General features: G+C 49.9%; 1 protein-coding gene across 4 annotated transcripts; it reads right to left on the bottom strand.

Annotated features, from left to right (window-relative positions):
* Window positions 1–94043: 94043 nt before the first annotated feature.
* RBM19 (RNA binding motif protein 19) lies at window positions 94044–223624 on the bottom strand. 4 transcript variants are annotated; one of them, XM_036929302.2, is made up of 25 exons: window positions 223468–223624; window positions 221550–221732; window positions 219857–219982; window positions 219623–219661; window positions 219104–219296; window positions 217885–218120; window positions 216164–216244; window positions 214419–214497; window positions 212374–212445; window positions 211181–211384; window positions 209383–209513; window positions 208483–208604; window positions 207938–208034; window positions 206362–206472; window positions 204852–205052; window positions 203457–203586; window positions 195306–195475; window positions 194522–194582; window positions 191051–191130; window positions 188449–188504; window positions 185428–185544; window positions 139756–139861; window positions 127314–127434; window positions 109065–109177; window positions 94044–94437 (listed from the first exon to the last, which is right to left on the bottom strand). In XM_036929302.2, the coding sequence occupies exons 1-24, from the start codon at window positions 223501–223503 to the stop codon at window positions 109080–109082; spliced, it is 2850 nt and encodes a 949-aa protein (XP_036785197.2). In that variant the 5' UTR covers window positions 223504–223624; the 3' UTR covers window positions 94044–94437; window positions 109065–109079. The 4 variants fall into 4 exon arrangements, with proteins under 4 accessions (XP_036785197.2, XP_036785194.2, XP_036785198.2 ...); XM_036929301.2 differs by lacking the exon at window positions 94044–94437 and adding an exon at window positions 108254–108831; XM_036929299.2 differs by lacking the exon at window positions 109065–109177.
* Between the last annotated feature and the right edge of the window lie 64734 nt (window positions 223625–288358).

Below are 288358 nucleotides of genomic sequence, written 5' to 3'. Positions count from 1 at the left end.
GGAGTCAAAGAATTTGGGTATCAAACGCCCATATGAGGTAACTGATAGGTACACACTGTTTAACCAGTTTCATTTCACAGGATTTAAGCACATGAAGAGAAATTCTTTTTCTATTTGTCCAGCCTCAATGGCATGCAATGGATGAGGAGTTATGGGAATGCTGTGTTAGGGTCCTTCCAGCTCCCCTCAAGCCAGCCTCCAGGGCTTGTGGGAAACTCCCACATTCTAACAAAAGTCAGCAGCAGTTTTGCTTTAAACAAATATATCCGAGGATACTCCTTCTTGGAGGAAATGCCAAGTGTCGATCATATAATATATGATGTTGTGAGCAGATGTCATGATATTATATGATAAAATATTATGAGCAGATGATATGCTATTTATTATGAACAGGTGATATATGACGCCATATTATGATTATGGATGATGATGGACTGTGTATCCTGGCACATGCGGGAGATTATGTATTCACACACTCTGGCGTGAAGAGTCTGATTTAAGAACTCCCTTTGACTCACCTTCCTCTGGCTCTGCCAATCAAAGTCTCTTCTGCTGAGTGGAACAAAACCTCAAAACTCTTCAATCCTTGGGACTAAGCTGTGTATGGTTTTGGGATTTCTGGGGGACTTTAGGCCCATGGGCCACAAATTCTGAACATTTTGCAACCTGCCCAGGGCCTTGGGTTTGCAAAAGCTGGCTCTGGGATCTCTTTGCAGTATGAATAATGTTGAGAATGAAATTGCTGGTGGGCCAGTGGCTCATCCAAGGTATATAAAAAAAAGACTAGCTATACTCATGATCTTGAAACTAAATTATAAGGAACAAAAATGGAGCCAAGAGGGAATATGGGAGAGTAAGAGCCGGAACCCTTCAGAATTCATTTCATCAAACAACCATTAGGTGACCACCAGTGAAAATACTCAGTAGATAAACAATCACTCCTTGCCAATTTGGAGAGATGGAGGGGGCAAAAAAGAGTTTGAATGAGCAGCAGTTCTGAAACTAAATACCCCCCAATCAAGAAAAATCCATTTCCTTGAATAACCTTGTAAATTAAGGTCTTGCATTTCTAAATGCAGAATAAAATTCACTGGTAATATAACAATTCAGAGGTAATGGGGTTCAGTGCCTTAGGGTGTGGGCTTGGAGGCAGTTGGCCTAAGTTCAAGTCCAGGTTCTACTGCTTCCTGTCTGGGTGACCTGAAGTAGGTTACAGAACCCCTCTGTGCCTTCATTTACATATCTTTAAAATGGGCATAATGGCAGTTCCCATCTCACAATGTGGTTATGAGGATTTAAGAGATGCAAAGTGCTCAGGGCAGTGCCCGGCATGTAGGACGCACTCAACAAATGTCCAATTCTTCTATTATTACCAGTGAACCTATTTGTTCAGCTATTAAAACGTTGCACTCCTTAAAGATAATCATTCCTCTAAAATACCAGAAACATGCTCCCAGAAATCTTGCCTTAACACCAGAACTGTGCCCAGTGTGCTTCTCTCGTCACTGGCGAGGAGGTGGGTCTCCACCCAGTGTGACTGGCATTATCACAAATGGTAGAGTGAGTGGAGACTTTGGCAACTTCAGTGTAAATGAAACTTAAAATATGTAGACAATAATTACACTCCCCATTTATGAAGACTTCATTTTTTCTTATAATAACCTAAGAGCTAGACTCCTAAGTTCAGAAGAAAGGACTTTCTTACTGATTCTTACTAAAGTAGACATAACTGTCTCTGGGGACCCAGAGTAAGGATGAGGAGACTGATTCTTTTTTTTATGCCCACACTCTTTCTGCCACTCCTCAACCTTTCCTGGTGCACAAACCCACAGGCATATACTTTATCTAAAAGAGGGTTACTCAACCTTGGGCCAGATAACCCTTTGCTATGGGGGGTGTCCTGACCTCTGCCCACTAGCTGCCAATAGTGCCGTCTGCCTTAGCTGTGACAACCAAAAATGTCTCCAGACATTGGCAAATGCCCCCTGGGGAGGCAAAATCACCTTCAATTGAGAATTACTGATCTAAAGACTCCCAAAGTCCTCAGGGTCCGCAGCCGCCATCTTTATGAGGCCCAGGCCTGATGTGTGCTCTTTCTCTGTGGCTGAGGCAGCTTTCCCGAGGGTTATTCAAAGGAGGAGCAGATCTGTAGGCTAGGTCATCACCCAAGCCGTTGGCTGGCGTGGGAGGCGCTCCACCCAGCGCTCTGTCTTTGATGGATCAATTAGATAGCAAAGAAAACAGAGGGAGTCTGAACAGGGCAATTAATAAAAGAAAACGAAGAGGGGCAGAAAGTGTGGTGGAGAGAGGGGGGTTTTAGAGACAGAGTGGGCTTGAATCCTGTTGTATCAACTTTGTTATTTAACTTCCAAGGTAGTTTCCTTATCCATCAACTGGGAAAACCGATGCCAAAACGTCTCTGGCAATGAAGTTAGTTGCTGAAGCTAAACCTTATCCTGCAGGGTTGCGCTTCTTAGGTATTGAGGACTAAGAAGCTATTGTTATAGCTTTACCTGTACGTGTGGAAACCTCTGTAGGCTGCAGGCATTTGCAACTTTATTATCACTTACATCATTTTATTTTGTTTTATTTCTGTCTCTCCACTAGAACCACTGGACAGCCCAGTCACTGTGGCATCCCTTCTCTTTGCACAGAGCCTGGCCCATAGTGGCTGTTCTGTGTTGGCTGAATGATTGCTAAGAATTGGATAAACTTTCAGATGCATCCTATACTCCAAGGAAGCTCAGATCCTGCAAGTCGTGGGTTTCCACTCCTGTGTCAGGGCAATGTGGAGGTGTCTACGGTGGGAATACTCTCAGCCACCCTTGTGAGCACTCACTAGGTACCAGGCTTAGTACTTGTATCAGTTATCTATTGCTGTGTAACAAACTAACTTTGTGGCTTCAATCAACACACATGTATTATCTCACAGTTCTGGGGATCTCGGGTCCTAACATGGCTTCCCTTGGTCAGGGTGCCCCACAGAACTGCAGTCAAGGTGCTGAGGTTTCATCTGGAGACTGGACTGGGGAAAGATCTGCTTCCAAGCTCATGCACATGGCTGTGGCAGACCCCATTCCTTGTGGGCTGTTGGACTGAGGGCCTCAGTGGTACTACCCACAATTCCTTGCAACGGGGGTCTCTCTGTTGGGAAGCTTACAATGTGGCAGCTGGCTTCACCAAAACCTGCAAGGGAGACAGTCTGCTGGCAGGACAGAAGTTACAGTCTTATATTATGTTATCACAGAAGTGCCTTCCACCTCCTCTGCCATATTCTATTGGTTAGAAGCAAGTCATGGGTCCCTCCCACACTCAAGGGGAGGAGATTACACAGGGTGTGAATCTTGCCACTCAGCAATAGGGCTCTTGGCAAGAGCAATATGTCCCTCTTATTTGGAAAGAGAGGAATGAACTCTCTGTGGAGTCTTGTTTGCTGATGTGAGTTTATTTTAAAGTTATTCAGCACAGATATGTTTCTGGACTTGAGCCAGATCACAGAGTCTGCCTGCCACAGCGTCTTAAGAGCATCACCTCGTTAAACCTCCACCACAACCCACTGGGCAGGTCTTATTCTTGTCCCCATTGTACAGATAAGGAAAGGAGATAGGTTGCAGGCATCACAATGACACTGTAGCTCAGCCACCAGTGACCCAAGGGGACAGTGCTGTGCTCAGGTAATGTGCTTGAATGAATGTTTTACTATTCATTCTAAATTTTAAACAGGTCTTTACCAAACTGTTAACAATGACAAGAGCTGGGTGGAGGGACTGTGAATGATTTCTTTTGACTGAACTTGTTATAGGTTTGTTTTAAAAGGAAAGCACACAAGGCTATTATTTATAACATAACACAGAGATCAGAGGAGCACAGGGCACGGCTGACCCTGAGTAGGTCCAGAACTGATAATCCCTTCAGCAAGGTGTCAAGGGCAGGGGTCAAGGCTTTCTGGAGCCTTCCCAGTGCTCTGTCAGTCACTCGAGGGCCAGAGTCCCACTCCAGCCTCCCAAATTCTCTGCTCTAGGGAACCAGAAACCTGCACCCAATTTCTTCAGAGATGCAGGAGCACCCTGAGAAATCTCACAACCAGGGCATTTTCCTATTAGTTTTGTTGTTATTTTTGCTCCATTTTTTCAAACAAGGGAATGACAAATGCCATCCAAATTACATAACTAGTACAGAATGTAGTCTTAGCCCCCAAACAACACTTGAAGCCAGTAACAACAGAAAAGAACCTCAACCGTCTACTGAAGAACAATCTCATTTAGCAGGTAATTTAGAATCCTGTAATTATTTTCTTAGTTTTCTGAAAACCAAAAAATCCTAACAGTATTTCAAAGATCTTACTGCTGTTACTGACTAGGAGAGTGTTGGCATAATTAGCAACGTGGCTCTTTGCAAGAGCAATATGTCCCTCTTATTTGGAAAGAGGGGTATGAATTCTCTGTGGTGTCTTGTTTGTTGATGCGGGCTTTTTAAAGTGTCACCACTAATACGTTTCTGGACTTGAGCCAGATCACGTGATGTTTGGCAGGTGTTTGGCCCAGACAGGGAAGAGGAAGTTTGGTGAAAGGCTGGAATGCTTTCTGTAACTCTTGGTACTGGCTGGTGAGGTCTGAGTCTTAGTTTCCCAGTGGGGCCCATGTCTGGACAAGGTGTTGGATCATCGGCTGGGTACTAGGTGAAGTTCAGGGGGCCCAGGGAGGTTAATGGTCTTGGTGGGTCCAGAGCTGGTCATTCCTTCAGCTGGTATGAGGTGCCGCATTAATTTAGGAGCCAGCCTAAATTCTGTTTCTAATATGCCCCTTTGAGAAAGGGCTACCTGGCTTGTGTTAGTCAGGATGGGTTAGGTCATGGTGTTGTAACAAACAACCCAGTGATCTTATAGTACTAAGGTTCATTTCTCACCCTTCCTACTTGTCTAGCACAGGTCAGCAGGGGCACCTTTACTCACTGAAGTCACTTAGGGGCCCAGCCACCGTTTTATGGCACTGTCATCTCAGCATACATTTCCACAATCCATGCAGTGGGGAAAGAGGACAGTAGAGAGTAGGCACCAGGAATTAAATGCTTTGGCCAGGAAGAAATGCAATTACTTTTGCTCATATTTAATTGGCAAAACCAGCTACACGACCAACACCTAACTTCAAGGGAAAGAGAACTTGTAGCCCCCTGCCCCTGGAAGTAGAGACCTGGATATTGCTGAACATTGCTGTCTACCACATGGATCTTGGAATGGAGCATCCGAGAGTTTGGGGGTCTGGGAAATTGAGTGTGACTTCTCCCAGAATAGTAAATTTGTCAGTTATTATCAGCAGTAACATTCCCACCACCATCCTTATTGTTTTTGTACCTCTTCATAGTCTATAAAGGGTATCCACAATATCTTGTTTAATCTTTTCAATAATAATAAGAACCGATAATATATTTTACCATTAACCATGTACCAGGTACTTTACAGAAGCTGTTTCTCCCCATCCTGTGAGCACTGTATTTTATGAATCCTCGTTTTACAGACAGAACAACTGAGGCTCAGAGAGGTTAAGTGACTTGCCCAAGGTTGCACAGCTACCAAGTGGCTGAGTTAGGATTTGAGCCAAGGTTATAAGCAGCCATGCTTCCAACTCTGACCATGCCTTTTCTCTTAAGGAGGGAAAAAAAGAAGTTTGAAGAGAGACTGATATGGCTGATTATGTAAAACTGGACAATTTAAGTTAGCTGGGAAACCTCTGATTTGACAAGCAAGTAGATTCAGTGACCACTTTGGGGAAAATGTTAATTTCTAAGCCATTCTCCTTTCCCCCTTCCCTACAATGTATCTTGATCTGCGTCCATCTTGATCTCCTCCACACGAATAGACAGAGGAGAGTTCGGGTTGGCTTGCTGAGTGCTGTGTGGTTGGGAGGGGAAAGAGGCATGGAAAAGATGAGAGGCATCCCTGACCTCAGGGGAACAGCAGCAAGCGGGGCTTTTCTCCAAGGATCCAGAGGTGGGAGGGGGCTTCTTGGTGAGCTCAACAAGGCCAGAGGCAATCCCCCATCTGCCTCACTGAAGCCTCAGCCCCATCTGTTTCCTGGCAGTCTCTGGAGGCTGCCGACCTGACCCCTCTCACCAGCACTTAGAGATGGGAGTTTTGAAACATGTTTGTGTCACTGAGCCCCCCAAACCCCTGAATCAGAAAAAATGCTTAGAGCTGCGTTGTTCCACAGAACTTCCTGCAATGCTGGAAATGTTCTGCGGTGCCAATATGGTTAGCCACTAGCCACGTGGAATATGGCCAGTGATACTTAAGAACTGAATTTTTCATGTTAATAATGTAAATTAATTTAGACAAGCACATGTGGCTATGGCTATCCTATTGGACAATGCAGTTTCCGGACAGACACAACTTTGAATTAAGTGACCTTAAATCACATGGTGAGAAATTATTCCTTTTTTCTCTTATCTTCCTCCAACTTTGACATTCCAGAAAGGAGAAAGTCTCCATTGATGCCAATAGCTTTTCAACACCTTTATGATGGCTGCTCGCCTCCCTTTTTAATGAAGAGAGAGCAGAAACAGGCCTGGAACCTTCAGTGGGTAAAAGCATTTGGCTTAAATTAATAGCGTCCTTTGTTGTTGTTATTGTTTGTATTTATTTGTATGGTTACCACCAATCTGAGCAAGAGAAACTGATTTTCCATTTATGATCATGATACAGAGTTTCACTTCAAAATAAAACATTTAAAGTAAAAAAGATGAGTTCATCAGCATGGTGACTATAGTTAATAATACTGTAGTGCATACTTGAAAGTTGCTGTGAGTATAGACCTTAAATGCTCTCATCATAGCAACAGCAAAATGGTACTTAGGAGAAGTGAAGGATGTGCTAACTAACCTTATTGTGGGGAATATTTTGCAATATTTCGTGTGTATCAAATCATCAGATTGCATACCTTACACTGACACAATGCAATGTAATACGTCAACTGTATCTCAGTAAATCAGGGAGAAAGGAAGAGAAACATACTATAAAGTGGAAAAACAAACTGTGTTCATACATTTAAATCCCACACAGTATTAAAAATTAATTTACTCTAGCACCCACCTGAAGGAATCTCAAAAATTTTATTCTGAACAAAAGAAATGGCAAGGCACATAAAATATGATCAGAATGGTTTACTTTATGCAAGGGTCAAAAATAGGCAACATTGTATCTGTTCTAATGCATTGTGAGTTTTATATGCATTGAGGTACAAAAAAGAGAAGAAAATTTTAAACATGGTAGTATTTCTTTGGAAAAAAGTAGGAATTTTGGCTATAAGAGGGTAAAAGTTCTTCAGAATTGTTAATGTTTAATACCTTAACTTGGCTGGAAGATACATTATACTTAGAATTTTAAAAACTTGACATACATATGATATATTCTCATTTATTGCATTTATATTTGTTACACATAAACAAAGGTTTCAAGTAAAAAAAAGGAGTTCACTTAAATTAATATGTGAATCGACTGGAAAAGCAAACATATAATGCCAATGTTTATTTTTCATAAGCTTTATATACTGTAATAACTTAAGATTTACAGAAAAGTTGCAAAGATAGTAGAGAGCGTTCCCACAGACCCTTCACTCAGCTCCCCCTCATGTTACTATCTTACGTAGCTATGGCATATCCGTTCAAACTAAAAAAATGGATGTTGGTAAAATACTGTTAACTAAACTCCAGAGTTTATACGGATTTCACCAGCTTTTCCACAAGTGTTCTTTTTCTATTCCAGGGTCCAGTCCAGGATACACCATTGCATTTAGCTAAGCCAGGCCCTTGGATTCTGGGCCTGTTTGGGGAGAGATGCTGGACCCAGTCCAGAAACTTCCCAGGTGATTCTTACAGCCCAACCCGGATGTCATCATGGAGGGTTTCAGGCTATGACACAGGCTGACGACCCTCAAGCCTGAAAACGAAAGCCTTTGCCCTTGTTTATCCCCCTCGCGCCGCCGCCTGGTGCTTTGTCTGTCCCATTCTGACCAGGAGCCATTGGTTTGATTTGGTTTCTTTCTAATTTGGGAGCCCCAGGTTTCCTGGGTTCCAAGAACAAGACTTGGTATGCACCCTCCTTACATTTCACTTTGGCAGATTCAGTTTGAAGACTCTAAGGACAAGTGCCTCGAGCATTGGTAGGTTGATGAGAAGAGAGACAAGCTGAGTGGGTTTTCCCTGGGGGTGAGGGAGGGTCCTGTGCTGGAAATCTCCATCCTCTGGAGTGTTTCATCCCCATCAGAAGGTCATCACCAAATTTCTGCTTGCATGCCACCAGTAACGGGGAGATCACTGCCTTCCAAGGCAAGCTCTCATCCTGGGACTTGGATTCCCAGGGTCCTCCCTGTCTCTCTGTGTCTTTTGCTTGTTGGCTTGCTTCCAAGTGACAGCCTTTTACTTTTTCAAGGTCATATTATGGCTCCAAGAGGCTTTTCATTTCTAAGTAAGGCACAGTTTCAGGATCTCTGTCTCTTGGACGCTGTTCGTGGAACAAGTTCTACCCATTGCTGATTCCTCCTGAGGTTTGCCATCCAGAACAAAGCAATATTTTGGATGTGGGGCTGAGCAGTTCAGAATAGATTAGTGGCTCAAAACCCGGGGCACTTTTGCCCCCAGGGGACATGTGGCAATATCCGGAGACATTTCTGATTGTCACAAGGGTGTGAGTGTGTGTGTGTATGCATGCGTGTACATGCCACTGGTGTTAGTGGGCAGGTCTCGGGGATGATGCCAAATAGCCCACAATGACCAGAACAGCCCCCACCACGAAGAATCTTCCAGCCCCAAATGCCAGTGCTGCTGTGGCTGAGAAATCCTGGAGGTGAGGATTCTGTTTACCTCCTCTGTGCTTAGTAATGCAGCCTAAGAGGGCATTAGTTTTGTAGCTGGGCACATGGTTCCATTGATTTGGGGTAAGTATATTGTCAATGAAAAATCTTTTGGTCTTTTCCTCTCATAGACCAGGTCCATGAAACATCTTCTCTACCCCAAAGCTGAGCAGCCCAAGGGAGAAGAGAATTGTGCTCAAGGTCCAACCGGCTCTCCCAAGGGTCCGTGTGCTGTTGGTCTGCACTGACACCTACCCTAACAGAAGCACACGATCTCTGGCCTGAATTACTGGAATAATGTAATCATGAATAAGCAGATAGCACTGAACCTGTGCTGTCCTAATTGTTTCTGTATAGGGAATATTTTAAGCCTCAGTGTCCACAAGATGAGTATTATTGTCATCATGTCTGTTTTATAGATGAGGAAACCGAGGCTCCGAGTTGTCGGGTAACTTGCCGTAGGTCACACAACAGGGAAGTAGAGAAATCGGTTCTTCAAACCCAGATCATCTGGCTCCAGAGTCTGTGCAGGGACACAAGGTAAGGGCTGCAGGCCCTGGGTGAGGTGGTCCTGAGCAAGGGCCAACCCCACAGGTTTTTCTGGCCTCTGCTGTGGTTTCTTTGACCTGTTCTCTACCCAGCACCAAAGTGGTCTTGTAAAAATTGATGTGGGTTCTGCTTAGGTCACTTCCCTGCATTAAATCCTCTGATGGAGCTTATGCACTCCTGATTTCATCAAGCTTCTGTCGCAGTCCCCAGCCTGCTCTCCAACCCGACCTCCCTCCCTGTCCTTTGCACCTCTGCCCCTTCACACTGTCTCCTTCCTGCTCTTCAAGCACACCAGCTCCTGTCCTCCTTGGGGTCTTTGCTGGGCCCTCTTCCCAGAGAGCCTTCCCGTGCTCTGCTCTGGCTCCGTCTCAGTCTCTGAGTTACACTTGGGGACACTTCCTCCAGGATGCCTGCTCTGATTGCTCCATCACTGCAGACCTCTCTCCCCAGTCCTCATCCCATGTTAGTTTGTCACTGAGCCTTACTGATGTCCTTTATCCGAATCTCACAACCAGCCACCACTTTGTTTATTGGCGGCCTTCCCATCTCCCCCACTAGTCTAATCTCTAAGAGGGGAGAAAGCTTGCTCACTGCTATGGCCCATCCCTAGACCCCAGCACAGAGTGTGGCCCAGAGCAGGTAAATTAAAAAAAGGAGCCATTGCTACTTCTGATTCCCATTTTACAGATTAGAAAATGGAGTTCAGAGGGGTGGAGGACATCCCCTAATCACACATAGTGTGCGTGGGGGGGGCAGGTGCGATGGGGTGTGTGCCCAGGAGGGGTCTGGACCCAGGTGGGCATCCAAACTTCAGCCCTTGCTCAGGACCGCCTCACGCAGGGCCTGTGGCCCTTACCTTGTGTCCCTAACATCCGAAAAGCTGTGGCTAGAAAGAGGTTGGGGGTGAAGCTGAAAGATAGAAAGGAGCAAGAGAGAATTAACAAGGACACAAGAGAGAGAGAGAGGCCCAGTTCGGAAAGTAGAGAGGAGATTGTGGGAGGGGACATGTAGGGGGAGAGATTGTTCTCATCAATTAACACAGGCTTCATAGAAACGGAAAGTATTCCTGGCAGGTTTGCCCTCTTAATACATCATATCTCTAATCCCCGGTGCCCTCTGACCTTACCCATAATCCCTCCTCTTTGTACTGCTGCCTAAAACCTTCCTACCCCAGACTCAGTGTTCCATCCCTGGTGAGGTCTGAGCAGAAGAAAGACGGTGGCAGGGAGCGGGGTGGGGGCGGGGAGGCGGAAGAATACATTCTCCCAAGTGTTTGACCAACAAAATCTAGCTAAATTCCCAGCCCGAGCCGGTAAACTGTTCTTCTGAAAGGCCAGGGAGCCTCACCCCGGCTCTTTGGAGCCTCCCCAGCTCCCTCCCCTTTCCTCCTTGCTCCCCTGCCGTCGCTGAGACACAAAGCTGGGCCCCGGATTATCTTAATTTCCATATGGAGAGCTGTGTAAGCCAGTTCAATGCATGGCCAGTCATTTTGTTCACAACTTTGCAGCAAGCAGGAGCAAAAGCCGCTGGGAAATTAGCCATTCATCCTATCTCACCTTGTGTGTGCATGCATAGATCAGTAAATACAGAGGCACGGGGAAACCGAGGCTCCTTTGTTAATCACTGCACCAGGCCCTGGCTCACAGGGCCTGCTTCCCCTGACACTGGCTGAGACTCTTGATTTTAAAGGAAAAAAAAAAATGTATATATTGCATTTGCTTTTAAGCAGCATTGGGGCAATAAGGCTTATGGTGTCTGTGATTTTTGGAATTGGGCAGCCAGGAGGCTTACAGTCACACACACACACACACACACACACACACACACACACACACACACACACACACACACACACACACACTCTCTCTCTCTCTTTCTCTCTCTCTCTCTCTCTCTCTCTCTCTCTCCCCGCTTCCCCTCCATCCCTCCCCAGGCAATGAAAACTGGTTTGGGTGATGCCTCCAAGCCTCCCTCTCAGGTATGCGGCTGGGTTCCCCACCTTCCCTGTGGCCCCCTGGCACCCCCCTACCCTGGCATTCTCCCATTGGGCCGGTGCTAGCCCTGGAGGGCTTCTCCCTCTGGCCAGCCAGCCCCCGCTGCCTTCAGACCGGCCTCACAGCCCCCCCTGCTGTCCCCGAAGCTCCCTGCACCTCTGTGGGCCCCTCCGGCCTCCGAGGAGCTGGAGGCCCCCCAGGCTCCCTGTCTGCCCAAGACAATTCTTGTTCCTCTCCCTGCCACCCCCAGAGTCTCTGCGCGGGGCCACGCTGTCCCAACGCCACCACCAGACTCAGGACCTGGAAGATTCATGTGCCCAGGAAGAGGAGAGAAGAGGGTGACAGGGGTCTTTGAGGAGAACAGAACAGAAAAGGGAAGCTGGCTAAAGAAATAGTCCAAAGTTGCACTGGGAAAAGCTTCCAGGAGGTTTTCAGACAGAGAGGGAGGAGCGAACAAAGAAAGGAGGGGACCCTGGCAGCCTTCTGGGATTTTGGAGGGTGACCCTGCACAGTGGGTGAAATGCAATGTCATTCACTGTGGCTTCCCCGGGAGACCTTGGGCTTGATCCAGGGGCTGGAGTGTGCTGGCAGCTGGCTCATGGGCCTCTGCAGTCATCTGAGCACCACCTACCTCATCTGAGAAATGGGCCAGCCTGGGTGGGGGTTGCTGTGAGGATGGAGTGAGAAATGACCCAGGACAAGGGACTAGTGCAGTGGGCACACTCAGCAAATGGGGGAAGTAGAGGCAGTGGAATCTGGAATAAAGTAAGTGCTCAACAAACGAAACCGATTGAAGTCATGATTACTACAATGCTTGGCATCCAGCAGGTGCTTAAAAATTGAGGGTGATTACTATTGTGGCTGTCCGTGTTATAAACTACTCTAATATTTCTACTCTATTACTACTTCTGCTCTATTATGATACCTGGAATATACTAGGAATATACTAGGTGAATAATAAATAGTAGCTATGATCAGGCTATTAATCAAGAAACCCAGGAAAATGGCCCCAGTACAGAGTACCCTACATTGGGCTAAATGACTAAAAGTTTTGTCCAGGAAAACTTTCCACGAATGGGCACATCTCAGTTGGGCCCTGAAGGGTAAGTAGGAGCTTGCTGGCAAAGGGAGGCAGGGAGCCTCACTGATGTGACTTGAAGGACAGGGCAGGGTGAGGTCGCTGGGAGGGTAAGAGGAACTTCCACTGTGGCTGGAGGGGGAAGACCCTGCCCCAGCCCCCTAGGGAAGTCCCCTAGACAAGGAGGGCCTCTGCTTTTTGTAGCTGCTGAGGGTTTGGGCTCCGAAGTCAGGGGCCTGGCACATGACTTTATCTCTCTGAGTCTCAGTTTCCTCATCTGTGAAACAGGATGATAACAGGACCTCTCTTGTGGGGTTGATGGAAAGAGATGGATAGAAATGGTGCATGTAAAGCACAAAACCCAATGTCTGAGACCAGAAAGCTCAAAGAATTGTGGGTATCATTCTTTGATGTTGACCAACTACTTCCCCCACCCACCAAGAAAATCCCTTTGGAGTATTTCTGTGCTGACTTCATCATAGAGAGCTGGAACCTCCCTCTCTTGGGCACAGGTCTGTTAGATGGATTTACAGTCCCCAACCGCTGCAGAGCCCCCATCTCCTTCTACTCCCTGCCAACACCCTCAGCTCCATGCCCTTCCTGCTCCCAGCCTCTGCACATGCTGGTGCCTCTGCCTGGAACACCATTCCCCCTCTTCTCTCTCTGATTTGGCCCATCCCGTCATCTGGGTCCCAGTGTAGATGCCAGCTCTCCCTGCAAGCTTTCTGGGCTCTGCAAGCTGAGAGGGTCTGAGGCCCTACTGGGGCCTGCAATTCCCAGTGCTTTCCATTGAGCAGTTGTCACTCCGTGTCATAATTGTTCCCTTATTGTGAGCAATATATGGCTGGAGCACATAGCAGAGGTCTGGCACACAATAGGTGCTGAATAAAAAAATTCCATATGCACAGTGATCCCGAGGGAGCTCTTCAAGATTTCTGGGCCACCTCCTGCACAGCCCCCATGATGAGCCCAGGTTAATGGCCAGAATGTCTTGTTTCTCTCTTCCCTGAGTTGGATGCAGCTAAATAAGGTACTCCAGAGTCCCCTGCCTGGCTGGGACATCATCTCCAGGGGTCCCCACTCAGGCCCTCCGCCTCCTCCAGGAAGCTTTTCCTGAGCACTTCCCCTTCCTTCAGTGGCATGTGCTTGAGTTCTCCTCTGATGCCAGAGCCTGTTGGGGGGGCTTTCCCATTTGGGTGGCACTAATTCTTCACACCCTAATCAGGGGCCTCTACTGCTGACCTCCTCCTGCTGCAAATTCAGGTCAGGCCAGTGTGTTCCCAGGCAAAGTGATTTGTGTCTCTGCACTTATGGAGTCAGACTGCCAGGGCAGTCCTAGATGCTCTATCTATGGACTCTGGGGCTTTCTCCCAGAGAAAGGCACCTCTTGGTGCCTCAGTGTCTTCATCTGTAAAATGGAGATAATGGCACCTACGCTGAGGGTCACTGCGGGATTAACCAACCTCGTGCTTTAATTGCTCACTGGAGAAAAGGGCTCCTAACAAAGCCAGCTGCTGCATAAGCCATCCTTTTGTAGCTTTTATAGCGCTTAGGACAAAGCCTAGCACACAGCAGGTACTCAATGCCTGATGAATGCATTACTTTGTTAGCTGGATGATCTTGGGCAAGGTGCTGGGCCTTAGTGTTTGCATCTGTAAAATGGGAATGGTAATTGTATCTACCTTGCTTGGACTTGTTGGGGTATATGGCATAATGTAAATAAAAGATTGGGTCCGAAGTAGGACCAGAATGAATAGGAATATCTATTCTTACATGATACTTCCTAAGTGCCAGGCCCTTCTATCGCACATTGAATCCTCCCAGTAATACCACGGCAGAGGGACAAGGAAACAGGTGCAAAGAAGGGAAGTTACTTAACCAAAGTCTCACTGCCTGATCGGCAGAGCTGGGAGGCCAACCAGATGTCCTCAACACTCTGCCTTCCGGATACATATTCCTTTCTGCTCCCACCCCATTTTCCCATTAGACCACCAACTCCAGGGTGGTGTACAGGGGAATGGCTGGTGTACGTGTCTTATAATAACTCTGCATGCTTAGTGTCTATACCATAGTCCTGCAGATCAGACCACCATCCTGTGTCCTGAATGTGCATAACCCTACACTTTCCTGCCAAAGCAGAGGCTGGGCAACAGCACCACCTGGTATTTAAGACCAGAAGAGTTGGGGAGACAAACCTGGATTCAAGTCCCTGCTGTGCCTCTACTGTGCTGTGTGACCTTGGGCAAATGACTTCCCCTCTCTGAGCCTGTTTCACATTTGTAAAACTGGGTAGAATAAGCCACCCTCCCTGATAGAGCTGGAGCGTAAATCACATGAGCTAGAGCCATGAGGTTCGTAGCACCTCTGAAGAGCAGCAGCCCCTGCATGCCCTTCTGACTGGGGCGAGCGGCCAGGGTCACCTCGTCCTGGCCTGGTCCTGCGGTGGAGGGGCGGTGGGGAGAGTCCGAGAGTGGCCCGGCGGGCTTTCCGGCCGCCGCCCGCGTGGTGTCAGGCGGCGGGTGATGGATCGGCTCGGACACACTCCACAATAGCTGGCAGACACTCTATTACCGGGTGATTGTCTGCCCGGCGGCCCTACTCGGGCCGCGCTGCCACAGATAATGGCCCAGAACAAAGATGGCAGCTGCTTTGTAGGGGAACAGATTTGTGGCAAGTTGAGATAAAATAAAGAGGAAGGAGAAACGGGAGAGGAGACGGCGGCGGGGGGTGGGAACATAAAAGCAAGCAAGAGGGAGTGAGTGGGAGAGAGCAGAGGGATGGAGGCCAACATGCGGCAGGGAGAGGAGGGAGGGGGGGCCTGGGCTGGCGAAAGGAAGCTGGAGGGCTGGCTTTGTCCAATAATAATGACGATAATGATGGTGATAATAATAATGAGCATAATATGCCGCAAGCTCTTGGTGCTGTCCGTGGGAAGTGCCCAACAGCTGAGGCCGAGCTGATCATTTCCATCCCTGTCCTCACAGAGAGCGGTGGCCCCAGCCATTCGCGTGGGGCCTCTGAAATGGGTGGGGATCCTGGCCCTGAGGTTCCACCTCACATAGGAGGTCCAGTTGCCAGCCTGCCATCTTTACCCTAGGCTCAAAGACTGGAGAAGATAAAGGGACACTCACCCAGCTGGGGTAGCTCCTTTTAAAGCATCCCCAAGGCCCCCACTCAGTGACTTTGGCTGACATCTATTTGTTCAGCCTGGCTGCAAGGAAAGCCAGGAAATGTGTTCTTTTAGCTGCACTGATGCTGCCCGGGGTAGAACCCAGGTTCTTTAGCCAGGAAGGTGGTTATAATGGATACTGGCAGGCAGCTAGCTGTCTCCATGGCGAGTGGTTTGTACTGAGCATTTATCAAGCATGTGTTGAGTGCCTTGACCCATAGTAGTCTACCTTGTGCTACCTAGAAAAGAGGCAGCATGGCCATCCACCTTGCACCTGGGGAAACTGAGGCTCAGAGAGTTGGAGTGGCTGCCCAGGGCCACATAGCAGAGGCAGCACTTGAACCCAGGACTGCCCCATGCCAAAGTCCTCTCCCCCAAACACAGCACGGTCCAGATTTCTGCTGGATTTCTCTTCCTCCACCCAAAGAGTTTCCAAATGAGGCCATCATGTTAATATTCAGGGCTGGCTTGGGGCAGGACAAAAAGATAGATTTTATGATTCAAGGAAAAAGAAGGATAAGAGTAAGTTTGGAGGTGGCGTGGACTGAGGGCAGAGATGGAGGGACAATGGTGATGACAGTGACAATAATATCTGCCGATCACTTTCCCTTTACAAACCGCTGCCTGGCTAGTACCTCAGTTGAAGTTTGCAGCTCTCTGTGGGCGAGTGGGGCAGCTACGAGCAGCTCCATTGAACAGGTGGGGAACCAGATGCGGACACCCTAAGGCTGAACGGATGAGTCAAGTCCGGACCTGCATCTGCCCATGCTGTTTCTTCCGCCTATAACGTCCTGCCGGGCAGCGTTCTCCTTCTCCTTCTTTAAGGAGTGAGGTGTCCTTTCCTCCCGGAAGCCCTCCCAGCTCCCTCTACTTCTTCCTGGGTGTGTCCATGCTGGGAAAGGGCTGGCCCTGGAGAGGGGCTGTGAGTGCTTGGGCGACAGGGAATCTGTCTCATGCCCCATGTGTCCCCCATGCCCCACCCAGCCTGCACAGCCCTGTATTAGTGGTGAGGAGCGGGGAGGGTGTCAGGGGGTAGAAAGAACACCTGCACTACTGTGACTTAGGGTAGGAATCCTGTTAGCAGGGTGACCTCGGGCAAATCCTTTCACCTCTCCAAGCCTTAGTTTGCTCATCTGTCAACTGGGGATGCTTCCCTGGATTGTGAGGTGGTTGTGAGGCTGAGGTCAGGGCGCAGGGGTGCAGCATGGAGTTGGCAGTAGGAAGTGCTCAGCAAACGCTATCTCTGCAGCAACCTGGGGACAAAGCCGACCCTCCCACTCAGGGCAGCTGGCTGGCAAAACCAACGAGGCCATCTGAATAATGTTCTCAGAGCACATTACCTGGCAGGTTTGCCCTCTTAATACATCGTACCTCTAATCCCTGGCACCCTCTGACCTTACCCATAATCCTCCTCTTTGGACTGCTGCCTAAAATCTTCCTACCCTGGGACCTGGTGTTTCATCCGGGGTGAGGTCTGAGCAGGAGAAGGACAGTGGCAGGGAGCCGGGTGGGGGAGAGGAGACAGAAGAATACATTCTCCCAAGTGTCTGACTAACAAAATCTAGCCAAATTCCCAGCCTGAGCAGTAAGCGGGTTCTCCTGAAAGACCCAGGAGCCTCACCCTGCTCTTTGGAGCTCTGCAACCTGGCCTGCTCAAGGATATGGGTCTGCATCGAAGAGCCATCATAGATCCAGGCCAAACCGCCTTGGCCTGTGGCTGATCTTCACGTCAGGCTGGCACTTAAACACTGGTACAAAGTCCACTCATTTGCTCTACTCTTAACCAAACAAGTGTGCACAGCGGTACGTAAGCATGTACTGTGCACAGGACCGGAGTGTAAGTAGCACCTTCCAGTAGAAATAGAACAGGAGTCAGAGGTACCCTCCCAAATGCTCTTGTATCCACATTTTAAAAAGCAAAAGGTAAGAGCTGAAATTAATGTTAATAATATGCTCAATTTTATTCGATATAGCCCAAATATTTTCACTTCAATCTGCAATCAGTGTAGAAATGTTCCTTCTGTAATGTTTTACATTCCTTTTATTTTTCCTATGAAGTCTTCAAAATCCAGTGTGTATTTTGCATTTACTGCACATCTCAGTTCAGGCCTGCCACATGTTGAGTGCTCGGTGGCCGCATATGGCAAATGGCTACCTTACTGGGCAATGCGGCTCTGACAGAGATGCTGTTTGTACTGGACCAGAATCCAAGTCGTTTTTGGCTTTTTAAATTTTATTTTTTTAAGAAAGCAAGTGCTACACTCCATACTGTAGCCAATCCCAATCTCATTCTCTCTCTATATATATGTAGATAGATATACGTAGGTAAAGAAATAAACGTAAGTATATATCTATGTATATATATGTGTGTGTGGAGAGAGAGAGAAATTCACTACAGAATGGAGTGCAATGCCTGCTTTCTTAAAAAAATAAAATATATCTATATAGATATCTAAGTCTATCTCTTTCCTTTTGTTTTTAAAGTCTATCTCTTTCTATACAGAGATTCTATCTATCATCTATCTCTACATCTATCTATCATTTCTTAAGCTGTTGAACCAGAACATCCTTTGCACTGACCCTGAATTGTTGGGTGACTTCCTTGTCCGGAAGAGCGGGCTGCTGGGCCGCATTAGAGCAACTGGGGTTTCCCCGTCACCCTAGAGCTGGAGTGCGGTGCTTGCCTCCTCTCTGGAGCAAAAGATATATAATGCTGAATGCTGTGAAATTTGCCGCTGTGAGAACAGCTAATTTTTCACACCCAGATGAACTGGCTGGGTTTGTTAAAGCCCAAGATAATCAAATAATCATTATAACTCATCTTCGCCCCTCCTGTCTTTCGCTCTTTGTACCATTAATGTCCCAGTGGGGAGCAGCTCTGGTGAGTTCAGACCTAGCCTATTTAGATAACCTTCCGGTTGGTCTTCTGAGAGCAAAATATCCCTCCTGGAGTATCTTACAACAAATGAACCAATCCTGTCTAATCTTCTTATCGTTGTAGCCCCCGCTCCAGGCCTGGTTATCTCACCGGCTTGCAAAAGAGAGAGAGATTTATACATATATATTTATGTTTCATAGAAATTTATATAAATACATGTATATGCATGCATAATACAAAGGAGATGCCCGCAAGAAGCTGAGCTCTTTGCTCCCTCTCCCCTGCCAGGCAGCCACCCCCCTGGCTGGCCAGCCCTCCCTCTGGCCAGGGAGCCACAGGGGCCCCACTGCCCGGCACGCGCCTTCGCCCACTGGCGGCCGGCAGGGCTGGGGAGAGCCCTGGGCCTGGTCAGTGTCGGGGGACGGCACCCAAGTGGCTGTCTCCCCTGGGCACCTGGCTCCACCTGGCACTGGGGCTCCCCTGACGTTGAGATCTTTCCACTATTTTCCCTTACTTGCCTTTTTCTTTTCTCTATTTGTTTAGAGCTCTCTGTGGCTCCCTCCCTCCAGCCTCTCTCTTGTTCTCTCCCTCTCTGTTTTATTCCTCCCTCCCTTATCTCTGCATCCGTGTGTCTCTCCTCTTTGTCTCTGTCTCTCCTTGTTCGTTCCCTGTGTCTCTCCCAGCCCCTCTTTCTCACATTTTCTCTTTCCCTCTCCGCCCTCTCTGCCAGCTCCTCCCTGCCTTCTCTCTCAGTCCAGACCCTCCCCTGGAGGCTCTACACCCCCTTGTCCCTGCTCTTAGCCCACCCCCTCTCTCCCCAGCACCTCAGCCCCTCCACCTCACCGCTGCACCACCACCTGCCCCAGAGCCCCCTCCAGCACCCATCTCTCACCATCCCCCACCAGCCCTCACCTCCATCCCTCTCTCAGCCTTAATTTCTGATTAATATGTCCTTAGCCAAGGAAGGAGAGCGTGCGCGAGAGAGAGTGGGAGAGAGAGATCTTCTAAATAAATCATTTCGTCATGTGAAGGGCTAATCTGCAAATGACGGTCGCTGTTTATCGAGTTTTTAGCAGTGCATGTTAAATAGTGATATGGAGGCCACATTTACAAAACCCCACTGGAGCGCTGGGAAGGGATTTTTAACTTCATTGCTCAGAAAGAAAAATGGTGAAGAGGAAGATAAGACTGCTGTGAAGCTCTGGCCCTGAACTGTTAGCAGGAGCAATTAAGCAAGCAGGGGCAAGGGGCGCGGGGTGGCCGCTGCCCCACCGGCCCCCGCCCTCCATGTCCCAGCCAAATGCAGTCCCCACCCCCCATCGCTGACTCTCCCCTTTCCCACTGCCACTAAGTACATCTCATGGGGCAGGAAACTTTGCTTCCCCAGGCCTCAGTTTCCCTCACCCAATCCTCAAGCAGGAGTGCTTGACAGCTAAAGGAAAAAAAAAGGATTAGCTCTGATGTATGAACAGGAACTTTCAGAATCAAAATTGATAGTAATGTCCGGAGCAAAATTACAAATCCCTTCTAGATTCTTTTTCACAGAAAATTGTCTTTAATGTGGGATGTGGGTACATTTTAATATACTGGATATGCCATGTGGTAGGCTTCCAATTGCCAGTGAACTTAGGGCTCCTGGAGTTCTTAAAATAGCTGATGCTACTGTTGCTAATAATAAAAATATAATGGTAATAGTATCTGTTTCCTTTTTTTTTTTTGAGTGTGCGCCATGTGCTGGCAACTCTGTGCTGTGCTTTCCATATGCTATTTTATGTGATTTCAGCTTATTTATTTCCTTGTCTCTTCACCCATTCCTCTAGAGACTGGGTTGAGTTGTTCTGTGCCTCCCAGGACAGAGGAGAACTGAGGTGCAGACTTACAATGGGAGAGGCTGTGGCTGAAAATGATCCTATCCACGAAGGCCGGCCGGTGCTGGGCTCTGAGAGCTCTAAGCTGAGCAGTGAGCATTATTTCCTGGTCTCTCTCCTGCTTGCTGGACTCCAAAGGGCTAACGAAGGAGATGGTAGTTGAGGCTCACTCACAGGAAGGCAGCTGACTTGCATCTCTAGCCCCCAAACTGGCTCCCACTTGCCCTGTGATCATGCATCCATAGCATCTCAATTTCCTCACCTGTAAAATGGGATGATTAGGGTAGACTAGAGACTACTCATGTGATGGGCAGGACATTGGCAGGAGTGATATTAACAGCTGGCACTAGTGGTGCATGACCTAAGGATTTGCAGGTGGGGGTTAAGGGTGTGGCCCCAGGTTCAAGTCCCAGCACTGCCATTTACTAGCAGTGTGACCTTGGCTAAGTCACTGCACCTCTCTGTGCCTCTGTACCTCATCTGTAAAATTGGCTCGCCTTATTGGGCTGTTCTGGGTGTTTGACTCAGGGCTCCGTAGCTGGAGTTTCTTCTCCAAGAGGGAAGGGCTGAGGTCTTGGGCTTCTCTGCATCCCTCAGGGCTCAAGGCTGAACACATGGTCAGGGTTAGTGAATAGAGTGTTTGTTGACTGATTCATAAATATGTGAATAGTAAGTAAGCAAGAAGCTATAGCAGATACTGTCAGGTGCCACACATGTCACTTGGCCTACACTGGGCAGTTCAGAGGACAGTTCTCAAACATGATGAAGTGTTTTGCCTCCAACACCTGCCTCTCTGCCTGAGGGGCTTGCAGTGGCCACAGGTGTGACCTCAATTCTCACACAGTGCAGGTCAGAAGTGGCAGGAAGTTAGCCACCCCAGGAGCAACTTACAATCAATGACTGATGGGAGTGGGTAGACAAATTTCCTGGCTCCCTTGCCCCTTAGAGGCATGACCTGCACCCCAGAGGTCCCCAGTGGGACTGAACCCCATTGCCCACAACAGCCTCCTGCTTATCAATGTACCCTCCATCGGTTTCTTTCCTCCGTGACTTGCTGTCTCCCTCCCTCCATATGCTTCTTGGGATCACCTTGCAAAGAAACTACTTGCTCCTGGTCCTTGTCTCAGGCTCTGCTTGGTGGGGAACCCAGCCTAGGACAGTAGCTTACATTTGCTTTCCAATGAGGCTACTAAATTCAACTGCTGACAAAATATAATTTCTCACCTTTTTTACATTGACAATTCTGTTCAGCACTGTGAAGAGATAACAGAGTGCTGAGAACTTATAAAAGGGAGATATTCCTAGTCTTGGGGTGGGGCGTGGATCCCCAAGGAGGGGATGTTGAATAATGATCTGAAGGAAGAATGGGAGTTTACAAGGGGGTGGGATAAAGGGCATCCCTTTCTTCCAGGAGGCACAGCCTGTGCAAAGGCCCTGTAGGGGGAGGCACATGGGACATTTTGTCAGAGAGTGAGGGGAACTGGTGCCCCAACTTGCTGTGTGACCTCCAGGGAGTCACATCACATCCCTGGGACTCAATTTCCCCATCTGTCAAATGGTCCAAAGCCACCTGCACCCCCAATCTCAGGACAGGATGTAGGGACTTAGAGGTTTGAAATGGAAGAGGTAACCTAGGAATGTGACCCAATGATAACAATTTATGTATTCTTTCAATAGCCACTGACTGAGTTCCTAACTTTGAGGCACCGTGCAGGCCCTGCTTTGCTCCCTGCTTGTTCTCCAAAGACTTTTCCCTTGTGGAGTGAATTCTAGTGGGAGAAGGTGTCAAAGAAACAAATACACAAATAGCTGCAAAATTTTCTGTACACAGTGATGAAATTTATGAAGGAAAACAAACCAGGATGTGCTGAGTGTGGGAGAGGGACGTATTTTAGATAAGGCCTCTGGGAGCAGAGACTTGAAGTGGGTGGAGGATCCCACCATACTGGGGAAAGAGCAAGCTTAGCAGAGCAAACAGCAGGTACAAAGGTCCTGAGGCAGAGCAACTTGTTGGAGGTATAGAAAGGAGACCTGTGCAGCTGGAACACAGTAAGCAAGGAGGGGTGGGAGATAATAGGAGAGGAGATCAGAGAGTTTGTGCGGATTTTGATCCCACAGAGCACTGTGGGTTTAAAGCAAGGAATTGGCTTTTAATTTGACTGAACCAGGATCCTGCAGTCCAAGCTAGGGTAGATGACACCATCTGATTTCTATTTACAGATCATCCTGGCTGTTCTATGCAAATGTCTGATCATATGGTAAAGATGGAGGCCGGGAGGTAGGGGATGAGCCCCCTCCCTAACCCACGCACCATCCTTACAATGGACCCTGCTTCCCTACACATGTCCCTCTGATGCCCAATCCCCAGGCCGCACTGGCCAGGGAGTGATGGGCTGCAAATGAGTGGGCAGGCAAGCACCTCTAATTTCCGCAAGTGCCGTGGGTAAGGGCTGTGGCGATGTGCAATTAAGCTCTGAGCTTTAAAAACATGGTAATAAGGGGATACGGGCCGAGGAGGCAGCCTGGTAATTTAAATGATATCCAGCTCAAATATGGAGTGTCTAAATGTTCTCTTCCAGAGATTTATATCAGCATAGACCTGCCTCATTCATTTATTTAGTTAACTAGCTACTTATTGGCACGTCCTCCCAGCCGCTCTTAGATGGGAGAGACAGAGGCCTGGGTGGCCACTGGGGTGTCTCCATGCAGGGCAGGTGGAGGGGACTAATGACCAAAGTGACCACTGCCTGTGCTGAAGGCCTACTATGTGCCTTGCTTTTGCAGGATCTATTGTGAGAATTAGAAGTGATGCTGTATGAGTCTCTATGGTGGACCTCCTTGTGCACATGAGGAAACTGAGGCACAGGAAGAAGAAATGACCGGGTCAAGGTCATGTGGTGAGTGGATGGGACAGAACCCATGTCTTTGTGTACCAAAGTTGGGGCTTTGCCCCTGACGTAACGCTGCATGTAGGTCCCTTGCTTTTGGCCCTGGCATGCACAGCTGTGCAGACATCAGAACTTATCAGAGGGTCCTGTACCCAAACTCATCACCTCGTTCAGACCCTCCAGCCTGGGTGGGACTTTATAAATCATACAGGCCAGGGCTTGCAAACTCAGATGACTCTAGGGGCTAGTAAGGTGATGAAAGAAATCTAAGCAGGCTTCATGCAAAGAGAATCAAAGGCCTCTTGGCCTGGCGTTCTTTTACTTTTCACTTTGTTAGAGACATGGATATGAGAAATATGTCATTTTCATCTTTATGTAAGAACAGTAGTGATGTGCAGTGATAAGTGGGACTTCAGTAATGGAGAAGCAATAGGGAGTGGTGAGGTCTGTGGCATATGGGAGCAGATGCAACTCAGCTCTGGCCAGTTGTTGCCCCTGAAATGTGGACCCACTGCTGCCAGAACTTCAAGTTCTTGAAAGACGCTGGTATCATAAAAATTCCTCTTCTTATGGTGAGTTCCACTTGTTAGAAGACACTGTAAACAAAAATACATCTGCAGTCTGGCTTCTGTCGGGGAACCCTGTTTGCAGCATCTGGTCCAGCCCAATGTCTGCATTTTACAGATGGGATGACTGAGGGCCAGAAAGAGGGTGTGATATTCCCAAGCTCATGCAGGACAGGAGAGGTGGAGCCTGAAACTAGACCCCAGTGACCCTGTGACCCTTGCCTCACATCAAGACTGCCCATTGGCCCTGTACCACTCCTTCCAAGGAGGCTTTCCATCACTGCCCCTTCTTATCTCCAGGTGTCACTCATCCTTCCAGATCCAGCTTATGTCCCTCCCCTACCAGGAGGCCTGCATGACCACCACCACAGCGTGTCATTGAGCTTCTACATCCGTGCTCCCAGACTTCGTTCGCTTGGGTATCTTCTTCTGCTCTGTCCCAAAACTACCCATACTATTATTACTAACAACTTTCTTTAATTCCTGTTTTTAAAAAACCCAAACACATTATTTTTGAAAAAAAGTGTAGGAACAGCTGTGTCCATGGCATATTACTTTGACATAAAGGAAAGGTAACAGACAAATGAAATACCATGAAAACACACCAATGTTATTGTATTCTAACAAGATACAGTTTGCAGGGTCTCCAAATCTAAGAGCTGCTCTCTCTTGGTTGAAAAAGATGCTAAGCAAACATATACGCACTCAATGGCCAGTCATTCCACACTTGGATATACCCAATAAGGTCACCTCAAAGACACGGAAAGAATATTTATGGAAGTTTTATTTGTAACAGTGTCAAATTGGCAACTATCCAAATGTCGAGCAACAGGACAATGAGTGATAAACACCGTTGTGGTCATTCAATGGAATATTACACAGCCCTGAAAAGAATGAATGGTGAACACACTACAGCATGGATGGATTTCACAGACATAACACCGAGTGGAGAAGCAGACCCAAGGGGGGTACACTCTTGTTCATCCACCAATGAATGGGTAAGCAAAATGCAGTCTGCCTATACAATCGGCATTGTGGCGTATTTTTCAACCACAAAAAGGAGCGAAGCACTGACACAGGCTACAACAGGGACGATCCTTGAGGTCATGATATTAAGGGACAGAAGCCAGGCACAAAAGACCACATATTTATATGAAATGTCCAGAATAGGCAAATCCGCAGAGACAGAAAGCTGATTAGTGGCTGCCAGGGACTGGGGGGAGTTGAGGGTGATGGCTGAAGTATGGGGTTTCTTTTTGGGGGTGATAAAATGTTCTAAAATTGATTTTTAGATCATCTAAGCGGTGATGGTCTTACAACATTGTGAATATAGTAAAAAAACATTGAATTGTACACTTTAAATAGGTAAATTGTGTGGTGTGTGAATTACATCTCAAAAACGCTCTTCTTTTTTTTTTAAAGGCATTTATGACTCCGTATGACTGAAGGTCAAGAGAGGCAAAACTAACCTTTGGGGACTAGAAGTCAGAATAATGGGTGTGCTTGGTGAGGATATTGACTGGATGGCATGTGGGGGCCCTCTGGGGGATGGCAGTGTTCTGTAACTCCATCCGGGTGGTAGATATGTGAAAGGTATTTAGCTGTATATTTATGATGTGTGCACTTTACCTCAATTAAAAAAAAAGGAAATAAAAGGTGTTAAAGGTGTGGCAGGACCAAACTGAGCCTTTCTCTCTGGTGGCATCAGAAGGTCAAGAGAACTGAAAAGGATCATCTTTCTCCCTCCTTTGCTCAGTGGTAATTACTGCCTCTTTGGACCACTTAAAATTACCATGTATACCTGGTTCCTGCTCCACACTTTAGAAACAACCCTACAGGAATAACCCTGGGCCCTGGGCTAAGAGGCAATTACTATTTTATCCCCATTTTACTGATGAGGGAACTGATGCTCAGAGAGGTTGAAGGCCTTGTCCCAGGTCTCCTGGTTACTGAGTGGCAAAGTTGGGATCTGAAGGGTCTGGAACCCCAAATGCCTTTGTAACTCCTCCTCTGCAGAAGCTTGAACACTCCAGAAGAGCCCCGGCAGGGTGTCATCCAGGCTGTTTGCATACCTCCAGGGCAAGGAGGCTCACTACCACTCTAGGTGATTTGTTGCATAGTTGACACTGAGTGAGCCCTGATCCCAGGGCCCTCTGCGGCCATCTGGATGATGCGTCCAACCTGGTGGCCTCTAGAGGTCACCAATACTTCCAGCTGGGTGGAAATCACTCCCTCCCCAGGGCGACCCCAATGGCCACACCCCAGCCTCTGCCTCCAGGATCCCCTCCTACCCCTGGGATGCTTCTGTCCTGGAGGTCTGGGGACCTCACCTGAGCAGGATTTTATGTTGTGTTGGAACTGGTATCTCTGTGGCCTCTGCTCAGATTCTTTGATCTTGGGGACGCCAGAGGAAGCACACAGCCTTGCCTCCGAGGAAACCCCTTATGTGTTCAGAAAAGTCCTTTGGTCTGAAGACACCACTTCTCCTTTCCAAGCTCAGTTTCCTTACCTGGAAAACGAGGATTATGGCAGCAGCTTTGTCAATTGATTGTGTGGATCCAGTGGGATCAAGGTGTGTTGAGGCATCATAAACTGCAATTTCCTGCCCAACTGTGAGTTCTGATGGTGACACCACCTTAGTTGTATGGGCAGAGAGTGAGTGTGATGTTAAGACCCTGAGCATCAGAGTTAAGACAGACCTGGCTGTGCACCCAGTTCTGTGTCTGGTGTGTAGTTGGTGCTCAGAGAGGATTTGCTGCAAAAAGGCATGAGTCAGGGCTCCGCCCCTCATTGGGCCAGTTAATTCACTGAGCCTTAGTCCTGAGATAATAATGGTTCCTCCCCCATCACCTTGTGTGAGAGGCTTAAATGGGATAACGCCTTAAAGTCATATTTCTCAAACTTCAACTTGTACACGAATCACATGGGATTTTATTTTTAAATGCAGCTTCTGATTCCATAGGTCTAGGGTGGACCCAAGATTGTGCATTGCCAACCAGTTCCCAGGTGGGGCTGCGGCTGCAGGTCTGTGGACCACCCTTTGAGTAGCAAAGCATTAAAGTGCTGAACACATTGCAATTGCTCAGTAAATGTAGGTGATTTTCAGCAAAGACTGGGCATCTCTACAGCCCTAAATATTTGCCTTTCCAGAGTCACCTCCTCTCCCCCAGTCCTCTCCTCCTCCCACTGCTCCCTGAAGGGCAGCGGACACCCTCCTTGCCCAGAGTTCCTCGGCCTTGTCTTGCCCCCACATGCTTGCATGGCCTGATTCACTCCTCCAGCCACCAGGGCAGGTTCCTTCTGCCCAGAGATGCCTCGGGTAGGTTTTCAGGAACAGCTGCCAGCAGCTGAGATATAATGACTGCCTGGAGAGTCGTTAGGAGATAATTAATATTTGCAGCACCGAGCTGTGACTGCTAAGCTGCTCCCGCCCACAGAGCTGGGGCCTCCAGCTTTTCCTGGGGCGAGGACCCCAGACCCCAAGGGCAGCAGCATCCTGGGGCAGGAGGAGGACCCAGAAGCTGGGGCTGGGGCAAGGCCAGTTGGGTCTATTTGCAGGGTGCTCTCCTGCCACCCAGCTGTTAGGGTTAGTGGCTTCCTGAGGCTGCCGGCCTATACACGTCATCAAGAGTGGTCAGAGGGCACCAGGGCTGGGCTCAAGGTGGCCCTGTCCCCTCCTTGCACCTGAGGCCAGCTGGCCTTTGGTGGTTGCCATGGTAATGGCCGTCCCCAGCAGTTGGGCAAGGACGTTACAGCAGCAGCAGCTGGGTGTGCGTGTGCGAGAGACCGTCTGTATTGGCTCCCCTATTGCTTTCCATCTGCGTGGGGCAGCATCTCAGCCACCCAAAGTCACCGCCCTTGGAGACAGCCCCTGCTGGAGGCCTGGGCTCTTTTCTGCCACAGGGCATTTGGTTTGCACCATGATTCCACTGGAGCCTGACTGCTCTCCCAGCTCAAATGCTTAGCAGCTTCGAGCCCTGTGAAGACCATTGAACTTTCTGGAGCCTCTGCTTTCAGGTCTAGAAAATGGAGATAATCATGCTTACAGGGTTAGGATTAAATGAAATAACCCTGGGAACAGGATCTTGTTTCTCCCGGGCTGAGGGTCCCAGAGGTTTTTTTTTTTTTTTTTTATTCCAGAGGTTTAAAAGGGATGGGACTTCTCCTTCTACAGACTTGCATCATTTATTAAGTGCCTGCTGTATGCCCACACTGTGCTCCACTGGTACATTCCCTCACTGATTCCTTCCTGAACCTCAGGTGTCTCAACTGACTGATTCTCACACTCTTCACGCCAAGTTGGCCTTCTAACCCCCCTGCACAGATGAGGAAACTGAGGCTCAGAAGTTTAAGCAACTTACATCCCCAGGGTCACACAGTGAGGGCATTGCAGAACTGGAGTTCAAGCTCCCAAACCCACACTTTGCCATCTACACCACAGTTCTAATTGGCCTCCTGTTTTTCAGGAGGACCTGCAAATACTGGCTCTACTGCATCCTTGCTGTGTGACTGCAGCCAAATTACCCTTCTGGGGCTGGTTGTTTCTCTGCAGAATGGGGATAATAGCAGAAACTGCATTATAGGGTTGCTGTATGGGTTAAAGTAGATGTGTATTAAGTATGTGCTGTGTGGTGTGTAGTAAATGTCCACTAATGACACCTGTTATTTTCATTGCTGCTATCACGATTATTTCTCCACCTGTTGGGGACTGGACCCCACAACGTCTGAGTTCCTAGCTGAGGCCCCATTACCACGTGGGGAGGGAATGCCCCTGCTCGTTAACATTTTGTGGTTTGGGCTGCCTCATGTGTCCAGGAGATGGGATCTTTTGGGGAAGGCAATGACAGGAGGGGCTGCTTCCCCCGCCTCAGCCTGCTTTCTAATCATCTGCCTTTTCCTGCCACACAGCATTAGGCAGGGTGTGTGAGCGTGGAGGGGAGCCAGGGAGGGAGGGGGGCCGCTTTTCCCTGGGAGGCTGCCTGCTGTCGCTAGACAAACAAACACACAGCACCCACGTTCCCTTGGAAATGGAGTGAGGCGTTAAATACAAGCAAACAGCAGAGGCTGAGGCACAAGGCCTGCTTCCTCCGGCTTCCTCGGACCTAGCTGGCTGCAGCAGCCAGCAGCAGCTGCTCAAGAAGCCGCTCACGTATCCTGGTACCTGCTGCCTGCAGCCTGGGCTGACCCAGCTCGGCTCCAGACAGCAAGCGGAAGTTTGTGCAGGCTGCGGCGTGTGCCTGACATCTGCTGTTGCCTGACCGGAGGGCAGTGAGGGGCCCCCAGAGGTTGCTGTGCTGACCCCCCCAACTTCCAAGCAGCATTTCCAGGCGGAAGAGTACTGCTGTGTGCCTCAGGCTGCACGGGCCCTCTAGCATGGTTAAGGGGAGTACTATCTTTCCCATTACTACTCAGAGTGCATCATGGGGACAGCTGTGGGAGACACCCCAGCTGGGGAGACAGACAAGCCTAGATGCTGTGTCACCCTGGACAGGTCACCTCCCCTCTCTGAGACTCCCAAACTTCCCAATTTGTAAAATGGAAATGTAATAGTATCTATACACTTGGGTAGTTATGGGATTAAAACCCAAGTATATGGAGTTCCTGACATATCGGGAGGCTTGCTCACTAATGTAAGCATGATCATTATTATTTACTATGTGATCTTGTGCAAATCCCAAACCTCACTTTCCAAAGACACCCTATAAGGTTACTTACATCCTGCCCCCAGATACATACACAGGCACATGTTGCTGAATACATTTTCATTGTATTCCCTCCCTCTCTTTGGACAAGTAACAGGATAATGGTAATAATAATAACTAAGATTTTGGAGCACTTCTATTGATTTAAACCTGTGCCAGCCAATAGGTAGCTATTGAGGTTATTTAAATTAAAATGAAATAAAACGAGAAATTCAGTTTCCTGTCACACAGCCGCATTTCAAGTACTCAATGGCCGTGTGAGGCTTGTGGCTACCATGTTGGACAGGGCAGATAATAAAATATTTTCATTACTGCAGAAAGTTCTCTTGGACTAGTATGTCTCAAATTTAAGCCCCAGAAATCACCAGGGATAAACAGGGCTAAATGCAGACTCAGGTTTGGGAGGTCTTTGGTGGAGCCTGTATTTTCGTCTCCCAAGGTCTATGGACCACACTTTGATTAGTGAGGGTCTAGAGCTGGGCTGCCGAGCATGGTAGCCACTAACCATGTGTGGCTATGGAGCCACCTGACATGTGGCGTGTCCAAATTGAGATGTGCGGTAAGTGGAAAGTACACACGGGGTTTCAAAGACTTAGAGCAAAGGAAAAACCAGTAAAATGTCTTGTTCACCTTTTTAATTGATTATATGTTGAAATAGTATCCTGGATATCCTAGGTCAAATAAAATAATTTCACCTGTTTCTTTTTAATAAGGCCAGTAGAAAATTTAGAATTGCATGTGTGGCTCACATCTTTCTACTGGAAAGCATTGATGTTGGCCCTGTCTGAGTGCTACTTACAAGCCATTTCATTTTAGGTTATAGTTTTAACTGACACGTCTTTACTTTTGCAATCACAAGACCTGAGCCAGGCCAGTGAGATGCAGTCCCTGGATTTTGACGGAATTGCCAGGAGGTTTTGGCTGGATTTGAAGGACATAAAAGGAGATAAACCAGGAAGTTGTAGGCTACCATGTTGAGTGAACCTGTTTGAAAATGGAGTCTATGGAGGGAAGAGAGCTGGGGTGGAAAGAGATGAATATTGGCAATGTCTGAGCCCTAGATGCACTCCTCTGGGTCACCTGGCTTTATCAGGCTTTTTGAGGTATAATTATACAAATCAGTAAATGCACTCCCTTTATGATTTATGAAAGTCTGAGTTGCGTTTTTGCCATTTGCAGCCAAAAGAGTCTCAGATACCTAATAGATGTCCAAGAGAGACTTAGGTATTTATGTCTTGGCAAGAAGGGCATGGAAGACAGATCAAATCTAAAACCTTAGTTGGAACTGCCAAGAGGATGACAGCCTTTTATTTCAATGTGGAAACATCAGATGATGGTTGGGAAGTATTTCTGGACATGGGGAACAGGTGGAACTGGAAAGGGGTGGAGTCTTTAGACAACCAGCATCTCTTCCCATTCTGCTAAGAGAAAATGTTCACCCTTCTTTCTTCCAGTGAACAGAAAGAGACCCGAAGAGAACCGAGTTGAACTGAAGTTGAAGTATAATTTTGAGTCACAGAATCCTGCCCTCCCCCTGTGATAGGCAAGGAGGGTCTAAGGCTGCTAGTCACAGAGGGATCTGTGTGTGGGGTGGTTTAGGGGAGAAAGATTCAAGAAGGGAAATTAGTGAGACAGACCCTCTACTACCAACCAGTCCTGTGCCCTAGACTGCAAAACATTCTGCCTTAACCTCCTCCTAGAACCTTCTCTGATGGATCCTGTGGTGTGTTGCACATTCTAAAAATGGCCATGGCCATATCTCAAATCCCACACATTCTTCCAGAACCCCTGCCCAAGTAAGAGATGGAGTCCATTTAACGCCCCTTACACACGTGTGACTTTGTGATGGACTCAACAAATAGAATGAGGCAGGAACAACGATGTATGTCTTCCAAGACTTGGTCAGGTAAGGCTTCCACTTGACTCTCTTTCTCTGGGCACTCACTCTTGGAACCCAGAAACCATGTTGTAAGGAAGCTCAGGCCGCATGGACAGGCCATGGATAGCCACCTGCTATCAATTGAATATTTGTGTCCTCCCCAAATTCATATGCTGAAACCTAACACGGATGGTGATAGGATTTGGATGTGGGGCCTTTGGGAAGTGATTAGGTCATGAGGTGGAGCTCTTACAGACGGGATTGGTGCCCTTATAAAGAGACTCCAGAGAGCTCCCTTGCTCCTTCTGCCACAAAGGGGCACAAAGAAGATGGCCATCTATGCACCAGGAAGAGAGATCTCATCTGATTGTAGACTTCCCAGCTCCCAGAACTGTAACGCATAAATTTCCACTATTTATGAGCTACCCAATCTATGGAATTCTGTTATAGAAGCCTGGACAACTAAGACGGCACCCCTCAGATGATTCCAGACCCAGCCTTTGAGTCTCCTAGCTGATGCTAAGTGCAGCAGAGATGAGTTGTCCTCCCCAAGCTCTGCTCAAACAGCATACACATGAGCAAAATAAATGTTGTTGTCATTCTTTCAAGCTCCTGCATTTAAGGGGTAGTTGTTTGGTGTGCAAAAAGAGATGCCCCAAACAGGCACTCCCCTGCTGACCACAGTGAGGTATTTGCTATTTCATTGTGTCTTTTCCCAGTAAGGAGGGTGGAGACTCCTTTGCCTGGCTTTTGTTTTCACCACCTGCTATGCACAGTTACTTCTTGAGACATGGCTTGTTCCATTGGGTTCCTTCACAATTGAGCCAGTGGGTGACTCTGTGAGCTAGTGAAGGGTGGAGTCGATAACCTCCATTTGGTAGATGGGAAAATAGAGGCTCAGGGAATGACAGAGTCTTGCTTGGAGGGATTTGGCTGGCAAGGGTGGTGGCAGGTCCAGAAGTCAGATTTCTCCAGCCTCCATATGGGCTCTGCCCACTGGATCCTCATGAAGGGGTCTGCAGGGAATAGTGGATGGCAGGGAACTCTCTTTTTTATTTTTATTAAGGTGAAGCTCACGTAACATAAAATTAACCATTTTAAAGCAAACAATTCAGTGGCATTTAGTGAATTCATAATGTTGTGCATCTCCCATCACATCTAGTTCCAAAATATGTCCATCATCCCACAAGGACACCTGGACTTGTTGCAGTTCCTCTCCATTCCCGCCTCCTCCAGCTCCTGGCAACCACTGATCTATTTTCTGTCGGCATAGATTTACCTATTCTGGATATTTCATATGAATGGAATCATATGCTGTGTGGCCATTTGTGTCGGGCTTCTTTCACTTAGCATAATGTTTTTGAAGTTGATCCATGTTGTAGCGTGTGTCAGCACTTTATTCCTTTTTATGGCTGAATCATACTCCAGTGTATGGATAGATCAGATTTTATTTATCCTTTTATCCATTGATGAACATTGGGGTGTTCCTACCTTTTGGCTCTTGTGAATAGTGCCACTGTGAACGTGTGTGTACATGTAATTGAGCACCTGTTTCAATCCTTTTGGGCATGTATGTAGGAGTGGAATTGCTTTGCATATGGAATTTCTATAAGGCAGGGAGTTCTTGGCCGGCTCCATGACCACAGTCAGTGCCCTGAACTAAGCTGGTTTGAGCAACGGATATACTTGGTCAAAGGAGGAAGAGAAGAAAGGGAGAAAGTGTCAGGTCCACATCCCCTGATCTCATTTATTCACTTGACAAATATTTATTGTACTCTGTTCAATGGTAGATACTTGAGAATGACTGAAACAGAGAAGTTTGCTGCCCTCATTGTGATGATATTCTAGCTGCTGGGAGAGAGAGAGACAATCTCAGAGTCTAGGTGCTATGGGGGGAATGGAAAAGGACCCCACAAGAGCGCTGTTTTAGGGGCTGTCAAGGACGGCCTCTCTTGGAGGAGCTGACACTTAAACCCAGACCTGGAGGGTGAGACGGAGCAAGCTGTGGAAACCCGAGGAAAGCGTCTCCTAGACAGAGAGGACGGGGCCCAAGCGAAGGCTGGGAGGCTGAGTCCTTAACTCCTTCCTGGCACACACTAAGCCTTAACATGTGTCAGCAGCTACCAGTAATGATATGTACACATGGTCTTGTACACTCATGTAGGGTCTGCCCTTCTCCCTGCAAGCGTGCCAGCTCCGCGGGGCAGGGGTCTGTGTCTGTCTTGCCCATCTCTGTGTTCCCGGTGCCTAGTGCAGGGCTGGGCACACATAGTTGCCTCATCGGGAGTCAGTGAGTGAGGGCCTGTAAGCCCTAGGCTGGAGTCCTGACTGGCCACACAGGGAGATCTTCGGCCTGACCCATTAAAGATCGTGTCTCCCCGGCTCTGGTCCCCGGAGTTAATGAAGCTCCCTGCCTCTGCAGAGCTCATCCGTTATTCCTTGCTGGACACACACTGGCTGTGTGTTTACCTGTTTATGGCCTGACTTCCTCCACCCCAGTGAAACCCAGGGACTTGTCCACCTGAGGCACTGCCCGGCAGTGTAGTCCACAGAGCCCGGCACATAGTAGGTGTGCAAGTCATTTTTGTATTAGTGAGTTGACATCTCCCTTATCACACACCCGTGTAAGGAGGAGAAGAGCGGATCACCCAGTGTCTCCAGACTGGGAAACGCTGTGATGCAAGGAAACAGCCTGCCAGTCCCCAGAGCAAGCTGGGATTGGAGTCGTCGTCTTGGGGGTGGGAGAGGGCAAATGTGGGCAACACCTGCTCCCCAGTGCAGGGTTCGCGGACACAGACCTATTAAGAGGCAGCATAAACAGAATGGCCTTTGGCATTCCCTCTTCAAGTCCTGAACATCCGTGTTCAAGAGATGAGGTCGTGCAGGAGGTGACCTTTAAAGCCAGCAGCACCTGATAGCATCTGGGGCATTCGGTGTTTGTAGACGTCCTTGGCTCAGCCTGGCCACCTCAGTGGCAGCTGTCTCAAGCTGGGAGGACAGGGCTCAGCATCCCCTGTTACTGTTGGAATGCCAAGTGCCCTGAAGTGGAGGGCAACGCTGCCGGCCCTGGCTGGCTCAGGGCTGGGTAACTCAGCCACCTGGGCCCCCGGCCCGTCAGGAGCCCAGGAGGTGCTGCGGTCCTCTGCCTCCTGCGTGATGGACAGAGCAGCCTTCTCCAGGTCACTCTCTCTCCATGCCGCATGCCCCCGCTGGCCATCTTTTGTTTCCCTACTTGCCCCGTGGCCCCATCCCAGAGGGCAGGTTATGTGTCCTCACTGGAGAAGGGCTTTGTGACCCAGGCTTGGCCCCGCCCCCACCCACCCATGTGCCTGCCCCCTCCCGGGCAGGTGCTCCCCTGCAAAGGCTTCTGCCCACACCGGCCAAGCCAGGGGACGGTCCTGCAACCTGAACCAAATCCTGCTTGGCCACCTATGCTGTTCCTGCCTCTGGGCAAGTGTCCTCACCTCTCATCTGTCAAAGAGGGAACATGATCGGGAAAGGGGACTCGGGAAAGGACAGGGGAAGGAGCTGAGCCAGGGCATGGACAGATCCCACGGGGAATCTGGAGCATAAATTGCACCATGAAGTTACCTTTCCTTAAGAAAGGTGGCCAAGCTCCCATATACCCATGTCAGATGGCCATTGGCTGCCCCCAAGTAGGCGGAGACATAACCACCCAGGGGTTAGCTCCTGTCAGCTGAGGGCAGTTCTCCAAGAGGGGGAGCACTGTGGCAGCTGGGGCCGGGAGTGCAGGTGTACCAATAGCATGGCTACTACCAGGATAAAGTGAGATCATTCTGCAGTGCTGGGAGGCACCCTTGGCACCCCGGGGGGCACTGCGGGTTATCACTCACCATAATAGTGTATCGTCATGAAGAGGAGTTTGCTTTTTGTCCAGAAAGACTCCAGGGCTGCCCAGGTGAATCCCTGCTTCCACCTCCCCGAAGGAATCCTGCGTTGGAGTCCTTGCTCTGCCTCTGGTAAACCATTGTGGAGTGTTCAACAGCAATCAGGCACTAAGCAAACATGGGAATCCCACAATCGCCTTCTGAGATGGGTATTATTTCCATTTTTCATGAAGAAATTGAAGCTCAGAGAGGCAGAGTGACTTTCCCAATGTCACATCGCTAGTGAACAGAGGAGGCAGCATCAGAAACTGGTGCCCAGCCTGTGTCTTTCAACCACCTCCCTACTGCTCAGTGACAGCCATCAATAGTAATGTGATCGCCTGGGATTGGGTCAAGAGGAGATGCTGGGGGCACAGAGGGGCCCTGCCCATTTCCACGGGGTTTCCTTCGCAGTTCAGCACACCCACCCCAGTCCCTGCAGGTGCTAAGCATTCACTCCTGCAACTTTCCCTGGAGCAATGCCCTTGGACAACGGGAGCTGCCTTTCCCAAAGTGCCTTGGAATTACATCTGCCTCCCCAAACACCCCAGGGTGGCCTGTAGCCAATGACTAACATGTTTCAGGGTGCAAAAGCCTTTTTCCCTTGCCTCAAGGTGGGCCAGAGTCTGTGTGCAATTTACACCCCAGAGCTCCCTGGGGAACCAGGCTGGACCTAGGCTTCACTTGCAGCCACGTCTTTGCTGACTTCTCCCCCTGACCTGAACTGTCCTTCCTCCCTCAGCCCCATCTGGGTTCCACCTGAGAAACTCAATCAATCACTTAGGTGGAAAGGCCCCATCACAGGTCTGCTTCTAGGAAACCTGCCTAAGATTCCCTAAGACAGGAACTTGAGACAAACTCTTGGAAACCGATTGTTTAACTACAAACTGGGTCTAATTACACTGTTTTTGGCCAAGCATATCAACTTCCTTTTCAAGAAGCTCAGACAATGTCTTGGAGATTCAGAAGCAGCAGTCAGATGTTACTGGCAATTGCTACTGGGTCTAGGACAGGGCCTGGCATATAGTGGGGTGTTCAATAAATATTTGTTGAGTGGAGGAGCTGAATGAGTAAACATTTCTAGGGCTGGGGATGTGGGGGTTTCTGGAAGGACAGGGTGCAAACAGCCTTCCAGGGCAGATCTCCACAAAGCACACAGGCTCAGGGGCAGGCCGGGTATATTGAAATGCGGGGTCAGGCGCTCAGATATTCATGGCTCCAGCAGAGGCTTAGCCGAAGAGGCTGCAAGCCCCCAGAGGAGAGCCCAGACTGGGAAGGGAATTGTGATCACAGCAAAGATTACAAGAGCTTGTTAAACAGAAATCCCTCCTGGCAGATGGTCAGCTGGCTCCCAGGGTCCAGACGTGGGAAGGAAAGCTCTTTTCCATTGGGAACCCCAGAAGCCTTGAAATCAGTGCAGCAAACAGTACCTTCAGAGGTAACAACAGCAATAATGATGATGACAAAGCATTTATTTAGCAGTTCCCATAACCAGGCACTCTGCATATGTGATGTGGTTTAAACAACATAAGAACCCGTGCAAGGGACACTGTCATTCCCATTTCACAGAAGAGAAAAGTAAGGCTCCATGAGTGATAATCATGTGCCCAGTGAGGTCACACTGCCAGCAGTGGGTAGAGCAGGAATTAGGACAGTGTGGCATGACATCACAGCCTCTACACGACAGGCAGGTGCTGAATTTAAAAGGATAGGAAGGAAGGGGTTGGGGCAGCTGAGGCAAAAAAATGATAAAGAACATTCTAAAATCATAGAATATCTCTGCATGGATGTAGAAGATACCAATAACTGTGGTTAGTTACCATGAGTTGGAAGTGGGAGGGAGGTTTTTACTACATACTTTTATCCTTGTCGAATACTGAACTGTCCTGTGGTAGACCACCAAACTGGCCCCCACAGTTCATCCATCCCCCCATTCACACCCTTGGCCATGTGGTTTTGTAGTCCTCACTCCCTCTGATTCTGGGTTCATTCATGTAACTTGCTTTGGCTAATGGGATGTTAGTACATACGACACAAGCAGGGGCCTGAAAATCACTTGCCCAGCTGGGCTTACTCTGATTTTGCCCTTGTGCACAGACATGAGCACATGCTCAGGCCAACGTGCTGGGGGATGAGAGAGCCAAACGGAGCAGATCCGAGTTGCCCTAGTCATCCCGGTCAAGGCCATTCCAGACCAGCCCACTCAAAGCACAGCGGCCTGACCGCCGCCACTGAGGCTTTGTGGCTTGTTACACAGTGTTATTGTGGCTACTGATAGCAGACCCATGGAAATGTGTGGCTGCTTCCAAGATGAGAAAAACACAATTTAAAGTTTAAACTTATAAGATAGCTTCTGCTTTATTGGAAACCTTGAAATATAAGGGTTTTCCTATTCCCCCAAATATGTCTTTCTCCGTTTTGGCTTGGATGCTTCTATTTAAGCCTTTTTCTCAGATTCAGATGCACTCAATTATTCCTCCAAACCCTACCTCCCCAGAATCCCTTCCTACCTCCATAGTTCCTGGCATGGCTATTGGGCTGCTTTTCCTAAAAGGTCACAGTCTTACAGAGAACAGCTACTGTACAGTTAGTGCTCACCGTGGCCAGGCACTGCTTGAAACACTCTGCAAGCCCCATCTCATTGTGAAATGGTTACATCATCACACCCTGTAAGGTAGGTGCTCATACCACGATTCCCAATTGCAGATTAGAAACAAGACCCAGAGAGTGGGGGTCAGTTGCTCAAAATCACACAGCAAATTCCAGAGTTAAGATTCAACCCCTATCTGCTTTGTTGGCTGTAAACTGGAGGAAACTGTCCTTTTATTATATCTACTTTGCCTGGAGGAGCCTAGTGCTCTCATTGGATCCGCCTGGGTGTGAATGGCGCACGTTCCTATCTCACCCTCAGGACAGCTTTGTAAGTCAGGGAAGTGGGGAAACTGAGGACCAGTTTTAACAAATAAGTTGACTTGTCCACGGTCACATGGCTTGGCAGGCACAGAGTGGGGATTAGACCTGGGGTCTCAGCTCTCGGGGTCCAGGACTCAGCCACCATAGCTGCCCTCCACGGGGTGAAGCTCCTTACGTGTGTCCACGTTTCAAGGCCTCTGAGCTTCTCTGCTCAGCATCTCCCCTCTGCCTGGTGTACTCTTACCTCCAGGGTGGACCAGCAGACATTTGAGGATGACATTCTGGGGAACCCTAGGGTATGTTCTCTTCCTTCCTCCTCCCCTCCCTTCTTTCCATCCAAATTCTATTCAACAAACATGCATTGTGCACCCCCACTCTCTGCCAGGCACTCTGCTTGACTCTGGAGGCATATGGGGTGAAACAGACGTGGACCTTGGCCTTGATCTGGTGGTGGAGCAGGGGAGACAGGGGCTTCACTCACTGCATAAGCAATGAACCCCTTACAGACGGGGGCAGGCTCGTGAGAAGGAAGCGGCCCATCAGACCCGAGTCGGAATCTGGGCCCGGCCCTTTAGCTCGCTGGGTTGCCCAGGCTGGTCAGCTGATGCCTCTGTACTCGGTCTCCATGTTTGGCGATTGTGAGAGTTAAAGTGAGATGCTGACTGCAAGCGTTTAGCACAGAACCCGGCACCTGGGAGGCGCTCACCGCAGCAGGTCTCTGAATTATTGTCATTGTTCTCGTTGTTGCCCCTGGACGTGGGCTGTCCTGTGACCAGTGAGTTCCCAGCTGCGAGGCCATCTTACTGGGAGGAAGGCAGGCTTCATTCGCCCTCCTCCAAACCTCTGAATCATAATCCATCTTGAAAGCCACTGGAGGAAGGAGCCTGAACAGGAACCTACTCCCCACACTCCCGCTGTCCACCGGCCAATCCCTGCCTGTCAAAGGCGTGCTGAGGCTGCCAAATCCGCCCCAGGGACCTAATGCGATTGTCTCGCTGCTGCAACTCTGCTGGGAAGCCTGAACTGGGTTTCCAGAGGCCCGCCCAAGCCTGGGGAAGCACACGGGGGCACTTAAGAGAGCCCAGCAGGCCTGGGAACCGAGCCTGGAAGAGAACAGAGTCAGGAGGCCACGAACTGAGCACCTACTATGTGCCTGGCAAGTTTCTTCCATTGAAGTGACCCCTCCTCAGAGTTAATGGGGTCACATAGATGCAGTCACCTGTGATAACAAGAACAAGAAGCAGGAAGTCCCAATACCTAAGTTCAATCCTACACTGCATCAGCACCCTTAGGACAAATGCACGTGAAATCTCAGGTTTCCCATCTTTAAACTATGCACCTCTTTTACAAGGCAGCGTGGTTGGTAAGATGCTCTGGATCCAGACTGCCTGGCTTTCAGTCACTTAACGTCTGTGTGACTTCAGGCAAGTTGCTTCACCTCTGAGCCTCAGCGTCTTCATCTAGGAATCAGGGGCAGCGAGCTTGCCTGGTTCCCAGAGCAGTTGTGAGCATTACATGAGATGACCCAGGCCAAGCGCCCGAAGTTCCACTCGGTGTGGAATAATCACATTCGTGTTGAGAAACACCTCCTATGACCTTTTCCTTTTCTTCCCGGTTTCTTGCTGTCTTGCCTCCCTCCGTGTTCGTACACTGGGCACCCGCCATGAGCCGGGCACTTTTCTAGGCGCTGCCCACCTCCAGAATTATTTTAAGAACCAAGTGTACCAAATGGGAAAGAGCTTTGGCGATGTCAAGGCTGATCTGTCACGGAAGAGGAGAGGTGATAAATTCACACTGGGGTACGTAGTGACTTCTTCTTCAGCTCACTCTCATCTAGAGTCATTAATTTAGAGCCTGGACTAGGATTTCTATCATCTGTAGCTGTAGTGACATTAACTTGATATTCATCTGCCTCACCTTCCTGGTATATCACCATCCTAGTTATTATTTGCCATAGCCACATAACAGCCAGGTGTTGTTGAATATTTTGATTTGAAGCCTTTTTTAAAATTCAATGTAACTTTGACCTAAACAGTACTATCCGTGAAACCAAAAAATGGAAAATAAAACATAAATAAATATCCAGGGAAATAGAAGTAAAAAAAAAAAATCCAAATGTTTTTCTTCATATTATCAGTGCTATGATATATTCTCAGAATACTGAAAAGTTGAAGAATATGGGTTTGTGTAAGAAAAAGTTTGATGTGCTAGCACACATTAAAATACATAGCTATTAATGAAATTAAAAAATGTCCCCCTCACCAAAAATCATCCACACTGGTGCCGTGCCCTCATAGTGGGCTGCTACACCAGGCACTTCTCTCTCACCATTTGGCTCAGCAGAAAACGCTTTGACTCACTGGCTCCCATTTATCAAGTGCCATCTCCTCCCTTTTCCAAGCCCAGGGCTTGCTGTCTTATGTGGCTGTGATGACATCAATTTGATAGTGCTAACTTCAGTTTCTTGTATATCACCATCATAAAAATCATTATTATTATTCTTTTTTTGCCATAGCCACATGCCAAATACAACTATTACTCAACATTCTGTTTTGGATCGATCTTTTTAAAAAAACAATAACTTAAATTTAGTCTCAATGTAAGCAATGATAGCTATGAAATCACCAGTTCCATGGGATGGTTATGTTTTCTTTTTCCTACCCTACCACAAGGTGAACACTTAGCTATTAAATGAGATAAGATGTATGCCTCTCAGCCCCCCAAAAGCATCTCCATGCGTGTCATAGTCTAACAGTGGGCTGCTGTCCCGAGCGCTACCCTACCGCCATTCAGCTAGTTAGGAAATGCTTTGATTTATGACTCCATATTTACTGAGTGGTACCCATCTTCCCAAGTCCTGAGGCCCATAAAGGTCTAGGAAGGTCAAAGCTCTTGCCTAGAGGTACATGACGAACCCCAGAACTCAGGAGTCTTCCCCGGGGCCAAGGGATGCCCAACCGTGGCTCATAAAAAGCACGTGTATAGTCTGTCTGCTTTTCCATCCTTATCTTTCTCCTCCTTGGCTCTCAAAGACACAAGAAGGGTTAACATCCATCTCCCACTCTTCTTGACACACCCCACCCTGGGTTCTCATGGATAATCACCAGCTTCCCTTGAGCAATGACCTTGCCCCCCACCATGGGGGCTATCAAGAGACAGATATAAACACCTCAAAGTTCCCAGCGAGTTCCCTTAATTGGCACCTTTCTGTTCTGCTTTAAATTAATCAAAGCCAGTCCGATATTAATACTGTAGGGGGAATTAAAATCATGCAATGCATTAAAGATGTAATTTAAAATTAATAACTCATAATTATTTATCATGGCGTATCAGTGGAGCTATGAATTTTCCCTTCCAACCCAGCACACATTCTCCTGCCTTTGCTTTTAATAGCATCTGGACCGTTACTGCACCCAACCTCGGTTCCTGCAGACACCCAACTAAGAGACGTAATTCATTTAATTTAATTTTGGGGGGCTTAATTGTGGTAAATCACTACTTAAGAAAAGACATCTATTTGAAAGGACAAATTGGGGTAATTTAATAAAAGCTGGAGTGAAGAAGCCCGAAGACTTAATGATGTGCTATGGGTTTTGATGAGAGGAGACCCTCTTTGACTCATTTATTGGGAAATGCAAGGTTCAGTTTCAAAGGGTTTGGAACAATAGCACCATTTAAAAGGTTTAATGAACAATGGAAACAACCCCTATGTCCATCAATATGGGATCAAGCAAAAAAAAATTAGTCTAGTCATCCATTAGAATACTATGCAGTCATATAAAGGGGTGAGGATGGATTTTAGGTATTGATATAGAAGAATTGTCAGGGTATATTAGGTTTTAAAAAATGTTAGGGCAGTGTATAGCATGCTATTATGACAAAAAGAAAAAATATGTACATAATTATGTGTATACAATATAATATCCCTGAAAAGAAATATAAGAAACTGGTACCATTGGTGGCCTTTGGGGACAAGATTGGGTAGCTGGGAACAGAGAAAAGAGGGAGAGTTTTCATTCTTTATGCACTTTTGTAGCTTTTGAATTTTGTACCACATGCAAGTATTAGCAATTCAAACAGATAAGAAAATGAAATTGTAACAGCAGGAAAGATTTGCTAACTTGGGTCTTGAATCACTTCCCCATGCTCTGCACACCATCCCTACTTATAATGATTGTTACCATGCATGGAGCGTCTTCTCTGGATTGGTCACTGTGCAGACTTCATCCTACTTGGTCCTTATGTCAACCCTGATATGATCATCAGCACAGGTCTCACCAACCCGTTGTCTCCAAAATTTCATTGTGAAAAGTTTCAAGCGTAAAAAGGTGAAAGAATTTTTCAGTCACCATCCATATATTTGCCACCTAAATTCTACCTTTAACATTGTGCTAAATTGCTTTTATCACAGGATTTGTCATTTACCCATCCCTGTCTCTATCTATCTGTCCATCTCAATTTTTACGCCATTCAAGGAAAATTGCAAACATCTCCTACACTTTCCCCTAAATGCTTCAGCATGTCTCTAATTAATTGGAATGCAATATTTGGTTAGGGTCTCCTTTTAAAAAAAATAAAATTTACAAACAGTGAAGAACACTAATCTTAGGTACCATTTGCTGAGTTTTGACAAATACCTACATTTAAGCAGCCCAAGACCCCATGATGATGAGGAATATTTCCATCTTTCCAGAAAATGCCCTCGTTCCTCTTCCTAATGAATCCCCAGCTACTAGATGCAATGATTTTTCCATTTCCTTCCTACAGTAGATTGGTATTTGCTCTGGTAAAACTTCATATACATGGAATCTCACAGTGTGTACTCTTGCATTAGCCTTCTACTCAGCATGAATTTTGGAAATTCGTCTATGTTGTTGTGTGTATCAGTAGCTTGTTCCTTTGTATTATTGCATAGTATTCTATCGTACGGACAGATCACAATGTATTGATCTGTTTGCCTGTTGGTGGATATTTGGGCTCTTTCCAGTTTGGGGCTATGATGAATAAAACTGTGAACATTGTATACAGATTTTTGGGCACACGTGTTTTTATTCATCTTGGATAAACACCCACGAGTGGGACTGTTCAATCATATAATAAATGTAGGTTTCATTTTATAAGAAACAGCCTCACATACTGCCCAAGTGGGGTGCTACTTTATATTCCCACCTTGATGGGTAACTGAAGAAGAATTACACAGCACTGTGTGCCAAATGGTCTTTTCACTAAATAGTGAGTTGTTCCGTTGTTCCATGTTCTTGTCAACATTTGATGATGTCACTCTTAAATTTTAGTCATTCTAGTGGGCATATAATGGTTTCTCATTGCTATTTTAATTTACATTTTCTCTGATGCCTAGTGATGTTTTCTAACTCCATTGCAAAGATAAGAAAATAAAGGATCAGAGAGGTTAAGTAATTTGCTCAAGGTTGCACAGATTGAAGAGTCAGTGCTCAAACTCACTCCTCTTGATTTTGAAACTAAAGCTCCCAACTATAAAACTGTGCTGGATTAATCTTTCAGTAAATTCCTCACTGAATCTCTAATCACAGGGCACTTTTCCAGCACTCTTTTTTTTACACAAGGTATTCGATTCATATTCCTACGTCTTACAAAAAACGGTTTAAGGATATTTACAACATGATAATAAGAATAACAGAATTAAACAGAATCAGAATCAAGGTAAAGAAAAGACCACACAGGCATCCAGGCCTACAGAGTAACTTGACTGAGTGTAAACTTTTAGGCTCTGAGCTCCCTGGCAGCCAGAACATCAACCAGCAAAAGACAAAGTTAGTGAAAAAAAAGGAAAGAATTCTGCAAGCAGCAGGAGGCTTGCATTTGATGAAGCCACTTATTCTCCATGGCATTGTTACACAAATATAGCAGTGGGTTCCATTGTTGGAATTCAGTGAGGACAACTACACCTGATGTTTCTGAACCACGTGCTTCCACATCCACGATTGCTTCATACGACTTGAGAATTATCTCCAACCCCATGTGGAGGCAGGAGGATGGGTCCCAGGACCTGAGCCCCTCTTGGCAGGACAGGTGCGGTATTTTGCCAGACACTGTTGGCTTTACAGGATTCAGAATATCCCTCCCTGCTAAGCATCTTCTTGCTATTGTTTTTATGTCATTTCCAGGAGTTCAGATTTGGCAGGGGCCCAGGTGGCCTTTGGGCTGATGGCTGAGCACAGACATCAGAAAGCTTTATGTTTATGGTCCAGACTTTGTTTGCAAACAGCTATAACCATGCTGCCCAAGGATTCTTGCCCTTGACCATGTTTTGTGAGCTCTTGGGTTCTGACTCAGAAAAACTAGTGATTGCAAAAGCAAAGTGGACTAATTCAGGTTGACCCTGCATCCCTCCCATCGGTCAGAGGTGGTCTGGAACCCGTCACTACCTTTTATCCCATGGTTCCCTGTCCATCTGTCGTTGGGGGGCTCCCATGGCCCATGGTTCCTGCTTAGCTCCAGGGAGGAGCAAGACAACAGCCCCAGGCAGTCAGAGCACCTCATACCTCTGCCTGGAATGATTGTTTTAAAGGAGGTGCATATAACCTAACTAGATGGATGAGATTCCATTTTAATATTTTCATTGGTAAGGAGGTTGGAGGTCTCATTCTCTAGGTTGCCAAGCTGGAAGGATGTCAGTCTGAGATTTTGGGTGGCTATTCTTGCAGAGAGTGTGCCTGAGAATCAGGCCAACACTGAGGAAAGCCCAGCCAAAATGCTGACAGATTCCAAATGACAGCAATTGGACTCCTGGATCCAGCTGTGCCTGAAGCCTAACTTTTCAATTTTGTCATCCAATCAGTTAATTTCCTGATATGTTCAAACCAGTCTAATGTGGGTTCCTATCACTTGCAGCTAAAAAAGGTTCTGACCTATCAGTCTGGGTGGTGGCAGAGTCAGGGTGGGGAGGAAGGATAAGAAAGAAAACAGAAGTTCTGTCTTTAAAATCTCAGGGTATGGAGGAAGCCTAGAGGTTACTTTAAGATCATCTGGCTCCATGACTTGCCTGATCATAGAACGTCCCCTTTTTGTCCCTGACAGGGCATTAGGCTCTGCTTGGACGCTTCCAGTGGTGAGAACTCAATGTCTCTCCAGGCGGCCTATTACAGTTCTGATGGCTAGAAAGGAAGGCAGAATATCAGCCAATGAGGGAGTGGAATAAACCAATGCAGCCTTGCCTCCTCCCTTTTCTTCCTTTAGCCTTTTCTGCACACAGCATCCAGGGTGTACCTGTTATGGTTCAAGTCGGATCATGTTGCTCCCTGCTCAGAACCTTCCAGTGGCTCCCATCCCACTGCAGAGCAAAAGCCAAAGTCCTCACTAGGGCGTAGGCGGCCTCCAGAATTTCACCCACTGCCTCTCTAACCTCATCAGTTACTTCCTCCACCCTTTCGACCCAGGCACACTGGGTGCCTTGCTTTTTCTAGAACTTGGAGCCTTTGTACCTGCCATTTCCTGGCCTGGGCCGTCTTCTTCCAAATTGCCAATGGCTAATGCCCTCGCCTCCTCCAAGTCTTTGCTCAAATGTCATCTGTACTTCAGATGTTACTCTGATGTCCCACTTAAAACCATAGCCCTTCCCACCTTACTACCTCCCTGATCCTACATTATTTTTTTCTTAACATTTATCACCATCTGACATACTATATAGTTTTCTTATTTTCCACTTATTTCTCACTCTAAAAGAAAAAGGACTTTTCATCTGTTGCTCATAGCTGTACCCCAGTACTTAAAACAGTACCTGACACATAGTAGGTGCTCAGTAAATATTAACTGAATGAATCACCCAATGATTCAACCTTAGGAACGAGGTCTGGTACACACCAGGTGCCTAGACAATGCTTAGGGCATAAATGGCTAACACAGCTTATTCCCAAATGGGTGCTGGTTTGTTTCTCTCTGGAGCCCCAGGGGTGCCTATGCCAGGCAGCCAGGGTGCGTGCAGCCTGATGGGGCAACCAGAGGCTGCACTGGTTCCCCCACCTCCAAGACTGGGGATCTTAAACAAAACCAACATGCTCAGCTTCTCCCAACACCCACTAACTGTGGCTGGAGGTAGAGGTGGAGACATCAATATAAAGACTGGCTTTAGAGGAAAGGAAAAGAAAAAAAGGCCTTCTCTACTTCACCAAGGAGGCAGCCGCAGGAAGGCCAGGCAGCAGGGCTGAGTGGCCGTGTCACATGCAATGCACACTGATCTTTGCATACCTGCTCAATGCTCTGCTCCCTGAGCCGTGGGTAGAGATTCCTACCCAGTCCATTCATAGAGCCCCTCAGCTATGGATGTCCTCAAAGTTCCTCCAGACCTCATTTTCTCTGCATAGAGTTTAGATATTTATCATAGGAAGGAAGGAGCCATGGCACTCCACTCCAACATCAGCCGCCAGTGTGTAGGTACCAGGGGTATAGCAGTGAAAGACAAACGCGAGTCCCTGCCTTCATGGAACACTCTAGGAAGGGAGACAGATAATGAACAAGATACATTTTAGTAAAAGGGGTAGTGTGTTTGATGGCTGTAGGCACCAAGGAGAAAAGCCCATCAGGAACAGGGTAAGAGATGTGGGTGTAGGATTGCAAGATTAGATACTGACATTTGGTGAGGGAGCAGGCTGTGTGGTTATCCGGAGGAGTGTGTCGGGAAGATGGAACAAACAGCCAGTGCAAAGGCCCTGGGGTAGGCACATACCTACCTGGAAGATTTGAAAAACAGCAAGAGGGCCAGCATTATTGAATGGAGAGAGTGAGGGGGACATTAGTGGGAGACAGCTCAGAGAGGTAATTTAGGGTGTGTGTGGAGAACCATTGTAATTGTTGACACGTTCTGATTTAGATGGGAAGTTGGTAGAAGATCTTGAGTAGAGGTAATGTCCATATTCAGGAGACAATATGTATATAACTTATGACATATTTTTATGATTAATTGCACATTTATTACATGCCAGACCTTGACCATGGCACTTTATTTTCAAAAAGTAACATGTCTTTATTGACAGCCTTTATTAACTAAAGTATTGTTTCCTCCATTTACATCTATGTATTTGCAGATCCTGAGAAACTTGTGGGCCCTGAGGAGGTTTCAGAGGTGTCCCTGAAAAAATCAGGCTATTTTCTCAGGTTCTGTGTGGAGGCAGGTGGATGGCCCCCATGACTTCTTGAGGTCACTTATAGCCTGGATTTAACTTTACAGGCTCTTGCTTCTCCCTTTGCCTCTCAGAGCTTATGTAAGTTTGCTAGGCTGCCACAAATTGGGTGGCTTAAAACAATAGAAATGTATTGCCTCACAGCCTGGAGGCCTGTCCTTCTGAGGCTCTGAGGGAGAATGTGTGCCAGGCCTCTCCCAGCTTCTGGTGGTCTGCTGGCAATCTTTGGTATTCTTTGGCTTCTAGGCACATCTCTTGATCTCTACCTTCATGCTCACATGGCATTCTGACTGTGTGCACATCTGTGCAAAAATTTCCTCTTTTTATAAGGACACCAGTCATATTGGACTAGGACTCACCCTAATGATCTCATCTTGATGAATTACAACAACTATAATTCCAAACGAGGTCACATTCTGAGGTTTTGGGTGTTAGGACTCCCACATATGAATGGGAGGTGGGTGGGCAGACACATACACACACAAAAAAAGAGCTCAATCAGGGTTCTGCTTTTCTCCCAGCACGGGCTCTGGGCTGTCCTCTCCCATCCCCGTCATCCTTCCCCAAGGCCACACTTCTCTCTGTGCCCATCCAAACCAGCCAGCATAGGTCACTTTCCCTCCCTGTCTGCCTCTCTCCCCCCTCTCCCAGGGCTCTGTCCCCCACCGCCCCCCAAAACACTCCTGATGCCCGGGCTAAGGCCTAGCTCAGCGAACAATAAAAATCATTTTTAAAGAAATGAATGAAGTCAGCTTTGGATGGTCCCTTAGATACTCATTCATTCACTTATTCAACCAATCAGTATTTATCGAGCACCTACTATGTACTGGACAGCATTCTAGATGCTGGGATAGAGCAGTGAGCACACCAGACAAAAATTTCTGCCTTATGAAGTTCACATTCCCATGGAGAGAGAGAACAAACACATAAGTAAACTATATACTAAGATTGCAGTAAGTGCTTTGGGTGGGTGAGGATGGATAGAGCAGGATGAGGGGGCAGAAGTGCCCAGAGAAGGTTGGGAGGCATTTTTGTGTAAGGTGGTCAGGGTGGCCTCAGAGAAAGAATAGGGTTTCAGCAAAAACTTGAAAAGGTCGAGAAAAGTTCGCTATGAGGATATCCAGGGAAAGAATGTTCCAGGCAGAGGGAAAGAGCCAGTGCAAAGGCCCTGAGGTGGGATTCAGGAGCAGAGGCAGCGGTGGCCAGAGTGGAGTGAGAGGAAGAGGAAGGAGTGAGTAGTAGGGGACTTGGGGCTGCCCGAGGGGCCAGTGGCAGATCACGCACACATCCCCTTGTGGGCCACAGGGAGGACTTTGGCTGTTTCTCAGCGTGAGATGAGAGCCGCAAGAAGATTTTGAGCAGAGGACAGGTGTGATCTGACTTACTAGGTTTGGCAGGACACCGTTGGTGGCTGTGTGGAGAATGGACTGTAGGGAGGTAGGGTGGAAACAGGGAGACCAGAGAAGAGGCTACTGCACTGGTCCAAGCAGGAGATGACAGTGGCTTGAACCAAGGGGTTATATTGGAGGGCAGTGGGTGGGATCGGATCTGTTCTGGACATTTCACTTACACACTAAGTCATTCCTTTATTCATTCATTCCATTATCCATCCTACTACTAATATATATGGAGAACCTGCTCTGTGCCAGACACAGGGGGTGCTAAACACTAATCAAAACAGACCTACATGCCTGCCTGAAAGGAGTGGAGAGACAGATATTAGTCCAGTGAGCATAAAATAAACATATCGTTACACATTGCCGTAAGTGGCAGGAAGGAGGGGAGCAGGAGCTATGAGAGAAACTGTCATGCTGCCTGCCCTCATCACACATATGGAGAAACTGAGGCACGCAAAGGGGACATGACTGGGTCAAGGTCACACAGCAAGACCCTGTGAAAAGAACTCAGCCCTGGCTCCCCCTCCCTGGGTCTCCCGGTGGCTGTCAGCCCCTGGGCCACCTCTCTTCTCCGAGCCCGGCCTCCCCAGCTGCAGCCACCCGTGGTTTATGACCCCTGGAAGCCTCTCGGAAGTGTCTCGTTGGCGAGGCCCTGGGCCGCAGGAGATGGGCTCGTCCCGCTCGGGCCAGGCAGCCGCAGATCGATTGTGCGTGTGCCGCCCTGATACTCCATCTCATTAGGTCTTCGTTTTCATCTCCTGGCTTCCTGGCAGCCTTCAAATTATCCCATAAAATTTATTTACTATTTCATGAATACATAAGCAGCAGGCAGGCACAAGCTTTTTATATATTTACACTGTATATATTTCACGGGAGACTTATAGCTGTCTCTAAGGCAGAGAGGGGGAGAGGGAGAGCGAGTGAGCAGACGGAGCCGGCAGCTGGTGGCAGAGGGAGGGAGGGAGGCAGGAGAGAGGCAGGAGGGAGGCGTGCAGAGGGCGGGCAGAGATGAGGGCCCCACAGTGCCCATGGGCACGCTGGGCCACGCTGGACTGACCCGAGGCTGCCAAAGGAGGCAGGGGATGCTCCATGTGGGGACACGCATCCAGGGCAGTGGAGGTGGGGCAGGGGTCCTGGACTCTGAGGGTTGGGGCTGAGACTGATGCTCAGGTCAGGGGTTCTAGGGCGTGAGGCTCCAACCTTAGAACAACCTGATAAGTGGTTACTGATGCATCACTGGGGAATTTTGACCCTAATTAATAGCTGGATCTTCATCCTGGCCCCAAGGTAAGCCCTGACTCTTGCTCCAGGCTGAGCCCTGATCCTAGTCATAGACGAGTTCTGATCCCAGTTACAGGCAGTCCTGATCCCAGCTACAGACTGAGCCCTTACCTTAATCCCAGACCGACCCCCAGCTCTTGCTTCAGACAGAGCCCTATCACTGGCCTCCGAAAGAACCCCGATCCCAACCAAAGGCTAAGCCCTAACCCAAGCCTCGCATGACCCCTCACACTGGCCTGACATCTCACACGGTTTCTCTCATGTATACAGTGGCAAGTAAATAGCTCATAGTCCCAGCCACAGGCCCTTCCTCCTCCCTGTGGGTCTGTGAGGTGATCATTAGTGGGGTCCACTAGTTTGATTCTCTTCCTCCGGCTACATGTTGGGCCTGCCCTCTCCATCCTCTTGACGTTAGGCATGGCTATGTGATTCCTTTGGCCAATGAAATGTGAGTAGGAGTGAAGTATCACTGCCAGGTGGGAGTCTTAAAACCCCAGTGTGTGACTCCCCACCTGCCAGGGTGACTGGGGTTGTTCCATATGGTGGAGACCCTAACAGTCTGGGTGAGAACCACATGGAGTATAGCCCTCACCAACCCATGTTGGACATGTAGCCAAAGTGAGATACGAACCTCTGTTTGGTTGTTTTAAGGCACTGAGGTTTGGGGGCTGCTTGTTACTGAAGCATAACCTGACTGATACAGCCAGAAACCTCTTTCCTCTTAAAGGAATCTGGAATCTGTTCATTCCTAATCACCAAGATTTTGCCCTACAGAAGGGCTCAGGATCCAGAAGCCAGAGGAAGGGTGAACACTGATCAGCATATCAAAAAAAAAAAAAAAGCCCTCACACAGGGCTTTGCACACAGTAGGCACTCATTAAATGCTGGCTGAAGCAAAATAAAAAAATACTCTTTTTCCCACTACGTCTGCCTCAGTCCTCTTGAAAAGTCTCATCATCCTGATATAGTCAGACGCCAGTTCAGGACCTCAAGGGATGGAGGCTGTGCCCAGGGGGTTTGTTGTGGAATTGCATCCTATCCCCAGTGTCAGCAGTATGCCCTAAGGAGAGTCTCTCCACTCTTGGTGCCTTAATTACCCCATCCGTGGAATGGGAGAGCAATCCAAGCCTCTGCATGTCTCACTTCCTGGCTTCTCGAGAGATCTGGCTGGTCAGACCCTCCAAATGTCACCCCACTGGTCCCAGTCACTATCATTCACCCATTCAGCATGCCGTCTCCATTGTCGTCATCGTTGTTAATGTTTATTGAGCACTTACTATGTACCAGGCTCAGTGCCTCTCCTCATTTTAATCTTCATAATAACTGTCTGAGGTCAGTTCTCACTCTCATCTCTCCATGAGTCCATTTACTGACTATCCATCTAATGATCTCATTTATTCCTCCTCCCCTCCCGCCTTCCTCCTTCTTCCTTCATTTATTCAAGAGGCCGTCCAGGGCAGTGGTTAGGAGTGCGGGCTCTGGGCGCACACTGGCTGGGTTCAAAGTCTAGCTCTGCCCATTACTTACTGAATGATATTGGCTATGTTCATTCATCTCTCTGACCTGGCTTCCGCATCTGTTAAATGGAAGCAATAATAGTCTCTCCCTCCAAGAATTGGTGCAAAGTTGAACTAGTTAATAGATGCAAATAGATGATTCTAATAAGTAGTGCTGGGCAAGAGTAAGCAGTTAGTAAATGCTGGCGGTGATTATTCACAAAGCCACTAATGTAAACCCACAAGCTCCTTCTCTTCAAACAAGACTTAGGAAAATAACTAATAACAATGAACATTAGAATGGCCACTGTGTGCAAGCACCTGATACTCATCGTTTCAGTCCTCTTAGAACTCCATGAGATGGGCAGTTGTTTACAAACGAGTGAACTGAGACTCTGAGGGGTTAAGTGACTTGTCTGAGAACTCACAGCTTGTAGGTGGTGAAGCCTAGCCTGGAGCCCAGGTCATCTGGCTACGGACCCTGAGTGCTCAGCCATTGGGCAACACTGCCATGTTGCCACCAACTGCATTCAGGGTGAGCAGTGATCTCCAAGAGGCTGTGCAAATACTATGGATGTGGGGATGAGCAGTGAGCTCTGCCTGGGCCAGGGTGGGAGTGAGGTTTGCTTAGCTGGACTATCCAGTGGAATCTTTTGGAATTGCCTCATAAATAACCAACCCCCAGAGATCTCTCCTGCCCTCAATCCAATCCCAGAAATAACTGCTTTCCCTGTGGGTCCCCAACTCTCTCCCACCCTTCCAGGGAAGCTGTGAATAGGCACCCCCCCCCAGGGCAGAGACTGAGAACAGCCCTTCCTAGCCTCCTCCATGCAGAGGCACTCTTTAATTGCACAGAGCTGGAAGCAAAGGCAGCAATGGCCAGCTCGCTGACACAGCAGGGCCTGGGCTCTGAGGCAGGTGCCCACTTCTTTGTGCTTCTTTGTCCAGACCATGTAGCATTTATTATTAGTAGTAATAATAATTATAATTGCTTATTGATCTCTCCCAATGCATCCGGCACTCTACCCAGCTCTGAATCCGGGTCACTGCCCAGCACACTCACAAATCCATGCCGTGTGCCATGCATCGCACAGCACTGGTGCTCAGTAGACCCCAATAATGTGGCCAAGTCCACATGTATGGTCCCTGCCTGCGACATCCAGGCGTATTCCCACACTTAACCTGGCTCAGTCTAACCAGGTAGCTTCCCTATGGGCCACATGGAGTCAGTTTCCAACCAACGGGCTGTTACTACTTGCTTTGTATTTTTAGCATTTGCAATGGGCCAAGAAAATGCTGTCCTGGATTATAAGAAAAATAAAAGCAACACACTCTCCTGGTCCTCCAGGATTATCTAGGACCACGCATCTCAGCCTTTAACCTGAACACAAATGCCCTGGTGAGCTCATCAAAATGCAGATTCAGTAGTTCTGGGGCCCTGAGACTGCATTTCTCACCAGCTGTAGGAGATGCTGGTGCTGCTGGTCTTCAGGCCACAGTTGCAAGGATCTAGTTGAGGACTGACAATGCTCACCTGCAAAATAAGTGGAGGCCAAGAGGGGGCAGTGGGATAGGTGGGAAAGAGCACATGTTTTGGAGACCAGTAGTTGGCCACTTATTAGCTTTGTGACCTTAGGCAAGTCACTTCACCTCTCTGGGCCTCAGTTTCCTGGTCTTTAAAAAACATGGAGGATGTTACCTACTGCATAGATTCCTTGTGATGGTTTTAATGAGATAATGGATGTGAAAGCGCCACTTAAGAGGAGGTATTTAATCCCTTTTTCCTCCTGCCTTCCTTCTCTCCCTCCCTACAGTTTTGCTCAGCACATATAATCTAAAGCCATCAAAACGATCCAAATCATGGGGGATCGTAAAGGGAAGATGGTGCTGGAGAGGGTGGACGGAGAAGACTTGAGGGCGGGTGGCTGGGGGTGGTTTAGAAGGGCCCGTCCAGCTTGCCTCGGGAGGAGGCGGGACCGGAGGGAGAACGTTCGCGTGAAGCGGAGGCAGAGGAGGCCACCCCCTCGCTGGCCTCACCCCCGCTGCTGCCGGGGGCCTTCCGAGGGCTGCCCCGGCCCCCGCGGCTCCCGGGTTTCCGCCGGAGGAGGGCTCTCGAGGCCAGCAGGGCGGCCGGGAAGGGCCGGGTCCACTGTCTTCAGGCGCGATTGTCAGTGAAGGGTGGGAGCTGCTGGAGAACGACCCCAGCTTTCGGGCCCTTGGGTGGGACAGGCTGAGGCGGGTTCTGCATAGCTCCTGACGGGGGTCCTCAGTTGCTCACCCAGTAACCTGCTCTTAGCCCAAACGTCACCGTGTTTTCTCCCTTCTGTGTCCTTCCTCATTTCCTCCCCTCCTAAATAAACTACCTGCACCCTAGTCTTTGTCTCGGGTTGGCTTTAGGAGGACCCCAAACTAAGGCAGCATCCTTCCTGAGGGCAGGAAGTCATCCTTTCAGGGGTCGGGGGGCACCCCTGGGCTTCTCTGGGCCTCCGCCTGGTTTCGTGTGTGCTCACTACCATGGAGGCTCTCCCCGCCTCCCCTCCTCTCTCCCTCTCTCTCACACACGCGGCTCTGAACCGTCATTTCTGATGTCACTTTGTATTTAGAGTTCTTATGCTTGCTTCACTTCGTCCTCAGAGGGATGGCTATTTGGTGAATTGCCTCAAAGGATAACTGGCAGGGCAGGTAGCCCCTCCCATGACACAGCCGAAGACACTGGGGCCTGTGAAGGTTGCGTACCATTCAAAAGCACATGCTGGGCGTCTGCTATGTGCCAGACAGTGAGGTAGGAACCACTATGGACAGGGGCTCAGGGGCTCACCCAGAGTTTCTGAGCCACCACAGGCCATCAGGACCCTTCAGGGAGCTTGTTAAAATGCAGATTCCTGTGGCCTGGCCCAAAGATGGCGATCCAGTGGGGCGGTTCAGGAGAGAGCCAAGACTCTGCATCTCAAAAAGCCCTGCAGGTGATTCCTGGACAAGGTGTCCTCCCTGGGAAGACTTTCAGGAACACCAGTTCAGAGGGAGAAGAAGATTCGGCCAGGACAGAGAACTCAGGGGACCGAGGGATGAGGCTGAGCGGCTCCCCAAGGCTGGGCCCCTCCAGCTGGGGGTTTCCAGGCCCAGGGGCCTTTCCCTGCCCTCCAGGCATCTGCACTCCCACTGCCAAGATCTCTACTCTCTGTGCCCTGGCCTCAGAGCCATCCACAACACCCCAGAGGGAGGTTTTTCAGGGGCTATGGGCCAGGCAGCGACCAGAGCTAACAGGTTTTACTTTTACAGTGTACCTTTCCATTTGTAAAGCACTCTACAGTTTAGAAAGTACTTGCCCACATTTCGAAGCACTCCCCAGTTAGTAAAGGGCTTTACAGAGTGCCTTTTATCCCCACAGCAGCTCTGTGGGGGGACTTCTCACCCCTGTTTGGCAGTTGAGGGTACTGAGCCCCAAGAACTGAGCCCAGGGGCTCCAGTGAGTTTGCTGAGACCAGGACATACATGCTCTTCATCCGAATTCTGTGCTCTTTCCAATCAGGGGGTCATGAGGACAGGACATTCCCCAAATGCACTTCTAACCTCAGATGATCATCCCTGACACCCACTCATGGGAAGAATGCCCAGCCCCAGTGGGTCTGTTGCGCACCTCACCAGGCTTCCCTCTGCTGGCATGCTACTGCACCTGGTTGGTTACTGGGTGAGTAACCAGTAGCCATTCTCCTGTGGCCCCATGTCTGGCTACTGGGTGAGCCCAGCTGCCTGCAACTGGCTCCAACTAACCTCTTCCTCCACAGAACTCCCATTAGCATAGCAGCCCGGCCCTTTACATCTGATCCTCACAGCCCTGTAGCATGGGCATCTTTATTCTTGTTTCACAGAAGAAGAAAAAGAGGTTCTAAGAGGTCAAGTTGCTTGCCTAAACTCACATCTACTAAGTGGATACAGCAAATCTGAATCCAGTTCTTTCTAGTTCCTACATCTGTGTTCCTTGCTGCTGGACCCCAGTCTCTGCCCTGTCCTGGAAGGCCCGGATCCTGGCCACAGACCACCCCCAGGGAGACCTGCCAGGCCCTCCATCCACACTAGTTCCCAGAGCAGAAGGAACAGGGCTGCATCTTATCATTCAGACTGCCACCTGGTGGAGCCACATCACGGGAAGTTTGGGGATGTTGTTGCTGAAGATTAAAGCTATTAATTGCCAGGAAAATAGAGGGCAGAGGAAGCAGGAGAGAGGAGGGAGGAAGAGAGAACTGTTTGGGCTGAGAGTCCTTTGCACGGTTCCTCTGTCGGCAGTGTAGGAAGTAAGGAACAGATTCCCCCAACCTACTAGAACACTGATGTTCAGGAAATGACCAGCACATACCCTAAGGAGATCAGGCTGGGACTCATGAGATGCAGCAAGTCCATGGGCAGCTCAGAGCCTCTGGGGCTGGAACAAACAAGTCCTGGGGTTCAGACAAAGCCACCACGCACACTTGGGTAGATTGATCCCTGCACAAAGGCCATGCCCAAGGTCCCCGCACGAAGGTCCATGGCCAAGGCCACGCCCACCTGGATGAAGGGGAGCCTTTCTCTGGTTTTCACAAAGGCATCATACGGGCTAATGGAGTAAGAGGGAAAGAACCTGATGGCTGACAACCAGGAGCTATTGAGAGTCTAGAAGAACGTTTTCATTGGAGACTTTCCTTTGATGGTTTAACGTGTAGACCAGGAAGGCAAGTCCTTCCCAAGCCCTCTGGCTGTCTGAGCATCCATCTATCCGTCCATTCACCTATCCATCTTTCTATCATCCACCCAGCCACCCACCTGTACACCTACCTATCCATCCACCATCCATCTAACAAATGCATCCACCCATCCATCCATCCATCCATCCACCCATCCATTCATTGGCTTAACAAGTATCTATTGAGTACCTACCATGTGCCAGGCCCAGTCTAGGCAATGGAGATCCAGCAGTGAACCATGCAGATGGGAAGATGGGATCCTTCATGGAGCTGATATTCCAGCAGGGAAAAGACAGATCATAAACAAGTCAACCAATAAGCAAGATCATCTCAACCAATGATAAGTGCCACAGTTAGAATTAAGACAAGTCAGTGTGCTAGAAAGGGATGCAGGCCCAAGACCATGTGGTCAGGAAAGGCCTCTCTCGTGTGTGGGTGGGGTGATACATATATGAGACATAGGTGGCACGCAGAAAGCTCTTCTGTGCAGATACTCACCCAATGTCTGATCCTTACAGTATGGCGCATTAGTAACCTCAACATCAAGCCCTGCAGAACTTTTTTTAAATGTGGAAATATTCACCACGAGGCCCATGGTGGTTGACAAGGTCAGTGTCTCAAAGTGACAGGAAAAAAACACCTGGTCTTTGGTAACTATCTTGAGCTGACATCAAAAACCAAGTAATGATTATCAGTGATGACAAGGACAGCCTCTGTCTGAGGGCTGGAGTAGATGCAGAGCAGTGAGAAGATCATGGGCTGGGTACCCCCATCTCTGCCACTTCTAATATTCTCATTTCAACCTGCTGACAGCATGGCCCATAGTGATCTGAGCTATAATCCTGGCTCTGTCATCTACAAGCTGTGTGACCTTGGACAGGTCACTTTGCTTCTCTGAACCTCAATTTTCTCATCTGAAATGGAAACCTCCCTATGTCCTTGCTTCTAAAACATGTATTTCTACCCATATTTTAATGATTCTGAAATCAAGATAGATTTTTTAATGTGCACACATTCCCTGGATTTTGTTGAACTGCAGATTCTGATTCAGTAAGTCTGGGGTGGGGCTGAGATTCAGCATTTCTACCAAGTTCTCAGATGACAGTGGAGGCTGCCAACCCAGGACCAGCTTCTGAGTAGCCAGGAAGTGGTCGACTTATACATTTAACATGGTTGTTATTAAATCAAGGGGGCAAAGCTACAGTTGATGGAATTTTCGATTTCAGGAAATGCATTAACCCTGTGTTTCATTTTATTACCCAGGAACCCCATAAAAATGTTTGTAAAGCACCCACCACACAGTCCGGCATGTCGAAAACATTAATAGATGTTAGCTCACTCCTTTGAAAACCTCTAGTGCTTGTGCAGGATGTGAAGGCGGATGCTGGACTTGCTGGTCCATCTATAATTGGATGCGATCCCCATGGGGTCCAAATGTAGGAGGGGGTGGGATGCTGGCAGGCTCTGTGGAGAGAAAAATGTTAATTCCTCTCGCCATCCCCCACATCCCCCAGCCTGGGGACATGTGTTTGATCAGGCCTGCATCAAACGACACATTTGCAACAAGACAAAACAGAGCACAGGGGGCTTTAGCCTGTTCGAATTGGTCCCACGTACCCCCAACCCTGGCCGATTTCAGACATGCGTGCAAATACTTGTTTCCACCCACAACAACTGACGTGCACCTGGACAATTCTGCCTGCTCCTAGAAACTGGGGTCAGAGAGGCGGGGCAAAGCAAGAAGAGGAAACTGGGTTTTATTTAAGAACAGGGAATTGGAAGCAGAGAAACAGAAAGGGAGATGGTGAGCTCGGGAATGGAAAGATAGGGTGCTGTTTTATAATCCTGCTGCTCACATAAGAACGATGCCATCTTGCAAACAGTGTATTTAAGTTTACACCTTCCAGTCCATTCCCCTCCTGATCTAGGCAACAGTGCTAGTAAACGACTTTATTACCTTTTATTTTTCAGCTGAGAAACTGTTATTTGGAGGCTTGGATGAAATTACTCACTAGTGAATGGTGAACTGGATTTAGTGGAGGCAGCAGGCCTGGGGTGGAGCCTGAGGCTTTTCTCCAGCTCCCAGGTGATGCGAATGGGGTTGGTTCATAGGCCATACCTGGAGAAGCAAAGCGGTCTTGAATGCTACACGGAAGAGGCACACACCAGGAAGTTGACAGGCTGCCACCCCAGAACTGTGTCATTTACTTATTTTGCTCATTTATATTGGGTGTTTCTCATCTTCTGGGTGTCACACTGAGATACCATAGAGGACAAGACAGGCCTGCTTCCTGACCTGGTGGAGTTTAGACCCAAAGCAGGTAAGGTAAGCTCCTACAAACTATAAAAAGAGTGGTTTTGCTTATAGCACACGGAAGCACATTCTTTTTAGGGAAAGAATGTGTTGTGCAGAGAGGCATCTGCAAAGAACTCCTAATCGGAGCCAATGCGTTTGCAGTGAGGCCCTGATACCAGACCCACACCCCCCCTGGGGCTCTCTGAGCATGTTGTGCCTTGATACACCCATAAAATCAGTGAGAAAACTAACCCAAACCACAATATAGATGTTGAAACCCCAACCCTCAGTTTAACTGTGAAAGTTAAATCTTCAGTTTTTCCAGTTGGAAAGGCCATCGTCCACCCCAGTGTCTCCCAGTCTCACTGGGCATCAGAATCCTCTGGGTGTAAAGTTGCCAGACTTAGCAAATAAAAGCTCAAAAGGACCAAACTAGAATTTCATATAGACAATGAATACTTTTTTTTGTACAAATATGCAAAATTTGGGACACTTAAACTTTAAAAATTATTTGTTGTCTATTGGAAATTCAAACTTAGCTGGGTGTTCCGACTTAATAATTATTATTTTAGCATCATTATTAATACGCTAGTGTTTACTGAGCACTCGCTCTGTGCCAGCTACTATGCTAAGCTCTTTGCGAATATGCTGTTGGTTTGTTAATTAACCCTCACAGCAACCATATAAGGTAGGTACTATTATAATTCCCATCTAAAAATGACGAAGTTTTGGGCTAGAGACGTTAAGTATCTTGCCTAAGGTCACAGAGCCCTTTGATAAATGCTGCTTCTTTGGGCAGCCGTGTGTGACTGGAGTGGTGGAAATCTAAGAGTCGAGAGGTTGGCGGAGGGAAGAGGACACTCCTTCCCCTTTATCAGCATTCCACTGCAGCCCTGTGTAGGATGGTAGCCTTTTCAAAGCTCTAGTTCTCTTGGGAGGGATCGATAGAAGATGACATACCCTTAATATAGAGCTCCAGCCTTAGCAGACCTAGAAGACCTGCAGGAAAACCTCATTTCCCCCAAATTCTAGAGGAAGAGAAACCTGGGAAAGAAGGAGGCCGAAATCTTGCCTACTAAGGGGCATGGCATATGTGCTGATCCCAAGGACAGGAAAGAGATCTGGCTCCTGAGTCTCTGGTCGCAGGGACGGGAGGTTATCGGGATCCTAGGCACTGAGCCACCTCTTCCATCTTCCCTGCTTCTCCCCCTGCCCCCCTGCCCCATCTGCTTTCTCCCACCCCAGGCTTCTCCATGCTGCTTCTCACCACTTAGACCTGCACGGGGCCTAAGGTGCCACCCCACCACATTAAATCATCTGTCACTACCTGAGGACATGTAAACTGCTCGTTTAAAATCTACTCTGTTATTAAAAAAAAAAAGTGACCATGTTAAAACCTGCATGCATGATATGAGCCCACTCATTTTAAAATTAGATTTATTATTAGGTATATATTTTAGGTATATTTAAAATTAGGTATATATGCATCAGTTTATGCACAAAGTGATGCATAAATAGATGGTCACCAAACTGAATGACAGGATGATGGGATTCCAGATAATTTTTATTGCCTTCCTTCTATTTTTATGTATTGCTTGGCTTTTTCTTTTTTTACAATCAACATGTTTTATTTACATCATTTTAAAATGACAATGCTATTTTATGTGACAAATTATGTTTAAAACATTTAAAAATGAAAAAATTACAGAACCTCTTCCAAACTCCTATGAGAGAGGATCTGATTGGCACATCTTGGGTGATCACTCCTGGCCCAATCAGCCTGGGAGGCAGGGTCACATGACACCAACATGGCTGCCAAGAACTTCCCCAGTTGCAGAGTAAAGGAACGGGTGGCTCTAGAGGAGGGCTTTTACCGGGCATAAAAGATTGATTATTGCATGTTAGGTATTTTAGTAAAGAAGAAAATTATATGGGGATGATGATCAAAGTATTATAATCTTGAATTTGGCATTTTTACTTCTTACTGAGCCAAGGGCCGCCACCCTGAAGGAAGGCCTGGCTGTAATTCTCGGCCCTTGCTGGGCACTGACAGGACTTCAGGCCTTCTTTCTTGGCGAAAGAAACTGATGATTTGTGCTGTTTGTCTGCTTCAGTGCTATCTTGCTCGGATGCTCTTCTTGGAGGTCAGAGGGAAAACAGGGATGGTATGTTTCTCTCCAGGTATCCACTCTCTTGTTGAGAAATTTCTTCCATCTTGGTTTTACAGGGTTGACCAGTTCAGAAGTGATCTTGTAATTTCTGAACTCCCCAGAATGCCCACAAGCCATTTTGGTTCCCAAGGATGGTACTTTAAGTTTCTTGTGAATGCTGTTCTTAGGGTGGAAGGGTCTGTGCTGACAGCCGCGATTGCCCATGATGGGGGGTGGGGGTGGGAACATTGGATCTGGAGGGTCTCTGAAAGGACTGGGTGGTGCCCATGGGGGTCGCAGACAGACCTGAGAGGGGGTAGGGGGTGGAAGACTGGAGGTGAAGGGGAGTAAGACTGAAAGGCAAGACAGAAAACACATGGAGATGCTTTCTGTACAGAGAGAGAGGGGGGGGGGGGAGAGAGAGAAAGAGAAATGACACAGAGACCGTGTCACATAGCCATGGAGTCAGCTTCTGAGGCCAGGTGCCCAGAGAGGGCTGTTTTATGCATCAGAGTCTCAACCCTGAGTCTCTAGGCCGCCTCCTGAGAGCTCAGAGAGGCAAAGTCAGAAAGACCTTGTTTCCAGCCCTGCTCCATGTCTTAGCAACTGTGTGGCTTTGATCAAGTCATGTAACCTCTCTGAGCCTCAGTTTCCTTGGTTTCTACAAAGTGGGGATAATAATACTTACTTCCCACAGTATAGCACAGAGAACACAAGTAATGACTCTACAGCATCTTACTACGCTGATGGACAGTGACTGCAATGGGGTGTGTGTGGGGAGACTTGATATGGGTGAATGTTGCTCATGTGAAACCTTCATAAGATTGTATATCAATGATACCTTAATTAAAACACAACAGTAATAATAATATACCTACTTCCCAGGGGTGCTGTGAGGATTTCTGGAGATGATATACATGAAAGATTCAGCACAAAGGAACTACTCAATAAATTGTTATATCATCACTATTGGCAGCTTGACATACTTGAATTCCAGAAAACCCACACGTGGGCATCCTGCACCTAGATGCAAACAAGGCCCTGCCTCCAGTGACCAGCATCCCCAGGCAAGTTTGCCCGCCGGACCGCGTGAGGGTGGGACAACAGAATGCGTGAAAATACCACTAAAGGGCTTAGAAGGCTGTCCTGAGTATAACATGCGCCGAGTATTTACCAGCTACAGTGCATACCTATGCAGGAGGGTGCAGGGGCGGAGGAAGAAGTGGAGGAGCGGGGAAGGAGAAGGAAAGGAAGAGGGGCAGTCAAGCCAAAACAGACTAGAGGAAGAGAGAAACAGGTAAAGAGGTAAGGAGACAGTGAGAGAGACTGTGTGTGCCTGGTCCTCTGTCCCCATCTGCCCAGCTGTTCCCACAGCCACCCTTTGCCCACCTTCCCAACCCATCTCCAAACATCCACACCTTCCACCCGTCCAGACTGGGCTGCCCACCCACAGGCTGGCTGTGTCTGTGGCATCTGTCCCGGACCCGTCTAGATCCTTCAGCCATAGGAACCACCTGCTCTGACCCATCTCCTGCCTGCGCCCACCTCTGCCCCGGCTCCCATTGGCTCATCAGAACTATAAATGTCCTGCTGCCACTTTCTCTCTACCCACCACCCCTCTGGCTTGGGTCCAGGACAGCTTGGGCCACAAGGGGAGACTTCCACCATCAGATCCTATCCCTAAGCAACAGTCGTCCCCGCCTGTCTGCCTAGGGAGCAGCTAAGGGCAGGGGCCCTGAGGAGGCCCCTCACCGTGCCTCCCCTTGGTTGGCAGCGCAGCAGCGCTGATGGAGGAGCAGGCCTGCTCCCCTCGCACCGCCTGCCTCACCCCACTCGATACTTCTCGGAGTGCATTTACCCTCTGTTTTATGAATCAGAGGGTAATGCCCATGGGGTGCATGGGGGGCCATGGGGTGATGGATAGGTCCATCGGGGTGGCGCTGGAGTGGATCCTGCCGATGCCTCCTCCTCCTCCTCACCCTGGGGCATCGGAGGCCAGGAAGGGGGGGCAGACATTCAGCCAAATAGCTTCACTAGCCTTGCCCTTCACTGTCTGGGGCCTGGGACGGTGTGCTGGGCTGCAGCAGTCATTAGAGGTTGGGATCTCTTCCAGCCTGGGCTTCTCAGGGCCATTGCGCCACAGCAGATGCAGGAGGGCATTCAAGGCAGCTCAGAAAACATGAGCACCTACTATGTGCTGTGTATCAGGGATTCAAGAATCAATTAGATACATCCCATGCCCTCTGGGAGCCTAGTGGAGAAGGCAAGGGGAGCGCACAAAATTAAAGGTGGAAGGCAGTACAGAGTAACTGTCCTTTTGCACGCTATTACCACGTGCTTATTATTCCAATATTCGGTATGCAATGGTCAAGACTATTTCTGCACTTACCCCTGATAGCTGGGAGGATTAAATATGTAGAATGCCCAGCTCACTGCCTGCCACATGGCAGGCCTCCAGTAAATGAGAAGCAGTTTAGCTGGAGCGGTAACTGTCTGCTGCAAATTCCAGCTCTACTTTGAGCAAGCGCTGAATATCTTTTACTTCTGTTTCCTTATCGGTAAAACAGAGTGGACTGGTAAGTCCCTCATCGGGTTACTGTCAGGATGAATTGAGTTGACACATTTGCAAAACTCTGAGATGGCTGTTGGGGACATCTGAGTCTCTGCAAGCACAGGCCATTCTCTACACCGGGGCGCTGTAGGTTTTATTTTCCTCGATGCCGCAATTCTTTGGGAGCCTTGTTTTTACCTAAAAAAGGGGGATAATAACAATTCCTATCTTAGACGTGAGAATTAGAAGAGCTAATGTATTAAAATGCTTAGTTCAGGTGTGGGACCAATGCAGACTTCATTGGTCTCTGTTAACCCAAAGCTTGCACTGGAACAGTTGGGGTATATGACTTCCCCGTCCCCCAGACATTCGCAGTCCTCACAGACTAGTATTGTGACATATTAGAAAACAAGAACACGTCATAGATGCCACAACCATATACAACAAAGGCACATGGGTCTGGGCAAGTCTGAGGGACCTTGCCAGCCTTTGTGAGGCAGAGTTGGCATGCTGGCACCTCCGAGCCTCATGCTGGCTGCTCCCCTACGTGGCATACCTTTTTTCCCTCAATTTGTCTCCTGGAGCTGCCGCAAAAAATTACAACAAACCAGGTGCCTTAAAAACAACAGGAATTTATCCTCTCGCAGCCTCAGAGCCCAGAAGTCAAACCAAGGTGTTGATAGGGGTGGTTCCATCTCGAGGCTCTGAGGGGAAGTCTGTTCTGTGCCCCTTGATAGCTTCTGGTAGCAGGTGTCAATCCTTGGCAACCCTGGGCTCGTAGATGCATCCCTCCCATCTCCACCTGCACAGTGGCCTTCCTGTGAACCTGTCTCTCCTTGTAAGGACACCAGTCATTGGAGGTAGGGCCCACCCTAAATCCAGGATGGAGTCATCTCAAGATCCTTAACTAATTCCATCTGCAAAGACCCTTTTCTGAATAAAGTCACATTCTGAGGTTCTGGGTGAACATGAATTTGGGGGCCACGGTTCAACCCACTACATCCTCTTTCTTCTCCCAGCAAATGCTCTACTGTCCCATCTTCTCTCCCAGAACCTGCCCCCTGACCCCCATGCCAGTTATGTTTCTGCCCCTTAACTAGCCTTCGAGATCCTCCAGGCAGGCACTGGGTCCCGCTCCCCTCTGGAGCCCCTCTGCCCGGCACAGAGCAGGTCTGGTTCAGAAGAGGGTGTCTGGTTGCTGACATTAGCAGGCCCAGAGACAAGAAGACAAATGTAGGCCCACATACCATATGTCTCAGTATTTAAAAGTTATAAATCGAGTGAACAAACTCTTAAATAAAATATGTTGTATCCTCCTGTCTGGACAAACAAGCCATCATAACAACTGGAAGGCCAGCTTTGAGTTTTGCACTGTTGGATTCTAGAGAGTTCTGGGACCACATGTGGTGACCCAGAAGGTGCCAGACCCTGACCCATGGCCTAACCTAATAGGTCAGGATTTAGGCGAGGCAAGTACAGGCTTGGATCCTGTCTTTACTGAGAATTTTGATATTTTGTGTATTACAGATTCTTTCGCATTACTTTGATTTTTTGACCTATTGCATTAAAATATTAATTTTGATGACTGAGCATTTTGGCAGCCCCTTCAATTTTGCACCTGAGTGCCTCCCTCTCTTCACCCTAGATGTGGCCCTGGCCCGTAGTTCCCTTCTCTTGCTACCCCTGGCTTCCTTCTGCACCCCAGGGGCCTTGTCTTACATGTGTGGGCCCCCCAACCCCACCCCCAGCTTGCCCGCACCGCAGGGCCATGTGGCCGAGCTGCAGAAGTCCTCGAATCTCAGAGCGCTCTATCTCTTGGCTCTGAGGGGTGCAGTCAGTTGCCCCTCCTGTCTGTCCCAGGTTCGTTGGCCTGTTAGGGTGCTCGCTGCATCTGGTTCTGCCTCTGAGCATCCTTGGCCCCCCTGCTCTCTCCACTGCAGGAGGGGAACAGCTGGGAGAAGAAGGTGGCGTGGCAGGCTTTCTGGCCGTGACAGGTCCCTCCCCTTAGGCTCCCTTACCTCCTCAGTGAGCCGGGCCATGGCTTTCCCTGCTGGAGCTTCCTGTCTCAGCTGGAGCAGCAGCCAAAGGCCTCCTTTGAGATATTTGTGCCTACCTGTTGCCCCCTGCTCCAGCCGCTGTCACCTCTCGGGTTCCTCCACCACACCCAGCTGGTTCCCATCCCACTTAGGCCTCTGCACATGCTGTTCCCTCTGCCTGGAACGCCATTCCCTAGTTCCTCTGGTGGCTGATTTCTCCTCATCCTCGAGGTCCCAGTTTCCATGTCACTGCCCCGTCCCTGCCTCCCTGTGTCACCCATTCCTGGCGTGATCACATCACTGTGTTTGCAACGCTCACCCAATCTGAAATCGTTAACTCGCTGTCTGTTGTCTATCACCCATATCCTCCTTCTAGAATGTTCACTCCACCTCACATGTCTTCTCTTCCTTATCTTCAATACCACCCCCCATCCTGAGAATAGTGACTGACGTGGTAAACACTGAGTAAGTTTGTCACTAACTGAAAGCCTCGTTTTGCAGAAAGGGAAACTGAGACGCCAGGAGGGGAAGTGATTTGCTCAAAGTCAGCAACAAGCTAGACCCACCATCTCCAGAGTTCTTCTTCCTTCCTTCAGGTCTCCATTTTCCCCTCATCTGCAAGCCAGGACAATGACAGCTCCTAGGTATTTCCAATGAGAGAGTTACAGAACCTAGAGATGCCTCTTCCCACGGGAGAACCTGGATGAGAACACCGGGAACCAGGCTTCCTTTTCCCTCTTCAGGTGGGAGCCTTTCAGACCCACTGCCAACAGTGCCCAGGAAAGAGATGGTAAAGCCCAGGACAGCATGTCTTACTGCGCCTGTTCAAATGTGCCTCTGGGTCAGATGAAGTTTCTCCCAAACCATAAACCCTGGAATGTCAGAACTGGTGGGGAACTGGGAGGTTGTTTCGCCTGGAGGCTCCCAGAACTGGCTGAGCCTGGGGCTGACCTGGGGAACTATATAAAAAGTCAGATTTCTGGGCTCCACCCTGACCACCTATGCCAGGTGGGTCTTCAGGGAAGCAGAGGCTGAGAGAGTCAAGATGGCAGAAAGCTGATTGGGGAGAAATGCCCGAAAGGAAAAGGGAGCGAGCAGGGGTGGGCAGGGGTGGTGTCAGGCCCTGGGGTCCTGACTTGTGCAGAATGATCATGCCCTGGAACCACCACCTTGCTCAGCTACTGAGACAAGCAGGACCTTGGAGGAAGCAAAGACCTGGAGCTCATCCACTAGCCACAGCACCTGCCACCCGCCAAGGAGGCTTTATCAAAGGGGATGCCGCACATCGCTGTGCCCACTGCACCGCCCGATTTGGTGTCCCCTGGAGGGATCTGGGACTACGTCAGTAAATTCTCTGCATGCATCAGCCAGACAGCCAAGACTCCTTCCGGGTCTCCTTTTGGGGCTGTTTGCCTTCAGCATGCCCAGCTGAGCATCCATTCCACAGTGGGTGGCCACATTTCAGAAGGGATGGGAAGGGACCCAAGCTGCCCTGTCCTGTGGGATCTGAACAAGATGGTTTAGGGCATTGGCTCTAAACTGAGGGCAATTATGCCCCCAGGGAACATTTGGCAACATCTGGAGACATTTTGGTTGTCACAGCTGGGGCAGGAGGCATTACTGGCATGTAGTGAGTAAACATCCCCCAGTGCACAGCCCCCCACCGCAAAAACTGGCCCCCGATGTCAGTAGTCAGGTGGAGAAACCCTGGTGCACGGCCCTCCTGAAGCTGGGAATGAATGTTGGTGAATATGTTCATTTTTCTGATTACAAGTGTGTCAGCCTAACGTGGGCTGTGACCCAGACTGGGCTCAGACCGGCTGTGCTCTAGGCTCTGCTGCCCAAACCCGCCATTCCTGTCTTCCCTGAAGACCTCTGCCCCGCTGTGCACCCTGTCCTCGATGCTTTTCTGTAGCCGCCCCATCCATTCTCATCCACAGCCGCCCTGAGTTGTTGCTTGTTCGGTACCAGGTAGGAGCTCAACACTTGCCTGGTTCTTTTCATCTCTTCTTCTAAAGGAGGTGTGATAATTGCCCCTGATTTAGAGATGATGGAATGGAGGCACTAAAGGGCTGAGTGACTTGCCCAAAGTCACACAGATCAGGCGTGGTAGGGCCAAAATCCCAACCGAAGCAGGCTCTGGAGCCTGGGGTCCTAACCACCATCCATCCTGCCTTTCCGAGAGCTGTCGTGTAATTGTCATTTTACTGTGCTTTGCCAGGGCAGGGGCTTTGTGCCTGGAGCGGCTCCTGGCACCGAGGCGGTGTTCTGGGAATACTTGGTGAGTGGAGGAAGCCGTGGCATGCTGGCCTCAATTCTCAGATCTCCATCGCTGCCACCACCCTGGGCCAGAGGCAAAGAGCCAGGCTGGTGATACGTCACCCAATCGTGGTTGAGATTTCGGGCTCCCACTTCCAATGGAGGGTGGTGGGAGATGTGCCCACCTGAAGAAGGCTGCTCTGGGTTTTGTAGAAGCTGCAGACACCTGTGTACATTATGTTGCAAGGGTCTCAGGGTAGCGCTCTGCCTCGGGATGGAGCTTGCTTCTGAGGACGTCACTTCTGCAAAGCTTTCCTCTCACAAGCCCAGAGAAGCCATCTTGGGAGAAGATTGAAGAGACAGGGCAGGTCCTGTTTAATCAACAGCGGGCAGCCTGATGGAAGAATGAACATCCAAGGAGGGGGAAGGGGGAGCAGGACAGAAGTGGGCTATGTCTGCAGAGCAGGAAGCCCCATCTGGAATCCAGATAAGCACCTCAACCCCATCAGGTTGCTGCCACTTCCAAGGTCCCGGAGAGAGGGAGCTCCCGGGCTGCTGCTGCTCACGCACTCCACTTACTCGTTCATCAACATGAAGCGTATTTATTGAGCAGCTACTGTGAGCCCATGCCAGGCACTGTGCTGGGTACCAGCAGTCCAGCAGAAAGCAAGATGGAGAAAGAACTGCCCTGGTGGAGGCGACGTTCTGGTGAAGGCAGCAAGTGGCAAATAGATAAATACAGCAACATAGAGTAGTGACATCCTAGAATGTCGGCAAGGTGACGTGCATGGAGGAAATGTCAAATGGAATAAGGGGCTAGATGGAGAAAGGTCCCTATTCTAGACTGAATGGCCAAGGAGAGGTCTCCCTGTAGAGGGACATTTGAGAAATAACCAAATGGACTGAAGGGGTGAACCCTGTGGCCATGGGAGGCAGGATGTTCCAGGAAGGGGACAGGTGGGAGCAAGACTGGGGTGGGTGGAAGGTACCCAGGGCACCTTGGGGAGGCTGATGTGGCGGGGCAGGGTGCATGAGGGCGGGAGGTCAGAGAGGCTGCAGGGCCCCATCTGGTGGGGACAGGCTCTGAGTCAGGCTGGATGGAAGCCTGGATGGAACACTGGGATCAGACTTTGATCCTGGCTGCTGCATGGGAATGGGCTGTGGGGTGCTGCCGTGCAGGGGGACCACTGAGGAGGCTGTCGTGTCAGCCAGGCCAGGGCCGTGGAGCCTGGGACCTGGGCGGTGGCAGGTGTCAATGGGGAGAGGGGTCCAACTCTCGGAGGAGGGAAGTGGCAGACTTGGGCGCCTCCCCCATGGCCAGCTGTCCTTCCTTCCTTTCCTTCACAGGAGAGAGAGCAAAGGTAGAAGATGTGCCCATTTCCAAGACTCCTGGATTGGTGAGGAAAGGGGTCCTGATTCCTCAAAGGAGATGCCCTGCCAGGAGCCCACTCAGCCTCTGGGGAGATGGGCCCTGGGAGGCAAGGTCAGGGGTTACAGACAGAGCTGGTGGGCTCAGCATTCAGGCAACGGAGCCATCTGAGACTGAGGCCAAGGAGGCCTGCCACCCTGAGTCCAAGCACACATTTCTCTGGACAGCAGCCTCAGCATCCTATCTAATGCTGCCTGGCCATCTCACAATGCATGGCCTTTGCTAGAACCCAGGGCTGTAGGTGGCTCATGACACAGGGGCTGAGTCCCAGCTCTGTCACTCACTAGCTATGTGACCTTGGGCAAGTACTACTCTCTGAGCTCCAATATTTTCATCTCTATAAATTTGGGCCCCAAATGGTGCTTATCCCAAAGGGTTATTAAGAGGCTGAAATAAGAAGGTATCATTAAAGCACCTAACACAGGGCCTGGCACACAGTAGGATTCACTCAGTGTCTAACCCACTGGCCCTGTGGTGGATTACAGAAATGGCCATAATATTTAGCAGCTCCACCCACTAAAGGGTGGAGTCTATTTCTCCCCTGGACCCGCCAACACCTTGATTTTAGAATTCCGACCTCCCAAAATTGTAAGAGAAAAATGTGTGTTTTTTTAAGCTACCAAGTTTGTGGTAATTTGTTACAACAGCAAGAGGAAACTCATACAGTATGCCAGGCCTCTGTGTCTGCTATATTTCCCACCCCTGGTTAAAGGCAAGCTAGGAATTCATTTTTCTTTGACAGATGACCATGACAGTAATAATAGCACTCCTAGTAATAATAGCTAATATTTCTTGAGCCCTTATCTGCACTTTAGGTAAATGGCATCATCTTCACAAAAGGCATAGGAGGAGGTACTATTCTTAACATCCCATCTTACAGATGGGAAAACTAAGGCTCAGAAAGGGTATAAAATGTGCCACTAGAAAGTAGCAGGGCTGGGATTCACATCTTAGATGATTCCCAGCAATGAATGACACTTTAAACTTCCCTGGGCTCAGCTTGTGCAGAAAGAACCCCCTTCCCCTTCCCAACTTTATGTGCCTCTTCCCTGGGGGTGGGGCCTCCCACACATTTCCTTTACCACCACTGGTCCCTATGCCTCTTTTTTCCTTTCCAAGCCTCCACAAAAGGCTCCTTCTGTCTTTATATGTCAATTCATACAGCATAGACAGGCTGGCATTTTTGAAAGGAACTTTATTTCCTTTTGGCTTTCCCTCAGCTTTGTAGAGAAGAAAACAGAAATTGCAAAAATATAGACAAGTTCTCAGACTACAGATTTCTGATCCTGAGAATTCCCTCCAGCTAGGATGGGCTGGCACTGCTGACTGGCACCATGCCTGGTTTCCTTCCTCCCAGCTCCAGGCCCCCACCTGCTGGGCATCATCTTGTCTCCCATCCTTGGGAGAGGCTTATCTAAAATTAACAGTATGTGATGATCTTCCTTGTAGAGGACATCTGTGTTCTTTCCTTTACCCTTTCTTATGTTAATAGTGTCCCAGTTTTCTGAGGGGAACCACAGCCATTCCCTCTCAGGCCAGATGACCTTGATGGGGCTGACCCTATCCCCAGGTCCAGAGACAGACAAGTGACCCCAGACAGGCCAATGGGAGTATCATCCCCTCTCCTCACAGCTGACTGGTTCAAGCAAAGGCACATGACCCAAGATGAGCCAATCAGAGCTAAGGAACTAGGATCTCTGATGTCTGTTGGCCCCATCTCTCATTTTTGCTATAGTTGATGCCTGGAGCAGCAGGGAGCCATCTTTGTCAGTATGTGAAGAGTGGCTGCCTGAGGATGAAGTCAACCCAGAGAAAAACACAACTTCTAAATTCAAAGAGAGACAAATTCTTTAGAACATTGTTTGAGGACCTGGATCCAGCTGTACCTGAAGTCCTAGATATGAAATTTTCAGTCAATAAGAAAACAAGTTGGTTTTTGCTTAAGCCACTGGTCTATCACCCCCAGCTGAAGTTTACTGAGCACTGTCTTAGTGCAAGCAGAGCTTGACATGAGAACTTCTGTGCAGATTATTTATTTGGCAGGTGATCTCTGGAAGCACGAGTGCGAGAAAAGGGAGAGTGATTCACGGAAGGAGGAGAGTCAGTATAAAGGTTCATTGATGAGGTTGCTACTGCAGAAAATGGGGACTTAATTTTTCCAGGGCCTCCTGAGGAGTGCAGAGAATGCTTTCCAGAATTATCTGTAGAAGACCAGAAGGTTGGAGCATTATTCACTGGCTGCTGTCTTCCATTGTTAGAAAGCTACCCTCCACTCCTGGGATGATGTGGTAGACAGAAAGCTGTCCATGTCCTAAACCCCAGAATTTGTGGAATGTTGGGTTACATGGCAAAGGGGAAGGAAGGTTGTAGATGGAATTAAGGTTGCTAATCATTTGACCTTAAATAGCAAGATTATCCTGGATTACTTGAGTGGGCCCAGTGCAAACACAAGAGACCTATAAGGATTTACAAAGTGGCAGAGGGAGGTAAAAGAGGGATGACCAGAGAGATGGCAGTGAGAGAAAGATGCAGCCCAGTGTTGCTGACTTTAAAGATGGAGGAAGGGGATATGAGCCGAGGGATGTGGGCAGCTTCCAGAAACTGGAAAAGGCAAGGAAGTGATTCTCTCCTGAGCCTCCAGGGGAATGTGGCCCTTGATTTTAACTCAGTGAGACCCAAAATGGATTTCTGACCTCTAGAAGGATAAGATAATAGATATATATTGTTTCAAGCTACTAACTTTGTGGTAATTTGACACAATGTCCATGGAAAAATAATACAAGCCATAACCCTAAATGTCCAGGGTGCAGAGTGTACAGTTGAGTGGGTTCCCCCGGCATCAGACAGGGCCTGGATCAGAAGGAGGAACGACACGCAGCTCATGCTTGAGGTAGGATGCTGTTAATACAGACACGAATCTTAGCGTGCTGCACAGCATTTGCATTTAATTAGAGGTGGACTGAGTGGACATGACATGAGGAGCCAGAGGCAGCTGACACAAGCAGTCCCCATGGACCAGCCACTGTGCTAAGTGTGCCACATGCAAAGTCTTGCTTATGCCTCCAAGTCCAAAGGGCTCCTCTTGTTTCCTTATGCAACCCTCCTGGGTCCCCAATGCGGGGTTCCAATCTGAGAGACCCCTCTGGGGTGCAGCAATGTTGAATGCCCCACTGACTCCCACAAATGATCATATGACCCCTCCTGACTTCCCAGGCTGTCAGCTCCGCTGCCTCCTTGGCTTCTCCAGGGGTCCCCCTTCAGGTGCTCCATGTCTAGTCACAGTCAAAAAAATTTTTACTGCCCAGTAGTAAAAATTTCCAGTAACAGTAACACACAGAAATGGAGGAGGATCATTCTTTCCTCTGGACCTGGAAACATCCACCCAGGAGAGCAAATGAGTGAAGAGTTCCTGCCCATGGCAGACATCACTAATTGATCACAGCATTCTTACTTACTAAGTACAGACATGTTGGTGACTTCCTCAACACAGACTACGCTACAAATGTAATGGGCATTGGAAAGGTCAAAAGGTTCCATGTTGGTTACTTCTCATATATGAACCGCCATCTCCTTCAATAACAAAGCTTCCAACTTCTTCTAACATTGAGAAGGGAATATGCTCTTGGGCAAACAACTTCATCTAGGGGGAATGTTGCCAAAGTGGTTCCAAATTCTTCCCTGTCTCTGCTCACCCCAAGATTAGCCTCTTCCATTAGGCCCTCTTATTAGTATAATAAGAACTAGAATTGTTTCACTTTATTGCATATCCACAACAAGAATTGTTTTCATTTATTGAGCACCTACTATGTGTCAGGCACTGTCGTAGAACATTTCTGAACATTCCCATGATGAAGGTTAGACCTGCTTTGTAGTGAGGAAATTGAAGCTCAGAGACATTACGTGCCTCTTTCTTGCCTAGGGTAACATATCATTGTTCCCCCTAATAAGTGAAGTACCCCCTTAAATGGACAAAAGAAGATCAAATTGTTTGAATTTAATAAACCAGAATGAGTTCATACAGCCTCAAAATACCCAGAGCAAAAACAGGAGAGGAAAGGGCATTAGAAGCCTCAAAATACCCAGAGCAAAAACAGGAGAGGAAAGGGCATTAGAAAAGGAGGCTTCTTCCTTCATTTATTCATCAAGAGTTTTGAGCTCCTACTATGTGCTGGGTATTGGGGCTATCACACTGATTGCACCAGATGTGGTCTCTATCCTCATGGCACTCATGATCTTCTAGGGGAGGGGAGACCAAACATGTACACAAATAAAGAAACGACAAACTTACAGACTGTGATAAGGGCCCTGAGGGCATGAGGAAGGGGCTGAGTGCTGCCTCTTCACAAGCAAGCTCTGTCCTTGCAAATGTCCTCCGGCCCAACTCCTGGGTTTGCCCAAGCAGATCATTTTTATCCTGAAGCCCAATGGCTCTAGGTCTATTTTCTCAAATTGCCAGCCCATTTCTATCACCCCATCATGCCCCAAATTCAGACTTCCTAGTCATTTGCTGCATCTTAGCTTTCCTCCCTGTCTTAAACATTTATTGAGCTTCTACTGTGTTGCGTGGGAGGTGACTTAGGTTACTCTAATCCTGGAGTTCCTGTAAACTGTGTTATCCTGGGTGCTCAAATCCATGCCTGAAGGATGGTCTACATCCCTAGATCCCTAGAGACATAAGGATCCTGAAGGTTATTTGCAGAGTTTGGAAATTAAAATGTCCACAGTAGCCAAGCAGGAATCATGAACAAGTGAAATACGATTGGGTAAGAGACAAAGGGGAGTGGTGAGGTCTGTGGCAAACTGGAGATTCATGGTCTGCCTAAAAGGGATGAATATTGCTCCTCTGCAGCAGGCAGCTGCCATGCAGAAGTGCCTGCCCATAGATATTCATGTTTTTTTTAAGAACCCAGAAATCTAAAGATCTATATGAAGTCTTGCAAATTTTAAATGTTGATGACAAGCACATTTAAAAATAAAAACTAAATGGGGTAGACGGTACTCATTGTCCACATGCTGATCTGACCCAGAGCCCTTGTCTTGCAGGTGGGGAAACTGAGGCTTTGAGTGATTCACCTAAAATTTCACAGGGAGTGTCATCTTGGCCCATTTTCCTTAAAACCAGAAGCACATGCTGCCTCTTCTCCAGGGCCACTAACCCCTACACAGGAAATCCAGGCCCAGGGAGGTTCCTAGTGAGTGTGTGTGAGGGGTGGGGGCCTGGGTGGGAGGTGGAGGCAGAGCTTTTCCCGAGGACAGGCCTCCCCCTGGGCTCCCATGTTCCTGATGCATTTTTCTGAGGCTAGAGAGTGATTCTGGGTGTGGGGACCCAAGAGTCCCCTTTTTCCCTCTGGTCTTTGTCTCTGCCTCTCTGGGTCTCTTAGTCTCTTTCTCTCTCTGTCTTTTGGCTCTGACCCCGGTCTCTCTGTGTCCCTTTTCTGTATTTTTTGGTCTCTCTGCCTCTCTTTGTTTCCTTCTTGCCTCCCTTCCCCCCTCCTCCTCTGCCTCAGTCCATTGCTCCGTCTATACTCTTTCCACCGCGCCCCATCCCTGCCCTCGAGTCTCTGCGTCTCTTCCCGCGTCTCTCCCCGTCTCTCTCTCTGCTCTCTCGCATCTCTTTCTGTCTCGCCCCGTCTCTGCCGCTCCCATCCACGCCCCTCCCACGCCCCATCCCCCCAGGCCTCTCCTCTGCTGCCCTCCGAGTCCCTCCGGCCACCACGGAAAGGTTACTGTAAACGGGAATGAAGCCGAGGGCAAAAGTAATCAACCCCCTGGCTGACCTCGGATTGGAGCCGCAGCCCCGGGTCTCGGCGGCGCCCCCTCCCCCGCCGCAACCCCGAGCCCCCTCCCTCCCCACCCCCAGGTCCCCTTGCTGACAAAAGGCCTATCTTCTCTCTGCCTAAATGATTTAAATTCTAATCAAACATCATTTATAGTACATCTCGGAGCCGTCTCCTGGGAGCTGCTCCCACATGAGACGTTGCCATGGCAACCGGGGGTCCTGTTTCAGAAATGTCAGATTGTATTATTGTCTTCACACTTCTCTGATAACCTAGTGTCTCTCTCTCTCCCACTCCCTCACTCACACCACCATCCCCAGGATTTTATCCTTCCTCTCTCCCTGCCTCCCGACCCTCCTTTCAGCCCCCAGGCTATTCCCAGGACCCCCAGCCTTCCTCTGGCCCCAGGAGAAAATGGCCTGATCGATTTTATCCCCCACCCCTCAACAGCCCGCTGCCCCCTCCCTCCTGTGTTTCTGGCCCTGGGGCCTCCCTTCTTTGGCAAAGGTGTCTCCCCACAACCCCTCATCGCCACCAGACAAGCTCCCCCCTCTAGGGGTTTGCTGGGGTGTTCTGGTGTCATTTTATTTTGCTAGATATGAAAATGAGACATAGATTTTTCCCAGTGATGTGTGTGTGGAGTTCTAATCTGGCTTTTCAGGATCTTTTTTTCTTTTAGGGGAGGAGGCAGTGGTGGAAGAAACCAAGCTCCTAAGAGGATCCAGGGGCAGGGGTGGAGCATGGGACAGACGGGGTGCGTGCATGCATGTGCCTGCACGGGTGCGGTGTGTGTATGCACGTGTCTGTGTACCATGCCCACGTGCAGGTATGTGTAGAGGCGTTTGCAATGTAGAGGCAAACAGCCTGGCTTTTGGCACCTAACAGCTCCAAGGGCCTGGGCATCTGCCTCTGTTTTTACACATTCCTTCCAAAACATAAATGGGCACATTTTGCCAAGATTTTTACATTCAGGTCAAATTCTTTACCCTGTCTGCTGCCAAGATGCATTCATTAGCCCTGCAAATGGCCCAAGGAGATTTTCCAAACCCAACAATTTGCTCATTTCACAGATGGGTAAACTGAGGCCACAGGCGGTGCAGTGGCATGCTCAAGGACAGAGGTCACAGAAGGGCGAGGTGGCTCTGGAGCCCAAGTCTCCTGCCAGGCCCCTGGGAGACTGGCAAAGTACAAGTGGGTACTGGAGCTCCACTGCCCTTTGGAGGGCGGTGCTCTGGAGGGGCCAGGGCTGGTGGCATTTGTGGCAGTCCCACCAGGCCCTGCAGGGTTGGCAATGATATTCACTGTGTGTCAAGCACTGATATGTCCTTTCCAAGAATTATATTGCTTAATCCTTATAACAACTCTAAGGAAGTCTTAGCATTATCCTCATTTTGCAGATGGGAAAACTGAGGCTCAGAGAGGTGATGGGAGGCAGCCCAAGTCTGTGAAGACTTGTGAGGGGGCAAAGAAATCCCAGCCCTCTTGAGCACTGAATAGATGGCACTGAAGCATTCTGGCTTTGTGACCTGACATCCTAAGAGTCATGAATGGGAGCTGGCGGGACAGGGGCCAGCATGGGGACTGAGGTACCAGGGTGGTGAGAGGGCACGGGCAGGGCTGGGAAAGGTGGAGGGAGAGCAGCGAGGTCCTGGACACGGCTGAGTGCGTCTGCCAACTGCAGTGGCCTAGGCCACCAGTGCGCAGCGGAGGACGCGGGGCGGAACAACCAAGCACCAGATTCAAAATGGCCCCAAGAATCTTCCTCCCCCTTTTCCAAGATGGGGAAACTGAGACTTGGGGAAAATCAAGAGCTTTTGGAGTTCACACAGCTTGTTAAGGGCAGAGGTGTCCCTCAGCCCCATCTCTGTGACTGGTGATTTCTACAGTGTGGTTAGGAGCCGGAGGCCCCAGGTCAAATCCCAGCTCTGCCCCTCATGGGCTGTTGACCTCCTGGGGCTTCAGTTTCCCCATCTATAAAATGGGGATCTAAGTGGTACCTGCCTTATAGCGTGGGAGTGAGGATGACTTGAGCTAATACTGGGGTGGCATGTGGAAAGCCCCAGGTAGGGTTCTGCTGTGTGGTCATGATTGTGCGGCATGCACACCCCTGCTCCGATCCAGGCACCTTCCTTACCTGATGGTTCCTGTGTTTTAATTGCTGCCTTTGGCCAGGTTGTGTCACCCCTGAGGATTACCAGAGGCTGGGATCCCTAGCCCCTGAGGTTTTGGGGATCAAACCCTTAGAGATGCTGGCTTTCCCGTTTTCTTTTTTTTCCCCAATCTCCCCAGGAAGTGGTGGCCAGGAAGAGCAGAGAGCATGGGCTCCCTCCCGGTTCCCCAAAGCCTCTGCCACCCTTGGACCTGGCACACACTTGAAGGAGATGCTGACAGGGACCAGGGCGTGCCACCTGTGCAGTCAGTCATACAGGGCTGTCTTGAAATTGTTGATTTTTGAGCAAGGGGCCCCACATTTTCTTTTTCCACTGTGCCCCTCAAAGTATGTGCCTGGTCCTGACCAAGACACAGCTAGACACAGAAAGATAATACCCTGTCTCTCTGGGGCTTTCCCAGTCTCTCTCTCTCTGCCTCATCCTCTCTCTCGCTGTCTCTGTGTCTCTGGGCAGAGACGGACCATGGAAGCCACAGAGGTGGCCGGAGAGGCAGGGCGGTGGGGAGGAGGCTGTGGCGGTGTTTGTCCAAGAGGAGTGCATTGATCCTCGCCGCCACCGGGTAAATCTGGCCGCAGTAATGAACCTCCCCACACACCGCTCTCAAAGCACACACCAGCCCTGGCCCCAGCGGTTAATATTTAACTGAATAAGGGCCATAAATATGGAAAATGGGACTTTTAATTAAATAAGCAGCTTTTAAAAGGGCCCTTGGGCGGGAGAGGCTTTTGTTTAAATATGATTGATTTGACATGTCCTTTCGCTCCCATACTCTCCCAGCTCCCTTCCGACGTTAACTCTTGCCCCAGCCCCGGGAGCAGGTTGGCAGAGGCCAGAGCCTGTCCTGCTGGAGGGAGGGGCCTCCCGGCTGGAGCAAAAGGGGTGGGCCGGGAAGGAGGTACCCACGGGGGCTAGGATTCAAACTGCAGGGCCTCCCACATTTGGGTGAAACCACATCAGAGGCCCCCTGCCTGTCTTTCATCTTCCAGAAGGAATGGGCTGGTGGGTGAGAAGCTGCGAGGTCGTGGGGTGTGGGTTCCCGAAGACCTGGGTTGCAGCCAGCATCTAGCTGTGCTCCCTTTGGCAGTCTAGCTCGTGGTTCTTCCCTCTGTGCCTCAGTTTCCCCATCTGTGATGTAGGGATAACAACTTCACAAGGCTGTATTCAGATTAAGTGCACTACAGCCCATGGTAGGGCCCACAAAATGTTAGTTTCCTTTCCCAGCATTGCCAGGATTATGGGTGGAGGTGACCATCAAGAGGCAAAAGAGGCAGCCTGAAGGGCCAGCCTTGTAGGCATGTGACCTGTGCGTCACACAGGGTCCCGTGCTTTGAAGGGCCCTGTGCTTGGTTTGGTGCTCTGTTGTCACCATCTTGAAATTCTTCATAGTTTTTGAATAAGGGACATTTGCACGGGGCCCTGTAAAGAATGCAGCTGGTTTTGCCCAGACCATCAACAGGCCCGCAATCTGGGTGGCATGGAAGGTAGGAACTCATCTGAGGAGACTGGGATTCTCCAGTTCTGCTGCTGGAGGGAGAATGCCACAGTCAGGGAGGTCTGTGTCTTGCCTCTCAGCTGGTGACGTTAACTTTCAAGACTTTCCCCCCCCCAAAAAAAACCATATCGTATTTACTCTGAGCTCAGTATTTATGAAGCATCTTCTCTAAGCCAGATTCAGTGCAGGCCTGACTTCAGAGCCCTGGCGAGGGACCAGGGTCGTCCAGCTACAGACAAGCCGAGCTGGGATCTGAACCCAGGTCCCTTTGCTTCCACTGCCTGTATCTGAAGTTCCATGCAGTTTGAGCCTGGTGCAGGCCCATGTCCTGGACTCCTGGTTTGGTCCTGACTCCTCTGAGAGGAAATGGAAGTCATCTCCCTGCAGAGTTCTGCAGGGAGAGGGGCAATAGGTGAGGTGACTGGATTGCTCCCTTGTGAGTGCAGAGCAATGTGGGACAAAGCCCTGTACTGTACATTTGGGAGGGGATCTCCCTCCTAAACAATCCCTCCCAAGGCCCCTCAGCAAGCCCTAAAATTCCACCCAGTTTCTCCCTCCATGCTCCGTTTCCCACCAGCACCCAGATTCAGTCACCAGTATCTCCTCCCTGGGTGACTGCAAGCATCTCCTCCCTGGGACCCCTCCCTGGCTGGAAATCTGTCCCCCAAAATCTATGTTCCACCCAGAAGCCAGGTGAGCTTTCTTGGGCCAAAGATTCCCTCCCGCTCTGCCCCTCCCTCTCTCTTCTCCCAGCAGCAAACACTGGCCCATGCGGGCCACACTCCGCTCAGTTCAGGCCCCTCCATACCGTGGGTGGTGTGACTCCCAGCGGGCCCAGGGAACGCTGAGAACCAGGGACACTGGGAGCAAAGGTGGGGTGAGGCCAACTCCTCTTGGTGTCAAAGAAGATTACGAGTCCTGCTCTCAGAGCTGAGGGCTGGGGCCAAAATAAGCCTGTGATCCCAAGTGAGGTGGGGTCAGAGGTCACCAGCTGGCTCCTTTGTGTGTCAATATTAACACGAGAGTCTCCTAATTGGGGTGAGTCATCCTGTGGACCCCACCAGGACACAGAACAGGAGAAGGGAAGGGACCAATGATCCCTCAGGCCCTATGTTGGGTCCTGGACAAAAGTTGGCTCAGTCACTGAATTAATTTTGTATTACTATTCCTCCTTAATACACAAGTAGTAGAATAGCCATGGCCATGTATCCTGAGTGCCTATTACATTCAGGCTTGGTTGCTGGCACTTAGTTAAGTAAACTGTCTATTCTCTTTAATTAAGCTCTGCTGCTCCTCAGCCTATGGCCAAGGAAACTGAGGCACAAGGCGGGGGAGTCACAGGTTCAGAGGCACACAGCCGGGTGGAGGACAGGGACTGGATCCGGGCAGTCGGCCTCGTCCCAGTGCCGGGTGGCGGGGATGACTTTCTTTACTTTGCTGAGAGGCAGAGTGAGGCTCAGAGAGGATCAAGCTCGCCTGAAGCCACGCAGCTAGTCAGAGGCAGAGCTGAGTTCCGAGCCCTCCGGGAGCACATCTGCTCCAGAGCCTACGGTAGCCTGGCTTCTCCTTATTGTCAAGCTCAGGCCTTCTGGGCTCTCTGAGCTCCCCTTATTCTGCTGGCTCCTGTTCCTGCCTTCCTGGTCCTAAGGGAGAGTGAACTTAACTGGCTCATGGAGGCAGACCCACCGTCGGCACGGCTCAGACTGACTGCAGAGAGACCAACACCCATCTCCCTCGGTTTCGGTCAGACGAACCCATGTGGACACTTGCTGGAATCATGGCGCCCAGGTGCCTTTATGTAGGCTGCGTGTGCAGACACCACTTCCCTTGAATGTTCTGATTGGAAACCGGGTACCAGAGCAATTAACACAGGGAATATTTCTGGAGGGTCTGCTATGTGCAGGCACCAAATCTGACACTCCCCTGCCCACCTGCAACTTTCTAGGAGGAGGTGGATGTAATGGAGCACTCATGCCCGTAATGACACATTGAACCTGTGACAGGAGCTACCAAGTGTGGGACAATTTCATGGAGCCACTGGGCTTGGCCACTGAGGTTAGGGGAGGTAGCCCTGATCAAAGGCCCCTTGAACTGAGAATCTGAAGGATGAGCGGGGCTAAGTCAGCGAAGAGGGACAGGAAGGGCATTCTGAGTGGAAGGAACAACACATGCAAAGACACATTTCCATTGAATCTGTACTGTCAGGGGAGTATTAGTAACCCCATCTTATAGATGAGGGAACTGAGGCTTAGACCAATGGGAGCCTTGCCCAAGTGCAGGGCCTTGATTTTAATCCAGGTGTATTTAATGCCGAATTTGCTGATCTCTCTGCTCTTCCTCACTGTTGCTTAGAAATGGTGTCACAGGAAAGCTTGGGGGTGGGGGGATAATGCAAATGAGCCTGGTATTTATGTCAGACAAAGCTTTGGATTGCTGTGGTAGAAACCAGACTCCACCAGCTTAAGCAAAAAAGAAACTTATTGTCTCATGTAACAAAGGTCCAGGAATAGATGGCTTCAGGCTCAGCTTGATCCAGTGTCATCAGGGTGTGGGGTGTGTGTCTCCATTCCTGATCTGCTTCCCAGGTGTCACCGTTATTCTCAGGCTCCACGTGAGAGTCCCCAGATGTCCTCTGCTGCTCCTTTTTCACTTTTAGCAGTGGAGAAACAATGAGAGATTCTAGAAAAATATCCCTGGACTAGTTCCTACTGGGCGAACTTGCTCATGTGCCCACCTGAGCCAATCAGTGCGGCTGAAAGGCTGAAATCTTCTGACTGGGCAAATCTGGGTCACATGCTCATCCTGGACTAGTCAGTGAGGCCAGGGGGTTGAGATACTTTGGCCATCCTGAGACAAGTGATCAGCCCTGGTGGATCCCTGAGGTGGATCACCTCATGGTGTGCGGGCCTGCAGGTAGCCCACTGTCATTGTTAGCTAGTAGTATGGGCTTTATCACACCCATTTTGCAGACACAGGAACCAAGGCTGAGAAAAGACACGTAGCTTGCTTTCAGCCACATAGTGGGTGGTGAAGTCAGACACAGCTAGATGTGGGTCTTTGAAGCCTGTGCTTGTCATCACACCACCTGCAGGGCTGATTCTACCTCACTTGTGGTCTTCCTTTTAGCAGCTGGGGCTGGTTCACGGAAGGGGGTGCCCTTATGCACACCTAATTTTGTCATCATTTTAATCTAACAATGTCTTAGACCAATTCAGCTATTGGTTGGTAAGCAGAGGGAATGTATACCTCATTAAAAATTAGTAACATACTATGCAGGGCATAAGAATCAGAATCAACAGGTCCAACAGAGATCTGGGATGAGCACAGAGCAGAGGTGTGAAGGGGACAACTCACCTCTGGCACCTGTGAAAACCGCTTTCAAGGCTATCACGATGGCTACTCTTCCTTGACAGGTACTGTGTGCAAAGTACATTAACATGACATCAAATCCTCCAAGAGCCCTTTGAGGGAGGTACTAGTGTGAATGTTTTAGAGATGAGGAAACTGAGAGAGATGAGGAAACAGGCTCGGAGAAGCATGGGGACTTGCCCAAAGTCCCAGGTATGATGTGGCAGAGCCAGGATTTGAACTCAGGTCTATCCCCATATGACTCAAGAATCAATTTCATAACTATGACCTTCCACCTCCTCAAGATGTGCCATGAGTTACATAGCTGGTTCTCAATTGACCAGGGTTCAGTTGGGTTCCCAGTTTTTAGTAGCACTGGGCATTTGCATGACTCTAATTTTACTCCCTGCATTCCTCATTTGCCTCACCCTAGTCTCCATCCTGTATTATAAAATAAGAGACAATATATTGATTTAACAAGTCTGTATTAAACATCTATGACTTAAATGACTCCCTTTGTAGGCAGAGCCTGGGACGGAGATTCTCAGGAAGTGTTTTATTGAAGGAGCAGGAGAAACCTGTGAGAGGTGGGGGAGCAGGATGGTGCAGACAGAGGTGTGGTCTTAGCTAGAGTCCAGCCTTGCCTGGTTCCCTGGGGAGCTCTGGAGTTCACAAGGTACCAGAGTGGCTCCCACTCCTGAAGCAAGGGGCTGACTTTCATCATACCCCTGTATCAACCAGACAATGACTGTGAGGTGCCCTGGGGGATGGGGGTGGCAAAGCCCCCCACTCAGTGACAGCTTCCACTGGTGCAGAGCATGTCTCTGGAGTTGGAGTGAGCTGAGAGCCTCTCTTAGCCAGCAGGGTGCACTTACAAAGGTAGGTGACCTGGGTGGGGTACCAGCAGCGTCTGCTACCCCCATTGTGTGTCCCCTGTGGCACTTACTGCCTCACAGAGAGTGGCTATCCTGTGCCTAACATTCTAGATCCATGACCGAATCAAATTCTCCCTATGACCCTATATAACCCATTTAACAGATGCAAAAAATGAGGTTCTGTTGGTACTAGAAGCTGAGCAGAACATGAAGCTCACCTAGGGTCCCCCAGTCCAGTCCCCAGCCCTGGGCAACTCTCTGCTGCACACTCTGTGGCCTTCAGAAGGTCAGTGGTGAGGTGCCCACCCAGCCAGTAGCGGGGTGGGAGTGTAGCAGAGGCCGGCTTTAATGGCCCTGGCATTGTCTGACATTTGGGTTTTACTCTCTCTGGGAAGTGCACTAATTACTCCTGTTCACTCAGAAGTCTGACTTAACTACCACTTGGATTTTATGGAGTTCTTTGGGGTTGCCATTTCCGTATGACCTCTGAAGACCATGGTGGCACAAGGCAGATGTGCCTCTTCCCACATCTCCAGCTGGCAACGCCCATGAACTCAGACCTGTTTGCCAGCCACATGCTGGGGAGCCTCCCTTACCCGCTCTCTCTGTGTGCAGGCACACACGTGCAGCTCTGCTGCACCCCCAGCCACTCAGAGGTACAGCAAGTCAGGCCCACTTGGCAGATGTCCCGAGGTTCTGAGCGGGCACGTGGCCGACCTGCTCCCCCAGCGAGGAAGTCTGGTGTCAGAGCCTGAGCCTGAGCACTTCACATCACTGCCTTTGCCCTCAGCACCCAGAGGAGCCCCACACTTCTTCTCAACCCCCATGTTAGGTCTGCAGGAAAGGTCCTGAGAGCCCTACCCGACAGGTGGGGAAACTGAGGCAAGAAGCCATACAGCAAAGAGGTTAAAATCATGGACCATAATAAAGTCAGACTCTCTGGGTCGGTAGCCCAGTGACCCATGTACCAGCTTTGGGCACCTCTCTGGGTCTCAGTTTCCCCATCTGTAAGGTGGGTGTAATGATAACGGCTGCCTCCCGGGCTGGTCAGGAGGATGAAATGTAAGTGCTCAGGACAGCATACGGAAGACGGAAAGCTCTGGGCATAGCAGGTGATCATTATAAAGGTGGCTCCAGGGTCATGATTTCTGACTTTGGGGTACAGTTTCATGTCCTTACCACCCCAGGCTTTCTTTTCTCCTCCCCATGGAAAAAAGAGTTAATATGCATCGTGTAATAGAATCCTAGCAGGGGGAGGCCTCTGTAGCAGGATTTTTTGAGAACCCACGATATGTGAGGCACAGGTTTTTCACTCCATCTTCTCACTAGCCCTGGAAGATGGATATTACCACCTCCCTTGTACAGATAAGGAAATGGAGGCTCAGAGAGGTTAAGTAGTCTGCCCAAAGCCTCACAGGAAATGGTTGATAGAGAATGCAAACCCAAGCTTATCTGGCCCGGAACTGTGCATCAGGAATGGGGAGTGTCCACCTTTTCAGAAGGGGAGGGAATGCGGGCCTGGAGGGTTCCACTCTGGAATGTGGTGCCTGGGATGGGCGGCGGCCAAAACAAAGTCCATCCAAGCCAGAAGCTTCTTAGCAGAGGTCCTCCGCCTCGCCTCCTCCTGGGATGGGATTGGAATTGAGCTTAGCCCTTTTGTGTTCCATCTGGAAAGCGGACGTCCTGCCCCCGTGGGGGCTCTGCTTCCCTTCTACCTCCTGCCTGTCCCCGGATTCCAGTGGCTTTCAGTGCCCCACCAGGCCCTCCCGACAGCTGACATTTCACACCGCCCCTGTGGTCAGCTCTGGGCAGTGATAACAGGATTAACCCCGAGGAGGCAGATCACTTAATTAAACTTCGGGAGGAAGAACACTGTCGGTCTTCTTTCCTTATTGCAGCTCTGGGGAAGGGAAGCCAGGGCATCTAATCAGCCAGACTGAGGAATTTTACCCCCATATTGTCATTCTGGCTCAGCCAAAGGCTGAGAACGTCCATCCATCGTCCTCCACCTGTACACCCATCCTGTAAACATTGATTGAGATTCTCACCTGCGCGTAGCACTGTGCTATTACAAGGATAGGGAAATGGTTTCCAGACTGGCTTCCAAACTTGGTTTGGCCAACAGAATATTGCCGAAGTCATGCTATGCCAGCTCTAAGCCTAGGCCTCAAGGCACCTTGCAACTTCTGCTCCCTCTCTTGCAGCCCTGTTTTCACCTTGAGAATGAGTCTGGGCTGGCCTCCCGGAGGATGAGTGACCATGTGGAGGAGAGCCAAGCCTTCGCAAGCAGAGGCTCTACTGGATGAATGCCAGCCAGCTGACTCTCAAGCACATGCAACAAGCCAGCCTTAATTCATAGAGCCACCTACATGACCCACAGCTGACCAGGTGCATGAGGGGGCCCAAAGAAGGCCACAACTGCGACCCACAGACTCATGAGGCAATACCTAACGCTACTGTTTTAAGCCACAGAGTGTTGGGGTGATTTGTTCTGCAGCATTACTATAGCAACAGCTGACTGATACAGCTTCCCTTGGCCTTTCGCATTAAATCCAACGCCCACCTGCTCCTTGTCTCTTCCCTTTTCCCCTCCCTCACTCTTTCCCCTCATGTACTTTGCTCCAGTCACATTTGCCTTCTTGCACTTGTTTCCATGTAAGAATCTTGCTTTTTCTTGCTTCCTGATTCTCCAAGCCATTCAATTGGACGCACAGTAGGTCCTCAATTGAAATCTGTAGAATGAATGAATGAGTCAATAAATATACACAGCCCCTCCTTGTACATATGGGACTGATCTCTAGTGGAGGTGATGTTACCAAATCCCAAACTGCCTGCTATGAGGAAGAATATCAAGGGTGGGACATGCAGGTTGTCAAGAAAGGCTTCCCTGAAGAAGTGATGTTTGAGTTGGGATCTGAAGCGCAAGGTAGGCATCAGTTAGGTGAGGAGGACACAGAAAAGCATTTCAGGTAGAGGGAACAGCAGGTGTCAAGACCCTGAGACGGGAGGGAGCACAATAAACTTGTAGAAATGGAGAAGCTAGAGTAGGGATTTTTTTTTAAAGCAGTTAAGAGGTCTTTGGAGCACCACGGGAGGGACACCCCTTCTACATCTTGTATTTACCCACACTCTTCCTCCTTGGACACCTAGAGGACCTGGATTTTGGGTAGGAAGAAAATCCTAGCTTTTAGCTAAACACCCCTGAAGCTTATCCCTGGATTTGCAAGACTCAGCCTTTCCCATCTGGACTCAAATCTTCCAAAGGAGGCCACCAGCAGCCCAAGTTGGAGCTAGTAAGCCCAGCAGCTTCCATTTATGGGCTCTTAGTAAGTGGCTGGCATTGTGCTAAAAGTCTTACAGACACTTTCATCTCAGACCTCAGGACTTCCCTGGCCCATCAAAGAAAACAGCACTAAAGCAGCTATTCTATTTCTTCTTATAGAGCCTGAATGGCAGTTAGATTTTATCTCAGAAGCAATCCTATTTGACTTAATGGCTGCCTAAAGCAGGAAAGATTGTCTTGATTGATTAGTAATGTCTGCTTTGGTATAGGAAGGGAAGTTGTGTAATGTGTGCTACACATTTGCCATCTTGGTTTAGGTAGTGCTGTGGTTGTTTTTTGAAGCTCTCAACTCAGTATTTGAGCCAACTCTTGAAGGTCACCTCCAAACCAACAAGCCTGGGGAAGAGTAGCAGCATTTCCAACAGGGAAAACGTCAAAGAGCAAAATTCTGGAGGGCCACAGGGCTTAGCAAGGAGATGGGGAGAGGGGTGTGTGTGAGCAGGGAGTCACAGCAGATGGGACTTGGAAGAGCAGGTCCGAGACAGGTCATGGAGGATACCCAGTGCTGGCCTAAGGCTATGGGCTGGGACCAATCCAGCTTTTGGAATTGCGTCTCCCTGATGCCAGTCCTGATGCTCAAACACATAACTGGGGTGGTTTTAGCTTGGCAGAGCGCTGACCTGGGTGGGTGTTCACTGCTATGGTTTTGTTCCATTAGACCAGGACAATGGGACCAACTATGGACAAATGTTGGCCCACAGATTATTTTATAAATAAGTGTTAGTTCAATCCAGCTACACCATTTGTTTACATGTTCTTTATGGCTGTTTTCCTCAATTCTGCTACAGTGGCAGAGTGAAGGGAAGTGCAGCAGAGACCACCCAGCCTACAAAACTGAGAATATTCACTATCCAGCCCCTTACAGAGTTTAAGGGCCCCTGCATTGGACAACCAGAGAGATGCTGACACACATCAATGGACAAACAGTGCACAACCAGCATGAGAAGAGACTCACTCCCAGTTGTCCACCCAGACTGCTGGCCCCTGCCAGGCTTCCTCTCCCTGCTGTGACGCAGGAGGCAGAGAAGGCGAAACCCCGGGGGAGTGGCTGTGTCAGTAAGAGATGGAGGAGGACGGGGAAGAAATGCCAGCCTAAGAGCCAGTACTTTGAAGATTGTGGGCACTATTGTACAAGGCACAATATTTCTAAGCCCTCTGGCAACCCTGTGAGCTATCACAACCCACTCTTTGCAGATGTGGAAACTGAGGCACGTGGAAGTGAAGTGACTTGCCCAGGGACGCATGGCAGGTGGTAGAGCTGTGACTCAGACCAGTTTGTCTGACTATAGTCTGTTTTTCTACAAACCTGTCTCTTTAAAAGCTTATGTTTCTTCCACACATGAGCAGTTGAGACTCTGCAGCATTACCCATTGTTCATGTGGGTGGCTACTGGGAGCTCCCTGGGAGTTTTCTCGTTTCTATTATCACGACAGAGTGATTACAATAGGCCAGACACATTATCATACTTGCTTTGTCCTCACAGCAACAGTGTGAGATAGGTCATGTATTACCCCCAGTTTACAGATGGGGACACTGAGGTCCAGACGGGGTCGCAATGTGCCCAAGCTGTCCTTGGGACATGCTGGGATTGGAACCCACTACCTGCCTGTGAGCTTCATTTGCCTTTGGTGAACATCAGTGCTGTCACCTCGCACACGTTGTTTTCATGGTCTGCATTCTCTGGAACGTCCCCATCTGTTATCTTTCATGTGGGGGTGGGGTGCAGGTCATGAGTGGAGTGGGGGGTTACTATCCCTGTTTGCTCAGTGGGGAAACTGAGGCCCAAGGGGGCAGGTGGGCCATCCAGCTGGCACAGTGGGTCTGCCCTCCACAGCCTTCTCCCAAGAGCAGTGCCCAGGTCCCCAGTCCCTCACGCCTGCCCTCCCCAGGCTTGTGCCCACCCCACAGCGAGGGCAGTGACGGGTTTGGGCCGGCTTTCATCTCCATTCTCCAGCCTTGCATCTCGGCTCACTCCCCCTCCCTCCACTTCTCCTCCTGCAGAAGGATGACAAGTGAGAATGCCTGTGACCCAGAGAAATTATCTTCCCTTCTCTTTCACCACATAATTTTCTGCCCTCTCGTCTGGACAAGCCTGGGTGATTTTTAGCTACAAAAAAAGGGGGGAAATTATCATTCAGAAAAAAAAAAAATAGGAGGCTCCTAGCTCTCCGACAGACAGGCTGTCTCCTGGGTGAAAATGAGGATCTCCTGTCGTGTGAATTCTGGGGACTTGACGGGAGGTGTTCACACTTGCAGGGGACTGTGGGTGCTCCAAAGGGTGAGGCCTGTGGCCCCAGCAGGTTCCAGCAGCTTGAGGCACCTATGGGTTTCTCTGGGGGCACCCCAATGCCCATACCTTGAGGACTTGGGGGAAGCAGCATGATCGTGGGTCACCTGGGAGTGCCCAGAATCACCTGGCAACCCAGTGCCCAGGACATGGACAACAGTCTGCCCAGATTGTGGCTTTCTGGAAGTTTCTGTCCCTACCCCACCACACATACACACGCACACTCAGGGCCTGCTCCACAAGTCAGCAGGAAAGGTATTATTGACCTTTGTTTTCATCTTCATCTCATTTTTCTGATTTAAAATTTCAAATGTGATGAGCAAAGGTTTAGCAAGTGAAAGGCTGTTGGTTTTCTCAACCTTATAAATTACTGCTGCTAATGGTTTGGAATCTGTTTTTTCAGACACACACAGGGACACACACACTCCAGTTGTAAGACCAGCAGCACTGGGATCTGAGAGGCCTGTTGTTGCCAGAGTGAGCTGGTCTAATCCTGCCCTGCTGTGTAACCTCGGGTGAGTGACTTGGCCTCTCTGTGTCTGTTTTACCACCTGTAACATGAGGATACTAACAGCACTCAGAACCCTTGTGAGGAGTAATTTAGATAGTTTGCAAACCAAATACAGCTTCTGGTATGACATAAAAACTCCCTTCAAATAGTAGCTGCTGCTGTTATTATTATTAGCTCTGGATGTGCTAAATTGTGCTAATTTGCACTGAAGGGATTGGAGGGGGCGGTGCTCTTATTCAGAGCCTAGAAGCAACCAAGGGATGTTTCTGCAAGGCAACTGTTCTGTACCCTCTTGCAGACACCCTCTCCCCCAGATCCTGGCTGCTACTTTGAGATCACAGCAGGCCTTGGGGGCCTGGCAGAGTCCCTGAAGTTATGCACATGTACACCCCTTTTGCATTCACTAAAAAGTGTTCTTTTCTGGCAAAGATCCTTAGCTGTCATCAGATACTGAAAGTGGTCGTTAACCCAAGAGTTAGGAACTATTTTAAGGCTTACTATGAGCTCTCTGCTTCCTGCAACCTGCTTTTCTGAGAGGGGAAAGCCAGGATGTGAACTCTGTAAGTCAGGGTTCAGGGGACGCCGGGGACCTCAGGAGCCCACTCAGGGGGTCCACATGGCCCTCCCTTTCCCACCTTGTACTTTACGTGACCAGATTTTCTTCATATACCTCAACCCAAACAACAGATCGCGTCTGACTGAATGCAGAGGCTGTGGAAGAATCTCGGTCTTAGATGATTCCAGCATCCAAGAATCTGGGTGTTTTCGATTATGCCAGGCTTCACAGAGATTTGCAGAAATGTAAAACAATGCCACTCATCTCACTGAATCTAGTGTGGCTTTTGGAAAATAATATGAGGTTTCCACCAAATATGTTAATATGTTATTGGGTTTGTTACTGCTTTTAAATCAGTGAAACATTTTAAAATGTTTTACTTTCTAAACAGTAAATATCAATAGGTATTACCCACATAAATTACAGCTTTTTGAGGTCCCTGTTTTTGGAAGATTATAAAGGGGTGGTGAGACTCAGTAGTTTGAGACCTGCTTCTCTGCAGAAACCTACCTGGTTGTGGTAGAAGGGGCTGAGCAGCATCTGATTGTAGCCAAGTCCAACCCACGTGGGTTCTTGCACGTCTCTTAGCTTCTTCCCTGTAAGTCGTCGTGTTTCCGTCTACACAAGGGCCTTGGGATACCTCCTCCAAACTGCCCTGTCCTCAAGTGTTCCAGACAGCAGTAACTCCGACATCAGTCTAACCTTCAGCCTTTATACCACACCAGGAGCTCTTCAGGCACAGAATGACCATGTCCTGGTTGGGAGGCAACTGAGAACACACTACCTGAGAATGTGGCAATTAGATGTTCTCGATTCTTAGTTCTGGGACAGCTACTGTGACACCTGTCTTTTATCATCCTTTTTGGTCTTAGATGATTCCAGCATCCAGGACAGTATGTACATAGTAGGTCTTCAGCAAATGTTTATTGACTGTCACCATGCCATGAGCTCAGACAGAGGGCTGTGTATCGAGCATCTAAGCTACAGAACTGATGCCTTCCCCTTGGGCATGATGGTTTCTCCTTTGGTCCTCAGCTGGGAGTAAGTTCAGGGGGATGGATCAGGGCTGCTCTGCTGCCGGGCTTTCGGCACCAGGCCTCACACATTCATCCCATCCCCTTAAAATATCTTTCAGGCCTCAATCCTAGGATATGTGGAGGTGGTGGCCATTGTATGATTTCTATTTCAGTGTATAACTTTGCTTAACAAGAATTTATGTGGCTGTCTTGAGATAACACAAAACACTGGATAAATGATTTATTTTTCATTTTCTAACATTGTATAAAGAATTTGCACAAAAATAATTTTTCTTTCCTATTCCACAAAACATTTATTTCAGTGTGCCTGAGGCCTGGACAACCAGGGATAGGCACAGGGCCTCTTGAGGGCTTGTGCAGAGACGTGTTCTCCTTCCTGTCCACCAGCTTTCGTTCCTTCCCCACCTGGGTTCAGTGAACCATGAATCAAACTCCAGAAAGCAGTCTTTCTCGAATGGTGGTATCTGTACACCAAACTTGCTTTTGGTTGAAATAAGGATCACATCTAAAATAAGGATCTGTGCCTATATGGATTCATTTCCCATAGCCCTTCCCAATAAATACAGAACTTGAAGTAGTTCCATATTTCATATAAACAGAAATATTCTATATGTAAGTAAACAGTAGATTCTATTTATCATCAAAAGTGGCTCCTCCACACCTGGTGCTCCAATTTAGAATCTCAAGGCTGCTGTTTTTGAACTCAGACTCACCCATATTGTTACTCACTTCTCTCTAGCCCCAATTCCTTACTCTGTGTAATCAGCCCGGGGATGCTTTTGACAACAAACAACAGAAAAAACCAACTAACTTTATTGTAAACAAATGGGGTCCATTCTTTGAATGTAATGAAAAATCTGGAGTGAGGTGGCTGGCATTGACTACATGGCTCCTTTGTCTTTGTGATGCTCTCAGCCTTTCCCTCGAGGTTGCAAAATAGCTGCTGCAGTTCCAGGCATTATATCTGAGTTAAAGGCACCAAGAAGTGGGGAAGAGAAAGGGCCTGCACTTTCACTTTTTGTTCAGGAAAACAACAACTTTCTTTGAAAGTTTCCAGCAGATTTCTGCTTAGGTCTGATCAGCTAGAACTGTCTCAGACACCTCTAGCTGTAGAGGGCCTGGGGGAGCAAGTGGAAGGCAGCACAGATGAAGGAATCGGACAGCTGGTTTCCCCACATTGTCTGCCACATCCTGTTTTTACCCCATCTCCCATACTTCACTGTTGCCTCATTTATGTCTTTCCTGTTTGAATGAGTGGCAAGCCCTCTGCACTTGCCTCTATGTGCTTAAATATCTCAAGTCCATTCTTTACATTACCCACTATGTTCCAGAAATCTGGCCAACTTTAAATCCTCAAACACAATGCCTGCCTGCCTCTGGCCCTCTGCTCTTGATTGTCATCCAAGTGGCTGCTTGCCTTACTTCCATTTTCGGCATGCATGGGTGGCTTCTTTGGTGTCTTCAAGCCTTGGCTTAAATGTCACTTCCTTAGAGTGGCCTTCCCAGACCACCTAACCGAAGTTGGTCCTTTCTCTGGCCTTCATTCCTACTTGAAATGATACATTTACCTGTTCCTGGTTTATCACCTCTTTTCCCATGTGACCTAAGGAGGTAAGAACCTTCTGTCCTAGCAGTACATGCTGCTGCAGAGCTCAGGGCTAGGCTCTTGATAAATGTTTGTTGAATGAATAAGGGAAAGGAAAAAAAATAGGTGATAGCCTCAAATTGCTAGTAGATATTGTCAAGTGGGGACTATGGCTCAAGCCCAGAACTTTCAATGTGTGTAGCAGCATTCTTGTTAGGAGTAAGATGCATGTGTATGAGCATGTGCGTGCGCGCGTACACACACACACACACACACAAATGAAACAAAACAAGTAGTACAAGAACTTGAGGCGTAATACAAATAAAGAAGCTTGCGTGTTTCTGCCCGCCTTTCTGCTGCATTCCTGTCTTGATGACCACAAGGCTAGCTAGGATGGCATCAGTGGGCAGATAACAGAGCTAATCATGGCAGCAATTCCCTTATTTTTAGGTCCAAATGTATTTCTTTCCACATGGGCCCAGTGTTGCTAGCTCACGAGCCATAGCATGGAGGTGGCGGGCTCTATTTCACACATAATGCACACCTGCACCTTGGTTTGAGAAAAGCCCAGGTTGAAATCTGCCCAGCCCGGCCTGAGGGTCTCAGAGCTCGTGTGGTTACCTACCCGTGATGGCCGCTATGGGTGCCCTTTCTCCATCCTGGCAACCTCCCACCTTGATGCCCCCTTCTGAAAGGTCATCTCCACTAACCTTAACCCCTCAAGGCCAGGGACCGTGCTTCTCATCTCTGTCACCCTAGTGCCCAGCACCTGGCAGGTGCTTATTAAATGCTTGCTGCCTTCATGTCTGAACCCCACCTTCTTCGGATCTTCTGGACGACTCTGTACCTCCTGTGTAAAGTTTACAATTCATTCTTTGTCTTATTAACCCGCATCCTCTTTAAAGCTTTTTTTAGCACAGAGTCTATGGCTTTGCCCCTCAGGCTCTGCCCTGTGCCTGGCCCATCACTGAGCTCTGCAAACATCTGTTACTGAGTTAAGATCCTTCAGAAGGGGTGTGTGTGTGTGTGGGGCACACTTTCAGAATCCTGAGTGCAAAGTTCCTATTTCCATAATGCAGAGCAAAGTGAATGGTTGCTTTTTGTAAAAGGTTAGAAAGAAGCATAAGGATGTCTCCCTCCGCCCCCTGCCTTTTGCCTCTGAAGAGTCTGGATTTGAGACTATCAGTTACACAGGAAGAGAGACATGAGAGAACCAAGTGGGTGGAGAGACAAACAGTAATCAGAGTCTCAGAGGCACCACTGCAGTCACTGCACAGCCCTCAGGTAGAACCCCAGACTGCTCTTATCTTCCTTCCTAGACAAGCAGTCAGGACATCTCTCCGTGCACGATGCCCAGCCCTTGTCGACTGCTGGGTTTTATCTATCCAACCAGAGTTGCACCTCTGGGGCATTCCCCAAACCCAAATTCTGCTCTGGCCCCAAGTTTCAAGCATCCTCAGCTGGAACCATCTCATGTGGGACCAGGTGAGCCTCCTGCACAGAATGCAGACACTGCCCACTTCACAGAAGGGTGCGGGGGGCTCCAGGCGAAGTACACAGGAGGTGAGTCTGGCCAGGCAGCAAACAGCAGGGACCTCGGTAGCACGTCCCCTTTCAAGGACAGGAGGGTGACCATCTGGGCCTCGAATGGAGTCCATGGAGGAGGCTCCGGCCTTTTCTCTCCAGCAATGCTGTTATCAGAACCAGAAGAGGGAATGTGAATAGAGGCGCCAGAGAGATCCACCCCCCACTGCTGTTTCCAGGCGACACACAGGCTGTCGCGGTCGTTGTCATACAAACCCTTTCCCCGTAAGACGGCAGGTCCCACAGGGAGAAGGGGTGAAGTGGAATATTTTATCAGCCGTGTACATATGTAACCAGAAATGGGGCTGAAAAGCAAAACCTCGTTTCCCTGAATAGGGGGAAAGGAGGAGGGGGTGGAGAGGGCTGGTGGAGGTGGAGGGAAGGGACTTATCTCTCCGAGGTTAACAGCAAGAACATGGCTGTGACCACGGATTTCACCTTCCATGTTGTCAAGGAGGAAGGAGCTCACAGAGGGCTGATCTGGGGATGAAGTTTAAAAGGCACCTTGCTTTTGTATTTAGAAATAACAATCTAATATACATATAGGTGAAGAAAAAAAATGAAACATGTTTAAGAACTGCGCAGGAAAAACAGCCAGATTTTTTGTTCACGGGCCTGCTATGTGGTGTCACTCTGTTTGGCAAAGTTTTGCTCCTGTGGGGAACAAAGTCCTACGTGCTGGCTTCCTGGAGATTGAAGTTCCAAGTTCATTCTGCAGCACAGGCAGATCGGTGTGGTGCTTGGTTGGAGGAAGTCTGGCTTCAGCCTTGGGATCTGAAGAGGCAGGAGGTTATCCAGGTACATGGGGTGCAAGGTATAACCTCTCCTCTGCTCTGCAAAAGGCAGCCATCTCTCTCTTGCCCTGGTGAGGCCGTCATCTGAGCATCTGAAGAATGAGGTAAGAAAGTAATGTGGTGAACACCTGCTTTGCCTCAGATTTAGCGCCAAAGTAACCAACCTTGCAGAGAGTCACCAGCCCACTTGTCCAGGGAAAGCGACTGCTCATGAGGTGCATCCCGAAGGAGACTGGTTTATCTGTGCTGCTTGGTCTGTTGGGCTAGCTAGGGGTCCTGGGGGGAGAAGGCAGACACACACGCTGTCTGGGAGGCAGGAGTGAGGCGTTCTTCTGGCCCGTGGCCTGCATGCAAGGTATTTTTCTGGCCCCTGGCCTGTGTGCACGTTTCCAAAGAACAGGGCACAGAAATGATCAGACGCAAAGACCGCACAGCTTCCAGCAGCTCTGCTCAGACTCTCAGGGTGGGTCACTCAGAAGTTTGTGAGATTATTAAAGTTAAGGATAGAGGGATGGAGTGAGAGAGAGAGAGACAGAGAGAGGGGAGAGAGGGAGAAAGAGGTGAGAAACGCAAGAACCCATCTGGGCAATGCATCACATTGAAATTGCCCCGCATTAAAAATTCACCAGCCAGTGAATTTTCAAGGGATTTGCAGTAATTAGATGACAAAATGCTGGCAAATCTCAGGCTTGCCAAAGATGTTACTCAGGGGTCAAAGACTCGACACTTTCGGCTGGGTAATTTGTAAGTGTCAATCACTTGCAGCCATCAGAGAGCAGGCAGCGATCTAACGGCTGCATTCTAACTAAGGCAGGCGCGGCCTTCAGCCGCTGTCTGCCAGCAAATCCCCAGACCCCGGGGCCGCTTGCTCGGGCGCAGAGGGCGGCTGCGGCTTGCCTGGGGCTTGGAGACATGCTGGCCAGCCCAAGTTTCCAACTTCTTGTTTGATTTTATTCTCCTTCATCCTTTTCAGAAGGCAGGGTCTTGCCAAGCTGGACATCCCTCAGTTGTGGAGAGAGTCCTGTGGCTGGTAGAAATGGGGGCCCTCTGCGTTTGTGTAGGAGGGTGATCCCCAGACCTGGGGCCTTGGTCTTCTCATCTGTGCAGTGGGGTAAGAAGACTTACCTCACGGGGCTGCCCTGACTTTAGGAGGGAGAACCTGCTAACAGATCCACTTGCCCAGTATTGACATGCCTCTGCCCCGGTCTCCGTGGACTCAGCAGAGACCAAATAACGCACCTGCTGTCATAGAACATTCTGGTTGGGGGAAGGCAGAGAAAGGACAATAAACTAATTAACAGATAGCATGCCAGAGGACGGGAAGGCTAGGAAGAAAGTGAGACTGAGTTGGGGGACAGAGCGCGTCCTAGGCCACCACGCTGTGCACCGTGGAAGGGAAGGCCTCTTGGATGAGTCCCACCAAGGCCTGGAGAAAACCTGGGCAAGAGACTGCTCGACAGAGGATGGGGAAGGCCCAGCCCTGGGGCCTGAGGGCTGTGGGACAAAGCAGGTGGGGTACAGTGGGGTATGGCCCCCTCAAGCCTCTGATGCTCATTGAGGCCCACAAAGCTGGACTCTTGGTAGCCCAGTCAGGACGGCCCCTAGTCTGATCTGATCCCAGAGTCCGATCGGGTAGAGAGCGCACCGGGGGAATGCCTAAACATGGTGTCTGCCCAGGCATATGATAGGGTCACAACAGCAGCGGACCCAGGACTCCCGGAGCACGGACGGAGACGGTGCCCCAGATGATGGGCGTGGAGGGGCTGTCCATTGGGGTATTTTATGGAAAGAGCACTGGCTTTGGAGTCAGACAGACCCTAGGCCCTCCCTGAAGCCTGACTCTGCTGTTTCCAAGCTGTGTAACCCTGAGCAAGTCACTACACCTCTCTGGGCCTGTTTCTGCTTCTGGAAAATGGGCATATGAGCCCTTCTCACAGTTGTGGAAGGCATCATTAAGACTCTGGCTTGAGAGGTTCACAGTACAGCTCCCGTCAACGGAAGATGATCAGACTCTGGCTGCCCGCTTAGGAGGATCCCAATCAGTGAAAGAATTCTGGGGCAGGCGGAACTATATACTTAAGGAGATGAAGTAGGGGTAACTCCTTGCTTTAAAAGGCACTGTAATAGGGTGCTTTTGTATACTTTGCTGCCCAGTTTGCAAAATGAATGCCCAGAGTGGACTCCAGGTGCTGGGTGCACTTAGGCATTTGGCGAACTCTTACTGGGTCTTGGGAGGGGCCAGGGCTAGTATCTGTAAATCACTTTCTCCCCTGAACTCTTCCTTTCTGCACTTTACTGTTGGTGGGGGCAGGGCACGGTGCTGGAGTATTTATTCCCCTCACTGCCTCCCTCCTGGGCCTCGGTCTCCATCCCAGCGAGCCTTGGCTGCAGGTTTAACTGCACTGTGAAACTGCTCAAGGGGAAAATGAGAAACTACCCAGTGTTTCATGGAAGGCAGTGGCTGGCCTCCTGAGCTCGCTGGCCGACCCTCACCAGCCTGCGAGAGCGGAGAGTAACAGGGAGCCCGCGGCACCCATCGCTGTGCCTTCCTACATGTGGGAGGTGGGGGGGCTGCTCAGGATGCAAGTAAAAATTAGGAGCAGTGCAAGCCAGCCCTCCTACCCGAGACCCCGGTGAACATCGCCCATCCCTGCAGTGTAGACAGGGCTTGGGAGCTGACCCAGCATCTGCTCAAGAACCAAAGGGACTGAGAAAAGTACTAAGAATACAAACAAGCACCATCTCAGGGGCAGCTGTTTACTGAGCACGCACTACGTGCCAGGCACTGTGCTGAGGCCCCTGGCAAGGTGGTCTCAGCTTGTCACAAAACCCCAGTGACATCAGTAGCATGACTGTCACCTGTCAGCAGGGCCACCCCTGGGCTGTGACCTCCTCTCCTCCCTGGGTCATACAGGCTGCAGTTATAAGCTACCTGCTTGTTGTCCCGCATCAGATGAAGAGCTGGGTGGTGGGCAGCGCCCGGAGGCTGTTGAATACGCACCCTGGCTGCTGTTTGGGCCCATGGCAGAGGTGGCAGCCTGCGCTGGGCACAAAGCCTCCTGAAGGCTAAGACTAAGCTCCAGATGACCACATGGACACACGCTCATGCTCCATTGGAGCCGGGAGCCCCCTGTGCTCCCAGGGCATACCCCGAACTCAGTATTCTCAGTCTGGCATAATGGCCTGAACCCATCTGCTCCCCTCCCAGCCTGTGGGCTCGGAGGGGCAGGAGGTGTGTCTGCCCCTTCCCTGAGAACCTCAGGGCCCGGAGCGGTGCCAGAGGATGTTCTGCTGAGTGAGCAAACGCACAGGGTCCTCTCACTGGCCTCCATGGGCGGCCTGGTGCTCGGCGTTGGACATCAGGGAGACCTGCACGAACACCGCTCCAGCCTCTTCCGCAGCAGGTGGTGAAGGTCCAGTATTGATCTTGACTTAATCTTATTTTGGAATCCCTAGGGCCTAGAACTCAGCTCTTGAAGCCAGCTGAGTCATTAGGACGCAGACCCCAGCCCTGAGATCTCTCAAAGATAGCAGGGTGAGCCCCCAGTTTCTCACCTCCCTACTCTGGGGTGACCACTGTCCCCAACAGAACTGCCTCTGCCTCTGGAGACAGAACACCATCCTCACTGGGAGCTGGAGGGGCTGATGCAGCTCCCACACCACCGTGAGGACGGGGTGGGAGGACGAAGGTCAAGGGTGCGGGAGGATGTATTCTCTCCGGACCCCCCACAAGCTCCTGTTGGAAGTCCAACACTCCTCCTGGGGCTTGAGGGAGAGGGACAGCTCTGGCCGCCAGCAGCCCGCAGCCGGGAGCTGGGGGGGTTTCCAGCCCACAGGGACTCCAAAGCCTTCCCCGCCTTCTCAAGGAGCAGGGCTGCATTTCCACATCTGGAAGGCCAGAGGCAGAGGCACATCCAGTGCAGCCTGGAGGTGAGGAGCACAGACCTGAGCCGCAGGCTCCACCAGGAGCTGTGTGGTCTTGGGCAAGGTGCCTAACCTCTCTGTGTTTAGGCTTCCTCACTGGAGTTGAGGATGGTGAAAATGGTGCCCATTTGGAGAGGATGGAAGAATGAATCTGTGGGGGGGGGGGGGGCTATGGTAACGATGTCACTGTATCAGGAGGGTGGACAAGCTGAGACTAGAAAGGAAGAGGCCAAGGCCTTAGGGAATCCCAAGGTGGGTGTTCCTGCCATCCAGAGAGGTCAGGCAACCTGGGTCCAAGGTCACAAAGCAGGCCCCCTGCCCTCAGGCTGCAGGGAGGCTATACACCCACCAGAAGTGCTCAGAACAGGGTGCTGTCTCTCCAGGACCATGTCTCCCTCCCTTGTGGACGAGGGTCGTGGTCCTCCTGGAATGGTGTGCCCCAGGCAACCCATCTGTCCTGGGCTGCCAGTTGTGGTCAGGTGAGCCAGAGAGAAAAGCCACCCAGCTCTCAAGCTGGGATGCAGAGGAAACTGCAGGGGCCCCCAGTGCCAGCCGGATGCCAGGTGGGCACCAGCACCTCTGGAGAGCTGCCCCCCCCAGCCCTCGCTACCCTCCTCACGCTGCAGCCTTCCTTCCTGCACCCGAGGGCACTGGCTGCACCCACACTGTCTGGCCACCCCTCGACAGTTAGTGGCTGCAGGCCACCTTGCCGCCTGCAGCTGTCAGGCTTTCCAATCCTGGTCACGTCGTGCCCGCACCTGCTGCTGCTGCATGCCACTGCCACTCTCCTTCTCGGGACCCAGTTTGGGGTGAAAGCCCTTGCTTACTAGTCAATCTGGGTCCCACTTACTGTGAATTACCAGGCCTGATTGATATTCATGAGTGGATACATCAGAAACCTCAGCTGCCACGTGACTCTGCCTTGGGGAAGAGGCTATTCTGAGGATGCAGGGACCTGAGCAGTCCAGACACGCAGCAGTGGCCCCCAGCTGGGGACAGCGGGGCGCCCTGGGAGTGGCCCCTGACTGACAGTGGCTCATTCCCAGCAGTGGTTGGGACTGGGAGATGCCAGCAGGGGGTGGAAGGGGTGGCCAGGGCTGGGGAGGTCAGGCTGGGCTCCCAGTACCCCCTGCCAGAACCTCCTTTTCCCCTTTGCTTGGCTACCTCCTACTCCCCTGCAGCTGGGACATCGCTTCTTGAAGACACCTTCCCAGCACCCCCTCTGGGTCCGGCTCCCCACTATTATTCTCATGCAGCACTGTGTTGTCTCTGCACACATGCCTCAAAGCCACTGCAGCCTGCAATCTCATTTCTGTGTCGGGCTGAGTTCCATGGGGGCCCGGGCTTGCACCCTCGGCTCACCGTCCAGGGCCTGGCACAGGGCAGCCTCCAGGAAACTTGGTGGGATGAGCAGCGCAGTGTTTCCCATGGGCTGGGCCCTGGGCTGTGGCTCAGCTCACACCTCCAGGGGTCTTGTAAACCCCTGGGAGGTCTACTTTGTTTTCAGAGAAAGCAGAAGCAGAGATTTGGAACCCAGGAAGGACTTACGCTGGGGTATTCTCAAGCCCATGCTTCTGGGGGCTCCACCTCTCAGCCCAGGGGCTCAGGTTTCGGGGAAGTACCCTCGTCTTCAGGGTCCAGTGGATTTTGCTCTAGAAGCTGAGACTCCCAGGCAAGATGCAGTCACAGCAAATATTTGACAGCTCAGTGGAAATGTCTGCACTGCCCCCTGCCCATCGCCCTCCCCACCTTCACTCTGAAAACTGCTTTGCCCAGTGGGAGCTGAAAGGATAGGCATATGTCTGTTCTTCTGTGTCAATCACCAACCCCGGCTCAAGAGAGAGGCAGGAATTGGGTTTGCTTTTCAGACACTAGAAAGTTCAAGTTTGGGCTTCTCCCAGGAGGACCTGCTCTTCAATCCCCCCGAACCCAGGCAGCACCAGCTAGGTGATGAGGTGGGGTGGCTGCCTGTCCCCGATCCAGTGCTGCAAAGCCAGGGCCCAGAGGCCTACAGATTGGAGAGGTGCCACAAGTCAGAGAAATGTGACTAAATCCCAAACACTGATTTCTAAGTTCTAACGTTTCCCAGAGAAAATAGGGTTTGAATGGACAGTCTTGGGAACTGGAATGAGCCAGATGGGGCTGTTAAGGAACCCTGGGGCACCTTTTAAAGGGGTGTGAACCCATTTCTAGTCCAGGCCATCCTGAGCAGGTGCACGTGGATGCGCAGGGATGGCTGCTTTCCTTGGGGGTTGGGGTTGAGACTGCCCAGCAGAGCGTGTCTGCTGGTGACCCCTGGGACATCCTGGGGGGTGCCTGGCTGTGATGATCAAGCAGGACAGACCGGAGCATGGAGGAAGGGAATTCAAAGAGCACAGAAGCTTCCAGCAGGAGGGAATTAACTCGAGGGTTTACTCACACCTGGGGGCTTGATGGGCACCATCTGGGCCCATTGGCAGTGAGAATGCTCTTGATGTGAGAACACAAGCCATCGGGGAGGCTGGACCCACCTGCCTGGCTAGAATTTATCTGGTTTTGGCAAGGAGTCCCTAAGTGTCTCGTTTCTCAAGAGGCCAGACTTGGGTGACCTGGATTCCCGCAAATACTTAGTGGGTGCCACCCACTTGTGGATACTGCTGTGAACAAGACCCAGTCCCTTCCTCAAAGGGCTTCCAGTGAGTGACAGGGCACGCAGCCTGCAGTGAGGGAAGCAGTGCGGCACTGACAAACCCACGGAGAGCAAGTGGCACCCCAGGAACAGCACCAAGGCTTGGAGGAAGTGATGTCTAGGCCTAAGGATGAGCAGGTGGCAACCAGGAGAGACGGAAGGAAGGCCATCCCCATAAACTAGGCAAGAGACGGGGCGGGGGCTACGATGTGCCCGAGAAGGGGGATGGAGGAGTACAGCACACTGCACCACGGCCCCAGTTTTCACCCATTCCACCCCCGCATCCACGCCCCTGACAGTCCCTGCCTTCCTGACTCTGGGCTCTGCCATGTATGTGACTTGCTCTGGCCAGCGGGGAAGCAACAAACGTGTTTGTGTCAGCAGCAAGACCCACGCGTTTCTTTGGGGTTTTTCACTGACAAGTGCTTGCGTCTGAGATAGTGGACCTTAAACATTTCCCGGTTAAGAATCCATGGGGTTATCATATACTTTCGGACCTTTGACAGGGTTAGTTCTAAAGTCGACTCAAAAGGTGGAAATCAGGGACAGTCAACTTCATCTTGAAAATGCCCCAGGAAGTCCCAGGCAGCAGCCTGACTACCTTTGGCAGCAGAGGCTGTTAGCTCTTCCCATGCTCCTCCTGCCTCCTGCAGAATGAGAGCCTCCGTGGTGGGGCGCCTGGCCTTTGGGAAGAAATACAGAGATTTCCCAGCACCTTTCCTGGGAAGGTCCGGCCCCGTGGTTTCTGTACTGGCCAGAGGGATGTGGGCAGATGTGAGACGTGCATGCTGTGTCCTTGAAGGGCCCACTGGGCCCTCTCCTTGCCCTTCCCTCTCCTGCGGGCGGGGTCCTGGCACTGCGCGGGGCTGTCTTGGGCTGTGTAGAGGGGCAGAAGAGCAACAGTTCAGAGGGAACCAGGTCCCTGCTCAGGTGGGCCCTGCTTTCCTTCTGTCAACTGAGAGAGAAATTAACCTCCATCTTATTTTCAGACCCAAAAGTTTCAGACCTTGACATTTGGGTTTGTCACAGTAGTGGAAACACAGTACAAACAACACATGGCCTCTCTGGGAGGCCAGCACAGCACTGTTCCCCCACTTTGAAGCAGACCTGTTCTTTGGTTGAGCACCGGACGAAGGCGTTGTCTTGCACTGCAGGCCTACAAGCTACCTCAAAGCCTGAAACTGTTGCAGTCAGATGCTTATACCACAAGGATGGGCACCCAAACCTAAGAATCGAAAATACTGAAAGCGGGAGGCACTCTGGACTCAACCCATTCATTCCAGATTGTGGGAAATGAAACTTGAGAACCATAGACCCAGTGCTTTCGGCTGTGGCATGTGGCGTGCCACACGTCACGCTTCCTTCCTTCTTCCACAAAGCCAAGAGGGAAGGGAGGATGTCTCAGACTGTGGTGCTGTGGCCAAGTGTCACTGCCTGGAGACAGGGGCCTGCCTGAAGGCCGCTTAGCCCGTGGTTCAATGTTTGCAGCCCTCAGCACATCTGGACTCACAATCCTCGTGACACTGGTGAGCTGGTACTACTGTTCTCAGTTGACAAATGAGGACACTGAGGCACGGAGAGGTCAAGGAGCTGGATCAAGGTCACACAGCAGGTAAGCGGCAGAACTGGGATTCAAGCCCAGGGAGCCTGGCTCTGGTCTGTGTGGGGGCAGTGTGGCTGGGTGGGAAGTTCACAGAATGCGGAGTTCAGCCATGTGTGATTTTGTAGAAGCCACTTGCCCTTCCAGTGTCTAGCCTTCTGAGCTGTATTGCAGGGGCTTGCTTTAGATCAGGACTTGTCAGACTTGATGTAAAGGGCCAAAGGGTAAATATTTTAGGCTTTGCAGGTCAGACGATCTCTTCTGCAATTACTCAACTCTGCTGCTACAACAGGACACCAGCCATAGACAGTATGCCAATAAACCAGTGGGTGAGGCTGTGTGCCAATAAAACTTTATTTACACAAACAGACAGCAGCTAGATCTGGTCCCCAGGCTGCACTCTGCCAACCCCTGGTTTAAATCATTCATGTCTCTTCTTTACCACTTCTGTTTTATTGTATCCATGTTCCTAATAATTTTCTTTACACCAACTCACTATTTTTGACCTCCTCCTTAGAGTGGGGCAAAATCATAGTTTAGATGATCTAGCTGTGTATTTATAATAGACATGTGAAAATAAACTCGATTAAAAATGAAAGTTTGCTTGTGGGTCGCCTAAAACCACCTCATGTACCACAGAAGCCCTGTGTTCCATGCCTTGTGAGACATTTCTGCAAACTGCTGCGGCAGGGGCTAAGTATGTGGGGCCAGGCCACACCCTGACTTAGAATGGGGCAGTTCTGCTTTCTCTCTTTCCTACTTTGGGGTTCTGCGTAAGACTCTTCTTTGGAAAAATGGGCCCTGTGGCCAAAAGAGTTTGGAACCATCTAGAAGAAGCTTACAAAATGAACTTGACATGTCTGAGCTTTGAGCCAGGATTTCCTGGCTCTGCCTACACAGGGCTGTGAGTTCCCCATATTGCTTTTTAGATAAACCAAAAAACCAAAGAAGATGATTTCCCATTATGCCTCTGGTCCAGCCTCTCCTGTGAACTTGACACACAAGCTTCTTCAGGAAGTTCTTCACCTCTGCCTGATGGCTAAGGGTCATCTCCAGCCTAATGCAGCACACGCTAACTTCTTTCTTCCTCATGCTTAGGCTCCAAACCACGGTGTCAACCCGGCCGTGCACACCCCTCAGCCAAACATCTAGCATGTCCGTGGTGTCCACCTTCAGCATGACTAGGACCTGGACACTGTTCCCCTCTGCAGGTCCAAGTCACCACCTCCCGAGGTTACTGCCCCAGCCTCCATACTCAGGTATGCCCCTCTGCCACTGATTCTTATTCAACTCAGCAGTAGTAGGAGACCATTCTGCTCCCCTCCCTGGGCCCTGGAACAGCCATGCCTGAGCCTGCACAGAGGGCTCCACTGTCCGCACTTCCTTCTTCTTCCCTGAGCACGTGAATCCCCCTTGACCCCTGGGACACTTCATACAGAAAGCAGCCTCAGTGGCACTAGAGAAACGGTCAGCTTCTCAGGACTGGGGAGTGTCCTCTGTTCTGTGCACTCCTGAGCTCCCAGCACTCAGTGCCCAGCCTGGCAGGCAGCAGGCTCCACAAACATCTGTTGCATGCACGCACCAAGGACCAAGGGGTTTTTGGTTCAAACCTCCCCTTGGGCTCCGCAGTTCTAGCGGAGCCCGGGGACGAGGCCAAGGGCTCAGCCCCTGGGAGCCAGCTGTCCTCAGTGGAGTCTCAGGGCCACCCCAGCAGCCCCCTCTCCACTCTGGTGCCCAAGAATGTGAGGGCAATGCCTGGTGCCATCCACAGCCATACTTGGCTGAGACATGAGATCCAGAGAGGGTGGTCAGGCAGGAAACTGAAACACAGCCATTTACAGGTGTGACAGGTGCCCAGTGCCTGGGAATCACCAGAGCGCCTAACAGGGGCCTGGGCTTGTCCAGCATAGGGCTTGGAAAAGCCATCTATGGGAAGGTGCCTATTTCAACAGCTCAGGCAATGTGGGGGAAATTATTATTAAGTATTCTATTAATCTTCTATTATTAATACTGCTGAAGAAAATGATTACATATTATTAGTGAAGCTGGGCAAAAGAGCAGTGGGGAGGAGAGAACCCGAGAGGCTTTTTGTAGAATGGGAGAATGTGTTCTAGTTCTGCAAGATGCACAAAGGGTTAAAGTCATTTTCATTAAAATTTAAATTTCAGAAGGCGCTCACTCTCTCTTCGCTGTCCTTTGAACGTTTGACTGGCAACCATTTCATATTTCAATCTCGGCAGAACAAATTGAATTAGATGTTGAAACCAAACTCGGCTCTGTTCACCAAAGCCTGCATGCTCGGCTTGCACTAATCCTAGATGCTGCAGAGCACAGACAACGCGGAGAGTGGGGCCGGCCACAAAAGACAAAAAGCTGAAGATGGCAGCAAATGCAAAGGAGGAAAATCCGTGGGCAAAGGCTGCTGGAGGCTGTCCTCTGCCGACGTGCGGATCTTCCATCCAGGAGACAGACCCAGTACTTTTGTCCTTGTATCCCTGGCACCTGACACTGTGCCTTGCACACAGGGGCGCCTACTAAATATTTGATGAGTGAATGAATAAATGAATGAATGGGCGAGGATTGTGATCAGCTTTGAGAACTCGCTCTGCCAGCCTGGGCCTCTGGCCTGTGCCCTTTCTGCTCCCTCTGCCGGTTGCCCATGTGCCTGCTACTTTCTGAGAGGCCACTAGCTGCCTGGTGCTCCCCCAGGATCAAGGTGCTTCTGCGGGAACTTGGGCTCACTCTGATCTTCGGACCCTCCAAGCCAGCTCCTGCTCTAAGTGCAAAGCGGCTGGGGGATGCCCCACATTTCTAACACCCTTCAGGACTCTTTGGGGGCCTCACCCTCTGGCTCACCCCCCCAGACCACCAAGCTTCTGCAATGACCCATCCGGGTCTCCATCTGCTCAGCATTCTGGAGCCCTGTGTGCACACACCAACCAAACTCACACCCTCCCTACTCTGCTTTCCTGTGTCCCTCCATGGGGTCACCACCAGGCCTCCCTCCTGCCATCCCCAGCTCCCTGGATCCTTTCTGTACTCCTCGGCCAGTTTCCCAGAGGGGCATTCAGGCAGAGAGCTAGTAACAAAGGAGCTGGAAGAGCCCAGATGGCAACAACATCCCCACCTGGAGGGCTTCAGGGAGGCAGTGGTGTTACCACAGTCCAGGGCTGGGCCCTCAGTGGAGATGCAGTGTAGGACAGAAGGTGGGGGAGGAAGGCCCTTGGCCTCTCTTGTCTGCCTGTTCCCAGAGGCCTGCTGGTGCCCACCCCTGGCGAAACCCAACTGCAAGCTGGCTGGCAGGGCAGCCTGGCAAATGTGACCTGCAGGGGTCAGGCCGAGTCAGAGCAGGCTGGGGGTGGCCAAGGGGTGCTTGGCAGGGCAGAGCTCCAGCTGCTGACTCTGGACACAGCCTGCCCACGTCCAGCAGCCGTACAGCCCTCTTCTCAGCTCTCTGACCATCGGGGCCACCGTCCCCATGAGACATGCGTGAGCCTGCCCCATCCTGCATGGGCATCGCGAGGCTCAACAAGACCCTGGGCAGAGCTCCTCCCTGCAGTTTATTCCTGGGATCGCTCTCCTACATCTCCCAGTGGATTGGGATGACTGAGTTCTATCATCACTTGTAACTCAGCTGAAGCCTCAACAGAAGCTCCCCTGTGCCCCAGCTCCCTGGTGATGCAGCAACCGTCTCCCGGCTGCCTTGGCTCAAAGGCCCAGAATTGCCCCAGTTCCCCGGGCATTCACGGTGTGGCTGCATTTCTCCTAAACTGCTTCCACACAGCCCCTCTGTCCCAAAGGGGTGGATACTCGGGGCCAGGCATACTTACTGAGCTTTACTATATTGTTACCTAGCTATAGTTTTTCTGGAATAATGATGGTGATGATTACAATAGTGAAACTTGTGACAACTTTAGTAGGAGTTTAAACTGTTTACAGTAGCAGCTTTTTCCAAAGGGGTCAGGAAAGGTCTCAGGATGACAGAGACATCCGTTCAAACCCCAGGCTGTCACCTGCACTAGTGCTATGACTGAAGGAACAGGAACAAGGATGTCTAAGGCAGGGACACGGCAGAGTGGGGGGAGGCTCTGGGCGTTGGGGAGGAGCTGAGTGTGGCTACATTCACTTAAGAGGTCAGGGACTGTTTCTCTGAGTGAGGAAATGGGAATTTAAGCTAAGACCCCAAAGAAGAAACAGAAAAAGAAGGTCCCAGGCAGAGGGAAGAGCAAGTGCAAGGGCCCTGGGGTGGGGTGCACTGGGAAGGCCAGAGCACAGGAAGTGAGGGGCGAGGGGCAGGGGCTGAGGAGGAGGCCGTCTGTCGGAGGAGCGGTGTGACTTTAAGTGTGCGGGGCCCTGTAAAGTTCTGGACCATGATTCCACGATCCCGTCCACAGATCCAGCCAGATCCCTCTGGCTGCATGTGGAGAATGCAGTGCTCCTGGGTGAGGGGAGGAGGTGAGGTTGGCATCTACCGTGGGCATCAGCAAGGGTCAGGCATGCATGAAGGTGGGGTGACAGGGCTCCCCAAGATCTCCAGGGAGGGTGAAATTGACTGCTCCTATTCGCTTAAAGGTCTGCCCCCTGTCTACACAGCGGGTCCCTGGGCTGGGCACACAGGCCAGGCGGGGCAGGAAGGAGGGAAGCGGACATGGTCCCCTGGCTTCCTTGCTCCCTAGGCCTTGTGCGGCTGGTAGCCTTCTGTCCTCTTACTCTCCCAGACATCAGCATCACAACCCTTGTTCCCCTGCTGTCCTAGCTCCCTTTGGGTTTGGGCTGTGGCAAGCTTGGCTTTTCCTCTGGACCCAGGGAAGGCAGTCAAGCACGAAGGGTAGTGACCCCAGTTCCTGGTCAGAGAGGCTCACAGCCTACACGTGCCCAAAGCTCTCTGGGCTTCCCAGCACCTTGCGCAAGGCGCCATGAGCATCACCCCATTGTTAAGGGTGAGAGACTGGGGACTCGGGAGGTGAAGCCACCGGCCCATGCTCACAGAGCTGGTGAGCGGTGGAACATTCCCCATAACCCAGGCTGGTCTGAACACAGAGCCCAAATAACACCAGGCTGAGGGAGGTGGCATATCTGCTTTGGAGACGTTCTGGTACAGTCACTGGGTCACTTAGGATGGTGCCAGTGATGCCGCCTTCTGTGCCAGGCCCATAGTCTGATGATCTCGATTTTGGTGACCATGGACCACCCTCCCAGCTCTGGCGGTGTGGAAATGTGAGTACAAACTACATATTCAACTGGAGAGACCCACAGGCCCCTGAGCAGGATGAGCAGCTGGGAAGTATAGGGTAGGAGCCCTGCCCTGTCATGCCCGAGACCCCCAGCAATCTGGGGGCCTGGCTGGGGAAGGTTTAACACTGACCGCACAGCCCCCACCCAGATACTGGGGTCACCTGCTGTCTGTGCAACACCCCACAGTAGGAGCTGGTATACAAGCTACTCTAGGTTTTTGTCTTTTGCTTCTGTCACATCTTGGGGATGAGCTAGGGTTGGTCAGCAATCCTTGCCCCACAGAGTGGGGGTGTGCTTAGGTAACGGGGAGCAGGAGCCGTGCTTGGATTCCAGGCCACTCTGACAGTTCGATGAAGACTGGAACCTCCTCCCACAAAAACGCACAGACTAAGTTTTATGCACAAAGTTGGAAGGTCCCTGGATGCTCACTTGGGGCCCTGTCCTGTGGCCCCAGATTAAGAAGTAAACAAAAGTACTGATGCACATTTTCTCTGGGCTTTACTTGGATTGACTGATTGAGTTCAAGCACCATCTCTGAGGTCAGTGCAGTATCACTTCTATTTCATGGAAAGAGATGCTGAGGGTCAGAGGGGACCTCGCCAGTCAGAGGTCGTATGGAGGATGGGAATGGCCAAGCTGGGATTCAGACCCAGGTCAGAAGGGCTGTAGCTCTTTCGTCTCCACCATCCCGCCTCTTGGCACGTGCTGGGCTCAGACCATCCCAGGTTGTACTCAGGGCCCAAGCCTGAGATAAGCCTCGGGACACTGCTTGCCAGGGCTGGGGACCTGGCTGCATTTCGCAGGGCCCCCGGCCCGGGAGCAGAGGGCGTCCACCAGTAGCTATGCAGCTGAGCTCCACCAGTGAGACCAGTGACTGGTGACCAGCGTAACGGGCAGCGCAGAGCCTACAGCCCTTGGACAACAGGGCCAGAGCATGGCCCGGTGACTAAACCAGGGCTCACGGTCCCAAGGGACGAGGACAGGGTGGGACAGAAGGCAAGTCCCAAGCTGTGGGCAGGCCCCTGGACAGACACACGTGGGAACTCCAGCTCAGCAGCCCTGGAGAGGAGAGCACGAATGGAAGCTTCTGGAGCCTGTCTCACGCACTCAGCACCTGGCAGTGGACTGAGGCCATCGCCACCTCCGACCTCGGGCCAGCGGAGGTTGGGGGCTGCCTGCCGCCCCGGCCCCACCCCACAGCGCACTGCCACCCCCCCCCCCCGACCCCCTCAGCATGGTGGGGTGCGCAGAAGCCAGAGCGGCTGTCCAGCCCTGGGTCCTGGAGCACATACCCTCTCGGTGCCAGCTCACAGCTGAAGGGTTCGCTCCTCACTGTCGTCCTCACCGTCTTCCAGCTGCTCCAGGATCCCGTCCAACACCACAGACCGCTTTTTCTTCAGGGGCTCTGTGGGAGCCCAGATGGCAAGAGAGGAGAAAAGAACAGCGGAGAGGGTTGGGGGGCAGGAGGAAAGACGGCGTGGAGAGGGCGGGCGAGCACAGGGACGGGCAGGGCAGGGTGGGCGGTGGGTAGGGGTGCGGCGGGAGAGAGCAGGGGAGAAAGATGGGAAGAGTGGGGGAGAATCAGGAGGAGTGACAGAGAAGGCGGCAGGGCGGAAGAGGGGGGAAGGCATGCGAGGAGGGGGGCAACACAGGCAGCCCTGCTTCAGCTGCCTCTGCTGCTCAGCTGGCAGCCCTGCCCCAACCCCCCAGTCTTCCGACTGGAAAGAGCTCCAGTTAGAAAGGGGTGGGGGCGGGAGGAAGGCTGCCTCCCAGCCGCAGAGGTTAATGGATCGCTGCCTGGCGTGGGCAGAGCTGGAAACCTTCTGAGAGGATGAGTCGGGTGAGGGAAATGGCTGGGGAAACAAGTAGAAGCTGCTTCTGTTTCCTGGGAAGTCGCAGACTCTTAATGGTAGAGTCCATGGCTGGCACACAGTAAGTGCTCAGTAAATACTGTGAATAGGTGCTCAGGGATTCCAGACGAGGGGTGGAGGGAAGAACAATTAGAGGTGGCTTCAGAAGGGAGGGGTTATTTGACTTGGGCTTTGAAGAATGCAGAGGAGTTCTCTGTGAGGACAGGGGAAGGGGATGCAGATGCACAATATGACTGTAGAAAGGGCATTGTGGGCTCTGCAAACTACATGTCCTCTGGGCCCCAAACGCTTTACTGAGTACACAGTATGTTCTATGGTTCTTTTCCTCTCGACACCCCACAGGCAGTTATTACTGCCTCTTACAGGTGAAGGAACCGAGCCACAGGTAAGTCTAAGATCACTCAGCGAGGAAGTGGCAAAGGCAGGACTCATGCCCAAACCACGCCAAAGCCCACGGTCTTCCCACTTCCCATGAAAATCTCCAGTGCTGGCCAGAGAATGTCAGGGAGACAAAGGGTGGCAGGAAACGTGCACTGGTCCCCTTGACCCTCTTGACGTTGGGGGTGGTGGGGCTCAGGGCCGGCCTGCTCTGTCAGTCCCTCCACTAGTCTAACCATTCATCACTGGTCAGTCTCACTCACAGACACAGCCTCACTTGCACGGAGGCAGCTGCAGACAGCGCCCCCTTCCTGCTCAAACAATGGTGAAGGCTTCCAGGGCAAAGAGACTGCCCCCGTGACCTTTTGCCTCGGTTTCCCTTCTGGGCTAGGAGCTCCTGAGGGCGCTTCTCCCTCATCCAGAGCACAGCCCAGCACCTGACCCAGGTGAAGAACCCTGGGTCTTTCCTGGGTGGTACTGGCAGGTGACCTGGCCTCTTTGAGCCTATTTCCTCATCCCGTTCCTCCGAAAGTGACCTGCACACTGGCCCTTCTCACCTCCATGGCTACCTGCCTGATCCTAGCGCTTCCACTTTCTCACTGACGCCCTGCGCCGCCCCCATCACTGCCTGTTCCAGCCTGGCCTCCTCTCTGCACAGTAGCCCGAGAGACCCTTCTAGAACAGGTGCTACTGCTCCAGGGTCTCCAAGCTCCCAGGCTTGGCACTGCATGGAGAGGGAGATCCAAGTCCTCTCTCTGGGCTTGTCTAGTGTGCACCCCCCTCGCCACCTCCACACCCACAGGACCCAGATCCCCAGGTCCAAGCCCCAGTGCCTGTGTCTCCTCCCCAGGAGGACCACTGTCCAAAACGGGACCCCCATTCTTCACCCCCATCAGCTCCGTGGCACTTCTTACCAGGAACTGCCTGTTCAGTGCCGTGCCCCTGCCTCGGCACACTGCCCGGCACCCAGTGGGTGCTCATTAATATCTGCCAAAGGCAGGATGAGTGATGGAGCAGTAAGGGGGGCAGGGTGGAGGCTGAGGAAGGTGGAGGAGGCCGCCCCCGCCGCCTGCCTGCCCAGGGAGTCTCAAGGCCCAGCGGCTGTATCCATCATTGTTAATCATGAAAAGGGAGAAGGGGGCAGGAGGGGCTGGGGGTGCGGTAGCAGCCCAAGGCTCAGACAAACGCCTCCTTCCCTGGCTTCCCCCTCGACACTCTTGGTTTCCTTATAATAATCACCAGACTCTGGAGGTACACAATGGCCTCTGGAAATTCAATCTGTGGGCAGGTAATAGGAGCCGGGAAATAGGAGGGCAGCAGAATAGGGCCCGTGGGCCTGTCACTGATGCCCCCTCCCAGCTAACAGTGCAGGGGAAGCGCTAGCTCCTGGGATGTGGTCCTGCTCTCCTAGGTCAGGGCTGGCCTGGGGTCCAGGAGGGCCAGTGGTGGCCAGCAGTAGCCACAGTGGTGGCACCGTGGTGGTCTTCACCTCCATGGAGTTTTTTGTTCTTTACCACAGCCTGATCACAACTCAGACACTGGCAAGTTGGCAGCAGGCTTTATGCCTGCCCATTATGTGGCTCAGTCTCTAAAATGGCTCTCGTCTTCAAGCAACTCCCCCCTCCCCCACACCCACCTCTGTGGTGGCCCCTCTGCTCCAAGTTGCCATCATCTATGGCCTGTAGGATGGCAAAAGCCCCCTCTGCCCTCCGGCCCAGAGGCTGGTCTAGAATGGCAGCCAGAGGACTCTGTTAAAACCCACATCAGAATATGCTGATCCATTGTCTAAACTCTCCTTTGATATGCATCACACCTTGGGCAAAGCTAAAGCTTCTACGATGGCATGAAAGCCACACAAGCAGGCCCGTTACCTCTCTGAACCTTTGGTCACCCCCCACTCTGCTCCAGCCACCTGGTTCCTGGCGCCCACCACGCTTACCGCAGAGCCTTTGCACCTGCTGTTCCTGCTGCCTGGAATACTCCCCCGCACCAGGACTCCCCTTTTCAATGGGGTCTCCCCAACTGTCTTGTTTAGAATCCCAATTCCCTCAGTCCCCTCCCCATTCCTCTTTCTCCACAGCACTCAGCCATCTGTATTTTGCTGTTTAGTTTCTGTCTCCCTTCCTGGAATGTCAGCTCTAGGAGGGCAGAGTTTTTCCACTTGTGTTTTGTCATGGCTCTGTTCCCAATGCCTAGAACTGTGCTGAGCACACAGTAGATACTCAAAAAACATTTGCTGAGTGGCTAAATGAATGCATGACAGGGAGACATGAGGCTGAAAAGCTTAGGCTGTTGAAGGACAAACAGAAGTGGAGACAAGGCCAAAAGTGGTCTTCAACCTTTGTCCATGTTTTCAACCCCTTACACAACAGACTGGGGAGCCCCTGTTCTGAGCCAGGCACGGTAGTGACCATGAGACAGGCCCAGCCCCATCTAGGGAGTTCCTGGTCCAGCACAGATGGAAAAGGAGCCAGACAACAATGCTCCCTAGGGCGTAATTAGCACTATGAGAGGGAGGCACCTGCTCCAGTGGTGAGCAATCAGGGCAGCTTACTGGAGGAGGTGACAATGTAAACATGGTCAGAACCCAACTGACTCCAAGTTCGGGTCCTCCCATCTTGCTTTGCTAGTCTACCCACTGGCAGGCAGTTGTACAGATGGTTTTATGGCTGCTCCCACCCTCTGAGACAGCTCTCAACCTCAGCTCAGCTCCATGGGTACCAGCTATGCTCACTCTCTGCCCAGGAGCTGGGCTTCACTGCTTTAAAGACTCGAGAGCCAGTTCTTCTTCCATGCCTTTGCTGGAGTGCCAGCCCTAAACTGTGCCTCTTGTAGAGGGCCCACCTTCCTCTGAATCACCCCAGTGCCAAAGACTCCCCTGTGGTCATTAAGCAATTGTTTAAAGAGCCAACTGTCCCCGAAAGAGCCAACTGTCCCCGAGGCCACAGAATAAGAACCCATGGCACCAGAGGTGGGACCTCGGGCCAATAGTTGCACCTCTGCGAGCCTTTGCCCTGCCTCTGGGAACAGGCAGCTACTGCCAGTCTGACAGGAGTCCCAGAGGTGCCTGACGTGGCAGGTCACTGTGGTCCTCTGCATCTCTCACTCAGCCAGCCCCACTGCATCCGGTGAATTCCCACTCCTGTACTCAGCCTTAACATGTTCTTATTTTTAGGAAGGGAGTGTCAGCACAGCTATGGTCTGGAATACAAAAGGGCAGGAAACCTCTAGGCTGTGTCCAGCTGTCACCAGCTAGCCCGAGCACACCGTACGCAGTGGCCTCGGCTTAAACTCCTGGTGGTCCAGCGCCCAGCACTGGGCATCGTGGGTATCAGCTCACCTGGAAGACCTTGTAGAGAAGCACAGCCCAGGGAACTGAACACCTGGCCAGCTCTTTGAGGGCTGGCCATCTGAACATCCCCAGGACTGCAGTGGCCCCAGCCCTGCCAGACTGTGGGCTCTGTGTGGGGCTGGGCCTGTCTGGTTGGGTGCTGTGCTCCAGGGCCCAGCAGGGTAGGTGCTCTGTAAACATATGCTGAGTGAAAGAATGAATGTATGAAGGACTAAATGAATGAACGAGTCCTAGGGCATCAAGGTAGTGATTTTGAAACAATAAAACTGCTGTTGCTGGGATAGCAGTAGAACAGAGTGGTAGAGCTGGGAGGCACCTAGGATGTCATCTGGCTGGAGAAACTGAGGCCCTGAGGGAAGGGGGTGCAGCCAGAAGAGGAAAAACACACAGGATGGGGCACTTCACAAGCAGTATCTCACCTGCATTTCATAAGCCCCTCCAGGAGGCAGGCGTCATCACCCCTGTTTCACAGGTGAGAAGACGGAGATGCAGAGAGGCCCGTGACCCAACGCCCCACAGCGAACACACGGCAGCCCAGGGCTCCAGCTTGTCCAATCTACAACCTACAGCCGCTCTGTGTTGTGCCACGTGGCCTCTCCTGAGGGGCCAAGGTCACAGAAGAGCCAGGGACAAGGCGCCTCTTGTGGTTACCAAGTCTGGCTAGGATCGTGTGCATGCGGCACTGGCATTTCCCAAGCTATGTGACCTTGGCCAGGGCACATACCCCGTCTGAGATTCAATCTGTCATGTATAAAATGGGGGGAGCAGGGCAATTCCCCCACCCCTTCCTTCTCTGTGGCCACCTTCCGCTGACCCGCGGGCCCTGACCATCTGGAGCAGCGAGGGGTGCTGTCCTGTGAAAGCCTCTCATAGAAACCCCCGCTTGTCCTCAGCACTTCTAACCATGCTCAGGAATGACATGCTGACACCACATCGCCACCACTGACTAGCCTCTCTGTATACCTCAGTTTCCTCATCTGTAAAATGGGGGCACAACTAACACCTACCTCACAGGGTTGGGGTGGGGACTAAGGTATGGAAAAGAGCAATGCCTGGCCCCTGGTTGGGACCCCGTTGCTGGTGCTGAGGTCAAGGCCACTTGCTGCTATTGCTCACATCTGAGGCGCTAACATGTTCCTTTGCCATTTGGCCACTGAGTGCCAACAGGGTGGGACTGGCAGAGGAAGGTGGGTACAGAGTAGGCGATCAAGAGTCGTTAGGTAAGTGAATGAAATGGTTTGGTTCTTTAAGGCCAAAGGAGGTCCGACCCCCTGCCCGGCCCAGGCTGGCAACTGAGGCACAGGGGATCTACTGACGGCTGTGGGATGAGGGGCAGGGAAAGCAGTCAGCGACGGTCTGGCTCCACGGCCTTGAGAGTCAGATAATGTGAAGTTGCAGCCCTGCCACTAATGTCTCAGTGACCTTGGGCAAATCACTTCAGGTTTCTGGGCCATGGCCTCCTCATCTGTACTCTGCGGTTGAAAATAGGACCCACCTCTCGGGTGGCTGTGAGAGTCAGTGAGTTCATGAGTGGAACCGGCACACCTAAGGGCTCAGGCCTCGTGAGCTGTTACTGCTCTTGTGGGCCTGGCATATCTGACTCAGGTCGGGTCCCCCATGTCTCCCCCAGAGGACGCGTCAGGTCCCAGTTCCCACCAAACACTGCCGGGCACCCTCCTGCCTGCCCTGCCTGACGTGGAGCACCTGCTTGCAGGAACAGCTGCTGAAATCCCACTTCCCTGACATCAAAAGCCTCAGTGGGTTTTCACCAAACAAACATAATGCAGAACCAGAGAAAGGTGTAAAATAAATAAACGAAACAAGCTGTGCATTTTCTTCCAGTATTACAGCTGTACCCGAAGATAAACAACAAGTGAATGTCACCAAACATCAATACCCAAGAAATTAACTCGACAAAAAACTCAGCCGTCCCCCAACAACCCCCAAGTCCTGCCCGCCTACCCTCCCCCGCCAACCACCATTTTGCATTTCTGGAGTTCCCATCTAATGATTTTATTTTTCAATTAATTCCTTGACAGAATGCCAGCCTGCGTCTCTCTCTCCCATCCCTGGCTGGCGCTGGCGCCCTGCGTGGAAGGCAGAGGCGGGCAGAGAGAAAGGTGCGGGCGGGTGGGCGGGGGGGGGCTGTCAGGAGGACAAGGGAAAGCGCTTCATGGTTTTGTTCCGGAGGCAGAACGTTAAGGAAAGGCAAGCGGGGGAGAAGAGCGCGGCTGGCCCAGGGAAAAGGGAATTCTGCAAGGAGCCTGGGAACAGGCAGGTGTCAGCCAGGAGGCTGGGTTCTGAGCCAGGCTTCCAGGACCAAAGCCGCTGCTCCTGGCTGGGTGACCTGGGCCAAGAGCCTTTCCTCTCTGTGCTGTCCCAGCGGTTCTGAATGGTACCTGGCGCTGAGGGAGCTTAGAAGCGTTAGGAGAGTAAACATACTTAAGGCCTTCACAGCAGTATCTGGCATACAGCAAGCACTCAATAGTGGCTAGTGCTTTGTCATTAGCAGACACTGTTACTGAAGGCAGGCAGGCAGGTCACTTCCCTTCTCTTTCAAATGGGGACACCAATATCAGCCCTGGAAATCTGCAGCAGCCACAGAATTAGCAGGCAGCCCCGGAACACGCAAGGCCCTGGCGTGGGGGCAGGCTCGAAGTGTTGGGATTCAAGTCCCGCCAAGAAGAACCCTCCACCAGTGAGGTGAGCCAACGGGGAGTTGGCGGACAGATGTCCTGGCCCCCTTGACTCGGTGGCCTACTGTCCTGGGCCATGCAGGGGGATGTATATAATGTGCAAATCCCACTTTTGGGACTATTAGGGTGTGGGGACTTTGGGGGGCTGGCACCCCAAGGGCTGCCCACTCTTGATGCCTCTGCCTGGGTCCCCCCACCTCTGGATCTTACAGCTCCCTTGCCCTCAGACACCCTGATAAGTCTGCATCCACGGCTCTGTTTACAGCAGGCATACACCAGAAGTTCATGGAATAAAGGGCCCTTTGCAGATTGGGGGTCAGCCTGGTCCATAAGACCAAATCAGTGGCTCTTTATCTGTACAAGGAGGCTGTTTAAGGACATGGATGGTCCTGCTAAGAACTAGATGTGATGTGAGCCCTTGTTCAGAGTCAGCAGGCAGGAGACTGGGCCCCAGACCTGCCTCTGCCCTCTCAGGGTCTTAACAGAGTTGCTTAACTCCACACCTCAGTGCCCCTAAGTGTTAAACAGGTACAGGGCCTGCTCTCCTGTCCCAGACTGCCCCCATCATTCATAGCATATACTTTGCACCAGGCTTGGTGCTTGGGGATACAGCCATGGACATACTGAGCCACCAGCCACCCAGTTGTCTTGGAACCCAGCAGGCAGAATCAATGCTGAGGGCTGAGGAGGACAACTCCACAGGTACCGGCCAGCTCTGGGCAGCAGGCTGGATGTGGACGTGCAGAAACCCTAGGAGCTGGACGATACTGTTGTCCCATTTGCCAGATATGGAAGCCGTGCTCTAGCTTTGAGGGAATTCATGTGACCACAGACGCTCCTCCCTGGCAGGCCTTCCTGTCCCAGCACAGAGCCCCTTAGGGAGCTCTCAGCAGGAAAGGTGTGCAGCAGATCCAGGCCCCAGGGCAGCACCCACCTGACTGCATCAGCAATTTTCTCCAGAGGCCAGTGGTTTTCAGCCCAACCAACTGCCCGACAGAATAATCTAGAAAACCACTGAAGCCTGGACTCTATCCCTAGAGGTGCTGATGTGAATGGCCCAGGGTAGGCCCTGGCTATTGAGATGCCCGGATCATCGCTGTTGCCAACCACATGGTGCCGAGGACCCCAGCTCTCTAGGCAGTAAGAGACACAGTGCTGCCTAGTGGGCCAACCTTGCTCTGCACAGTTTCAGGCGGCTCCCCATTCACAGGGGTTGGCAAAGGCGTCCCGGCCTAGATTATCGTGGATTTAGCCCATGGTAGGGCCGTGGGGCCAGGCTAAACCAAGGGCTTTTGGGCTTGGTCCTGCATGTGCTTGCATTAGTTAGATGCCGGAGAGGCCTGTGCAGGCTGAGGGGAAGTGGGGAGTCCAGGTGAAGGTGACTGGTTTGCAGAGGAACAAAGAAGGAAAGGGAGAGGGCTGTTAAGCTTCTCCCACTTCCTTGCTTGGGCCTGGAGGGATCTTTCCATTTCTAGTGGCTGGGCTGACACTGGCTACCTGCCCCTTTCCTCTTGGCACAGGCCCCAGGTTGGGAGTAATGGTTGAAAGGGAGGAATTGGTAACATCTCCTCGGTGGGCCAGGGGGGAATGAGGTCTGCACCAGATCCCTTGGCCTGAAGGGGCCAGGCAGGAAAATGATGGAGCAGGGGTACTAGTGGCTGACTATAGGGAGGGCTGTAGACTGTGGCAAAAGGAAAGCTAGTGAAACTTGGGCCTAGCCGCCCTATGGGAAACCAGGACCCCGGGGGTCAGACCTGATTTTTTGAGAGGTCAGAATCTTGATTTTCAGGTTAAATCTTCTGAGAGCAAAACTGTGGCAGTTAATTCAGAAAATATTCTTTCATATTTCATGGGCAAAATAAAGGTCTGTGGCCGATCTCAGCTGATAGCTTACCAGTGTGGCCTCTCATTTCTCTCTCTTCCCTCTGTCTACAAAACCCCCCTAGTTTCACTTGTGGTCATGAAGCAGTAATATAAAACTTGTCTGTGTGTTTTCCTTGGGTTTCTCCAGCCTGGGCCAGCCTACAGTTCAGAAACTAAACCAGCCACCCCCTGCTGCCAGTCACAACTCTGAAGGGAAGCCCACCCTGCTCCAGGCTCTCTTTCTGGCACTCTGGTCCCCAGGTCCCCGAACTCTCGTCCAATCTGGGCCCAGCCCCTTCCCCTCCCAAGTCGCTCTGAAATTCTCCTTCTGTCAGTTTAATTCCATGATCGATGAGGAAGAGCAGGAGAAATGGCCCGGCACAGCTGGTTTCCCCGTTAGCCCTAGCAGGGATTCCTGGCCTCGCTGGCGACGGCTGAGTGAAATGTTTGCGGAACGCAGAGAACACAAGTCAATAACAATTTAGCTGGATTGGGAGCAAGTACCTTCCCCACACGGACAGCCACTCCCGGGGGAAGGAAAAGAGAGTGTGCAGGCTATTGCTGAAGCAGCTTGGAAATATTTCCAAAACACCACTCAAAGAAGCTCGGGGCCCGGGGCTGCAGGGAAGAGGAGGAGGGGAGACTGGAGGACACCTGCTCCAGCCCACTCTGGCTCCCCGAGCCTCTGGGCACCTCTGTAGGGAGGCATGGTGGGCTCTCTGAACGTGGCTCCCTCCCCACTGCCAGCCATTTGCACCCTTGACAGCAGCTGCCACGGAGGAGCTGCCTTGACCAAAACAATTTCTCCTTCTTGATTTTCCTTCTCGGATTCTGCCTCCACCAACTGGGGCAGCTGGGGGTGTGAGAAAAAGTGGGTTTCCCTGCCAATTTCAACCTGTCTTTTTTTTTTTTTGAGAGGGCATCTCTCATATTTATTGATCAAATGGTTGTTAACAACAATAAAATCCTGTATAGGGGACTCAATGCACAATCATTAATCAACCCCAAGCCTAATTCTCAACAGTCTCCAATCTTCTGAATCATAACGAACAAGTTCTTACATTCAACCTGTCTTTTGATGCCACCCACCAGCATGGCTGGGAGCAGGCGGAAGAACACAGCCCACCACCTAGGGCAGAGAAGGCAATCCACTTCCGAGTGGGTAGGGCTAGAACGTGTCCTGTGGTCAGTCCCCCCAGCCCTGGGTGGCCTCTCCTGTCAGGACACTTTATGGCAATCTGGACAGTCCCCATCACCTGCCTCCTGCTGGGGCCTTCCACACCTCTGGAGGAAGGGCTACCACAGAGAGGCCTTAAAGAAGGAATAAGAGGCACCCAAATGGAGGAATAAAAATGAGGCCAGGGAGCTTATGAGAACGTTCCATCTCCAGGGAACTGTAAAGATCCACAGCAATGGGGTATTTTGAATAATAAATTCTGTGACTTCACATACTTGCTCGAACTTTCCTGGCTATGATTTTTAAAGCCCGATGATTATGTTTTCATGGCCAAGATCAAGGAGGCATATTTGCAGGGGCTGGTGTGGGGATAATGGGCTCTCCTGGTCCCCAATCTTTTGACAATGTGCCGTCGTATGAATGGTTAAGTTATGGAAGGGGGTTGGTGGTGGTTGGTGAACTGTTGCAGGCTTTAAATATCATCTGTATGCTGATGACTTCCAAATTTATATCTCAGCCCAGACTTTGCCCCTGAGCTCCAAACTCATAGCTCTATCTGCTTGACATTGCAAGGGGAGTCTTAATAGGCGCCTCAAACCAATGTGTCCAGACCGACCCGCCCCACCCCCTGACTTGCTCTCCCCAGCCTCCTGGGGCTCATCACCATGAAGCACCGCCATCCTTTGAGTGGCTCCCAGCAGAAATCTCTACACGGGCCTTAATTTCCCTCCTGTTCCACATTTACTACACAGGCTCAATCCAACTGCTTCTCCTCATGGGGTCTCTGTCCCCGCCCAGGTCACAGTCCTTGCTTACTGGGACAACTACAGCGGGACTCTCACCTCCACTCTTGCCCCTCTACGATGCATGCCCCACAGGGCAGCGAGGACAAGGCCTGTAAATCTCCCCTCTCTAAATCTGAGGGACTTCTTGCTGTATCTTGAACAAAGGCCTGGCTCCCCGCCACGCCCACCAAGGCCCCACCAGGGAGCCCTAACAGCCTTTTGTTTCCTACCACTCTCCACCATAGAACTGTTCTCTAGCCGCAGTGGCCTGCTAGGAACATGCTTCTTCCCCAGGGCCTTTGCACCGTGGCTCTCTCTGCTTGGAACGCTGTCCCCCCAGATCTCTGGCTGGCTGGCTTCACACCATACAAAAACATCGACTCCTTAGAAAGGCTCTTTCCAATCACCATATAGGAAATCTCACTTTCCCATTTCACCCCCAAGGAGTATGTTATCCTTTCTAATTTCTCCTGTAGGGCGTGCTGTTATCAGAACTTTGTTGTTATTTACTTTTCCTGTTTTATCACCAGTCTCTCCCACTCAAATGTCAGCTCCAGGAGCGCAGGAGAGCCAGATGATAACCTTCTCTGTTGTTCACTGCTTTGTCCTCAGTGTTGAGAAAGACTGAGCAAATGAATGAATGGAGTAAATGAGAAGCATAGCAAAGGGGCCTCCTTTCCAGGGAAAGCTGGAGCTCTTAAGCAGGGTGAGGATGTGGCTAGGATGCCTCTAAGAATTATATGCTCTCTGAGACAAGAGGGGTCATCATGGGAGGGATCAGCAACCACGGTTTTTCGATAAAATAAGGGCAGCCACTTCACAAGCCCTAAGGGCTGTAAACTTTTTGTCTAAGCGGTGAGATGGCAAATAGTTTATTTAGGTTTTGCAGCGTCTCTGCTGCAGCTACTTAACTCTTCTCTTGCAGCACAAGAACATAACCATAGATACCGCACGAACTGTGTGCCAGTGGGCATGGCTGTATGCCAAAAAGACTTCATTTAAAACAGGTTGCAGGCAGGTACTGGTTGTGGTCTGTAGGTGGCAACCACTGCCCTATGTGGACTGCGAGCCCAGATCAAATAAACGGGGGCATTTGGGGATTTAGGAACTACTGGAGTTTTAGGGAATAGTGAAATCATATGATCTGTTCTGTAGGTGCAAAGCTGTGTGACCTTAGGCAAATCATTAGACCTCTCTGAGTCTCAGTTTGCACCTCAGAAAAATGGGAATAGCACTCTCTCCAGGGAGCTGCGAGGCTAAAATGAGACTGAGTACCACTTGGCATTCTCCCTGCACATAGTGGGTTCTTGACAAAGCTCTTCCTTTTTCCTTTCTCTTCCACCTGACTTGATCTTTAGTAAGAAGTCACACAGTTGCCTCTTTTCAGATGGGTGGTGTTTCAAGTCTCAAGGTTAGAAATATCTGGCTTCAGGCCAAGCAGGCCCCAGCGCTGGCTGCAGGCTAGCTAACTGTGGGGCCTGGGTCACGCTGTCCAGCTTTACTGACCCCTGGTGTCCCTACCTGTGGGGCGACAGGGTGAACTGGGGCTGACACTCGCCCACTGCCTCATACATATTAGATGCTCAATCAGAATGGGCCACTCTGAGAATTAGATTTTTATTTTTTCACATTGTTTCACCCTCCAAAATAGTTGGGGAGCAGCAACTCTGTGCTAGAGGTAGGGCCAAGGTGGGGGATGTGAGAGGGCCATGTGCCCTGGAGGGTGAAGCCTCACGGGGGGGAGAGATATGAAACGACCATGTACATGAATCCAGAGCAGCAGGAAGGCAAGGTGGGGTGTGAAGGGGGGATGGAGAAGACACAGGGTGTTGGGAAAGCTGAATCGCTGACACTGGGGCTGAAACCTGAAGGCAAGGGGGCTGGGGCCCGGCTGACAGCACCAGGACTCCAGGGGGGTGCAGCTGTGTGCCAGAGGCCAGTGGGTGATGGGGACAGGCACCCATCTGCCCCTGAAGACAGCAGCTCCCAGCCCAGCCTGGCCTGGCTCGGGCAGGCGGGGGACTTGCCGCTGCCAGCCACTTGCCATGCCGGTCATGTCTGCACTCCCAACTCTGGAGGGGAAAGGTGCCACTGCTAACCGCAGCCCATCAGCCCTCCCAGCTGGAGTAAGACAACGCCGGGAAGCAGAGCTGTGCTCCCGGCCAAATAAAAGCCTGTTTGCCCAGGCCTCCCTGGCTGTGGGCGCTCTAAAACAGAGGGTTTTGCGGGCGGACTGCTTTGGGGCCATTATGTTCTCTCGGTGGCACGCGCAGGAACCACGGCCTGCCGAGGCCCTGAAAGCTTCTCGATGCCATGGCCCTGCTGGTTTGTAACACGCTCAGGAAGAAAAGGACACAGCCAGTGGCCGACTCTCCATTCTTCCCTGTGCTCTCTTTTCGCCCTCCCTCACCGAACATCACTTTGCCAACTGGGAACGGCCGCTGGAGGTGACAAAGCGGATTCTGGGCTGGGGAGGGAGGCAGGGGTAGGACAGGGGAGGGGCGGCTTTGCAGAAAATGGCCAGGCTGGCTTGCTACTGCCTTTCGAAAGCACCTCTGTCTGGTGTCAAGCTCTTTACCTACTCAGGGCAGCTTTTCAAATGACTTTCAAAGACTTGCACTTTGGTGTTCACTTTGACAGGTATTTCGCAAGCATCAACTTTTAAGAGAAAATATAATGCCCTGTATTGACAGGGACAAGGGATAAAAAGAAAGCTTCCACTGGGGGTGGACAGGGCTGGGGTCTACAACAAGATTCTCTGGACAGCTGATAAGGAGCCTAGGTAAGCAGTGAGCCCAGACCAGGCACTGAGCATGTTTGTTTCCCACAACTGCACCGGAAGGCACCACATGACGAATGTTTTTACCAGGGAGGAATCCTCCTTCCCCTCCCTGTGTGCAGAAACACACTCACCACGCGCCGGGCACAGGGCTACATGCTCAACTCACAGGAGACCAGGTGGCATTTAGAGCAGCGGGCGCACACACCATCCTGAGCACTGCCCACGCGCTGGGCATATTCTCTCTCTCTCGTTACTGTCCAGCCTTGTAAAAACCAGGGTCTTTTCTGTCTTACTCCCCTGCCCAGAGAGCATCCTCTGTCTGGTTTGACTGGAATACAGAGATGACAGGGAGGCTCTGGGCAGCCCAGAGAAGGAAGAAGAATTAGTGCCTTGATGGGGAGGGAGCCGTAACGTTTGCTGCAGGCTCACTGTGCACCACGAGTTTCTAGGCATCGTTGCCTTTCATCCCCAATTTCCTTGAAGTAGGCACCCTTGTCCCATTGTACAGTTGACAAAGCAGTGGCTGAGTGATTTGCCTGAGGTCACAGAATGGGTATCAGGGCACATGCTGGGGTAAAACAGAAGGGGCAGTGGCACGCACCCATTGGGACAAAGGCTTGGCCCAGCAGGATGGCTGAAACTCAGGTCTGACTCCAGATTCGGCCATTAGTAGCGGGTACCCTCGAGCAAGTTATCTACCCTCTGTCTGTGTCCCAGTTTTCTCATCTGTGAAACCTAAGACAGTGAGAGTACCTGCCTCCTAGGATTCTGATTCTGCAGGATCAATACCTATGGCAGCCCGTAGATAGTACCTGGTACACAGGAAGGATTAACAAATGAAGGTTGTTACAGTAATAATAATTAGTATTATCTAGCTTAAACTGCTCGTGGAGCTGTTCACGTTGTGGGGTGAGAGAGGCTGGCCACAGGGGCTGAGAAGGTCTCAGCCCACCAGCATTCTGCTTCCAGTCTCCCCCAGATTGGCGGTTGGCCTGCTGAGGAAGCTGAGCTCTGGGGCAAGAGCAAACTCGGGGTAACTCGCATTCGGGGTAACCAATAATGAAGGCTTTGGCCGGGGCCAAAGCTCTGCTCTGGCCACTTCCCACTGTCCCCGAGGGCGGCTCGAAGGTCCTGGTGTCACCAGCAATCTTCCCACTGAGCCCTACTGAATGGTTAAGATGCCTGCCTTTCAGTCTGAGGCCCACATTCCACGGGAGCCCTTTGTTGTGGCCTTGGTGCTCAGGCCGGGCAAATGGGGCTTGGGGCCTCCACCTGAGACCTGAGTGCCTTCCTGGCAGAGAGCAGCGCCGGGGGAGGGAACTGGGCATGGATCCCACCTGCCCTCAGAGTCTGCCAGGGCCCTGGAAGCTCTGAACAATGCGAACTTCGACACAAATGAGCTGGGTATTTTTCGCCACAGGGAAGGGGCAGAGCAGGGAAAAAGGGTCCAGCCAGGAGGGCAGGAGGCCAGCAGCCCTATTCGGAGCATTCAGAGCAGCGGCAGGCACCTCCTGTTTTCCCAAAGAGATCAGACAATGGGTGGAGTGGGGAGAGGGACTGACATTTCCAGAGCACCTGTTCTGTGCTCACTCATCGACCTCTGCCTCCGCCCCAGTGTCCAGCCTACTTGGGAACGGCCACCCCGAGTGTGGGGGTATGTTAGCCAGACTGCCCATGTTCAAGGCTTGCTCCCACCATTTCCTACCTGTGTGACCCCTGGCAAGTTGTTTCATCTCTGTGCACTTCCGTCCCTTCATCTGCACAATGGGCAGATTAACGGCATCTACATCCTAAGTGTTATTACACAGGTGAGGAAGAAAAGGCAACTTATGCTGCTTTGCTATTCTTCTCGTCACCTTTACAAAATTCTGTAAGGTGATGGATGCCTTTGTCATCCTCATTGGTCAGATGGGAAACGGAAGCCCAGAGGGCACAAGGGCTTGTCCTGGGACACTCAGCTAGGAAGCAATATGACCCAGGGTTTGCTGTTACAAAGCTAACCTTCTCGGGACCAGGACCTTGCAGAAAATCTGAAGCCAATAATAGACCTTCTTGCCAGAGTGGTAGGTACACACACACACAGGATGACAACATTTCTGGGTGTTCACAGCCCCTCTGAGGCCAGTCCCCGTCTCATACCTTGCTGTGCTCTCGAGAGAACATTCTTTTGTTTTCAGAGGATTATCATGTATTTCTTCACACAGAGTGCTGTAACAACACGACTGGCAATTAATTTCAGACACTTGGCTCCCAAACTCTCAGCCATCTTTTTGGTGCCTTTTTATGACCCATGGGCGCGGCTGGCTTGGAGGTTTGACGTTTGGTCAGGCTTGCGCAGACCCTTCCTACGGGCTGCGTCACGGGTCATGTGTCACATCCCTCCAAGGCAGGCGTGGCCGCTCCTGCCCTCTAGGAAACCTGCTTCCCACCCAGCCACATGCTCTGGTGTTCGTGTGGCACCACACGTGCTGGATATTCTCTTCCCTGGTGACCTATCCTTGAGGGTGGGTAGGGTCTGGTAGCACTTGCCTTCCACACAGTTGGTTAGCTCAGAGCTGGTGGCCCCCTCCAGGCCCCGGGAGGGCAATGTTCCTCCAGGGGGGCCTTTTAAAAGGGAGTCCAACACCCAGGACACACAGGAAGTCCTTAATAAACAGTAGTTGTCATAAGTCACATCAATACTTGATCTCAGTTCTCTCATCCATAAAATGGGGCTCTTCATGCCCATCTGATAGGGCTGCGGGGAATCAGTGGGAAGAGGTATGCAAATAAACTACTGTCTTTATTACTATTATTAGTATATCTGCCCCTTTCTGGCCTTGGCCTGCAGCTGATACGCAGATAGCCAATTGCACAGAAATGTTCCAGGCTGAGTCTTTCTTTTGGGCTGAGACAATAACGCCGTCTTTGGAGCTCAATTTATTGAAGGGGGCTTCTCTCCAATGCAGGGCACAAGTGCTGAGCCTGCACTCCTCTGCGGCCCTGTGGAGGACAGGGAAGGTCCCTTACACAAACATTTGCAGACCCGTGCATTTGGGCCTGTCAACAGCTGTCGATATGGACAGGTTCTCTTTCTGCACGTTAGGATTTGGGGACATATTGAGTTGTGAGCTTGTGACTGTGTACTTAGCCCCGATTTCTCTAATTCTCATTTGCTTTGCTCATGTATCTCCCAGCCTCAGACTGAGGGCCTGGCCAGGGCCAGACACTGCTTGGCACAGGGGCCCAGGGGCCCAGGGATGAACTGACAGTGACAGAGATGGGTGGGCCAACACAGTCTTCATGCTGGTAGAGACAGCAGTCCAGTGAGGACAAGAGACATAAAGAAATAAATTATAACATGTCAAGGAGAGCACAGGATGGAGCAATTACTGCTACCTGGGGAGGGGCAGGGAAAGAAAGGGAAGGCTTCCTGGAAGGGGTGTCATTGAGCTGGACCTTGAAGGCTGCAAAGGCACTGCCAGGTGAAAAAAAAAGTGACAGAGCAAGGCATTCTAAGCAGAGGGAACAGCATATGCAAAGACACAGAGTCCTGCCTGTCATCTGGGGAATAGTGAACTCTTGTGGGTGGGGTGGTGAGGAGGGATTAGGCTGGAAAGGCCCCTGGGGTGGGCAGGGGAGTATCATCTGAAGGGTTTGGCAGGCTGAGCTACAAAGGGCTTCTACTCTGTCTCTGGAGTTCTAAGCACACTTGTAGGGGATGCAGTCTTGGAAGCCCTGCTTGTTAGCCCCAAGCCAGACCAGGGAGGGCCAGCTAGAAAACTCACAGCTCCAGAAAGGAAACCTCCTCCCAAGTTGCTGCCTGATTTGGGAAGCTGACTGTCACTGGCTGGGGCAGTAAATGGCTGGAAACTAGCCATGGTTCCAGGTCCCATCTCTACACAGATGATTGGGGGAAGGGCGGACCTTGCAGCAAACATCTTGCCCCTTCTCGATGTGCCAAGCTTGTGCCAAACTTGGGGCCCCTCAGCTTGGGCAGCCCCTTCATGGGCACGAATGTCACCTTTGTGTGGAGGCCTTCCTGGACCACCTGCTCACCTCTGCCACCCACATCCACGGCCCTGCTAGGTCACTGCTGCACCCCTAGTGCTAGCACAGAGTGGGAGCTCACCAAATAATTTCAGAGGATGGACTGAAAAACCAGTGAGCCCATGTGATGCCACCAAGGCGTGTAAGAGGTAGAGTGAGGTCCTCTGACCATTAGGATCCTGGCAGGAAGTGGACGGTCCTCAAATTAGATAACCAGGGAGGGTAGGAGGGTATAGGAATTTCAGGGCAAGCGGCCCCCTGGGCAGGCCAATGGAACCTCCAGACAGTGCGGGGTAGAGAGGGCCGCTGGACAGGAGCAGTGGCTGTTCTGGTGGCAGCGTCAGCCAGCTGGTGGCAACTTGGCAGGAAGGGAGGTAGGGAGATAAGCACCCTGACCCGACTCCCCTCCTCTCCCCGATTTCCTGCCAGGCCTCCCAAAGACCTGACCGGACTTGAAGCTGGAAAGGCACGGAGGTCACTGATGTTGTCCACACAGCTCAGCCTCCCAGCATGGAGCAGGGGTGGGGAGGGCGGAGGGCAGACATGGAGGGCACGTGGAGGCGCCCACACAGGCCGGCAGGGCGGACCTCCGGGGGCCCCGCTCTTACCGTGGAAGTGATCGGCTGTCTTCCGCCGCAGGGCCTGTAGGGTCACCTCCGAGTCAGCCCACTCCAGGACCAGTCTCCGGCCGTACAAGTGGGTGCTGTGACACAGGGCGCTGAAGGCTTTCTGGGGGTGTGGAGACAAGAAATGAAATAGGGCCTTAGCTAAGACCTCCCTGTAGATGTTGCATTCTGCCCACCCCTGACCTGAGCTCAAAGGCCAGGCCCCGGCCTGATACCTGCTCTGCAGAGAGGGTGTGGGAGCTGTCGGGCACGTCTATTCAATTGGTGGGCTGCGATCCCAGGGACAGAATTGCAAGTGGCTGTGCCATCAATATAGCTGCCTTCAGGTTGCACCTGGGCCTGGGCTGGGCAGCTTCTCCTTCCCACGCTGGATCCTACCTGGGCAGCCTGCCCCATTAGCCACTGGCCTCCCACCCAGCCGTGAGGAGCAGCCCCATGTGAGAAGGCTGAGCCCGGTTTGGCACTGTCCTTCACTGGCCCCTCTCTGCTGTCCCAGGGCAGGCCACCCCAGCCTCCTCAGGGCCCCTGCCCTCTCCGCCATCAGAGCCACACTCTCTTTGCTCTCTCTCTCGCTGTCCCCAACCTCTACACTCTGCCTACTTCCCTTTTTTTGGTTTTTGTTTGGTAACAGTTTTATTGAGATGTTATTCACATACCGTGCAAGTCACCCATTTGAAGTGTACAGTTCAGTATCCTTAGTATATTCAGAGTTGTGCAACTATCACATCAACTTATTGCCATCATCACCAGCAGACATCTGTCCTCATTAGCAATCACTCCCCACCCCGCACCCCTCACCCCTGAAGCCCCAACAGGCACAAATCTGCTTTCTGTCTCTGGATTAGGCTATGCTGACGTTTCACATCCATGGACTCCTATGGTACCGGTGAGTTCCCTCTTACATATTGCTAGGGCTTCAACTAAATGGCACTGAGTGGAGGCTCTTCCTGAAATGCTCCCGTGGGATGCAGAGGTCACTGCACTACTGGCCAGCAGCTTGGACTCTGGAGCCACCCAGCCTGGGCAGAACAGGCCCTGAGCTTTCTGGCTTTGAGGCCTTGGGCAAGTGAAACGACTCTCTCTAGGCTCAGTCTTGTCAATAAAATGGGGATTCTCGTGGCATGCCAATCTAAGGGTTCTAGAGAAGACGGACAGGAGTGAACGGGGGAAGGGCTTAGAACGGGTTGGGGCACAGTAAGCGCTCAGCGGATGCCAGTGCTAATTTGTGGTTGTGCTGTTCCTACAGACTTAGCACATCTGCACCTTCCTCCTTTCAGCAGAGAGGCCCTCGTCTGCACTGGAGATCAAGTGGCTAACAGTGGTGTCTTTTTCTCTGCTTCTGGGTTGCAGACAGCACCATCTGGTAGGAGAGGATGAGCTGTGGGGTTTGTCCCTTTTGGTTCTGTGATGCAGTGAGGAGGCAGCATATAACGAGGAGGGTTCCAGATGGGAATGGATCCAGCTCGGGCCCTTGATGGCAGCATGACCACTACGGGTTGGTTTGTGTTCCCCCAAACAAGGCAAGTCCTAACAACTCCTGGTACCTTAGAATGTGATCTTATTTGGAAATAGGGTTTTTGCAGATGTTGTTAAACTAAGATGAGGACATACTGGATGGAGTAGGGTGGGTCCCTGAGTCAGTGTGACAGGTGTCCTAATAAGAGCTGGCCCCATAAAGGCAGAGACGGAGGGTGAGTGCTATGTGAAGACAGAGACTGGAGGGATATCTGTCTACAAGCCAAGGGACCCCAAGGAATGCTGGCTGTCCCCAGAGCTAGGAGAGAGGCACCAAACATTTTCTCCCACAGAAGGAACCATGCTTGCTGAGACCTTGCGTTTTGGACTTCTGGCCCCCAGAACTGGGATACAATAAATTGCTGTTGATTTAAGCCACCCAGTCCATGGTTACAGCAGCCTAGAAAAATAATACCATGACCTTGGGTAAGCCAATCGCCTCACAGTGGGCCTCGGTCTCCTCACCTGTATAATAGGGTTAATTTTGGGACTCACACACACCAAGCCCTGTGGGTAGCACATAGCATATATTCAATAACCAATGGAATCTGAAAAGCACTGGTGGGGAGGTGCCTGGGATATGCATCTTTTTAAAACTAGACATGTGGCCAAATTAAAGCAATGCTTTGTTCTCCTCTGTGCTTTTCTGAGAAGGGCCAGGTGCAGGAAACTTTTCTTTCCCTTTTTTTTTAACTTTAATTTAAAAAACTCTTTCTGACTGCCAGCAGAGCCTCTGCCTTTTTTTCCATGTGGATATAAAAATGCATCTGGACTCTGAGCCGAAATGGCCCATTCAGAGCTTTAAAACACACGCGTTCTCAGCTGGCAAGGCAGAGAAACAGCCTGATTGGGGGAGCTGGGGTGTTAAGATGGGGGAGAGAAATCGGCTGGAAGCCTGGTATGGCGGGTATTCCATCCTGGTGCCAGGATCCCTGAGGAGCTGTGGTCCCAGGGACATGGTGAGTGGGGGTGGCCAAGAGGCTGCATCTGGTGCAGCCCAACGCCAAGCTGGAAGGAGGGACAACAGAACACAGGAGGGGGGTCCAGGCAGGATGCCTCAAACTGAACCTTCCTGTTTGACTCCAGCTATCAGATCTGTGTTTTTTTCTTACCCCTGGAAACCTGTTCTCCATTCCGGTGCCACACAAAGCCTGGAGAGGTCTCCATTCACCATAGCTGCTGCTAAAAATTCCCTCTTCTGACCACCTTCTGACATTGACCCTCACAAATTCTCATCTCCTCTATGGAAGGGCTTTCTACTTCAAGAAGTGAGGTGATGGGGCAATGCAGACTGGAGGCTCTGGACATGGGCTGCTTTGGCTCAAATTCCTGCTCCACCACCTACAAGCTGTGTGATCTTGGGCAAGTGGCTTAACCTCTCTGAGACTCTGTTTCCTCAGCAAAGAATGGATGGGAGGATGTAGTGAACTTTTAAGTCTAACACTGACAACACTGCCTGACAAGCAGTAAGTCTTGGGAGTCTCAGCACATGTTGGCTGCTATTTTATTACGTATGCCCTTGATTTCCAGTGATTGCACTGAGAGCAGGAACAATGGTAGGTAGGGGACAAAAGCTCTTTTGTATTTTAAGTTGGAGTGCAATGTGTGGTTCTCCAAAAATAGCAGAATTTCTCTTCCTAGTTCTAGTCCCCTCGGGCCGATATGAAATCAGGTGGTGTTCCCGGCATCCACTGCCCTGGTGGTTGGGATGTGGTTGCTGGCAGTGAGGACAGTGAATCGAAGCTAAAATTGGCCTCGGATAATTCAGGGTACTTGCGTTTTATTGAGAGGGCCTAATGAGAGCTTGTTAGAGTTGAGGCATCCTAGGGGACAGGGTGAGCAGGCAGACAGAGCTCTGGGTCTCCAGGGGCTTTTGGGCTAGTGCAGGGGAAGACACGAAGGTGCATGGAAAGTTCTGGGTACAGCAGAGGGCAACACGAAGCCTCAGCCTCTCAGGCCTGAGGTCCACCAGCAGCTTCCTCTGCAGTCGCTGAGCCCACACTTGACTCCACTGAGGCCCATGCTACTGTCTCCCTGGAGGGTTACTAAATCTCAGCTGGAAGTATGGCACACCTCTGGCAAAATGGTGCCACAATGGTGCCTGTTCATCTTGGGGCTGTTCAGGGGTCAGTGAGTGCTGGGTGTCTCAACAGAGGAGGTGGAGGGTTAGGTGATCCTGGCCTTTCCTTCGTCTCAACCTGCTGCTCTGCCTGTTCTCCTCCCATGGCATCAAACTGCTTCTTCTCAGCATGGTTTATGGATCTGCAGGGCTCCACCGGACTCTAGACACATGACCTCAGCCTATTTGTGAGAATAGACATTACTCTCCCATTTGAGTGGAGGGAAAATTGAGGCACTGGTCAAGGTTTGTAGGCAAGTCAGCTTCCTTCTTACTTTTCCTTCAGCCTCTACACATTCTGCCCCTGGGCCTTCGTAACACCCTCCATAGCCTTGAAGAGCTCCTCTCATCACAGCCCACTTGCTGGCAGCCCAGGGCAGGCCCTGCCTTCACGCACAGGTTACAGCCTGGTGCCCTCCATGTGCCCTATACACACGGCCTCCATTTCAGCACCTGCCCTGCTAACAGCTGCGTGTGTGCTAGGCTCCCTGGCTTGACCCTGAACCTCGGAAGGAAGGTCTTACCTTTGCTACCCTTGGTATTGCTCGGTGAATATAGCAGCTCCCCTAATTCGTGGGTGATACGTTCCAAGACCCCCAGTGGAATGACAGGTAGTTCCGAACCCTATATATACTATGCTTTTCCCATACCTACAAGCCTACGATAAAGTGTAATTTATGAGCTGGGTACACTGAGAGATTAACAATAGTGAAACAGAACAATTATAACAATATTCTGTAATAAAAGTTATGTGAATGTGGTCTTTCTCACTCAAAAACATCTTAACATCTCCTTCTTATGAGGATGTGAATGATGGAGGCTCTGCGATGTAGCGCTAGGCTACGATGGACCTTCTGACCCTATGCAGGGGGATCATCTGCTTCTGGAAACTAAGGAGCAAACCACAGTAAGGGGGCTTGAGGAGCAAACTGAAGCTCTTTCCTTGAGTCTTGAAACCTGGGCTGGATGTTAAACTCTTCCTGGCAGAGATGAGGGCTGGCTTAGAGGTCCCACCACGGTGCGTCAACACCCCTGCGGTTCAGACTGTACAGCAGGGAAAGGTGCCTGGCTCACCTCTGTCCATGCGGGTGGGACACTGCCTCTGGGTCAGCACAAGACCTGACACATACACAGTCAGGGGCCTGGCTTCAGAGGGGAAGAGAACCCGCTCCTAAACTGGGCGACTAGGCCCTTGTAGGATGGGGACAGGGAGACACCCGATTGCCCAGCTGGGTCACTGCAGAAGGGTGAAGATCCGGAATGGAACTCTAAGGGGACATTCACTATGCTGAGAACTGCACAGAAGAGGAGCCATTTCCTGTTATCCGAAGGGCCAGCACGGGTTATCCCTGCTGCTGTCCCTAATGCCCCTTCCAAGCTTTCAGAGCGACCCCCAAGGGCCCTATAACCAGGGCTACCCCACCCTCTGGTTTACATTTAGGCAAGAAAACAGGAGGCACTGGTGGGAGACTGGACAGTGGGGGCATTTCGCCTCCTGCTCTCTCCCTCCAGGACGAGGGCTTCTGCCAATGGCCCTGTGAGGGCTCTGGCTCTCACCTTTCCCTCCAAGCATCCCTTTGGCCTAAGAGTGGTGAGAGCTCCTACTGTCACTGGTCCCTGGGGGCTTCACCATCCCTAGCAAGTCCCCGAGCCCTACTTAATCTCCTATAAATATCTCTTTATTTGCTCCATCTGGGGGTGGGCTGTGTTTCCTGACCCAGATTTTCTGACCGCTTCCTGACTGTTTTCTGACCTGCCTGCCATCCTGCTGCCTTGACCCAGGGCAGAAGGACTTCCCACTTCAGACAGCGGGTCTCAGGCCTGGGCCCTGCTCAGAGAATCTCAGGCCTGACGCGAAGTGCCTTGAGCAGGTCCAGTGGGGGTTCACAGGCCACCCTCTGGTCTCTGGCTTGGCTGTCCCAGAACCACACCTCTGATCTCCTTGCCCTAAGCCACAACTGTGGGCACCAGCAGCCCTAGCCAGCTGCCTTTTGTGCATTCTGCTGTTAGGAAATCTGCAAAGGCAGAGGGTGAATGACAGCCACTGGCTAGACTGGGACCAGGTTCGACAGCCACGTTCCCAGAGCAGGGAAGGCACTAGAAGGCTGCCATCATAGCGCTGAGACTGACCTTTCTGCGGCTCTCCCTGGAGACAGAACTCCTCCTCCTGGCAATGGAAGTCTCCTTGATGCCTTTGCAGAACTCTTGTCACAAGGGAAAAGGCTCCTGGGCAGAGCCGAGGATGGGGCTCCTTAGAAGTCCAGGGCACTTTCTTGGCCCCTTCTGCTCCATGTCTTAGACAGGGAAGTCTGCATCTCTCAGCAGATGCCAAATCCACCCAAACACGAACAACAGCAAGCTGTTCTGAGCCATCTTTGCACCCAACACCTGGAGTAAGCATGACCTAAGCTGGCCAAGAATGACCATGTGCACCCAGGAGCACAGCAACTGAGCCAAGGTAATGGGAGCACTGGGCCTCAATTTGGCTCCTTCTCTCTGCTGATGTGGTCGAAAACAGGGGCCTGTGACTTCTAGGAGGAGGGTGTGCCCTGTGGATGTCTGGTGTTGTCCCCCATGGGCGACATTCATGCTCTGAGGAACAACACAGTTTCATCTTTGTCCCAACACACCCAGAATCCTATAAGCAGCTCTCGGCAAACCCTGCCAGCTGCTTCCGGCCTCTGCAGGGAGGGGCTAAGCAGGAGCTGGACCCGGGATTAGTGGAGCTCTGTGCACAACACCAGTGACTCTGAATATGAACCCTCCCTCAGCATGTCCATTCATTTCAAGTTACGATACTGTGGAGCTGAGGGTGAGTTTCTAAGAGAAACACCTTGGTGATGGAGGATGTATGTCTGCTAGTCTGAGGGGGCCTTGTCCTGGTCCCGGCTTCTCAGTCATAAATGAGTTTGGCTGAGCCTGAATCCCTGCCTTGAAATGCACTTTCTTTTACCCCTGGGCTCTGATGATAGGAACTATGCAGGACCCTGCGACAGACACACGGGCCTGAGTGTGCACACCTAACACATGGGCCTAAATGTGACAGCCAATTCCCAAACTGGCTTCCCATTAACATCTCGGGAGATAAAGAATAACCAATACCTAGGCTTCAAACCACAGCACCTCCAGCCACAGGGATGAGTAAACTGGGGTTAGGTACCCTGTCCACATTCACGCAGCTAGAAGAGGCAGCTCTGACCCCACAGCTGCATGGCCATTGTGCAGCCTTGCCCATCTAGTGGCTGCCCAGGCATCACACAGATTCCTCATTTCCATGAGACCATGACCCCTTCAGAATCTGGCTTCATTCCCTCAGGGCCCCCATGGGGACTGTCCTTATTCCCTCCTTGCACTCAATTAAGCAAATAGGTGTTAAGCACATACCACTGGCAATATAATGGTGACCAGTTTACTGTGAGTGCAGTGCAGCCCGGCACTGTGCTGGGGGTACCAGGTCCCCAGTGAAGGGGTGGCTGTCCCTGCCCTGAGGAGCTTGGCCTGGTTGGCTTAGTGGCACCTCTTTGCACCAGAGCTCTTGTTTTGGTGGAGCCTGCAAGGTGAAGGCCGAGGGTGTGGAGAGGCCTCATGGGAGCCCCTACAAAACACTCGACATCTCCCCAAGCACGGTGGCCCAGGCTATGCGTCCACATCACTCTGTCCTCTCGCCTGGCATCATGCAAAGGTGAGGAGGAGCAAGGAGACATTAGCTGGTGCAACCCTAAAATTAAAGCTGTGCTTGTTTTCCACAGCGAGACGAGCTCTGCCTGCCAGTGCCAACCGCCACCGCGTCTCCCTACTGCCGGCTCCCCCCAAGTGTTTATTTAAGCCAACACATTGCTCTGCTAATTGGATAACATTCCATGTGAAAATAGACCTTTTAAAACAACAGCAGTGGCGGCAAATAAAAACAGCTGCAACTGCAAAAGTACCAAGGCGTGGTGGGCTTGGGGAAGGGAAGCATTAAAGGCGCATGCATGGGAAAAAAATTAGTATTTCTGGTTTCCAGGCTTCAAGTCCACTCTTCATGTTCTTTCCCCTCTGTGCCACCCTTCCTTTCTCCCTCCGAGACCAGCCCAGCTGGTTAGAGAGAGAGGTGGTAGCCACTTCTAAGTGGAATCCCAATGGCCCCCGGCGTCCTCTGGGCTGGCAGGGAGGGCACACCTGGTCGGAAACCCCAGCTGCAATGCCTGAGCAGACTGTTGACGCCTGGGAGATGAGACTGCTCCTGGCCTTGGGAAGGCTGGCCGGGAACTCTGTGCTGGTGGGGTCCCTGGTGGGTGCCCACTCTGCCTGGGGCGGGTGTGTGTGGGAGAGCTAATTTCATCCCAGGTATATTCCCGAGAGATGTATTAAGGGCCAGCCTCTTGACCTTCCTCCAAAGTGGCTCTAACTGGCAAGTCCTTGTCCTCGGTGAGGGATTAGGGCAGGGTGAGAGATGATGGGGGAGGTGGAGAGCAGGGGCTGGCGTGGTGCTTGGCATGGAGCTGGGGCTCAGGTAAGTGAGTCAGTGAACAAGTGAGGAAGTCCTGAATGAATGGGCATTGGAATCTGATTGGCATGAAGGTCCCCAGCTCTGCTCAGTACTGGCTGTGTGACCCTGGGCAAGTGATGTCCCCATCTGTCAAATGCCCCCTACCACATCTAGGAGCCCTGGGAGGACTGTCTTACAGATACAAATGCCCAGCACCTTCTACTTTGAGGATGGGCTTTTAGAAGGTGATAGTTTTTATCAACACCAAGATACTGCCCTTCCAGAAATGCCCAGAGAACTGTGTGGTGCCTGAGCCACTATGGACAGCATGCACATTGGCACAGACCCAGGCACCTGGTGAAGACTGCTGCATTTGGGATGCACTGGAGTCCTTGACTTCCGTCTTTCCTCAACAGCCCTTGTCCCCTGCTTCCTTGTACCACATGGGGAAAGGTTCTTTGAGGAACACTGGATCATCACACCTGGAGGTTTAGATAACACCAGCAGTTTCAGAGGGACTGACATGTACTTCCTGGGATATCAGGGACTGATAAATGCCCTCAGAGGGGAGGATATGCCAGTCACCAAGCCTGTGATGGGCAGACGGCCCTCCTCCAGCTTAGCTTCACAGCCACAGAGCCAGGTCTGGACTTCCTGTCATTGCAGGGGGCTCTGTAGCTGCTGCCAGACAGAGCTGAGCAAACGCACGGAGAAGTCGGGGAGGGAGCTATGCAGATCTCCCGCCCAACTCCCGACTCCCAGAGCTGCTGTGTGGCCGTGTACATGTCACATACAACGCCGGTGTGGTCACGGAAGCCTCTGGCTATTGTTGCTGGTTGCCTGGTTACTCTGAGCTCTGCCACAGCAGCCTTCACGGAGCCCCATGCTAGGACAGTCTGTCTGGTTTGGTGGGGGTGTGCTTGCCCCAGCGGGGCTTGACAGATCCCGGAGTGCCTGATGACGAGCAGGGTGGAACACGGTGTCATGGAGAAAGGTCAGAAGACTCGGAATCCCTGGCTGCAAGGAGGACACAGATGGGCCTGTGCTGGGGCCCCAGCAGATGGTGGTGCCAAAGGATGCTTCCAGGGACTGGCCAGGGCCTATTTCTCCTCTCTTCCGTCAGCTGGCACAGTGGTCTGGCTGGCGCTGGGGAAGGAGCACTGTACGGGGAGTCATGGAACCTGGGTTCAAGGCTGGCCCTGCCTAGGAACCAGTTGTTTCTCCCAGTTTTTGCGGACTCAGGGCCCTACAATCAGCGGTTCTTCCCTGCCTGCCTGTCTCCCGACACCTGCCCACCCCCTCACCTTTTCTATTTTGAGGACTGCCTGAGGCCCCCATGGGAGGCTTGGTGCTGAGGGTGACCTGCTGCTGATCCTCACAGATGGCACCCTGATGGGAAATGGGGGCAGAGCCCTGGGTGAGGGAGTCCACGGGCCAGGGTTCAGTCGAGCCCTAGGGAGGACTTCTAAAGGAGAGGTCCTTCCCCTAAAGAGAAGAGCTGCTGTGGGTAACTTGGGACCATGGAGGGGCCTCGGTCAGCCCCGGGATTCCCGCCGGTTCCTTCTGCTGAGATGGGGTTTTACTCAGCACCTCCTTGTAGCATCACTCTCCCTCTTCAGATTCAGGCCCGCCTTTGAGCTAACTAGGTATGCACAATATTCAGAATCCTATTCACCAATATGCTGTGCGCACGGCTCTGGGGGTCAGCGGAGAGAGGTACATGTGCCCCTCGGAAGACAATAACGTTCTTCAGCCAGACAGGAGAAGGAGGGGGGGCGCGGCGGCAGCTTCTCCAAGAAGCGAAAAGAGCAAAGGGATCTTCGCAGGAGAGAGGTGCTCCTGGTGGGTTCGCACTCTGAGGAAGACCAGCTTGTGTGGTGCTGGGCACAAAGGGCCCTGGTCCCACCATGGTGAGGGGGATATGCTGCTTCAGGGATGGCGGGGCCAGAAATAGCTCCGGAGCTGGCTGCCACCTGTCTGGAGGTGAGGGCCAAGAAGAGCCACGCCAGGAGGATCTGTGGGTTGAGTCCTCACTGTCCTCAGCTGCCCTTTCTCATCCTGGAACCCAGACCCGAGGGCAGGGAAGGGGTGGAGGGGGAGGAGCCCCCCCACAGATAGCCAGAGGGCTGAGTCGGGCTTCGGAAGCAGATCCGTAGCCTGGCCTCCAGTGCCGAGTGCCGGCCAGTTGGACACTCAGGCTGCCCTGTGTACCCGAGAACCCCCTTCTGTGCGGGTCCCAGAGAGCGGCACTGTGCCGACCATGTCCTGGCAACGGGGCACGTGGATTTTCAAGGCTGAGGGCCTATGCCTGGTCTAGCCCTCTAGGCCCCAAGGGCCATGTCAATTCTGACATCAGCCTCTCTGGAGAGAGGCTGCCCTGTGGAGGCGGGATGGCTGTGAGCTGACAGGCTCTGATGCTTTGCCCTCCTCCGCCCCATTCTGCTTTCTTTACAGATCACCACCATCACCATCTTCCTCCCATCATAGCTAATGCACGGAGCTCACAGGGGCCAGGTGTATTCCGAGCTATCACCTCAGCCAAACCTCACGACAACCTGACAAGGAAAACCCCACCATCATTTTATAAGGGGGGAAACTGAGGCATGCAGAAAGTAACCCATTGGCTGTCAGCAGCAGTGCTAGCATTCAAATCCAGGCAGGCCAGCTGGCTTCACAGTTGTGCTCGAACAACTCGCCCTCACGCCGGCCCTGAGTAAGAGGCGGCTCTCGCGCAGGGGGTGACCCCTCTTGCCTTCTCCCTAAGCAGTCTCATGCAGAGCCCTGACATGAAACGGATGACTGGTTCTGCTCCCTCACTGCCCAAGCCCTTGGAGGCCCAGAGCTGGAGGAAGGCAGAGGAGGCAACACACCCTGAACTTCCCTTCTGTCTGTGGATGAAGGAACCTGGGCTGGTAGAAGTGAGGAGCAAACAGCTCTTGTCTCGAGCGCTATGTACCAGGACTGGCGTCAGGGTTTTATGTCTATCACCTGCCTTCACCTTGTGAAGGTGGGGCCGTTTGTGGATAAGGAAACTGAGGCACAGGGCAGGGCTATGGAAGCCAAGTCTCCAGCAGTAAGAGCTGGCACGCTGGAAGGCTGTCCCTCTGGCCTCCCTCTGAGCCAAGCAGGGAGCCCAGAGGGGCCTGCCCTGCTGGCGGGAACCGAGCCTGGGGTTTGCTGCATGCAGCAGATTCTTCCCCTGCTGCCGCGGATGACAGGCAAGGGAAAGGCTGCCAGCCAGGAAGAAAGAGGAGCAGATGTCCGGACACACGTGGCCACATGTCAACAAAACAGGCACTTGAGTTCAAGAAGCTGAGACAAAGGTGGCTGGCAAGACTCCCCGAGATCCTGGGAGGGCCCCCCTGCCTGTGCATGTTCCCAGGGCCCACAAAGGACGCAGCTGTGTCCCTGAGATGTCACCATCAGCTCACCCCCTGGCTCTGGCAATGCCAACTTGCTAACAGTCAATGGATGTGTTTTTCTGAAAGACGCGTTGTCAGAGGTAGAAGGGAACCCAGCCTTAGTGAGACCTATCTGTCACTCTATTGTGCCCTAGAGGCAAGATGAGGTGGAGAGGGGGCTGCTGCCTGTGGGCACAAAGAGAGTATGCTGGTGTGGCTGCCATGTCCCCTGGGGACGCTGACTTGGTGCTAGAAGGGCAGGGACCACGGCCACAGCTGGAACCCTAATCCCACAGCCTCTGCTCCCACATCTGCAGCTGGTCCAGGCCCAGTACCCACTGCAAGAAATGAAGCGCCAATCTGGAGAGGCTGCCTTGCTTTAGAAATGAAAGGTGCTCTGTCACCAAGGAGCCTGGGGGAATTCGGTCCCCATGTGCATGCACAGCAGCACCTGCTGGGGCTGACCTCACCTGCAACCAGCCAGAGCTGGCGGTGTTGGCGGGGAGATGTGTCCCCCATGGGCTCCCACCTCAGGGGGCAGCGTTTTGGAGCCTCCCTTCCAAGCGGTGCCCCCTGAGTCCCCTCCACTCTGCGTGGCATCTCCCACGCTGCCCACCTTGGGGGGCTCATGACTGAGGCACTTTGTCTGACCTGGAGAAGCCTGGGAAAATCACTTTCCTGCTTTGTATCCCAGGTTCCTGTGTATGTGACATGGGAGACGGAGGGGACACAGAACTGTCCCTTCTTCCAAACACAAAACCCAGGGTCTTTTCTCCCAAGGATATCATGTAAATAAATTAGCAGGTAGGGGAGAGAAAATCTGCATGGGGTGGTAACACACCCACATCTGTTGCGGCCTTGCTGCTGCTCCTGGGGGCCCATGGAGGTGGGTGGGGCAGGCGGGGGCCACTGTCTCACCTTCGCATCCTGTTTGGTGAGGAAGTCCACAAAGCCAAACCCTCTGTGTGCGCCTGTCCCGGTCATCTTCTTTGGCAAGCGGACAGTCTTCAGCTCTCCAAAGGTGCTAGGAACAATAGGCAGATCACAGGTCTTAAGAACCAAAGGCTGGAAGGCGGTGGGGGTGAGAGTGGGGGGCAGGACTGATTCTCACATGCTAATCACGGTCACAGGGGAGTGGGTGTTCATGGTGTGTCAGCTGCCCCACCAGGACACGCTCCGGGGCATGAGTGGACTTCCCCCTTGCAGCCCTGGCCACCACGCTGGGCAGGAAGAGGGTGATCAGGTTGGAGATACTGATGTAAAATTTTCGGCTCCTCTCTGACAGGCTGGCACCCATGGCCTCTCCTAGCCTGTGGGGGTAAATATTTGGCAGGGGGCATCTGGCCCTGCAAATGCATGGCCAGGCTGGGGAGGCACCGGCCAAGGTGAAGGGCTGGCTGCGTGCATGTGTGTGAGAGCCAGGGATTGGGACGTGGATTCAGCAGGGTCTCCTGACCCGGATCCGCCTTCACGTCTGAGCTGAGTGCACAGCGGGCCTGTGTTGAGCAAGGACAAGCCCCTTCTCCCACACGTGGGACCCAGGATGTTTCTTCTGCACTTGGTGCTGGAATGACACACAGCTATGCCTGTAAACCCTGCCTGCCCTGCCTCTGGGCTTTCTTTCTGGTATCTGCTAATCCAAAGTCAGGCAAAGCTCTGGAGAAGAATATGGCTTGGTTCCCCCTCACAGGGATCAAACAGGTAAACATGGCTGGGACCATCTCCTGGGTCCCTCCTGTCCTCTCCTAGATAAACCTTTGAGAAATTCTCGGACAAAAGGACTGGGCCTCTCTCCCTTCCAATCTCACCCCCGTGCTCCAAGCCTATCCTAATGTCCATTTATCAAATATATATGCACAAATTGCTGCTGATAAATATTTAATGTGCATGGCATCTGAAGAGAGGTATTATTTTATTTGAAAATCTACATACACTTGCAGGTGCCTGGGCACACACACAAACACTCAAAGGTCTAGGATGCTTCAGGGCCAAAGACTGATTGGGTAAAAAACACAGTAAAGGCAGTAAGCCTCTCATGAAATGATATAAGCTAAATCCTAGGTGTTAACCCACAGCCCTGCCAGCATGACCAGGCATCTCAGAGCCCAATTTCTGAAGGCAGGATGGTGTGTAAATGCGGCATTATGAATCCTCAAAATGAATCTGCACGTCTCTTCTGAGCTCTCCCCAGCCGTTCCCCCTGGGCTGGCAACAAGGCCAGCTTCCTGGAGTGGGGAGGGGCTGCAGAGCCCTGTCAGTCTTCCCAGCCTGCGCTGAGGCTCTGGCCCGTTTGGAGTGGGACAGTTGGGGGGCCCAGGGGCTGGACAGGTGGGGACAAGCAAAAAGGTGAGATAAGAGGGCTGAGGACTCCAGTCTGCAAACCCTGCTTTATTCTGCCACCTAATGGCCGGCATGTCCTATGGTAAGACACGCTGCCTCCCTTTCTCTGTGGAAGCCCCTGAGCCTTGGCCAGGGAGGCAGGGGATGGATGTGTTTTCTTATAGGCTCACTCAGATAAATGGTCCTTTGGCTCCAAGTTCTTCAGAGAGCCAGGGACTGCAGGGACAGGCCACCTGATGGCCATGAGCACTAGAGTCTCGAGGGCATTCAGACCTGGTATGAGAAAGCCTTGGTTAGCCTCCTCTGGGCCTGGGCCATGCTGGGTGCTCTGCAGACAAGGCCACAGACAGCCTGTGGGTGTGTCTCTCTCGCCACCGGGCTCTCTGCCCCTGCCTCAGCTCCAGGCTCTTTCAGGCCTTGGCTTAACTGTCACTGCCTCAAGCAGCCTTTGCTGATCTGCTGGGCAGAATGCCCCAGCAGCGGGCAGGGCTCACTCTGCTTCCCAACCAGAGCACTGCGGTGCGGATGCCTGTGTGGCTTTCTGCCTTCCCCTGGCACCGGAACTCGGTTCTGCAGTAGCAGAAACCATATATGTCTTGCTCATCAAGGCATCTGCAGGAAGCCCAGTGCCAGGCTCGGCGTGGATGCCTGATGGTATTTTTGGAAGGAACCAACAAGTAAACAGTAGCTCTGGGAGGTGGATACCACCACTGGTACGTTACACTCATACTCAGAGGCTTGTGCTGAGCACTACATGTATCAGGCCACGAGGTACAGACAAATAGCACAAATGCCAACTATTAGTCTTACCAGCCCCTTTTACAGATGAAGAAACAGAGGCTCAGGGAGGCAGCAGTTCTTGTTAATAAGTGGCAGGGTTAGAAAGTCAACTCAGGCGGGTCTGAGGTTTAGCCATATCTCCCTCTTTCCAGTGCCCCATGTTTCATCTTCCTTCAATTACCTGGATGGGGACTGGCCACTTTCAGGAGTGAGGGTCTCTTTATTGGTGGGATGTGGCCCCATTTGGCATACAGCAGGAATGCTGTATGCAGGGGTGGCTAGGACACCCTGTGTGACTCTGAGGGATCCAGTGAGTTAACCAGGACCCCAGGGTGAGGGAGGCTGACTGAGTCCCAGCCCCTGTGCCCACATAGGTTACGATCTAGTCCCTTGATGGTCTCAACGGCCTCTGTCCAGATTTCTACTTAGCCCTGCCTGATTGCTGGTGAGCTGGTCTGTGTGTGTGTGCACACGAAAGAGAGAAAGAGAGAGACCACTGAGGTTAATTCCCCCCTCTCTGCAACACACTGCAAGCGGCGGATGCTCCGTGCATGGCAAGCAGCTAAGGGTCCAGAGAAAGGCAAGGAAAATAATTAAAAGGTGGAGATAAGGGCTGGTGGGGAGAGGCTGAAGGAGGTGTGCTGTGGCCTGGAGAAGAGGCATCTGGGAACTCAGCAGGGGAGCCATGACAGAGGGGCACCTGGATCCAAGAGGCACTGCAGGCAGGATCCCCTGGGGACCCTATCCCAGGCAGCTGGGGGGCCTTGGGGAGGTCACAGTCCTTGCCTGGGGTTTGCAGACAGACATCTGCATGGCAAATGAAATCTCCAAGGTCTGAGGACTTTAGTAATTTCAAAAACCCCATTATTCCTCAGGGGATCAGGAAAATGGTTATGGTGAAGTTTCTCCCCTCCTTCTGAGAATAGGACGAGAGAGAGCTGGGGCTTAAGGCATAGCTGCAAGATTGAGGTTAGATCTTAGCAGGAACTTCCCGATGTCTGTGAAGCCCTGAAGTGACCAGCTGAGGCTTCAGGATGCCATCACTCCTGCTCTCACTGCAGCCACCAATGGCCAAGTGTCTGCTATGTGCTGGGTCTTTTTGACCTACCATTTCCAGGTGCAACAGCTGTGGGGCAGCGAGTGCTAGGGCCTCTATGTGCACAGACCGAGGGCCAGAGATGCGAAGCGCCTGCCCACAGCCCACCGCCCGGACTGAAGACCCAGGCGAGCTCTCTCTCACTGCGGCCCCTTCTCCCGGGCCAAGAACAATGCTGGGAAAGTGGATGGCTTTGGTTGCTTGTGTAGCTGTGTGGGATAATATAAGGCTGATACTTAATGATCTCAGAGCGATATCGAAAGAATTAAAAAGGAAAAAAAAAAGGTTGGGTGAAAAAAAATCGATGAAGTACCTTTAGCTCCTTGAAGATAAGCGATATATAAATACCAGCCATTATTAAGGTTCTTATCTGATGGTGAGGCCAGTGGAGCCATTTTTAAGAGTGGCTTTGGAAGGAAGTTCTGCAGGGACCCTCCTCCCCTGGGAGCAGAGGCTGCCACCTGGGCGAGGCTGGGCAGGGCCTCCAGGGACCAGAGGGTGGGGGAAATCTCAGGGCACCCAGGAGCTCCCCTGGGGCCCAGCCTGTCACGGGAAGGAGACGTGTAAGCTCCCCACTGTGTAGATAATAGAAACCACAAAATAGCAATTACTGTATCAGAAGCTGTGAATAAAGAGGACACATCGGGCTTTTAAACATGGCCCTCTTTCCCTCCCCCACCACACTCACACTTCGTAACAAACTCACACCTCACTTTTCCAATTATTTCATTCACCTCGGGTTCACCAATTACTCCCCCACGCCACGGCCCCACCCCCGCCGCCGCGCCAAGAGCGCATGACTAGTGGCAGATTTGTGGGTTCGCGACAACCGGAGTTTGTTGTCACGTTTCTAATTTCTTCCGAGGTGTGTGGGGAGGAGGAGGTGGGAGGGGGCGCCGAGGTGTTGAGCGAGGCAAGCCAATTACGCCCAGCCTTCATAAACAAGTCCAGGCATGCAAATTGTGTTTGCACACAGACCTGATTGCAGACACAATGCTTGTGTGTATGTGCGGTGCGTGTGTGTGGGGATTTCCTCCCCGGGAGCAGGCTGTGTGGCCCCTGACCGGACCGCTGCAGTCCTGGCCAGTGGCAGCTCTAGGGTTTTTGACCCTGCTACTGAGAAAGGATGAATCACTCTACCTCTCCTCCTTGACTAAAGTGATGGGATCAGGGGGAGAGAGTGAGAGGAAAGGTGAGGGGGAGGCAGAGAGAAGCCTCTAGAGACGCTGAACTTGACAATTCGCAGCTGCTTGATGCCTGGGTTTTGGGGCTTAATGAGCAGGCCAGGAGGCAAGCCTAACCCTCTAGCCCGCGTGCTGACACCAAGTGGGTGTCAGGCACACCCTGAGGGACCTGGACCCCTCCACTCCCAGGACACAAGTCCTTATCACTCTCCTATCTTGATCTGCTGGAGGAACCAGAATCCCAGAAGTGCCGAGTCAAGTGGGCAAGTTTGCTGGCTTGAGTTCTCTCCCACCTGCGCTCAAGGCATTGCTGTGGGGGGAAAAAAATCAGCTGCCACCCAAGGGACCCACAGTTGGAACAACAATGGTCTCGACAAGATGAAGGGGTGGATGGTGATTACATAAACTGCGGGCTTCTTTCTGTTCCTTCTCAAGGTAAGAAAAAAGGGCTACAACTTCCTTGGTGTTAAAAAGCCCTTCAACTATATCACTACCATCACCACCACCAATTTCCCAATACATACAGCGTATCCCTCTGGTACTTCAGTGCTATGTGCCCTGAAGCATTTTAAGCATCTGCTGTGCATGATCTCACAACAGCCTCATGAGCTAGGTTCGGCCATTACATTTTATGGAGGGAGAAAAAAACTCAGTCATGTGATTTCTCCAAGGTCCCTTGGCAAGCCATTACCTACCATGGGGGTCAAGTGGCTTGTCCAAGGCCCCACAGGTGGTGACGAGCTGAGCTGGGCTTGTCTGCCCCTAAGCTTATGCCCTTGTGTGCTCAGAGTTTGAGGGAACTGTCTTGTTTCTCAACAACTGGCTAAAGGCACCCCTGTGTGCCAGGTGCTGGGAGGGAGTCAACAGTGGGTCAGATGTCAACCTTGTTTCCAGGGGACACTTGTCTAGTAGGGAGAGACAGCAGGCATTCAGTGGGACTCTGCTACCCCGGAGGCACAAAAGCACTCTGGGACAAACCCCTTACCTTAGCTGATTAGGGGCTATAGCTCAGGGCCTCTGATCTTTGCCAACTCTTCTCTTCATGCCTACCCACCTTCAGTGGGCCCACAGAGTAATGCCCACTAGGTGAATGAAATGTGGCAGGCCAGCAGCTGCTTTGTCTGGTGTCCCATCTTGTGTCCCCTTTCCTTACAGAGTCCCCATGTGGCTCAGGGCCCCAGCTGAGGTAAGATGGAAAGACAGGCCCACAGGACACCTACAGACAAACCCATCCCTCCACCTGTAACAGGCTATTTTGCAGTAGAGGGTGTCTGGGAACAGGACCCACCGTCCAAACTGCCCACCTCTGTGATGTGCCAAGCCAAAGCCTTTGATCAAGGCAGCCCGTCCAATCCTCCAAAGCTCACCAATGGAAAACAAAGGCTAATACAGCAACACTGGCTTCCTTCCTGTTCCCAATACCCCCAAACTTTTGCCTGTCAGACCTTTGACTTTGCTCTTCTCATTACCTGGAGCTCTCCTTACCAAGACATTCCCACAATCTCAGCTCAAATGATACCTTTTCCGAGGCCTTCCACGGCCACTCCATTTAACACTGTTCCCTGCCCCACCAGCCAACCACTTGGTCACATCTGAGACATTTTACTGCCTGAAATGGATTGTTTACCTATTTGTCTTTCTCCTCCCTTTTCTGGAAAGAGGAAGAACACACCAAGATGGCAGGTTCATAGTCTACTGTGTCTGCAGAACCTAGGACTGTGCCTAGTACATCAAAAACACTCTAAATATTCAATCATATATTCACCACGTACTGTGTGCACCCTAAGTGCCAGGTCCCAACCCTTCACACGGCTCGTGCCATATGATGCATATGTTACTGTGGTGGCACAGTCACGTTTGGGGGCAGAAACTCAGTCCTTCTGTCCTCAGGATGCTTTCATGTACTACAACCACAGTTATTACCAGGACTATCTGGCCCCAAGGGGTCAATGCTCCTTCCAAAGTACCCCCGTCTATTCCTCAACTGCAGTAAATAAGTAAAAGCAAGCAAAAAGGGGGATAATCTGATTATTTACCAAGGGACAACCTAGACAACAAGGTTCACAATTGTGCCCTGCTGGATCAGGGAAAAAAGAAGTTGCTCCCTCCTCAGACAAGGCTGGCCAAGGAGCAGAGGCAAGCAGGGAGTCCTGCACGGCACAGCCTGCAGCCGGCGGTTTCCACGCTGCCAGGTTATGCTGGTGGGCTGCAAAGTTGAGTCTGCTCTGCCCAAGGGCCAGTGGCTTTGGGAGCCATCTCATGGAGGCATATTTAGGAGTGTTTCTTCTTTTTGTTCACTCTCTTTTTCAAGAGTGCCTTTTAGACTGAACTTTACAATTACTCACAGCTCATCATGTGAGAGTCGGATGCAGAAAGGTTACCTTCTCTCCATCAGTGCAGTACTGCCTCTCATTTTTGCCTCTTGGAGGCTGACAAATGGCCTGGTTTCCAAGAAAGTGAGAAAAGAAGTGCGGAGGACAGTGTTTAGCTTTTCTCAACAGCCTTTCATGGAGTCCTTTCCAGGCAAGCATGACCCTCTCGTTTTCTAGATGAGGAGTCCCGAGGAGAGCAGTTCAATGGTGCCTCAGAATCAGAGTTGGGGCCCACGTTCCAGGCAGACTCTCCTGAGGTGGGAGATGGGCACTCCTAGCTTGGCTCTGCCCTCTCCAGCAAGAGAGAGAGAGAGGGGAGACACGTCCAGGGTCCAGACAGATGATGGACAGGAGCAGGAGTTCGCCCCCGCTCTGTGTTCCCTGGGCCCCGGGCTAGCAGCACGGGAGCCATCCAGGAGCTTGTCTAAATGCAAAGTCTTGGCCCATGCCCTGCCATCTGTGTCAGAAGCTCTTGGGCAGAGGTGGCAATCCAGGTCATAACAAGCCCTGCGTGTAGATGAGAGGTTGGGGTCCGCTGTGCCACCGGAGGGGGCAGGGCCCACTCAGCTCCAGGCTGGACAGCCAGCTGGACACTGGGTGCAGGACTGGTAGATCTCTTTCTTCTGAAGAGGCCTGCAATCCAGATTCTTTTAAGAAACAAGATTTTAAAACACTGCTAACAAAGTCAGAATATTTTCGACACTATGTTTCCAGAAGCAACAGATACAGCCTGTGGGCTGACCACCTCCACATTCCAGTTCCTCTTCTGATGTGGTTCTCAGAGATCAGGACGGCTGGTCTGTTTCCAAAATGACGGAATTCCCTCACCTCCTTGTTACCCAAGATTGGGCCTCTCTGCCTGCTCCCTCCTGGCCTCCAGCAGCCCACCAGCTCCCCATGGTTGCTTGTGTTCACATAATGTGGCCTTTGTGGGATTCTAAGCTTCTTGAGGACAGAGAGGGTCTGGCCACTGTGGTTTGTTCTACCCAAAGACAAGGAGGTGAGGGAATTCCATCATTTTGGAAACAGACCAGCCGTCCTGATCTCTGAGAACCACATCAGAAGAGGAACTGGAATGTGGAGGTGGTCAGCCCACAGGCTGTATCTGTTGCTTCTGGAAACATAGTGTCGAAAATATTCTGACTTTGTTAGCAGTGTTTTAAAATCTTGTTTCTTAAAAGAATCTGGATTGCAGGCCTCTTCAGAAGAAAGAGATCTACCAGTCCTGCACCCAGTGTCCAGCTGGCTGTCCAGCCTGGAGCTGAGTGGGCCCTGCCCCCTCTGGTGGAGCATCTACTCCAGGCACAGGTACACTTGTGGACACAGACTCCCTCGCAAAGATCGTAAGCTGGTATTTTTTAATTTTTCCCCCTGGGGTGGGTGCACATTCTCATAAAATAGTTTGAGCACTCACCCCCAATATATGTACACTTTAACCTTATAAAGGATGTGTGTATGCACTATTGTTTCATTGTATATGTGCATCTTTAAATATTTAAAAATTAGAAAGCTTGGAAGGATGAGATTAAACATAAATAGAAAAGGAAGTTGCAATGTTTTCCTCCTGCTCAGCTGACTGCCTGTCACAGGCACTTTTTGGAGTCACACCCTTTGAAGGCACAGAGTGGGCCTTCATTGTACTAAGCATATTCCACATACAACCTCATGCCATTCCTCAGCAATCCTGTGAGGCAGGCTGTGCTCCCATTTTACATACGGAGAAACTGAATGAAGCTCAGGTTGCTTATGCGATTGGCCAGAACTCACAAGAGCCAGGACTCAAACTTCAATCTGATGAAATTCTCAAGCCCGCGCTCTAACTGCTGCCTTGCACTCCAGGGGTATGTTTCTACATGACAGAAGGATTTAAGAAGCCACTGGAGGCTGAACACTGTCTGCTGAACGTGAGTATAGTCTTTGGGCAGAAATGTCACAAAAATAGTTTTCAAACCAGAGGTAACCTTTCCAAACATGCTGTGAAAAATGTTAACAGGTGTTTCCTATAAAACACCTATGGAATTAAACTTGGAAGCTATCTGGTTAAACACAACTCAGCAAGCTTCTCCACTGCAGAGAGTATCAGTGCCTTTAAGACATGAAGTGCATGGAGGATCTATTCGGTAGAGCAAGAGAGAAGACACAGTGTTTCTCAAACTTATCTGGCCACAGACCACCAGCCAACAAGAAAATCAATTAGCATTTCTCAGGACTCTGGTATTCGATGGAACACAGCTGGGAAAGGCAATTTGGACGATGAAAACGAAGTAAGGTGGAAGGCCTGACCATACCCTTTAAGGTAAGGCCTTCGCCTTGAACACTCGGGTGGCACTTGTGACTCACCAGAGACTGTGCGAAGTGGGAAGCTGCTGTGGGAGTCAGATGGGGTTCAGATCCCAGCCCTGATGTCTCCCTTCTGAGGCTCAGTTTTGTCACCTGCAAAATGGGAATAATCCCCTCACCACACAAAGCTATTGAACCTCTGGTTCCCTGCATATATTGGAAATGAAGAAATGGAAGCTGTTATCAGAAAAATCTCTGGTCTGTTAAGAGATCTGGATTGGTGACAAGCAAGTGACACCTCCCAAGCCCTAATGGTGTTTCAGGTCGAAGCTGAGGAGTGGGCCAGTCAAGCCCCTCCTGGTGGACCCCAGGGGTTCAGCAAAGAGCTGAACTAAGAGAGCCAGATGGAACTTTGTGATTCTCAGCGCCCTGAAAAAAGAAGCAGTTCTCCGTCTCATCCACATGTCCTACTAGTTTTACAAGATAATTGGAAGAAATTGTCTCCAAGGAGGCATCCCTCAGCCAGACTCAGGCACCTCTGTCTTCCCTCAGGCCGAGAAAACCCATTGAACAGCTCGTGTCCCCTCTGCCTTTTGGAAGGAGACGATCAAGTCACAACTCCCAGCCTGGGGCGCATGTTCTGGTCAGTTCCATGGCTCTGTCCGAGTGAGTTAATGAAATACACAGCGGACACTCTCCTCCACTTTCTCCCCCTCTGGTCTTCAGCTGCTTCAAGTACAGCTAATCCCATTACAAGGAAATAAAGTGGATAATTCAGGCTAATGAAATCGTTACAAGAATGTGGCCAGCCAGAGGTGGACATTCAGAACCAATTTAACACCCTTTGGTGTCATTATCTTCAGCACAGGAAATGTTTGAGAGAAGGAAGGGAAAAAATTAAAAAGAAAAAAAAAAAAAAGAAAAACCACCCAGGCTCTTTCTTGTTGGCTTGAATCTGGTTAAAGAATTAATCTGCCACATATCTTGGAAATTGCTATTATCTCCATCATGTCCGGTATCTCCACGGAAACTCTAGAAAATATGAAAGGGGGTGGAGAAAACCCAGGCAGCCATCAGCCATGGCTAAGCTTGTGATGCCACCATACTTTCTGCTTTGCCGCTCTGCTGCCGCTCTAAGACAGACCACTAAGAGGTGAACTCCCAGGCCCCACGTCACCAGCAAACTCAGAAACCTCTGACAGTGGATTCAGCTGTCTGTCCCCAGGGCCTCTATGAGGCGGCAGAACATGGTGTGAGGGCCCATGCAAAACAGAAAAGGCAGCTGGACCCCTAGTCTCAGGATAGGCCTGGGGTGCTGAGCAGCGGGGCTCCCTTTGCCACTGGCCCAGCCTTCCCCCTGCACCCCCACATACCACCTACTACCAGGTCATGGCCAGGCCTCCTGAGAAGGCTGAATTAAGAGTGGCCACTCAACTTCTCAGGACCTGCTGCACCCACTCAGCACCCACTGCCTCCCTGCCACGTCTCCTACACACACAGGAAGGGCCCTGTCCATTCCACTTCTTTCGGATCCATGTCACTGCACATAAGGGCCGTACAGCGAGCATCTCTACCATCTCCAGCTGATTGCCACCAGTCCTGCACTGGTCTCCCAATCCAGTCATGGCCTGTTCTAACTTCGCAAGCTGAGGCCACAAGTCTTCCAATGATCTAGGCCCTCCTGACAAGGGAACGGGCAGGGCAGGGACAAGAATAAGGAAGACGTGAAAGGAAAAGAAAGTTTTATGAATATGGGAGGGCTTCCCAGAGCCTGCACGGTTTTGCTGGGATCTCAGGAGGCACTGGGCAGGTAGAAAGTTCCATTGCCAGGGGATTAGAAGACTACCCTCTGTTGGCCCCATTAAGAGTGTCAAGCTGCAGCCCTCCATCTCCAACACCTCTTTGCACTTACTGATCAAGAGGAAGGCGTCCTGGGGAGATTCAAGGTTGACAACACAGCAGCCTGTCACTGTTGGGGTGCCCCTATCATGGCCTCTGGATGCTGTCTCTACTGACCACTCTGGAGGAGCATAATGTGGCACCTTAACATCCAGACAAGTCTATGCGGTATCCCGAAAGCATCTCTAGAAAGGGGCAGGATGGTGGCAGGCTCCCTCTTGGGAGCACGAGTGGGATGTGAGCCAATGTTACTACTTAGGGCTGTGAATAGAGAGTTGGGAACAAGGGGCTCAGAGCACAGCAGATATGTGTTGTCAATGCCTGTGGCCTGCACATAGAGGTATTGTCACTTGCTCGTCTAGAATCCAGAGGGAAGAGACCCCCCCGTTCCCCACTGGCAAACAGAATGGCACCATGAAGTCCACATACCAAGCTTCTGCCCGTCACCTATGGGAAAGCCCTTAATCCTGCCTCCCCCCCACCCCGCCCACTGAAAGCCTATTTAGTTTCACTTTACAAACTTATTTATCTCATTTCTCATCCTAGAGCAGGTGGAAAGGGCAAAGGGTTAATAGTGGCAGGTTCCTAAGAGGCCTCAAGAAGTGTTAACTGACAGCCATGGATTAGACCAGGGCATGCATATCTCCTCTGTAAAGGGTCAGATAGTAAATATTTTTGGCTTTGCAACTAAACGCTGCCACTCAAGTGTGAAAGTAGCCACAGATAATATGTAAACGAATGGCTGTGGCTCTGTGCCAATAAAACTTTACTTACAAAAAAGGGGCTGGCCCATGAGCCTGTCTGATGAGCCCTGCATGAGCCCCCAAAACCCAAATATGATACTGAAGCAACAGCCAAAGTACAGCAGCCCTGGGCGGTCAGGTGCGAGGGCAAACAGGGGACACATCCAGACAGCTGATCGTCCCTGTACAGCAGCCTGGGTCAGCGTCCTTTGCATAGACGGGAAAAGGCATTGTGTGTTTCAGGAAGACTTCCACCTAGTGGCCAACATTTTCAGAGAGGACAGAAGCATAAACCCGTAGATGCAAAGTCCCTTACTGGGGACCCCTCCTTATTTAGTGGTGGGAGAAATGACAAGCTGAGTTACTGCGTGTTTGCACCTGGTGGATGGTGCTGGGCCCCGTGGGGCCAAGAGCTGTGTGTCTCGCCACCCAGAGACCTACTCGGCATGTAGGCAAATATGAGGACCCGGAACCCAGTTGCTGTCCTGCACAGCAGCAGGACAGAAGGCTGCCAGGGTGGAGGCCCTCTTGCACAGGTCTTGCATTTGCTGTCCTCTGTTCTGTTCGTCTTCCTCGATGTTACCTGACTTTACATCCTGTTGTACATTTGGAACAAACGTCCGACTCCCCTGCTGGGCTGCTGAGCGGCCCATGCCCGGGAGGAGGCCAGTGGTGCCTGGTGGCAGCAGGTGCTCAGTGCAAACCGCTGCTGGCTGCCGACTGGCCAAGTCATGCATGGATGCTTGTCTTTCCCTCAGTTTTATGTTTCTGGTCCTTCTTAGGTCCTCAATAACAGAAACAGGAATAGAGAGTGGGGAGGGAACCAGTGTTTGCCAAGTGCCTACCATGTGCCAGACGCGTGCTGGATGCTCTGTATTTATGGCCCGGGGCAGCCCAGCGAAACAGAAGCGCTCCCAGGGTGCATGTGAGACACTGAGGGGAGGTCTGAGGGCTTGTGTCCAGGTCTGTGAACTTCCCCTCATGTTCTGGAAAGCCCACAGTGGACAGTCTCCACCCCCTTGAAGAAAGTCTCAAGTGTCTTTCTGAGTTGGGGAGAGGTGGAGAGTGTGGTCACCGTGTCTCCCAGGGCGGCTGCAGACTGACAAGTCACAGTGGGGAGGTGACCACTTTTCTGGTCCAGTGGGGTTCAGATTAGCCATGTGCCTCAGGTAACTGAGTAGCCCCAACATCTGAGCCTCCCAAGAAAGCCAGGCCTAGTGTCACCAAGAGACGAGGGCTGAGACATCTCTGCAGAAGCCGAGAGCAGCAGATTCACAGCTCGCGCCAACTGATGAAGGCCTCGGAGGCCCTCCCAGGGGCAGCCAGGAGACAGCGGGGACGTGATTCATGCTGCTGAGCCTGCCAGTGCGGGGGGAGGAGAGACACTGTGCCCTGGCTGGGACAAATATTATTTGTAAAAGTCTGGGAAAGAAAACACAATAAAACAACTCAAGCTCAGGATGGCTGGTGAGTTTTAAGGTGCAGGGAGAAGTGGAAATGGATTTGTGAGGGGGCCCATTTGTTTGGGGCCAAGTAAACCAACGCATAACCTATTCAATTACTGAAGGAGAGGAAGTTAGGATCGGATGGTCCATCAGAAGCCAAGAGCCAAAGGGGCCTATTCTGGACTGTGTGTGGCCTGGGGTCTGGGACACAGAGCAGAGGGCTCTGCAGGGCTGGTTCTGGATGTCACAGAAGGAGGGAGCGTGTCTGATGGCCTGCGTGAGAGAGCCAGGTGGGGCCCACCACGGGACATCTTGGTGTGTGTGGGTGGGGAGGGCCCTTTTCCTGATAAGAAACCCAATTAGGGCCAGATAGGATTTGGGGTGTGGGAAAACCAAGCAGCCCCAGGCAGAGGTGAAGAGAAAGGAGAAAAATCAGCGGTCAGAAGGGAGGGGGGCCCCTCTGCAGCAACCACTGTTTATCTCACAAGCGAGTTAAAGAGCATCATTTGCAAAGTTCGCGAGGAGGAAAAAGTAAATTATCGTGTCTCTGGCGCTGCACAAAGCCCTAGACGTGCTTTATCTCCCGCTCCCTCTCGGCGCACAGGAGACGGCTGTTTGTGTGAATCTCCGCTGTGCCTCCCGTCCTCGCCTCCCCCACCGTTCCATTTGGAAGACGAGGAAGTGTGGCCACAGCTTTTCCTGAGGCAGCAGGCCTGCAGTGACCTGCGCCTTGGGGTGGGCGTGGGGATGGGTGGGGAATTACTGTCAGAGAAAAACAGGTGAAGGTTTTCACGCCCTCGTGGGGAAGAGTGGGAGCAAATTAAAACCAGACTTGTTTTTTCTGGCTGAATACAATCCCCCAGCGAAATAGAAATTATGTCCTCTGACAGCACCCACTCCATGTTCTGGGGGTCCCCACTCAAACTGGGAGGGATCGGAAGTCTGGAGGCATAGATAGGTAGGGGTTGCAAGCAGCAGCTTGGGGGTGAAGCTGGCCCCCTCACTCTGTGCCTCAGCCTGCTCATCTGTAAATGGGGACAGCAGTCCCCACACAGGACCAGAGCTGTGGTACAGATGACCTGAGATAGTATGTCTGAAGCATTTTGCACAGAGCTGGGCCTGTGGCAAGTACTAAGATGCAAAACAAATGAAGGAGTGGATGGCAGAATGAAGCAGGCAGGTGCAGATGCGCCTCCCTGGGAAGCGTTCTGATGTTGTGTTCTCTCCTGCCCTCAGGGCTAGGACCGGAGTCCCACTTTACAGATAAGGAACAGAGAAGGTGCCTGCCCCAGCCAACCTGCAAAATGCCAAGGGGCAGAGGTGGGACTGAGAGCCCACAAACGGAGGCCCCTGTTCACTGAGCTGGCTGCCCCTGTGGCAGTTGGGGATGTGTTGTCCCGCCCTCTCCAACTCAAAGCAGGGAAGCTCCGCTTAAGTATGGTTTGTACGCTGGGATTCTCGAGTGCAATTTATCCTGAAACAAGGTTTCCCTTGGGGAGAAACCCCTTCTGCTACACCAGTGACCATCACATGTTCTGTTTACTGAAGGCATACGGAGGTGGGGTCAGCTTCTGTGGCTGAGCCATCACGTCCTCTCCAAGTATTCATGGCTCCCCCACACCTCCCAGCCCCTGCAGGCAGGTGGAGTTAGGTGCAGCCATGGGACCAGATCTGGCTACGAAATGTGAGCAGAAGCCTGAGCGTGGCTGTCCAGCCTCTGTTCCCTGCCAAGGAGAAATTCAAAACTGCTTGTTGAGTAGGTAGACCCTCCCTCCCCCAGGAACCCTGAGCGAGTATGTGGAGTGGAGCCCCCTCCTGACCCACAATGGACATGCATGGAAGCTGTGGTTGTGTACAAGTTCTGGGGCTCACCTGTTGTGTAGCACACTGAGTCTACCCTAATACAGGTATTAAAAAGGAGGTGTTTAGGGGAGGGACAAAGATGATTATGAGCAGGCAGCAATGAAGTCGCTGAAATGCAAAAGGGCAAAAGGACATAAGCTCAAAAACAGCAATCCTTGGGACGAGAGCTCAGGAGCCTGGTCTTCAAAATCTAAGTTTGGTTCAGTTCTCCGTGCAGTTTTATGCAGTACCTCTGACGTGCGCACGGCTTTGGAAGGCACAGCCAAGTGAGGCCTAATGCCTGCTTGCTCCCTCCTGCCCTTTAGCACTGGGATGGCTGTTCCCAATCTAAGTGACAATGAGGAAAAAGTGACTGGTTCTTTTAGACCAGGGGTTGGCAAGCCATGGCCCACAGGCCAAAGTTGGCCTACTACATGTAAAGTTTTACTGGTACACAGCTATGGCCACCTGTTTATGTCTTGTCTATGGCTCTTTTCGAGTGACAGCAGCAGAGTTGAATGTCTATGGCAGAGACCACATTGCCCACAAACCTGAAAATATTTACTTTCTGGTTCTGTATTAAGGTTCTCCAGAGGAACAGAACCAGTAGGATATATACAGACATACAGAGATTTATTATGAGGGACTGGCTCATGTGATTATGGAGGTTGAGAAGTTCTATGATTGCTGTCTGCAAGCAGGAGAGCCAGGACATGTGGTGGTGGTGTTCTAGCCAAATCCAAGGGCATGAGAAGATGGGGAGCCAGTGGTTTAAGTCCCAGGCCAAAGGCCAAGAACCAGGGGCCTATGGAAAAATCCTGTTCTAAGTCTGAAGGCCTGAGACTCATGAGTGCTGATGTCCAAGGGCAGATGATGGATGGATGACAGCTCAAGTAGACAGTGACTTCGCCCTTCCTCTGCCTTTTTGTTCTACTTGGGCTGTGGGTGGATTGGACGGTGCCCACCCACACTGGGGAGGGCCATCTGCTTGACTCAGTTCATGATTCAAACACTAATCTCTTCTAGAAACACCCTCACACACATACCCACGGATAATATTTTACCAGCTATCTGGGCACCCAGTGGCTCTGTCAAGTTGACATATAAAATTAACCATCACAGGCTCTTTACAGTAGTTTGACACCCCTGGTTTTAGAGCAATCTCATTCCCTGGCCCAAATCCCACTCCACTGAGCAGCATGCCATCACTGTCCCTGGCTAAGGGAGGACCCTACATGGCACTGTCCTAATCACATCACCCTGAAAAGCAGGTGTATTTACTTCTTCTCTCCTGAGTTATTTGTTTTCCTTAATCAGGTACTTATTAGAGCTGGGGACACTTATTAGAGGCTGTGAGAAAATCCAAGTCAACCAGTAATTAGGGAGGTTTGCAGAAAGCTTCATTAGGACTTTCCACCTCACCCTTCCAGTGTGTCATTTACCTGGGGGGCCCTAATGAGGGACTGTTTCCTGGGAGCCTGCCAGTGCAGACGGCTGATGCTGGTGTCACTGCAGTAGCCCCAAACCCAGCTTCTCTCTGCAGGACCAAGAGAAGGGACAGTCATCTGATCTCCTGCCATGGGAGTGACAAGACACGGTGCTCAAAAGGAACAGGGCATCCCCCGCCCTGCACACGCCCTCACCCAAGACATACTGGGGCACAGACCTCTGACCGAGATGGAAGGCAGTCCAAGGTCACGTCCCTGGGGACAATGTTAGGAAAGTGCTCCTCATTAGAGCCTCTCCAAGGTATGAGATTAAGTGGAAAGAAAAAAAGCCAGGGGCCAATGAATTGGAAAAAGGGGGGCTGGGGTGGGTGGAGAGCACTGGTACACAGGGGTGTGTGTGGATGCAGAGTGGAGTTTCTGGAGTGAAACATAGGAAGCCTGCTGCAGTGGCCGGCTTGCAGCTGTGAGGGCCAGGCTTCAGGAGAGTGTGGTCCCTCCCCCTGCCAGGGCCCCCCCACCCCACCGAGGGCCACCCGCCCTGCCCTAAGAGCTTGCTCAATACGAAGTGCAGGGCAGCTACGGAGGGGGCAGTCCTCAGCTAGTAGGACGAGGGAGCCCAGGCAGACTGTTCTGGAAGGTGTTCTGTACATTCCACAGTAGTCTCCATGGGGCCAGGCCCCATGCTCACAGCTGTGGCCTTGGTCACATACTGTGTATGTCACCTCCTCCCCTGTCCTACTCTCCCTGCTCCCCAGGGTCACCTGCCAGTACACTGTACCAAAGTCCTTCTCTTACCTTCTGGTTTGGGAAGAACTAAATTAAGATATACATCTGCCACTTTAAACCTTTTTACAGCTCTTGTATTCATTAATCATAAATATGTATAACATGCACATATTTATGTATGTGTACATTAGATACATATATACAATATGTTGTGTATATATATATTTTTTTTGTTAAAGAGGAGAAAGAAGACCCAATGGCACCTCAAATACCGGCCCCTTTCAACCACAGCTGGATTGCTAGTTCACTTCTTCCTCCTAAGAGTTTAGTGCTAAAATAATGTTCTCCTTTGATCTATGTATCTGTGGTGCCAGTAGGACCACTTGCTTCCCTTATTCCCTAGGCTGCGAGGGAGCTCAGGCTACCTCCAGTATTCCAGCAATGCTGCTCTCACTTGCACACAACTCCATCTACTCTTCTCCTAGATCTGTTTCCCCAGACACCCTACGGAGGGCATCACCCAACTCCCTTAAGGGCAGGGCGGTGAGTGGAGAGGGGATGGGGAATTTCTTCCCAGTGTCCTTTTGCTTTGTCCAGGTTCTTCCCTGGCAGCAGTTCAGCCTGCTACAAGGATGGCTCCCCTAGGCAGCCCCTCCCCCATGCTCGACTGCAGAGTCTGGCTCCCCACCTGTCATTCTGGTCCTGGGGTTAGGGCTGCCAGATAAAATACAGGACACTGGGCTAACTAAGAATTCCAGATACAGAATGAATAATTGGTTAGGGTAAGTATGCCCCAAATACTGCATGGAACATACTTACACTAAAAAAAAGAAAAAACAAACCACTTTATTAAAAAAAAAATTTTAAACTGAAATTCAAATTCAAATTATCCTGTATTTTTATTTGCTATATCTGGCACCCCTGTGGTGACGGACTTCTGCTGTTGGTCCCTGGGAGCCCTGAGCCTTTCCCCCAGTCTCCACTGGCTCCTTCTGGGTTCCCTGCCCACATTTGTAAGGAAGCCATTCACTGAAGAATTTAAAGCAGTGGGATGAATTCTGGCTCAAATGCTGACAAATCCGAAGGCTCTTGCTCTGTTAGCCTTGTCAGTCTCCTTTTCAGGGAAGCCCTTCCCAACCACCCAGGCTACACTCCTGGGCACCGTCCATCCCTCACCCCGCAGCACGTCAGCACTGCGTGCAGCACTCCGATGTCACCTGTTCATGGTTCCTTTTCCCCACATGCACCTCAGCTCTGCCAGGGCATGGCTGTCTTGGGTCTGGGCCACCAATGCACCCCTCCTCCCCCTGCCTACCGTGCACTCAGTAATCCCACAGACCAATGGATGAGGGTGAAAATCAGGACTGCAGAAACAAAGGGGCCCTCTCTGCCTCCCCCATTCCCGAAAACACTGCTGTCATCAAAGTTCACTTCGTCTGCAAATGCCCTGGAGGCTCTGGCTGTCAGCAGAGGCCCCTGTATCACATACTGCACATACTGCACACTGCCTTCCCCCAATTTGCTTCATGACACATGCCAGGCTTGCCCCGACTGGGGCACTGCCCTGATGGGTTCTGGAGACAGGAGGGAGCTCTGGAACACTTATTGTCTTGGATTCCCCACCCGGCCCTGATAATGACTTTTCTCGACCAAGTTTCTTGGCAGCGGCAGCCGTGGAGGAAAGTGATAGGACGAGACAGGTACAGTTGCCATGATACGGCCGTCGCGGTAATTTAGCCTCAGAGCTCTGGCTCCCTTGGAATAATTTAACGATCTGTCATGGGAATGAAGGAAGGAGGGCAAGTGTCGTGTGGCTTGATGTCCCCACCTCCAAAAAATAATCTAAGTTCCCGTAGTCAGAGAAGGGCCCGGTTGGAGATGGAACAGTGAGAACATTTTTTGACCGTGACCCAGGTGGGAATGCCTTACTCATCTACCTTTCCGGGAGGGAAATAAACAAGTGAATTAGAAAAACCGTAGGGACATCTACTCCAAGCCGTGTCTTCCTCTGGCCGCTAGTTATGTTCCTTTTTTATCCAGAGCCTGGAGTGTCTTTCTTTAAAGCAATGGCTTGTCAAAGCCTTTGACCGGTTTCCTTCTTTAGGGACCCCTGGCATGGAGGAAGATGAAGCTGGGAACAGCAAAGGGTGGCAAAATGCTGCCTTCTCTGTCCAGTAGCAGTTTAGACAGTGGGTGTGGACAAGAAATGGAGCCACTGTTCTGGCCCTATGACCACCTGTCTCCCTGACTTGAGAGGAGGGTCCTTCTGCAGCTGGAGAAAACTCATACAAGCCACTTGTTGCTTCCTTGCACCACTGACTCTTGAAATAAGTGGGGAGGTGGGGATGGGCAATGTCTCGTTAGGAAGCCCAATTACTCCGTCCGGTGAAGCAAACCCTGCACACACAGGAGGGTGTACATGCTGTCCACCCCAGGTGTTGTGTCCAAGGACTGCATGTTACTGACTGTGTACCTGGCTGGCACCTCGGGCTGTTGAAGCCTGACCCTCCTGTACCCAAAATGCTGCCCGAGAGCCCTTCAGACCCTCATCAGACCCACTGGTGGCTTCTGTTCTCCAGTAAGTACGTCATGGATCTATCTGCGAACGTGTTCTCCCCTCTCAGGGGAGAAAGTGCTCTGGCAGTTGGTGTGATGAGGCAGCGAATGGCAACAGCACAGGAGTCAAGTGCTGGGGTCTTCTGGCTCTGGATGCGAAGAAAGAGAACCACATTTCCCTTGTAATGGACAGCTTAACAGGCTACCTGTCATAGGGCATCGTTCTCTGTGTTTTAACCAGTTTCAGGGTCTCAAAGTAGCCCTCAAGACATTTTTTAAATACAAAGGGAAAAACAATGACAGTGGAGAAACCTGGTAGAAACTACTTGAACAAAGTGATCAAAGACGACATCTCCAGGACTGGGATAAATGGGGCTGTACGTCCTAAGACAACGCACTGTGGAGGACTTCATTTCTGTGGTGGTGCTGCAAAATCATAACCAATCTAGCCACAAGGAAGTGACCCACAAACTCAGTGGGGGTACATCTACAAAACAGCTGGTTAGTACTCTTCAAAACCGTCAGGGGCATGAAAGAATGAAATACTAGGTAATGTCATCGACATTAAATGAAATCAAAGAGACGTGGAAACCAAAGGCAACATCTGATCCTGCATTGGATCAGATTTTTTTTGTTTTCTATAAAGACCATTATTAGGACAACTGGTAAAATTTGAAAAGGTCTGCAGATTAGATAAGAATACCTTATCTAAGTTACTTTCCTGATTTTGATGTACTGCAGTTATAAATACAATCTTGTTTTTGACAAAATACACCCTTAAGTATTTAGGGGTAAAGAAGCATCACATGTGTAACTTACTCTCAAACAGTTCAGAAAAAACTAGTGCATTTATGTGTTTCTGAACACATAAGAGGGAACAATAAAACAAATGTTAATTTTGGGGACTCTGAATGAAGGGTAAATAGAATTTATGACAACATTCTTGTAACTTCTCTGTATGTCTGAATTTCTTTTTTAAGGTTTAAAATAAGTTTGCTACCATAATTCATGCTCTTATATCCTCCCTCCTCGCTTTCCCATTTTAGCTGGTGACAGATCCAGGTATTAAGATAATTACAGACTCCTTAAAGGCTTTTTGCCATAAAGAATCATGTAAAGTAACCCATTAATGGCTGCAATCCAGTGTTTTTCTTGTACTGGACACTCACTGACAGGCTCTGAACCAACCCACCATGGGCTTTACAACTGTAGCCTTTCTCAGTAGTTCTGTTAGTTCTGACTTTGACACGAACTCCTCCAACAGTAAATACAAAAAGGATGAGCAAACAGAGGAAATCCAAGTTGTTCATCTGTTTGCCTGTTGATTTATTCGTTCACTCACTCAGCGAATACTTCCTGAGAGCCTGCCGGGTGCCCAGTGCGGCTCCAGGCGCTGAGGGACCAGCAGTGGAAGGCAAGGCTCCTCCCTTCAAGGAGTCACATTGCCCGGGGAGACACAAAGGACAGCAGCTAAAAGCAAGCAGACGGTTCATGCAGACCAGCTGCAGGTAAGTGTGATGAGGACAACATAAAGCAGAGGGACAGAGTGACAGTGCTGTATGAGGGTGGCCAAGGAAGGTGTCTCTGAGTACACTGTGGACACCTTGAAAGAGCAGGGCATGTGCTTATTTGAACAGATGTTTCAGACACAGGGAAGAGCAAATTCAAAGGTGCTGAGTGGGCCAGGAGGTCACGTGGCTGGGGATGACATTAATGATGTGGGTAGGGAGGGCCTGCCATGCAGAGCCACAGAGTCCAAGGACAGAGGTGTCTGGCCATGAGAACATGCAGGGTTTGGAGAAGAACACCTGTTTTCTCAGAGAATTCTAGAAAGCCTGCATTGGCAGAGAATTCAGTGTTCCTCTAGACCAGGGATCTGTATAGCTAAACCTGGCCTGCTACCTGTTTCTGTACAGCCCTTGTGGTAAGAATGGCTTTTACATTTTCAAGTGGTTGGAAAGAAAAAGATCAAAATAATAGTATTTCATGACTTAAGAAAATTATGTGAAATTCCAACTTCAGTGTCCATAACAAGGACTTCTGGACCTGCTGGGCTCACATTTTTGTTTATGTCTATAGCAGCTTTTCCATCTACAAGGACAGAGTGGATTAACAAAGACAGAGACCATCTGATCCACAAAGCTGAAACTATTTGTGTCAAGCCCTTTCTTTACAGAAAAAAGTTTGCTAACCTCTAATCTGGGTGAGTCATTGTGACCACTGGCTGCAGATATGAATTACCTCAGGCATGTTTAAAAAAAAATGCCAGCAACCAGGGGCCCTGATTAATTGGCCAGGGTGGGGCTCAGACTTCCTTACTTCTTAAAAGTCCCCCAAGGTGATCTGGATGCACAGCCAGACCTATGTGATCGGTTCCCTCAACTTGCTGCCCATCCCCATCATCTGTCACCAAGCTGGGGAGAGAGACATGGGCACAGATTGTGGCTCTGTTCAGATTCTGAGTCCAGGGCCTTTGCCACCACACTCCCGCTGCTTTTTGTAAAACTCAACACTTTAAAACATTCCCTTTGAAATGCCATTATATAACCCATCTGTTTAATGGCATAATGCATGACAATCATGAAGGAATCAGCACCCCATTACTCAAAGGGTATTTGATACTGCTTTGCGACCCTTTGTACATTTTAGCCCAAACCTAGCCTGGCTGTAAGCCTGACCTCCTCAGTCCAAATTCCAGTGGCCACGGAGTCAGCTGGTGGCACTGGTTCAGGAGCAGTGCTCTTCACTGGTCACATGGTTTTAGATTCCTGGCAGGTACAGTGACAACAATTTTGTACAACTGTTCTCCTTATTTTTTCAAAGCCCCTTTCTCTCCATTCTCAAGATTCCCAAGAAAAACATATGAGGTGGGAAGATAGGTTAGCGGTTCCCCCCATTTAACAGATGAGGAAGGTGAGGCTGAGAGGATCCGTAATGAGCAGAGTGGTTAAAAGACTTTGGCCCATCTGGGTTTTAATCCTGTCCTGCCTGCATCTTGGCTGCAGGCAAGGGACGTTACCTCTTTAAGCAGTATTTCCATCCCTTATCTCTAACATGGAGGTAAAACACACAACTCCTGGGACTGCTGTAAAGACTAAATGTAAGAAGGGATGGCTGAAAACTTGGCTTGGCATTGAGCACACGATCATGAAAAAATTAGGGGCAGTAGTTCTTTATGGGCACTGCCCTTCTCCAAGACTCTGGGACTCTGTGGGGACTGCTTTTGGTTGTCACAATGATGGGGAGAAGTACTGGCCTTTACTGGGTGGCAGCCACACATGTGAAATACCCCAGGTAAAGGACAGCCTCCCCAGTGTGACTGGTACCCTTATTCAGAAACACTGTGACGCTTCTCTGCAAATGTCACTTTCCCTACAGTCCAGCTTTGGTGGGGTGCTCCTTTGTGGTAGGGTGGGGGCTGTCCTGTGCAATCCTGGCTGTTCAGCAGCCTCCCTGCTCTTACCCACTGGATGCCAGTAGCACCTTTCCAGTTGGGATAACCAAAAATGACTCCAGACACTGCCAAATGTCCCCAGTGGCAAAAACTGCCCCCAGTTCAACACTACTGCTAGAGATAAATTAGATATATTCTGAGAACGGAGCTCTTTTTAGTGTCAACAAGCAAGAAAAATAAGTAGGAATTGCAATGGGCGCACATTTGTAACACCCGAGTCATCTCAGCCCCTAGTCTGGCTTCAGCAGCTGAAACCCAAAGTGACAGACCCTACGGTGGAAGTCTGGGAATTCTGGGGGAAGGAAACAAACAGGACGCGTGGTCGTCCTTGTCTGGTACACAAAGATTACATTCTCTCGCCGTCGCTATGCATTTGAGACTACCCCCACGGGTCCTCAATTTAAGGCAGAAGCGTGCTTGCTTCCAAATCATGAAACATCTGCTTTCTGGTGTTGCCGACATTTCTTTTTTCATACTTAAAAAAGAAAGACAGACAGAAAAGAATGAATTTTAAACTGCTTAAGTAAAAGGCAGTGAATACAAAGCATTATGTATTCCCCGGCCTGGAGGCACTGAGCTTGAAAAGGAATACACGTGGAACGAGTTATATCATGGAGAGAGGAGACTCTTCAAGGAGGAAGGGGAACACAAGCATTCCTGGGCACTTCAGCCAGCAGAGGGGAAAAGAGATGCCTTAACTGATCAGGGCGCCTCATCCTCCGGTGGGCTCCGCCCTCCTCAGCTCCCCGCTCGGAGGCTGCATTTACCTTTGCCGGCTGGCAGCTGGGAGCCCGAGAGTGGTAACCTCTCTAATTGAATAAATGAACTCTGACAAGCCTAAATGGTTGTTTGGATGGATCCTCTCTCATCGCCCCTCCCTCGCTGCCCAAAATCTCAAATAAAATAAATTAAATAAAACACGAGACACAATCTGAGTCTTTACAGCCGCCTTCTCTAGCGGGAGTCAGAAAAATGCTAATGATTCCAGGGGCTGCGGGCTGAGGCAGGCTGGCTTAGGGCCGGGAGGGGCTGGGGCGTTCTCCCTTCCTCTGTCTGCTGTTTGCTTTTCTTCCCAGGGCTCCCATTCTGGTGGGGGCGGAGTGGGCTTGCATATTATTCAGCACACTGCCATAGGTGTCTTCAGCCAATCGGAGGCGATGGCAGCCGCCTGCACCTTGCTGACAGCTGCTGTCAAAATACTCTCACAACTGGCAGCTGGATAATAACTCGAAAATGAGATACAAATGAGTGACTCTTCGTGAGTGGGAACGGGCCTCCATTCTCCCCACTCCACCAGCTTCCCAGTGTGGCGGGGATGCTCGAGAGCTCTGGCCACAGTGGAGAGATGGATTAAAAAATAAACCAAACCTGCTGGACAGGGAAGATGGTGCCCATCCATTCCTCCTACATGGGGTCCTGTGGGACTACAGAATAGAGAATAGGTCTGAATCCCTTCCCCAAAGGGATGCTGCACAGCAGAGATGCAGTTGATGTGCTGACGGAACCGTGGAGTGGAAATAACCCACGGGGGTATTTTCTGTCCACCGATCCGGACAGGCTGCATCAGGAACCCCAGAAAGAGCGAGAACCGTGGGCTCCTTCCTGGGACACATCACTCCTATCCCCTGCCCCCTCCCATCACCATCCCCAGCTGGGCTGCTGGGCTGTTTTTCTGTTTTTATTCATCAAGCCAACTCTTTTCCTAGAACTTGGGCTCTTTCTCCCATGGGAAAGTCAACATTAGCAAGACTTGTTTAGAAAAGCAAAAATAAGCCCTAGGGGACATAAAGTGTGTGGTCAGCACTTCTCCACGTTTCCCAGGACGGCGAGGGCTCAGAGTCTTAGAGAGGCACATGGACCTGAGATTCCCTCCTCAACTACCAGGGCCCATCCTTGCCAAGGATCTCTCTCTCCTAGCTTGTTAAGGCAGGGTCTGGGAACACCAGGCAGGCAGGGCTTGGATCATCCAGGTGGGAGGGGAGGCAGGGGCTAGAGCATTCATTTACTTGAGGACAGAGAACGCCTCCGAAAATTACAGCTCACATGGTGTACTCACGCAGGAGGTTTAGAGGCCCTTCAAAATCCACTGAATTTTTTTTACACTGTTCTGGGTAGAGCTTGGCCATCCTAAGAGAAGACAAGGTGGTGGCTCAGGCTGGGGTTAAAAAAAAAACTGCTTTTGCCAACAAGCCATTAAAGGGACCTGATTTAAATTCAAGGTAGGCAGAGTCTAATTGTCCCAGGGAAGTGCAATCATGCTGCCTGGATTAAAACCTCTTCCACATGACTCTCTTTCTTCCCACTCATTTCCCTGCAGAAAGCCTTTATTCCTCAGTCTGTGTGGCGGGTAAACATTTAGCTTATTCCGTTTGTGTGTGACAATGTGCATCCTGAACAACCCCATCTGTGTCACCCAGGCCTACTTTAAATAGTAAACTCCCATAAAGAAAGGATCAGCCCAGAGTAACTTACTCTGTGAGCTGAGCCATTATAGAAGGCTTTTAAGTGCTACACTCGGAAGGACAAGAGGCTCTCAGCATCCCATGAATAGGTGAGAAGCCTATTTGGGGGTTACATCAAACCTCACCTACAGGGCCAGGGAAAGAACGCAGACTGGAACTCAGGCTCGGGCTTCGGTTCTGCCACTTAACTAGCTACAAGACCTCAGGCTAGGCACTTAACCTCTCTGACCTGCTGTCTCCTCATCTGTGAAATGGTGATATTAATACCTGCCCTGCCTACAGAGGCCATGAAAAGAGGATGTGAGAAGGCGCACGTACAAGGCTTTGCTGTGTTGCACGGTGGGGATACAGGCAGCTGCTTTTGCTCACTTTCCCTAAGTCTCTGGAATGAGGTTACTTTGATAATTAGATGAAAGGATTTTAAAAGGTTGACTTGCTAGTAACAGAGAAAGATTCAAATGAGTCTTGAAATTATTTAAGGTGGTAGGCAAAACACCCCCACTAAAGCAGTATTATCCTGACTTCATTTAATGCAATTAGATATTTAAAAGGATTGGCTTTGGCCTTAAAGAGCAATACTGACAGAAGAGAAAATGCTGAGCCACTCAGGTTTATTAAATGTGAATGGAGTCTTGAGTTTGACCCAGAGTATTTCATAAACACCCCCCCCCACCCCCCGGCAACTTGGATAAAGCAATGGACAACTGCCTTATTCTGGAGAAGCATTTTTCCTTCTGAATCTAAAGCAATCTCCATGCTCAGTGTAGGCAATCTGTCAAGTGCAGAACCATACAAAGAAGGAAATAGTGCCAATAAGCTCACAACGACGACTGTTATTCTGATGCATTTCCTTCTAGTCTTTTTTCTATGCGTGTTTACTCAGAGATCACACTATATGATTTTGATTCTAGCTTCCTTCACTTAATTGCTGGATCAGAGCACATTTCCCCTCTGAGTGAATTTGTAAACACTGTGTGAATTTGTAATAACATTTCTGACATTCCATCTGTGGCTTATTCAGTCTATTCTCACTGTTGACTATTAATAATGTTTCCAATTTTTTGCTGTCATAAACAACCTTTCATGGAAGACCCCTGCATGCAAACAATTTGTCGAAATTTCCAATTATTTCTTTAGGATAAACCTCTAGAAACAGGATTGCTAGGTCAAAACGTATGAACACTTTCATACTGGACTGTCCAATATGGTGGCCACTGCTGTTAAAATTAAAAGGAAAACAACAATTATTTTGCTCTTTAAGGTTAAATTAAATTGAAATTTGGTTCTTCAGTTGAACAAGCCATATTTCAAGAGCTCATGGCCACACTGGGTTCATGACTACTATGCTGTACATATTTCCATTGTTGCAGAAAGTTCTAGGACGGTGCTGCTCATGACATACACTACACACAGCTCGGGCTAGCACAGGGAGGAGAGCTTGTCCTTGAGGACTGGCCCTGGGCCTCCCACCTCCTGACCTGGCACCATCTCCCCTGTTTCCTTCTTTCCACTTAGGACTTAACTCAAGACTTCTCAGAACTTCCCGACAATGCACCTTATTCCAAATGGCAGACGAGAATACTCGCTTCTAAAGGCCCAGTGGGTGTAACTAAAAGTTGTCTGGTGCTTATTTAACAATTCATGAAACTTTTGTGTTCTACGCCACAACAGTACTGTATCTATGCAAACACACACACACACAAATATATATTTTTCTATATTACTGAGCAAAATGTGCTACAGGAGGAGGATCCCTGTTAATCTTGAGGTTTTACATACTAGAATGGAGAGTATGCTCTCTTTAGCTTGAGAGTTGCAAGGTTAATTTTAATTTGGCCTGCCAACTCCTGAGAACTCTCCAAGGGAGCAGTACCTCTTTGGAGAGCTGGTTGGTAAATTAATTAGCAGGCACTGGTGATTTTTCCCCTTATTGCTTTAGTTGCTAGGGAGCTCAGACTTAAGTTTAGGGCCCTTTTACTGAAGTACTCCTCAGTGAGTTGTAATAAAATTTTCTTCCAGTGGACAGTTTTCCTAATTTCTGCACTGACTGAATTGAGATCTTGATCCTTCTGGAAACAGGCAAGGAATGTACTTGCAAATAAAGGAAAAAAATACAAGGAACTGTTACAGATTCCTATGTAAGTAGCTGGCACCTTGAAGTTCCTTCAGCTCTCAGAACTTTGTTTTCCTAAGGGAAGACACCTCACCTATTCCTTCAAGTGAGGGTGGGGTGGGCTAGAACTCAAGGCTAGTGCTGGCATGAGTGTGGAGTGCAACCTCTGGCTGACAGTGCTTTGCAGAGGCTCAAGTGGGTCACACCTATGGGACGATGTTAAAGCTACAGCTGGGACAGCCATGTGCCCACAGATGCCCCTCAGCTTTCTGATAGGACAAGGGCTATTCCCTCCGTCAACTGTACTCTTTTGGCTAGAGGACAAGGCCCGTTGCAGAGAGGGCCCTACACAATCTGAGCTGCTTAGGCCAGCAGCCAGGAAGCCCCATTAACCAAGGCTTCTGCCCAGTGCACAGAGGATAACTGATATTTGTAATGATGACCCAAGGCCCTGCAGGCCCTGCATCGCCTTCTGGATCGTCAAAGATTCAATTACATTCTACCGAGTTCCAATGTTAAGTATATCTTATTCTGTTCTAATTCCTTGGAAATTGGCCATCCATGGTATCAAAGGTAACTCTTCATTAACCCTAATGGTGAGTCTGCAAGAAGTCCCATCCCTCAACTTGGTTGGGTAGAGGGAATCATACATCAGTCTGTAAAACACAGTGGGGTAGGTGGCCGGAGCCTCGGGAACAGGGGAAGGCTGGCTGTGGGAGAAAATTCAGCCTGGGTCAGGAGCCAGAACTGGCTTTGCCACCTCCCAGCAGCTGTGACTTTCCCCACTCTTAACTCCATTTTCCTCATCTGTAAAATGGGCTGTGTAATTCCCTTGGGGTGAGGTGGTGATGTAGGGCATTAAGAAGAACTAGGTTGAGCTATATGGACTAAACTGGAAGACTGCCAGACACCCTTCAGAAGAGGGGAGAAAGCTTGAAGATAAGTAAAACGGCACCATTTTTGTCTAAATGGACCCAATACAATTACATGTTGTCTACGGGTTCATCTGTACAATATGCAGAAAAAAGACCTAGAGGAAGAGACACCAAATGGCTAACAGAATTTCTCTGGGGAGGAGGGTGGTAGTCAATGAAAGGGGATTTTGGCCTTCAGTTCAACAAGGAAAACATGTTGTGCAATTAAATTTTATTTTTTTAAAGAGGAAAAAACCAGATAGATAGAAGGGTGGTGGGGGCCGTGTGCATGAGCACACAGGAGCTCAAGTTGCACGGGAGGGGTTCAAAGCAGGGTGACCAATTACTATCGGGTAGACTGAGCCAAAGTGCTGTTTTTACAGGTAAAAAATGACCACATATTGGTTTAACCTACTATCTGCAGTCTGAAGAGTACCCCAATCCACCTGATGGCCAAAGGTGGGTGGAAAGGAGAATCAGACCCAACCCCGGGCCCTGGGTTCACATGTCTTCCACAGAATGTGCTGTTTGCTTGCCTCCCTGCAGGGCAAACCCAGCAAGCCTCCGATGCAGCAGTCCCATCACAGAGAAAGCCACTGAGAGCTCGGAGGGATTTTTCAGCTGGGGGCCATGTGCACTTCAAAGGCTCAGGGCAGTCAAGGTCATCCTCTGCAGAAATCAGGCTGTGCACATGGCCTGGGTCTCCCCTGACTGGGAGGAGCCACACACTCACGACTCCAGGGTCCAGACCACTGGCACCGGCCCTTGCCAGGAACACTGTGAAGCATGGACATTCAAGTGAATTAATTTTCTTCTAAGATTTTTATGTTTTGGACGTTCTGTGATACCCCTTTGAGATGACTGCAGGCAGCCTGGGGTGTTTCCAAAATCTGAGCTGGGAAATCAGTGTTCTGAAATACATTTTACAAGCAAATGGAGATGAAGAGGAAGGGAGGCAGGGGGAACAGACCAATAACCCTGGATGCCAATCCCAGGGCCCCCAAGTGAAATGTATGAAGAGTCAAAACAAAATGGAATTTTGAGGCCCATACAGCCTTTCTGGTTATAAGAAAATAACCTCTACTATTCATTGAGCTCTGATTTGCACAGGTTCCCAAACTTTCTTGGTTCATGCATGGTGCCCTTGGTGTCTCAGTAATTTTTTCATGGCATTCCTAGGACAAAAGAAATGCCTAGTGGTTTGGCTATGACACTGTAATAGTCTGAATTATCGATAGGTCTAAACAACCTAAAAATAGTCATTGGCACCATCTCTGATAGATGCCACAGTGTTTTTCTCGAAAATCTAGAATATCCCATAATTCACTGATGAGTTCGCTCAGGCACCTCAAGGTGCCATGGTGTAGTTTGGGAACTATAGCACTGTGCTGACCTCATTGAATCCTCCCCATAAACCTGACAAGCATATACTATGGTTCCCATTTTACAGACACAGATACTGAGATACAGGGTATTTAAGTGACTTGTCCATGTCTCATAGCTAGTAATGGAGGAACATTTAAAAGCAATCTGATAAGACTCCCAGGGCTGCCAGGTTCAGTTGTATAGGATGAATACTGTGCAATTCTAGAGGGTACCATTGCCACAGACAATGCTGATGTTGTGAATCGGTAAAGGTAGCAGTTGGTATTAGATTTAGCACGAAGTCCCCAGCTGTAACATTCCCTTCACTGAGAAGCCTCTTGCTTTGACTTCTATGATCACCCTAATGGTGCCTCTGCCCACATCCCTTTCCCTGCAAATCGGCAGGACATGCTAAAGAGCTCCAAAAGCTTTATTTAACCTTGGTGACCAAGAAGCAAAATGACTGATTCCAATAGTATAAATTGCATAAAAACTGGTAGCATTTCAATCATTAGTGGGCTTGCCAGGAAAAACGATCTATAGTCTAAGTGGATCACAAGTATCTAGGACCTGAAATTTGTGCTATGGTAAGAGTGAGTCTACTTAATAGAACAGTTTTCAAAATAAGGTCTGCTGCCTCGCAGATAAATCTGGGCCCATGTATGGTGTGTGTGTGATGGTAGGGGAAGGGGTGTGGGGAGGTTTGCTATTTTTGTGGGATAATTAAAAAACTTTGTATTTAGACAATCTAATTTTTAAAACGTGTATACACATGTATATGCTAACAGGGCTGTGAAGAGACCTGGCACCCAGTGGGTTACAGGCATGCTGATCCCTGAAGACCTGTGCTGGAGCAGGCCATACCTTACTCAGGCCAGGGGTGGATGCCCTATCCGATGCAATCTGTCTTGTTACATGCACCAACTTACAACAAGAGACTGATCAGCCAGAATGAACAATGGAACACTTTTTTGTTCTCAGTTCCGAAAGTAATTGTCTATTCCTTGATAATTTCAACAATACTACAATGCTAATTTTAATTTTTAAGTAATCAAGATTGGCTTTACAGAACCACTAAGCAACACTGCATGAGGAGGGGCATTTAACGAAGGGCTGAGATTTAGCCCAGCAAGTGGTCTGATTATGCTGAGCTGGCACATAAAGGCGTCAAGTCCGTATTCCCGTTCTGCCCATAGTTACTTATGCAAACAGGCACCACCTGCATTAGTGTTACTGATGTACAAGTACTGAAACAGATTATAGATCTGGACCTGAGGCTACATCTTTCTAATATTAAAACCCACATTCTGAATTTTAGCTTCTGCCAAACAACATCATCTATCACACAAAAATAATGCTTTTAATTTGAATTTTATTGATTTTAAATTTTGTTTGTATTTAATTTGAAAATGTGTTTTGGCTTTATCGTCCTAAGAGAACCATAAGCTTAAGTTGTCAGTTTATTCTGAGTTCTAAATTTGTACATAGTTAAACAACATAATAATAAAAATATTTACAACATCACAGTGGGGGAAAGGCCATCAGATTCTTATTTTTCTCCAGAAGGCTCTTTATACATTACCCAAGTTTGAGAAACACTGTCATGGCCCCAAATTTAAGAAATGTTCCTTTAGAATATAAAACCCTTTCAGAAACCATCACGCACTTGAGCTCCCTCACTTCAGAATGTCCTTAAGGAGGATCAGAAAGATAAGGTAAACTTTCCTAAGTGTGCACAGCCAGTTGGCAGCAGGGCTGATAGTAGGAGCCCAGTCACTTGGCTTTTAGTGATGTGCTCATGTACTCTTGGAGCTAGAGACAGAACAGCTACCCTGGGCTGAGGAAGGGCCAGGGCTATACCAGTGTCATCGATCTTGTCCTTACAGCAAACCAGACACAGTTGTTAATCTTGCCTTTCATTGGCTGAGTCCTAGAGAGGTTGTCACCAGACCAATGACATATGAGACCTGGCCTATACCATAAGGGTCTTAACAGAGTGAACCTTGTATCTATTTCCCCTTAAACCAAGACAGCGCCTTCCCTTCCTGGAGTTCACATGTGTTTCTGTAACCCGGCACCTGGCCCAGACCCTGCCTCATTAGAGAAGCTTAGCAAATATTTGCTAAACCGGTGAGTTATTTCTTAACTAAAAGCAGTGTGTTGAGACCTCCCTTTTCCAAGGAAAGCTCTGAGACACGTGAGGAGACAGAAGCTGTTCCTACTAAGAAGCCTGCCAAGATATCCTCAGGCTCCCCGCTGCCTTTCAGCACCCAGGATGCCGGAAAAACAGAGCACAATTATCAGCTGCAGCAATGAGCCCACTGAGTGCCGCCCTCCCAACAAGCCCAGACAAAGCGCAGAGACCTTGTAACTGAAAAGGCCCTGAATAGAGAGAGAGGAGGTGTGAAAGCAAGGTTAGAGCGGGCGGCAGCGGCTTCTGGGTGTGGGGGAAAATCAGGTGCACAAGGCCACCCTACCCCACAGGGACTGGCTCACTCTTCCCGGGGAGCCCTGATCCACTATCTGGGCCTTTGTCATCTCCTCTGGAATTGGTCTATATGTGGAGTGAAAGAGAATGTTGGCTGCAATGGAAGAGTGAATCTATGGAATCACAAAGGAAGGAAAACAGCAAATCCTGTTCAACTCTCAGTTTATTATTATTACTTAAAGAGGTAAACTAAGAAGCTTCCACAAGGCCTGGTTTGGGACTGCTCTACTGGTCAGTCTGGCAGGTGGAGATGTAAAAGCTCTAGCAATATGCGATCAATGCCATATTCTTAGGCGAATACCTGCCACTGCTCACCTATCAGAGATGCTACTCCCACATCCGTGGCAGACATCACTAATCAATCACAATGCCATTTCCTGCAGAGCCCAGACAGCCTCACAATCCTTCAACATGGGACTCCAGGCAGCCATGGCTACCGGGTCTGGTTGGCTTGCAAAGAGGAAGCTATCTGCCCCAGCTGGCCTCGCCCGACTTCTTCACAGACTCTTTCAACAATGGAGACTCAAAGAAGTCACACAACTGCCCAACGTCACACTGAGGGTACAAGGCAGAGCTAAGGCAGAATTCAGGTCTCCTGACTCCCTGACTGGTATTCTTCTCACTGGGAAAATCACACTGGCTCCTTTCCAAGCCGATAGCCAACTTCTGATGACTGAGGGACAAGGACAGCATGAAAGAGGAGAACTCAGGGAACCTGAGTATCTCATCCCAGCCAGTGCGGCTCCATCGTTTGAGCAGCAGTTATTTTTATAGCCTCTAACCATCCCCTGGTGGACGGACTGGGAGGCAGAGAAGCAGGACGATTAAAAAGGGGAAGCAAAGGGTCTGGAACAGATTTTCTGCAAAGCAGGCCTCTAGAATGAACAAAGTATCACCCAGTGCACTGCCCACCAAATTCCTGAGGGCTGTGTTCCCAGGAATCTTAAATGGGAAAGACATGCTCTGAGAAACGTGGCTTTGTGCCCAGCCTACAAGACCAAGCATCCAGAGGGATGACAATTGATGAGTCTAAGTAAGTTATGTGCTAGTTTTCTCTATACCACCAGGTTCATGCATGAACCTATTAAGTAAAAATAGTTCCTAGGAGATAAAATATACTTACTAGGCCAGGCTTTTCATTTCCCTGGGTTCAATTAGCCTAGATTTAAGTAACAAAGTGTATGTACTGTTTATACAGCATACACAAGTTGAGATGATTTCTCTTCCCCATCCCTCCCTCCTCCACTATTAACTGTGTGGCCACTGACTGTTAATTTCCTTCTGACCAAATAATCAGACACCTGTATCTGACCCCAAAGATCAGAAGACTCTCCTTTCTTTGACCCCCTGGACTCTGCTGTTGACAAACTTTGGGGGCAACTGTCTTGAAGGGAGTGAGCCTAGTCCCTCACTCCATCAGAAATCCCTTTTATAGCATTCTTAATGCACAGTCACCTCAGTCTTTACCTGCTTACCCCTGGTGATGGGCCAGCAACTCACTACTGCATGGGGTGGCCTTTTCTAATCCTTTATGACTGGGATACCCATTTTTAAAAACCTTTTCACTTTGAGATAATTACAGACTCACATGCAGTTGTAAGAAAAAATCAGAGAGATCCTATATACCCTTCACCCAGTCTGCCCCAATGGCAACATCTCAGAAAACCACAGTACACTTTCGCAGCCAGAAAATCAACATGAATACAATCACTGACCTTACTCAGATCTCACCAGTTTTACAGGCACTCTTTTGTGTGAGTGGACTGTCTGTAGTTCTGTCACGTGTAGACTTCCGTGACCGCCTCAGTCAAGAGACAGAACCTTCCGTACAATGAGCCCTCACGCTATGCGTCTGCAGCGACAGCTGCCTCCCTCTCGCTTTGCTTACCTAATTTGGGGACCACTAATCCACCTCCGTCGCCTTCATGTTGCAGTTTTAAGAATGTCATACAAATGAAGTCATACAGGATGTAATCTTTTGAGACTTCTTTTTCCATTCAGCATAATCCCTGAGATTTGTCCAGGTTGTTATGTATAACAACATAGTTTATTCCTTTTTCTTGCTTAGTAGTATTTCATGGTATGGATAATTTAAACATTTGCCCCTTGAAGGACATTTGGGTTATTTCCAGTTTTTGGCTATTATGAAAAAAGCTGCTATGTGCATTTACACACATTTCTTTCTTTTCTCTTTTTTGTAGCAGCTTTACTGAGATACAATTCACATACAATCCACCCATTTAAAGTGTACAAGTCAATGTTTCTGATATCGTCACAGAGTTGTGCAACCATCACTACAGTCAATTTTAGAATCTTTTCATCAGCTTAAAAAGAAACCACATATCCTCTACCTATCACCCTCTGGCCCCCTTCCTCATCAATAAACAGCCATTAATCTACCTTACTCTGTCTTTTCTGGACATTTCATACAAATGGAATCACATAATGTGTGGTGTTTTGTGACTGGCGTTTTTTTACCCAGCATGATGTTTTCCAGGTTCATCCCCAGTGCAGCATGGATCGGTGCTCATTCCTATTCGTGGCACAGTAACACTCCATTGAACGGTTACACCATGTTTGGTTTACCCCTCCTCAGTTGATGAATATGTGTAGGTTTTTATGTGAACATAAGTTCCCATTTCCCTGGTATAGATGCCCAAGAGTGCAATTGCTTGGTCACATGGTAAGTGCACATTTATTTGGTAAGAAAGTGCCTAGACCCTTTCAGAGTGGCTGTATGATTTTATATTCCCACCAGCAAAGTGTGATGACCCAGTTTCTCCACAGCCCTTTCAGCATTTTGTGTTACTCCTATTTTTTATTTTAGCCATGCTGACAGGTATGTATATCCACTTGTTTTTACTCGGAGCAGAAATCCAATTCTCAGTAACACCTGCTACGAGTCAGCCCTGCAGTCTCCTCTTGGGCATGCCTTTTGCAGGCTGGCCAGGCCTAGGTCCTCTAATCTGATATAGTCTGGTTAGCTCTTGCCTCCCCTCCTGAATCAAGAGGCCTCTGCATTAAAGCTGGATTCAAGATATGATCATGCTATAGAGGGAGGAGGGTCATCTGGGATTTGGACCATGAAATTCTGTTGAACCGCATTCCACAGCTGGCTGATAATGAACCCAGAGTCCACTCAGAACAACGGATCTTTTTTTCCAAATAAAAAGATGTTTGGTAAGCATTTCTATATTCTGTCTTTGGGACTTTCCTTAATGGAGGAACTGATCCCTTGCCATTTTTAGTTACTGCTTTGTAACTGTAGTCACTTTTCTAGGTGCGCCCATCATTTCTTTAGAATGTAGTAGGGCAGGAGTGGACTCTTTAAAACCCACACAGTGCTTAGCTCACAGTAGGTACATGCTAAGGATTTGCAGACTGCCCTTCATAAGCATTACAGATATGTATATCACAGGTGATTACTGCTGAAGACAGACACATTGAAAGAGCTTAACAGCTACAGGCTTTCATGGGTACATGAAAGGGTTAAAAGGGCACGTGTCTATCCCTTGAATGTGTAGTGGGAGAGGTACACAAAGAGAGTGCCAGGAGCATGAATCTGACTTTGCAAGTTGTCAGGATATTATGGCTGCCCAGACATCTATCTGCCTTGTGAGCTTCAGTTCTCCAGGTTTGTTGGCAGAGAGACGAACTAAATCATAAGCAAAAAAGCACTTTGGTAAGGATCTGTGCAAATGTCCGGAGGTACTGTCAACAATGCTTCAATCACACAGCACAGCGCATGCCCACAAGGAATATCGGTACCATAGTGTTGATGCTACAGCTGACATCTGTGAATTTTATGGGTAGCCTTGAACCAGAGTTGTTCCCAACAGGGCTATTCATCGGAGCACCCAAACGCACACACATGCATGGATGGATCCAGAAGTGCAACTTTGGCACTGCCACTGTGGCTACTGGTTATATGTAATATATTAAGAGCAAGGACACAGTGGGTGTGCAGAGAGGGCTGATGCCTCCCTTGGGCTGCCTCACCCCCAGTTCAGCAGTGGCTTAGGACCTAAATATAAGAATCACCCTTGATTCCTGTCTCCATCATAGTCCTCACTGAAGTCATCAGCAGAAGTGTGCAAAGGTACCCACAAACCGACCTGGCACCCCACTTCCACTGCTGACACCTGGTCCAAACCACAATCCCCTCTGGCCCAGTTGATTGCAAAAACCTACTCACACCCACCCACTCTGACTCCTCTTCTCACAAGACCTTTTACAAATATAAGTCACCCACCATCCCTCTGCTCAGAATCTCCTGTGGATGTGGAATAAAACTCAAAAGACCTAAAGTGCAAAGGGCTGAGAACAGCCAAGGCAATCTTGGAGAAGAACAAAGACACCAGGTGTCAGGCTATCACAAAGCCACAGTAATTAAGACAGTAAGACAGTAAGTATTGGCACTGGGTAGACAGATAGACCTGGGGAACAGATTAGCGAGTCCAGAAGCAGACCCTCACTTGCACAGTCACCTGATTTATGACAAGATCAATACTGCAGAGCAGAGGGGAAAGAATGGTTTTGCAGTAAATGATGCTGGGCCAAGTGAATATCCACGTGGGGAAAAAAAAATGTCCCTCAATCTCTACCTCACACCATACACAAAAATCAATTCCAGATGGATTGTATACCTACATGTGGAAGGTCAAAGTTTTTAAAGTAGAATATAGGAGACTGTCTTCATGAGCTTGGAGGAGGCAAAGATTTCTTAAATCAGACACAAAAAGTTCTAAGCAAGAAGGAAAAAAACAACAAACTGACAACATTAAAATTAAGAGCCTCTATTCATCAAAAGACACCATTAAGCTACCCACAGAGTGAGAGAGAAAGGGACTGCCATATCTACCAGAGGGCTTGAATTCAGAATACATAACATTATATACAAAGCACTTAGATAATATGAAAAAAATCAGACAACTCAATTTTAAAAAAATAGGCAAAAGACTTGCACAGGCATTCCTCAAGAGCATCTAAATTGCTCATAAACATATGAAAAAAAACAACAACAGTTGACTTGCTTAGCCATCAGGGAAGCACAAATTAAAAACCACAATGTGATGATACCATTATGGACACACCAGAATGGCTAAAAAGAGAAAGACAATATCAAGTGTTGACAGGACAAGGGGCAACCAGAGCACTCAAACAAATGGTGCAAGTGCAAGTTGATACAAAGACTTTGGAGATCTGTTTGGAAATATTTACTAAAGCTGAAATATGCACCCAATGGCCTATGCATCCCACTCCTATATGGACACTCTACAGAAATGCATGCAAATGATCACCAAAAGACGTACGTAATCACAGGAGCATTCGTTATTCAAAATAGCCAAAGAAACAGAAAACTACCCAAATGCTCATGGTTAAACAAATGTATTTCAATATACTCACACAATGGAATAGTATATGGCAACAAGAATAAACAATGACAACTACAATGTGACAACATGGTGAAATCGCACACAAAAAAATCTGAGCAAAAAGCGACGCTATGGTGCTGTTTACAGCACACAGACAGCACATATACATGTTTTTATAAGTCAGGAGAGTGGTGGGCAGGGAGTGGGTGGGGGTGATGACCGGAAGGGGCAGTGGGTGGGCTAGGAATGTTGTTTCTTGAGCTGGGTGCTGGTTACATAGGTATGTCAAATTTGTGACCATTCACTAAGCCACACACTTAGGATTTGTGCACTTTTCTGTAGTTCAGGTAGATGTCAATAAAGAGTTAACAATAATGTCCAAAGCCTTCATCATGGCCCACATGATTGGGTACCTGTCTAACTGTTACATTTCAGTGCTGTCCCACTGTCTCTGCTCACCCTGCCCCAGTCACAATGCCTGTTCCCCTACGGGCTGAGCTCATCCCTACCTCTGGGCTTGACACTTGCCATCCCCAGATCTGCATGCAGCATGCTCCTTCAACCCTCAGGTGTTCACTAGAATGTCCCCTCCTCAGAGAAGCCTTCCCTGACCACCCTGTCCAAGACACCCTGTACTAGAAGAGTGTCTCCCAAATTCATGTGAACCAGACCTACGAATGAGATCTTACTTAGAAATAGGGTTTTTGCAGATGTGATCAAGGTAAGATGAGGTTATACTGGATTAGGATGGGCCCTAAATGCAACAACTGGTGCTCAGAAGCTCAGTTTAGAATGAATGAATGGATGCATTCATTCCATCCTTTAAAACTTCATTAAAAGGGAGGGGAAGGATGAGCAAGTAGAAGGCACAGGACTTTTAGAGCAGTGAAAATACTCTGTATGATACTATAATGGTAGACACATGTCTTTATACATTTGTCCAAACCCACAGAATGTACCCCAATAGTGAACAGAATGCAAACTATGGACTCTGGGTGATGATGAAGCATCACTGTAGGTTCATTGTTTCCTGGGTGTAGGGGGCTGTTGATAAATGGGGGCCTGTGTATGTGTGGGGGTGGGGGGTATGTGGGAAATTCTGTATCTTCCTCTCAGTTTTGCTGCAAACCTAAAACTGCTCTTAAGAAAACAGTCCAAACAAAACAAACACACAAAACCCTCAGCAGAGTAGGAGGAGTAGGGACACTCCTGATGAGAAAACAGGGCAGAGTGGGTGGCTGCTTGCAGAAGTGCACACAGCAACTCTGGAGCTGGGGCCTCATGTCTTGTTCTCAATGAGGGTCAAGGGGCTATAGCTTCACCTTTAACCTCTGCATGTTTTATAAAAGGGGGAAGGAAAAAATGTTATTTGTGTAATTAAAACTAGAAGACAAAACCAAAACCCTTAGGGCACACTCCATCTCCAAATAGACCCTAAGTCCACTCTAGTCCAGGGGACAGCAAACTTGCCCCATAAAGGGTCAGATTTTCAGTATGTTCAGGCTTGGGGGTCATTTGGTCTCTGATGCAACCACTCATTTCTGCCACTATGGTGCAAAGCAGCCAGACAGGAGGAAGGCGATGAGCATGCCAGCCCCGGCTGACAGATGTGGTAGCTCCATCTAGGGTCTCTCTGAAGGGGTGTGTCTGGTGGGAGGTGACCTGAGCAGGACAGGACACCTGGGGTCCCTCTCAGAACCTCACTGATGGCTCTCTTCTGGCAGCGCCCCTTCTTGAATGTTCCAGGCTGGCTCCCAGGAGCCCTAAGACCTGGTGAACAGGAAGCGACCCTGCCATCCTGGGCCTCCATGGAGAGCAGATTACAGGGCTGGCAGCTCAGAGCTTTTGGAAAAGTACTGCTGACAGCCCGGAGTTAATCAGGCAGTGACCCCACATCTGGGCAAGGGGGACAAGGGGGATGAGGGGGGAGCATGCGAGAGGAACTTGGCAGGCAAGCTGTACTCAGCCCTCCCTCCAGGGTCACGGTCATGGTCACCGCGAGAGGAAATGAGGAGAGGAGATCCGGAAAGACGGACGCTGTCCACAAAGCGGGCACAACAGGTGCACTGGTGACAGGAGATGCAAGCCGTGTAATTAAGGCCTCCAGACACCTGTTGTGAGCTCACCCATTCACACCCCTAGCGGGTGGTTCACACCTCTAGGAAGAAAATAACAAAAAAAGAAAGGCTCAGATGAAAAGCTCTCTGTCTGTATTCTGTAGCTACTGTCCCAGCCTGTCTGAGAAAACACTTCTGCCTGCAGCACCTGTCCCCTCTGACCCTCGGGGACAGACTGGGGTGGGGTGGGGCTCCAGAGTTACAGAGACCTGGCTGTGCCCCTGCTGAGTGTGACCCTGGGCAAACTTCTTAACCTCTCTGCACCTCACATGCCCCATCTTTATCCGGATTCCACGGAGCGAGGCTTGCACAATGGATCTATGTGCTCAGCAAACATTTACTCAGCTCCCTCTCCATCTCTACACCAGGGGCCTGTGGACACAGCAGTGAACCACTGTCTGGGATTATAGTCTGGGGGGTGCGGGATGAGGTGCACTAAATAGCCACATGGACAGTACCCACGGTAGCTGTGAGGTGGGCTAGGTGGAACTGCAATGGGGGGCTTTAGGAGAACAGGACAAGCTACTGGGCTAGCGGTTGGAGTGAGTCAGTGGGTGAGCTGAAGGCCTCATTTTAAACACAGGAACCTGGCCTGATGGAATCAGCCTTTTTTTGTAAATGTCTGAAGCCAGGGTTGAATACGAAACCCCGAGCTTTGTAGATATGGGACACCAGTTCACCCCACCCACCCACAGTCTCCAGCACTGCGCGGACCAAATAAACCAGATCAGGGGCCACACCTGTCTGCTAACTTGCAACCTGTGATCTAGGGTCCACCAGATGACCTGGCAGTGGCATGTGACTCTTAATGGCCAGGAAGGTAAAATAAATCACCTGTCCCAGGAGGAAGAGAGGATGGAGGGAGGGGAGGAGGAAGAAAAGATCAGTCCTTGACTGTGACGGTGGTGGATTCCAGCTGCGTTGCAGAGAGGAGGACAGAAACTTACAAGGAGCAAATGACCAGGGAGATGTGGGAAGGAGATGCTGGAAGCTACAGCGTAAGTCTCCTCTTTCTCCTCCAGACCCACTAAGCTCCGTCTTCCTGACCCTAACACCACCCTAGCTCCTGAAGAAACTGACCACCTAAAGGAAATACAGCAGCACAGTTATGCTTGCTGGGTACATCCTGTGAGCCGGGCACCCTGCTAGGGGGTTCATGTCCATCCACTGATTCCATCTTTCCCACCCACTGTTAGGCAGGCTCTTCTTGTCCCCATTTCACAGATGAGAAAGACAGGCTCAGACAGGTGAAGTGACACAGCCTAGGAAAAAAGGGAACTGTCCCGAACCCTTGTGGTCTACTGCAGAACCGACCCTTCCTTCCTCTCGCTCGCCTAGACCGGAGAGCCGCCTGGCTGTTCCTGCGCCATCCTGAGAGGGGCAGGTGTGAGCGTGTCCCTCAGCAGTGACCTGCAGAGAGATCAGTGATGACGATGATGGCAACAGATGAGTTTCTATAAAGTGCCCCCCACCAGTGTGTATGTCCATTCTCTGACTGAGCCTCTGCTGCCTGGGGAAAGAGGAAAAACAGGCAGGAGTTTGAACTCCATCCTGCAGATGCAGAAACTGAGGCTGGCCAGCTACCAAACTACACTCTGGCTCAAAACCTCCTGACCTTTCCATTGGTTTATAGGCAGGACTGGCTACATAACTTGCAGGGTCCAGGGTAAAATAAAAATTTAGGGCCTCCTGTTCAAAGATGAAGTTTTAAGATGGCGACAGTAGAGCATGAAGCCAAGCATGGGGATTTGTGTGACCACACGGGTCACGTGCTCATGACCTGTTGGCAGAACCTCCTTCCTGGAAGATCACACAAAAACAAGGCTGCCCATGGAGTACAAAAATTAACAGAAGGTCCTTCTGGGAACAGCCCTTTACCTCCCTGTGCCCAGGTTCATCTAGAAAATGGGCACAGTTCTCATCCAGAATCTACCATGTTGGGCCGCTGTGACACCATGAGCACTGGGGTGTGGTCAGACCACACCCACCACCTCCCTAGTCCCGTGAGTGAGCATTAGCCATCGCTGCGTCGCCCCTCCCAAGGGCTCTTGGCTCTCTCAGGGCCAGTTGCTTGCAATGTAGATGGGAACAAGATCATCTGTCAGATGCCTTTGGTCTACACACGCACTGGTGGTGAGGACGGAGGCACCGAGTGCAGAAGCTTCAGTTGAGGGCACACACTGAGTCCCCGTGGAAGCATCCTTTGAGCCACCCCTTACCCTGGGGGTTTTCAATCCAGGCTTTCCAATGGAGGTGGGGAAAGAATAAACAACATGGCAAAAACACACATCCGCGTGCACGCGCACACACACACACCCCTACCCCAGAGCAAACCCAGGCAGAAGGGGGAGCCTAGCCTACACCTTTCTTCTTCTGGAATGGATCCTAAGGCTGGGTGGGCTGGGGCTGGTTCTACCCTTGCTCTGGCTGAAGGGCGAGGAGTTTGCACCCTGCATGCACACGTGCTAACATGGTCTGGGGTACCCTCGTTTGTCCTCCACATCTCCTTTCGTGAGGGGAGAGGGACCAGCTTGGCCTGCATCTCCCATCCTTACCGACTGCCCAGAACCTAGCTGGAGGGGGACAGGACCACAGTGTGGGAGGGCTGACAGGGAGGGACATCCTCAGGAAAGGAAAGAAAAAAAACAGGAAAATGCTGCAGAGAACCTTCAGGGATTTCAGCACTGCTGTTAAGCACACAGGCTCTGTCAAGAGTCATGCCCACCATGGGTTCAAAGCCTGACGCCACTGGTTTTGTGCTGCTTAATAACCACAGCACATTTACTAACCCCCCACGCTGTAGCATGCACTGTATTAAGCGCTCCACGCACACGATCTCCTTTAATCCCTCCAGACCCTTGAGGCGGCCACATGGTGAGGAGCTGGGTGCCGGCCTGAGCCACCTGATGACCCAGTGGGTAGGAATTTGGGCTCTGGAGCTGGTTTCTTCACTGTGAAATGGAGATGCTGGCAATTATTCTGCAGAGCTGATGCGATAAATGGGCCTATAATAACACAGAGCACTTCAGCCCACAGTGACTGGCACAGAGGTTTGGCCTGAAAAATATGCTTAATAATAAGCAATAATTATTACTGTATCATCGTCGTAAGTCACAACATATGCTACCATGAGTAGTACTACTATTCTTTTATGCCAGGGGAAACTAAGGCCTTCAAAAGGGGTGGCAGAGAAGAGAGTCTCAGTCTGCTGCTATGTCTACTAGCTGCCTTTCTTAAGGGCAAGCCTCGAACTGCCCCAGATAGTACTGCAAACATGAATCTGTGGCAGCTCCTGGCGCCCACTGGGGCTGGGCTGAGGGGTGGCGTCATGCAGTGAGGCCAACTGGAGAGCTGTGGACTTCCGGAAGGACCCTGGGGCAACGCTGCCAGGGCTGGGAGCTGCTGTCCCAGCTCACATGCAGGGTCCCAGGGGGCTGGGAGGGTGAGCCAGCTGCTGCCCCACGGCGGGCGGCCTGGAGAGCCTGACCACGTTGCTCCACGGCACTGCGCTCCCGCTAGCATACCCTGGGTGTCACTGCCCGCTGTCACTGCCGCCTTCCTCCCTGTCCTCCACAGACAATGAGCTCGGGAGAGGGACCTGTCTCTCCTGAAATGGCTGCATGCCCGACGTCTAGCACAGAGCCTGGTACCAAGGACACAGTCATGGGGTAATGGTGCCACTTAAATAATCTGCGGGGACAATGGCTCCTTCCAGACCTGGGAGAAGGACAAGAGGTGGCAGAGAGGAGTGGTTCCAAGCCAGGGCTTGGGGGTCAGACCGCTGAAATCACAACCTTGGCTCAGCAGCATGGCTCTGGGCAGGACACTTCATTCCCCCAGGTATCCAGTATCCTTCGGGTACAAAAGGGATAACAGCATCCTTCCATTGCAGAGCTGCTGCACATCGTAGAGAAGATACTGCACGGCACAGAGCCCAACACACAGCGAGAACTCCTTAAGAGGGAGGTTTGATTTTGATCACACCTGGTAGGACAATCCTGCAAAACCTGCCTGGCAAAATGGATCAGACTGGTTCCCCTAAACCCTGAATCTTCCCCCTGGCTCCGACCTTTGCTGGCCACTGGCTTTGTCTGAAATCAGGTCTGTGGCTTCCCAGATGAACTTGGTCCCACTGAGAAGGCTCACAGTGACCCCTGCTGCCTTCCGCTAGGAACTGCCTCAAACGGCAGCCTGATTGCACAACAAAGCAAGGTGAGCCCTCCGAGAAGGCTTCCGTTGTTTCCAAAGGTTGATGAAAACTACCAGCACAACAATGGCAGGGAGAAGAGACACCGCGCCTAATTACATTCGGTGGACACTAATTCCCTGTCTTCTCAAAACAAATATAAAACGTGAGATCAAACAAAGCACTTTTCCCTTCCATCAAGGCCTTTTGTTTCCCTGGATAAGCGTCATCTGAAACAGACTGTGGAACCAAGACAAACTGTCATTTCGGCGAAATAGTATTTCCTGGTCAACACGTGCCGTTTGTAGCAATCCCGTTTTGATCTGGCAGTTCTTAAATTGGACTCTTTTTAAAAAGGAGACGCATGTTAGAACACACAGATGCAAGGCTAAGGGTCCAAACCGCCTTGCAATGACGCCCTCACTCACGTGCCCCCCTTGACTGATCTCCCTGGGTGCCGGGAAATGGAAAACATCCCCTCAGGTTGTGCCCCATCTTACCGGGCAGTACTGCCAGGCAGGGGACCCAGGGGTCATGGCTAGGACTCTGCTCCCCTGACACTGACAGGGGCGGCGTCTCTGCATCAGCCTCTGCTAACCACGTCTGTTCATGAACCGTATACCAGCACGTGGTTTAGAACAAAGGGGAAGACAGCGATTTTTGAAGTAAAGCCCCCAAATGGCTCCCCATTCTTTAAACCACTGAGTGACAGCAAAGATATAGATTTCCACACAGTTACATCTTTCTAGTCTCCAAAATATAAGACTTACATTTTGCACCCACAGTTGACCTTGTAAGGTGCTAACTGGTGATTCTAAGAGAGACTTAGCACTCCCAATCTTCATGCCAGAAATTGACAAACACAGGTTGAATGAATGAGGCCTAGTGGAGAAACAGTTCCCAGCATTGACTGGACATCAGAATCCCCTGGGCAGCTCTGATCAAAATACCAATGTCTGAGCCCTACCCCTCACCAATGGAATCCAAACCTCTGGGGGCAGGGCCTGAGCAAAGGTAATTTGTGAAAGTCACCAGGTGATTCGAATGTGCCGGCAAGGTGGACGCCCAAGGGAGTGATCTGGGCAGGGGAATTTCAGACAGGTAACGGTAGAGCTGGGCTTCAGCCACGAGCCCCTGGCCCGTCCTGCTGTGAGTGGGTGGGGAAGACTGACCACCCTTTCCTGTCTCCTGTCTGGAGCAGGCGGCCTGGCTGCTGAGACTTTTTCTGCATGTATTCTGCAGAGCATTGTCCGAGATTAAGGGAGATAAATCAAAGGCAGCCACAAGATGACCTCAGGAAGACCACTGTGCTGGTCCTCTGCAGAGAGCCATCAAGGACCTGAAGGCCACCTTCCCCAGGGCAGGTTCTCCACTCCGTCCCTTGGGCCAAACCAGGGCTTCTCACCTGAAGAGCTCCCGGATCTCCCGACTGTCAGCCTGGAAGGGGATGTTCCGCACCAGAATCTTCGAGGTTGTCTGCTTTTTGGGAACTTGTTTCTTCCGAGTGGATGTCAGGGCTGGCCTAGAAGGTTGGGGGAAAGGGTGCAGGTTATCTGGGGTGTCAGGAGCTGCTACCCGCACTGACTCAGCCCATCCTGCCCAGAGCCAGTGTTCTTGTCTTTTGTGCAGCAGGGGTACTTGGAGAGAGTGTGTGCATGAGACTGAAAGGAAAAGGGAGGTAGGCAGTCTCCCTGGGTGCTAGGGGGCATAATCAACTTGCGGTGGACGTCCATCGGACACATCCCACCCCTGACTCTCCTGCCCAGCATCTGAGAGACTTAGGGGCTATCAGGGATACCAGGAAGGAACCTTGGTGAAGGCAACGGCAGTTTCTCACCAAATTGAGTCTCCTCTGCCTCCTTCCAGATACAGGAAGCCCCTGGCTGGTCCAAATCAGAGACGTTTCGCCACTAACCTGAGGAGCACCACCCAGGGGCCTGGGGCGGTTCCTAACCACAGAGATGGTCCAGGGGTGAGAGTGGGATCTCTTGTAGCCGAGGTTCAAGGTTATCTCTAATGCAGTCCTACCTTCTCTGCCCCATACTTCCCCAGGGGGACCTTCCCCTCCATCAGAGCTGGGCAGGGTCCTGAGCATGGTGAGTTAATCTGAGTGTGAAGGCCACGTCAGTCACACAGGAGTTGTGTGATATTGGGGAAGTAACTTAGCCTCTGTGGGCCTCAGATTTCTCAACTGTAGAATGGGCCTAATGACAGCACCAATCTCATCAGATTATTTGAAGATTTAATGAAAGGGTGTGTTAAATGCCCTGCACGGCGATTGATATGACCCACTTCCTCTCAGCCTGTTCCATGTCACCTCCTCAGAGGCCTTAACTATCTCCACAGAAACTGCAACTCACCCCCCACTCTGGCTTTATTTTTCTTTCTGGCACTCATCACTAATAGCATATGATATATTTAATTATAATTCTCTTTACTGTTTGTCCTCTAGGACTGTGCTGTCTAGTACAGGAGCCTCTAGCCACATGTAGCTCTAAAAATGAAACAAAATTCAAAATCCACTCCTCAGGTGCTGGGGTAGCCAGCCTCCAAAATGCTCCCCCAGGATCCCTGCGTCTTAGCATTCATGCCCTTGTGTAGACCCTTCCCATGTTGAAGCAGGGCAGGTCTGTGCGACCAACAGAAGACAGAGGACCTGGACTGTGACTTCTGACTAGGCTGTAAAAGACATTGCTACCTCCTTGCTCTCTCTTGGACCACTTGTTCTGGGGCACAAGTGCTGCTGTGCTGTAAGGACACTCATGCAGTCCCAGGGAGAGGCTGACGTGGTGAGGAGCTGATGTCTCCTGTCAACAGCCATGCGAGCGCACCATCTGTGAAGAGGAGCCACTAGCTCCAGCTGAACCTTCAGATGAGACCTCAGTCCTGGGCAACTGGTTTCAGCCTCATGAGACCCTGAGACAGAACTGCCCAGTTAAGCCGCTCCTGAATTCCTGACCCAAAGAAACTATGAGATAATATTTGCTATTTTAAGCTGTTAAGGTTTGGGATACTTTGCTCTGCAGCACAGATCACTAATACAGTCAGACTCTGCACACTTCAAGCGCTCAAATGCCATGTGTAGCAAGTGGTTGTCACACTGGACATCCAGATGGAGAACACTGTGGAACACTTCTATCACTGCAGAAGGCTCTATCAAATACGTTGCCCTAGCATGTAAACTCCACAAGGAAACCATCCCCAGAACATAGGAGGGCTATCTGATACACAGTGGGTTTTCCAGAACTTTCTGTTGACTCAAAGAATGACTGAATGAACATTGGCTAGGAACTGAGAGTTTGCAAGGTGACTTGAGCCTGACTCCCTAAAGACAGAATACAGAAAAGATCACCACCACTGGCTGAGTGCTCATGCACACGGCACATGCCAGATGCCTCAGACCTCACTTCTAGTAACATTTTACTTTCCATGCAAAGTCAGCGCCCAAGGTCACACACTCCTTGATAAGAACTCAAAGCTGGAAAGCTCAGAGCCTAGACCCCCTCTCCTATATCAGAGCTCAGGAGGCCTGGTAGACCTCTGAGGACTCCTGTACCAAGGCTTCTTTTCACCAAGGATGCTTGGCATGGCATGGGCTGGGACAGGTGAGCAATACCAGAGGCAGCCTATGCTGGATTCACACGGAGCATTAAAAACAAGAAGGAAGCAGAAACATCAGCTCCACATCAGCTCCCTGGCAGCTAATCTGCTCAGTGACCATAGCGAATGACTGACTTGCTGTAAACTACTGAGTAAGTATCTTAAACCAGCCTTAGGACTGTTAAATGCGGTCATTTAATCACAAGAGGCAGGTAGATGACAATGACAATAATAGCAACAGCTTACACTGGGCACATGTTATGTGCTGGGCATTGTTCGAAGCACCTCAAGTGTATTTGTTCCATTATGTGTACAAACAGGTGGAGAGGTAGGGGCGAAACTAAAACTCTAGGGAAAAACCCTCCACACTTCAGGAAACTGGTCATTGGACACCAGTCCATCTCCATCTCTAACATGCACTGAATCTCTTTCAAATTAACTGGAGGCCATCTCTGGGCATTGTGGTCCAACTCTAAGAAAGAAAGCCCTGTGAAGTGAAATGTCTAGGTCTTATTGCTTCCCCTGGCTTGTCCAAAGCACCAGCAACTTGGTACTCTACCTTGGTTTACGTACATTGCCGAGGTGAGCAGAACGTGCTTGGTTCTCTTGCATGAGTTCCTTTTATTGTAATAAACGTGTATTCAACATTTACTCAAAGGACTGGGCTCAGGCCCAGTTAATGAGAGAAATGGGTGTTGGAGATGGTAAATGAGAACTCCACCTTCATTAGGAAGAGTCCTAGACGGCGAGGGGTTGGGTGGAGGGGACTGAAAGGGCAGCATCAGAGCAAAGGAAAGGGTTGGGGTGGGGGGCACTTAAGACTCACTTAGTGGCTCGTTCCGAGATCCGCACTTCGAGCTTGTGGTTGTCCACCATGTGACCCTAAGAGATAGAACAATATAGCTCACCATTCTGTCTCCATAGAAATACTCACCTGTAGCCCTGCCCTTCACCAGAGCGGGCTCCTGCTGAGAGAGGGGAGAGGAAGCATTGGAAGGAAGGCTGGTGTTCCTAGGCAGAGGGGCTGGCCGGAATCGAGGACAGGGCATGGCTTCTCTTGGAAATGGTTCCTGTGGAGCTGAGGCAGCAGCAGGAGGTCAGAGACCTGGCCTTCCAATGTCCTCTCCAGTCATGACTGGGCCTTGACCTTTACACCATTGGAGTGGCAGGGAATTTTCTGTTGCTTATAGCATTTTCAGGCAAAACAAGCCCCTTCAGTATTTGGCATGCAGGACAGCTCAATTTACATTGTGTGCTCCTTAAAAAAACTTCAAAATCACAGAGGAGGTGCACCTAAAGCTAGGCTCTAACCTGGGTGCCCATAAGGCAAAACTGATGTATTAGCAAAATTACTCTCGAAAATCCCTTAAATCTCCCATACAATATAGCACACACAGCTTTGTATAAACAATTCTTGGTACTAATTTGCATATATGTATGCACACAGGGAGGAACAGAAAAGAACATCAAAGATGTGCAAGGTAGACCTACAGAATCTGAATTATATGGAAGAGAAAGATGGGCCACTCAATGTTCAGAGCTGAAATCCAGTAAGTACATGGCATCTAACAATAAACAGTTGGATTTCCAGTGTCTCTAAAACACAACAACAAAAAATGAAAAACAGAAGATCTGGTTACCACTTGGGCCCACCTTCCCATGAGGCAGTAACTGGCTGAAGTCAAGCATGGCTGCCCTTTAGACGGGGCATGGCACCCAGGTTTTGTGCTGGGTAATGCCTGGCCCTTTGCTCACTCACAACACCTGCCTAGTCCCCATAGGCTTGAGTGTATGAACGCTGGTGGACAGCAGGGGCCCCAGACACTGTCACCTCCCCACCATCCTACGTGAACCTCAGCTGTTTGTGAAGTTGCCTTGAGATTACAGGAAGGTTTTCAAAATTATACAAAAACAATTGCATTGGCCAAGTACCCAGTGAGTTTCCTCTCCCTCCTAAGGCCTTTCCCTTGGCCAGGAAGTTCTTCTGAAATGGCCAGTTGCCTGGAGGGTCCCTACAAATAAACGAAGCTCCCAGGGAGGTGGCCCTGTATGGGTGCCCTTGCCACCCTGTGTCCAGCCCCGCTGTGCCTGGCCCAAGTGGGCCTCTCAGAGGGAATGAGGGCTGGGGATAGAGTGCAGTCTCTGTGCCCTGCTTGTAAACTTGGCCCAGTTCAACTCTATTTTCCCTTTATGCTGCCTAACCTCTTGCTGGCAGGCTTGTGTCCTCCTCTGCATGGTACACACAGACACCGGACATTCTGAATATGGTGCAAAAGTGTCCTGGACCCCTGAAGCCCTTCCATGGACCCTGGGTTTAGAAGCCTGCTCTAGAGAGACAATCAGGACCCCCAGCCTGTTCACTGTGGTACCCCACCTGCAGAATGAGGCATAGGCAAGTGGTGGCGGGGAACAAATGAGTCTGCAGAAGGAGGTGTGTGTGAATGCCCTGTTCCTAGCTCCCTGCCACCGAAGGGCCTGGGGACACGGAGCATCAGGGAAGGGTGCTGAGGTCAGGAACTCAAGGCTAGGCCTGGCTCACTCGGAGGTGATGCAAATCCCAGACTGTTCTGCTCCCTGCAGGCCCAGCTCCCCACAGCTACTGAGGGCCCAGTCTGAGCCTGCACAATGGGCCTAGCGGCAAGGCATTGCTTCTTTGTTTGAGTAGGACACCGAATCTACATCCAAACACTGCTGAGTGCACCCCCTTCTCACCTTCACTGCCTTCACCCTGGCCCCGGCCAGCAACCCAACCCCTCTTGCCTGGATGACTCAGTGGTCTCCCATCTGGTCCCCTATGATTCACATAGCATCTGGAGAGACTGTTTTGAAGCCTAAACCAGACTGTTCCCCAATATACTCCAAGCCATCTGATGGTATCTCTGTCTTTATATTGAACTGGCTTTAAAAGCCCTATAAGCTCCAGCTTCACACAACTCCCACCCCACCCTGCCCCTGCCACAGAAGTCTGGTCTGCTTCTAAGCTCACTCCTGCCTCAGAGTCCCCATCTCAGGCCCTTTGCACATGCTGTTTCCCCATCATAGAATGCTTTGCCCCCAGATCTTTAAGTGACTCCTTCTTGCCAAGTAGGTGTCAGCCCAACTGTGGCCTCCTCAGAGAGGCCTCCGTGCTCACCACAGTGCCTACTTTATTTCCATCCAAGTACTCCTCATGACATGGTCTTGAGTATTCATTCACTGGTCCACCCTACCAGTCTCCCCTGGCCAGGCACAAACCAGGCCCTCAGCACAGAGCTGTGGGTTGATGAATGAACTGGAGTGACAAAGCAGTGCTGAGGACAGTTTTCTCTTGGGCCATGGAAAAGGTGGGCTGACCTCCATTCCTGCTCAGTTTCAGAGAGTTGACGGCACGGACCCCCCACCACCTGCCCAGGGCATCTGTGGACCTTGGCTGAGAATTCCGACTTTACCTGGAGCTGCTTCAGTGCTTTCTGGGCCTGCTCTGGCTTCCTGTATTCCACGAACCCAAACCCCATGGACAGCAGTGCTCCTGAAAGACAGAGAGGTAGAGATTATAATGGGAGGTGACTAGAGAGGGAAATGAAGAAGGAGCTCAAAGAAGGGCAAGGGTTCCCACGGGCCCCACACCTGCTTTATTTTCTTTTTTCCACGCCCCTCTTCTTTCCCAAAAACATGTCAGCTCTCGGCTTGCCACTTATTCCTCGACATCTTGAAGAATCAGATGAGGTCATACAGCCGTCACCTGAGGACCAGCTGATCATCAATTAATAGATGATTGACATGATAATTAACTTCACAATAGAATTCTGCCTTTGGGAGGGAGAAGAAACTAACAGGGATGACCATGGCTAAGACGATGACAGGCGCGAAACCTCTACCTGGCATCCCCTGCCTCCACACATCATGCAAACAACGAAATATGCACGAAGCTCAACTGCACCAAGGGCTCCCTCTTTACAAGTATTTCTGACCATCCGATTGATTGCCCTCGGTTCCCGGTTTTCAGATTTTAAGTCCGGATAGGGAGGGTGCTGGCTTTATTTGAACCTGTCTGCTTCTCTACTTCTCGGTAGCAAGGACCAGTTCGGACAGTGAGGGATATTGCAAAAATTGAGATATGTATGTGTATTATGTACACATATATAATTGTGGGGAACAGTTTTTTTTTTTTTTTTTTTTACAGGGCACAGAAAGACAAGATCTCTAATTACATCTTGTCCTTTTATAACAAAATGTGATGCATGCCTGCCCCCAATTTCATACAGATGTGTTCATTTTAATCTTGAGTGTTTTCGCAGTTGAACTCAAAGAGGACTGGCTCAAGTCTTACGGTTCCAAATGGAGTTCCAGATTTGCCACCCTCGACTCACTCATTTGTAAGACCTGTGCCCCTACCGCATGGACCTGTTTGCATTCACGACTTCCATTCACAACCGTGTGTTATAAACTCGGGCCCAGGGCCGTAAGAAATTCCATGACTTTCCCAAACATGGCTCTGGGGGCACAGAAAGGAGGCTCAGACAGAACCTTTGGCTGGCAGGCAGTGCCACCCCATGGTGACTTTAAGTATTCTTCAGTTAGAAAGCTCTACCTGGGAGATCCAAAATTGTGGGTGGGGGTATCTGTGTCCACAAGGTATTTAAAAGGTACATCAAAATTATGTGAAAGGCAACTTTGGAAAGCCAGGTTCATTGCTATGAACAGACCCCGATGCTGTGCGGGTCTTTTGTGCCCTTGCCCTGCCAGGGGAGGCTGACCGCCACAGACTGCACGCCTGGGCTCCTCGCCTTCGGGTTTCATGCTGGTTTCAGCCAAGGGGGAGCCCTGATCTGAGACGGGCTGGTGGGGGAGCTGGAGCACTGGTTCTTCCACACACACCACCTGCCTGCCGGCTTTGGTGTGGCTCTGGCAGAGTCAGTGTCCAACCCACCCCTTTGGTTCCTGCCAGTGGCCCTTCTCCTGCATGACCTGCTGCCTTGACATCCTGTGGTGCCCCTTCCACCCAGCCCACCCTTGGCATCTGGCTCCTTCATTAGAGACATCTCTGCAACATTTCCAGCCAAGCGTGCTTTCCCTTTCTGGCCTGAAACCCTCGCTGGTACACACACTGACTAGACCTCCCAATCTGTGATGGAAGGAGCCCCAGAGAACAGGGCTCTCAAATAGAGGCTCTTGAAAAAGAAAGTGTAGGTTTCAAGAGCTGCCCATGACACCAGATCAGATAACTATTTCAAAAGCAGCTGAAGGGTACTTCCAAGGTGTGCAAGCAGGCTCCACAGAGGGTCTGATGCAGAGGGACACAGCAACCCTACTACCTGCAGGGACAGCCCTGGATGAAGCTGGAGAACACCTCTGGCAAGCCCGACTCACCTGGACTTCAGAGGTCACCTCCTTTCCCAACACGCAGTAGCAACTGAGTCTTCCTATCATTAACTTGGTCCTTAGCTATCTTTCCTCGTATCCCAAACTAAGCTGCAGTTCTTGGAGAACAGGGACATTATGGTTTGAACTGTGTCCGCCTTGAATGCATATGTTGAAATCCTAATCCTCAGGACCTTATAACGTGACCTTATTTGGAGGCAGACTCTTTACAGACGTAATCAAGTTAGAAATGAGTCCATTAGGGTGGGTCCTGATCCATTGTGACTGGCGATCTTATAAAAATGAAGTGGGTGGGGGGCTCTGAACCCATGAGAGGCAAGTACAGGGAGAAGGCCACATAAACATGAAGAGCACCCCGACAAGCCGAGGAGACAGGCCTGGAGCAGGGGCTCCCCACAGCCCTCAGAAGGAACCAACCTGCCAGAACCTGACTCCTGGACTTCTGGCTTCCAAAACTGTGGGACAGCAAGTTTCTGCTGCCTGAAGCCACCTGGCTTGGGGTGCTAGCAAATGAATACTAGGAACTCTCTCATTTCTGTTACATGGCTGCTTAAAACCCTCCATGGTTCCCCACTGCTTCTGGAAGAAAGCCTAATTCCACCACATGGTACCAAGTCTCTGTGATATGGAACCAGCCTACTTTCTAAGTTTATCTCCTGTCTCTCATCCAACCCACTCCTGTGCGCTCAGCGGCTGTGGCCCTCTCCCACCTCCTTCCTCTGTGCACCCCGCTCCTGCTGACCAGGCTGTCAACCCCTACTCTCCATGCCTCAGTCTGATGTGGAGGTCCCTGTGCTGGGCCCCTGGCCCACCAAGAGTCCTCTCATTGACTATGCTGCACCCACCAGTTCATTTGTCTCTTAGGACACAGCTATGGGCTGACTCACGCGGCCCCCCTGCAAATCCCACCAAACTGAAGGGATGGGGACTGCGTGGCTGAGAAAGGGAAGGACATGTGGCCCGTCCATGATCTTGAGGAAGCCAGCGCTGGAAAAAAGACAAAGCAGAGGCCCAGGGGACTTGTGACAACATACAAGGCCAAATGGAGAGAGGAGGGTGGAGTTCTGCACAGGCCAGGGAGGTGCATGATTAATGGCTCAGTGGAATGTTCTAGATATGCTATGTCTGGGCTGTATATGCTTGGAAGGGATGAGGGAAAACCCAAGATTGGTCATTTCCTGCTATTCTCCAGAAAATTTCCAGAGGTGCTGGAAGGAGAAGTTTCTGCTACTGAACAGTGTCAACATAGCAGCCCACTAAACGCACTGCCCCAGAACCACCTCTGGTGGTCTCAGGTGGGGAAGGGTCTAAATTCAGAAGAAACTGATGTGTATAGCTGCTTCCGCTGAAATCAGGAGTCTCCAGGGGCACAGAAGGAGGAGCCATTTGAGACAAGCCAAATTAGAGAGCTTGCGGGTGACATGCTTCAGAATCAGGGGACCTCCAAAATAAGCAAGTGAGACTTGCCCTCACCCCCTACCCAAAGCTACACTGTCCCTTCTGGAGTCATTTTGTTTTTGTGATTTCCTGTACAATACCTGCTTTGTTCTTCTTCTTGGAAATAGTGCAGTTCTTCACCATTCCCACTTTGGAAAACACCTGGAAAAGAATGTCAACATGGATTGTCAGCATTTTCAGCATTTCCAGGCTAATTCTGCAGTCAATGCAGGTGCGTCCTGAATGAAGGAGGCTTTGAAGCCACAGCAAGACAGAGGGTGAGAACAAAGCCGAGCTACACCTGGACTGGGATTACTGTGGCCAAGCCCAAACCCGTCCTTTGGAGGCAGAGGCCCCATTTCCTGATCTCCGCCCAATTCCTTCTAGAAGCCCCCATCCCCACTCAGTTTGCATTTCCCAAACACCTGTTTGGAGTTCCTGTCCTTTTACCCTCTGCTCCTTTCCCACACATGCACTACCCTCACCCTGGCCAGGGATCCCCAGCAGGACTGCCCCTTCCCCAGACTCCCCCACTCATGTGTCTTCTACATGTTCCCATCAGGCCATGAGGTCATGCTGACACTTGCTTTTGGGTAGTTAGCGTCACAGAAACAGCTTGTGGGGCTTTGTTTTCTGAATATATAATGCCGCCACATCACATACTCCTCCCTGGATATCCTGGCATGTCTCCTTACACACGTGTGGGTGCCCTCCCCCTCCCGGGGTACTGCTTGGGTCTCTAGTGAGATGCAAAGGGGCAGCCTGGTGGAGCAGTGGGGTGGCTGCTGTCTGCTGAACTACATATGAACACGGGTCCCGTTCGCAGGCAGAAGAGATGCAGTAGCTGTCCCCCCATGCCCCCGCCTATTTGCAGCAGGCACTTACTCCCTTCAGCGTCTCCTCAGTTGTGTCAAAATTGAGGTTTTTAATAAACAGTGTGCACCCGGGAAGGCTCTCTTCTTCCTCCTCTGCCTCCTCCTCTGCCATCTTGGCTGAAGAGTCACCTGCTCCTCCCTCTGTGGGCTTTTCACCTTCCAGGCTCTCACCATCTGGCACTGGGACCCCCAAAAAACAAACCCATTAAGTGATGTTTAATCTGTCTAATCCCCAGGGCCTAAAGCGTAGAACCTGTTAGACCTGCCTCTGGACAGGCAGTTGTCAGGAGGCGAAACTGATTCCTGGCTTTTGCTGGGTCTCAGCACCTCTTGAGAGGTGGTGCACAGAGATGGTCCTGCCTCCTGCCTCCTGCCTCTGTTTTTAAGGGGAAGGAATATGAGACACAGACTGAAAGGCCTGAGCCTTCACTTGGACTACCCCCCCTGATCTGAACTTCAAAATCGATCACTGTACGAACTATTCTACTGAAGCACACACTTAAGCAACACGTTATTTCTTCTCAAAATGCCACTTAATGAACTTTCAAACTAAAATGCAACTTAAGGAAAAAATGGAAGCAGAACTTAGAACACTCTAGATACCCCACGAACCTAAGGGATGTTGCAATCAATTAAAATTCCCAATATACCTAACTTCAGAGAGCACAGGCATAAAAGAGCATATTTTTCATATATGTGCCATCAAACTCGAGTTATGTAGAATGGTGAAAAATTGAAAAAAAAAGCTACACATTCATAAACAGGACATCAGGAAAGTTATAGTGCCACCAAAGGTGACAGGAGCCTCACAAGGTTGAGAGCAGCTTTCTGGCCTTCTGGGAAGTTTTCTGCTACCTGGAGATGTGTTCCATCTGGTTCAGCCTCCACAGTATCCCCAAGTCACATGACCAGGGTTTGCGGACAAATTCCCCCTCCACGACCAAGCATCTGAACTCCTCCCACACACCCCCTGGGAAATCAAATCTCATCTCAGTAATCTTTAAAGCAGTCATCAGTCTGCACTCTACAGCCGCCACCCTCATGGTTCTGAGCGGGTGGCCCTGTCCTGCTCGTGAGTCTAAGCCCTGCATGTTCTGGCTGGCTCAGAGGCAGCTCTGCAGGCGGGCCAGGGCCTTTGTGAGGTTCAAATTTGTCCCCCCCAATCTCATCCCAAGCATTAAAACAGTCTCCATCTCCCACTGCACTTTCTGATGCCAAGCTTAATGCTTGCAAGTCCTAATTAAGTTTCACCCGCTTTGTCATAAAACAACCCTTTTAAGCACCAATGGAGAGGGCTACAGTGATAATGCTGTCTGGTTAACATCACATGAACCGGCAGCCTTTGCTCCCTGAGCTCCCTCGGAGGTGAATGGTGAACCCAGACTGTCGCCCCAGGACAAAAAGAAAAAAATCTACATAAAGGCTCCTCCCCCAACCAGGAAGCTAACACAATTTACTCAACAAGGGACTTCATGGTGTGGCCATTTGTACTCAAAACCCAACTTTCAAAGCAAAGCAGGGTGGAAAAAGTTATGACTGATGATGCAGAAGCAAAGCTGTGCAAAGTAGCTAGGACTTCGGGTTCTGAATGAGGACTTCAAACAAAGTGAAAACCATGACCTTCAGCTGGGAATGACATTTCCACCCACCAACTCTCCATGCATTCTGACATCTCAACAGATGAAAGGAGATTGGGAAGGACTGATTAATGCCCCACCACGTGCCAGGCGCTGGGGCAGATGCCCTAATATGATTTCATTAATGGCCACAATAGCCACATCACAAAACACGGGTGGCCTAAGGAAAATTCTGGAGGCTGCTACATCTGAACCCTAAGTCTCAGGCATCTTCAGGTTGGGAGAGAAGTTCACGGCAGACTTAAAAAAAGCGTTTAAAGAGAAAAGAACAGTGGGGGTGATGGTGTCCTAGAGGGCTCATGGCCAGTTTAAGGGGGCAGCCCTTTCCTGACGCTGGCCAACTGCTGCCATATGGGATGGTCAACCCAGTGGTCAAGGGTTTGGATCTTTCAAGTTGAAAATCCAGCTTTTTACGGGAAATCCTCCAATTTTTAAATCTTGGCAACTAAATAGCATGTGACTTCTGTACTAGGCAGCGGTCAACAAATAAACGAGCTCGCTGCTCCCCACACTCAGCCTGCACACCGACCCCAGCTGGCAAAGACCTACGGCCCTTTCCTCTGCCTCTCCCAAGGGTCTGGAATCCAGCCAGTCCCCCGCATGGCATTCCAGGGGCTTAAAGCCTCACAAGGACAACAGATAAGGGGAGCCCAGGGGCTCTGAGCATGGCCAGACTTCCCTCCATCCTGCCTCCCTGCCCCATGAGCAGTAGCTGGTTTGCTTCAAAGAGCATGTTTAAAAGGTGACAGGTACCTGCCCAGAAAGAGTGACATTTGGGTCCAGTGACAGAGCGGAGCTTACAGACAAGGCTGGCACCCCACGAGCAGACTTACCCCTTCTGTGGGGAGTGAGGGAGTGAACTGCCCGCAGCCCCAGCCCATGAAGAACAAGAGGGGACTGTGAGGGTGGACAGGACCTCTTACCTCCCTGGGTGTGTGGCTGGCCTGGCTCACGTGACTTCTCCCACCTCTAATAAGTCAACCAACACCCGACCCCCATCATCGGGGAGGAACAGACATGATTAAACGTGGCCTGACCCGACCCCAACAGCACAGAGCTGTCCACTGTTTCTCTAAACTTGTATGTCCCCAGCAACCACCTGCCTGCACCTGTAACTCTTCCGGGACACTGGGAGAACATGATGAGGGCATCAGTCTGGAAATCTGCTGGAAAATGGCTTGGACTGCAGTGAGGAGCCAGCACCGCACCGCGAGGGGCCACGGCCTGAGAACAGGAGTGATCTGCGTTGAGTCCTGGCAATGCCACCTGGAGCTCTGTGGCCCTGGGCAACATGCTTAGCCACTCTGCCTCAGCAACCTTACCTAGAAAATGGACACACACACACTCACACACACACACACACACACATTCTCTCTGCCAGGCTGTTTGGAAACGAAGTGTCCACTACTCCATCCGCAAGCTGGCCCTCGGTCTGAGGCATCACTGCCTTCACCTGGATGGTCGAGGAGCCTCCTTCCTGTCTTCCCTCAGCACCTGCCTGTGGCCTGTGGCTTCTCCCACCTTGCCCCCTTTCTCCCTCCCTTCTGACTGCATTGGTCTCTATTCTGATTGCCTCTGTTCTCATCTCCAGCCTGCCACACCCAGCCCCACTGCAGGGCTTTGGCACTTGCTGTCTGCACTGCCCATTCTGCTCACCTCCTGTCTTCTGGGGCCTGGCTGCTTCTCGTCAGGTCTCAGCTCAGACGTCATAGCTCTTCCTGTCCACACTAGTTCCAGTGGTTCCCCAGTGCCCAGGCCTGGCCACTTGCCATCACATTCCCCTGGGCTCCTCTGCTCAAAGCCCATTCTGAAATCACCTATTGGTCTACTCATCTGAATGCGTCCCCCAGCTAGACGAGGTGCTTCTTGAGGACAAGAGCACATCTGACTCAGTCACCATGCATCCCTAGCACCAGGCCCAGAGCAGATGCTCCAAAAACATTGTTTGATGACAATGCCCAGCACTTGGCATGTGCCTGGAACATGGCTGCTGGTCCAGATGGCACTTAGTGTGACACAGAGGAGCTGCAGGGTCAGAGCTAAGGGCACAGTCCTTTGAGCTGGTGGCTTTGGGTCCCCTCTTGGCTCTCTCCAGAGGTATGACCGTGCCTAAGTCACTCATCCTCTCTGTGTTTCCCCTTTTTTATCTACAAAAGGGTATGACAGTGACAGTACTCACTGGCAGGACAGTAATGAGAACTAATGCACAGAAGGTGATGAAAACACTGCCCGGGCCTGTAGTGACCAATGACGGTGTCCTTAGTCTTATCCTATCTTCATCTCTGCTACCCACACATCTAGCCAGGCCTTGACAAGAAATCCAGGGCAAAACACCATTGCTGCCGAACCCTGAAGCCCTGTAGCTGAAAGCCAGCAGACTGCAGAGAGCCAGTAGATCCGCCTGTCCCTCTTCCTGCACAGCCAGGGCCACACCCGAGTCTGGCAGAGGCCCCTGCCAGCCACAACCCTGGGCAGAGCTTGTGTTCCCTGACTGGCCAGGCCCGGCCCAGCTGTGGCTCAAGCCCACATCCAGAGAGGGGTGGGGGCGGCCAGGAGCCGCGGTGATAAAGCCAAAGGTCATTTTTAGAAGCATTTCTGCCCGGCCCCAAGATGTTAGAAAGACTAGAAAGAAAAAATGAGGTATTGTGAAACTTGAACAGATGTTTGCCAACAAAATCACCAGGAACCAGAAAAAGAGGGAAGAAGTAAGAAAGGAAGCAGAGCTGGGCCAGAGGGGGGAGGAGGATTTAAAAGCAAGGTGGGCTGGAGGAGGCTGGGAGAGGCAGGGGAGAATGTGCCTCCATCTGTAGTGAGCACAATGAAATCCAGTCACGCGTCGCCACATGGGGCTTTATTATAATCAGGCCGCAGGATTTGCTGCGGCTCCCTCCCTGTTTCAGCTCTCGGAGCAGAAGGCTGACAGCAGAGACTGTTATCAGTTGCAAGCAGCTTTTCTGGACCTCCCCCGACTCTGAGCCCTTTATCTGGGGGTGAGGGTCTTGGTTGTGGGGAGATAAAACACACTGTTCCCCTCCCTCGAGACTGGTACAGAGAATGAGAGCTCTGCAGCAAGGAACCAGGTGGGAAAAAAAACTCTGTCCACTCTCCTCCTGCCTGCCTGCTTTCAGAGCCTGAGAAAATCCAGGGCCTGGGGGCTGGCTGAGTCCTGGAGCAATGGGATAGGGATCCACAGAAGCTTCAGGAACAAGGCAAGAGTCTGGGCACTGGGGAGGGGCAGGTGAAAAGGAAAGCACGGGAGACTGGGAAGGGGGCTGTGTATGTGACCCGTGTCAGATAAGGGACAGAATGGGCAAAAAGGGCCAGGAGAGGAGCTCTGTGGGTGATGGGGACTCGGCAGCACAACCTCCCGTCCTAAACTGGGCCTGTAGGTGGGCCCCCTCCTGGCTCTGAGGCCTCCTGGGTAGAGTCATGGTCAGACCCTGAGAGGCAGGGCTCGGGGAATAGTCTGTCCAGGACGCTCTCAACACAGGAACACTGGCCCAGGGAGGCAGGAGACAATGGGCTTGGGGCAGGGCAGTACTCGGGCACACTGTCCCCAGGAAGCCTACCTTCCTTGCGCTCCAGAATGCTTCTAGACCTACGGCCCTTCTGCTACCAGCGCTAAGATCCCAGCTGTCCCCCACCAGCCTGGGAGGGTCTGTACTATGCCCATCCTGGTCACCCCAGCTCAGCAGAAGCTGGTGGACACAGATGAATTAAAGGCCAGCCCTTCCAGGTTATGCTGCTGCCTTAACAACAAGGACAGAGAAATGGAGATCTGCACGTGGCATCTCACTATGCTCTCACAAGTGTAATGGTTATCGTGCCAACTTTACAGATGCAGAAACTGAGCCTCAGGGAAGGATGGCGGCTTGCCCAGTGGCAGAAAGGAGAGGACAAGGAAGATGAGATTTGCCCCAGAGCTCTAAGTCTCATGTCCTGAGGAACCCAAAGTGCCCGGCGCAAGGCCCAGCACTGGAGAAAATGCTGCTTTTGCCCTTGGAGTACTTGGCACCCACCTCCTGCTCTCCTACCAGGTGCTGGGCAATCTGTGGGAGCTGTGGGACAGTGGGGAGCAAGCAGGCTGAGTACCTGCCTTGCAGACTGGGCATTCTAACAGAGAAGCCAGAAAGACCTTTCTGGGTGCTGAGAGACAGTGGGGAGCAAGTAGACCGGGTACCTGCCTTGTGGAATGGACATTCTAGGAGGGAAGCCAGAAAGACAGACACTAAGGAAATGGACCATCTGTGATGCAATTCCGGGAAGTAACTGGAGGCTGAAACAAAGTGAAGGGTAAGCTGAAGGGTGGGGGACGGACAAATCGGAACTCACAAATGGCAGCTACTATTACTGGAATCAATGGTGTCACCAGCACCAGTTCTGTTCTGAAGCTGGACTAACAACTGAAAACTAACCTTGCAACATTACCAAGCTCCTACTATGTGCCAGGGGCTTAGGACCGAGAGAAGTCCAACCCAGGCTCCACCTTCCATGGGTACAGAGGCACTGAAACCCTTCTTCCTGCATCCATCCACACCCTCTACACATCTTCACCAAGCTACTCCATGCCTGGGGCCTCCTGGGGTGCTGAGCACCCAGCGGTGAGCGAGACTGCTGCTCTCTGCCCTCACGGTTCGCCATCTGGCAGAGGCGGTTATCAGACAAGTAAAACAAAAAAAAAAAACACAATACAAACTGTGACAGGTGTTATAGAAGAACAGGTCAAAGGGAGGGAAGTACCACGACACTGGCAAACGGGCGCAGCCACATGGCAGCAGTCACCTGAGCATGCACCGTGCTTCACAGTCCTGCCAAAGCAGGTAGGAAGAAGCCTCTGCTGGATTTGTCTACTCTCCCTCCTGGCAAATCTGTGTGCTTTAAAGGAGGACTTGCTTTTGACCTACAACTAGTAGCTTCAAGTTTGGCAAGTGGACTGAAAGCCAAGGTAGCTGATGATTTTGGGGTGATGACTAGTTAAGAACAAACCAGATTGCATAAAGAGAATTCTTTTTGACAGAAGCATTAAGCAGGTTTTCAAGGGACCCCTTAATCCAATCTGTGGACAAAATTAACTCATAAACAGGGGCTAGTGAGGGGTGTTTGAAAGGTTTATACCAACAATCAGGAACCCCAATGAGCAGGGCGATTTTGGAGCCTCAAAGAACGGAGACTGAGGAACAGTCCTTCCTGACCGGAACAAGGCTTCTAGACCAGTGGTTCTGAAAAGCCTTGTACCAACTGGGCTGGTCCTGAAGGTTTACCCACATGATGAAATAAACAAATGCAGATAGCCTGGGACAGTTTATGGACAGGGAGGTCTACTACTGAATTAAAGTTTAGGTCTTTAAACTGAGAATTTTGCTCCCCTACCCTTTTCTCTCTCTCTCTCTCTCTCTTTTTTTTTTTTTGCAATGAAACACCTTTACTTTTTTTTTTTTTTTTAATATTTTAATTTAATCTACATTTCTACACTTCAACTAAGAAGTTGCTAAGAAGATCACATTCATTTTCAGGAATTATATGTATAGCTTTTTTTGTTTGTTTGTTTGAGAGGGCATCTCTCATATTTATTGATCAAATGATTGTTAACAACAATAAAATTCTGTATACGGGACTCTATGTACAATCATTAATCAACCCCAAACCTAATTCTCAACAGTCTCCAATCTTCTGAAGCATAACGAACAAGTTCTTACATGGTGAACAAGCTCTTACACAGTGAATAAGTTCTTGCATGCGAAACACCTTTACTTTTATGAGAACCATGGAGATGGTAGATGGGGAGACTTACTTTTTTAAACCCTACTTCAATAAACTGGTAACCCGTGGGGTGGGAGCAGGGACATTACTGCTGGGCAAAATCTTAATACATGGCCATGGTCCTTTTGATTTTAAGATGCAGTCATGGTCCCCAGACTGAGAGGTTCTCAACTGGGGCCACACTGAACCGCAGGGGGCATCTGGGAATGCAGGTGGTGTTTCAGGTTGTCACAATTACTGGGGTGCTCCTGACATTCAGTTGGAAGGGTTCAGGGATGCAAAATGTCTTGCAATTTGCACAACAGTCCCAATGAGGCAGAAATGTGCTACCCCAAGTGCCCCATCCCCACCCAAGTCTGAAGCATTAGCTGGGGGGCGTGGGGGCACTGCACCTGTTCCCTTTCCTGCCTTTACAGCCGTGGGAAACCAGAGGGCATTGTGCCAGCCAAGGACCTCAGAGAAGTACCTCCTCTGCCAGCCATCCTCACCCAAAAGTGTCCTGGTGATGTATCAAACAAGAAGGCTGTTTTTACTTGTTTTGTTCTAAATCCTGGATTTTTCTTCATTCTGTAATTGACAAACTAAACAGCTGGATACCGAATGCTGTGCCTGCAAATTTTAGTTTTACCTGTCTATAAAATCCAAGAGACTGAAATGCACTGGTCTCCAGGATGAAGAACTTTAAGCCAAACACGTGATGCATGCTCCACCCCCACCCTGCCCTCCCATCCAAGGTCCCAGGCCACCCTGACTGCAGCTCTTACAGGTTTCTGGTTCCACCCCATCCTTTTCTGCAGGTTCCCCCGGTGCATCTCTGGGTTCTTTCTTCTGTGGGGCTGAACTGGAGAAGACACCCACTGGAGCCCACTCCAGATACAGGGGGGTGTGGTGAAACTGCGGAGACAGAGGCCGAAGAGGAACTCAGGGCCCTACACAGATGAAGAGCCGGAGACCCAGAGAGTATGGGGGACTCAGCCCAGAGAATGGAGCAGGGAGGACCCTGCCCAGATGCCCACATGCCTCCTGGTGCGCGAGAACACGGGGCCCCCTTGCTGCAGCCTGGGGCTCAGGGGAGAGGTCTGCTGCTACCACTGGACACATCTGCATCCCCTCGTGTTTTCTCAATCAGAGCAAGAATGGGAGTGGGGCGGGGAGGCAGGATCACTGATCAACTGTGGCTCTCCTGGAGGCAGTGTAGTAGGGCTGTTACAGGACATGCTCCCTCCTGCCACACACCTACGCTCATGGGCAATGCATGGGCACATGTGTGTGCTGTTCTTTTTTTTTATTTTTTAAAAAGGATAAACAAGACATTGATAAGCAGTCTCTACAGCATTAAAGTGCCTGATAAACAGTAGCTTCTTGTAGTGGGTTGAATGGTGGTATGTTCCTATCCAGATCCCCAGAGCCTGTGAATGTGAGCTCATCTGGAAGAAAGGGCTTTGAAAATGCCATGAAGCACAGGGTCTTGAGATGAGGACATACTGGATGATCTGGGTGGGCCTTAAATCCCAGGACAAGGGTCCTTATGAGAGAGATGCAGAGGATGATTTGAGATGGAGGAAGGGAGGGGGCTCTGCGGGGACAGAGACAGAAGCTGGAGGGGTGCAGCCACAACTCAAGGGCTACCTGGAGCCACCAGAAGCTGAAGGGGCAGGAAGGATTCTTCCAGGGCCTTCAGGGGGCCACAGTCTGTGACACCTAGACTTCAGACTTCTGGCCTCCAGAACCACGAGACAATTGATAAATTTCTGCTGTTTTAAGCCACTAAGTTTGTGGTAATTTGTTAAGGAAGCCATGAGAAATTAACATACTATGTATCTATTTTTTTTCTCTTTACCAAGAAACAGAAGACAGCCCACTGAGAGAACTGAATTTCAACTTACTGTAAGTACAAGATATCAAAAGTTCCAAGAAAGACGGTTCAAATTCACAAGGGAAGAGAAGGCCAAGGAAAGCCAGAGTCTGGCAGGGAACCAAGGCTTGGTTTCTGGAGGGCGCCTGGAGCTTCCCTCGCACATTCTCCTGTAGCCTCAGGTGTCCTCAGCGGTGGGCTAACGTTCAGTGTGATGGAGATGGGTGGTTCTAGACCGCCTTCTGCCGCACCATGCTAAGATTATCAATGCATCAGCCCCCCACTTTCCCTGAAGCAGCCCTACCTTGGAATAGGCCAGCTGTCTGAAGGCCTTGCGGGCCTCCAGGGGCTCTAAGAACTCCACGATGGCAGTGATGCCACCTTCGGGCAAGAGGACACGGCCCAGACTGCCAAAACGCCCAAAAGTCTCCTGTAGCTCGGCTGCCAGGGTGCCTACTGGAAGGTTCTTCACCAGAATCACAGTCTTGCTTCGCTCTGCTGCGGCCTGCAGGGAGGACATGAATACATGTGGGACAACAGGAGGGAGGGTCCCTGGCCCCACACCAGCCCTGATCTGTGCTTGACTCTTGTCCGGGCACCCCACTGCGACCTCAGTTAGCAGGCACTTAGAAGCGGGCCCCACTTCTGAGCTGTGGCAGATTGTAACAGTGCCCGGCCACAGCCCTTGCTGGGCCTTCCAGAGCCTTCCAGCCGGGGCTGCCAGTGGCCTGGATCTGCACTTAGTGCTGAGGATCTTTTCCTGGAGCTTTGGGCTGCCTGCTGCCACACGAGGCAGGTGGGAAGGGCTGAGGAGTTAACACCCCCATGGGAGCAGCCCCGGCTCTCAGGAGTTGGTGCCACCACTGTCCTTCAGATGGGACAGTTCTGAGGTGTGAGGTCTGTAGGTTTCCCCGAGATGAGATCCAGCCAGCAGACTGTACTAGCACAACCCATACTGGTCTCCCTCCCAGCACCTGTCTTTCCACACCAGTGTTTTCTGCACTGCCCAATAAACTATGGGCTCCTCCGTCTGCCTCAGAGCCTGCTTTTGGAAGAACTCAAATGAAGACACTGGATATGTGGCCCTGAGAAATGTACTTAAATCTTCTTCAGTCCCCTCAGAGCACCCATTTCATAGGATCATTTCAGAAGAGGATTTAATTAGGTGAGTTAATATGAGCAAAGTTCATATAGTGTACACACTTGGTAAACGCCAGCCACTCCTGGATTGAGAAACAATGTTGGAGGAATATAAAATAGCCACAAAATATTATGGAAAAATTCCAGGCATATCTGGGCATGAGCCTCAGCTTAGCTACCCATCAGAACGGCTTTCCCTCTGGGCCTGTTTCCAGGTCTGTAAAAGGAAGGGGAGGATGTTAGGTGGTCTCACTGGACCTGCTAAGACTTCATCATCCATAAATCTAAGAACTCAGACCTGGCAGAGAACAAGCAGATGGAGATGCTGACCTCTCCCACCTGGATGAAGAAAGGTCTAAATCCCCATAGACACAGGTGCCCTGAGTAAGGTACTAGGGGGTGAGGGGCAGGATGTCTGGGGCCCCCTCTAATCTGTGTGGAGAAACCGTGGATTATGAGGTGGCCCTCTTGCATTTGGTTCCTGAGACACACCATCTGGACCAGGCGGGCCCCTTGCCTGAGCCCACAGGATATTTATTCCTTTCTCTGGAGACAATCTTAAGTTAATAATGCTCATCCTTGAAAGGCCTGATTAACAAACACACCATTATGTGCCCTCATCTGAAACTCCCCAGCAGCTGAGTGGATTGCTGAGCAGGGCGAAGAGTACCCACCTGGCTGAAGGAGTCCAGACTGACCCCGTTGTCAATGAGGAAGCGCCGTACTTCCTGGACAAGCTGCGTCTCCCCCAGGGCCACACGCACGGCCACGCTGCCCTTGGTCTCCTGTGGAAGAGGGGACAGGTAGAGGCCCTGTTGGCTGGCAGGTGGGCGACCAGTCAGCCCTTCCATCTCCCAACAGCCTGAGAAGGCCAGATGGAGAGGGACCCCGCCAATGCCCCTCAACTACCCATGCCGACTTGGTGGCCTGGTTTCTGCATTGCTCACAGTAATCAGGGACCCCCCATGTGTCCCCCACTAAAGCCATATGGGTCATCTCATCACCACCTCAGGGCTTCTGCGTGCTGACCCCTGCCTGCATGGGGCTTACCCCATACTCCCTCCTTCCACTAAGTTTCTGCTTAAATGTCACTTCGCTTATCTCAGTCTACCACGCTCTCACATGCTGTCCCCATGCAGCTGAATTGTTCTTTGCAGCTATCACACCAGCATGCTGCATCTATCTTCCTCTGCTAGAAGGCTCTAGAAGAGCAGAGCTGTGTCTGGTTAGGGCCCTGCTGCATTCCCAGTGCTCAGAGTGCACGTGCGATCAGAGCTGGCTGGGGTCTAGAGCCATGCTACCCACTGTGGTGGCTGTGGGCACTTACAGCCACTGAGCACTTGAAAAAAATGCAAAGCATCTTGACATTTTTTATATTGTGTATATGCTGAATTGATAATATTTTGGCTCTACTGAATTAAATAAAATAGATTACGAAAATTAACTTTGCCTATTTCTGCTTTTTTAAAAACACGGTACTGAGGACATCCACAATTACACACAGGGCTTGAGTTCTGTTTCTAATGGGCAGCACTGGCCTTGAGTGTTAAGCAGGAGTACATGACAATGGGTCAATGAGGTTATGGCCCAAACCATGGCTATCCTTTGCTGGCTGGAAAACACACTCCCAGGTCTTGCTTCAGATCAATTTAGCTGCAGTTTAACATGACGTATACCTTAAAGGAAGGTATGTGACGTGGAGGGGCCAGGTAGATGGTGGGGAAGTCGGGAGGAATAAAGTGAGACTTGGGACAGGAGAGGGACAGAGACCAAAGACCCCCTTTCCTCATCTCAACGACCTGGGCCCCCCTGGCTGAGGAAGGGGGTGAGGCAGGTATGTGTGTGGTTCAGAGCGAGGGCACTGGTGTTCATCTGGTGCCACCATCCCCACTGGCTCCTTCCAGGTGTGGGACCCTAGGCATGTTATTCTGTGTCCGTGGGCCTCGGGGTCCTTGTCTGGGAGGTCGGGCAGCTAAGAGCACCTCATTCACCGTGCTGCGCTGAGAAGCACCACACAGCTGAGTGCTTGTCATTACTGATTAGGATCTCTGGCTTGGCTCCACACCATCCCACGAGAAGCCAGGCCTGGACAGGGGATGGCACAATTCCAAGGGAGAAGGCCCCAGAGGACGCCCAGGACTTCAGCATCACAGGCCGGAAGTGTGCAGATGGTCCCGAACAAGACCTCTCCCCTTTCTTCCTTTGCCTGTGGCCCAGAGCCAAGGTACAGCAAACGGGATGCTCACTCACGTAGTCAAACACTTGACTCTTGGTGGCATTGTACTTCTGTGCGATGGCGTCGGCCACTGCATTTGGGCCCATGAAGAGTGTGTTCCAGTTATGAGAGCTGAGAGGCAGAGGCAGAACAGGGAGGTCAGACCAAGGCTGAATAAAAGGAGTATCTTTCCAGATGGAAACTCTAAGAAAGCAGCTCATTGGCCTGTTTAAGTCCCCAAAGCCTCCGGCTCCTGCAACCTACTGGCATGGGCCAAGCATGCAGGACCTGAGGGCCATGTGAGCAGTAGTGACAACAAGCCCTAACACCTGTCAAGTGCTCGCTCTGCGCCAGGGCCTAAGCACTTTGCATGTTAACTCATTTACCCTTGTAACACTGCAAAGGCATGGCACCACTATGGCTCTGCCCACTTTGTAGATGAGGAAATGGGGGATAGGTAAGGCTATGGATGAGGGGCTGAACCCCTCACAAGAAGCCAGAGTACCCGGCAGCTGGGAAGGGGCAGGGCCGGGGCAGCAGGGCCTGCATCACAGCCCACAGGCTGGCGGCAGGTAAGCACCTGGAGCTGTTGGCTTTGTCCTTAGACTCTTTCTTCTTCTTGTAAGAGGATGATCCTGGGGCATCGGTGTCCTCACTAGCTTCCTTCTTGATGGTGGATGGTAACAAGTGGAGCATCCTGCCCTGGAGGGGGATGAGGGGAAGACAGTAAAGAGAAAAGGGGGTGGGTGCTTCCACATACTGCCTTAGGATGTCAGCTTCTCCATAAGCAGGTTGGCCCCAATGCTGAAACCCTGCCTGGATGATAAGGCCTCAGGAGGAACGACCACATGGCCACCTTCAACCTAGGATGGGGCCTGGCCACATGACCCAGGCATCCAACACTGTGACGGGGCCACTAGGCCTGGCCTCATGAACTGCTCAGTGTCTTTTGTAAGTAACCCCTGCAGCATCCCACCTGCTCTCCCCCCAGTGTAAATGAGAACTCCGTATGGGTGGGGGCCAGGTCCCTCCTGGTGACTGCAGGAGACCAATAAATCATGAGCGAGTGAAATAAAGTGAAAGGGAGTGAGGTTGTCTGGGGCTTGAGCATGTGTGCTAAAAAAATACCTGGTGGTTTTTTGGGAATGCTGGAAAAAGTGGAGTTTCTTGCATCCTATTGTGGCCATTTAATACGATCATGTCAAAGCTCTGTGCTTCCTTATTCCCCTTTCTGGAGATGGAGAGCATATTTATTCATTCAACAAATAGTTTTTGAGACCTCCTAGGGGCCAGGCATTGGCTGTCCAAGGTGCTGAAGACAGATCAGGGAACAGAGCAGACCAGAGCCCTGCTGGCCAGGAGCCTGTGTGAGGCAGTAGCTGCACGTGCCATCGTGCGTGTCTCCTTAGGGACGCTCGTGCGCACACAGCCTCTCCTGACCGCCTGAGCCCAGCAGCCGCCCCCCGGCCTGGGTGATCACCTGGAACACCTGCCCATCCACTTCCGCGTAGGCCTTCACGGCGTGCTCGGGGAACATGAAGGTAACAAAGGCAAAGCCCTTTGGTTTCTTGGTCAGGCTGTCGATGGGGTAATGGAGCTCAGACAGGGGACCTGAGGACAGAAGAGGTATCAATGTAACATGGCGAGAGGCTGCCTGAGACCCCCTCAAAGGCCAAGGGTGTCCTTCTATAATCCTTTACGTGGCCTGCCTTAAAATAGGGCTGTTTCCTGGCCATCTGCAAGCCCAGGAGAGAGGCCTCAGGAGGGACCGACATCTGCTGACACCTTCCTCTCTAACTATGAGCCTCCAGAGCTGTCAGAAATACAGCTCTGTAGTTCAAGCCACCCAGTCTTTGGTACTTTGTTATGGCAGCCCTAGCTGACTAATATAGATACCATTGTTATAAAACTCAAAACAAATAAAACGAAATAATACCTTGTTTAGGAATACATACATATGTATGAAAGTTATCATGGAAAGCAAGTGAAGGGTAACTACAATTTAGGATAGTGGTTACAGGTGTGGGGATGAGGGATGGGATAAGGAAACAGAAATTCACAATAGCATCCTATTATTAAATAGTGTGCTCTGTGGGGAAAAAAAAAAAAAAAGTAGGGCTGTTTCCAACACCTACTACAAGTGTGGCCCGGGGCAAGCCACTAGTCCCCATGCACCCCAGTTTCTCATCTGTAAAATGGCCCCACAAGAGTACCCATCCCAGAGGGCAGCTGGGAGGGTTAAATGCGTTAATACATGTAGCATATTGATTAATATGCTCCTGCTGCAAAGTTCATGCTACAGACGTGTTTGTTGCAATGGGATCATTACATGCAAAGTACACCTTTCTGAACTGGTTTCTACTCTGAACACCCCAGGGATGCCCAGAGTCTTTGGCCTTTGTCTTCCCAAATGAACACCTGTACTCTATTGATGCTCCCCTCTCCTGTGCAGCCCAGCCCTGCCCTGCCCTGTGACCAGGGCATTGGCCTGGGCGGAAGGACCTGGTGAGCAGTGGGCACACCAATTTGCCTGATGGCAGGTCCTACTTGGGGTCTCCCTGTCCCCACAACACACACTCAGCCATGCTCCGATCCACTGTAACCCATAGCCGGCCTCTGTGTAGAAGTGAGAGACACTATAGGGGGTCTTGAAACCATCAAGACCTCGTCCTCCATCTATACCCTAACTCCCTTCCCTTCAAAAGCCATGACCTTACAAAAATAGCCCATATGCTGAGCTGAACTGTAGGCCTCTAAATGCTTGTCCTGATAAGTAATAGCAACAAGGACAATAATAAAAATAGCCCAGTGAAAATATCAAACCCACTTGGATGCTAAGTTTAGAGAGCAAGGCTTAAGTCGTGGTGGGCCAGACCAAGGAGCACTATTCTACTTATACCTGATATGGATTTTAGCACCAGCAGCACCCCACCCACTCCTCCAGCCTGGGCCCTATCCTGTCTCCAGCATGGAAGTGAGAACTCCACGAAGGGGGGAGCCAGGTTTTTGCAGGACAGTAAGGGCTATCCCAGAAAAATGGGTCCAAATCTCTTCAGTTGAGTTTGGAGAGCAAGAGCAGAGTGTGGGTTCAGACAGCAGGAGATGCCTGCCACATGGCCTTTTACTAGAGGCTCTGCGAAAACCTACATACATTAGGCTGCAATCCTTACAGCCTCTTTTATGGACAAGAAAACAGACAAGAGGGGACTGGAACCTCGGCTATCTGCTGTGGCACTGGGTGAGGCCCGTGTGTGGGGAGCTGGTAGCCACCCCCTTACCGTATCTGGAGAAGAGTTTCTCCAGGTCCTCCTCTGTGCTTGTGTAGGGCAGGTTTCGCACAAAGAGCCTCCCAGAGTCAGCCAGGTCTTCTTCCTCTTCATTCTCCCGAAGAGTCCGGCCTTGCCAGGGTTTGTGGCTGTTCTTCAGGGGCCCTTTGGCCAGGGGAACGCTCTTTTCCCTGAATACCTCGATGTAGCGCCCACCTGTGGGAGAAGAGGAGTCCCAGCTCTGGGGGCAGGCCTGGAACTTGCCAGCAACTCTTGGCTGGTGATTCCAAACTCTTCTTTGCTTGCTGCCTTTCGGATGCTGTGGCCAAGGTGGCTGGGCTGGTAAGAGCACCTGACCCCTGGCCGTCAGCTGCTAACTGGGGTGGTGAGCTGAGCCAATGCTGGGCCTGACCCAGAAGACCTTTTCCCCCGAATCTCACTCATTGTGCAAGTTCAGCTCAAACAGTGGGGGGAGCTTGCGTGGGCCACTTTGGGCACATTCCCTGCCATGGCTTGTTGCTCTGCCTTGGGAAAGGTATCATGCGACAACCCGGCCCTGGAGAATCACCTTGTACTGTTCAGCTTTTTATGTGTGTTGCCTGTGTGCCCAATCAGACTGTGACTATCACCATCCGTTCCACAGGCACATAGTGGGTGCTCAATAAATACTTCACTGCCTAACTTGCCAACAAGACCCCTTAAGTGTCCCACCCTCCCCATCAGAACTAATGTCTTCTCTAGGGCTTGGTGGCTGGATCCGAGTCACTTGCTTCCATGCTTGGGATGGATCAAAGACCGCACCCCTGGATATCATCAGGCTACCTCAGAGCTGCAGAATTTGTACTTGCTGTTCCCTCTCCTCAACAGCTGCCCCACGAAGCCAGAACTTGCTCCCTCTGCTCCTCTGGGTTTTGCTCGTGTCACCTTCTCAGTGACACCTACTGGACACAATCCTGTTTAAAAACGCTCCTCTTCCAATCCCGACCTCCTGCTCTGTATTTTCATAGCACGGCCCATGTGATGACTGCCTGTCTCTTCCATGCTGTTTCAGTCTAAGCTCTAGAAGAGAGGAGACTTCGGCTGTTCTGCTCACTGCTGCATCCCCAGTGCCTAGAACAGTGGCTACAACGGAAGATCCTCAGTGATATTTATGGAATAAAGCCCTGCAGCCGCACAGAGGGGGTACCTGCCACGGGCCTCCTTACCCATGTATTCTCTGTTGCATTTCAGAGCTTTCTTCACTTCCTCTTCGCTGCTGAAATCCACAAAGATGTACCCTGAGAAAGGACAACAGTAAAGGCAGGATCTTCAGGCCCTGTGGACCCTTGTGGCAGTCACAAAGGGACACCTACACTGTGCCAGGTGTTTGGGGGACTCTGTGTACACAGTGGGGAAAACCTGTATTTTTGCCAAATCTCCAAAATATAAACAAGACTCCCTCCCACTTGCAGCCGGATCTCCCTTTGCAGGGGGCATTCAGACCCCATGGCCTGGTTTCAAGGACGAACACACTGGACCATAGAGGCCTCCCAGCCCCACCCTGCCCTAACCAGCGCCTCCTCTGGAGGAGCATGCCTGTGGTGGCAGTGATGTGACTCAGCTCAGCACCAGAGTGGCCATCCCTGGAACCATGCCCGTGAGGGCCTGAGGCCCCAACCTGGATGTGGGAGTCTTTCCTAGGGCACGGGGGCTTCTCATCCCCAACCTCACTGGGCCTTGGCCCCGAGGTAGCAGAGCAGGCAGCCCAGCTCATAGTGGCAGCGCTGTTACCAGTTGAAAGCACACAGGTGTGGTTTAGATTTACTAGGCAGTTGAAATTCTCTCTGTGATTCCTCTCTCCTCTCCGCTCCTACACCCTGCACCTCATCTCTCCCATAAACTTCCTCCTCTTCTGCCCTCCTCCACCACCACACCCCATTCCAGCCACTGCAGACCCTCCCCTGGAGGACTACAAAAGCCCCCACCTCACCCTCTATGGGCCCTGCCACTGGACCCTCCTGTCACCAGCCAAGGGGCCATTCTGAAGCCGATGGTGGCCTCTCCTTGCTTCAAGCACCCTGGAGAGAGAAGGCCTCCTCCCCAGCTCTTCTGAGGTGACCCTCTGCTGCTCCCAGGCCAGCTGTCCCCAGCTCCAGGTTTGAAAACCTCCAGTACGGCTTTCTCCCAGCCCTGACAACTCAAACACAATCCTTCCTGCTCCCTCGGGCCCACCCCTGCTCACCCTCTGGTGTCTGAAGGACTGTGAAGGTGGGAGTACCACCACTGACATCCACTCTAGTGCTCAGGGAGTGTTTAGCATTGCTCTAAACCTGTATGCATGCTCACACATGGAATCCTCACAACTTGATGAGACAGGACTATCGCACAGAGCAGAAATGGTGCTAAGCCCCTTGGTCAAGGCCACGGGGCTCGCAAGGGCCCAAAGTGGGCCTTGAACCTGGGCCGGGGCTCTCCTCCCCTCCCTTTCCTGCACTCGCATAGGTTTGCGAAGAAAGGGATGGTTGGCTGAATGGATCTGCCTGAAAGTAGGGCTTTAGCACTCAGGAGACTGGGGAGGAAACGTGGATGCTAGAAGGTGGACGAGACAACTCCTAAAGCAGGAACCTTTCTCCCCAGACTCCACCGCCAGCAGATTCCAGCCTCTCTGTGCTCCAGTGTCCTCCTGCCAACGACAGCCTGCACGTCTGGCATTGCTGGGCCTCTCCACGGCCCGGAGGCCTTAGTGCTATCATCAGGGGAGCACCACCTCTGTTGCTGCGTGTCCTGCAGCCACCCGGCCTGATGAGTAAGGAGGCACAGGCGGGCTCCCACCTCTCCAAGCTCAGACCCTGCCTTCCAGCACGTTTCTGCCCCAGGGAGTGGGCTGCCTGCCCAGAGTGGAAGCCTGGGGAGAGGGCGGCACGGGGGCACCACCACACATTCTCAACAACTCAGAGAGCTGCCTGTCAGCAGAGCCAGCCATGGACTTTGCACGGCAAACTCCAGGACTGGGGCCATCTGTTTAAACAGGACAGGTGATCCACTGGCCTCCTTACAGGCTGAGGGCGAGGTGGGGAGAGAAGAGTAGCAGGTGAAAACTACACACCAGAGAGGCAGACCCTTGTCCTGAGCCCACCACTCCACACACACTTGGCGACCATAAAGAGGAAAGAGTTCAGTTGCCCTTAAAACCCTCTCTTCAGTTCAACTGCCCGATCTTCTCTCTTTATCACCTGCCTCTCCAACCCACCTGAAACACCCCCGACCTTACCTGTCTTGTTCCCATGAGCATTTCTCACAATTCGAATGGCCACTGGTTTCAGGGGTGCCAGGAATTCTGTAACATTTTTCTGTAAGGAGAAGAAAAGTGTTTTTCCCTTAATCCAGTAATAAAAATACAAAAACATGGGTCAAATTTCTGAATTCAGGAAGGTTACCACAGGGTTTCAACCTTTATAGGTTCTCTCTTACTTCTAAATTACACATATCTTTCTCAATCATAAAATTATACTACTTTGGAAAAAATTTGAAAAAAAATTGAAGAAAAATATGAATATAAATATAAAATAGCGCTGTCACAATCAGCATTTTGAGGCATTGCTTCTCGTCTTTTTTTCCTAAGTACCATTTTATATATTTGAGGTTTATTCACTTTTCATTAAAGTGTGTTTGCCCATGTAACTTCACGGGTAATGATACACATCAACTCAAAATGCTGTTGTATAGATGGTCTTCAATTTTCTTAAATATTTCTCTGTTTTGGCCACAAGGGCGATTTACACACACATTTTTTTTTACATGCCAAATGCACAGAGTATACAATTTGAAAAGTATGAACAAGAAAACAAAAATGGCCATAATTCCAATGTCCAGATCACTCTTGTTGGCTTTTTATTAAGAAATGAAAGTAGTGAACAACTTTTCATTTGTGTACTAGCTTAAGCCCCTTCAGAAAACCAGTAATGAGAAGCTCAATGTCCAGCCCACCGTAAAAATCAAAGCACTACAAAATTAATGGTAGAAGTCCAATAAAGTTCAGAATTTTTCCCATTCCTATGTCAATTTTCTTTTTTAAATGTCAAATTATCAAAATTCTTCCAAAAACCTTTTATCCTCATTTTTAAGTGTGTATTGGGAAATTCAGACATATAAGTGTGTATGTCTCTTGGAAAAACAACAACAATGTAGCCACACTGATGTTATTAGTTCTTTTTAACAACATGTTATATTCCACTGCTTTGATGTGCCACAGTTTAGTTAACCAAGCTCAAGCTTTTAAATCTAAGCATTATTGACATTTCTGGCCTGGTAGTTCTCTGTAAAAGGGCTGTCCTGTGCATTGTAGGCTGTGTGCAAAATCTCCAACCCCTAGAGGTCACTGCCTGAGTTGAAACAATCAAAAATGTCTCCAGATATTGCCAAGTGTCCCTTGGGGGAGGCAAATCATCCTCAGTTGAGACCCACTAGTTTAACTACTTCTCTAAAATAGAGGTTAAAGGACGTTTACTGTTTTTTGCTTTTATAAGGGACAAATTAACACATTCAAGTTATAAATAAAATAGTAACAAAAGTATGCTGCAGTGAACATTCGTGCATCGAAATCTTAGTGTACTTGGGTGATCTGTCTGTACAGCAGATTCCTAGCAAGGTCACTGCTGGGGCAAAGGTATGCATACTGTTAATTTTGACTGCCACTTCCAAGTTGCCCCCAAAAGGCTGCACACCCTTCCACCAACTCCATGAAAGTACTTACTATCAAACTCTAAACATTTTTGCGAAACATAATGTTCAGCTTTCACCTGTATTTCTCTAATTATGAGTGAACTTAAATATCTTTATTGGTCACCTGTTTCCTGACCCTGACAATGCTTGAGATCTTATTTAGCACACTTTCTGGACCCCAGTTCCTTCCAGCAGCTCAAGTCCTCACTGATCTGCAGCACAGATGCCTGGCATCCTCACCCACCTCTCCTGCTCCCCTGGGGCCCCTTGCCCTTGCGTGTTATGAGCATGTACCTCTGTGACACTGAATGGGGCTCCCCGCAGCTTCACAGTGTGGGGGGTTCTGGGCTCCTTCTGGCTTGCTGGTCTCTCGGCCTGGGAGATGACAAAGAACAAAATGGCCATGGTGGGTTCCCTGGCCCAGCTGCAGGAGGAGCAGACCAGACATCTCCGTGAGTGTTCAGAGAGGTGCCTGCTGCCAGGGTGAGCCGAGGAATGCTGGCAAGCGTCACGCCAGCTGCGGATGTACAGTCTGGCTGGTGGAGGGGGTGAGGGTGTGCTGCGCTAACAGCGGCCCCAGACTGCAAGGAGTGCAAAGAGCAGGGGACGGAGGCCTGATGGAGAGTGACAGTGACCACCACAGATTAGGGCTTACTCTGTACCAGACAATGTCCAAAGCACTTTGCAATTATTGTTCCTCTACTACTGAATCTCTAAAACAAGCTTATAGGAATTATGGGTTCAGGATCTTTCCCGGGATTCTGGAATCCAAATAGTTCTGAAATACCTACATTTTCTGTAATTCCTGGGGCAATAAAACCTGCCCATATTTGAACTAATTTGCTAGCAAAGTCTACTCTGAGCTGATGTGAGGCCAGAGTTTACATTTACCCCGATAGCATGAGCAATCATTTCTGGTTTCACCGCAGAAACAGTCAGGTGCTTGTTAGTTATGGGGTGCTGCCCAGACCTGATTCAGGGCAGTGGGGCATGCTACACTTCGTGAGGTACAGCGGTGTCTTCCTGAAATCTGCAACTTTCTGGGTTCTGGCTTATACTTAGGCATACGGGTTCTGGATACCAGACACAGAGACCATTCTTATGCTGAGCATCGTCTTAGATGAGGATCAGAGGCTGGAGGCAGAGAAGTACCTCCCCTGAGGTCCCAGCTACCCTCAGTCAGAGCTGGGATCAAACCCCCAGCTCTCTGACTTCACCATATTCAACTGCCTGTCTGCAATACACATTTTTAGGAGGAAACAACAGTGTGTCAGTTAGAAGGGGCAGAAAGTGAAAGGAGGGAGGGGGATGCAGAAAGAGAAAGAGAAAGCCTGGAGCTTGAAAAGGGCCGGGCAGGGGGAGAGTTGATTCTTCACAGGGTCTTCTGGGGAGACGAGGGAAAGGGGACCAAAATGTGACAAGCTGTCCTGCCTCTAAGCAGAGAGGACTCAGGTGGGAGACAAGGGGAATATCCCTGAAGTAGTACCCACGGTTAAAATCTAGACCTGGGTCCGGGTCCTGACCCCACCACTTCATAGCCGTGACCCTTGGCAAGTCACTTCCCTTCTCTGGGTCTCAGTTTCCTCACCTGTAAAATGGACCCAAAAGTACACCTGCCCCTGATGACTGCCACAGGGCTCAACAAGTGACAAGGCAGGTACTGTACCTGGCATGCAGTAAGTACCCAATTAATTTTCCTATTATTGTGGATTGTGGGCTCATACTTGTCTACCCTGCTACTAAACACAAGTATGACATGCTCCTATCCACCTTCCAGCTCACGTGTACCCAACAGCTCCAGAAGGCAGGCACCTCTCCATGTCAGTAACAGGAAATAAACTCTTGGAGAAGTGCCTGCCCGAGGTCACACCCCAAGTGGGTGGCCCAGAGGGAAAGGAAAGCAGGTCTCTGGGCCACAGAGCTGTCTTTCCTCTATGCTACATCCCCTAACAAGGGGCTGCAGGGACTCGGGTGAGTGCTGGGAGGGCCACCCCTCTGCTTCCCAGCACACTCACCTGGGCCCTGGCTGCCTCTGGCTCAGGGCCAGTCCCCTGCCTCGCTCTGTTCTGCGCACTGGGAGCAGCGTGGCCACCGTCCTCGGCCTCACTGCTGTCCTCACAGTTCTCGGCCTCGTCTTCACTCTCCTCCTCTGAGGAGGATGGTGACCCGGCCCTCACCACCTTGGATTTCAGGTAATCCATGTCCGACAGCTCCTTCTGCACAGCCGCCTTGGGTTCAAGGCCATCCTCCTCTGGGAAGACAAGGGAGGCTGGGGGTCAGCAACAGCTGTGAACAAATGCAAGGTCTGGGACAGCCGCAGCCCGAGGACCAAGCCGGTGACCAGCCTGGCCCTCGCTGGCCCACTCACCTGGGCCTGTGGGGTTGAGAGTACCTGTGCGACTGTCACTCCTGATGGTAACCTGCCAGGGGGCTCCAGACTCCAGAGGCTCAAGGGATGGACATGCTCCTCGTGTCCGTGCACGGATGGCTTCCCCTCCTGGCCTGCCCTGCCCCCACCCGGCGCTGAGCCATGCAGGCACCTCAGGCCCCCGCACCTGCCCCTCTCGGTGCCTCACCCATGTTGTCCCTCTGCCTGTGACAGCATCCCTTCCTGCTCCCGCACCTACTGTGTCCCACCAACTCCCAAGGAGTCCTTTGGACCTCAGCTTTGCACATAAACTTTACCAGGCATAAAATTCACATTAAATTCATTCTCTCACTTTAAACCAAATTCAATTCCCGACCCTCTACTGCAGTGCTTACCGTTCTGGACTGTGACTGCTCACCAACCCCTCTGTTCCCCACTACACTGTGAGCCCCTTCTGAGGACAGAGGCTCACTCCCTCACCTCCCGGGCTCGGCTCCAGGCCACCTCCTCAGAGGCCTGCCCCAAGAACTCTCCTACCCCTTTCCTGCCTGTCTTCACATAATGCGCTAAACAGTGGGCCTTTCTTCAACGTATCTCACCCCCCCTAGGATGACAGCTCCGTGAGTGCATGATTCTTCCATCTTTTGCTCTCTGCCACATCCCCCCCAGCAGTGCCTGGCATGGAGTAGGGGCTTAGTAAAGATCTGAATGACTGACTGAGACCTAAGTGCCCCCCTAGAGGGCGGTGTCGATCTGCCCTCTCCTGTGTCCTGACCGGAGGGGTCCCAAGACCCGAAAGCACAGACCGATGTACATAGGCACATGCGCTTGGCAGAGGCATGCACGTGGGCATGGACACCCCTTACCCTTCAGGTCCTCCCTGGCTCCCTCCGCCTCACTCTCCTGCCCTGAATCAGAGTCGAAGTTCAGGTAGTCAGTGGCCGGCTTGCTCTTCCCTTTTGAGGACTCAGCATCTAGGGCATCGTTCGCCCAAGTGGCGGTCTGCATCCGCTTCTGGTGAACTGACAGGAACTCCTGGAACTCCGTGTCTTCCTTCAGCTGGTGGCACGGGAGCCGAGGCAGTGACAGGAAGGGGGAACAGGCAGAGAAGGCTCAGGCAGGGCTCACCCCACTAACTCTTGGGAGGGTAAGAGCACCCCCCAAGAAGCTCCCCCCATCTCTAGAGGACCCCTGGGGTCAGCTGTCCAGCTCTGGGGAGGGGAGAGTGGATCAGACAAGAAGACTAAGAAGCCATGGAGACAAGGCCAGGGGAGACAAGAGGCACTCCTCTGCCTGCCGGGCCGGCCTCGCCCTCTCCAGGCCTGTGGCAGCTCTCCCAGGACCGACCCTGGGGCCCGCCCTCCCCGTCAACAGGACAGACTCACCTTCTCCAGCTCACTTGCTACCTTTTCCTTCTTGTCGTCCTGCAAACGAAAGACACAGAGGTGAAGGTCACCAGTGAAGGGCAAGGCGAGACAGAGCTGCATTGCCTTGGGAGGCCCACCTTCAGGAACCACCCGAGAGGATTCTCAGGCCATTCCTACTCCCACTGTGCCACCCTCCCAGGGTGCACACCCTGCTGACACTGGGGATACGGGTGGGAGTGACTTCCTACGCACCTTCTTAGCTTCAGGGGGGATGGAGTGTTTGTCTTTTAAAGGTGGGTTGGCCTGGACTGGTTTCTGGGTGTGTTTGCTCCAGGCTCGGGGCTTTGCTGGGTCCCCAAATGACTTGCAGAACTCCACCTGCATGGGAGAGAAAGGGTGATGGTGACACTTACCACTGTGCCCAACATGGGTGTTGCCCCTCAGCACCTGGCAGCCTAGGCTTTTTAAAAAGGCAACTGCCACTTACTGGCTGAGTTGGCTGAATCGAATTACTTATCCTTGCCTAGCCTTGGCTTCCTCCTCCTCAGATTATTAGCGTTGTTAACATTTACATAACAATTCCACAGGCCAGGTAGTCTTAGTGCTTTGAAAGTACTTTGAAAGTGCTTTGGATAACCCAAGACTCCCAACAGTTGTAGGGAGGAACCCTTCCTCTCTCCACTTGTTGGATCAGGAACCTGAAGCACAGAGAAGTTATGTAACTTGCCTTAGGGTCACCCAGCTAGAAAGTGACAGAGTGGAGACTGGAACCCAGGGGTCTGGAGTCTGAGTTCATAGCCATCACCCCAAAGGGTAACTGTGAGGAGGAACAAGATGACACGGGGTCTATGCCGAGCTGGCAGCTGCCAGTGTTACTTCAGTTACTGTGAAGTGGCCCGGCTGGCTCCAGAGAATAGCACCAGGAAGATGGGAAAGGCAGGATGGCCATGCTGGAGCATGAAGGGGGCTCAGTGCTAAGCCTGCGCTAACACAGCCCTTCTCCACGCTCCCCAGGTGACCTCCATGAGAGCTCCTGCTGGGTGCCGCTGTGCACACTTCCCACCACAGGCAGGGGGTCGCTGGCTGGCCCACCTGCACCCCAGGGGGAGGGGCTGTCATTTTGTCACAACCCCATGTGTGGAATTTCCAAACAGTTCTGTTGTTTCTGTAATGATGACACATGTGCTCCACAGATAAAATTCAAACCAGAGAGGAAAGTTCAAGGAAAGTGAAAAAAATATTTTCCTACCCCAATGCCTATCACCCAGAGAGAAAAATTGCTATTTCAGGGACAATTCTTCCATGTGTCTCTATACACACACACACACATGTTGAGGGGTAAAATTCTGTATAAATGGGATCACAGGACAGACTCTTTTCTAACATCTGTTTTTTCTTTTCAACAAAGTGTTAAAAATGTCTACCTAGTCATTAAATGCCCAAGAGTGATGCAGGCGGGACCTCCACCTCCAGGAAACTTTCCTGATCCTTGCCAGGGTAAGGGACTCCTCTGTTCTCTGAAGTCCCTGGTACTGCCCTGTCACAGCACTGATGACACTGATCGAAAGCAGCCTGTTCACCTGCCAGCCCCCTGCCTGCCCACAGGCTGCTGGCTCCATGAGGACAGGGGCCAAGGGTCCCAGGTTTCTCTAAACACCCAGCATCAAGTGGCTGCTCACTGACTGCTAAACGGGCAAATGAATGACATCACTCCTTCACTGGTGTCCAGACCACTGGTCCTCAAAATATGGTTTGGGGACAAACAGTATCACCGCGACCAGTCACATGTGTGTGATACCACACACATTCATCTGTTTCTTTCTCCTGTTTTTATTGAATGCCTACCACGTGCCAGGTTCTGGGCTGGGCTCTCCCAAAAGGGGTTAGACATGCAGATCCTATCACTTTCGATGGGCAGGCAGGGAGGAAATTCACACCAACTCACTGTGATCCGGGATGTGTCAATAAAACTCTTGTTGAAATGGTTCAGTGCTGTTTGGGCCTCTTCCTCAGACTTGAAGCCGATGAAGCCAAATTTGCGGAACTTGCCATCTTTGGTGAACTTCAGGCTACAGTCTGTCAGTGTGCCGAAGGCAGCGAACAGCTGCCTGAAACGCTCCTCCTTCATCTGGGACAGAAGAGGCACAGTGAGGGAGGAGCTAGGGAGTCCTCAGAGCCAAGGAGGCAAAAGGGGCTAGAAACCTGAGGCCACAGGACTCCCCAGTGGCGACCTTACACAAAGCAGTGGCCAAGTGTGCTCTGCAGGTGGACGTGATACCAGCTCTGGTTCCATCATTTACTCGCTGTGTGACCTTGAACAAGCCCCTTACTCATCTCATCAATGAAAAAATCAAGACTCAGATGGCTGCAATGAAATCTTCTTACACAGTGGGCTATCAGGAGCATAAGGAGACCTTTTATAAAAGGAGTCCAACATTGTGGCTGCTACATAGTAGATACCTAGTAAAGACTTGTCAAAATAAATGAGCGAATGAACAGACAGGTGAGTTCTAGAAATGTTTGCTAATTTTGGTAGACAGAATAATGGAGCCTCCCCAACACCCCACCAAAAGATGTCCACATCCTAATCCATGGGAACTGTATGTTACCTTATATGGCAAAAGGGGTTTCGGAGATGTGATTACATTAAGGATCTTGAGATGGGGAGATTATCCTGGATCATCTGGATGGATCCAGTGTAATCCTAAGGGTCCTTATAAGAGAGACAGAAGGGTCAGAGTTGGAAAAGACCATGTGATGATGGAAGCAGAGAGACTGGAAGATGCTATGCTTTTGGCTTTGAAGATCTAGGATGTGACAAAGAGTCAAAGAAGTTTCTAGAAACTGAAAAAAAGTGAGGATACAGACCGTCCCCTAGAGTCTCTAAAAGGACCACAGCCTGCTGACACCTTGACTTTCGGATTTCTGACCTCTAATTCACGAAATAGTAAATTTTATTGTTTAAGCTATTAAGTTTGTGGTAGTTTGTTGCAGTAGCAATAGAAAATACCCCGATATTATTACCATTTGGTCAAATAACCCCACACTGTAATAGTCGTGGCATAGTTCCCTCACAACGCACTGGGGGAAAAAGTTAAAAACAAAGAAACAAACAATGAAGCAGAAATGTCTTTGTGTTCTCCCGCCTCTGAAGAGAGGCTCCCCAGGGGATATAAAGTCAGAAGTAAGGAAGATCTCTCATGGCATCCAAACAGCACAGCGGTGTCGGAGGCTCTCCATCCAAGAAAAGTTACGATAAAATAAGTAAGGATAAATCACTCCCGCACACCGCAACCAATCACACTGTGTGATATCACACACATTCATCTGTTTCTTTCTCCTGTTTTTATTGAATGCCTACCACGTGCCAGGTTCTGGGCTGGGCTCTCCCGAAACAAAGACAAGCATGATTGGATAAATAGTTTAAAGCCCTTCACACCCAGTTTCCTCAAACTATTCTTACTGGCCCCAAAGGCGGGAGTGGGAATTGACCATTTTTGCCTCCCCAGCAGTGTCCGCCCTGGAAAAGGAATAAAACTAGTGTCTGATTCGGTCTGGAGTCAATAAAAAAACGTGCGCAGAGGAGAAGGGCTCCGGGAGAGCATTCAGCGCAGGTGAAGCCTGGCATCTCCCCGGGGAAAGACCTGTCGGGGTGGAAGTCTGGTCCCCACGAGCCGACTGTGAAACCCTGCGCGGTCACTATTCCTCCCTTCCAACTATCAAAAGCCGAAGCTCCTGTCCCTTTGGGGTTTCGAACCCGCCCGGAGCGAAAACTCCTCAGTTCTCCGCGGCCACCTGCCTCTCAACCCCGAGCTCCCGACTGGTCCCAGTTTCAGATTCCCAAGTCCACGCCCTGCACTCACCCCATTCGGGAGATTCTTCACGATTAGTCGCGACATGGAGCACGGTTTCCACTAGTTTGATTCCAGCACGAATCAAAGACATTGGACAGTGTCTCCCATCAGCTTCCACGCTCCCGCTCTGGGCGCCGCCATCTTTGGACAGGAACAAAGTCATGTGCACCATACGTAGGCCCGCCCTCTCCGGAAGTAGGCGTGGCGAACCAGCGACCCAAGGAAGTCAATCCCCCCAACGGTGGGCCTGAGCTTCCATTCTGCGCAGGCGTAGGCTGTTCAGCAGCGCCTGGAGAAATCAACGTTGCGGCGAAGTTCGTGGTGGGCCGCTGGTTCCTGACACTGAAGCGGGACTGCGTGGGGCTGGTTGGGTGCCTGAGCACTGCGTAAACGAGCGGATCGTTTTAGCCTCCTTCTCTGTTTTATTATCGAGTCCTACAACAGCCCTGAGAATAAGCGCAGGATTAAGGATTATTTCCCTTTAGAGATGGGGAAACTGAGGCTCAGAGAGGCTGCTGGGCACCACGAATGAAATTCTGAGCATCACCTATAAATACTAGAATATGATGTTGGAAATAAACTGGGAGCCAGACAAGTAAAGCCGCTTGCTCATAGTCATATAGCTATTAAATATTAAGCAGTTTTAAGTGGTAAGATTATGGGATGTACTGGTTTCCCAAGGCTTCTGTAACAAAACTTTGTGGCTTAGAACAACAGAAATTTATTTTACAGTTTTCGAGGCCAGAAATACAAAAAGTGTCGGCAGGGTTGCACTCCCCCAGAAGTCTCTAGGAAAGGGTCCTTCCTGTCTCTTCCAGCTTCTGGGGGACTCCACATATTATTCCTTTTGATTTATGGCTGCATCTTTCCAACCTCTGCCTCCAGCTTTCATCCAGTGTCTGAATCAGATCTATTTCCCCTTCCTTTCTCTTATTAGGGCACCAACCACTGGGTTTAGGGTCCATTTTAAATCCAGGATAAACTCATCTCAAGATCCATAACTTAATTATATCTGCAAAGACCTTTTTCCAAATAAGATCACGTTCATGCGTTCCAGAGCTTTGGATGTGTCATTATCTTCCTGGGGTGACACTTCAACACACTACATGAGGATTTACTTGCTTTGTTGTAGGTTACTCTGAAGATCACATTTCATCCTGTCCATGTTTTATGTAGACTACTTAACAAAAACTCACACACACGTAAAAATGTACCCTCCTGCCTAGAGTGGATGACTGAAGGGGTCATTGCATTTCAAGGCCATTCCTTCATACAACAGATATGCACTGATGTGTATGAGAGTGCTCTTTAATTAAATGACAATTACGGGTTGTTTTCGGCACACACAGGCAACCCTGGTCAGGACACCGCGGGGGCAGGCTTTATGAGGCAGCTCCGAGATATTAGCCTTTTACGAGAGGGCAAGTGTGGGTTGCCCCTCTGGTCCTGATTTCATGTACTTTTATTATTTTCCCAAACTGCCTTTATTAAAATGTGCAACTAAATGTAGCCTTCCCTAAAGAAATTCACAAATCAGAAGGTCTTTCAAAGGTATCAAAAGAAAATGGAATGTTCTTTGCCAATCTGCACGTCCCAATGTTGGGCCAGGAAAATATGGTCGCCACATGGGGGAAGGAGGCACCATTCCTGGACTGTGTGTCTGTGCATTTAATAAACAGCCACGCTGGAGCATGATTATTAGTCTTCCTGCTCCTTGCTTTCCCATCTGCCTCCTACCTTTTCTCTCCTACCAAATATAATCTGGGGGCGCCTGGACCCAACCAGACTGGCCTCTGATCACACTCAGGGATTAAGAAGCTATTCAACAGGTCTGAGCCAGCTCCACCCACCGCTACCTCAACTCATCCTAAGAGAATTAACTTCCCACTAGGGAAAGGCCACAAGTGCGGAAAGATCTTGGAAGGGGCTGGACGAGGCAGGATGGAGGGGGGGAATGTCTTGCCAATTGTCTTGCCAATGGGTTTCAGCCCCGGGTAAATTCACTGTGGATTCAATGTGACCAAAGAAATGACAGTAAAATGTTCTTGGGGTGAAAGCATTTATTCCCAACTTTACTCCCATGGTGGCAGGTCAATTACTAGACTCCCATCCACTCAGAGCAAGTCCGCATGCAGCAAGCCGGTCTCTGCCTCTGGGCCTCTCTGCCTGCACAGCCGTCCTCTGGGCCTCTGTCCTCGGCACTACCATCACTCCAGACTCTGCTCTCCTGCAGCCTTGTAGCCGTGCCACCATGTCACCCAGAGCACCAGGCAGAGCTCTTTATATAGAGTCAATAATGATGTATTACCCATATGTGTAGTGAGCTAGCCAGGGCCAGGTGAGAATCCTGGACACAGGAACCTTCACTTTATCCACAGGGAGAAAGTTAGACTCCGGATGTCCTCTACACAAGGAATCTAATTACAAAACAACATTAGACAAACTCTAGTTGAAGTGCATCCTACAACATCCCTGACCAGAACTCTTCACAGCTGTCAAGGTAATTACAAACAAGGGAAGCCTGGGCAGCCATCCCAGCCAAGAGGAGGCTAAGGAGACATGACAACTAAATGTAATGTGGGCCCCTGGGACAGAAAAAGGACATCGTGGGAAAAACCAAGGAAATTCAAACAAAGCATGGACTTTGGTTAATAATTATGTATCAATATTGGTCATTAATTGTGATGAGTGTTCCACCATCATTCTAACAGCAGAGAAATTGGGTGCCGGGTGTATGGGAACTCTGTAACACTGTCACTTTTCTGAGGTGCTGGGGACAGTTGCCCCAGGTGTAACCACCTGGCGCCTTCAGGGCTGGCCCAGGAGGTCACTGCCCATCACCCCAGAAACCCCTGGGAAGAGCAGCTCCCTATTCCCCTCCTCCTATTCGCACCTGCAGGGACAGCCTTGAGGGATGCAAGTGGCCAGGGTAACTCGAGACAGGAGACCAGGTGTACACCAGCCTCAGCCGCACCTGCATGGACAACAGGCAGCTTACCTGTGACAGGTGGCAGCCGAGTTTCCCCCAATGCCCCCCAACCTCCTGGCCCCTCTGGGACCCCAACACTGGACATATGGGGCCCCTTCTGCTTCTGGCAGTGAACCATAAATATTCATCAATCAGACTGTGGTGGGGGAAAAGCTAAACCCATTCTAAGAAGACAAGCTCGTGGAGATCTTATCCCAGGTTCCTCCAAATTCCAGTGCCTGTTTAATTTAGGCTGGCTGCTATGATGCTGGCCTGGAGGCTGAGGCCGGATTATCTGGGGGTGGGTTGGGGGGTAAAACCAGAATCATTGTCTTCCCTTTTCTTATTTTTCAACTGTATAGAGGACAGATGCCTCCTTCTTGTATACAGAGTTGGAAAGAGTTCATTTTCCTGACTTAGGCCTCAAGGTCTGGCAAGGTCCAAACACTGACCGCCACTCCCCACCCACTCAGCTCTGGCCGCACTGGCCACTTTCGGCTTCTCAAATGTGCACACCTTGTGGGCTAAACTGTGTCCCTCAAAGATACACTGAAGTTCTTGGAACATGTGAATGTGACCTTATTTGGAAATTAGGTCTTTGCAGAGGTGATTAAGGATCTCGAGATGAGATCAACCTGAATTTAGGGTGGGCCTCCATCCAATCATTGGTGTCCTTAGAAGAAGGCTATTTGAAGACACACACACAGGGACTTGATTGTGACGACAGAGGCGGTGGCTGAGTGATGCAGCCACAGCCGAGAACTGCCAGCGACCACCAGAGGCTGGAAGAGGCAACGAAGGATGTTCCCCGGGAGCCTTCGGCGGAGCATGACCCTGCCAACACCTTGATCGCAGACTTCCAGTCTCCAGAACTGTGAAATGATCAATTTCTATTGTTCTAAGCCACCCAGCTTGTGGTCATTCTTCACTGTAGCCCTGGGAGACCAGCGTGTTCGCCTCAGAGCCTCTGCACAGCCTGAGGTTTTTCTTCATCTCTTCATTTGACCAAGCACAGCCCATCCTTTGGGGCTTGGCTTCAATGACTCATCCTTGGAGAGGATATAAATGAATGCTCATGGCTGTGTTACAATAAAATTTTATTGACAAAATTAGGCTGTGGGCCAGATTGCTAACCCCTGGCCTCGACTTATCTTAATGGTTCTAAGGCATCAGCATTCTGTTAGCTTTGCTTAGTTTTTCTATTTTTTGTTTTTCAACACTTCAAAAATGTAAAAACCATTCTTAGCTTGCAGGGCCCTCCAAAGAAGGCTGTGGGCAATAGCTGGCCTGTGAGCCATAGTTTGACAACCATTGCTCCAGATAAATATTTCATACAAGCATGTATATATATATATATATATATATATATATATATACATTTTAAAGATTTTGATACAGAATGTCAGTTGCCCTCTTGCTAATCTATATTTTCTTCAGCAGAGTATGATTTCTGTACTTTGGGATAAGCAGAGAGCCCCAGCCAAACCAAATGGTCTGCCTGCCCACCCCTCGTGGCTTTCCTTTTGGAGTAAACAGTGCCCCCATCTACCCAGCTGTCCTCTTCTCTGCTACTTTGGAGTGAGCCCTGGAAAATCACAGTATGAAGTAGCTCATCCTGAGATGATGACCTGTAGCCTCAGAAAGAGCCTGGATATAGGAGGTGGAGAGACCTGGGTTTCATTCCCTGACACTTTTTTGCTGTGTGACTTTGGGTAAGTCAATCACCCTCTCTGAACCTCACCCTTCATTTGTAAAAGAGGGCCAGCCATGCCCACTTCCAGGGTGGTGGTGAGGATTTGAGATAACATATTCATGTCTCCTATGATGGTGCGAATAGTAATAACAAAATCATATTTCAGTGTGCAAAGCACTGGGTAAAGAGCCTTAGAAGGTTGAACTCATTCAAACCTCACAGTTATCCAGTAGTGTGGGTACAATTATTAACCACATTTTACAGATGAGGAAACTAAATCATAGCGGGGCGAAGTGACTCCACTGAGCTCACTCACTCAGAAAGCAGCAGGCAAGGACTCCACCTCTGTTCTATCCACTCAGCCACATAGTGCAGAAGCCCCTCCTTGAATGATCTGCGTCAGCTTGATGCCGCTTTGCTGATTTTAGATGTTTGTCTCCTAGCGCTCTTGCTAAATGCCCATCGTTTCTCACAACCTGCTATCCCTTTTTCCTTTTCCTTTTTTGGGGACAGGCATTTATAACTTGGCAGACCTTGGTAGCTGCCCCGTTAGAAAGGCTGCTTGGAATTCTGAGAACCGATCAGCAGGGGGAACCAGAGGATCAAGTATAAACCCGTGCAGCGCGGCGGGAACACGGAAAATCTTTGCGAATTGCAGTTTCAAGGACTCACGCAGCCCGCAGGCCTGCACCGCCCAGACACAGGGGCCTAATCTAGCCAATCACAATAGATGGGGCTTCTTCCTGGTTTCACCTCATTAAGGATACAAAATCCTGCCTCCTTGGCAGCAGAACCGTGCTCAACATAGCACCTGCCTATTATAGCATGTTGGTAAATATTTCTGGATAAATAAATGGATTTGAACCTGGAGGAAATTGGAACACCAGAAGTATCCAAATGCAGACAGCAAGAGGGGGCATTCTGTCTGGGAAGGGAGGCAGGGACACTGTGCTGGTCAGGGTAGCAAGCAGGGAAAAGTTCACCGAAGTCTTGAAGGTACTTGGATGTGGGGACAAGATACAGTGTCGCTGGCAGGGTAGGGAGAAGCCCAGGGTCCTAAGGCATCAGGATGTGTGACAATGGGCACCTGTGTCAGGCTGAGAACTAGGTCCCTGCTAGGTGTCACCTCCTAGTCCCTGCAACCTCTGTCCCATAAGGACAACATGAACTTCACACGGTGCTGCTTTGGGAACACCTGCTGAAGATGCCTTTACTGATTAGCTAATAGTTTTTCGCTTGGCAAAAGTAAAAAAAGAATATGACAATCTGTATTGGTGAAGGCGTTGGGAAATGTATGCTCTGTAATGTTCTGAAAAACATCATGCAAAATGGTACAGTTTGGAGGGAACATTATTTAGAAACAACATAAGGAGACTTTTTCCCAGCAGTTGCATTTCTAAGAGCTTATTTTAAGGAAATAATTTAACACACGTACACAAGCTTTGTGTTTGTGTTGTTTAAAATGGTGAAAAAGCAAAGCTATCGAAATGTCTGATAATCAAGAGTTGTTTAAAACCTAAATAATAGTTAAAATTTTTTTTTTTACTCTACGCACTGGAATTCACCAAACTCCTAAAAGCATTGCCACGAAAAGATGGTCAATATATATTAACTGGGGGAAAAGAACCGAATTCAAAACATCATATAGAGTGTGATTCTACTTTGGTTTAAAACCATACTGTACGTTTTTGTTTTTATTATACCAAGTACCTTGGTGATGGCTTCATCAATGTGCACATTTTTTATTAGGCTACCATTTGTGTAAAATATATAAAACACACACACATCTGCTAATGTATATAAGTGTATATAATGTATATAAGGAAATGTATCTAAGAAACTGGCAATGATGATGTTTATAAGGAGCTGTCCATGCTGCCCACATTCCCTTGGCACTTACGGGATTCTGCCTGCAGCCCTGTTCTCTCTTCCGGAGGGCTTCCTGCAGCTGAATGCCACACACACCCTCGTACCAAGGCAGGCTGTCAGGATTATCCTCACCCAATGGAGTTGATGGTAAATATCCCTGATTCCTCATCCCTTGGTGGGTGTGATCTATAGTCTCCCAGATGCTTCGAGCTGGCTGGAACCCCAGCTCTCCTTTGAGCATGCAAAGGTAAGGGGAGAGAGAGAGAGGGGAAGCTGTGGAGGGGGCCGTTAGATCTGCCATGAGGTCTGCTGCAGAGATGGCAGTGTCTGACACCCTGCAGGGGGCACGCTTTGGGATCTGCTGCTGTGTTCACGCCAAGGCCCTGCTCCTCTCTGGCTGCTTCCGGACAGTGACCCAGCATAGTGGGTCCTAGAGCCAAGTCATTTCTATCTACTTCGGGACTCCCCTGGTGGGCTGTCGTTGCTGTGGGACCCCCCAGTGGCCTGGCGGGTGCTGTCTCAGGGCTGTGCTGTAGGCTGAGGCTCATCCCACTCTCTCCCTCCTTCTCACTCCCCCTCCCCAGGTGTCAGGCCCATCTCCTGATGGGAAGGTTCTCCCCACCACCTCCCCTCCCCGCCACCTCCATGCTTTAGCCTTTACAGACATTCCTTCGCTAAGTTGCAAGGCTGTCTCCCTCTCTTGGCATCTGCTTCCTGGAGGACCCAAGCTGACAAAAGCAACTGCCAGAATCGGGATGGAACTTCAGTTGCAGGAGATGACATTCCAGCCTGAGCTCTTCCAGAGAGGAATTCGGCCACTGCCATCCTGCACCAGCAGGGAGGGAGCTGGGGAGCTGACACCCCCGGTCTCTCCTCTTGCCTTCAGGTCTCCTTCTGGTGCCTCCCATTGGCCAAACTCAACCAGAGGATGAGGGGCCTGACAGGTGCTCCTTGCAGGTCCACAGGGGCCAGTCTCCCAGGCCCGCCGAGATGACCTAGCCTTCTGCCTAGCACTTCCTAGGGAATAGGGTCTTTCAGGTAGAATTGTCGAAGGAGACAAGAATGGGTGTGGGTCTTTTCTGTACAAACAGACCATGGAGGGGGCCGCCATGGTGCCCAGAGAGTGGTGATGGCAGCCAGGATAGGGATGGTGGCAGTGGGGACAGAGAGGAGCACAGTGGGGTCTTCCTTGTGTCAGCCTCTGGGCCATCCGGGAAGACCTCCCCTGACTTGCTGCTCCTCATGCTGAAAGAAGAGAGGCAGGAATAAAATCAAAACCTCCCCTGCCTCCTGCCACCTCATGTTGCGATGAGTACCCCTGCTGCATGAAACGGGGACATTCTCCATGTGGCTGGAGCAAAGATATGGCTATTTCAATTCACCACGAAGAGGGCCACTCCTGAGACCACGTCTGAGGCATTGGATGGGGGCAATCTTCCGTGGTTCCAGGTTGGGGAAACTGAGTCAGAGTTATGCTAAGTGGCCCCCTGATGCTTAACACCATCTGCCTCATGGGCTGGCCATAAGGCAGGGCTCCCCCAGGGGCAGGGGGCGTCTCAGTGCCCTCCCCAGCTCTGTGAGGATGAGGGGATTATTATTATTATTATTATCATCATTCTTCTGTGATAGGAATCTGCTCCAAGAGGTGGGGGCAGTGCCTGTGGCTCGGGAGTATCACAGACACAGCCCTGCCAACCGTGGTGATGGCAAAGGGCGTGTTTGTTGAGTGCATATGATGTGCTGAGAGATGTTTGAGTCACTTGGAGGGGCTGCCTTAATTGTTATGTTAGCTTCCCTGTAAGAGAGGCACTCTTATGATTTCTGGTTTGTTGATGAGGAACACTGAGGCTCAGAAAGGGGAGGCGGCTTGCCCAAGGTCACCCTGTGGACAGAAGAGGCAATCGGTGGTTTAACAACAATATCGACTTTCCCTCATTCAAAGCCAAAGTATCTGTTCATTCAAACACTCAAGGCCCTGCCCCATCCTAAGCATGTTTTGTGCAGGATCTCATTTAGTCCTGTGCAAACTACTGGCTTCGAGAACCATTACTATGGCTATTTAACAGGTGAGGAAAAGGGACGCCCAGAGAGATCGAGTGATTTGCCCAAGGACACACAGCTGGAGAGTGTTAGAGTTGTGATGGGACCCAGGACTGTCTGACTTTGGACCTTGTGCTTGATTCTGCCTCCAAGGGCAGCAGGCTGGGATGGGGCTTGGGGGTGACATGCCAAGCCCACAGGGCATGAGAGAGGCAAGCCCAGCCGGCCCCCTTTCCAGGCTGTCTCTGCCCCTGGGACTCCGCCTCACTCACACGTACACAGCTGCCACGGATCAAAGTCCTTTTCCAAGATGTATTTGCTGCAAGTTCTAAACAAACGGGTGTGAGCATGTAGCTAAGAGAAACATTAGGAGGACACGGTGTATGAAAGCAGACTGGCCTTTAAAGTCCTGGTGATTGATCAGCCCCTTCTTTGGTCTCATGCTCTTAGGGGGTCAGGACAGAGGGCTGGGGAGACTCCAGCTCTGGGAGCGTCGAGGCAGAGCAGTGGGCTACCTCATGGGTACCTCCACACTGCCCAACACACCTCTCCTTGCATCCTGGAGAGAAGACGCTTTCCAGCCAGCAAGCCTGTAAAACCAACACACACACAAAGTAATAATAAACTACCAGGTATTGAATGATCATGCTAATCATTCTAAACACTTTACATATGTTGCCCCTTCTAAGCCAAACCACCAGCCATGTATCTTTATTGATCCATTTTACAGACCAGGCTAGGAGCACAGTAACCCGTGGAGCTGGATTCCACTGGGCACTCAGGGTGTATTGATTCATCGAGATAGGGGACACAGTTCTTACCCTCCGGTTGTTCACATCTTAAGTGGGGAGGCAGGGAAAGAGACCCATGTGAGCCAGCGAGATGAGGGCTAAGGCAGGGCTAGGTGGGGATAAAGCTCAGGCGTCACAGGCAGGATGGGCCGACCAGCTGTTGGCTAGAAATAATCCTTCTGACTGAGTCACAGTCAGTTTTGATGGGTTATCACCCCAGCCTTACTGGTTGTTAGATCTTTTGAATATTATGCTGGTTTATATGAGAACCTGGAGGCTGCAGAGGAGAACTTTACCTTTCTTTTTGGGGCTGGAGGGAGGAGAAGAAGGCAGGTGACAAGATGATTCTAGGGGGAAAGGGCAACCTGTGTGTGCAGGGCAGAGGCGTGGGGTTCGGCACTCGAGGGCCTGAGATGGTGCATGGGCTGAGGTCATAAAAGACAGAGGAGAAACCTGAGAGTTGAGACTGGAGACGTAGTCACAGGTATGACTGTATTGGACCCTGACCTTGACATAGGGTCTCAACCTTTGCTGAGGAGCTTTGGGTGGCCACATCAAGGTTTTGGGCTAGAGGGTGATGTGGTAGATCTAACTTTAAATCCCTGGACCATGCACATTTCCCAGGACCTTGAGAAGTCAGCTGCTCACACGGTTGAGGATGTGGTTCTCACGTTTCCTGACTATTAACCAGTGACTTTTCTACCACTGCTCTGATGCCTTAGGAAATGGCATATTTGGGGGCTGGAAACTGGGGCAAGGGAAGGAGATGGCATTTGCTACCTGCCAGTCTAGCTGTGGTTCTGGGGGCTTCTTGTGTATTTCAGTCCCCCTTTTCAGCCTTATATGTCTATCACTTATATAGTTAGAGCATGTCTTCAGAAAATTGATATCTAAGTATATACACCATATTATATTTTGCTTACATTTTCAAATTTGTATTACAAAAATAGTACATATTTACTGTGCAAAATAGTAATGAGCCAGTTTCTGGAATCCAGCAAACATTTAATTAATCTTAGGTACTATTATTTGAGAACATGCCCATCAATTTTGTTGACTCAATGAATGAAGACCAAAAGGGAAAGGAAATGTTTTCTCCCAGCCCAGGCATAGCCACTGTTGATTTTCTCATGTAGTGCCTCCAGCCATTCTCCTCTGTTCCTGTAACTGTATTTTAAAAGTTCAGAAGTCCCAGGATTATCTTGTGCATGCTATTACATGCTGTTTTTTTATTTAATGAATTGCAAACATAAAATTCAGCTCTTGACAACCTGCAAGAGAAGATGGAGTCAATGGTGCGCGTCATGTAACTGAAGGGAATGATTGTCATTATTAAAGCTACTGGCAACCTCGACATTAATCTCTGAGATTTTGTTTCTGATCTTGTTTTTGAGGCTAGGGCTGCTGTAGCTAGCTCCAACATTTGCAAAGTTTATAAGCCATCGCCTATTTGCCCCAGGCATCGGCTTCTCTGCTCAGCACCAGGGGACCCTGGTCCTTTTGGGACCTGCCCAGGCCTGGGGGTCCCCAGTCGCCCAGCCGAGCACACCCTGAGGTCCTAGAGGCTCCATCTGTCACGTGTCTGCCCCTCCCACCCTCTGCCCCTCTCCTACGTGCGTCTATAATCGTGAGCTCTGGGGAGGGTCCAGGCAACAGCTGCCTTTGATCAGCCCAACATCTGGGGGACTCGGCACTTCAAGAACGCTGACTGGTGATCAAAGGTGGGAACATTGTGACAGCCGAGACTTGGCGAGGACCCAGCCTGGCTAAATGCATGGGTGGGGGAGGGGAAGGGCAGGGGCGAGGGTGGGTGGGGAGTGGGGAGCAACCCACCCAACCTCAGGGCCGTGGCACCAAGGGCAGCAGTCAGAAGAACCAACTTTGCTTCAGCGACCTTGATGGTCTGTGCCTTGGTTTCCCCCTCTGCAAAATGGGGATAATAACCTGAGGACAAAATGAGCTCAGAAATGAGAAGTGCTTAGGATGGTGCCTGGTTCTCGGTGAGGCTCATCAGTGCTGCACTGTTATGGCCATTCTATCCGTAGAGCCAGGTCTGGAGGACAATGACATCTTTCCAAAAGCTTGCGTGCCTACTAATTTGTAATGAACTATTTGGGCCTCCATCTCCCCATCAAGTAAAATGAAGAACCATGATAAAACTTTGGAATGAGACAAAGGTTATTTCTCTCCCTGTGACCCATGGAGAAACTGAGGCCCCTGGATAAGAAGCCTTGCCACCAGGAGCCAGCTCAGTTTTTACCCACCTGGGAGTTGACCCAAACTGGAAGGCTGGCTACTGGTCAATGAGCTCAGTGCAAAGTCGCTGGGCTTTTTGCGCAAGCCAAGAATTCTCCTACAGGTTGGGTTTAATAGTATCATCATCATCATCAGCAGCAGCAGCAGGTAATTTGATTTTTTTGGCTTTAAATTTCTTATCCAAGTGTAACATACGTACAGGAAAATGCACATATTGGCACACTGAAATGTCACACACTGGACACACCGTGGAACTAGCAGCCAGATGGAGAAGCAGAACGTTCCCAGCGCCCACCTCCACTCCCACCCCTGCCTCCTGAAACTCCTTCCTGTCACCACCCTCTCCACAGGAACTCCTTAACTCTGTTTTTATTTATTGCATGCTCACTAGGATCCAGGCAAGGCAGGAAACCACCTTGCAGGCATTGACCTCACATAAACCCTGCAGCAACACCGTGAGACTAGCACTGTTACAGCTCCCCTTTTACAGATGAGAAAATCGAGGCACAAAGAATCTAAGTAACTTGCATGGGAAGGTAGCACACTGGTGAGTGAGCCTTCAAAGCTTTAAGCCTTGCCTTCAGGACTGCCAGCTCTTGCTTATGCTCTTAAGAGTGGCCAGTAGGAAAAGTATTTCTAATTTTGGGAGGCAAAGGCATGATAGGGAAGCAAGCTTACAAACTGTAGTGTGTAATGCCTGAGGGCTTTTAGGAAACAACTGTTCCTGGGGGCATCTACTGATGCCCATGAACTTCTGATAAGCACCATCACTGTGGCTATCACAGTCTCACACCTGTCTCCTCTTAACTCCCAATTCCTTTCTCCAGGAATTTTATCAGTCCATACAGTAGATGTGCTGGTGGCACCAGGGATGGCACCAGAGATGCCATTCCTCTTACCCTAGAGACTTAGTCTGCAGAATATATCTTAGCGTAGGTCTGAATGCAGAGCTTGAGGCAAGGGTTCCTGTTTAGGCAGTTGACTTGGGAAGTGATCCCAGAATGAGGACAGAGAAGGAGGGAGTGCCAACTCAGGCATGTGTTATGAAATTGGCCACAGCTACAGGCAACTAGTATGTATTCTACAGGACCTAGGAAGTTTCGTGAAACACATCTTGGGAGCACCTGCTCCTGTCATAAAGGAAGGAAGTGTTTTTCCATCAGCTCCCATCCTCTATTGGTCAAGGTGACCTCATGACTTCTAGGTTGTGCATCAGTGAACTGGTCACCATGTCAGTGGCAGGGTAAGGAGGGGGCTTGAGTAGATAGAAGAAGTGGACCCCTAATCCAATATGATTGATGTCCTTATAAAAATGGGGTCGTTTGGACACACATGGGCACATGGGGCAAATACCACGTGAAGATGGGCAGAGATCTGTATGAAACATTTACAAGTCAAAGCATACCAAAGATTGCCAGTAAATGGCAGACACTAGAGAGGCAGAGAACAGATTTTCCCTGACAGCCTCAGAAAGAACCACCCCTGCCAACAGCTCAGTCTCAGGATGCCAGCCTCTGGAACTGTGAGAATAAACTGTTGTGTAAGCCACCCAGGTTGCGGTACTTGGTTATGGTAGCCTTAGAAAACTGATAAACATCCTAAAACATAAAATTCAATGCTGCCAAAGAGTGAATTTCCATCCCTGGACATGTTTTGGGTCATGGGCAATCCAGATAATCAAATGAACAACAGATCCTCATACCCACATAGAATTTGGGAAACAACTTATAGAAGTTCTCAAATATCCCCAAACCTATCCATGGAGTAAGAGACATTCAGAGATGCTTAACAGCTCCAAAGACAGCAATTTCATGTGGGAGTAAAGAAGCAACTCTGAGCTGATTAAGTCATGTGGGTTTGATATAAAGATGTTCTTTTTATGAGCAACCTCTGTAGAAGCATAAATCAGGAGAAGGGAGAGAATCCTGTAACCTGTTAAGACCGGAGAAGCATGAGTGGCAGAAACTGTGGGCAAGGGTTTGGTTCAAATAATGTCCATTTAGCCATATCACAGCTTCTAGGGCACAGGATGTGCCCACCAAAGCTTCCTTTTCCACTGGCCCCTGGGAAAGAGGGGCATATAAACAGGATCTGGCACTTGCAAACAGGAAAAGTTCCAGAGGGCTCTTCCTTTTAACCAGATCACCCAGACTGTGGGCAGATTTGCCCCATCCATGCTCCATCCAGATTCACTTTCCTTTGTGTATCTGTGCGAACATCCTCTGACTTCTGTGAGCTTTTGCTCCTTGCCTCTGTACCTGTCGCTGTCTTTGGAGGTCTGCTCCCAGGCTACCAGCTACTCTAGGTGCACACGCAGAGGGCAGAGGCACTGGGAGACAGACAGACAGGTCCTGGGATTCCCTCTGGAGTGACCCTTAGCTGACAACTGGCCAGGACAGGAGTGTGAAAGCTCAGCTTCTTTGCCTCAAGTGAGCTGGGACCAGCTCTGAGGTATGATTTACACTCCTGAGCTTCCCACAGGATCAGGCGAAGCTGAGGCTCTGCTGAAGCCTCACCCTGGTTTGGCTTCTTCCCTGGCCCCCTTCTGCCTCCCCCACATCGCCTGGTGATTTCTCCGAAGCATGTCCTTAATAAATCACTTGCGTTAAGACTCTTGTGTCAGTTCCTGCTTCTGCAAACCTGACAGAAGCGGGGCTGTTTAATCCGTTCTGAGCATCCTCAATATCTTCTCAAATATTCTGGGATGTCTGCTGTGGGCCTGGTCCAAACTGTGCTTTAGCGGTAGAGGAAAGAGAACAGCAGGATAACCTTCAGCTAGTAAGGTGATCAGGGCAGGCACGCTGACACTAAGCCAGAGTTTCTCCATCTCCGCACTATGGACATTTTGGGCTCGTTAATTCTTTGTTGTGGGTGCGTTGGAGCATGGAGAGCAGAATCCATGACCTCCCCTCACTAGATGCTAGTAGCCACTCCTCTTTTCCCTGGAGACTTAGCCTGCACAATATCTTAGCCTGGGTCTGGAAGCAGAGCAAGGGAAGCAGGATGGGGCAGGGGCGTGGCCAAGCCAGGGTGTGGTCTTAGGTGAAACCCAGCAGGCCTGACACCCTGGGAACTCAGGAGCATAACCTGCATTACAGAACTGCCTTCCCCTTCCCACCCAAACCATTCGATTCCTACCGGGACCCCTGGGAGGGGTGGTGTAGCTGCCCAGGGGTCTCCATCTCTGAGTGAAGTGGCCTAACTCAGTCTAGATCAGTTCTCCGGGGACGCTTGTGGTCAGCCACCAGTAGCAGTATAGCAGCTAAGGGGTGGGTGCATCCGGGGTAAGGAGGATGTCCATGGGCATCAGCCACATAGACATTTATGGAACATTCACAGAATATGGGCTCAGCATGGTGCCTGGAAGCTCAAAAGGAGTGTGGGACTAATTTTTGCAATGGAATCATCAATATTTTTGACAAGCTCAGGGGTGGGCAAGGTGTGTTTGTGCATGTGTATGTGTGATTGGGATGACTAACCAGCTGAATCCCTTTTCCCAGGACTGAGGGGGTTCCCAGGAAGTGGGAATTTCAGTGCTAAACCCAGGAGGGTCCCAAGCAAACTGGAACTATGGGTCACCCTATCCGTGGACAGTGGCTTGAACCACTTAAAACGTAAGGATCCTAATAAAAGAAGTGTTACCTACTGGCTGCACGTGACCTGCCTTTACAAAGTCTATCTCTAATATTTATGTGGCGATAAATAGACCATCGGGAAGCATTTTCCAGACGTCACCCAACTTTCTTCCTAATGGTATTGGAGGACAATAGTTTGGTGGTGGTTGATCCATGTTCCAGTTTTGAAGATAGGGAGAGTTTTACCTCTGTGCCCAAGTCAGTCACACAGCTCACGAGTGGAAGACCCTAGTCTCTTGGGCTGCTTTCTAAATGCCATCTGGGAGTCAGAGGGACCTTGGAATCAAGCTCCTCACCCCATAATCCCTCTCTCAAAAGAGAGACTGACCAACTTAGATCATTCCCTCTTGGAGCTTGCCCTGAAATGTCCCCTTCTGCTAGGACGGGACTTGCAAACGTCCTTCTTGTGAAATGACTGTCTCCCAGCTCCTTTCCCCTGCTTTGCCAAGACACACGGTCTCTACCTTTCCTGCCAAGCCCAGTGCCCCGCTGTCCCGGAGAGAATGAGGCACTGTGAGTCCTGCAGGGCAGCCCTGCCCGGGGTGGTCCTTTGGCATCTCCGTGACCATGACCTCCTCTGCCCTGGGCTCAGCCGGCCCCGAGCAGAGCAGATTCCCTCGGGCTCTTGGGCAACTCATGCCCAGGGAAGGCCACAGCACCTTCCACTCTGGTCAGAACTTTGAGTTTTCTTGGAAGCATCTGAAGATGATTTTGAAAAACCTTGTTTTACCTCTTTGCCAAAAAGAGCCCATAAAACAATCTTACAGCCAAACGCAATGTATCTTGGTTGGGGACCTCCCATGGCCCAGGCCTGGCAAGCTGGTGAAGAGAGAGGTTTCTTCCTCCTCCTTGCTGCTTAGCACTTTAAGAAAATTGACAGCAAGTTGGTTTTCTGTTCTCAACATTTAGGGAAGGTTTTTCAAATATGACACTTTAGTCATCTCCAGGCCTCGAGATGTTGCGAATATCCCAACTTTCTCTCTCTCCTCCATGAGACTCCATGGACAAATGGTTGCTCTTTTGAGAGGAATTTGGAAAGGAATTGGTCACACAAAATGCAGCATGTCAAGAATGGGCAAGAAGAATGAAGGCTGCCTGCCTGCACTGAGCTCTTACTCAGGCACTGAGTCCTGTGATGCGGAAAACTACAGGCGCTTTGCCTGTTTAAGATGAGAAGGGAACACAGGAGGCTGCCCTCCGCTGCAAGGCACAGTGGCTTACTGGGCAGCTCAGGGTGCCACCTGGACAGCCGCCTTTCCTGGTATTAGCTGCCATGGGTGAGGCAAGCCCAGCCAAGCATATCCCACACATAAAAATGGCCTTAGCTCTGTGTCAGAACAGATCGAAGACTCAAGTCCCTAGGTTGGGAGGTGCCTTAGGCTGGATTCCCCCAGAAGCAGAACCTGGGCCAAAGAATTGAGCAGAAGTAATTTGTCTGCAAGGTGGTGCCGGGAGCATTGGCAGAGTGTGAGGCATTGAGACAGGGAAGATGCAACCGGTCAGAAACAGAATCAAGCCCAAGGCTCCAGAGCCTCGCCTCTTATTTCCCTTTCCCTCCATAAACAGCCTTGATTTGGTGACTGGGCAGCCCTGGTTTGATTGATTGATTGATTTTTTTAAGCCAAGTTACCTGAAATGCAGCATTTTTTGAATATGTGCATGATACTGAATTTATTTGCTTGGGCTGCCATAACAAAGTACTACAGCCTGGGTGGCTTAAACAGAAATTTATTTTTTCACTGTTTCAGTGGCTGGAAGTCCAAGATCAAGGTGTGGGCAGGCTTGGTTTCCTCTGAGGCCTGTCTCCTTGCTTGTAGAGAACCATCTTCTCCCTGTGTCTTCATGTGGTTGTCCCTCCATGCATCTGTGTCCAAATTTCCTCTTCTTATCAGGACACCAGTTATATTGGATTAGGACCTGCCCTAGTGACCTCATTTTAACTAGATAACCTTTTTAAAGATTCTATCTCCAAAGACAGGCACATCCTGAGATACTGGGATTTAGGACTTTAATGTATGAATTTGGGGGGAGGGGACACAAGTCAACGCATAACAGATACTAACCCTGGAATTGTACTGCAAACCACAGAAACTCTTTGGCTCTATTAGGATAGTTGAGTTTTTAGTTTGTCCCTGGGGGTACAGCCATTCTCTATAAAGCAACCACTTACTTCTGGCTTCTGGACTGTGACAAGCGGCACTTGTCATGATGAGGCCATTCCCCTAGGAATCATTACTAAATCCCCCATAGAATTGGGGACTTTGGTAAGTGAGGAGATTCAAGTGCCAGGTGGCTTCCACAGTACACGGGGTCTTTGATTGTTATACACCCGCAGTCCTCAACATCGGATGCATGTTAATCTCGTCAGAGGAGCTCTGACAGATCCTGATGCCAGGACCCCAACCCCAGAGCATGCACATCAGATCCCCTGGGGCTGGGCCCCAGCATTAGGATTTTGCCTGCAGGAGTCCAAAGCACAGCCAAAACTTGAGAAACAGTTCTATAGGCTAATGTGTTCCCCAAATAATACTTGGTGGCTCAAAGTAAAATAATCAAAAAGGTGTCTGTAATATAGAAACTTTGTAATAATTTAAATATCATTCAAATTACTCTTCTCTAAGGTGTTTTTTTTTTTTTGGGTGGAGAGGAAGGGAAGGGTTCTTTGCCTTCCATTCAGGCACAATAGTCTGTTGTTTGCTTTCTGTGTGAGTGTGTCTATTGCTGGCCCCCCACCCGGTATACAATCTGCTCCATTTCCCTCCTCTCTTTACCCATTGAGATCACCTCTGCACCCTTTCCATCCTGCAAAGCTATCTGTGTGGAACATCAGTGGGCTCCCCTGCTCTTGGCTTCTGGATGGTTCTGGGTGACCTGGGGCCCTGCCAGGAGAGAGAAAATGGAGACCCAAGTCAGGGCATTGATGGTGTAGCTCTCTCCCTGGGAGGTTGTCTTGAGATGACTATGAAGATTCCCGTTTCGTGAAAATATTGTTATATATTTTTAATCATGAAAATGCATAACACCGGTTAATATATAACCAATGTTATATATTTGTAACATGATCAAAGGTGTTAACAGCACATCAGGGCAAGCTGAGACTCTCTCCTCCAGGTTGTCCAAAAGACTGAAAGGGAATAAACAATGAGCGAGTGACTGGGGGACTGACTTTCCCAATGTTTTGAATGCGGTGCCCACGCATTCTATCCCATCCTTGAAATAACCTGATGAAACTGGTTATCATCCACATCCCCACTGAACAGACGAGGAAGCTGAGGCAGGTGGAGGTGATGTGTCATACTCAAGGTTACAAGGGTAGCCAGGGGTGAGCTGGGATTCGAACCTTGGCCTTCGAATAGCATGGGCTCATCACTAACCCATGCTATGCAGGATGCAAATTCTTACCCTCTTTTCTTTTCCACCTCCCTTTCTGCACCGGTGTCCCGTTATGGTGGATACCAGCTGTGGGCAGTGACAGCCAGGCAGAACCTCACCTCATCTGTATTACACATCTTTCTTTTGATTTCTGCTCTGAGGTTCTCTGCCCACAGCAAGAAGTCCTGCCAGTCCCCTACACACACTTGGAAGAGTTCGGGAGGTAACATTCTCTGGGGCTTGACTCACGGGTCAGGAGCCAGTGGATAAATAGTCTCCACACCCTTCTCCCATGCCTTGGGTGAAAACATCTGAGGCATGTCCCACGTGATTTCCCCAGAGTGTGCCCAGGGAGGACCAGTCCAAGGGCCCCTAGAGGTACCCAGTTCAGTAAAGCGCTTTTGAGTCATCTTTCTCTTGTCCTATTTCACCCATCTGGTCCATCCATGCCCTTCCCACAACCCTGCTCCAACTCCTTGGGATCACTTCCCAAAATAAACTTTGTCTTGGGCTCTGGCTTGGGGGAAACCCATGGTAGGACAGCTAATGCTATTTGTCGATTCAGGACAGTCTTCCTCAGCATCTAACATTTGTGCGTCATTGTTTAGGCAATGGTGTGGGGGCCTTTCCCACTATTTTCTGCCTTAATCTTCTCCACAACCCTAGAAGTAGTTCTTATTTATCCCTGGAACAGGTGAGGAACTAGAGGCTTAAATTTGTTAAGTCACCTTCCTTATTTGGTGTCACTGACCTTACTGGGGTGTTGGGAAGGTTCTGGATTCTGGAGGTGATATATTTACTGGACACATGCTTTTTCCCTCCAGACTTTGCAATTCTAATTAATTCGCTAAGGAGCATGACTATCAGAAGCACTTTAGGATGCTTGGGAGTCCTCTAAAACCGTGATTCTCCACCTAGGGTGATCCCCTCATCCTCGGGGACATTTGACAATATCTGGTAGTCATCACAGTTTGTGGGGGGAGAGCTACTAGTGTGGTAGGCAGAATAATGGTCTCCCCAAAGATGTCTATATCCTAGTCCCCAGAAACTTGTGACTGTGTATATACATGGTAAGGGGGAATTAAGTTTGCAAGTGGAATCCAGGTTGCGAATGGGTTTACCTTAACGTGGGGAGATTATCCTAGATTGTCTGGTGGGGCAAATGGAATCACAAGGGTCCTTCAATGAGGAGGAGAGAGGCAGCAGGAGGGAGCCAGGGCTAATGCGATTATGGGCCCAAAGTCAGAGAGAGGCTGTGTTGCTGTCTTTGGAGACGGAGAGAGGGGCCACCAGCCAAGGAATGTGGGTGACTCTGAAAGCAGGAAAAGAGGAGACAATGGACTCTTCTCCTTGAGCATCCAGGAAGGAATGCCACCCTGCTGACAGCTCCATCTCAGCCCAGGGAGGCTGGCGGGACGATCTACAGAACTGTGAGGTAATAAATTAGCACAAACTCAGCAGCTTAAACCGCACAAATGCATCACAGCATTAGCAAATACAGATGGAAGCTGGGGATGCTGCCACATGTCCCCCAATGAACAGGACGGCCCCCACCATGAAGAGTCATCCAGGCCCAAGCATCCACAGTTCTGAAGTTCATGAGGTTTAATGATTCCAAACATTTGGTGGGGGTGGAGGGAGTCACAGGTCCCTCTGGGTGTTGAATAAACACTAGGGTCTCTTTGTAGATCAGCCTCTCATACGCATATGGACACACACACTCGCATTGCATTCCGTGACCCTCCTTGGGGTCCACAGGCCTAGGTTAAGAGAGACATGATCCAACTCTTCCCAGGGCCAGAGCCGAGGGCCTGGAGCCCTGTGTGGTGCTTTGGAAGCTGCGAGGAGGGGCATGTGGGTTTCTATCTCCGCTCAGCCCCCACCAGAGTTTCTGACTCAGTGGGTCCAGGACAGGGACTAAGAATCTGCCTTCTAGTGAGTGCCCAGGCAATGCTGTTAATGCGCCTGCCATACAGATAACACGTGGGGAAACACTACCTAGTGGTTCCCAGTCCTTATAGCTCAAAAACACCCAGGGAAAGGGGCACTTTGGGAGAATGCAGATTGGCAGGCTACTCCCCAAGGAACACTGGTGCTGGAGGTTTGTGCTCTGGGTCCTCAAGGGCTGCTGCAGAGATTTGGGAAGGGGATGAAAAGATCTTCCCAGAGGCCTTTGGAACCCCACAGGGAGGGGACCACAGCTCCCCACCACTGCCACCGTCCGGCCCAGCTCGCAGCCCCCTCCAGCTTCTGAGTCCTCATCCCCGCATTCTTCTCTTGGCAGCTGAAGGTGTCTGCTTCCCTGATTCTGGGGCCTTGCTTCTGCCTGAGCAGCCCAGAGCTCTAAATTTGCACACCTGTCTGCTTGAGAGAACAGCAGCCGTGGGCAGAAAGCATTTACTTTTGAGAATAACTCAGGAGGGACAACAAGGGCAAGAGGGAAGGGAGGTGGATTCTAACAGCAAGGGAAGAGACATGTCCAGTTCCCCTCTGCTTAACTAAGGCTCTGGGGATTCTCATCAGGGGGGTGAGGGCAGAGAAGCTGGGCTGCTGTCTGCTCTGAGAGCCTGCCAGAAGTTTAAGCCTCAGGCTCCACCCATTAAGAGCTTGCTACCTAAACTGTTTCCTAGAAACAATCCCCAGCCTCCTTGGCTGCCCCCGCACACCAGCATCCAGGCTGCACCCTCCTGGGCCCATCAGTATCATCTCTACCCCACCTGCCTGGTCCTCCAAGATGGAGGGGTGGTGGGCGGGCATGCAAATAGCCACTTGAAAGCTCACAGAGGCTCAAATCTCACCCACTGGGGGCCTGGTTACCTCTGTGTGCCAACCAAAGAGAGGAGGTTCCTGGAGAGGGACAGGGGTTAGTGTCTTCCCAGGTAAGACAGGGGAAAGGAAGTCCCCAAGGGCTCAGTAGTAGCAGGTGACAGAGCCATGGTCAGGAGCAGGCTTCCTGCAACCATGTAGGACCTTTACCGCAGCTCCTGCACTTCTGTGAAATAGCAACTGATTGGTGGACTGATTGACTTCAAATGCTCCTGTGGAAAGAGGTGGCAGGCCAGAGTAGCCAAAAGCCTATCTACCGATCTGGGAAGGCTGATTTTTCAGAGGAAGATTCCAGAGGACGGGAGAAAAATGCCAGAGCTTGTGGGGCTTGCTAGCTAGAGCAGCAGGCTGGCCCCTGGTGATGGAGCATGAGGCAGGGCTGGACTGTCTAAACACCCAGCTGAGGGCATCTACCAAGTGTCAGGCAGTGGGGGACAAGGTGTACAAATATTTCTCCTAGGTGTTTTCAAACTCCTCACCCCTTCTCCAGATTTCACCTTGATCCCATTCTGCACAGACCCACATCCCTCCTGTCCTTGAGGACAGGCTTAGAGGAAGGACTAGCTCCTGGTAGAACAACATGTAGTGTAATTTTTGCCCATCCCCTGCACATCACAGTAGGTAGGATTCAAGACACAAATTGTTGCCCCATTTGGCAGAAAGCAACACCGAGGAATACTGTGTCCATAATATTAAAATTTTTGTCACATTGGCAGCCACTGACCCAGATCAGAGAACTGACTGGAACTCCTGGAAGAGTGTCCTCAGCCTGCCCTGCCCTTCCATGTCTAGTGGGGGCTGCAAAGTCACCACTTAGGGGGATTTTTAGCTGCAACTCCTGAATGGATGTGGAGGCTCCATAGAGACACAGAGCCAGAGACTTGCCCTCTGTCAGATGGGGTAGGGTAGCCATCTTGCCTTCCTCAGGAGGGAAGGGGTTGAAATGAGCCATGGATGACAGGTCCCTCCCTCCACCCCTGCTGGAAGAGCCTTTTGGGTGTACCCCAACCTCTAAGACATTCCAACACAAGAACAGTGTGTCCAGTGAGAGGAACCACTGAGTCATTAAAACTAATCTAGTCTAATCTAATTTTATAGATGAGACCCCAAAGCAGGAAAGGGGGAAGGGTGGGGGGCTTTCTTCCATAATTGTATGCTAAAAAGAATTTTTCAAAGGACAAAGTTTTTCTCCAGAGGAAAAATTCAGGCTTATCAAATTTGGAAAATGCACATCAGGACAAAGAATATAAAAAGTTGCCTATAATTAATCTTTCCAATTAGGGGTAACCATAACATATTGATTTAATACATGACTAAAAGGATGTTAAACATAGATTATTTTTTTTTAAAGATGGATCAGTCATACATGATTGATTAGGAAAGAAAGTGTTCAAAAGGTTCATGAAAAAACAAGCTGGAAATACTCAATGTTCTGTGACATCAGCTTACATGGCCTCCTCTATTGCATTATATAAATGGATGAATTGAACCAATCTCTTGTTACGTATTTGTGCTCTTTTTCATGTTTCTCCTTACAAATGCTGAGATGAAATAATGCAGTTGCTTTCAAGGGAGTCTCCGTTTTTCTCCCCATAGAGAGAAAAGAAATCCTTTGGGCCAATCTCCCCTCCCCTCTCCTGTCAACGGGGCTTCCTTCCGTGGGAATTGTTTCCAAGTAAGGCAAAAGTTTGCCACAAGGGGTCCTCCGCACTCTTCTTCAAAGCAGAAGCAACCCTTGGCCAGAGGAGAAAGGATCTGGAGCCTGGTTTGCTGCCCAGCTCTGCCATGTGATCTCCCTGAGCCGTGGACAAGTGATTTGACACCTCTGCACCTCAGTTTTCCCATCTGAGAACTGGGGAGAGCAGTCTTTTATCCCCATCGTCTAATCATCGTAGCAACTTACAGGAAAAGTACTTACCGTGGTGGCTGGTGGCTGGTGACTGGTGCTGCACGGGACAGTTCCACAGAATGGTCTCAGGTCTTCTTTCCTGAAGAATGGGGAGGTTCCCCAGCTCACTGGGGTCATGGGTGGGATAAAATGAGAGAGCACATGTAATGCACTTGGCCAACAGTTTCAGCTGCTTTAATTTTTAGTTTTTAACCATTAATAAGTAATGTTGGGGTTTTTATTATTGTAAGATCCTGGTCTGCTAATAGCCCCATTTTAGAGGAAATGGTAGGAGATAAGTTAGGCTAAACCTTTGACAAGGACTGTGAACTTTCCTGAGGTTGCTCCTCCATCCCCATACCCACCTCACCCCACTGCACTTCCCGATGTGGTCGCTGGGAAGGACCGGATGAGGCGAGTCACAGACTCCTGGAATGCAGTGTAAATGGTGCCCCTTGCCGGGGGTGCAGAGAAAAGCCCCAGCTCCTCACCCATCCCCTCAAAGACCAAGTGCCAACCCTGCCAAACAGAAACCCCTTCAACAGTCCTGCCCTTGGAGGCTCCTCATCTGAGGGCCCCTCATTCTGCGGGGACACCTCCCAGCTGACACCTGCTCACTGAGGAGTAGCATCAGGGGGACACTTTCCCGGCCTCCCAGGGGGCATTCATCTTGGGGGACTTGATCATTATCTGTGGAGCTGGGATTCCAAACCAGGTCCAGTCTGAGTTCAACATCAGAGCTCTTACCTGCTCTTCTAAAGGCAAGTTACCTGAAAGAGTAGGTGCTTAATAACTATTGGCTCTGTTCTTATCTATCTAATATACATATAATACATACACATATAAAGATATATAAGAGAACATATAAGACAATATATATGGATATATATAAAATATGTATTTTAAAATTTATATAAATGCAGTTATATTTTTACATATATTTACATATAGATGAGGATATAGATAAAATAGATAAGTGAATATATGAATACACATACATAGTCTTACACAGAAACACACGCAGTTATTTAATCATCTCGACAACCCTTTGAAGAAAGTACTGTTATGTTCATCCCCATTTCACAGATGAGGAATGAGCAAACTAAGTCCCATAGGTATCAGGTGCCCAGCTTCAGAGTCCACGCTTTAACTGTGAGCTGTACTGCCAAGGCTGAGTCCTACTCAAGCATTAAAGGGCTCAGTGCAGTGCCTAGTACATAGTGAGTGCTCAGTACCTGGGGGCTGTTTTTACAGGGAGGCTTGGCATAGCTCAGCAGACAAGGGAGTTCCAGGATGGTGATACTTCTAAACTGACCTTCTGCAGGGTGGGGACGCGGAGCTGGGTTATCTCAATGTGGCCTTTCAACCTCTCGGAGAGCTGGGGTCAGGGCTGGGGCAGCAGGCCTGTGGAGAGCTGGTGGGCTGTGCACCATGGACCCTGTCAACATGAGACATCCCAGGAGGACTGCTGGGGAGGGCAGGGGGCAGCAGGGAGAGGTGGTGGTGGTGTGGGGGTGATGCTCTGCAATCCACCATCAAGCTGGGAGGGCAGCCTGAGGGAGGAGGGGCTGTCCCCACCCATGCCCCTCCTTCAACCAGCAGGTCCTAAAGATCTTGGTGTCAATACTTAATTTTATAATTCTGAATAGTGTGTTGATATGTCTTTAAGGGCAAGTAAGCAATGCAGAGGGTGTAACACTCTATCACCTCAAACTGCAAGAGTAATCTCTGGAGATGTGACTCTCCCCACCCTCTGTGGGCTCTAGATAATAAATCTATAGACACAGGATTCTCCCGCTTCTGCAAAAACTGGATGGTACCATACTGTAATCTTGCAACATGCAGTTTTCACTGACATGTCCTGGACATTTTTCAAGTTAAAATTCCTGGGTCTACTGCAGCCTTCTTAAGAGTTGCATAGTATTCCTCATGGTGTATGTGGCATCATTCCTTAGCCATTTCCCTACTGGTGGGCATGTAGTTCATGCCACCTCGGTGTTTTTGTTTTGCTGTTATAAAATGTGCTGCAACCAAAACCCTTGTCCCTGTTCTTTGACCGACTGCAAGAACTCTCCTAGTGAAGCAGAAGTCACTTCCCTTGATGTGCCCATTTCCTCACAGCCTGTTATCTGTGTTTTTGAGGGGCGGGTAGTGACAGAATCAAGGATTCATGAATCTGGCGGATGAAGACTGTCAACTCTCCTTTTCTCTTTACATATGTAAGGCATCTCTGTAATGTACAGTTGGAAGGAAAGGTTCTTCCGCCATGTCTTAATGGGAGGAGGAGATAAAAACCTTGGCATCCTAGTCAATCTTTTCTTTTACAAAATGAGGTGGTAGTTGGAGCATCAGAGAGGGAAGAGGCTGGGACAATAGTGGCCAGAAGGAGGGAAGCAGCCCAGGGGCTCTGGAACACATTGCAGTCCGTTTGATAATCAAGAGGGAAGGATGAGGAGCCTGGGGAAGGAGTGAAAATCGTCATGTGGAACCCACACCCCTGGCTCTCCACCTAGGTCCCCTTGGATCCCTGTGCCCTGCCTGTGCCCCCATGCCCAAGTGTCTGTGTTCGTGTGCTCCTGATGGCCTGAATCTACACCCTTCTAGGGGAGAGTGCCACCTGGGTCCTGGAGTTGCTCCGCCCTCATTGGCAGAGAGACGAAAGTACCTGAGACTTTCTGTTCTCCTGGGGCAGCCCTTAGGCAGTGACTGATTCTTGGGGGTACAGAAGCCCAGGTTGTTGTCTGGAGTTGGGAAAAATTCAGGGGCATAATTCACACTCCAGAGCACCCTGCAGGTTTGGGCTGAGACTCTGCTGCATGAATGCATCACCTCGACAGGGTGCCCACAGCATTGTTGCTGCCGTGGGCCTCAAGTCCAGAGACCCTGGGATGAGACTTGTGTGCAAGGGATTTAGTACCGGATCATCCCCAGGAGCCACCTGGAAGAGCGGGGGCAGCAGGAGAGGGAGGGAGAGGAGTTCCAGCAAGGACTCAGTTCCAGGCAATGATCCCACAGAAGGGTCAGGGGACCTCAACCTGCCAGCTGCTCAGAGGAGGTGGACCAGCCTCCCATGGGGGGTGTGGCCGTGCGAGTCAGCAAACCCAAACTCTATACACTTCTTGCTCACCTAAGAAAAGAGCCTGAAAAAATACCACCGACCCACTCTCCCGGTTACTAGCTGGGTGGTCTTGTACAATGTGCTCTTCCCTGTAATTCCCAGATTCCTCATCTGTGAAATGGAAGATAGGACCTAGACCATAAGGTAGCGTGACTCAGATAAGATCACACATTTCAGCGCATCATCCCCGAGTTTTGGAGGCGTAAGTGTCCACAATGCTGCAAGCAGGATCGGCCACAGCACCGATTCAGCATTTGCTGTTTACTCAGGCCCTGGGATTTAATAAATTGTCACAGTTATGTGATGGATATTATGAAGTATTATTTTTTCCTGAAATACTATAAAAGGCTCTTAACATTGGTTATTTGGGGGAAACAGGATAGGTGGGTGGTGGTAATTAGACTGGGCATCTGGAAGTGTAAAAACAAAGTAAAAGTCCTCAGTAGAAAAACACTGATTATTTTTAAGAACATCAGTACAATAGGGCAGGAAACTCAAGGGTCATGAGAGGTTACCTCATGATGTTCCTGGGTCTGGCCCATGGTAGGTGTTCTAAGGCCTTTAGAAATAATAATTTCATCTTTATGACAACTCTTTGAGGTAGCTACTGTCACCATTCCCATTTCAAAGATGGGGTGGAGGCATAGAGCAGTTCAGGAACTTGCTCAAGGTCACACAGCTGGCTACTGGTGAATCGGAGACTTAAATCGTGGCAGATTGGCTTAGAGTCCAGGCTTTTAACTCCTAATGATGCTGAAGGTCCCAAGCTCTGCAATTTTCATCCCAGGTATCTTCAGTCTATCATATGGCTGAGGGAAGCTTCCTGGATTGGAGGACTGGTACCTTTTATACTATGTGCCCCCAAAGTGAATGTTTTTAAACCAAGTCTTTGATTCTGAAGCTGATGAAAACTGTGTGATCTGAATTTGGGGGAAGCCTAGCCCACTGGCAGGGCCTTTGACTCCAGGTTTGATGCACCAAACCTGCTGCCAGGAGAGGTCTCTGAATTAAGCCCACAAGGGCTTTGGGGTTTAGACCTAGAATATGCCTGGCCAGGTTGCATCGCTGTGCAAACTGCTGACACATGAGACAGCTGTGCCAGGCCCTGCAGGAAGGTGACTAGACTTGGCTCCCCTTCCAGGGGCCTGGCCATTCAAGAGCAGGAACTGGAATTTCTCCAGAGATCCTTTCAGCTGGCTCAACACCCAGCCCTCCGGAGCTGCCTCTTTAGATGCTGCTGTTTCAGAAAGTGGGTCCTGAACAGGTTCTGCTATTCCCAGAGCCCTGGCCAGGAACTCTGTTCAGTGAGGCACTAGAATTCGGCAGCCCCTGTGCCTGGACCTGAGCTATTTTAATGTCAGAAGCTGAGCTAGACACTCAGCCAGGCTGTGGGAGAGGTTTTACTGCATTTCTCATGAGTCTGCAAAATGCCTGAGCCATAATTGGTCAGGCAGAGCTTAATATGGAGGCGTTTGGGTGGGGAATGGGACCGGGGTAACCCTGGGGTGACCTTGGGGCATTCTCAGGCCTGAGCTCAGCCGTGATCTGATCTGGGGCTTATACCTGTCTCTATAGTGCTTGTTTCAGCGGAGAAAAAATGTCCAAGTGACCTTTGCAAACTTCAACCTCCAAATTTCAGTTCTCCCCTTTCCAAGTGGGGACTATTTCTCTCATTAGGACTGTCGTGAGGGTTAAGTGGAGAGTTATGCTCACAGTCTTGCACTAGGTGTGCAGAGTAGGTGTGCAGCCATGTCATAACTCATGCTCCAGGAGCCCCTGGGACAGGAGGGCAAGCCAGCACATGCCAGATGTCGGACCAGGAGAGAAAAACAGATAATCTGTGAAAAAAAAAACAAAAACAGCAAGAACATCTTCATGTATTATTTGTATAATTAAAAAGAAAGCCTTGCAAATTAATAAAATACAACAAAAGTCTCTCTTGACCTCCCCGGGGGCTACCACTGTCATGAGTTGGGCTAATTCTCCAATCTTTTATCAATGCATTTTATATTTCAAATATAAATACACATCTAAATAGTCTGGAAAGTATGCATTTTGAAAAAAAAGAGGATCATATTCTGCATGTTTTTTATACAACATTTTGCAAGTTAGTGATTTTTCTGTAATTCTTCTCAGAATGGGTAGGACATTTTCAGCTTCAATATCGAAGGCTTGGTTAGCATTTTGTCCTGTCAAATACCACTCAGGAATTATTTACCTGCTCCTTTCTTGATGGGCACTTAGCTACCAACTTTCCCTATGCTAAACCATCCTGCACACGGACACCACTGTGCTCGTTTATCTTTGTGCGTGTGTAACAGTATTTCCATATGATCTGTCTGTTGACTCCCCAGTAAGATCCCTGGAGAAAACTGTAGGTCAGGAGACTTACTGATATTGTCTCTTCCTTTCTGCAGTGTCAAGATGGGAAGTAGGGCAGAGTCTTTTAGGGTTCTAAAGGTTGGGCTAGATGATTTAACATGGTCTTGCAAGGCAGAGAATGGGTGAGGAATGGATGGACATAGAGAGGTGAGGATTTGGTGTGAACCTTGATGAGAAAATTGTCTTGATAAGTTGTCCAGCCTCATCTTCTAGGGGCAAATATGTTGTGAAACAAGTACTGGGTTATTTCTGCTGGGCCTTGGTATTGTTCAACACAGGGACAGAAATTGATGTTGGTTTCAATGTTCAATGCCTTACAAAGTGTATTTTAACATCAAAAGTATGACTGCTTAGAATTCACACAACTCTATTACAAAAATGCGGCAATCTGATTAAAAAATGGGCAGAGGACCTGAATAGTCATTTTTCCAAAGGAAACATATTGATGGCCAACAGGCACATAAAAAGATGCTCCATATCACTCATCATCAGGAAAATACAAATAATGGGATACCACCTCACACCACTCAGAATGGTTGGTATTGGAACGTCTATTATCACAAAGACAAGAAATAACAAGAGTGTTGGCGAGGATGTGGAGGAAAGGGAGCCCGTGTGCACAGTTGGTGGGAATGTAAATTGGTGTGGCCCCTGTGAAAGCAGTATGGAGGGTTCTCAATAATTAAAAATAGAAATATCATATGATCCAGCCATTGTACTTCTGATATTTTTCTAAAGAACATGAAACACTAATTCAAAAGGACATATGCACCCCTATGTCCATTACAGCATTATTTACAATAGTTAAGGTATGGAAGCAACCTCAGTGTCTATGGATAGATGAATAGATAAAGCATGGCACACATATACAGTGGACTTTCTAGGCCCATTCATGTTGCCACCAATGGCAAGATTCCTTTTTTTTTTTTTATAGCTAAATGAAATAAGTCAAAGAAAGACAAAGACCATATGATTTCCCTTATATTTGGAATCTAAAAACCAACAACAAAAACCGAACAGATGAAAACAGAAACAGACACACAGATAGAGAGAACTGGTGGTTGCCAGAGGGGAGGGGGTGGGGGGCAGACAAAACAAGTGGAGGGGATTAAGAAGTACAGACTTTTAGGTATAAAATAAATAAGTCATGGGGCCATAATTCACAGCATAGGGAACATAGTCAATAATGCTGTAACGGCTTCGTATGGTGACAGAGGTAACTCACCCTATCAAGATGACCATTTCATAATGTATAGAAACATTGAATCACTGCATTATACCTGGAACTAATTCACTGAATTATAACCAACATACAATATTATATTAAATTTTTTGTTTTTTTTAAAAACACATTTAATATTTTCCTAACAAGCTAAAAAAAAAAGGTATGCTTAGAATTGTCAGCATATAGCAATAAGAAAAGCAGACCTACTGTTCGTCAATTTTATTATTGTTTTTAAATTCTTTACAGGCAATGCACCCTCTTATCACCTATCCCTGGGGCAGTCATTCCCACAGCACTTCTCTCTTTAGCTTCTCTAAAAGTGCCACTGATTGGCACAGAAGTATTTTGGAGGATAGTTGCCAGGAGATCGTAACATTTAAGTCAGTGATAAAACAATTCCTTTCTGTTGCACAAACTCCCATGACATCCCTCTTGGTGCAATACTGGTTCCAATTTATATTCCTACCTACAGTGTAACAGGCTAATTACTTTCTTGAAAAAAAATATCTTTGCAACTGTTTTGTAAATCTAAAATTACTCCAACATTTTAAAGGTTAATACAGAGAGTTCCCATATACCCTAGCCTCTAATGTTAACATTTTCCAATACCATGGAGCATTCATCAAAGCTAAGAAACTATCACGGGTATCTATTAAGTAAACTTTATCCAGACTTCACCACCTTTTACACTACTGTCTTTGTTCCCATGTCTCCTCCAGGATCCCACATCGCATTTACTCATCACATCTCCAAGCTCTAACAATTTCTCAATCTTTCCCTTATTTCATGACCTTGACCGATTTAGGGAGTGCTGGTCTGGCATCCTGTAGAATGTGCCTGAAATGGAATTTATCTAATGGTTTGCTCATGATGAGTCTGGTCTTCTTCCCAGTAACCCACGGCCCCAGAGGTGAAGCACCTTTCTCATCACATCAGCCCCCTGTCCTTACAGGTGCTGATTACTTTGATTAGTTGGTCAAGGTGGTTTCTGCCAGGTTTCTCCACTATAAAGCCACCACATTCCTCTATATTCTCTTATTTGTGGAGAGAGGGGAAGAGGATAAGAGGATTAAGCTTCAACCCCCTGGATGGGGAGCTATTTGCTTATATGGTGTGGGTTTCTTCTGACAAAAGTTTATCCCCTTTCCCTCATCAATTATTTTTGTAAAAAGAGAATTTCTCAAATTCCACTAAAATACCCATCTTTCTCCAAGATAGATAATGACATGCTTGATGCATTGAAGGTCACCACTCCATGCTCTAATTTCACTCAAGTTGTATTTATTCGTGTTTCCCCAAAAGTTCTTGACCAAGACCCCCAGCGTTAGCTCAGTTCCTTCTGAAGCCACTCAGTTCTGCCTCTGATGCCTGAACCCAGGAGAATGGTTTCGATGTGGCTTCTCACACTGTGGCTGCTGGACCATTAGCATCCACATCACCTGGGCACTGGTTAGACATGCCGAACAGCATCTCCTTAGACAAGCCTCACCTGGACTAGTCGATTCAAGTGCTGGGATTCTAAGACAGCACCTCACAAACAGTGGATGTGTACCCCAGTCACCTGGGGGGTCTTGTTAAATGCAGAGTCTCCAGAAGCAGGACAGGGAGATCAGCTCCAAGCAGGGTGGTCCCATCTCTGTCATGGGGCACCTGCTTGGTTCTCTCCTGCATCTTGCCCAGTTGGAGGACTATCAGGAAGGGCAGAAGTGAGGGTCAGAGAGCTAAGCGAGGATGGGCAGGTAGAGCCAAATGACAAATCAGAGGCTGGAGGAGGGCTGGCAGGCAGGGAAAGGTGGGCGAGAGGCGGATGGTATCACAGAGCTGATAGATGAGTCTGGTGCCTGGGATGGCTTTGGAGAGATGGATGAGTGTGGGACCGAGTGATGGATGAGCCAGGCTGGTGAGGCTGCCTGACAGCTGCAGGGAGCAAAGGGCTCAGGGTTCAAGAGCCCGCTGTGGGTGGCAGCAGAGCCCAACAGCCCTGAACAGGAAGGCTCTCCTGTCTGCAGCAGTGTTCTCAAAAGCTCACCAGCTCCGTTTTCTCTTCAATGCTACGGAACCATATACTTGAAGATAGTTTTAAACATGCATTGATACTGTTGTGCAGCCCTCACCACATTTATCTCCAGAACTTTTCATCTTCCCAGCTCCACCCCCATTCAGCACTACCTCCCCATTGCCCCCCCACCGGCACTCAACTTCTTGTCTCTCAACTGACCACCCTCAGAGCCTCATTGGAGGAATCGCACAGCGTTTGGCCTTGTGATACAGATGAGGAAACGTCACAAAGCTGGGAAGAGATGGAGCAGAAATGTCAGCCCCTTCAGGAGGATGGGGACAGGGAGGGTAAGTGCTGAAATGACTTGTCTGGGGTTAGTAGCACACTCAGGTGAGTCAGGAGACTGGGAGACCCCCGGCCTGCCTGTCATCAAGGTGGGCTGGGAACCAAAGGAACAGGGAGGGTGGGCCACATGGAAGAGGGTAACCATCTTGGTGGTCAAGGTCCCAACTCTGTGAGCAAGGAAGGACCGTAGCTTCCAAATACCTCCAGCCCCGTGTGACAGGTGCTCTGTTTGCAGAGGCAAGAAGGAGAAAATAGATGTTCACTGAGTGCGTAAACCATGGACTTTCTTGTCAATAGTTGAAGTGAAGAAGAACTCCCTGAAGAAGCTTTGGTAACAGTGAACTTGTTTTTACTGAAGCCACCAGATTTCTGTGACTTCAGAAGCCATTCTTGGATTTTGCTGGGCTTCCCGTTCTCGGTGATGTCCCTACACACCCTGTGTGCTCAGTGACAAGCAGATGGTCACATGGCCAAGGCACATTCAATCCTACCATTTCCCGTGTACCTCCTAAAATTGAACCTCTGAAATGCACTTGTCTTTGTTTTCCTAAAAGACAGGGTTATGTGAGGTCTTTCATGCTGTGCTCTGGTGATTAATTAATGTCCAGTGCCATGATTAACTGATCACATACTTACCTTTAAAAACAGGGGTCATGTTTAAGCTTTTACTAATTGTAACATATTCTTTCCACCAGACGGGGAGTCTATTTTTGTTAGAGTGGCCCAGACACACTGGACCTTTCTCATGGAGAAAAGACAAACATCTGTGAATCAGGTCCTTCCCAGACACTGAATCTGCCCGTGCCTTGATCTTAGACTTTGCATCCGTCAGCACCATGTCCTCACAAGGCAGAGGGACAAGGGAGCTCTCTGGGGTCTCTTTTATAAAGTCACCAATCTCATTCCTGAGCATGACCTAATCACCTCCCAAAGGCCCTACCTCCTACCACATTTTGTTCCCTATCCACCCAAATTCATATGCTAATTCCACTCAATCTGCACCTTCCCTGGCCTCTGCTGGCTTGGGGGTGCTCATGGTGTCTCCTGTTGCTAGCCCCAGGGCAATTCACCGCTCTTTAGTTTTGCTTGCATGATCCCTGTCTATACCTTTGGGGGAGTTTGAAGAAGGGCCTGTGTTTGACTGTGCCCTGTGTCCTACTGGACATGAATGCAAGGAGGATGAAACAGTGTTAGGGGGGCCTGGGTTGCCTAAGTGCTTCACATACATTTGCTCTGTCATTCCTACACACAGTTTAGGTGACCCTGCTCCCCAGTGATCCACTTCCTGGGGGTGAGTAGGAGCTGACTTGCTTCCAACCAACAGCACAATGCTCAGGGGATTGGATGCCGGGTCTGTGATATCTTACATGAGACTAACTTCCACGTGGCTGGCAGACTTTCTTCCTTGCTGGCTTTGCCATGAGCATCCCCAAAATGGACATTTGCTTCACCAAAGAACCAAGGGAGGCCTCCTGTCAACAGCCAGCTAGGAACCAAAGGCCTTCAGTCCTACATTCTGTGAGAAACTGGATTCTGCCAGCAACAAGAGCTTGGGAGCAGTTCCTTCCCCAGTCCAGCCTTCAGATGTGACCCCAGCTGACACCTTGATCGCAGTCTTGTGAGAGACCTTGTTCCAGAGGACTCAGTTAGGCAATGTACTGATTCGTGACCCACAGAAAAAGCTCAGAACAGTGTAAACAGCAAGAACAAACAATTTACAGCAAGATAACTCCCTCTGTTGGCCTCTACAGCAGAGGACAAGGAGGTTTGGAGAAGTGAGCTAACTTGCCTAAGGGACACAGGCAGGAAATGGTTCCAAGGCCTGACAGTCGTCACTCAGACTCTCTGAGAAGGCGTCCACTTGGTGGGAATAGGTGGAGGCACTGTCCTTGGGGAATGACCAGCCTGAGCCTCTTCCTGCTCTACCCAGCATCTCTTGGGGAGCAGCCAGCTGCCAGGGTTTGTAAAACAGCACCCAGCTGTCAGCACTGGCATTTGTCAAAGGAAGTGACTGCTCTTGGGTACCGACACCATTCCCAAAGTGGACACCGCTTTTGAAAAGTGCTAATGTGCAAGCCTGTCGGGCCCAGCCTTGGGGGAACCTGGAGCAGCAGTCCAATGCTAGGGGACAGTGGGGAGGCGACTGCTCTAGAAAGCTGGTGAGGGCTAGTGGCTGGAACCAGTGCGTCACTTCCCAGCTTATGCTCTTTGCAATCACATTTCAGATACAAATCTGTGACTTGACTATTGCATCTTACTTTTTCCCTCAATTGACCCAAGTAGCTCAAGGAAAAGATTATTGCCACCACCTTCGTGTTTATCCCTTTGCCACCAACTTATAGGCAAACATTTGCTCCCAATTGTCTATCATCTGTCGAGAATCCTATAGGCTTTAAACATCCCGTAGGTGCCAGAGAAGAGAGCCACAAGAGGCGGACTCAGCTTCACCTGTCCGTCTCTTTGGGTGACCACCCCCTGCTCCTGGGGGAGATACTGTCTCTGTGTTCTAAGGTAGCTTGCCCCGTCGCTCTGGACAACCCTTTCAAGAATGCTTGGGGCTTTGTTCATAAGACAGGCAGAATCATGGGAGATGATTCTCCAGAGGTCTCTCAACACTTACCATGTACCAGGCATTGTTCTGTGGATTTTAAGTGTCCAACTAATAGTGCCCACTTCACAGGAATGCTGTGTCCCCCCACTTCGCAGCTGACCTTGGGAGGGTCCCCGAACCCGTGTCCTCTCTAGCTGGCCAGGGGCAGAACCCAAGTTACCACAAAAACCACGTGCAGTGAGTACCTACACTTCTCACCACGATTCCACATAATAGATGATCTAAAAGCTCCTGTTGATAGTCTGTCCGCCAAGTACCTTATCTAAAACTTTGCAACAGCCTGGGACATGGCCACTATCATCACATCCCTTGTATAGACATTTAGGGAAATGAAGTAACTCGTTCAAGGTCACAGGAAGGTGGAGCTGGGATTCTAACACAGGGCTAACCAGGCCTCCCCACCAAAAGTTCTGTTCTCCTAGGCCCCATGAGTCCACTGTGATAGAACCAGCAGGTAACACACAGAAAAGGGGGCAAGTGAACAATACTATTAACATTACACAAGTGTTTCATACTCCTTTGCCTTCAGGAACTACACAGTTGAGCTGGGAGACAAATACAAAAAAAAGATGGTGGTGCCACAAAGCCACATCTTATGTCTTCACCATGAACAGAGTACAACTACCCCGAGCCAGGATCCACCGAAAGATACAACACTTGGTGGCACCCTGTTTGACTAAAGCAACCCATAGCCTTCCTTGATCCATTCGTATCTATGTATTCATGTATACTGAATGGCACACACTTGCAGAGATGGATATATGTACATGATGTAATGTAACATAATATGCATGAATGTATCAACACATGTTACACAGGCAACATGTAACATGCATGTGGTCTGTACTAATGGGAAAAGGCAAGGGGTTGACTCTCTCTGGCCATTTCTATTTCCAGAGGGCCTTCAGAAGGACATCTGCCCTGTGGCTCTCTGACCTGTTGGACTGTAGGCTGGTACACAGGGAAGGTCTGTGCATCCTTCCTGTGAGACACACTGACAGCTCCCAAATCCATGACTGGGTGGGAAGAGCGGGCAGTGGGGGTAAAGGTTTCTATAGGCCTTTAGCCCATGAAAGGAGAATACTCTGCTCTCTTTTCCAGATTTTGGGGTGGGTGGTGGTGGTAGTGGTGGAGGAATGGGGACCCTGAGCCACTGCATGCAATGGAAGGGCTGAGAGGCAGGCAGCAGTAACATGTTGCAGCTAGAGCTCAGTGACTTGCCAGGAGTCCCTGCTCCTGAGTTACACAGCTGGGGAGTGGCAGAGCCAGGATCTAAAGCCTCTGCCTTGCCATCTGTCAAACGGGGGTCATAGGAGTACTGTTAACTCTTACAGGGCTCTTTCAAGGACTGGGTGTAACAGGGCAGGTAAATTTCTTTGTGCTTCCAGCTGCTTAACTGTGGGAGTTTTTGATATGTTGTAAACAAGAGCGGGCTTCCCTCTTCTGTCCTCCCTCTCACCTCCTGGGTGCGTCACGGTCACAGAGTGGACCCCTCATTCTCCCATTCCCAGGGGTGAGGCTGCTGGAAAGCATAGCCCCGCTGCCTTAGCCAGCGCCAGGGGAGCCATGGGCATTGGAGTTCATGCAGAGCCCAGTGAGGTTGGCAGGACCTCCAGCCTCCTGAGTTATTGGGAGGTCAGAAGCCCATCTCCAGAGACAGCGCCCTGGTCTGCTGCTGGGCAGTGCTGGCTTTCCACCAGAATGGGCGGTCCTCCAGGTAGGGCTCCCCCTCCGTGTTTCCTAGTGCTTGCACACAGTAGGTGCTCCAGAGGCACCTGCCAACGGCCAGCTTCATAGAAGCTCCCTCGTGGTCTGCTGGGCTGCTTACCTGCTGGGAGTGACATCCTGGGACCTCCTCTCGGGCTGCCCCAGACAGGTTTCATCTGCTTCTGAGGCTCCCTTTTTCGGGCTGCTTGGCCCTGCAGTCTCTGTCACCAGCAGGACGGCCAACCTCAGAGCTGGATGACCTTTTGAAGACACCAGGATTTGTTTAATTTTCAGAATTCACCTCTCTTTATCCTTCTTATCAGAGGCAGCTAGGCCCCAGCTGGGGAGGCTGTTTGGCATCTTTCCCCGAGTTTTGGAACAGATGGGCTGGGACCTTCTCATAAGGGAGTCTCCTCCTTACTCTCCATTCCCTCTGATGAGGAGGAGACACGACAGACTGCGGTGGGGGTGGAGAGAAGAGGAAGAGGCCAAACACACATTATAATTTTTATGTAATTGTTTATGTGATATATATAAACATACAACATATTTTGTTATACATATTATATAATTATAACATAAAACTATCACTTTCGTTTTATATTTATAAATAGGAATTTTTATAAAAACAAACAGGCACAGACCCATTTTTATTTTTTTTTGATGGAGGGAGATGCTTTCACGAAATCTTGGTTTTCATCCCTGCATTGTCTATCTTACAAGCATCTTCATAATCGCAGCTTGTGTTTGCAGAGTCCTTCCCGCACCCTAGGCATTGTCTCAGCTAATGCATTGCCACAGCTAATCCTTATAGCAGCCCCATGAGGTTCTATTATCTCCACTCTACAGGCGAGGAAACTGAGGTAGAGCCAGGGAGCCACACAACCACCTACTATGTGGAGGGTCCAGGGTTTAAATCCAGCTCCATGGTCTCCACAGTCTGGGCATGAGGCCATAGCAGGTCTGAGTAAATCTCATGTGCTCCTGATGATAGCCTTGGGAGAGAAATATATGCTCCCCATTTTGTGGGATTCCGAGCACTTCACTTTAAGTCACACAGCCAGCACACATGGTGCATAGGAGGAATAACACTACTACTACTAAACAGGGTCTGGCCTGTGGGGGTCAAAGCCCTTTACCATCTAAGTATTTCATGGGGCTGTTGGGATTAACTAAACTCAGTGTCATGGCATTGTTACTGTTATTTCACAGGAGAGAAAAATAAGGATCGGGGATATAAAATATACCCAAGATGAAACTGCTGGTGAGTGGTGGAAACTGGTGGAAACCACAGCCATCTGACCCTGCACCAACTTCCACTGCATTCCTGACCACCTCCCTTCCTATGCAGACCATGGTTGGTCGGACCCCAACAGTGGGGTCTTTCCCAGAGGGCTCACCTGGTGCTTACAGGTGAGTGATTCCAGATGTTCCAGTGCAGGGGACCCACGGAACTACACGCCAACTCGCCTTCCTCTTTCTGTCCTGACCCGTCCAGGCACCCCACATACTTGCATAGAAACCACAGTGGCATCAACTGGTTCAAGGGCAAAATATCCCTTAAATAGGGAATAGCTGTCCCAGGCCAGGACAGGAGGAAGAGATTTTCTAGACGGGAAGATTTTCTAGACAAGGAAACTATGCTGGGAATTAGGGGCCTAGGCCTGTTTTTAATTTTTTTTGATAGAAGGAGATTTGCCAGGGGAAGCCAGGCCTGAGAGCTTGGCACTTGGGCTCACTCCAGGGGTGCTCTTAGGAGAAAGCAAAAGTTCTGAGCTGCCAGCGAGAGGCCCCGGAAGAGCGTGACCCACACCTGTCACCCCAAGCATGTTCCTCCTGGAGTCAGGTTACGTCAATCCAAAGATGTCCAGGAGTCTGAACCAAGAGGGTCAGATAGGAGCTTAAAAACAAAAGAATAAGAGGCCAAGACGGATACCACATTTCACTTTAGCTGATTATAAGTTTTAAGTTTCTCAACTGGTTTCTTAATTGTCCCACCTACTCTTTCCGTATTTCACACCATGATTCCATCATGTACTGTCTGAGCATATGCTTTATGCCTTAAGTTTTCTCTTAGCCTTTCATAGGAGATGTTTGGTTTTAGGAGTCTCATGGAGTACACTTAAGCATTTTTCCTTCACCCTGCTTGCAGTGTGCCAGGGATTCAACCCTGAGGAAGGCAGACCCGGTCTCTAATTTTGCCTCTCCTGTGTACCCAGGACGGGTTAGCGAATGTATGTCAGTCACCCCTGGGAGAAGCTCTAGCAAGGGAGTGCAGGATGCTTTGAGAGCACACAGCTAAGGGTCTTAACCTAGTCAGGGAGTTGTTTTCCACTCAGTCTGTTATTTTAACCTCTTCTACTTTTATCCATCTCTTTAATTGGGTATTTTTTTTCCTTTGATTGGAACATTATCCATTTTGAATTTTATTCTTAGTTGGTTGACTAACAGGCAGGAAATGTGGGTAAAAGGTAGCTAGCCGCTGCCAGGTCAGTCCACACTCGGAGAATCGCTGGGGGGTGGGGCAGCCGAGGAGCCACTTTGATCAGAGTGTATGCGTGTGCGTACAGCGTGTTTCTCTCTCTCCCTTCAAAATTCTGGCTGTGAGATCTCTGACTTACAAAAATTCCTTGACATGTATACTGGAGCTACCAGAACTAGATTATTTTCTCAGACACACCCTGTTTTGTCTTTCTGTTTTGAAGTGATGGTAGCGTATACTACATGTTGCAAAGGTCCTAATAAAAGTGTGCAACATTCACATATTTGCCATGTGCCATGTGACCCTGTGCAAGTTCCTCGACCTTGCTGAGCCCATCAGTGGAAGCAGCCCTGACCCATGTAGTCTAATTCTTAAGTATGAGCTCTTCACAGCCTCTGTTTGGCCCCCTTTTAATAGTCTGGGATTACGGAAGCCACAAAACCACACCTCCATAAACTTAGAATTGAGTCAAATGACGGTAAGGAAAGTGACTCCCTGCCTAGGGAGGATGTTGCTGTACTATACACTCCCGGGGGTACAGGTGATGCTCAGATACAGCTGGGGGCTAGGATCACTGAAGGTAGCGACTGTTAATGGCTGCACGGAAGAAATGGGCTTGGGGTCTGCCCACTCCCTTCAGTGTGACTTGGAGTGAACCTCAGTTTGCTTATCCATGGAATGGGGATCCTACCACCTCTTCCCTTGGGGAATCACTTTAAGGATAAAATGAAGACCATGGGAGGAAAGACAGCACAGGGTGTTAAGGGAGGGGCATCAGTGGTATAGGACATGCTGAAACGTGAGAACCAACCCCTTCCAGGTAAACAAGTCAGCAGAGGGTAGGGGACTTTGCACAAACCATGGGCGGGAGGATTCAGACCGCTTTGGAAAGCTCCTGATTTTAGTGCATGAAGCCACCTGAAGATCTCTGGGCTCCGTGGCCCAGCAATTCTCTCTTAGCACTAGGAAAAACATCCAAGGATGTCCACATTGGGCATTAGGTAGTTTCCTGTTTGGAGCATCTGTGAGCAAAGCAGAATGGATTTTTACAATACTATATTAATATGCCACAGATTATCCCATTAGAAGACTCACACCATGCAGTTAAGGCAGATTCTGAAGCAGGACAGGGCCACAACATAGCCAAAATTCAAAGGCCAGCCTAGCAGCATGTGGCCTCATGGGCCCCCTAACTGTCTTGGCCACCATAAAGTTGGTCTGTCACATCCCTACTGTCAAATAGTACAGTCGAGACTTTAAGGATTTAGAGATCATTTAGGTAAAATCCATACCAGGGGCATGAACTTACTTGGACGGTCTTCCCAACAAGCAGTGCTTGAATCCAGTATCTCTTGTCGGACGCCACCAAGTGCTTCTCACCCTCAAAGCCAGCACCCCTTGGGAGACAGGACCAGCTCCCTCTCTACTCAGAGTCTAAGTGTGACGGTGAAGACCCTCTCTAGGCACCTCCTACCCATGCCTACTCTAAGTTCTGTGACCCCAGAGCCACAGGAGAAGCTCTGGAGGAATTTGCAAGCTGGCAATCGGCAAATACGCAATGAACTTTCCACCCTGCCCTTCTCCTTGCTTTCTCTCAATGTGGGGAAGGCCATGTGGCACATGAGCCCTGTGTCTGGAGCCGAAGGAGTTAAAAAATGACCTGTGTATTAGCAGTGCCATTTTAGGCAAATTATTTAACCTTACAAAGTAGTTACTCCCAGATCCTTTGGATGGACGTGGGAACACCTTGAGAGAGGTTGTCATGGAGACTCAAATCAGGCTATGTAATCTATTTAGCATAGTGCTTGGAACAGACTGAATACTTGAGGTTTTACTACAGTGGTTCCCAAGTTTTGCTGCATGTTACAATCACCTAGCTTAAAAAAAAAATCTCAACAGCCAGGTCACATCTCCTACAAATCAAATCAATGTCTGGCAGGTAGGGGGTGGGACCCAAGCATTAGTACTTTTTAAAAATCCCAACATACAGCGAAGTTTGGGAACCAGTGATTTATCCTCATTATAGTTTCCTGAAGTCAGATATTAGGTGCTTAGAGTTCAGCTTGGGAAGTAGAGCCACCTACTTGCATACACTCCTAACTGTTTCACCAGCTCCTGCTTCAAATCTTTTCTACTTCGGTTCTTCTTGCACACCTACAGCCTCCCTTGCTACTTGGCAAATCAAGTAGAAAACACACCATCAGCCTTCCCGCACTGCCGTGAGTGGCCCCACCAATGCCCAGTTACTCACAAACTTGGGGGGCGTCCTTGACCTTTCCATGTGCCATACTCAGTAGTGAGGGGTCATCTGAGGATCTCAACCATACTTGACCATCAAGAAGTGAAAAGCAGCCCCTTATTCAATCCACTCCCATTACCCTCACCTGCTATGTGGACAACTCCAATAGCCTATCCGTGTTCCCGGCCTCTGCTTGAGTCCTCATTCCCAGGCACCAGACACATGAGTCTTTTAATCATGCTCCTCGCTTTAGCCTTCAAGGGCTTCCCATTGCCGTCTGGATAGAGACCAAACTCCCATTCCTCTCCTGGAAGACTCTGCTACCAGCTCCCCTAATCTCATTGTTCTTCCTACCCCTTGAATTTCCAGGCTCTCATGGTGTTGGCTTTCAATTCCTCAATTAAAAGGTCCTGCTTCAGCCCCAGGACCTTTGCACATGCACTTTTACCCTCAACCCATCTTCTCTGAAGCCCCCAGCTAATTTTTGGGCATCTTTTGGAACCCTAGGAATAGCTGTTTCTCCCACCAATAGGTGATGGAGTCTACATCATAGGATTAGAGGCTACTGCATGGCACCCTATAGCTGCTATTAAATGCCTTCACATTCCTATTACCCTGTTTTAGATGTGAAGAAACTGGGGCACAGAAAGGTTGAGTAGTTTTCTTAAATGAAGGTCACAGCTAGCAAAGTGCAGAGCTGAACCCCGGTAATTTAATCCTTGAGCGCTTACTGTTTGCAAGGCCCTAGGCATTGAGCAGTGAGTGCAGTTGAGACAGAGCAAGGACAGTAGGCTGCCTTAAACTTACAGCCAGGGCAGGACTGTGCCAAAGTTTTAGGCCCCAGGGACACTCAGTTGAAAACCATTAAGTGAGGAAGGGAGGGCAGAAAAGCCTCCCCTTTACTCCTAGGTTGGCTCAAACAAAAATAGACAAGTGACAGCAGAGAGTGCCCCAGCTCTAGGTAATCAGTGTGCCCACACTTGTCTACACTGCGGCCCCTTCACCGGAGTCAGGTCTTTCCCTGCTTGGAAGGAGCCATCCAACCCTCCCCCTGCCCCCTTCCCAGCCGCCTGCTTAGGGTCTCTGAACAGAACAAGCTCACCAATTTATCAGGGGACGTCAGCTTCGCCGAGCGGTTTGGGGCATAAATCAAACTATGAGGAGGAAAGGTTTAAAAAAAGAGGTAGTGGGGAGAGAAAAATCAGGGAAGGGGGTGGGGAGAAAGCGATGGAAGGAGGGGGAGGGGATGAGATCAAAGGCAAAAATTCATCAGAGATAACGGAATTATTTATTTTTCCTGCTCTCAGTCTTCTGGGCCTTTGAGGCCTCCACGCTGATGTATTTGGACATCTTGGGGCCGTCTGTTACCAGAGGCCACCCCAGCCCCCCAAAGGCACACCTCCATCAGCAGCAGCTGCCCCCCTGGAGGCTGCCCACGGAGCCTTTTGAAGTGGGTCCTGATGGTGTTTACTCACCTTCATGTAAGAAACGTGTGCACCGTGCTGGCGGCGTGGCTGCCCCTGGTGCAGCTTGGTGGGGATGGGGCTGGGAGGGAAGGGGGTCCCCTCATCACACACAAGCCTGTTTATTTGGGAACCGGAGTGGCCCTTTCTCCAGTTATTACTCAATGTCCTCTACAGACAAAGCCACCCTCATTCCAGAGCGTGGGAGAGGTATAACAGATTAGCTAGATGCACCCATCTTGCCTGGACCCCAGGGTGCCCTTGGCTTTCTGAGAGGACCTGGGGTCAGCCAAGCATCCTCCTGGTCCTTCATCTCCAAGAAGGCTGGTTAGCAGACGGACCCAGGAGCCAGAACACCAGGCTTCTAGTTCTAATTCTATCTCTGCCTATGCGACACTCAGAGGCAAGTGTCTTAATTTCTGAGCCTCAGTTTTCCCATTCATAGTATAAGAAAGGGGAGTCATCTTGGGTGTCAACATAAAGAGAACTTAGAGTGCTCAATACACAGTAAGTCCAAAATAAACGTCATTAAAAAACTGGCAGTTGACTGAGGGCTTCATGGGATTAACACAGTGCCTTTTCTTAAAATATGAGCTCTCTTTACCTCCTGTTTTTTAGTTAGCTGGTAGGTCGCTTAAGATGTTATTTCTTCATCTGCTTTAATAGATTGGCTAAGAGGTTGTGGGCTAAGAGGCTGCATGCATGGTGTTAAGGCTGAGAGACAGTGCTGCCTCAGAACACAAAATGATCCTGTTCCAGAAAAACCATTTTGCCACGTCACTGCATCCATTACTACAATATTACACTGGGAAGAAAGTCTAGAGTCAGACTGCAGAGGCTCCGGATTCTGAGCCTGCCGCGTGCTGGCTGTGTGACCTGTGCGCGCAGAGACCCCGGCTTGCTGATTTCCTCATGCGCAAGAGAGAGACAACAGTCTGTCCTCCACAAGGTTTCTGTGAAGACACAATGGGGTTTTGTTTATTAGATAACACTGCCTGGTTGCTGGCACATCGTGTTCCATAACTATCCTCAGTGCTTGGTAAAATGTTTGCTTATTTGATCCTCAGAGCAAGCCTAAGAGATGGACACCATTATCCCCATTTTGCAGATGAAACAGGCTGAGAGCCGTGAATAAGGTTACACAGAATAACACTGTCAGGGGCACACAGAGGTTGGACATGTAGATCTTTGAAGACATGCACATGAAATAAAACAGTTCGTAACTGCAATACGTTGGCCTCTTTGCTCTATAACTCCTGGGGCAGGGCACTGTTTTGAGACCTAAGACAGCCCAAGGCCCACCCCCACATCTCCAGTCCTTGACTCTTCTGGCAGGGAAATAGGAGAGGGCAGTCTCTTCCCACCTGCTTGTTTGGTCCCTGCCTCTGTTCTGGTGAAAAGAGGTGACCCAGCTTGTCCACCTGGTTCTCCTGCCAAGTCCTGCTGGAGGAGCTACATGTCAGCCTGATCCTGGCTGTTGGACGTCGGGCAGCAACAGGAGAGAGGGGGAATGCCCTCCTGGGGAGCCCTCCCAGGGATGCACAGGCCAGCCCAGGCCGCTCCTCGGGGGAGCAGGAGGTCAAACGCTGGCTTCCTGTCTCGTAGAGGAAGCACAGTGGTCCAGCTGGCCCCGGAGGCTCCACTGGCCTCCTGGGGATGGGGTGACGGGTTGCTGGAATTTCTGGTTTGGGTGACCAGAGCTGGAGCCACTTCATACTACCCTGGGTCACCTCTCTAAGCCTTGCCACCAGTACCAGGACAAGTTGGCATTAGGCCAGCAAGGTTTACCAGGGTTTGGTCAGTTGTATTACTTTTAAACAAAAGTACGTGTCTTCAGTCTCCTCTGCCATTAAGCGTATTCCAAAAAGCATGGGAGCAAATACTTCTTGAACTTCTCTACTCAACACCTTTCATCTAATCCAAGCCTCAGAATAATCCTGCGGAAAGAGCAGAGCCAGCAATGGCCAGTAGACCACTGGTGACCTGGGGATGGACAGGTGATCAGTAACCTGCCTTCCCGACTGTGCCCTCTGACAGATGGGCTAGCTTGTGCTGACAAGGCAACTCAAGGGCAAATGTTCTTTGAAGGGAACATGTAGACAAAGGCCCCCGGAGCCCCCGACACAAAAGCTTGAGGTTGGAGGGAAAGCCGGTGCTGGCAAGGTGCTTGCTGGGCGAGAGGGGCTGGTCTGGTTTAGATTAAGCTGCCATTATTTACCCACGTCGGGAGCAATGCTGGAGAAGGCCAACAACATCATGTGACATGTGGGCTGGTGTGGGAGTCAGCAGCCCTGCCCACCCAGAAAGCCCCAGGGCAGTTGGGACCATGGCACAAAGTAGACACTGGAAGACCTCATTCAATTCCCACGGTGCTCCTGTTGAAACAGACACACCTATTTTCCTAAGAGTGATAAGGAAACTTTGTGATTCTGACCTCTAGCCTTTCAGATGGGGCAGGCTACTCAGCAAAGCCAAACCCAGAACAGTCTAGAATCTGTTTCAGGTCCCAGGTTTGTCACTGGTAAAATATTCTTATGTATTCTATTACTATATTATTTTGAGCCTTAAGCCAGAAATTAAGTCATCAAGAATTACCACCTTTTTCTTCCCCTTTCTTTAGCTTAACCAGGGTACTTTCCAGGAGAGTATGTGGTTACAAACTCTTTTCTGCTTGTGGGAATCATGGTGGGTATATGACGTATCAAGTCTTAAGAATTGATGCTTTAATTTCAAGCACACAGTTTTCATCCTGAAGCTGGGAGAATCATCATCACATTTCACAGATGAGAAAAGGGAGGGTCACACAGACAAGTTTTTCCCAAATCCTGACAGCTAGGATGTGGTAGAGATGGGATGCAGAATCCAGGACCCGAAGGCAGGCTCTGAAGTACTCCTCAGGCTGCAGCTCCACCAGGGCTGGGGCCTCACCTGTCCTCCACACTGTTAAACAGTGCCTGCCACAGAATTCCCACATGGGATCTCAGGCTGTGATCTTGAAGCCCAGAGGTAAGGGGAACTCCCAGTTTCATCATCATGAGCATGGGAATAGAGATACAGCTTTGTCTACAACTATGCACCACTGTGAAGAACACTGTCCATGGCTTTTTCATAATTCGAGATACAGAGAAAATGAAATACAGGGTCCTTTCAGAATGAGCCGAAAGGAACCTCAGAGCAGCACCAGCTTTGGCAGCACCTTTCATGGGGGTGTGGCCACCGGGACAGATGTGCCTTGGGGTCTTGGCCTCATCCCTGGGTAGACACCAGACCTCTGTAGGTATCTGAAGGCACTAGGAAGAGAAGACCAGCCCAAACAGACAGGTGTCTGTGCTTCCCATTGCCCTTCTGAGCAGATGAAGCTCCAAAACATGCCGAGCCCAGATTGAGTAAGGGTTCAAGTGTGTTCTTGCCCTTAATCAGAGAAGTTGCAAGTGTCTTTTTAAAATCGAGCAAAAACCTAGCATCAAACCTATGTGTATTAATTTTTGAAGTAAGATTTTGGTATCATTTTAGGTATATAGAAATGTTACAAAGCTAACAGAGAATTCCTCCTATACTCCTCACCTGGCTTCCCCCGATTTCTTACATTACCATGGTATATTGGTGGAACTAAAATGAACACTGGTATGTTACTCAATTTTAGCAGTGAGTTAATAGTAAAGCCTGGAGTGATTCTACTACTATATTTCCATTTCCATGTCTATAGCACATGTAACTGATGGCTGTGGCCCCAGGCAGCAGAGATATAGTATATTTCCATTACTAAATAAAGTGTATTGAATAGCATGGTTCTGTTTTTCTGTTTTCCTATAAATACAAACATAAATACATGCCTCTGGTTTTTAATATAAAGATTTTAGACTACTGCATAGCATCTAATTTGTTTTGGAGATCACTCCACATGGTCAAAAAGGAATGAGGCAGATTAATATGTACTAGAGTGGCCCATAGTATTGATCACCATTATGTCATCCCTTCTCAATGGGCATTTAGGTTGTTCCCTATTACAATAAAGGCTACAAAGAACATCTGTGCCTTTTGAGAGTGCCCTAAATTGACTTAGTTCTGATGGTACAGAAAGAGATTTTTCAGGGGGCATATTTCTCCTACTGGCCTAAGTCACTCCACCCGGAATTAGTTTTCAGGCTGACAATGATGCTCAGTGAGACGGGATGCAGGGAAGAAACTTAGCAATGCTGAAATGTGGGCAGGATGTTAGGGTCTGCCTAGAGGGCAGGTGTGTTTTAGGCCATTGTTGAGAGGTGTGAGCCACAGATACTGCCTGCTCATCAAACCTGAGAAGCTGGTTGGATGCAGTTTCCTAGGCTAATTATCACATTGTTTTATCTGCGAGTTGCCAAGCACCAATTGCACGGTTAGAAATACCAGTAGATGGTTCTCAACAAGCAGTCATGGATTCAGTGGCATTAACATGTTTGAATACTGCTACTATGTAATAAGTCCATTGGGCAGGTTCTAGGACCACAATTTATAGATGGGGAAATGGAAGTGGAGGATTAGGAAACTTCCTTATTTTGTTTCCGTAAAATATTCCAGTTGGTAAGTGGCAAAGCTGGGACATGAACTCAACCTAGACCCCATGACCCTAACACATGCCCCTTGTGTGGGCCAGTGTGCAGAGACAGGGCACGCCAGGCAATGGCTATATGGGGAGACTTCTTTGCTACTATTACCATCTTAGTTTTGATAAATGAGGAATTCGCATTGGCATTACTCTCTAAAATCCAAACAAAGTCTGGAGTTTAGCCGTGTTCTGTGTCCTCATCCCTGCCCACCACAGAAGTCCAGACTCACGTCTATAGGTGATGGCTTCATTTCGTAAAGGATGGCGTGGAGGCTCAAAGAACCGTGCTCTCCAATCCAGGCCTGTCCAAAGCCAGACTGAACCGAGCTTGAGCCGGTCAGTTCAGTTGGGCAAGTTGCACTTGAGTTTTTGTTCTCATTTGCTAACATATTTATGTGCTCATAATTAAAGGTGACAGGGAGTAGGCAGGGCATCTTGGTGGGGTGAGATCAGAATTGCGCCTTAAGGAAGGGGCAGAATTTGGGGCTGAGCTTTGAGCAGAGACTTCACATGCACCCATGTCCCTGCCCTCCCTTTCTTCTGCAGTCCGATTTGGAGCACAGAGAAACTTAGTCTTAAATACTGAGAACTCTCAGGCCTGGAGGCTTTGGACCCCAGATCGCAGTGCTCTTGATCAAATTCAGAAGGCAATTCATCTACATGACTCAGATATGGGGTCTGCAAAGCCTGCAGAAGCACGTTGGCTGTGACTGGCTGCATAGCATGCGTGGGAGGGCCCCTCCACATCCAACAAACAGGGACGCGAAACCACACAAAAATATTTTTCCATTATGACAATGTCCCAGGAGGATGCCTGCACTGGAAGTTTTGCAGGTGGGCCTCATGGCCTTTGGCTACCTCGGAAGATCCATCTAAGTTGAAATTCCACCCTTCATTTATCACAGAGGGCCTCTAACAATGGGCTCTGGCCAAAGATGGCCCGCAAGAAGTGGGGTAAGATTACGCTAGAATCACCCCAGAGGCTTTCAAAGCATCCAGAATCCTGGGCCCCACTCCAGACCCGCTGAAATCACAGTCCCCGGGAATGGGGCCCTGGCCTCTAATCCAATTATTCAGGAGCTTGTAAAACTCCAAAGCTAGTCTGAGCCATGATCTTGAACATCCTTCCCAAGATTATTTTACCAGTATCTTTTCAAGGAGTAGCTTGTGGAGAGAGGTGTCCTTACGTACACCTTGGGTGTGACATGCAGGTGGGTCCTCTGCCCATGGTGTTATTCCAGTACCATTGGAGCTGAGCCCCTCACCTTCCCTCCTGCTGGGGGGTAGTTACTACTGGGACCAGTGCAAGGGCATCGCTTTCCTTACCGAACGGATGGAAAACTATGTCCTACCCATTGAACAAATGATGATTAAACGATGATACTTTACAAAAGGTATATTGGAGATTATACTCGACAAAGCTTAATTTGGGTGAGAAAGCTTTTGCAAAGTGTGCAGTGTGAATAACTAGAGCGAGATGTGCAACATTGCCTTATCTCAAAGCACTTATGACCTGAACAAAAACTTTAAGGGCTCCATGCATAGGTTCCCAGTATATAAACAGTGATTCCAAATCAAGGCAGTATATACACTTGTATACTATGAGTGTGATCAAACTTTAAAGTTCAGCAAATCCATGTACTTAAATATCTGACCTTTGGTTATTAAATCAGGGTACCTTATTTATAAACTAAATATAAACTTTGATTGTTTAAAAGCTAACTTGTATTGCTCTGGGTGGAGGGATAGTTCTAATGTGAAATTAGTAAAATCCCCAATTCTTTCCTACCCACAGTTCTGCTACCAAGAAGAATTCACTATTGATATTTTGGTGTTTACCTTTGTAGAACAGTGATTCTTAGCTGGGGGTCATTTTTCTCTAGGGACATATGGCGATACCTGGGGACACTTCTAGTTGTCACACAGGTTATTGAGCAGCATCCTTGACCCCTACCCACTATAATGCACAGGTCAGCCCCCAGTGCAAAGAATTACCCAGGCCCCCATATCAGTAGTGTCGAGATGGAGAAGTCTTATTCCAGATATATTCTGTGCATACATACACAGGCACACATGGACATATTGTAACTGTTCCAAATTTGACTATTTTGCACTTAAAGTGGAGGCCATCTTGTGTATTATTCTGTTGTGTGCATGTACCAAGAAACATTTAGGAAGAATACTGGAAACAGTCTAATACCCATTACCTACAGCTTTGCACAAATATCTGTACGTTTATTTCTCATTTCAAGTCAGAGATATGCAGATGTGACTCGTATCGAAGAGAGGACTCGGGGACACCCATAATGGTACAGTTCCGCTGACCTGAGCTGGCAGGCTGTGAGGTTGTGTGTGTGCATGTGTACTCACATACACAGTCTTGTGAATCATTTGCACGTGGGGGTCCTTGAAGTACCTTCTCTCAAAGCACCAGGGCTGCGCGGAGGGCTCAGTGCATGTTGCTCTCTGGGTCCTAAGCCTCGAAGCACACATGAGTCACGGCTTTGAAATCCACCTCAGATGCCAGCTGAACACAGAGGCTTTGCATAATCAAGTTGACAGATGAAGCTGGGCCTGCCCTGCTAGGGACAGGCTCATCCATATCCTGGGTTAAAAGAAATATTGCGTTTTTAAAGAGGAAAGAAACATATTTAAGAGATAAAGGGGGGAAAAAAAGAGAAGAGTTTTTTGGTCATTAATTATAATAAAACACAGGGGGAAAAATTCACTTTAAAGGCAGGCTAAAGCCCTGTAATCTTCAAAGAGATAGAGGAAGCTCAGCTGCCCGGGAAGAGAGAAATTTGCCCCAGAATCTTCCAGCCTTTCTAACCAATTGCAAACAGCCAAGGTTGAAGGCTGCGGGTGTTGGGGCACATTGGGCTGGGAACCAGCTACATGCCTGCCTAGCTACAGTTAGCTCTTGCCCTGTAGCTGCACCCCAGATTACACTGAGTGCACTGGAAAGACACTAGTTTCCAACCTACCCCAAGACCATAATGCCCCAGTGCCCACCTACCGTGCTCTTTTGGGGTCTCAAACCAGAACTCTGCTCTGAAGACATAGGGTCCCAGCAGGCAGTAAGAGTTTAATTCCATCAGATCACTGGCAATATGGGCCCCACGTGGCCGCTGGTAGACTTTGCTCACAAGAAGCCCCAATGCCAGGTTTTTATGTCTGATATCAGTGTTTGCACAAGCCAAATGACATGCCTGCAGCTGAACTGGCCAACTGGCTACAACAGGGCTCCACTGTGGACATTCTCAAAGCCTGAGACCATCTTCAGGGAGGCGACATCAATGAATGCCGGGGTATTAATAATGGCTGAATGCAGCTTTATGCAATCAAGCCAGGAGTTCATTAAATCAATAATCCATGGTGTCAGACGAACCCGTAAATTTAATTTGGCTGCGGGTGGGGTGGGGTATAGGTGGGGGCACTGATTAGGAAGGAGCTTTTCTAATGGGGCTTGTACCAAGAAAAGTCAACTGTTTGCAAGTGGGAAGAATTTGGTTCCTGTTGAATAATCTCAGTTGCCAAAAAGTATTCCACGAAAGTCTCATAATACCCTGAGAAGTACATCTGCAAAGAAAGGCTTTGCAAGCTCTTTGGTTAACAAAAATGCCTTCTCTCTCACCCTTCTCTTTCTGGGCTGAAGCATCATTCCCTCCAGGGTGATCCAAGATTCCCTAAGTCAGGAGGTGGGAAATGGAGATCTGGGTGGACTATCAGCACACACGGCAGCATCTACCGCTTTAGACTCTAGCTATAGCATAAGGAAAGGGTGGAGAAAACACTGAAGTTTTACACAGCAACAGCTACCTGATGCAAGGTCTGAGGAGATCAGAATATAAGGTCTAGTTGAACCTCTATGGGCTGAATTTGTTCTAATCAAGTTTATTTTTCTTTTCCTGAAGGCCTTGTCTTTGACTCCAGAAAGGCCGTGTTTAGGCAAGGTGTTCTCTTGCTCAGTAACCTCCCATGGCTCACCATTGCTTTCTTTTCCTGGTGGCCAAAAGAGACTTAATTCTGACCTACTCAAGCTAGAAAAAACTGGAGTAATTATTTTAAGGGTGTGGATATCACAAAACCTGACTCCTAGCAGGAACAGACATTTTATTTCCTATTCCGTAGAAGATTGCCAGTAACAGGCTAACTTCCCATCTCCCTGTGCTCACAGGGGCTCCCTTCTCAGTCAGGGAGGAACAGAATAGAGCAGACCTGCAAGGGATGCAGAGAAGGTACCCAGTTTTCAAACATTTGAGTACCTACTGTGTGTGAGGCCAGGACCGCTTTGCTGGTCACCCTGTTTGCTTTCCCGTTAACTTCTTGCCCTTCCCTCTGCTCAGCTGCATATAAAGGCCGTTGCAGACTGTATCCCAGGCTCCCTGCAGCTGGCTTCAGTTTGGGTTCATCCAATCAGAGCACAGGAGAAGAGAACCAGGCAGTTTCCCCCACTTTCTTTCTTCCTCAGCTGTTGTCTCATCCTTGGGTTCAGGTCCTGTTGCCTACTCCATCCCTCCCTGGCCACCAGCTGATGCTGGGGAAATCCAAAGCCTTTCTAGATTCAACCCAATGGCTCCAACCAAAGGGAGAGGTGATAGCGCCTGGTCATACCGTCCTCTTGACTTCCGTCCTCTGCGGTGGTGGCTACAGCTAATCGCCTCACCTGCCGTTTGCCCTAGCAACGCTTTAATGTAGAGATTTCATTTCGAAGCCCTTGGATTGAATTTCCTAGCATTTTCCCCAACTGACCATATCATGCCATATAGGTGGGCACTGCACAAATCCAGGGTGCCTGTTACATAGTGGCCCCTTTGAACTGTATGGTACAATACAATAGTTCTGCACCAGGTAGAGTTCAGGGTCCGGTGCATATAGCAGTGGACACAAATAATGAAATCCCAGTCCGCATGGAGCTCATCCTCTCCAAACTGGAGGAGACGGGTAAGCTACATAAGTACAATATCAGCTGGTGGTAAGTTCTATGAAGAAAAATAAAGCAGAAATGTGGGTGGAGGTGGGGGTGGGATGGGTGGCAATTTTAAATGTGCTAGAAGAGATTCATGAAAAGAACATGGGTTACCACTCACTCCCGTAGGTCTGTACTCTGCTAATGTTTCCTCTATAGAGATATTTGCCTGAAGAGCAGTACAAAGGTTCTGCTTTGGAATCAAATAATTCATCTTCTCTCTCCTCTTACATTCTGACCCTCTGTTTCTGCTTCCACTGGCTGAATTCCACTGGACCCAGACAGCAAAAACGGGGAGCAGATGGCTCGGGCAGGAAGTGAAACAGGTCTGGTCCAGATAGGACATGGAGATGCTGAAATGGGATTGGTGCACAAACACCCTTGGTAGGTCCTGCTACAAGACAAATGGGAATGTTCGTGGGTTGGAGGATCAGTTTTCTCCGAGAGAGACCCATACTTGGGGAAGCAGCCACGGAAGTGTGCTTCCTAGATCTCTCTTTAGGAAAGAGCTCTTCATTCAGCTGCAGGAGCGTGGTAAGCGGACAGCTCTGGGATTAGTCTCAGCTTTGAAGCTGAGAGGGTATGCTTCCAGGGCAGCTCCTTGGCACGACCGAGCATGGTGGAGGTGTTAGGGTCGGCCATTTCTGTCCCGTACCGGACTCAACTAGTAGTTGGGCAGTCTTTGCTCTTGAGCTCCCTATTGGATTAAGTGATATTTTGATAACACCTAGGAAAGAGGGGAAGAAGTAGAACTGGGCAGGGAGAACTTCAACCAACAAAACAGATTTGACCCCGAACCAGTGGTAGGCTGGTAAACAGTTAACTGGCTCTCTGATTTACAGCATCTGCCACTGCCTATGGTGCAAATACTTCCACTCTAGCAAGTTCAGCCTACCCGTGTGCTGTCACTGAGCACAGGCTGGAGCAGGCATCACTTCCCTGCTCTGTTCCTAGGAATTGCCCTAAATAGACCACTTTCCCTTTTAACTCCATTTCTACATCAACTCACTGAAAGACCAAACTAATAGAGAAATCTGAGAATTCTAGCTTACAAAAATCTCTTCCTACATCCCATCCATCAGCATGTCACACAAACTATCTCAAATATGTCCTGAATCTACCCACTTCCTTTCTATGCTGGTTATTCTAGAAAGACTGGAAGGAGACCAGCTGGCTTCATCCATGGCGACTGAGTAATGTTAAGACATGAGGTTTTAACATCTATTAGCTTCCTACTGACATAGCTCCCTCTCAGACCTACACAGTCTTACCTCATGCAGCCCCCTTTGTCCTTTCCCATGGCATCTTCCATCAATGTCCCCCAGCTATATTTTGCTTTCCTGTAGTTTGTCACCAAACTCAAAGGCATCTCACCCCACCTTTTTTTGTTCCCTTGACCTGGAATGCTCTTCACTACTGTTGGCTTAGCTGCTTTCCTGTTCTTCAAAGAAGAAAATATCAAAGATGGTGTCCTTAGGTATTCAGATCATCTACAGGAAGCCAAGTAGGACAATGTGATGAAGAGCGACCACATTCTGCTATTGGGTTGGGACAATTACAGCTATTTCTCAGAGATCTTATTGCTAGTCTTTACATCTATACCCCCAGTACCTAGAGCAGTACCATCATACAGTAGCTGCTTCAATATTTATTGGCTGAATAAATGAAGTCTGCTCAGCTGGTCTAAGCACAGGATAGTGTGTATATAGCTAGAACCCTATGCAAGCTCTCATCGAAGCAAGTTTCTACATGTTGCAAGTGAACTTCAGGGTGGGCCAGGAGGATGTAGGCAACTTCCCTGGACAGCTCCTGTCACAAGACCCTTGGGCAGAGTTGAAGGTGATTTTGAGGTCGGGGCCATCAGCATGAAGACCTACTCTGGACACAGAAGCATGCTGTGATCACATATAATAGTCCAGAAGTGCTGAGACGTTGACCCCCAGAGTGACCCTCCCAGCCAATGAAAGACAGGTTCGTGGTTACATACCCCTGGCTTATTCCTCAGAGAACAATCCTGAGGCTTATTCTAAGCAGTCTCTCAACAGATTCCCAATGGGGTGGTCATCTCATTAACAGCCCCTTTAACTGGGAGGTCATCTCAAAAAGCATGAATAGCGAGGAAATATGATAGAAGGGAGGAAAATGAACAAACCTCATGGGACCCAAATTCTTCTCTCATTTTGGGATCCCTTGAAACCAGACTCTGGGCCAAAAGCCAACTAAGCTGGGCCCAGCATGAGATGACTTGGGTGGAACCCAGTACAGTTCGATGCCTCATTGAATCAAATCTCCAGTGACACTTGGGTCATGCAGCTGATGGTTGCTCTGGCCAGCAGTGACCAATTCTAGAACCAGCTATTCCACATGGAGCACAAGCAGGTATACTCAGTAGCTCTGGAAGGTGGAGGACCACCTTGATCCACTTAGCCCTGGCATTCTGGGCTGGAGACTGCACGACCCACCCCCGCCCCACAGGTGGAAGCCTTCAGAGGCAAGCCTGGTCCCCACAGATTTATAGGTTGCAATCTCTTGCCTTGATCCTGGGCCATTCACATCCAACTGCCTCCCTGTTCTTCATTCTCTACCTGCTCTGAAGTTATTGGGGGCCTGGTGTGAATTTAGGGACAATAAAACCATCAAAGGGCTAGGTACTGAGAACAATCAGTTGGAGAGCTTGCAATAAAGGACATCCTGCCCAGGAAGGTGTGAGACTTCAAGGCGAGCTGATGTGAGAGACCTCTGAAAGGACCTTCTCTGGGGAGCCTGGCAGGGTCCACACCTGGGATGGCTTAAGGTGCCATCTGGGCTGGAGACAGGGACCTGTGTGGCAGCTGATGAGGTCTGTCAGCCTCTCTCTGCAAACTCCAGGAAGAAGGCTGCACTACCCACTGGAGTGGATGTCTTGGGGAGGATGCTGCACCTGGTAATGCATCGGGAAGTATTATGTTTTCTAAACAAGCTCCTCCACCCAGGACCCTTGCACATGATGTCATCTCACATTTTACTATCTAGCCCTTGCTTCTTTCCAATCCCTTCACTCGGGGCAAAGTCCTTAAATGCAGCCAAATGTATGTGCTGCTCAGAGTGAGCCCCTATGTTGTGTTTACAGCATCCCCAGCAAAGTCATGCCCTTGAGAAGCTTCCCATTCTTGGGGGAGGGAGCATTCTAGGAGACAGATGAGAAGGTAGCTCTCAGGGAGTAAGGAGAACTGGAAGCAAAGTGCAAGGGATGGAGTGCCCTGGGCTTCTGTCTTAGAGAGTCATCAGCTCAGATGTCACCTCCCCAAGAGGGCTTCCTGGGACCTAACTCTGGAGAAGTGCAGGCATCCAGGGAACTGTGTTCCCAGGGCAGAGGCTTGAAACAGGCACATGCTTAGTATGTTTAAGGACAGCAATGGGGCTGGTGTCTGTTTTCTTCCACTCTCTCCCCCATTCATCACCTGTGATGTTTTCCTTTGTCCACAGACATTTTTTCTGCTCCAATCTTTCACCCAGCCAAGTTCTTCTCTTTGACCTTTAGAACTCAGCTCAGATGCCCACCTCCTCCAGGAAGCCCCCCACTAAATTCTCCTAGATCATGTATTTCCTTGGGATGTACTACTCAGATCCCACTTCATAGATTGCCTCAGCTGTAGAGAGCTGCCTAGTCCAAGGTCATGCCCTACCCTGTGTAGCCCACAGCTAGTGACATACCCACGCAGGGGTTTAAAAGGCCTGTGCTGACCATCCGGGACACCTCTGAAGGGGAGCTCCACGGTTCCCCATGGGGTTGGCCAAGGCTGTCATTAGGCTCACACTGCAGCTCAATTTCTTTCCCCTTCCACAGGGGTTGATCCCAAGGGCACCCACTCTCTTAATAAACCTCATCCCAGTGTTCCCCAGGAATCTAAGTCTGTGACATTTCCCAGGAATACTTATCACAGCCCATGGTAACAGCAGCCATGAACAAGCAGACAGTTACAGTCTCATTAAGACAGTTACAGTGTCTGGCATCCTAGGCACTCAGTGTAACCACTCCAGGCCCTTACTAGTTCCTCATGAAGTGCTCAGAGTTGGGTAATCTTATTTCAGAACTCTTCGTCCCTGATGAATAAAGTGGGGTAAGTGGCTCACCCAAGGTTTCCTAGCAGATAAGGGGCACAGCTAGGGTCTGACATCAAACTTGCTCTGGATAATCCATATAGCTCTGGATTTCTGGGCTTACCTCTCTCCATCTCATTCCTGATCTCAGGATAGGCCACTGACCTGGCCTCCTGCTTCCATGGCCCAAGGATCACATCTGCATCTCTCAAAGGTACCAGCAGACTTGGATGGACACGCTCAGCCCTGCATTGACCACTACCTAGCTCCCTCTGTGCCATCTGATTCCCCATTCCCAGGAATTTTCCTGGACTGAGGATGTGGTTCCTTTCTATGCTTCCCAATGCCAAACCCACTGACCACCACCCACTGTCACCAGCCGAGAGATCTGCCCCTTGATGAATCAGTACACACTCTCTTTAGGATTTTGTGGTCTCATCTGTAGAGAGAGGGTATGGTTTGTTCCCAGCCACACTGGGATGAGCTAACTTCTATCTGGACAATGGTAAAGTGCCAGTTCTTGCAGGGACTTTCATAAATGAAAAGAGGGGAAACAGATCTGGAGCCTGAGCCTACACAGGGCTCCCCAGGCTTTGCTAGCATGTACTGTATCTGAGGATGCTGGAGGCCCAGGGTAAAAATAAATTTCATATCAGCACATCTCTACCACTTGGTATTGGGAGCAGCTCTGGGTGTGATGAGGAGAGCAATAGATTGAGGTCAGGATCTGAATCAATAGTCCTTCCAGGATGGGCAGACTTGGGCAAGCTCCATATCCCCACTTTACAGCCATGAAAACTAAGGCTTAGAAGCTAATAATTCCTACTCCTCTCCTGGCTGTCATGAGAAGTACCTCTGATTCACAGCTTTTATGAAGCACACATGCTTTTCTCAGCCTCAGCTATAGATACAGGATTGCTGAGCAACTCTAGGAGGTAGTGCCTCCTCTTGCAATACCATGAAGTCTGCATGGAGAGAGGATATCTTTCATATTGTGTATGTATGTCCTAGGAATCCTTGCTTGAGAGGCTTAAGAAGTACTATGAGTGCTGAACATGGGACTGACTGACCTCTATGTTTTGGGAAAGATCATGAACAGAGCTAATAATCAGATTAGTAGCATGGAAAAGTAAGGGTTTAGGGTCAGGCAGCTTTAGGCTTGACTGTTCTTTCCCTTTCCAGCCTAGTGACCTCATGCACATGCCTGAACATTTATCCACCTCTAAATGAGGTGAAGAGGTGTTCTTTCCCCTGACCTCACAGACAGCATCCTAACTCTGAAATTCCCAACCGCATCATCTTTTGCCCATACCGAGTGTCTTCAATGAGTCTTCCCCCGCCCTTTCCATGTCCATGTAGATCTAGGAAGACATAAAGAGAGAAAACTCTACATGGCATCAGTTGGAACAACCTGACTGAGAACTCTTGGAAATGGATTCTTTCCCCTACTCATATGGGCTGGTGAGCTGCTGATAGTAGTTGTTGGTCCCTTTTCAGGTGAGCCTGTCCTCAGGGATGCTTGGGCTTCCTCGCAGCACGGCTGTCATTTCCAAGAACAAGAATCCCAAAAGATAGAATGTCAAGTGGAAGTTATATCACCATTAATGATAGAGTCTTGGAAGACATTATTGTTTCTGCCATGTTTTATCAGTCAAGGCAGTCACAAAGGCTGGTCCAGGTTCTATGGGTGAGGATGTAGACTCCACCTCCTGAATGGATTTGGAAAAATGGATGGGAACTATTGTTAGGACATCAGTGGCAGGTTGTATTTTCTAAAAATGATCATGAGTTCCTTTCAGCTGCCCACATCAAGCATTTGAGACCTCCTTGCTCGGCTTTGAGCTAAGAAGCAGAGAAAATAGTAGGCAGAGCCAGCACTCAGCAGCAGCCTAGAAGCACTAAACCAGATTTGAGGGATTTGACACTCAACAGGCACCCTTATTGGGTCCTTTCCACCCCATGCACCCCATATCTTTCCTCTGTTGAAGATCCAAAATGTATGACACTTAGAGACACTCAGAGTTTACTAAATGCAGAGCTCTAGACTTTTACCAACTTTTGGCCTTTAGAAGAGCTGCAAAGGGGGATGGACCGGTTTGAGTAGATGACTAAGGTACCTTGCAATTTATGCCTGCCAGTAGGGTAGCAGGTAGAGTTGTAAAGGAACTACCAGTTCAACATATTCTGTAAAGGTTAGGTTAAAATATGTGCATTATCCAGATGCATCAGCCAGATTCTTCAAAGAATCTGAGTCCTTAAAAGGGGAAATGTGGGTAGGAAAACTTAAAACTTCATGTGGTAGCACTGGAGGTGTGCCCCTTGGATCTCCTTCAGGAAAGAACTTGCAGTTCAGCTTCAGGAGAGCACAGAGGTGCAACACTTTTGGCCTCCCTCACATCACTCATGCTGTCACCAGCCTTCTCCGGAGACTCCAGCTAATGGCTGAGGAGACTAGGGGCCCTGAGGCCTGGCCATTTCCACCCAGTGTGGCACTTCCAATGGGAGCTCTAGAGCAAAGACTGCCCACTAGGGGTTTGTTGAGATCTTATTGGATCCAGACCATGATTCCAGCTCTCCCTGCCTGCTTCCTCTCCATCTCACACAGGCATCACCCACGCTCCCTACAAACTGCTTACTGGAGGACCCAAAAGTCAGGCACACAACCAGTTCTAAATACACATGGAGATCACTTTCATACTGCACCCCCACTGTTTTGTCTCTCTGGGGAGCAGATCAGAGTGTGTGAGTGTTTCCAGTAAAACACTAGCCTTCTGCCCAGTCTCCCTAGCTGCCCTCTGTCTGGGTCATGCCTCATCTGCCTCCCACATCAAGCAGGCCTGTTCAGGTGGCCATACTTCCTAGGGAGGCTCCACCCCTCCCAGAGGATCTTTGAAACCTAATTGCTGACCTGGGATGTGTTGGTGCTGAGTTTATCATGAAGCTAAATGCCAGCATTCTTCCTTCAGCTCCAGGGCCAAAACTAACATAAACACCCCACTCCCATTCATTACCTTAATGCCATCAGCAATCTGGCCAGGCCTGACGCCAGCTGAGCCTCCTGATTTATGACCTTACTAACAGATGCTGTGGCTGAGGACTGAGCTGGGCATCTGGGTACCTGGGAGGGAGGAGGGTTGGTCAGGAGAAATGGCAGCCTCCCCTCCTTGGCCGGCTGGGGGGGGCACAGTCTTCAGAGGAGGGATTTAAGAAGTTGGGGGCTTTGTTCTTTTCCATCCATTTGGCAATCTATTTAGGGCAGAAACAGGGGAGAAAAGGGATACAGAAAACTCCTCAGTCAGCTGACCTGGAAAGAGGGGAAAACAACTGCAAAGTTTGGGTCAGTGACATGAGCAGGTGGTGTGTGGAGTTTTCCTCCCTTCTCCGTGATTAGGATGAGTCCTGGATCCTGTTTTAGCAAAATTACTATGATGACTTGGTGGGAGTTCTCCCCACCATCCTGAGTATATAGCCACATTTCTTTTCTTAACTGTACATTTTTATCACATACATACAGATCAGTAGAGAGCTCGATGAGTTTTCGGCGTGAACGTGCTTGTGTACAGCTATGATTATACAAGCAAGTCACCCTTATATGTTGAGATTAGTGTTCTTTTTAAGGATCTGCTTTCCAGAAGAACTTACCCCAGGCTTGTCTTTCTAGATGCAGGAAAGCTCACCTATTCATTTAACTTATTTTATAGGTTTTAACCTACCCACTGGCAGGTGATTTCCACATAAGTAGTCAGAGCTGGTTACAGTCTGGGACCATTTGGAATTTGAAGATGGTAGAATTGCTAACTGGAATGTCAAATAATCCACTCACTGCCCTTACTTCTGTTTTCATCTCAACCCATCATATATGTGTTTGCCAGAGTTTGCTCTTAACTATAAATCTAGATAAATCCAGGTTTGAATCCCAGTTTCTGCCTCCAACAGGTGCATCTACCCGAGTAGATGTCCAGCACTGTGGAAACGGAGTCTTCATTTCCTTAACTTTAAAACGGACCTAGTTACTAAGCACAAAGCTGAGGCCATTTCAGGGTTGAGACTCCAGATGGCTGCACCCTTGCCAGCCTTCTGAGCCATGGATTGGTTCTACCCTCTGGCAAGGGTTTTCATTGTACAGAGACCCATTGTACAGAGAGCCAAAGACCCATACGCTCCAATGAAAATAAAGAACTGGGGATATTCTTACTATAAGACATACTATGCACTTAACATTTTTAATCTCCATTGTTGGTAGGGACAACAGTCATGGAATTGATGGTTCTCATTGACACTGTTCTTGCTGCTGAGAAGCATGAAGAGCAAGGACAGCTATGATGGCATCAATGGTGGCAAGATGGGAAAGGACCCCTGTGCTGGGGGTGGCATGGAGAGACCCTCCTGATGACTAGGTCAGGCAGGAGAACCGCAGTGAAAGTGAGAAAGGCTCCAAACTGCACTGGGGTGGCCCCTGTCTATGTGGACCCCCTTCTCAGAGGGCCTCAGAGGTAGAGGAGACCGTACATGTTTTCTAGATACCAGAGACTGAAGGCAAACCAAGTAATAGGCTGACAGCAAGATATGAGTGGGTGTGCTGTGCTCAGCTATAATGAGGATTGAAAAAGATCTATTCTTCCTACCATTCTGTTCTGTGCTCCAAGAGGATCACCCATTCAAGCTCACCTGGAAGATAGAGGGGAAAAGAGCTTGTTGATGTCATCATCGAGCAGCTCCAGCAGGTGACAGTAAGACAAGGAGAGAGTCTGGGATATTAAGTCCCTTTTTTGCAGCCAGGAGCTACATCCCTTTAGGACTTCAGCTTCCATGCCTACAGCTCACAATTGGGCCCATTATTTCCCCTGTCCTTTCAGTTCTGGGAGAGGGAGTATTATAATGAAATCCTGAGACTATAGCAGGATGCCAGCATCTTGCATTGGTTCCCTCAACCCTGCCCATGCCTATGAGTAACCATCCAACTTAGATCTCCACTTAATACCCTAGTGGAGAAAAGGATATTTAGTTTTCAGGATTCAATGCAGGTAGCATCATGCTGGTGAGAGAAGGGCACAGCATGAGTAGCCTCCCATGACAACTCGGTCCGTGCACAGGTCAAACTTCCTGAGGAAGCCCAGGATACCACTGCATGAAGGAACTGGGGCTCATGAACCCTTCCGTCACATGAGCCAGGACGAAAGCTTTGGTACAGGGGAACATGGTTTGGAAATCTTATCTTTCAGGAGAGAAAGACAACTTCTCTTATAGTGCAGGTGTCCCTTCAAGAAGGAACTTATGCTCTTTTGAAGGAGGCGGTCTCAGGGAAAAGCCGACCTTCTGGCAAGGATTTTCTGTCCATGCCCCTTTGCAAAGGCAGGTTGATCCTCCTGATCCCGTTATCCACCCCAGGAAGGCCTCTGTGGTAGGTAAAATGCTCCTCTGGCTCTCCACCCAGAGTCCATTTCTGGGACCACTTGGGAACTTTCCTGACCTCACTTCTGAAGTTGAAAGTATTCCTAGTAAGGTCTGACTACTGGGAATTTGGTTCTATGGTCTCAGGAATATTCCAGCAGAGTTTACTCCACTGTACTCATGCCAAGTTGGCCAGACTCTGAACCTTCTAGGATACCTTCCAGGATAATCTTGCTTCTGTTTGTTTCTTCCCTTTAAAACACAGAAATCAAAGCCTATCACTCTTTAAGTGAGGTCTGTCTATCCCTCCGCTTCTGGAAAATTCTACCATTCCTACAAGAATTTCTGAGACTGCAAAATTCCAAATGGTGCCAATCACTGTTTTTACTGTCAACTAAATCCAGTCTCCTCACAGATGCCAAGAAATTAGCTAACGAACGTTAACTTGAATGTGTTCCTTATTGACAAAGAGGCCAGATGCTCAATGCCAAATCCTTAAAATATCCTTAAATTACAAACTGATTGCAGGTTGAATGCAATGTTTCTGTTCTTGTCATTGTCACTCACCTGCAAGTGCACATGGGATCTCTATCCATCTTGTCCTCCCTTTGCTTGCAAGTTGTGTGGCTTATTCTCTGTATTTTTCATTCTACTGCTATGTCTATGGCTATAGATGGTGGTCACATTCATCTACTTCTGGGTCCTCAGTTCTTGGGCTTAATGCATGGATGACTCTTGATCATAGACTGCTCCATTTTTCTTTCAGTAGCTAACTCACTCTCCATCACCCACTTGAGCAGCAATAGTGAAGACAGACTTCATTTTGCCTCCTATGAAGCCCATAGGTTTATTTTAAAATATAGTAAATGCAAATGATACTAATATAAAATTGTTTGTTTGCAGTATTTTTATTGTGGTACAGAAGGGAGTCACAACTCTTAACTGACTTGGTCTATCACACCGTTGTGTACTGCTTTGAGAGCCCTTTATACAGTCTTGATACCAGTCCTTTATCAGATATGATAGGAAGTATTTTTCCCCGTTATGTGGCTTTTCATTTACTTATGGTCTCTCAAAGAGCAGAAGTTAATTTTGATGAAATAGTGCTCTTTTGCATTGGCTATTCAAACATCTTCAGTCTTGGATTAAGCAAAGATTTCTTAGGTAAGAGACCAAAAGTAATTCACTTGGCCTAGAAGTTCCTACTGCCTGAGCAAGCCTATCAGCTGCGGGTCAGAACTCTATCAGAAAAAGGAAAAAGAAATGATTTAAGCAGTGTTGTTAGTAAGAGAAGGGTTGTCATTTTGCCTTTTGGAATTTTGAAATGAGGCAAACATTTGGGAATCAAAGTTTAAAGGAAGGAAAACAAAGCCACGAGTAACTTCTGACCAGTGTTAGAAGCTAAAGTAATCGGGTAGCAGCAATACTTGTTGACTAAGTGGAGTAACCCTTAAGGTCAGTGGCAGTCTTTTCAGACATGGTATGTATTGAAATAGCCTCTTTGGACTTCTATAAAGATCTTTGCCAGATGATCATGAACTCTGGTAAGAGCAAAACCTTTTCCTCAGGGGAGATGGCTACGTGGAAACAGCATCATGTGAAGAACGAGAAATGGAATGTCTTTTGCCGGCAATGTTAGCCATAAGTTTCTATTGCTTTCAGGTTTTAGTTTGCCATTAAGCCGCTCTAGAATTTTAGTAAAATTGACAAGAGACCGGGGAAACAAAAAGTAGAGCAAATGCTAGCATCTACAGATAGCAGTTTTAGTGATAAGCTCACAAATTAAAGGGCAGCCCCAGTGACTCACCTACAGGTGACAGTGTTTGTGTGTTTCCTCAGACGGACCTAAAGCCTTCCCCAAATTGCCCCAAAGATCTGCTGTCATTTCTGTTCATTTTGAAGAACACCACAAAACACTGTTTTGTTAACAGTGTCCCTGAAAGGTGACTACCTGAATTTCCAGTAAAGAGCTGGAACATCACTGTCTTGAGTCTTATTCGGGGTAGACCTCTCTACAAATACTGCCTGTATCTACTACGGCTCTATTTGGGCACTAGAAAGTGACAGTGCCATATGTCACATGGTCCCTCTGAGAATGAAATACCTTTCATGCAAACAGAATATTCTCTAGCAACAGAATGGCATCTTTCCAAAAAAAGAGTTGGAGCTCCATAAAGAGTCTCAATATAGGGGATCCTGAGATCAGGCATTTGCTTTTCCAGGAGTAAGTCATCCACAGCCTGGCCCTGTTCACAAAGACCTCTTCAGTTCCACACTTGGGCTGCAAGTCTACTTTCAGATTTAAGATTTTCCAATCCCAACTAAACTATCATTCTCTTAGAATCCATATCATGGATTATATCACAGAAGGTACAGATCAAGCCAATCATTTTAGCCAACACTGAACATGGAGCTACAATGCTTATAACAGCAATTTTGAGAAATTCCCCTGCTGGGCATGAAAGCCCCTGTACTGGACCACATTCCATTCAGTTGGTTCAGGAGGGGCTAGAGACATTCACAAGGTAACATGTCTTGCATCTCCTCGAATGCTTTAACTTTCGTTAAAGGAAGAAGCTATGTAATGAGTAAAATGCATTTTGGTAGGGTTGCTATAAAAAAACTTAGCAAGTTTAGGTCCTGGCCAGAAGATACCAACAGTATTACAAAGACAAGATTACAACACATGCCAATACCCTTTCCCCTAAATGCTTAGATGCTGAGACCCATAGCTTCCTACTTGTTTCAGACTTGTTTCTGCCCCTTGGTTTGCCTGTTTTGTCCACCTCCACTCTGACTTACTAACCACCCCACTTAAAGAGCAAGGCTAAAGGCAAACCACAACTTGGAGATGAGTCTCAGAACCATGTATGCTGGGGGATGGGAAGCCCAGTGGTCACACAGAGCATTCTCACTGAGCCAACATGACAATTTGGGATTATAGATGACTTCAAAGTGTCTGCTTA

This window comes from Manis pentadactyla, chromosome 14, assembly GCF_030020395.1.
Source record: "Manis pentadactyla isolate mManPen7 chromosome 14, mManPen7.hap1, whole genome shotgun sequence".
Classification (NCBI taxonomy): Eukaryota; Metazoa; Chordata; class Mammalia; order Pholidota; family Manidae; genus Manis; species Manis pentadactyla.
This window is presented reverse-complemented; position numbering and strand designations above follow the sequence as displayed.

What these genes read in the sequence shown, in the direction of transcription:
- RBM19 (XM_036929299.2), bottom strand. Translation starts at nt 223,503, where the DNA reads ATGTCGCGACTAATCGTGAAGAATCTCCCGAATGGG. An exon ending in TGAAGAATCTCCCGAATGGG is followed by an intron (nt 221,733 to 223,467) that starts GTGAGTGCAGGG and finishes CTTCTGTCCCAG; the next exon opens with ATGAAGGAGGAGCGTTTCAG. An exon ending in AAGCACTGAAGCAGCTCCAG is followed by an intron (nt 188,505 to 191,050) that starts GTAAAGTCGGAA and finishes TCTATCTCTTAG; the next exon opens with GGTCACATGGTGGACAACCA.